Source organism: Lutjanus erythropterus, chromosome 2 (assembly GCF_056507025.1).
Source record: "Lutjanus erythropterus isolate fLutEry1 chromosome 2, fLutEry1.hap2, whole genome shotgun sequence".
NCBI lineage: Eukaryota > Metazoa > Chordata > Actinopteri > Lutjaniformes > Lutjanidae > Lutjanus > Lutjanus erythropterus.
Genome location: NC_139318.1, coordinates 19,273,845 through 19,560,670, shown reverse-complemented (window position 1 = coordinate 19,560,670; position 286,826 = coordinate 19,273,845). Strand labels below are relative to the sequence as shown.

Genomic DNA, 286,826 nt, shown 5'->3' with positions numbered 1-286,826 from the left:
AACTTTTTGAGTTATGTTTTAATAATATAGTACAATATAATTGGTTTCCAACTAAAGATACAGAATGATTAGTTTGGCCTTTATGCAATAATGCAATAATGACAAAGCTGGCTGACAGAGTCCAGATATTTGTACATGATTTCACTTCCTCTATGTTTACTTCAAAAGTGACAACAACCTGTTAAGATTATTGCAGGACCCACACCTAAATTGTCTAACTTTTGTTTCAACTGTTGAGCTTGATGCCAAACCATTTCCCATTTATACCTTTTTACTTATCTGCTGTATTTTGAATTCCCTAACCAATAAAAACTTTGACAAGGTAAATAATAACACAGCCTTACTGAAGTAAACCATACAAAAACGGTATGTTGTACTTCAGTTGGTGGCTGGTGCAGGAATGTATTTCTGGACGTTGACAATTATACTGATGTTTATAATTATACTGATGAGTTTTAGTATGAATGTGTATGTATGTTCACTGTTTAAAGAATGTGATTTCTCTTGTGTTATACATGTTTGATAGCCTCATTTAAATTGGTGATACTCAACTTGCAGCCCGGGCAAAATCTGGCCCCTGACAGGGTGCCGGTCGGCCCTCCTGATTCACAATGAAAATAAATTGATTCACAGATTTGGCAGTTATGTACGATGTGATAAATTAATATGAAAGAGAAATCTGATCTCTGCATGGTGGTTTTCAGACAGAGTTCAGTAGGATCAAACAATGAGCTATGCAGGAGAAGTCAACTATTAGCTGAAGAGGAGCAAAAGTTACAAAAGTTACTTAGGATAATTCTGATCCCATTAAGTGCCTTTTAATGTGTATTAATTTTATCTGATAAGTAACATTATTATGAATGTTTGTTTATTAACTGGCCCCTGGTCTCCTGTGTGGCCCTAAGAAAAAGCAAGTTGATTATCCCTGATTTACGTCTTTATTAGGATGCCCACACACATACACTCATGCACAATTATGCACACTGCGACTTAATATTAATGTATCTTTTGCAGCCATATGACAAACACATTATACAGACTGTGACAAATGTCACACTATTATTGGGTAGCAGGTGTTACACCAGATTATGTTACCTTGTTTTAACCTCAAGTAACCCAAACTGATCTGTGTAACCGCAAAGGGATTTAGGCAAAACTGAAAAAAGTTAACGAATGACTCATGCAGGAGAATCAGCAGGGTCATGACAGGGAATCTTGAAGGAAAGAAGTAGGGGCACAAGGAGTAGAAGAAGAAGAGGAAGAAACAACTCCGGGTCACGTGATTGGGTCGAGCATCTTTTTTGGTCCATTTTGGATGATAGCAAGAGCTCCGTGCAACCCAAGAAAATGACCAAACTGCAGTTTTTAAACGTCTTTCTGACTGAGCGTCTCATGCTTGCTGCGCAGGAGATCTACAAATCAGTGGAGGACACGATCCTGGAGTATCAGGAGGAGATCGCGATCCGGGAGCGGGAGAACGACCATCTGAGACGCAGGCTGCGAGACGCTGGGATTGAAATATGGCCAGGTTAGCTCCGCTCAAAGCTAACGGTGCAGCTTTATGTCCTCTTAGCCCGGTCTGTGGGATGGCATTAGCAGTGAAATGTAAATGACTACGTGCAGAAACTGCAACAACACAATAAATACCCTGATAATAATGTCAGCCCACTCCAGAGCAAGTTAACTTTAGCTGTTAGCACGCTAGTTGACGTTAGCTGCTGTTGTTGTGGAGCGGCTAGCGCGTTAGCAACCTTTGTTCGTTAGCCAACCAGATAGTTAGCAGACTAACTTAGCCTACACTTAGCATGCAGCTATGTCTGGATACTTGTGTGCATTTGGACGTGGTCACTGAACCAGTTCATTATTTATTTTACAGATAGATAGAAATGAACATTGCCTAAATGAGTCCACGCTCCTCACCTGTTGTGTCACAGTGTTTATGTTTGTTTGCTCACATTTTAAAACCACATAACCACACAGACCCATGGCTCAAAGTGTTGTCAAAGTGTTAGCAAGGGTGCCACTATTTATAATGAGTGTAAATATATCATGCATTCTTTCATGCACTTCAATATATTTTTAGAATTTCTTTACGGACACTTTCTTTTATCTGTCAAATATCTCACTTACTTATTCTCACCACGATGTAAAGTAATGTTATACAACATTTACAAGTCCAAGGGAACAGGCATCACGTACAGCAGGGACACTCAGTTTACATGGCCTGGGTGAACGTTTTGTGAAACATTAAAAGCGTTATTTATAAGATAAAATCATTAAATATTAAACTAATAACTCATTCACTCTTTCTTTGAAATTCTTCATTTTCAATTAACTAACGCATTAACTTTACCTAAATTAACTTGGTACAAGGATTTAGAGATAAATCAGATATTTTACTGCATTAAATAACATAACTGCATTTTAGTTGTAAAAACTTTGGGGACATTTAAAAGTTTATGTAACATTAAACACAGCTGGAACCTCTTCCATTGCAATTGCTGAAATGTTGGAATGGATTATTAACATAAACTGCTCCTACCAGAGTAAATAACATATTGGAGCTCATTTAGGGTGGAGTGCATACTTATGGGATTGGAATTAATTTTAATATTTTGTTCCTTCTCAGCTAGTAGTTGTCTGATCCTTTAGCACTTTGCATAGACTGAAAGCCCATCACACAAAGATCAGCCGTCTCTGTTCCTAACAGCCTAATTTATCAGTGAGGTAGTGATTTCATCTCTTTGTAGTTTTGATAGAAAAATCTTGTCAAGTAAAGGGGTGTTTCACAGAAGAACACTGTTGTTACCATTTTCACATGCTCTGATGGTTCTGCCAGTTTCTCCCCCTTGTGCCCAACAACAACTATGTTGACAACCAAGTCCATTTTGATATTTAAATAACACATTACTACAAGTAAGGATGCATTGGTATATTGGCTTAATGCTGGTTTCAACTGATATTTGCCTTTTTTACGACAATCAGCAAGTAAGAGAACATTAATGGATGGCAGTGTCAGGTGTTTATGTGTTGTGTTGCGTCCGTTTTGTGGTGGTAAAATGCTGCAACTCAGATAACAGCTGCTAAGGTGGAGAAGAAGCCACTGACTGGACATGACTCTTAAACATGTGTACGATGTGCTCATTCAAAGATGGAGTAATGAGGAACTGAATTACTGTAAAACAGTTATTTTCTATAACTTAACTTTGATTTTTTTATTTCCCTGGCACAAAGGGGGATTTAATATTAACAAAAACAAAATAAGCTGCAATAACAAAAACATCCATGTTGGTGTCAGCTATCAGACAAATTGTTAATTTAAACATCTGTATCAGTCTAGAGTTTCACTATCCGTGCATCCCTATATATAAATGACCTGAAATTCTGTTAACTGCAAGTGACATATGACATACATTTCAACTAGTATTGCACTGTGCCATGGACACAGTTGTGTTTGCAGCAACGTGGTTGACGTTTTAATCTGAGAGTCTTTCTCCTGTTGTGTTCTCAGATCGTCCGTCCATGGCGCTGTTGGACGAGGAGGATGGTGAGCATCCCCGGCGTGAGTGGAGTCCCAGCATGGGCCACGAAGAGCGTATCCCTATTCAGATTAAAGATAAAAGAGATCTCCGGCCCAACCCAGGAGATGATCAGCTTCGTGGCCACGGCTCCTGCAGCACACCAGAGAACATGTTCACCCCTCCGCGTGTTGGGAATGAATATCCCCAGGAGGGCCCCCACACATCCAACCTGCCTCAGAGTCAAGGTGTGGAGAACAGAGAGAGGGACCCTGGATCTCGAGGCCCCTCGAGGCATGTGAAGGTAGAGAGTGGAGGAGGCCACAGAGGCTCGACTTCTTCGAACAGCGGCGCCCAGCCCCTCGCACCAGTCAACCCAAACTGCTCAAATGAGAACAACATTGACATTATTGGGGTGGAGAACGGAGGGCAGATGCTTGGTTCTAAGGGAACTGGAACAGGAGCTAACAGAGGACAGGCCTCTCATATGCGCAACCAAGGAGCCAATGCTGTGGACTGCCCCCATCAGAAATCCCCTCTACAAGGCCACATGTCGTCCTTTTGCTGCAAGGTTTGTGGCGAGGCGTTTAGTCACATTGGCCACCTGCATGTGCACGTACAAGTGCACACACGAGAAAAACCTTACCGCTGTGGAGTATGTGGGAAATGCTGCAGCTCCTCAGGCAGACTCCAGGAGCACCAGCGTAGCCACACGGGAGAAAAACCATTCCGCTGTCAGATTTGTGGGAAGGGATTCACACAGATGGCTCACCTGAAGGTTCACATGAGGATCCATACTGGGGAGAAGCCATACAGTTGCCCTGTGTGCGGCAAGTGCTTCAGCCGTTCTGACAAAATCAAAAGGCATCTCCAGACCCATAGCCGTGAGGGAACATATTTCTCAGGGCAATGATGCACATGTGTTGTTAAACAACCCAGTTTGTGAATCATATTCCTACAAGAAGCTAAAATTGCTGCCATTAGGACAAGGTTTTTTTCTACTTTCCATGAACTAGGGATTCTGCAACTCTTAGAGAAAATTTCTTATCTAACCTAATACTTCTTCACGCCATAGTCCCTCAATAGAGTTTGTATTAGCCAGTTTAGTACGTCATTTACTTAATTTTTGTACTTGTCACTGAGTATTAAATCTCTAAGACACAATTTGAGTTATTAGCTAGCCTTTCTGAATTATCTAGCCTTTTCTTAGTCATATAATTAGCATGATGAAGTCTTCCACACATGCCTTGGAACTAAGATGCATTAAGAAATGCAACAATGTTCAGCACAGTCACGGCTCATTATCAACCAGTCACTTCATATCCATGAGTTTAAAATCTGCAGACTTGACATGGACTTTGTAATCATTATTTTAGGACTGCAAATTAAGAGTCAGTGTATGCGTGAAATGAAATCCATTTTCTCAATTAACTAGAGAATTGATGGTCTGACAAATGAAGCCTGCGTGTCATCTGGCTCAGTCTAACACTGCCGGTAGTTTTTCTTTTGTTTTTTATGTAGCAATTTAAATGTGACACAAACTTTAGGCAAATGAAAAGCTACTGAATTGCCCCCATTAATAGGGCTGCATCTGTTATTTTCATTATTGAATAGGGGTGTCACAATTCTCCAAATCCACAATATGATTTGACTTTCGGTTTTTAAAGGAGAAATATGTAAGACCCTAGCATTCAAAAATTAAATAAACAGTATATTAAATTGGTTTACTTTGTGTTTAATATACGATTTGTGGTTGAAGTGGGTTGTTTTCCTCACCCCCCGACTCACAGCTCAGGCTGTCTACCTGCAGGCTGCAGAGACACTGAACAGGAGTGTAAGATGAGAGCAACATTATATGTTGACAATAACAAGCAACAACAAGTCCTCCACTGTAAGTTGATCAGCTGTTTATAACTGTCACTTGTCTGTTGATGTAAAGTCAAGCCTGTTATCCTGAAAACAAAAGCCAGCTGCTGTGAAAATACATACTCTGGAGTTTGAGTTCAGTGACTGCCCGTCTTACTGCCTGCCAAACAAAACCGTTAACGTATTTCTCAATCTAACTGTTATAAATATCTACTCTGTGTAAAAGGTAATTGATGATTTTATATACCCTCATAAACAGGCACTTACTCATTCTGTAAACATTCAGCATTAATTGGAATCCTAATAAAAGTAAAAACAGGCAAATAAAAACAGAAGTTCTGGACCAGAATGTAAATTTCAAACAAGAACATGCTGACTGTGGTTTTGTTGTTGGGCAAGACCATATTTCAACTTGGCATGTTTCCTCAATTTCTTATGACATGTCATGGTCATCTTTTGATTTATTACAGTAAATGTATTACATATTTCTCCTTTTCTCCTCCTTCCATTTTCAATTTAAACATTTTTTTAGCACTGATGGCTATGCCATTGTTAGACTATAGAGTAAGTTATACTGTGTCATCTTTGAAGTGTTTTTTGTTTTTCCCGTCGTTCATGTGCTGGACATGGACACGGGGGTGGACAGGAAAAGAAATACTAATAGAACTGTGGATCCTGTTTTTGATTTTGATCCATCTTCGATTTAGCTCATTTGGATCGGTTTTTGATTTTACAACTGAAATTGTGACACCCGATTAGTCAATTAATCTTAATTATTTTCACAATTAATTGTTCTTTAAAATGTCAAACAATTGTGAAATTGCTCATTACAATTTACCAGAGCAAGCGATATCCTCAAATTGTCCCTTTGTCCAACTGGCAGTACAAAACCCAAAGACTCTTCCTTTACTGTCAAAGATGACAAAGAAATACAGAAAATTCTTACATTTAAGAAGCAGCAAATGTTTGACGTTTTTGGCTGAAAAATAACTGAAACAATTAATTATCAAAATAGTTGGCAATTCATTTTCTTTTGATTGACTAATCGATTAATTGACTAATTGTTGCAGCTCTACCTGTAAACTGTGGACTTGACCTGGCACTTATCTCTATTTTAGTCTTTATATGAACTTCCTTTTCTTTGTGAGTGCTGTTACATTGTTGCAGAGCTGAAAACTGCCATCTCTTATCGTCAGTGCTTCATGTTGTCCATTGAAATGTGGACAAATCTGTCGTGAGACTGCTCCACTATTTTGTGAAATAATGCGATATTCTGTAAAAAAAATACCACTAGTCTCGATCAACCATGCATTTAGGAATTTTGTGGTGTCTTTTTTTTTAATGACATGCACTATGACATCTGTCTGAGATGATGCAGAAGTTCACTCTATAATAGGGCCATACAGTATTAGCTGAACCTTTCTGTGGTTTTTTAGGGGTCTCAGTCTGCAAAGATTTATGTTCACCTGTGTTTCTATCACAGCATTCATTGACATGTGAGGTATATTTGGAGTGGCCTCAGTTGTGGTTGATTTTCAGAGGTGATTGGTTGGTTTCTCATAGAATCAGGTACTTCCTCTGCACATCTTGGACTGACCCCTTGAACAGTAGACCCTACGGTTACCTTTCTCCTCTCAGGACTAATGCTGCATTCATAACACAAGGGCATACCAGAAATACTAATGTCTGACTTGAAATAGCTCTTATTAAGTCAGAAACTCAGGGTTTGTGAGTTTCCCCATGGGATTAGACCCTGCTTGTTGCAGGAATAAAATGACAATAACAATTAAAAACATACAAAAAAAAAAAACAAATTTCATTTGAAAATCCTGCAAAAAGATGAACTTACAAGTTTTAGATGTGATACCTTGAAACCTCCATGTGTGATGAATGCAGCATGAGACAACTACAGCACGTCCTCACAGTTGACCAGCAGTCCTTCACTCACTGTCTTCTCTGGGACACCTTTGTTCCCCCTGCGTGCACACACACACACACACACACACACTCACACACACACACTCTACTGTACAGTGTTGTATCATTGTGTATTAAATGTTATTTTTTAATAAAGTAGTAATTGAGTATCTGTAATTGTCTTATATTATATGTCAACAAATGGTGCTGATATGCTGTTTAACTATTCTATCAAATCTATTATAAATCATACACAGGCTGACCTCCAGTTGCTTTTGGGGCAGGTCTCTGTAAACAGACTTTATTCTTGTTATCTCAAAAGTTATTTTCAGACTGAACTTTAATCAGCTGAGTTGGAATACCTACGAAAAACAAAAGAAACAAAACCTGTCCCTCTCTTTTCTGTTGTTTAAGGGAAAGCACAGGTGTTACTAATAACATCACTGATGCTTCTGGGTAAGACTGAACCATTAATCATAATATTACCAAAACCACAATGTGAAACTAGAAGAGTGCACTCAATGGAGTGCAGATCTCTTCCATCTAACCTGAAAAGAATATCTGGATGTAACCAATTTGTAATCACCAAAAAACATCAAGCCTCTGGCTATGACAGCTGCCAGTGTGGATCCATAGAAAAAGGTGAATGCTTAACAAGGCTCTTGAGCATACAGTCATAAATGTGCACATGAAATTTGGCCGATGCGTCCCGTTGCTTGCAAGATTAGCTGCAGTCAAGCATTGGTCACACACTCATGCAAGCGACCACATGATCCCCTTCAGGGTCACACCTGGCAGAGAGAATGGAGCTTTGTGGTACACATCCCAGCAAAAATCACTCACTTCCTTATTTTTATATCTATTTTTTCAGTGAAAATGAAATGCAAAAATTACTATTCCCACTAAAATCATAACTTATAAGACAATCACATTATTTGTTAAATTAGTTGCAGTGTGATATTTTTTTGGCATATCATTCAGCCCTATTCTTTACTAGTACAGATGCTAAATTGTATTTGTGGCAGGTCGTACTATACAGACTCGTGTGGTTATCTCAGAAGTTCATTAGAAATGTTCCTAATAAAAGAAAATTTTTCTTAAAGAGTTTAAACTGTTTGAATCAGGGTTGCTTCATTTCAGCTGTGTTGGGGGGGTTAATGAAGTAAAGACTCTTATCAACAGTACTTTAATGACTCAAAATCCAATTTCCATAAGAAATCTAAATATTCAAACCACATTAAAATCATCCAACCCATCATATGCTCAGGTCAATATTTTAACATACATTGTGTAAAAAATGACTGATGCATAGTAAGAGATCCACTCTTTGTTTTATTGTGTAGTAACAGATAGTCAACACCTGGTGGGGTACTTTCCATTGGAATGTTTTTCATAATTATTATTTAAAACTGCCATCTGAATATATATTTTATGTGTGTGTGTGTGTTAGATTAAAGGAATGATTGTTTACTGGGATTTGATGATGTAATATATTGCTTTATTGTATGTTTACTTGTTCTACACATACATTTATTGATAAGTGGTCATTTAAACATATTTAGCTGTATGCAACCTTGAACTGCACCATGTATTTACACATGGTAGTCTACAAGCTTAACATCCTTAAAGCGGAAACACCAGCAAGAGAGAGACTCTCACAATGTTTATGTTGTAGTTAATCATTTAGAATAGACAACAAAATGTTTCTACTGACATCTTCATGTTTCTTGAGATGTGGAAAATTATGAAGCCATTCCTTTATAACAGTGTATTCTGTTTCTGTCAAAGATAAAGGCATGGCAGCCAGCAGCAGCCATGAATACTAAGACTTGTAACAAAATCAAGGAGATCAAGCAGACCCAACATTGACACGGTCCTGTGATTTGCAGGGAGATGCTGCATGTCCTCAGGCGACGGGCAGGCAGGACATGGTGGCTGCACGCTGAATGAAGGATAAGAGGTCCGATGCTGTGATGCCAGGAAACTGAAGGAAGATGCAGTTGATACACAGCATTTCATTTACTTGTATCAAGTAGCTGCCAAACAACAGGTAAACGTCCTTTTAGGCAGATCAGTCTAGTTACCAAGTGTTACAAGCTTATCAAGTTATCATATGATTACATTACTCAGTCACAGGCAATCAAATCAGAACCCTGTAATGTAATCAGCCATCAAAATTCACTCGGGTATCATGTGTCCATATCATCCAACCAGCACCAGCGCTGGTTTCTCCCACTAAATAAAATACTACAGAAATATACATTACACTCCTATTTTAAAACAATTATTGTCACTGTAAAAGCTGCCACACTTCCTTCTGTAGTTCATTCATGACATTTTTCTCTCAATATTTGGGTTTCTGTATCTTTTATGACTTAGGAAATAGGTTAATTATATTCACAGTGAGCTTTACCTGGAGGCTTTTCAGGTTAATTACAAAGTGACAAGTAATTGAGACCTAAAATATGTGATACATTTTCAAATGAAAATTAAATCTTCTCACTCACTGTGCTTCTATCTATTTTATTTGCCCAGTTTTTGAAGCTAGTAATACCAAACAGTAGAATTATGAAGTATATTGTGTAATCATAACTTGTTATGAAACAATCTGAGGCACACAGAAAGTAACAATTTAATAAGAATTTTTTGACTCATGGCTATTTTACTAGTTAAAACATGCCTGCGCATTAAGGCCTTCCAAAGGGAAAATAGCCTCTCTTGTTTTGATTCAGCTTGATGGAGGAAAACATTCAGTAATATCTGAAGAAATGTGAAGAATGAAGAAAAGCAGACATTCAATGGAGAACAGCACAGCAACATTACCAATAAAACTAATAAAACTTAACTGCTATGCAGCTAATGAGCTGATATTTTATACCACAACTCATGTACTGTAAATTGATGTACCTTTGCAATTGCTTTCTTAAAAACAAACACCAAAAAGCTATTGTACCCAATTATTTTTCAGACAATTATATCCAAAATACTTCTAGGAACAGAACACAGAGTGGTTTCCTAACTTCCATGAAGGCGACTTTTTGATCAATCACTGTGCCTTAATGTCTAAAAATAGCAGAGAACATCATTACTTTATGAGCTACAGAGGTTTGAATGTCTGACAGCTGATGATTGATGGAGTGAGTGGTGGGATGAGAGTGGTCTCCAGGGATCTCTTTCAAACGTTGACTGATCTCCATTTAAACATTCAGTGAAGATGGCAGCTCATAACCCATGAGGCTGGCATTAATATTAAGTTTCACAAATAGAGTTTGTGGCTGTATGTAGGGTAGAATAGGAGGGTACTGGAGATGAATATCAGTCAAGAGGTCTATAAAGCAGTTTAATGTGGCTGAGCAAGAAAGCACGGCTGCAGTTGGCACACCACCAAGTCTCTATGTCACATTTGTAAATTGATCTCTGATCGTAGATGAATATATTTCAGCTTCAGGACGGCAATTCATAACTCGCTGCAATTACAACCAATTTAGGTGAAGACTCTCATCTTTAACAGACAGAGAAGGACAGAGAAAAGCAGTCTGTGTGTCTTGATCTCAGTCATTGATCTACTGAGAAGCCCAAAACTTGGACGTTAAACAACACATAGAATGTAGTAAGGATGGTCGGGACGTATCCCGACCAACATCCAGGACCATGCCCCCTTCCCTCATATGCACCACAGTGGTTTGGTCCACTGCCTCGTGCCTACCTATAGTCAGGGGTACATTTTTTTTTACTGCCAAAATATATATTTAATATTAGCATGAATATGAATTATGACTGTATACAATCACTGAATCTCTTGTAGAAAATGCAGCAACACATATAGTTGTTAACTTACTAAGATAGAACTTCTAAAGAAAACTGTTCAATCTTGCCAGATTGCTCCAAAAATTACGTATTAACAATGACAAAATTAACATTAGAATAACAACAATAGAGCATTAAAAATACTATATACAATGCTTTCTGGAACTTGGTTAAATTGTAATTTATTTCCATGCACGCTGCTTAGAGTAATCTGAGTCAGCAGCTCCTCTGGCAGCACTCACACCATGCACATACAGACAGGAGTGAGAGTGACTGACTATGGTTATGGGGATGCTCTGTGTCTCTGTCACACTGAAACTTCACAACAACACAGAAAGAGAACAGGGAGATAGTTGCAGCAGACATACCGATGAGAACGATGAGAAGAAGGCTGGTTCTTTTACCCCCGGTACGTTTTCTTCAGCTACATCTGCAAATATTGTAGTAGTGTGTATGTTGTATGCACTTGTTGCTTTACTTGTACAGGACTGTGGTGCTCTGTCCCCGTTATTGTCTCTAATTTGTCTTTAAAAGTCAGTTTTCCAGACACGTATTGAATTTTCTGTCGCTCCAGGGGAACAGCATTCATCTCTTCAGCAGCCTGCAGGGAGCCTGCACACTTATTTTCCTGTGGCCTGCAGGCAGCCACTCTACGTCTATACAGGAGACCAGAGCTGCTATTAGCCCAGTCTGTGCTGTTATTTACTGGAACACATGGCCATGCTAAATCATTATAGTTATAATGAGAACAAAAAAACATTAATTCAACTTTGTGATGAGGTTCATGGTCAAGTTGTATCCTGATTTAATTCAAATAAATTACTTAAAAAGGTAACATAGTCTCATAAATTTAATCTTTTAAATGTCAGACAGCCTTTAAGGTATAATTGACATTTTTGGGAAAATGCTTACTTACTTCCTAACCATGTCGTCGCTCCAGACTCAGACTCCAGGAAGTCAATGCACATGGCCAAGACACACAAGCTTTTGTACAGTTTGTTTTATGTTTCAGTTGTGTATGGGTTAAACAAAAGAGATACCAGGGAAATCTCTTATAGTAATCACGTCTGTCTTGATCAAATTGATCACTATGAGCTGATTTTTTTGTCTTTATTTCTCATGCAGATTACCATCTAATTGACATTTGTGTATTTATTACATGGATATAAAGTAATTAAATGGACAGCTTTGCTTTTTAGTGAATTTTATTGACTTCTTTGTATTTTTGGTTTTGCTGCTGCATCTTGTTTTTGGCAGCTTTGGAGAGACTACGTTTTTCATTGTGAGAAAATTATTTTAATTTTCCTGTCATGATTTCAGTACACAGGCGGCAGCGGCCTCAGATAGCCAGCTGGAAGCAGACAGGTTACTCTGGAAAAGCAAAGTATTATTTGAGTAAAGTAAAAGAAATTAAGATACTGTAGTTTTAGATTATTTTTTCCATATGCTGTCATGAATGAAAAGACCCAACATAAACACTGGAAGCAGACTATTAGATATGTCAAGGAATGATTCTATCCCAAGCTTTTTGGTCATGTAAGCAGCTGATCACTTTAATCACTGAGGCTTCTACTGTACATTGATTAGTGAGCTGTAGAGGTGATGGTAGATGTGGACGTGGCTCCATACCACTACAAGAGGTTAGCAACTCTACACTGATCCTTAAAGCCAGTGTTTCTGAAACTTTTTCTGGTCCAACCGACAATTTTTTATCAATCATTATAGCTTATTTTCAGCCTGTCCTCACCATAAAACTGTGCATGTTGATTTCAGGAACAAACAGCTTTTTCTGACAGATATGTCCGATATGTCCAAAGTATGGCAGGAGAAGTATAAGAAAAAAGAAAGTTCACATTTAGAGGAGGTGGGTAGATGGCTCAATCAAACACAGGACTTTCTCCCAGAAGGCCAGGGTTTGACTTCTGTGTGAAACAAAAAACAATAGAAAGTATCAGTAACTGGATGTCTTTGGAATGAGACTCAGCAAACAACTATCTTTCTCCAATATCACTTACTGCACCTTTAACAACGCTAGTGGAAGCAACTAATAAAAAGAGATCCAAGTTAAATTCTAGTGAAATAAAGGTCAACACAAGAACATCTGAAAACTCATCTGTTTACTTTATTTATCTTCCCTCATGAATCACATTCATTTCAACTTAGTTTCTTACCATATTTTTCCTCGTCCACATCCCTCCTGCAGGCTCTATGGCCCACCATAGTGGCCTGCCCCACAGTTTGAGAACCACTGCTTTATGCTAATCAGCTGTTAACTGTAATTTCATAATTACCACACAGACAAGAGACAGGTACTGAGCTTCACATTTTGGCAAGAAAGTAAATAAGCATTTTTTTCCAAATGTCAAACTATTTATGCTCACCTGCTTATAATCATTTAATAGAGAAAAGAGACTATTTTGTTAAGTTATGTTAATTTATGTCATGAAAAATGTTTACAGAAAGATTTTGGACAGCAGGCTAATACTTCTGATTCAGGCCCAAATTAACAGTTGACTGATTCAGTTTGAGTTTCCTGTTGACAGTTACTGAGCAGATGATTCAGAGCAGCCTTGAAAACTGTTGGAAGAGGCATGGAAAAGTGACAGTGTTCAACATTTTAGATTTAAAAATTGATCAGTGTCTTAATGTTAAGCAAATATTACAATAATCTTGCAACTGTAACTCCATGATAGAAATTATCATGTTGATGCTCTTATTTAGATATTTATTTATTAGTTTTGTGTATCTCTACACTATCAACATCACACTTTTTTGCAGATTACAGTTTTGCTTTTCAGTCGAAATAAATATCTTGTCATCTGTGCTCATAATGAGTTATTTCCTTGTGAAAATAAACTCATCACTCAAACTCAACACTAATCGATCCAATAGTTCTAGTGGCAAACATGATATCTCTGGAAATGTTTTCATTTTCCAGCTATCTTTTGCTGTCGCCCCCGACACTCACACACACTCACACATACAAGTGTCAGCTGAAAAAATAATGATGTGTCATTAGTTTCTCACACCTCACATATCCTGCAGCTTCTGTCTGACCACTCTGTGACACATCGACGTGTTCTTCAAAGAGAGGAGATGGCAGGATTACGCCTCCATCTGTATCTGATCCCTGATACAACACCGCCTCTGGAGCACTGTGGAAATGAAAGCATATATTGTACGCTGGCAGGAGCTTAAGTGATTTGAGGGCCAGCCAGAAAAGTTGTGGCTGCATGACTAATACTTCCTCAGTAACTACTAATGAATAGGCAGTAAGCCAATAATGCGTTGACAGTATACTGAGTAACTAATGTGATGCCCTGAAACAGAGTAGAGGTAGAGGGTCAATGAACTGACTGTTGCTGCAGCAATATGGATTCTTACATATTGTGAGTGTAATAGAGTTTAACAGAATTATGAAGATAAAAAGCAAGACAATAAATAGTCCAAAAATATTACAGAAATTTCATTTAAAAAGCAAACATGAAACAAAAGCAACAGCAGACAAATATAGAAACAATAGCTACAGATTATTCTAACAATAAGTTACATATCTACTTCACTGGAAAGCTGCAGTAAACAGTGATGAGCTGACAGTTTCAGCTGACCTCAGATATTCATGAAGTTTGTTCCACAGGTGGGGAGCTTCATAACGTACAAGTAAATCAGAGATGTGTTGAGGCTTGAGACCATTTAATGCTTTATAGACAAGTAACAAGATTTTAAAGTTTATACTTTGACACACAGGAAGCAAGTGCAGTGATTTAAGCACTGGTGTAATGTGTTGCACTCTCTTGGTGTTGGTGAGGACTCTGGTTGCAGCGTTCTGGACGAGCTGCAGCTGTCCGATTGATTTTTTTACTCAGACCTGTGAAGACACCGTTACAAAAGTCCAGCCTGCTGAAAATGAAAGCAAGATTTCTGGCTTGATTTGTAGGTTTTAGGGCCCTATCTTACACCGAACACAAAGCCGAGTGTAAGACAGGATGCAAGTGGTTTTGCTATCTTGTGCCAGTGCAAGTGGTTTTGCTATCTTACACCAGCGCAAGTGACATTTTGCCATATCTGCAAGATAGCAAATGCACTTGCACCAGGTCTGTGTGGCTGTGAGCGAGAGGCCTAGATATGAGGGCAAAACGTCCATGTTCATAGGTTTCTTATTAAGTTTGTCCACTTGGGTGAATCCAGGATGCTTGGTTGTAATGCCATTACTCCGTTCTATGCATCTTAAAGAATATTAAAAGTACACTACAAAAAAATACTTCATTTAAAATCTTAACCGGTTGCATCTGGCAGTTGTGGTTTCATTGCAGCAGGTGCTTCACTATCTGTTGCCTGACTGCCTACTGAGTTCACTCCTCTGATTGTTTTGGTAGTATGTCTCAAACCTGTTCAACCTTTTAACGTGATATGACACTCGATAACTTGTAAACAACAGTGGGCTAACATCCAGCAGATTCGGAGCAACATTTTCACTCATGTTGAGTCATGTTTCTTGTCATGAATCCACAAGTCCAATATTCACTCTCCTTTTCCTGAGGGGAAATATGTGACTCTAGCTGCCAAATGCTCCACTATGTTCACCAGATACTTTGCTCATTTTATCCATCTTCCATTTGGTGCTGGGCAAGTGGTGTGCAGTGGGCTTTTAGAGCCTAAAACAGCGGCATGCTGTGGCCAAAAACTGCGATATGAGAGCAGTGAACGTGACACAAAACAGTAGAGTTGCAGGCTGGGCTGCTTACAACAAGCTGACAGATGCTGAAATGCTCCGTAGAACTACAGAGTCTGATCATATTTCCTGTGGGGGGTCGTCACCAAGGGCGACCTCTTTCACATTAGGCCTCCATATAATGATTTGAAAAGTCATTCCCTCCTGTTGATTCTGACCTCATAAGTCACTGGGGCTAAAGCCTCTCATGCTATAAAGAGTTTTACACTAATATGATTTGCCATGTGTGGACTAATTACTATGTATAATCTTTTGGAAAACCCATAAAAAGTGGTACAGGGAATTAATTTGCCCATAATAGGATTACAGACCTCAGTCACAAATACCATCAACAGTGCAGTGCCCACTTTATTTGTGTTTCCTCCTCTTACTGCCAGATTTAGGAAGGAGCTGGAGGGAAATGCTCAGGTGTAAAATGCTACTAGAAATTGAGTTGTTCAAAGGCTCCTCAGGGTGAAACATATAATAATGGAATAGAATTGAAACTTGAGAATGTGTTTGAAAAAAACAAGTCTGGGGGTATTTGCAGAATTACTGTTGTGCAGGAGAGACATGGAGAAAAAACACAGCCGAAAAGGACACAGTATTCTGGCTTCTGACTCACATCTTCATCCCATAGTAGAGTTACCCATTCTGCAATGTTCGATCCCATTCATTGTTCATTTGCACAGTCAAATATCTATTTTTTCATTCAGGTGCTTGACAGATCAGACACACTGATATATTGCAAGTAATACTGTAAGGCAAATAATAATAGGAATTCTGTCATTCCTCCTCTTCCCCCTCTTTTTCTGCTTAAAGGGATAGTTTGGATTATTTGATATAGGGTTGTATGAGATACTTATCAAAGACAGTATATTAGTGACAGTAGTTAGCGGTCAACATGCCCCCAGTTAAGAGACACAGAGGAGTACTAGCACTGAAGCTAAGCAATGAACTCCTGTGGATGGGGTCAGCAGCAAAAGGTATGAAACAGGTTTGTACTCACAGTATAGTTCATTTGCAGGTAAGAGACATCATCAGGCCGGCAGGGGGTAGAGAGCCAGGTAGGTTTGCAGTCCAAGCGAACAAACTGGAAGGGAGTAGATGGGAGAGGAGTCAGAGCCGAGCGAGGAGACAAGGCGAGGAACCAGAGAAGAAGGAGAATCATCCACAAGGCACTCACAAGATGGCGGAGGCACCAACACTGAGGTAGGTAGATTTTTCTCCACAGGGATACACAGGCAGGCAAACAGAGTCACTCACTCTGTAACACTCTGTAATGTTCCTCGGCCACAGGAACAGGCAGACAGAAACCAAAGATACTGGGGCAGAACTCGATTTCGGAGACAGAGCGCTGAGGTGATTTCTGGGATTTAGGAGAGACAGGAGAGTCTTGGAGATAGTGAAGAACAATCTGAGCTGCAGCTGTGAGACCAGGTGAGTGGAGTCAGGTGATGAGGTGGGAGTGGTTGACAGGTGGAGTGAGGCAGAGGCGGGGTGAATGAAAAACTACTGGGAGCAGAGGAGCTGAATGTAGATTGAGACAGTGATTTTACTTCGCAGAACACAGGAGTTGCAGGTCTTCTGCTGCCTCAATCAGATAGTTTGTTTGTGCTATTGTGCGACTTCAGTGTCTTAAAAGGATAGTTTGGATTCAATAAAGTACCACAATGACCCAAGCAATCGAACAATCAAGGCAGTGGTAGACCAGCAATGCTTGTGTTGTTTGAGGTAAAATTACTGATTTCACCTATGGAGTTTGGTTGGTTTAGAAAGAGTGATATTTAGCTTATATAGTGGCAGTTTTGGTTAAAATACCTTCTGTTACTGACTGTCCACAGCAGTTCATTGCTTACCTTCTGTGGTGGTACTCCTCTCTGCTTCTCCAAACTGGTAGTGTGTCAATCACCATCTACTGCAGGTAATACACTATCAATGAGTACCTTATACAGCCAAACTTCAAAAAATCTGAACTGTCCCTTTCCCTACATCTTTCCCTTTACACAATAATATCCATTTACTTATCAACGCTCCACCCCGACTCCCACGCCCCTCCTCTCTCCCCCATCCATCATTTCCTCCTCCCTGCTCACTGTTGCAACCTGGCTGTCTCTTGACACTGCCATCATATTTCACAGCGGCCTTTTAATGTTGACATCGGCCTACGTGCACACGCACTGTCTGGAGCCATAAGTCTCCGGGATTACATGCCCAGTCATATTTCTGATGCCACTATGCAGGCAAACGGGGAAATCTGTGTGCTTTTCCACCTACTGGCAGTGATCGCCTGTAAGTGGCAAAATAAATCACCCAGCTTTAGAGGTTTATGATGCTGTGAGAGATAGCGGTTCAACGAGGAGTGACAAAAATAAGCATTGGTTGTCATACATGTTGTTCGCTCTCCATAGAACCACCTTGCTCTGATAAGGCAGATCAAATACTTAAGAGTCTTGCAGATTGAAACAGAAAAAAAATGAAGAAAACAATGTAGAAGGTACTAATATCATGTCTAAAACACCTACAGTATGTTTAACATAGCTAATATAATAGATATATATAAAAAATTGTCAGGAATAAATTAAACAGTGTCTTTATCTGCTCTAATGTAGGCTGCAAACGCTAGCATGTCTGGCTAATTAGCTTACTACCGCAGTAATCAGTGTAACTTCCAAACCACGGGTAAATGACCACCCGTGTCATTTAGCCATCAATTTAAAGAACACTTGTCAGGTTTTTGTCACTAAAATAAATCAAAATATGCTAGCAACCCTCATCATTTCAGGTTACAAAATCTACGAATGTGAGAAGTCATGTCTGTGTAAAAAAAAAGCCTGTATAAGGTTCAATCCAGTGCTGCACCATCAGGGTCAATTTATTTAGGTAAATCTTATTAAACATATTCTTCCACATAGACAGTTTTTTGTTGGCTTGGTTTTCATTTTCTTTTTCACTTCTTTCTTCATGCTTTCTCCAAATACATCTTCTTGATTATCACCCTCCGCCCCCTTCACACACACACACACACACACACACACACACACACACGCACAATTTTTTTAACCTTTTGTGTTCATTCACAGCATCACATGCTGTTTTTACAAGTTCTTTTTATGGCCTTTCTGCTTCACTGGACAGTTTTAAGTGGAGAATGACATGAGGGATGCGAGCGAGGGATCAGCAGGTCACATGCAACGTATGAGTCACCAGCCTTGGTGTGCAGTACCACTGGTCTCTCTAAAAATTTGCTTGTATATGTTTGTTCTGGTCTGGATTTATATGGAGCATTCCTTAAATTCTTATTTGGATACTGGTAATATTTGTAAACCAGTTCTGTGTGTCATATTTTCCAGCCATTTTGAATTTGGCAGCAGTCACAGTGTTTAATTTAACTTCGTTATCAGTTCCAGTCACAGCAAATTATTTCCGGGGAAAAAGCTTAAAAATACATGGATTATGTGGAACTTGATAAAAGTAACCACAATAAGTAGCTACCATCATGAATAACGTGTTTTTCCAATGGAAAATTTTTACCAGTTTATACAGAATTTACAGTAGGTACAAAAATCACTATAATACTGCCTAGCCTGTCCACTTCATGTTGATACTGTAAAAGTTAGAGAGGAGAGGAGTGGACAGGAGAAAAAGAGAGAAAGCAAATGAGAGGCTGAGTGAGTCTTGGTTCAGTTGGCACTGAGTTTACTGGGCCTCATTAGAGATGAAGCTTCATAAAAGAGGATACCCACTAACAACCTGGTGCTTTGACCCCGGTGAGGCGATGGAGTTCAGAGCGGACAGGCTTGGATGAATACATCAGGATTAGGGGTGCCCCGCTCGGGTCTCTGGGGCTCCTCTGTTGTTATTTATCCTGATGAAACATTAATAGACAAACCCATTAAAAGAACTGGCCAAGCTCCAAGAAAGAAGAAAAGATTTCAGGCACACAATAAGTGATGGAAGTGATTTACTGCACGCCTTTCTCCAGCATCCTGCCAAAAGCTTAAAAACTACTGAGAGCTGGAAGAGGACTGGAAGATAATACCTAGAACTTTATTAGTTTCAAGCCAAAAAGAAACAATTTCATTACTTTTGCCACCATAAATTAAAATTGAAGGGATAATAGCTATCTTAAAAGTTTATATGGAAAAAATATATAATTTACACTCATCTGTCTTTTGAAATTAGGGTTCCTGAACTCGAGGTAACAGTTACATCTCAAACATAAGGCATAAGGCTCAAACATAAGGTCTTTTTGAACAAACTTTCTTACAGACAGCAGCTGTTGCAGTGAAACATCCGTTAGTAATGGTGGCAGGGAGGGTTCGTGGACGTCTTGACATCTGTGACGCATGAACGCAATTAGAGGCCGTTTAGAAAAATATTCAAAACAACTGATCAAGATAAACACGCTCGATCATCAAAGCTTTCCCTCTTCATCAAAACAACCATCTCTCTTTCATCCTCCTCTGTGTGGCTGTTGACAGTACGCAGAAAAATTTCCACATACTCAAACACACATTATCACACTTTACGGAGTGCAGTAAGAGCTCTAGAGAGATTTATTTAGAAATGATAAATTCACTCACAGCAGGTTTATAGTGACTTTAGTTCAGGAGAGCGTCCTCAGACAACTGGAGTGGATATAATTCAGTTTTGTTATGCTGTGTCCATTCAGTCATTATCTGTCAGAGATCTCTTTTTCTTTTACAGTTGCAAAGTGGTTGAAGCTAAATATATACTCACAATAGCTAACTTTAGATTTCCCTTGAAAAAAAAAAGACTTGACTTGGACACCATTTTTAATAATTCTTTTTTTTTCTATACTTTGACAATACTTGATACCTTTTCCCCAAGTGCAAAGATTAACAAGTATGTTATTAAAAATATGTGCCATGAATCATTTTATTTCCTGAATAAACTAACATTATAACTATTCATTCTCAGCAAGTCGACACTTACTCTCCCAGTTCCACTTAACCAGTCCAATCAAGGTGCTGGAAAAGAGCATGGGGAACTAATGTTATGTTACTGAGGTCCAATTGGAAAAAATTACACTTACGATAATTTCATTTGCAGTCAGAAACTATGCTAAAATTAATTCCAGTGTGTGTGTCGAAAATTAGATGCAACTTTGACATTTGAAGTTCCACAAAGAAAGGTGGGGGGCAGGACTTTGTCTGCTCTGAGGTCATCAAAATTAGATTTGCACATGTTAACTAAAATCACAATTTGTAAAATACATCTGTATACAAATTGATTTGGACAGATACATTTCTTTGTGTTAAATTAAGTTACTAGGCTACTGTGTAAACCACAATCCTGTGAACTCACAAAATCTGTGATAATGAATGCACACGATGACTTGCATAGCACTTTGGCCTTGACTTGACACTTGAGCACGAAGACTTAACACTTACTTGTGACTTCAAAACAGTGACTTAGTAGTATCTGTGTTGGGCACAGTTGATCTGTGATTGGAGTTTATGGTTCTTTTTGTATTGAAGGCTTTTTAGTTCAGCTGATACAAGGCATCTTTTCTCATGTTTTGTAGTACACAGTCCTTCACAGTATTCATTTAATGAAATGTGACACATACATATTTTACCACTCACATTGCAGTTTACCATTTGCCAGTTTATCCATGTTTTCACAGCATGTTACATTACAAACTTTGTGCCATTTTAAAATGAGCATAAAATGCACACAGTGAGAACGCGATGAGCTGACAAAGTAAAAACAATCTTGTTTACAGTATATGCTTGGTCATGTCGATACAAATATCTCCCTCAGTGTATCCTCAGAGGTAATTCTACATTTAGTTCAGTCAGTTGCTGAGATGGGTCGATCAAAATGTCAGAGAGAAACACAGGAGAGAGCTGAAGCAAAGACACACGGAGGCCTTTTGGAGTCAGTGAACGTCTCGGCTCTGTTCCTCAGAGAGGAGCAGTCAGTCACGGCTGTGTGTTTCTGCCTGAACGGCCAGACTGTTTCTTTGAGGCAGTGACGTATCAAACAAATGTCAGCGCACCAGCCACCACTTTTATAGCAGTAACAGTCCTGGAGCCCACACAGCTGACAACATCTCAGCTCTTCTCTTTTCTCAGAATAATATCTCAATTCTCCTTTGTGTGCTCCAAACTACATATGGAGAAATGTGCAGCTCCAGAGGGACACAATATGAAAAGTGAAGAAGTGCTTATGTTCTGATGATTTATGAGCACTTGGAGCTGTATTACAGAAACTTCTTAAGTCTTCAGCAGTCTTCAGTTAAAACAGGAGGAATTTCAGATTAGGTTTTTCATAATTTGGTGTTACAGGAGCAAATCCTAACTAACTGTAGGAATCCCATTTTATTTTACGTCATCCTATCTAATCTCAGGTTAGGAAATCCTACATACTCAATCCAACGTTACTTAGCAACTTTGATGTCTGTTACCTGGCAACCAGCGCGTCTTTTCTCATCTCTCTTAGCTTACTATGTACCTGTTACTTACTGAAACATCAACTGAAACATTAAAAAAAAGGAGCAAAAATGACTACAGGAACTTTAAGACAGATGACTTAGAGGAGAGAAATCCAAAAAAGCTCTTTCTGGGAAATTTATAACAATGCTGGCTTAAGAGAAAGAGCAACCATACAGATTAAACAAGTAAAGTAACACTATCATTAGCTACTATTAGCTGACACTACATTTGCTACTGTTCCTAAATCAGGTCCTAACCATTACCATAACCATGGTTACCAAACAGTTCAAAAAAGGTTCTGCAAGTTTGGAAGTTTCTGTAAAACAGTCCTTGGTGTCAAATGCTAATTTTCCTGCAACTTTTACTTTTTTACTTGAGATAATCCGTTTTGTGTTCAGATGAGCGAAGACATGATTTATGTTTTTATTTCTTCTTTAAGTCACCTGAATGGATGTTAAATGTACGTCATCCTCCTCATATTGGGGTTAGTAAGTTTTCCTAGCCTGCAGTCTATAACCAGCGTGGTGTCTGAAAGCCTGCAGTGCTGACATTTGTCACTGCAAAAGTGTTGTATCACAGACACAGTGGCTACCTGGACAGAGAAGGACTCAAACATTTTAAAGACATTTATTGTCACTGAAATATCATGTTAATGAAAGACAGCATCATTTACGGACTTCAGTTTCCCAAGTATCCAAAATATTCAGCAGGGACAACAAACACTAACCCCCTATGGCTGCATACAAATCCGAGAAAAGCAGACACAGAGCCTCCTGATGGTTTCACACAGCATAACAATCATGACAAGCAAAGAGCAAAATGACATTCACAGTAGAAAGCCTCTCTGGAAAATCAAGACAAATCAAAGCAGGTGGAGGCTGTGGAAACAAAGGGAAGCTCCAGTAACAGAATTTACAGTACAAACTAGTCATATCCATCCATTTGAAGGACTGGACTGACATATTGGGAATCCACTTAGCCACTGTCCTGCCAAGAGTTAGACCAGCAGATCAATACCACTCTCATGTCTGTATGATAAATGTCGCATTCGTGTTCCTGCAAAGGTCCGATTTCTGGGGCTGGGAAGTTGTTGTTCTGACTTTGTTTAAATATGTTTTAATATGGAAACAACATGGATGCTGCATCAGTACATTCCCTAAAACCACTAAAATATTGCTTTACCTAACTTGTAATCAGGTTTGATAATAATAAAGAACTTTTGCAACTGATCTACTTCATTCACCATCGATAGCAACTGACAGTTACAACCTAATATCATATTATCAACCAAACATTTACTCTTGCCCGCCATGTTTTTGTCAACAAATTTCCGTAACAAAATTTTCTCTGACTTTCTGAGCTGATGTTCTCATGAATTTTTCCAGTCAGGAGCTCATTTTTCTGTTCATCCCCACACCATGTGAAAGCAGGAAAATACGAACCTACACAGAGCCAAGACATGTTAAGCTTAGCTTAAAGACTGGAAATGATGTAACAGCCAGTCTGGTTCTGTCCAAAGGTAAAAAAAAAACCAGTTTGCTGTTTTTACACTTAAGTGTTATAAAGGACTGAACAAACAAGACTTAATGTGTTAGTATGAGGTGCTATTAGAGGAATTTTGTTACCTACATGGAGAGCCAGGCTAGCTGTTGGAGGTGAACCTCTGTTCATTCCTATGAGAGCTGCTCAGTGGTGCATGAAGCCAACTTCTACATATTATCTTCCAATGCCTTCTTATCCCAACTCGTCACGTACTGATGATTTGTGACCACCCTGATACTGAAGCAAAGAATACCCTGTAGCTCCAGTATCTGACACGGTCAGAAAGCCATTTTTAACACGATTAATGCAGTGAAACAACCTTTAAACATGTGATTAACGCTGTGAAAGGGCCACAGTTTGATTAGGTTTAGGTACAAAATCTCTTTGGTTAGGTTTAGGATAAGACCATGTTTGGGGTTACCATAACAAAGTTACGCTGGACACGTCACATTATGTGACATGACTGACGAGACTTGCCACAGAAAACTCAAATGACAAAAGTCAAGTAATATTATGTGACTTACAACTTTTGATAGACTTTTGACAGACTTCTCTGTCTTTATACTACATCAGCCTGGAGCATCTCACACAGCCGTGGATGGGTTCATATTGAAGTCACTTGAAAAGCCCGATGTGTCCATTTCAGCCACAAACAGGTCCCGTCCACATCTGTATAAGCCGCAGAGGGGCAGTGACAAATTGTGATAGGAGTGAGACTGGGCTGGATCTTCCAAATATGCTCCTGCGTTGTTTGGCCCATAGAGCAAGCCCTCTGCTAACCTGAATGGGTATAAAATGATTTAATACTGCAGGTTCTCAAAACTTTCAAAATTATATTGGACCAAATGGATTCAATTCTGTCATTTTGTCAAGTCATTTTACTCAAATGTGAAGCTCCACAAAACTGTCCACCATTATACAACTGTTTCTTTTTGTGTAAACCTGTGAAAGTTTTTCATCGTGTGATATTGTCATTGTCATTACATGGTTTCAAATCAAATTGGTTTCAAAGCCTGGAACTCTCCCAGTTTTTTGTGCTTAGCTACGCTTACATCTGCTGGCTGTAGCTTTACATTTAGACTACACAAACAAGACCTAACTCCCTGCAGGAAGTCAACAAGTGCATTTCTTAAAAGTTTAACTATTCTTTTAATGCTAATTCTGATTTTTCATCTGTGGCATTGTGTCAGCAGAATGTCAACATGCCAAATATCCACTCAGCTTAGATGAGCTCCTGTCTGAGCTGAGTTACAACATTTAGGACTTAAAGAATAAAAATAACAAGGCCTTTCAACCAACACTATCATGCATAAGTGATGGTTGCTGTCAGCACAGCTCCTGTTGGTGAGTGACATGTTTATTTAATTTGAAGAGCATACGCTGTTTCTGAGTGATCTTAACTTTAATGTGTAAAGGTGCGAGGCCACATCAAACCTAATTTAAACCCTGTCACATCTTATTTGAGAAAATGAATACTGGTGTCAGATATGTGAATTTATACGTCTCCAGGAAATCACAAAGCTGTGACTCTGTTGTTGTTTGGCCACAAATGTCAGCCAAGAGGATAAAAAAAAACAATAAATGACATCCACATGCACCACAGATACACATGGAGGTCACTCTAACAGTTCAGTCAGGAGAGACTGTGTTCTGTTTCAGGGCTGCCATCTGCAGCATTACAATGAGCTCCGGGTCTCAGCCAGTCTGAGTCGATACTGGAGCCTGAGGAGAAGAAAGAGAAAGAATGACGAAGGGAGTGGTAAGAAAAAAAAGGCATGTGTTAGTTTGTGTGTGTGTGTGTGTGTGGTGGGGGTGAGGCAGGTAAGCTTTCATAGCGTCCTGAGATAAAGAAACCTATTCTCTGTTTTCTCTTCATACTGACTAAATCTCTAGTGACAAATTAAGTGATTAGGAAATAATTTCTCAAAATGGATACACTTTTTAAATCCACCTTCATATCTTGATTAACTGCTTTAATTAAAGCTTGTTTCAATTCACTGGTTGTCTCTGATACATGTGTGCAGCCAGCTGTGACGGGGTCTTCATGGTGGGTGGACACTGCAGGACAATGAAACACATGTTGGACAGCAGCTTTTTCTTTTAATATCTTTATTAGATTTTCCACAAAATACACAGAACAAAGCAGCTCAGAGATAGCATGACAAGAATTAATAAATAAAAATAAAAGGGCATTATGGCCATCCCCTACCCTCCACATCCCTTACTGTAGAAACAGACAACATGAAATGCATAAGTGAGTCAACAAATTTCAAGGTTAGGCTGGTTATACAATAGACAATGTATAAGGGCAGACAAGGTTTATTAAGTTTATAAAGTCCTTGTAGGATGAAGGATGAGAGTGTAGGTCCAATATGTTTTAAGTAAGAGTCCCAAACTTTATAGAAGGTGTGCACAGAAGAGTGAAGCATACATGAGATGTATTCACTGGACACACACTCCATTATATGATTGCACCATGACTTTTTAGTTGGTGTCATGTCTTTGATCCAAAAGAGCAGAATATTCTTCCTAGCAGCAAAAGTCAGTAAATTGAATAATCTCTTACGTTTGACATTTACAATATGACAATCTGTTAGACCAACGAGGAGGCACATTGGATCTAGGTCTATTGGAACAGCAGAAATAACACACAATTCATCCACAAAACCAGACCAGTACCTTTGCAGCTTTACACATGACCAGAGACAGTGAATGTTATTGCCAATCTCAGGGTTCTGCTTACATCAGAGCATCAATTTGGTAAATTTATTTCAATTACAGATGGATATTTCTATACCTCACCTCCTGCCAGCCTGAATCGTCAATAGAAATGCCCAAGTCTCTCTCACAGGCTTGCTTAGTAAGCTTGAGAAGGTAAAGATTAGTTGGAATTCAGGACTTTGTAAAATACACAAATGCATTTTTTTTCACACACTTGTAAAGACGGGGCTCTGTCTACATGAGAAGTTATCGGTTGTTTGGTAATGAAATGCCTTATTTCTTAATACCTAAAAAATCCACAGTTTTGTAGCCATAATGCTGCTGTCGCTGCTGAAATGATCATAAAGTCTATCCACCAGATTGATCTCCTGGCTTGGTTAACCCCTGGCTGACTTATAGCAGCTGCTTTAGTGAACAGCCATAACAAAGCCTCTAAACTATCTGCTGACAGCAAGGACTTGTGTGGGCAGCAATTTGTGATTATTCTCACATCAGTGTGCCATGACATGGTGACTCAAGGCCATGTGTTGATGCAGCTGCCTGTAATATAGCAGTTTTCTTAATTAAACTGACCTTAAGCAAATTTGCCCGCTGTTTCCTCTGCTTGATTTCATTCGGTATTACTGTTGTATGGATTTAACATTTTGGGAAGTGTTTGTCATGTCTGTACAAAAATTAAAGAGTAAAAGTGAATGCAAACATGAGCAGAAGTGTCAACGTGATATAGCCTATAGCCTATGATCATGCAGCATGACGTGTATGAACTGCAGACTAGAGTCTGTTACAGTGAGAAACAGAATGCATCATGGTACATTCAGTTTGATCTGAAGTCAGAATTTCTGAGATCCCAGTTGAAGTCAGTCAACAGTGTGATGGTGTTCAAGTTTGCTCTCTGCTGTAGTGTAAGACATTCTCAAAGTGTTACTAATAACTGGCAATTTAAATTAATACAAAAAGTATTAATATTGCTCACCATTTGGTAGGACATCATTAGACTCAAGCGTCCCTGGCAGGAGGAGGTTCTAGTTAAAATAAAATATTAAAAAAACAAAATAAATGAACGTCAACTAGTGCATTTTTTTCTCTGGGAACTGAACTCTGAGCTGGCTCTCAGGAAGTGTGAACTTGCACAACACTCTTTGAGTGGTTGTCATCTTGGTTTTTTGCAACCACAGTATGTGCAGAACAGACAAGAGCATGGAGGTGATGGGTGAATCTTAGGGGTTTTTGGTTTGGTTAGTCCATTCTGCAGGAAACAATGGTGCCTGATTGCAAAATTTATCGTCTTGCAACTAATCAGTCACTAAAATATGTTTCTGAAAACATTTTAAGCCAGACATAGGCAATGTACTAATAGAATATCCATATACATCCATATGTGATCAACACCAGATTCATAATTCCCAAAATGTCAAACTATTCTTTTAAAGAAAATACAGACCCACAAAAACATGTTTTATCAGGCTGCCTTTTGATGAATTAATATTCAGCTTCACTTTGAACTACAAGTCATTCCCAGAGCCTCTGCAGACACACAAACCTCTAATCCTATTTTATTCACAATGGCTTACTTTACCACCAAGACTCATTTAAAGTAAAGAGTTTCTGTTGATGACAACTAAATTTTTGACAGTTTGCTTTATTCCAATATATTCAAGTGGATTTCACCCAGAAGATTAATGTTGGTGGTATGTCTGGGGCTAAAAATATGTTTTCCTTTCAAACAGCCTGAACAAGGAAGAGAATCCATTCAAAGGGCTGCACAGGAGCACAGCCTCTCTGATCAAAGTGAATGTCACATTGTGTCCTAAAAATCCTTAATGAATAGAGGATGATCTTATTAAAAGTGAAAAAGCACAGCATCTATTCCATCCAGCAATATCTTTTAGAGGGCAGTATAATGCTGGTGGTGCCTTATTCATTTATATTCTGGAAGACCTCAGTAGATACATAAGAAAGATGCTGTGTACAGAATAACCTTGCGAGGTGAGATATTTCCATGCAGAGTGAGATTCTGTTTGTTCTACAGCTTGATTTGCATACATGTCTGATTAAAATGGAAAGTATGATATTGGTTTCAGCAACAGAGAAGAAAATAAATTGTCTCTGTGAATTAGAAGCTTGTAAGACTCCATTTATGCTTTTATTTCGTGCCTTTAGCTGCAGTTTAAGGTCTTTCTGCAATTGATGATGTACCAGGAGAGCTTTAAAGAACAATCCGGTGCGATGGATTGTTTTTCTTGCCTTCTTGAGATGCTCTCCCAGCCACAAATTACAGTGGGAACATTATCAAATCAATCTCCAATCAGTCTATTTCTCAGATAATTTGGCAATTAAATATGCAAGTGTTTTTTCATTGTGATAACAGCCTCAGTAATCAAGCCTGTAGTCTTAATCTATGCACCACAGAGGCTTCAAGCAGATGTTACCAAGTAACAGTCATTTGCTCAGTATAACAGACATGCTTCAACTTCAACAAGCTTGACTTTATGGGGTTTTTTATAGGGAGGGAGAGAGAGAGAGAGAGAGAGAGAGAGAGAGAGAGAGAGAGAGAGAGAGAGAGAGAGAGAGAGAGAGAGAGAGAGAGATGTGGCATGAAGGAGAAAGGTTGCCACAGGATTTCACGCTAAGCCAGGAGGCAATATGTTGGTGCAGCAGCAGGGCTATAAAAGTACACCACTGAGAGGGAGCAATTTTGAGATTTGGTATTAGGGGAGAAGAAAATAGCTTTAACTGAATCTAACAGCAGCATAAGATAAGGAAGCTTCTCATCTCTTGTTATTACACAGTGAAGAACTGCAATGTACAGATTAAGTGCCAAATAAATCTTTGGATTCATCTTTCAAGCTGAATTACTGTCTGCTTGATATTAAATGCCTCAATCTAACACAATTCTCATGTTAATTTGAAAATACAACACATATTACAATGCTGACAGTGTTAATGTGCCTAATTGTGTGTGAATAATCTAATTCTCGGGGAAAATCAGTTTAATACAAATGCCCACGTTTCAAGCGATGTTACTTTCAGATGTCTTGGACTGGAACTTTAAAGCCTTGTGGGTGAGAGTTTGCAGATTAAGGCTGTGGAAGGCCCAGTGGAGAAATGAGAGAAAATCAATCAGAATATAAATCTATTTACATCTTTCCACTAATGCTCAACATCCTTTATTGTGAGCAAACTCATTTCCCAGGGGCCTCATCTGAATGACAGACGGACAGTGCCAAGGTAAACCGCAGACTCGTAGCTCACTGCGGGTGTGGGAGAGAGGACAGGGTGGTGCAGAATTTACCCAGAAATATTACATCTATTTAAAGAATGCAAAAGCATGAACTCTGCCTAGCAGCAAAGGAATTTTTCTTGTTTATAGTGATGACTTTTCACAGCAGTTTTTCAAAAAGAGAGAAAGAGTTGTGGTTGCTTTGGCCTCATTAACTGTGATCAGGCTGTAGTGAGAGCTCGACTCAGTTCAGTTCAGTTTTATGAACACAGGCACATAATTCACGGGATCGTAAACCTATTTTGGGGCATGACTCTCAACTTTAAATCCCATTGCTTTGATAACACAGTTATTGTCTCTCATTATTACCACAGATTTGCTCAGCTGCAATATTATGATGTTGAGATTAGTCAGTACAAAGGCATATGCTACAGAGTCTAATTCCTAGTAAGACTTCAGCTCAAAGGTCAAGATGTTATCCAAAATTAATTTGACAAACTATCCATGGGCTGTTTATTAACAAGTCAGAGGAAAGAAATAAAGCGTGACATGAAACTCATAAAAGGTCAATATATTTGTCCTGACTGATGGTGTGATAGCACAAACAACCATGCTGAACGGTGCATAGTTAGAAGAGGATGTTGAGGGTATAGGGCAGGAAATGGTACACCACTTGTTATATCATTACACACACCAGTGACAAGGCTAGGCATGCCCATTTTAGACAGGTTTTCACAAAGAATGCTTCATGATTATGACATTATAGTAATAGTACTATACATTACAGCCTGTTGCTTGCTACCATTATCAACTATTATGATGATAAGTCTGACTAAATTTGCAGGAAAGAACAAGACAGATGGATCAATCAACAATAGCCTGCACTGATATGAGTGGAGAAGTGCAGAAAATTAGCTGCTAGATAATTTTCAAGCATTATTCACAGGAGATGGAAAAAACCTGTCATTCGCAAATGGTTGTTCTATCAACACTGTGAATGGTAGTTTTTCAGAAGTGCTTGTCATACCAGTCCAACTACTTATTCCTTTGCGTCTACATTAAACTAAGTTATTCCAACACATTTAAAAAAAATGTATGGTTATTTGCAAAGATGTGGCTTCTTTCCCCGTACCAGGAGCCATGTTTCATAAGCACTCTGTGAGTTTTCTTCTCCCACTCCATTTGGAGTTTGCATCTGAAAATTCTCAAATTGGAGGGAGACTAGATGACCACTATCCCTCAATCCCCAAAAGGAACAGGACACCCAACCCTACACATCCACATGCAAAATGGAGGGGTGGGGCCACCTGGTAGGGCTACGGAGGTTGAAAGTTTTTGAATTTTATTTCTCAATGCAATAAATAAACTGATCATGATTTCAAACATTGGAGTGATTGAGGCTTTTTAAATTTATTCTGGCAGACAAAAAGCAGCAATGAGGATGGAACAATAGATGGTGTGATACTGGGCCAAATGGATGAATTAAAGATTAAATTACTTTTATTATTTATGTGTGCAATCTTGTAATTGTAATTTTTCAAGTGTTAAAGTAATGAGTGGAGATATTGGAATGTCTCGACTGAAAAATAGGACTACTTAAACGTTATGCAAAACAAAAAAGAGCCATGTCCCCTTCTAAATGTAGCACTTGCAGCAGTTCATTTGATGAAGCTGATGCACTTCAATTTGTGGGTTGTATTCACATGGTTAAATGCACTTATTGTAAGTAATGTAATATAATAAAAGTGGGATGATGTCCCTTGACATTAGTATAGATTAATAATAATAAGAATTTAATGTAAAGCTTGAAATCCAAAGCTGAATGGCAGAAACAAGCAGACAGGACAAACATTTTGCTCCATTCTTATTTACAATGTTTACATTTTAAAAACTTCCCCATCTGTGTCGGTTCTTTGAGAGCAAACATTATCTGCCTCTCCACAAGCAGACATGGAGAATAATCCCCTCTGCAATCCAAACATTGCTCTTATCCCCAGGTCCTGGATTGCAAAAAGGAAAAAAAAGTGTAACAATCACAGCTATACTATTGACCAGAAGCAGATGCTGAAGCCTTTCAATTTTCCAGGGCACAGCACAGACCTCATATTTTCCACAACTACAAACAAGAACAGGCTGGTAGGTGGCAGAGAGCCTTTACAAAGTCCAGCAGAGCTGGCTGATTGGCCCGGGCCACTTTCCCTTCCCAATGAGCCAAACACAAGATGATGTAATAGGCACAATAAAAACCAGCATTGTTATGGCACTGTTCTATTTTTTTTTCTCTACGATCATAATTGGGGTCCAGAAACATATACTGGGCAAGTCTCCAGTTCATCACACTTACTCACACTCACAGTAATGACTATGGGCTCATGTAATAGTGTAGTGTTTAGTATAACTGCGGATATTTTATACTGTTTTTGGAGAGAAAAGAAAGTTAGGTTGTTAGTGCATGTATACAGCCTGAACAGCTGTTCTACCATACTGATTCTACAAATCAAATGCAGTCTGTGCAATAGATGTGATTGTATGAGCCATCAGAATTTTGAAAAGCTTAAATTTAATTCTGTGCTCTGTATCTGGTCAACACCTGTCCGAACATGTTGTCAACTTTTGATTCTGCCGTACAAAAGCAGACAGCAGTTATTGCAGAAGCAGAGAAGTTGAAAAGAAAAAGGGTTCAACACTTCCAATATGACCGGAAAACTGTGCAATAGATAGAAAGTTTGCAGTGCCTTCTAAGCTGATTATGCTGCTGTCTTCCATTGGGTTATCTTAAGGGTGATCATATCTTCAACCCCACACACCCTGACCCTTAAGTGTACTTCACGTTCATGCGTGCGCACATATATGTCTTTAACATAGGCGTTTTCATCAGGATAACTGACATTTGTTTTAGCCCTTAGTGCATCTTTCAACACCACAAACATTTTTGTTGTCCGGTATTTTATGAAGGAAGGAGTCAGTCTCCTGGAGCTCTTTACAAAAGACTTCCTCTTTGGCATGACAGCTAACATTAGCATACTTGCAGGTTCTGTCAGAAACAGCTGCATGCTTCATAGCCTATGTCACTTGCCTATGACTCATAAGTTTGCAACTGTCTTGATAAAGACAGACTGTTTGACTGAAACATATAGACAATTAAGTTTTAAATTTGAATGTTTGGTGTATTATATTTTTATATATTGGATGAGGTAATAATTAATTGGACAGAATATGATAAACTTCTAGGTAAGCACTGGAAACAGGTATAATATTATAATTATTATTCTAAAAAGTAGTGAAAGTTGAAAAACAAACTAGGATGTCTGCCATTGTTATCTCAAGTGAATTTGTGAATATCTACAAACAAAGGGAATTCCTTTTGTTTTGATTATTCACAATTAAAAATGTGTGTTTTACTGGCTAGCTGTCTGTCTACTATGGATAGAAATGTGTATAAAGATTCTATAATATGATACATTTAAATATGTCATTTATTTAAAGATAGCTTTAGCACAACAGATCACACACTAAGATAGCACTGACTCTGCTCAGCTAGGCTAGTTACCTTTAGCCAAACTTAATTGTCTGTTTTCTATTCATCATCCTGATTTACCTACTGCTGCATTTATTTGTGTGGAACAATCTGAATTGAGGTTAACTCATCGAACCATATGCAAAGAGAAAGCTAGCAGACCTCTGCTAATGCTAGCCCCAGCTAGCTTTCACTTGATACAGTTCTAGCATTAGCCCAGCTGTCTAGTTGGCTGTTGTTTGTAGTTAGCTTAGCTTTTTAGTTTTCTTCTTCTTCTTCTTCTTCTTCTTCTTCTTCTTCTTTTTTTAACTGTTTTTGCAAAAATTTTATTGCTATGAAATGATATATGACATTATAATATGATAAAATACACCAAATATTCAGATCCAGGTTAGGTCCTAACTGTACTTTATAATTTAATTTTTGGACATCTTTCATTGAATCGATGTATTAAATGCACTGAATGAATAACATGAGAGTAAACCACAAAATGCAGTGAAGGATCTGGCAATAATCTGAAGCAGAGATTTGGTGTTTGCTCAGTATGTCAGTGGCAGTTGTATCTGAAACCTTTGACAACACTATGCTAACAGCCCAGCAATGAATCATGCCAAACAGCAGCAGCCATCCAGATACTTCTTTGTATGCAGACTGTGAAATCTCTGGTTTAGCAACAATCTCCCTCATCACGCTGATGGTGTAATATTCCAACTGCTTTGAGACATCTTACTGTAAAATATGTCTAATACAGGCAGGCTGAAAATAATCAGCCAGGTCCTGCTGAGACTATCAGTGTCTGATTATTATGTATCCCGCTTCCTCTATCAGGGGTTTATCACTTCCACACTATTGTTGGCTTGTTGTTAACACGCCGTGTGGGACTGAGACAGTGTAGACCGATGGACGGGTCACCAGAGGTGCACTGTGTTCAGGTAGACAAACAACAAAGAGAGGACACACACCTAAAGGCAGCTCCTTCTCACCAGGACTGGAGCTGACAGATGAGGGCACAGTGGGCAGATTGCGTCCGACTAAAGCTCGGTCCTGTCACAGTGGCTGTGAAAGAGGCTGACATAAAAAAACAAAAAAAACAAAAACACACATGGGATAATGCTGCTGATGCTTTTTGCACCCAGGGTGAACCAATGTAGCTATTTGCATTCTGGGTTAAATAGCCAGTGTGGTTGTTTACACACATTACACACCTTAATATGGCAGAAAGAAGCTCCCAGCTATTTGTACCCAGGGTGTAAATAGCTGGTTTACAATCACATGGCAGAGACAAACTTTCCCCAAACTTAACCAAGTACTTTTGTTGCATCTCTTCTAATTTCACACTAAACTGAAATCCTCATCTCCTGGGAAAAACCTGCCTTTACCATGAGAGAGTCCTGAGCTTAACCCATTCATCCACCATAAACTTTTACCCATGATGAATTTGTTGCTCTTTATAACAAAACTAAGGACTTCGGGTGTAAATAGCCAAATAGCTGCCGTGTGCCTATTCGCAGGTGCAAATAGACATTAATGAACTTGCACAGTGACAGCCGGTAATCTCTTCCTCAGAGCAGAACGTTGACTGGTTTCTATAACAAGCATTTGAACAATGATAATGAGCAGATATATGTGTGTTCATATTTCCTCTCCTGTCAAGAGGCATATACTATAGATGAGTGAAAACAGATTACGAGGGATTTAAAGATCCCATATTCACAGACTATTGATCCAAAGCATTAAGTTCATGGCTCAGAGGTGAGCCTTAGCTCAGACCGCAGCTTTTACATATCTCCTGAAGTGCATAACTTCACTCTTGTTACAACAGCTGGGTATATTTTGTCAAGGAGATTCCAGTGTTAGAAAATTAACTGGTTTAATTATGCAGACACTAGCTGTGAAGTCCCATCAGCCCCTCTCTGGTAATGATGTTATATTACCCCAGCTTCTACCAAGGCCGCCTTGGCTCCTCAAAACATATTGTAAAAAACAAATTAGAATATAAACTGTGTAAACACAGACAAGGTTGACAGAGGAGGCCTGAGGTGCTTGAAGACGTGAGACAAACACACACTCAGGCAATTTACTTCTTTTATGTGTAAAAAAAAAACAAAAAAAACCCCTGAAATGTTAGTGTTTATTCATTATCATGCTCCATGTGGATTCTGCTAAAGGAGATACTGTAAACACTGCATGGCTCTGAAATGTATAATTAGCATGCTGTTTACCACAACCAGAGACATAAAACAAGTGCTTTACTGTATAATGAGAATGAAATGCGGTGATAAAAAACACTCAAGTGTGAAATGTTTTGTTGAAAATGCCAAATAGATATCTCCATCTACATATATTCGAATAAATAATTATACAGTGCAGTTAGAATTATACAGTGCTCCAAAGGGTTTGGGGAACAAAAGTGAGAAAAGCAGTGTGGAAACACACACTCCCACACATATCACACTCATTATTTCACTGACTCGCCATCCTGTGTTCAAGTTGTTCTCAGTGACAAAATATTTAGGTATTTATTTACTAAATACACAAAAAGTTATAATCAAGCATTAAAACCTGACAAATATAGAGATTCCCCTACCAATCACATTATTTGTTCTTTGCTCAGCAGACTGTCAGTGATTAATGTGTTTGTAGCAGTTTTAATAAACAAAGAAGAATTAATGCAACAGTCCGTCCATTCTTTAAAGTGTTTATCCTTTTCATGGCTGTGCAGGGCTGGACTCTAACCAAACATGCACTCGACAGGTGGCCTATCCATCACAGGGCTGACAACCAAACATAAACAGACAAACACATTCACGTCTTCAGGAAGCTAAGGGGTTTCAGTTTATATAAACTGCTTATCTTTGGACAGTGAGAGGAACCACAAAACAGAGCAAGAACATGCAAACTAAGAATAAAATACAAACTAAACTGCAACAGAATTATTATTAACAGATTATTAAGGATTCACATGAAGTTTTTAGCCACACTTACAGCGATCGGTCCACTACTTTAGTCCATACTGAAATATCCCAACAACTACATGATGAATTGCCGTGATATTTCACATTCATGGTCCTGAGAGGATGAATCCTAGTGCTACCATGAGGTTGACATTTTTTGTTGTTACTTAAATGTCTTGACTAGTACAGCATGCACATCCAAAAACGATAAATACTGGCTGCTGGACTGAAGAACAAATACAAAAACACAAAAATAAGTCCACACACCAGAAACAGCTCCTTTTGGAAATTTAATAGTGTCACCACATGTGAATGTCATATGTGGTGATACTATTAAATTTCCAAAAGGAGCAGTTTCTGGTGTGCAGACCTATTTTTTGTATTTTTCAACTAAAGAAGCACCAACAGATGTTGTTTGATTTACCAGTTGGATACATCAAATACTGTGATGTTGATAAAAAAAAAAAAAAGTTTCTTTTTCTTTGTTTTTTAACACTGAGATAAATGTTCTCTCATGTTCTTTTTTTCAAAATCTAATTATTGAACTTTGAGTGCTTGGTATCACTACATCTCCATTTGATTTGTTCTTTTAAAACAATGTTTGTAACTTTTTCATTGAAAAAGAGTCAGAACACTGAGGCAGTCAATAAAGTGGAACATTATTCTGCTCTGCTCACCCCTCCTTCACATGTAAAAGGGAAAAGAAAAAAAAACAATTGGTGTACACAGATTTCTGTGGTCATCCACTTATATGATTACAGTTTTCTGGAGTATATTGAGATAAATGTTTAACTGAAAATAAAAGTCACTGAGGTGTCGTGTGGTTTCTCTTACTACTGTGATAATATCAAGGAATCTGTTTAAATCTACTTATATCTAATCTAATATCTCATACTGTACTTCATCCATATAAAAAAATACTACAGAACTCTATGTGCCAGGTTTCTAAACAGGGGATTTCTCTTTGTTCCAGATGTCAAGAATGATTTTCGAAAAAGTTTTTCAATCCCTCAGAGTTTTTCACTGTTGTGACCTGTGTTGAATGGCTGTTTTTGGATTGGGAGGGAGATCATGCCCATAAACATCTGAGCTCATTTGTTCTTTAATTCCCTGTTTTCTGCTCATGAAGCCCTCAGCATGTAAATGCATCATCAGTGGGTCCGTAAACCCACTGTAATCAACATGATCTAATTTGTTGTGTTTGTTGTATTTGCTGTATTTCTTTATTATTAACTCCAGATCTGATGGATGCAGTTTTGATGCAGATTTTTTTAATGACATTATTCTATGCAAACTCTGTCATTTGTGAGTCATACTTTGACTGACTGATATAATAACATCTGGTCTGCTAGACATGAGAAAGTTGCTGGCTGTGTAATTAGTGCAAAGTAGGAAATTGAATTGTAAATTCAAACTGTATGATTTCTAAAATCCATTACTGGCATGAAAAAAATAATCAAAAATAAGAAAGGCAGTACATGAGCCACATTTCCTCTCTGGGATATCACTGCAGGTTTCAATTTGATTTAACAGACATCAAAGCAACATGCAAGGTTAATTCCAAAACAGTTAAATTAGATTTTGCAATCAAGTTTGTATTGCATCCATGAACTATTGTAGTTTAGGGGAAATTTTGTTAAAAATTAAATGTCAGTCTATCCAAAACCCTTCAAGATTTCTGTATCTAATCTCAAGAATCCACTGACTGTGTACAACTTATCAAGAAGTCATAAATGTGTTCTTGATTAAGGCTTGTTTTGTGTACAGGAATTGTTTCAGTGATGTCGATGATTTACCGTGACTCCTTTTTTAATGGAAAAGAGGCAGCACAGCTTAACATCTAAAAGAAAATTGTAACAGACGTTGTATCTGTATCTTTTCTATATTATTATGCTTGTCAAACATTTCCAATTTCTGAAAAAAAACCCTCCAAAATACAGTCATAAAGAAGTTTGGGACATCTTGCCAGACTTTTTATTAAAACTTGAAGTGGAGATGCCAAGTGCTCATATCTGATTCTCTCTGATGTCTCTCAAATGTGAAAACTCAAGAGTTGAAAGAAGGTAAAATCATTTCAGTAATAGTTGGTGGTTCTCTGCTCTGTCTTACAAAGAAAGACAGAAATGTATTAATATGGATTTGTTTTTCCTAAATGCAAACACAACAGCCTTTCTCCAGTAGTGAATACAAATGACTATAAAGGGAGAAGAGCATGCGTGGTTGGGACTTTGTGTCAGAACAATGATACTGATATGTTTCTTCCTCTCTTCTTAACAATGTGATCTGCTGAAGAATAAAGCCAAGCAGTTACATTGTCAGTTCAGTACAAAAACAAACTGTTTTTGGCAAAAGTAGATGGATGGTGTTTCCTAGATGTTGAACTTTTTATGTGAAGATGTTGACCATATTATCATCAACATTTTGTGGAGTGTGGAGTTTCCCTGTGTCAGTGTGGGTTCTTTCCAGGTACTCTTGACCCCCATGGCAAATTTCAGCTTCATAGATCAAAAGTTACAGTTTTGTACATATATTTATGTCTACGTGTGTGTGTGTGTGGGTGTGTGTCTACAAATGTAATGTTCCGTGACTCTGTTTAGAAGTTATGCGCATTTTTGCTTTTTGTTATAGACCACTCCTACTGCCACAACTCCTTTGTGCCAATTGGCCAGTTGGCATGAACACAAGCACTCTCACAGATAAATAGCCACATAATTAAAACTCTGAGGCCCCACTTTATAATGCAGACTTTCTGTTTAAATTTTTGGCCTCTAAAACCAAGCTGACATTATTTGAGTGATATCATTTGAGTCATTTTCTCTGACTTTTCAAAAAGTGTTTACAACATTAAGTTTTTGTTGACATTATCAGAAATGTATAAATTCAATGACCGCATAGGTTAATTTCTGATGTCATAGCTGCATGTGGTGCTGTACTGGGCTCCATTATACTGTAAGGTGTTTCTAATGTTTTGCCTTTCCTATTTACAAAGATCAGGGGGACCAAACATGAGAAACACCTCTAAATATTATGGTTACATATATAGTTGATATCTAACATCACCACCTAATATGACCTCAGTGACAGTGCCAACAACTTAACATAGGTAAAAGTATTCTTTCTGGCTGAACAGTTGTGTAGGATTGCATTAGACTGTAAAGATGTAAAATGACCACTGAATCTATAATCTGCAACATGTTTCACTCATTGTGTAGTGCTCCTTTTTGGGAAATAAAATGAGTGGAATGGCCTTTTAAAATGAATGAAAACTACTGTGAGGTATCACCAGCCAAGAATGTTTCATGTAGTAATGTTTTGGTATTTCCATCAGGAGCAGACATCCTCCTCCCTCTGGATTAACAAGCCCCACCGCCTCAAACACTCATTCATCACTGAACGTTGCATCACTGTTTCTAACACTTCAGCAATCACCTGTCATGCCAATGTTGCATCATAACAGCAGTGAAATTAAAATCTTAAATATTTAAATCTGTGTATGTATTTACAGAATCAATTTGATCTACCTTTGCAAGTTAATAAGAACTTTTTTGGCATCTGTCGTCAACGATCCCTTCGCTCCCCATCTGCCCTCAACCAATTCGATCTTCCAGTCACCGACGTTTTCAATCTCCTCTCCATCTTCACTTTAATCCAGCCTGATGCTGCATCCTGCTCTCCTACCCCTCTTTTTTAAAATTGCATGGTGTTTGTTATGGACATCAGAGCCACAGTCAAGGTCACACAGTGGCACTTGAAAAATTTCTTTTCAATTTTCCCATTAGATGAAGTGGAGCAGAAATGATGCGGTATACATTGGCAACACTGACGTATGATTGAAAGGCCAATGCAGCGTCTACGTATAAATGTCTATGGTTACGTCTTCATCGTTCTGCGAAAAAAAAAGAGTATCAACTGTTATTGCAGCTCAGAGCAGGATGGGATTTAGGAAGGGTCAGTTGGTCAACTTTCAATCCAGTCGCAGGAACTAATAGTTTTGACATTATGTTCTCTATATATTTGTTTGTTACTGGATATGGTGTAATGGATTGGTACAGTGTGAGCTGGTTGTTTTACAGCAGTCACACTTGGTATTTTCTCAGACTGGTCTGCCAAAACAAAATTATGTCCAAGAGAATTCCAGACAAGTGTTCAGTATGTCGACAGCCCCAAGAGACTGAAACATGTCCCTCTGGAAAACTTCATCCTTTTAAATCAGAAAAAAAAACAAAGCTAGAACTTCATAGCAGTTATTGTCCTTCTCTCAAGAGAATTATGTTGTAATAACATAGTGCATTAAAGCACTCATAAAACTGTGTGTTATGTTATTTTGTCACAATCCTCCTGCACTTATCTGGTATCCAGGTATAAGGAATGGGAAAATGCTTTTTTTTTTTTCATCAGACAAGTGAGATGAAAACAGTCAGTTAGTGTCTGGACGAACTGTCAAACTGTCTTTCAGTGGAGGAATTTTGCAGTAGTGGGGAGATGCCAGGGGAGCAAACACAGAAGATGTTGAGTGGAGAAATGCCAAGACAAACCTCTGAGGGTGAGCTGTTTGATTTGCTGTTTTGTTCCATCCAACTTTTATCCATAAAATAAAACCTGACTGCATTCATCAAGAGAGAGGAGAGCCACTGGAAGCCTCAAGAGAATCTATCCAGCTGTCATCACCACCAGCCTCACAGGAAGACAGCTATGCCATGTCAGATTCAACAAGGCTCATAACTTCAGATAAGTGTGTAAATGATCTTCCTGTGCATATCTGAGTGCATGAGACTTGTAAATTAGCATGATTAACCATATAAGGCTACGCTTCCCACTGCACATGTCAAGAAGTGTTGATTCATGAAAATGGCATCAAAGAGAAAAAAGAACTTTATGAGGTAGAAGATTGACATTCTACTTTCAGAGACATTTATCAGCATCAGCAGTGGAATTAAAAGACCTGCTAAAGCAACGAAACAAGAATATATAATTTACAATCATATATAAATTTCGAAATACGAGACAATGAGTGAATGCGACAAGTTCTTCTAAATCACTCATACAGACCACTGAAGAACAAATGCGGCGACGCCTGCGAGTTAGTTCAGTCAGACAACTCGAGCTGCATTGCCAATCGCGTGACATACCTCACTCTAGATAGTACATACCAAACGCACCCTTCCAATCTGGCGGTCTATTTAAACTACTGAACCTCCCATTTCCCCCTCTGCCTGCATGCATTGCTGCCCCACACAGTGTCGCTTCTTGCTCTTTTACCCCACCTTCACCCCAGCATCCACCTATAGGCTCCGACAGGGGGGTTTCAAGAATTTGCTCATCACTCCCCTCATGTCTCTATGTAACTTAACCTGCAGGGAGTGATGAAGTTGGAGTCTGGACACCAAACATAAGTCATGTTCTGCTGCTGAATAAACATTTCAGACTTCACAGTATTTTTGTTAAGATGGTCACTGTGTCAGATTAAGTGATTATAGAGTCAAATTCTTGCCATGAATTGGCTGGGAGATATGACCAACTAAACATTAGTACCCTGAAAAATTGTAGCTTGCCATCTTTTAAGACCTGAGTGGCGAGAGGCAATAAAAAGAGAATAAGAAACAAGCCGAACACTACCACCAAGAGATCTGCACCCCAGGAAATACTACTTCTCCTTGAATATTTTTTGGAAAATAGATTATATAGGCACACAGGCTTGTTACTGATGAGGCAGAGATGTGTTTTTGCAAGTAAATTGATGGTTTTATTTAAATAATCAAAATAAAACAGGCAGGGACTGGAGCTGCTGGGCAGAAAATAATATTAATAGACAAATGAAAATTACTGAAAACAATAAGCTGCATTAAAATATTACTTTATTAGAATTATCACTAGAAAACGCCTTGATATAAATTGTGTCAGTGAACATTAAAGTATATAAAATACAGTCCAACATAAACTGAACAAAAAGTAGAAAACTAAGCTGAGAGGAATGTCCAGGGGTGTTGACATTACTTACCTCAGGTGCAACACAGCAAACCTCACAGCAAAAATGGTGCGGTCTATACTGCGTCCCAGTGCATTCACTCACATGCATAAAGTGAAGAGACCTCACCATGGGTGCCTAGCCTCCCAACATCATGGCACTCTGCTTCTGACAGAAAAAAACTTTATATAAATTAATTAGAATAAGCAATCAAGTTGCTTTAACAAATATACAAAATACTCAGTATAACTGACAGAAAATAGACCATAAGAAGTAACAATAAGATGAAGGCAAAATATGCCAAAATGAAACAACTCAAACAAAACAAACCATAAAACCTAACTAAGTAATAAGGTAAGAGCAAAAAAAACACAAACCACAAGAGCAAACAACCGGCAAAACGGCAGCAGGGGAAACTTGAATTGGCTCACCATACTGGATACAAATATATTCTGGCGTTGTGACCCTACTCACCACCTCTGGTATGCAGCATTAACTCACAGGATCACTTAGGTGGGCAGGAGCTTTTTGTCACCATCTCCTACTGTGCCCGCTTGATCTCATCTACTTTCCTGGCAAGGTGAAGTTAATCTCAAACAAGGCTATTACTATCCACTGCAAGGACAGAGAGCAGCAGGCAAAAGGAGAGAACAATTGTATATAACCCGGCTCTGATGAGGGACCTGGTCGGGGGAGGCGTCAGGCCAAGGCTGCATTCAGCAACACTGCACAACATGTTCACTTGCACTAAGGGAGTATTCCCCACCACACCTGTGTGATTCAAGATCGCAGGCAATAATGAAAATTTGTCTTCAGCGGTGCATGGGACACAGAGAGATAAAGCCCCAGCCATGGGTCATCGGATAGAGTCGTGACCTGCATCTAATCATGAAGCAATGTGTATAATACTGGTGGTCTTGAATTTGAAAAAAGAAGAAAAAAGAAACAAAAAAACAACTGTTATCTTTGCTCTGTTTCACAGTTCCACCTCACAGCACCAAAAACATCATTCCTCCTTCCTTCTGTTCATAGTTGTGCATGGAGGAGTGCTCAACTTGCTAGTCTTTTGTTGGGACACTGTGAGGCATTGTGGATCAGATTCTGTCTGAAATGAACTGAAACCAGCTCAGAGCAGAGTTGGCAACATTTAAAGGAGGAGCAGGCTGACCCATCCACCCAGTCGAGTGGCCCAACTGCAGAAAAGGGGTTGAGCAAAACAAACTTACCAGAATATTGCACAATCTATCGCTATCACAAAAAGAATCTGTGATTAGAGTACATTCTGCCTCATGACTGACTCAACTGCAGCACAAAAATAGCCTCAAAAGAAGTTGTAGTGGAGTGCCCTTATAGTCCCATGTACTGAGGCTATCAATCCTCTGCAATGGCCACTGGCTTGACTCCTACCTGCAGCCCTTTGATGCGTGTCATCAGCTCTCTCTACCCTCTGCCCTTTCTCTAAGTTCTAGTTGCACACTCACAACAAATTGGAAGTATGTCCACACATCATCTGTGCAGACCCTCTGAATTTACGTCACACAGACACCCTGGACGAGTCGCAAGTTCATGGCAGGGCTGACACATAGAGACAGACAACCACCCACACTCACATTCACACCTATGGACAATTTAGAATCACCAATTTACCTAATGAACCTGCATGTCTTTGGACTGTGGGAGGAAGCCAGAGTACTCAGAAAGAACCCACACAGACACACAGAAAGGCCCTGCCTCAGCTACTAACTCCCCAGCCCTGCAGCCCCATGGTATGATTAACCAGGTTATGATTTTTGGAAAGAGACACTGGCAGCACAAGCCATTTAGTCCCATTATATTGGAGAGAAGACATCCCTAAATATCAATATCAAAACAACATAGATGGATGAATAGCACTACAGGTCAGGGGGAAAATATGTATTTTTGATTTTGGGGTGAACTGTACCTTTGAAGAAGTTGAGGTTGAAAAATTAATTGACATGAAATGTATCAAGTGTCAAGAAAAGACCACAAAACAAAAGGGGAATAACAAAATGCACACATAAGAGAGATTAATATATATGTTCAATGCAGTTTGTTTGTATATGAAAGTAGTTTGGTCCATTTTCAAGTTTTTGAGTTTTATTTTTTATTGCAGCAACTTACTATTGAATTTCCATGTATTTGACTGACTGACAGGAGAAAAGAAACATCAAAATAAATTAAACAAATGCTGAGATATACAAGTATACAGCATACAAGTATATGATGAAATGCCCATGTTGGCTCACTACTTAGCCTAAGCTTTAGGCAACCCAAAGGTTTCCAAACACACTAAATGAAGTGTAAGTGTCAACCCCACAGTGCAGCATCTCACCCTAACCAATCAATTGCATCATGTCTACAAAACCATACTTAATTCAAAATATGCCCACACACCAGCCCTCTGGGAACAATTTCAAGGCAATCAGCTGTGGAAAACCTACATTTAGATTCACTACAGTATCTCATCTCAAAAGCAATAATATCTTTTCATTTTATAAAGGGCAATTAGCACTGTGAGAATAATTTTAATTTTTTAAAGATTAATTTATTCATTAAGAAACTGTGTTGTGTGCTGATTAATATTAACACACATAAATACATTTTTACATACAACATACACAAAGCACTTATTGCTGATGTGATGGCACAGACCCATGCACAGACACTGCATATGCCAGTTGATGGATTATACAAAACATGTTATACATTGGTATGCTAATGGTTCTGTGGAATACTGGACTCAAATGTACAAACAGGTCCCAGGGGCTTCAGGAGACTCAAGACTCGGTGCATGAAAATAAATCAGCTTCATGCACAGTTTCTCCATGGGACAGGACAATCTGTCTGAAGGCTTCATGATGACTGATGTGAGACAGATGGTGCTGATTCAGTGTTGTGGGAACAGCGATGAGTGTGCATGATTTAAAAATTCTGTAGGTTTACACAAGAGGACAAAGTTGCAAAAGATGCAGGAAGGAAGTAGCTGTTTGGTGAGGTACTTCAGCTTTGCAAAAGCAACAACCAAAAAATTCAGCTAACTCCCTATTTCCTGCCCCTCACTCTTCTTGTAAACTTTTAAAACCAATGGCTAAACCATAAAAACCTATAACCTCAGGTTCCTTAACAGATAATGGTCTATACACGTCACATACAACAGAAAAATATACGAGATAATAAGAAAACATCTGACTGTTGGAGCCATAACGCAATCATTTTGTCATAACATACAGACCTCCGCATGTCACTTTGAACAAGATTTCAAAGTGAAGCAGTTGCTGATCACTTGTGGTCCTTAGCAGTCTGGTAAGAAGAGTGAAAAGTTCTCAATGGTTGTATAAAAAAGCAGCCAAAAAATCAAATTACTGCCTCACAGTTGTATGTCTCCACCGCCTAGTCAAGTTCCAGTTTACATCCATGTATGTGCAGAATCATATCATGTATGCAGTAAAGTATGGAGTATTGAAGGAATGTATGATTGCAGTGAATGATTTCCAGTGAGAAATATGTCATCTTCTCTTAGACTGTTTTTAATGATGAGTACAGAGGATGATGTCACAGTGAAGCTGACCTTTGACCTTTTGGATAGAAATGTCATCACCTAATCATTTTATCCTATTTTGATATTTGTGTTTATCTTTGTCAGAATTAGTGTAAATTATAGCCAAACATGTGTTCAGTGATGTCACCGTTACCTTCACCTTTGACCAGCAAAATTAAATACCATTATTTTTTAATTCAGTATTTCAGTCCAACTGAACATTTGTGTCATGTTTGAAGAAATTCCCTCAAGGTGTTCTCTGCCATGAAAACATGCCTTCAGCATAGAGTCACGACTGTGCAGAAGAGATTAGCTGCAGAGATGATGAAGGTCAGGTGATCACTCATTCACTGTACACATGTACACACACACACACACACACACACACACACAAACAGATCAATTACACGACCATCAGCTTATGCCTGTCAAGGATAATTAAATTAGAGTTAATATTATTTATTTTGGGGTTGCCTGGCAGAGATTTGCACTCTGAGTGCACTCTTCTAGTTTGATTTGTTTTGGAAAAGATGGATTACTCGTGGCTAAACGCATATCAGACAATACACCACAAGCCATGATGGAATATTTCACTGGCAGTCAGTACATCATAGTGAATTTGTAAAAATGGTGAGACTTAATTACTGTATTTAAGTCAATTTTGGGGGGTTGCTGTACTTTTATGTGTAAGTATGCATCACAGAATGTATTTGACTTATTTACTGTTAAAATCATAATTCACTACTGAGTAGCCTACAGCCTGAATTAATATCCAAACTTTTCATCTGCATATTTGTAGCCAATAAGACTATATTTAGAGAAACCATAGCCCCATTTTATTGAATAATACTGCATTAAACAACAATGGATAAAAAGCAACTAATACTATTGAGTAGTTTTTGAGAAGAAGACTTTGTGCTTAAAGGGACAGTTCACCTCAAAATCACAAATGCATATTTCTCCTCTCCCCTGTAGTGCTGTTTATGCATCTAGATAGTTTTGGTGTGAGTTGCTGTCTGTCCTCTCTCCAATATGATGGAACTAAATGGGACTACATAGTTACTCAAGATAATCAAGAGACCTTGTGGAGAGCAATTTCATACAGGAAGTACTTTTTTTCCCCCATGTAGATCGAAAGTAGTTTTGGTTCTACTGCAGAGAGAAAATAGTTCCTACATGAAACTGCTCACAACAAGGTCTGTGAATTATCTTGAGTAACCTGGTCATGATTTCTAGAAAGAGATACTGGTGTTGAACTTTTCAAATGTATTTTTTGGTGCTTTGATCACCACAAGTCAACTGCCATTTAGTTCCATTATATTCAGTAGAAAACTGATATTTCAAAAACTCTGCAACTCACACCAAAGCTATCTAGATGGATAAATAACAGGACAGATAACAGGAAAATACATATTTTGGATTTAGGGATGAATATCCCTTTAAGTATTTTTCACCACCAGTAGTTTAACCATTTTTGGTGTACATTTCTGTACACAGTTGGTAATGCAGAGAATATATTGGTAACGCATCTATACACCTCTCTGTGCAAGTGCTGTATCTGTCCTTAAAAAGAGTGCTTCATGTTGTGATGACCACATCCATGGTAACAGCCATTCACACTCTCACCGCAGTACTTTGTAAACTTCACAGGTTGATTTCCTTCACAGTCAGCCGCAACCAAACAACTGACATTGCAGTTTGTTTATGCCCCTATGCTGGTGACAGCGGTGAATGTGATGGAATTTCTTCAAACCTGGTACACATGAACACTTGGACTCAAGGATGAACTGATTAGATTTTGGTGGTGAAAGATCAAAGTTCAAGGACTCTGTGACCTAAAGACTGTCTCATGAACATGATATTTCAAGAACACTTTGACAGAATTTCTTCAAACTTGGCAAACATATCCACATGTACTCAAGTATGAACTGAGTAGATCACTGTTTTCACTGTGACCTCATAAAACATGGTTTTGCCCATAAGTCAAGAATTCATAACCTTATTTATAATAAGATAAAATAACCAGGTGATGACACTTTATATCCAAAAGGTCAAAGGTCATCTTCACTGTAACATAATTTTCAGTTGTCTATCAGTCACTTAATACCTTTTATAAAGTTCCTTAAAGTTTCACTACATATTTTATAAAGACATGGATGTAAAGTGGAACCTGACTGGTTGATTGAGCCATACAAGTGCAAGACAGTAATTCTAGTTTGATTTAGAGAAGGGTGGATGATACCCAAGCTTGTTTCAGTGCACTGGTTTACCAAATTGTGCTGGAGCTTGTGTCGAATGAATAATATCACGTGACTGATGACATACAAAGCTTCAAACATCACTGGTGCTTCACAAAGTGCTTCATTCAGTTTGAGAGATTTGAAAGTTTCACACCTTAACTGTGTGGTTTGCACATTCATGGGATAAGAAGGAGGGGAATAACTGAGAAATGTGACAATGTGGGTTAGATTAGAAAAATATAATCATATATATGAAAACATTTCCTTCCTCCATTGCAATTTATATGAGATATCACAAATATCAATGATGAAATTTAAAAACATGAAACTCATAATGAAACGCATAATTATTTTGTTGTAACATGTTGCATAATAATATCTATATGTAATGCAGCACTTCTGAACAAAAGTAGGTCTACATACATAATAACAGGCAGGCTTTTTGAACTGTTATTGCACACATATAAGATTAAAACTATTAATATCAATGAGGTGTGCTGGTGCCCCAGTCTTGAAGGGCTGCTAAAATTTCTGCAAACCACCAAATGTCCACGTGTTCGCTGAGTTTGAAGCCTCAAAACTTTTAATAAGAGCAGCTGAGTGGTTTGGTTTTACATGTACCGATTTTGACAGACACAGAAAGGTTTGAATTTTGAAAGGGCTTCTCTGCTACGTATGCACTCACAACAATGTATAGTGCGAAAATACACACATTCATCAACCATCTTTATTTACACAAAGAACCTACATGATATTCTGTAGAATCTATTTTCAATATAATTGGCTGAAGTGGTTCAAAGCTTCACACAGGCTTCATTTGCCTGTCACTAGTACACACATTCTCACACTGCAGGGTTAAACAAGCTGTTACATTAACCATGTGTTTCTTTATGTTTGAGTTACCTGGTTGTTGGAGCGGTTCACTTCCTGGAACAGCAAAAGATGTCGCTAAGGGCTGAGGATGCTTAAATCCTGGAGCCAGCTCATCAGGCCAAACTTTGTGCTGCAAAGTCAGGGGGGGATTTGACTTTAGTTTTTGCCCTGTTTTCCTCATTGCGTCACGACTTTGTCCCCGTATTCATCACCTCCCTCTGCGACAGATGAATCTGTTCCATGGAAAAGGCATTTCATGGAAATGCAGGTACCTTCAAGCATTAGTTCTGTAAGATTTGGACATAAAGTGAATTCATTTATTTGAGTTAATTTGCTGAAAACATATTTACAGTGTTTTCAGCATTTACAAATGCATGTTCACACGGTTATTATTTGCATGTTTAAATATATACAGCAGCATATGTAAGTGTTGGAATAATTTGCTGTCTCTGCCTCTTGAGGTTCTCACACATTTACCTCAGTCTAAGTCCTTCTAGCTTCTCACTGGTTAAGTTCAGTCACATGTGAGTCATGAGTCATGTTTGTTTTGAAGCTGCTCAAGTGTTGACAGCAGTTGATTAAAGTTATCAGTCTTCACCCTGCTGTTTCTTCTTAATAAGAGTAATCCAATCACCTCACATCAAACCCTCACATTACAACTGTGTAAAACGTTTGAGCGTTAATGTTAGAGGTGACAAATAGAGGCTATCTCCTTTTACTTTTTTTTTTTTAGCTTTTCCAAATGTTAGTGGAGCTCTTAAACTGCACCTACATGTGTAAAAGGCCTCAGAAAAAGGCAGACTTTGTCCTTCTTCTAGTGTCATTTGGTTCCTTTCGAAGTCTAGTTTGAAGTGTTTGTCTCTTTTTATCTTTTTATCTTTTTATCTCTGGCAATATAAAAGCACATCCTCCACAGTTTCCTCCTGCACGCCATAATGTTCACATGTATGTATTGGTTCCCAGACTCTTTCTGGCATGCCGCCCTGTCAGAAACCAAGTTCATGCCCCTCCACCCCCACTCGACAATTATTATCGATGAGTAATAGTAATTGGGAAAGTAATTTAAAAAAGGATTGAAGTTGAATTTTAGTGAAATAAACCAAATGCAAATCATCATCATCAACTTTGTTTTGCTCTGTTTCTCACATTGACAGCTCTCCAGGGTGGCCCACCACTGTATTGATGTCTTCCAACTTTCCATTTCTCCTGTTTCTCCTGCTTTCCTTTGAATGCTGTAGTATTGGTCCTCATTTCCTTTATCCCATTCTCTACATCCCTCTATATCATGCCATTATTCCAAAAAAAATGTTTTAAAGATTTAAACTTAGTATTTGAAAGCTTGAAATTTAATCATACTTTATTTTACAGTACACTAATCAGGTGTAACAAGCCATAATTTGTACAAATTAGACAAAAAGTAGAAACAATATATAAACAGGTAAAAAACATGTTACCATAATAACAAGCCATACTTTTTATGACAAATTAGAAATAATATATTCTTAATTAGACAGTAAAAAACACATTTCTTTCATAAGAGTTAACAGCACTGCTGGTCTGAAACAGATGTAAGATGAGTGTGAGCAACTAACCGAGACAATAAGGAAGCTTCAAAATGAAACTCTACAACAAATTTGTGAGAGTGAGCATTTCACTGACTCTGTGGCAGCTACTATACAAGGTGCTGATGGACAGACTACATCGAATGTGGAGCATACCATTGGTGACTTGGCTGACACAATCTCATGGATATGTCCTAACAGTACTGGATCAGCTGCAAACACTCCCAAACTGGCTTTCCCTAACAACCCTTCCTACTGGCACAGGACTGGTGCTCGACCAAAAGCATCAACTCCAGCCAGGACTTTGGCTGATGTTGTCAGACAGAAAGGCAAATCCAGCAGGAAATTAGTCAAGAGATAGCTAACACCACACCTGAGAAACCAAGAGCTAAGAGAAATATCCCCAACACCACATCTGATCAGCCAGACACCATCCTGATTGGGGACTCGATAACCAAGCATGTAAGAATGGCAAAGACTGAAAATCGAACAGTGGCTGGCATGTCTGTCAGGGATCTAACAGAGCTGCTGCCAGTAATCCACCCTACATACCCAAGTAACATGAGGATCATTATCTATGCTGGGTCTTTTAACATTCATTCTGAGATCCTGAAAAAAGACTTCTCCCTGCTCCTGGAGAAACTGAGCGATTGTCAGTCACAAAATGTGTTCATTTCTGGCCCCATTCCAACCCTGGGGAAAGAAATTGAGTGTTTTACCAGACTCCTTGCCCTGAATACATGGCTTACATCTGACTGACTTGTTTTTGGCCCCAGAGAACAAAGATCAAAAGTCAGTGCTTACCTTGAATCCATGACACTAAAACCTACAAATCAAGTAGTAGTTCTGGAGTCGGACCTAAATTTCAGTCGTCATGTAAAGACAGTTACTAAATCAGCCTACTACCACCATAAAAATATAGCAAGAATTAAGGGATTTCTGTCTGAACAAGATACAGAAAAAACTATTCATGCTTTCATTTTCAGCAGGCTGGACTATTGTAACGGTGTCTTCACAGGTCTGAGTAAAAAATCAATCAGACAACTGCAGCTTGTCCAGAACGCTGCTGCCAGAATCCTCACCAACACCAAGAGAGTGCAGTACATTACACCAGTGCTTAAATCACTGCACTGGCTTCCTGTGTGTCAAAGGATAAACTTTAAAATCTTGTTACTTGTCTATAAAGCACTAAATGGTCTCAGCCCTAAATACATCTCTGATTTACTTGTAGGAAGAACCCAGACCCCTCAGATCATCTAGAACAGGTTTACTCAGTGTTCCCAAGATCAAAACCAAGCAAGGTGAAGCAGCCTTTATTTTCTGTGCTCCCCACCTGTTGAACAAACTTCATGAATATCTGAGGTCAGCTGAAACTGTCAGCTCATTTAAATCAGGACTTAAAACATCTCTGTTTACTGCAGCTTTCCAGTGAAGTAGATATGTAACTTACCTATATTTGCCTGCTGTTGCTTTTGTTTTATGTTTGCTTTTTAAATGCAATTTCTGTAATGTTTTTACGTATTTATTGTCTTGCTTTTAGCTTTTGTTTTTAATGATCTCAAACGCAATTTTAATGTTCCTTCAATATTTCATTTTAATGTATTTCTAAGTTCTTGTAAAACACCTTGAATTGCCTTGTGTCTGAATGGTGCTATATAAATAAACTTGCCTTGCCTTGCCTCATGACCACAACAATAACAAGGACATGAAGAGGAGGAAGAAGAGGAAAAAGTGGAAGAAGAGGAAGAGTAGGAGAGCAGCAGTTCTGAGCTGCAGTCCAGAGACCACTGACCACAAAAATTTATTCAATTCATCTTTGAGTTCAAGCAAATATTTGTGTCAACTTTGTTGAAATTCTCTCAAGGCATTCATAAGACATATTCACAAGAATAGAGAGACCTGAAAACATAATGCCCCCAGCCATAAAAACATAAAGACATAAGCAAAATTTAGTACAAAAAGGTTTTTAACTTTTTTTGAGAATTCTGAATCACAGAGTTCCTGCATACACTCATGAATGTGCACAAAAAAACATTAGGCTGATCCATCCAGTAGTAGGAGTTTGAAAGTTGCAGCAAGATGTAGCTCCAGTGATCCCACACACATGCACACACAGACACACAATTTCATGATCTCCTCCCCACCTCTGCCTGGTGAGGATAATGAAGGGAAGAGAGAAGAAATAATACAGATTCACAATATTTATTCATCTCAACTCTTACAAACTATTTTCAAGGGACACTTCACTTGCAACTTTTTTTTTTAATTTGCCAGCGTGAGCATTTTAATTCGACTCTAAATTGTTTGTTTCTGTGTTTTTGCCTGAGATGATCGTATGACCGACCAACACCTGTTCCCTTACACTGGCTGTGCAGAGGGAGTTCTGTTTACAGAGCTGTTTACATAAGCAAATGCACACATTTGGGAAAATCAGTCAGTATGGTATTCTCTGAGGTGCATTCTTTTATTTGTTTTTAATTAAAGGTCCTACAACATAGATATGTTGGGACATTGTAAGATGTTCTCTAATGCTGTAATGACCCTTCACTTTTAGTTTCCTTGTGCAGTGTCAGAAATCACATATGCACAAAACATACTTTTGTGTAAAAATACAGTTGTATCTATCTTTTCAGATGTTGAAGGTTCTGGACATACTGAAAAATCTCACTTTGTTTTTTATTTTAGTATACTTAATAGCATTTTAGTATGGATTTTTTTTTCCTTATCTGGCAGCCAATCAGAATCATTTGTTAAATGGACTAAACTACGTACAGATTGCATTGCACATGTATTTATTCCCTGATTTAGTGTTCCTGTCTTGATTTATGTCATTTAATTGTTCAGCCTCTGTATGTGCAGGTATAAGAGTGCTTCTGCTATTGTTTTCTGTTCTATTTGTAGTTTCAGTTTGATTGTTTATCTAATTGATTATTTTACCCGCACACACTGAACTCTTTTAAAGCTTAATTTAGACTGATGTAGAATGAAAATTCAATATTGTGCTCCACTGCTTGGCTTCCATAATGAGATTGGCTGAGCAACAGGAACACCAATTTTAGTTATTGCACATATTGCAGGTTTCAACTTCAGGTTATATTCTGTTGGATCCTGTAGGCCAGCAAATGAAGTGCTCATAATCTGAGGCTCATGCCAGCACTAAAGCGTCTGAACAATTCCCTCCATTTAGGGCTAGAGAGAGTTGATGAGGAGCTGCACGTTCTCTCCCTAAATTATCATGCTTCAACAGCCACTGCACAGATTCAACACAATGGAGCTCAATGCAAGCTGGGAAACATTCAGCAGGCCTGTGGTGAAGGTTCATTTCTTGGAAAGACAGAGAAAAAGTTGCTTTCAAGCAAAATATTGTTTTTATATCCAGGGTATAGAAAATATGTGATGAAAACTATCAGATATTATAAACGACAAACTGTAGCTAATGACACAAAAACAGGCAGCCTTATTCATTATTCTGAAAAAAATATACTGAGATTGTAATTTTTTCACAAAAATCAATCTATTATTATGTAACTACTGGTGAAGAAGACCCAGTCCTGCTCCTCCTCTGCAATTCGTCAGACTTTATTAGAAAGTGAGATTATGTATTATCAGTAAAATGTACTTAAATTATAAAAATAAAAGTACTAGTTCCACAATAAAATGTCCAGTGTGTCTGATATACTATTTATTGTTAAGACTGATGCATCACTATGTAAGTACTGTCTAGGTTGGTCAGTGTGCAACTAGCTTTATTTACTTTATATACAATCAAATAATTTAGTCCAGCAGTTTCTAACCTACAGGCTGGGGTACTTCAGAGGGTAAGAATATCTGTTGGGTAGTGGGGTGATTAGTGGGGTAGAGAAGAAGAAAAAATTAAATTCTTTAATTGTGTTTTCCAGACATTTCTCTGATATTTGCTTTTTTGTAAAATATTTGGCCCCAAACCTGTATTAATTCATCAATACCTCCTCATCATTGGTCATTGACTGTGGATGCTGCTTCGTCACACCCCTCAGCAGCTGGTCTGTGTAGCAGTAGCTGATACTAGAGGCTGGTCTGTGTTGCTAATGTCTGCAGTTGGATCACATTAGCGGTTGGAATGTAGCTAACATTAGCAGCTGATAGCTACTGTTGGCGGTGTAGCTAAGGTTAGCGCTTGATCTCACCTGTGTCAATCTTTAACTTAGATGTTGAGTTTGAGATGAATTGTCACTGTACTGTGATGTCGTTTCACTTTTCTGATTTAAAGATAAAATCATGTTGGACTTTCCACCCAGTGAAGATTTTTTTCACTGGAGGCCATGATACTGATCTGACTGTGAAGTAGTTTTACTTAGACCAGGGTGGTGCTGTGAGACTCAAATTCTTTATTTTAAAATGTACAATAGATCATACATACCTGTCTGTAATCCCCATTTTTTACTAAATGTATACGTAATCATGAATACAGTTGCCTTTTTTGTATTCTCATTACATAATCACCTAACAAGTAATCCCCCGCCCCAAGCCTGACAGACACTGTGGACAGTCTCTGTGAAACAACTGTTTCACTCAATATGTGGTCTGAAGGCAATGAGTAAAATGCTTTATTACAGATGTAAATGAGTCTATAATGCAATGATGCAATCTTGCCTCATCACGTAGTTATGGACCTGCTCGGCCTCTGTATTTGCATTAAGATCACATTAAAACCCAGTCCAGTGAAACTGCCCTGCACTTAGCAGTAAAAAAGGATGTGATGTCACTCACGTATCCAACGTGGGCAGTAAATAAATATTTAGCAGAGTCATCATAGGCTGTAACAGTGTAAGTGAACAACACTGCTCTCAGTCTGGCAGTGTAATGTTATACAAAGCAGGGTGATTGTACAGTCAAATACAGATAACTTCTCCATTTTCAAATACTTCAACAGTGCATCACTATTTCATGTAGGTTTCAACCTGAGGTGCACCAAAACTATGTGTGTATTGATGAATTCACCACTTGCATGTGCTTAAGTTGAACAAGTACCAGGGCAATTTTACTCTGCCTGAAGAACGGACTTATCTAAACCTGTTGTCTGCTCCAAACCCAGAGTCTTTTGACTGAGACAGAGGAACTGGTTAAGTTCAGTTCACCTGTAATTGTTTTTTTTTCAGCTGCATCCAGACTCTTATAGTCCTTTAATACTGGCTACCTGCACCTGTTGGCTCAGCAGTGAGGACACAGACTGGAGCAGGCAGTCTAAAGTGGGCCATTGTGACAAATAGTCCTCGCTTTGATCTGTCTTAATTAAAACAGCTCCCAGATACTGTGAGACACTCTTGGGATTAGCATAGACCCCTCTTCCTGTGGTAAAGGTTGGACCACTGTCCTACACAGCACTGGCCCATTACTCTGAAACCCCAATAGTCTGAAAAATGTCTAATTTGTCCGATAGCTGAAAACAAATATCCAATGTTCTGAAAGTAATTTGAACCCAAACCCTGGTCTTTTCCTAGCCTTGAAATGGGATGAAACTGCCAAAGTTATGTTTTCATTGACAGATAGGTCTGACCACCGTTCCATTTAGACAGAACTCCACCAGCTTCAAATCTGTTTGGGCCAATCACAGTCATTCATTTAATACAGGGCGGGTTCTTTTCAATGACTGACAGAGAGAAATACAGATCCAGACTTAAAATATCATGTGACACGTTTTGCTGCTCTGTTGGATTGTAGTTCTTTGTAATTCTGTTCAGCACAATGACTCAGGCCCCTGAAACTCAGATCAGCGCAAACTGTCAAACTAAACAGAGGTGATCAAATGTGAAGCAAGACTATGTTACAGCATTGCCTATTTCTCAACTAAAATGTTTTTTAGAAACACATTTTAGTGTACTGTTTAGCTGTAATACAAGAAAGATTGCATCCAGGTGGCTGCCGTATCTGTGTCCTGTTTGGAAAAAGACCAAGCAACACTACGTCACATGTTTATTGCTCTGATTGGGTGTAGAGCTATCCAATTGATAACACCCTCTGGAAATCAAAAATAAACTGAGAGGTTCCAGACAATTCACACTATACTGGTGATGGCAGGCTAATATTTTCCTTAAACCTAACCAAGTTTCTTTGGTGCCTAAACCTAAACTATGCAGGAGTTGTGCAGAGTACTCATTGTTATTTTTACGATAATTGTTGGTATGTAAGTATTGACATGCACTTTAATGCCTGCCTTGACTGTGACAATATTTTTTGACAGCTGTTACAGATTATCTTAGATTATTGCTGCTTTTGTCTGTTTCTGTGCTGTATCACAAATTGACCCTCCGTCAAGCACCACATTCCTTAGTACTGTTCTTTCACCCGTCAAGCTTTTCATTCTTGCACTGCATTTATGGTGGCAGATTTAAAATAGAAATTAGGAGTATTTGTTGAAACATGATGTCTGTGCACTGGATTTTGTTGGCTAAAATAATAACTCAGATGCAGATTTCCTAAGTGTAGCTGTCACACCACCATTCAGACTCATGAAACTTTGGGTATCACTCTTCTCAGAGCCTCCTGCACACCTTCAACATGTAGAGAAGTTGCTGAGAAATGTTGGACAGTTTCTGTTTGGAGGTATGGCTTAGCGAAGGGTCAATTGCCTCTCAGAGGACATTTAAGTTTTTCTAAGTCTGAGTAACTATGATCAAAGGTCGCGTGATTCCTGTTACCATGATGACAAAGGCCAACAGATGAAGGTCACCTGATCTTTCCACATCAAAATATACAAGACATTAAGGGGAAAAAACTCGCACTTTCTAAACTTTCTAAGTGACATTCAGAGCAGTGGGCATTGGTTTTCCAAATAACTCGTGGTCAGACAAAAGGGCTTGTGGTGCAGTGGAACACTATTTTTGGATTACTGAGATAACAGAATAATGGGTAGTCTAAACAATGGAAAATCCTGAAGAGGGTGCAGCAGTTAAAACAATAGTTCACCCAAAAAGGAAATTTCACTCAATATCTACTCACCCCTGTGCTGATGTGAAGATGGGTGAAGATCTCCTGTTCACAAAACACTTCAAGAGCTTCAGCAACACGAGATATACAAGATCTACTACTATCTACTATATACTGATGAGGAACTCAGACAGATGGACGAGGCAGTCGCAGCTCAAAAAGAGCCACATTCAGCCATGGACTACATTGCGAGAGCAACGAAAATGTGGTGGTGTAGTTGTACAAAATCGTTTCCAGATTGAGACAGGCGTAACTTCGGTTAGGCTCTGGTCTGAGAGGCTACAGCTGACATTTAGGCTAAAAACATGGTAAAAATGGCATCTCCGGGTAAAATTTTAATGTCGCAGCTTACGGATACTTTGATTACACCACATGAGCAGTATGAAGACATTTTGTCATTTTTTTGTGTTCTTTTTTACATTTTCAAACTGGCCACCATCCACTTCAATTGTACTGGATTTGGCTGCAACGCTGTGTCCACTGAAACTCCTGAAACTCATTTTTTTTTGCGAACTGTCACTTAAACTTTACAGGGTAAGCTAACCCTGAAAAACATTAAATCAATAGAAGAGGTTCCTTCTTATTTGTTAGCCTGTGCAGTGCTGTTGAACATATGTATAGGTGCATAGAAGAGAGTGATGATTTTCTTGTTGCAGGAAAAATAAATACATCTAGACTTGGCATTTCTCCAACTCTTCTAATCAAAAAAGTGTTTGTGGTGTTGCGTTAAGCACTGTTCCCCAGAGAAGACATCTCCAGAGGAGTTTTTCGGATATTTCTGCTGTGACTGATGCAGAAGGTCAGCACGTTCTATGAATCACATATAAATAATAGTTATCCATCATTAATTTTAAGTTGTTCCAGTAAAGATAAGACTTTGCAAGTCTCTGGAGGTAATGCCTGAAGAAATTAACTCTACACTGTCTCTATGTACGGTAAAAGGAGAGATGGCAAACATACAAAGTTTATGTTTTGACACCAAGATAATGGCCAAACATAGCAACAGTCAGAGGTTGCATCATCATACATACAGATGTCTGTAACCTATCACAGGAAACCTCAGTAATGTAGAACAGTCATAGGATGGAGGCCACTGATACAGACAGACCACCCAAAAGCTGCCTGGAAGACACAGAGCAGATTCAGTGATTCAGTTGAATTTTCAGATGTCATATAAGCGTGATTCTTAAAATGACTCTGATTACAATACACAAAACTATGTAGAAACATTCAACCAATAAACTGCAAATACAACATGGACATGAGCCCTAACAGGATTATTACCTGTCATTATCTCACTATTTTCAAATATTTGTAGCAGTTGTAGCAATCGTAGTCATGTTCATGTGCATGATGATCATCACTTAACTTTTCTCATGATACATAGATATAATTTATACTAGAGTTATAAAACTGTCATTAAGCTCAAATTATTATGTATTTAGTGTTAAAAGGTGATGGTGTAGTATGACAGCACCCTTGTGCACCCGTTCATTCACTTGTTTAAACTTTGAAGCTTTTCTTTTTCTGGTGAACAAATTGAAGCTCTCCTGTCGAAAACTACGAGAGTTGTAACATAAACTGTTTAGCTGGTTAGTTACTCCAAGTCAGGGATAATGTACAATGATCATGGTCATTATTGCAAAATAAACACTTTGCAGGGTCTTGAATTATACTGAGGGGGTTTATTTAGCAATAATGATCACTCACTGTACATTATCCTGTTTAGTATATGGCTACTTATTTTAAAAAAAATCAATCACTAACTATGGGTCATGGTTGGATAAAAATATTAAGAATATTAAGAAAGTCAGTGACTTATAGAGCAGACACTTTTTTGGGAGTCATTTTAAGCAAAAAGGAGAACAGATTGTTATCCTATTTTAATTGCCAAAGAGTATATGATCAAAAAAAGTTTTTTTTATAAAATGATGGAAAATACATTGTATAGTAACTGAAAATTTGAGAAAAATAAAATAAAGGTAGAAAAAGGGAGCAGATGACTGGGTTATAATGAGCCCATGTATGAGGGTTTTTACTACCAGCTCAGCCAACTTCATACCCTTTGAATGTCAAAAGTAAGAATATACCTTTAAAAAAAGAGCAAAAAGAGCACATTCTTACATCATACAGCCAAGGTATTTTAGGCATGTCCTCATTATTTCTGAATTCTTACCAGGTCAGGAATGCATTGTAGTACTTACTTATCAGCAAGACATTGCTAGGAAAGTATCTAAAAGCATATCTGGCTGTGAGCAGTCATGAGTTGAGGGTCCACAGTGGTGGAAATGATCTTGTAGGCTTGATGAACATTACAGACACATGAATGATTGAAGATGGAGACAGACATAAATCAGTCTTAAGGGAAGGTTTTTTTCAAGGGGGAAAAAAACTTCACTGCCTCAGCACAGGTAGTAGTGTTGATCTCCTCCCTGACTGGAGAAGTGTGTCTCATGTGCAATCAAATGCAATGTAGATGAAGTCCCTGCATGTATCTACATGAACAGTGTGTGCATTTGTCTCCTATATGTATGCTATCACATGCTTTAACGCCACTTGTTTATCAGTCTCATTTGCATCTGTATGGGTTTCTTTGCATGCATCTGTCGTGCAGCAGAACTCTGCTGTTTTCCACTAATACTAAGCTGATGTTGTCCAGTATCACTTTATTGTTTCCCTCCAACACACAGCATTTGGACATTTGTCTTCATCCAGGTTCTTTCTGTGCATCCTCTCCAGAGCGTCAGAGCTTCACAGCTTTATAGTTTTCACCCACTCTTCTCTTCAGCTTACAAGTACAGTCATACTGAGGAAAGAGGGATATACAGGAATGCATGATCACTTTTTGTGAGCCTCATAGACCAAATAGGTTTGCTGGTAATTTTTTATCATATAAAGGTGAAAATGTGGAAGATTTTGTGTGATTTATGTTGCGGGAAGTTAAGTTGTATCTTTGACAGTGGCCACAAGATGGACTTGTCATATGAATTCATGATATTCTCCTCCTAAGGACTCAGTGTGTTCTCTCCTGGGATGAAAGAAGTATTCAGATATGTAAAAATAACAATACCACAGAGTGAAAATACTTTTATATAAGTATTATCAGCAAAATGTATATAAAGTATCATAACAAAAACTTGTAATTGTGCAGTATAACGGTTCCCAGTGTTTTAATATTATATATGGTACTACTAGTTAGCAAATGAGATTTTACCATGTCTCTAAGACTGGGTTCAATTGCAACACTGTGTTGCTCCCGAGCCCCATGGGCCAAAGAAAGCTCATTGTCGGTCTGTGTTGACATATTATGTCTCTTAGAAAAGTTAAATTTAAATGACCTCTAACTCAACACTTGAATAGCTGTTCAGTCTTCTGGAAAAATACAAATGCTCTGAATGCATACAATGCCTGACATTTAAAACAATTCAAACCATGTACAAAAAACATCTTACGTGACATTATTAGCTACGACAGCAGTAATGTGATTACTTTGAGGTGTGCTTTTATTTGTGATTTGATGGTTTTTTCAGTGTTGCAATTGACCCCAACCAGTGTTACAAATGCCCCCACCAAGGGGGTAGTGATGTGTGAGTAATGGATTAATCGTTTCAAACTTGAGATTCTTTTCAGTGAATCAGGAGCGAGGAGTCTGAATCTCAGCTAACTTGTTCACTAAGTTGCACCTCCTGTCTCCGGGTAGCTAGAGCAAACTGCGAAGACAAGGTGACATCACATGTCGCTCACACTTTTATATTGATTGTATTTTTGGAAATGTATCAAGTTAATTACTGTACTCACCAGTCCTGTGAGAAAAACAACTGCTTTTGCACTAGTTTTAATTCAGTACTGCTCTCCCAGTACGGTGCTTGTATTCCTGTACTGAACTGAAGGTCTGCCCAAGGCTGCACGAATCACTCACTCAGTCAGTGGTCAATCAGCTTGGAGCGGCTCTCTGCCCTGAGCTGTCTGTCCCGGTCTGCATGAGGCACATTCACTCTTGTTCACTCTCCCAGCTCAGAGTGTTCAACCTGAGCTGTCTGCCTCACATTCTACAAATCACTAACTCCCCCCCAGTTCCATGAGAAATTTTGATCCATTCAGTCCAAAGAAAATTGGGACGTCTAGAAGAGCTGCATGATTCAAATTATTTTGACCCATTCAAGTTAGTGGAGTGCTAAACTGCTCTACTGAGCTGGGGCCAGTGTGGGCTCTAAGTGTCTGACTTGGTGACTCGAGTGACTTGAAAACCTGACTTTTTTTTTTTAAGTGACATATACGACTTTGGTTCAGTGAACAGTTTTTAACTGGTTATGTAACAGTCTCAGTTTAATACTGATGCCTCTATGTGACCTACATAAGTAAAAAAGAAGAAGATTGGCTATTTCTATAAAGTTATTATACATAACTGGGGTTCTTATTGAAATCGAGTGAAACTAGCCTGTTTACATTGTTTCATGAAGAGTTACAGCGACAGTAACATTAGCCAGTTTAAAAGTAGCAAGAGGGCATTTTTATTTAGATAAATCTATTTTTTAATTATTTTGTCATTTCATCAAAAATGCCACTTGTTGTCCATGGGGGCCTCTAAAATCCACACAATATGAAAATTCCTTAGTAGCTATAATACTGTTGATTTGTTCTGAAGTGAAAATATATCAGTTGTATTATTAACTGATTAGTGTGTACATGTGTATTTCTTATATCAAAAGATGAATGTGAATTATGAATGATAATGTTACAATTACCCCGGGTCTCCCCTGCTTCAGTACAGCATGGTAAAAAAGGAACTTTACAGTTACACTCCACCACTGGTCCACTCCCATAGAGGGCGAGCTTTCAGTCACACATGTGACTCTGCAGAAAGACGATAAAGATGTTGGGGGTTTTTTTAAACAACAAAACTGAAGTCTTTGTGTGTGTGTCACCATAATTAAACTGGGATCATTTAACAAGAAACAAACAGGAAAGCAATCTCTCTGTCTTGAGCTAAATATATCCTGAAGGATGTGTCTGATTGCGCACAAGAGTCAGATTTAGATTTATCAGGAAATTCTATTTATTTTTCCGACCTTTGACACATGCCTGTCATTGAGAAGAGCAGCTCTGTTTTTAATCCGAGTTGTGGGAACCTGCTTGTGGTGACTCATACAGTAGGACCCGGGGTTCGTCCTGCCCGGTTCTGTCCCTCCGCCAGCAGCAGGACTGCAGGGGACACCTCATTCTCGGAATCACCGCCTCGAGACCGTATGGAGACCAAGTTCTGCGTCAGGCGCGCAGCTCGGTGTCCTGGACCAGATCCTAAAATAACTGAGAGTAACAGACACTACCTCTACCTCTGTGGGGACATAAAACATGCGAAGCCTAACTCGGGGTGTCTCATTCAAACTCAAACAGGGAACTCCTTCGACGTGTTGAGGCTGTTTTCTCCGCCGCTGAGCGCACTCTCACTCCTCCAGCATCCGCGAACATGCCTCCGGCTGAGCCTGCCTCTAAAGCCCTCTACATCTGCATGGAGGTGGTGATCGCCTTGTCGTCGGTCATCGGGAACGTGATGGTGGTTTTGGCTGTGCGTATTAACCGCTCTCTGAGAGACACCACGTTTTGTTTCATCGTCTCCCTGGCCTTGGCTGACATTGCGGTCGGGGCTCTTGTCATCCCGCTCGCCATCACCATCAGCATCGGATTCAAGACGCACTTCTACAGTTGTCTCCTGGTCGCCTGCACGGTGCTTGTCCTGACGCAAAGTTCAATCCTGGCGCTGCTGGCCATCGCCATCGACCGCTATCTGAGAGTCAAAATCCCCATGAGGTAGGCGCAAAGGTGAATCCTTCTAGTTTTCAACATCCTTGTCTCGTTTGCACGTGAAGCCTTTGTGTCTGGACCGCTGCTCGGACCCAAGGGCACCCACCAAAACGGTCAGACAGGATGATCACTTCAGATGCAACCAGAAATGACTGTAATATGTAGTGTGAAGGTGTGTCTAATTGTCTTAATTAATCTACAGAAGTCTTAATGAGGGGCTGCAATAATCTGCTTTGACATCTCTAACATCTCCCCTGGGAATTACAGTGCGTCACTGATTTATTCAGAGATATTTAAGGCTCTACAATTTTATTGACTGACTTTAATATGAGTTCAATTTATATTTAAAATTGTTAATTCGTCATTTATTAATTTCCTTACATTTAGGGCAACTAATGATTATTTTTTATTGTTGATTAATCTGTCATTGATGTTCTTGTTTTCTTAGTTGTTTGGTCTATGAAGTGTTGAAAAATGGTGAAAAAATGTATATCAGTGTTCAGAAAGCCCACAATTATGACCTCTAATGTCTTGTTTGGTCCAAATCCAAAGATACTCACTTTCCTGTCACAAAGGACTACTGAAATCAATAAAATAATTACATTTAAGGAGGTGAAATCAATGAATTTTGACTTAAAAATAGTCAAACCAATTAATCAATTATCAAAATATTTGGCAAATAATTCAGTAGTAGACAATTAATCAACTCACTGATTCATTGTTGCAGCCCTACTTAAGCATACACTTCAAACACACAATTTTACCCCAAACTTTAAGATGTAAACTTGAATAAAGTAGATAGATAGATAGATAGATAGATGAAGAAACATTTTGTTGTACAAAAAAAGAGAATTTACTCTATTTAGATACTAAAGATTTACATTGTCTCCCTCAAGGTCCAAAAATGGTCAAGACTTATTTGACACTTTAAAAGCTGTTGAATTTCACATGTGTGAGGAGACAAGCTGCTCTCCAGCTGGTGCTTACAGTAACATATAAGAGACATGTGGACATCACACATGTTGTATTTCTTTCTTTTTTCCTCCTGATCTGATTGTTAATGACTAACATGATGGTAAACTGGCATCTCGGTTGCATAGTAACGAGAGATTTTCTACTCTCGCCTAATTTTAGTGAAAACTCAAGTTTCCACTTTAAGTTGGCTCATTTAACAATGAGCCTGATGAGTCTGGCACAGAATGCATGATTGGTCAATGGGCTCATGGTGGCTGGTTGATGGATTGCATAATTTCTCAAGCTGGCAACCAGCACACACACAGAAACATGCACTCACACTGCACTCTGTCACTTACAGCACATTTACACGGGTTGTAGTGACACTATACGCAGAAGCAATAAAAATATATTGTGTAGTACTGTATTACCTCAAAAACTTTGGGCTTAACTGTTATTTATCAGTGTGCTGCAGCTGGCTTCTCAGCTCTTTTCATCTCACATTGGTTTACTTTTATAGTAGTGACAGCACAAGGTAATAGACAGAAAATATCTGTATTAATATTATATAGAACTTTTTCTCAGCCAGGGAGACAATAAAACCTTTTTCAATTGCAGTACCTTAATTAGTATCATTGGCAACACCAGTATTTATTGTACAATTTCATGTGAAAATTGCTGCTGTGTTGCAATGATTATACTTCCTTTCTTTTAAATATGAGTTGAAATCACAGTCTGTAGCGGGTCATGCAATATTTCTCTTCAAGACTGACAAGTACAACAGAAAAAGTGGCCAAATGCTCCTCAGCAAAGAAAAAAACTAGAAGAGGTCACTCAGTAGAGTGCAGATCTCCACCTGGCAACCAGAAAAGAATGGATATAACCCTTTTGAAAGATTTTGATAAGTAGCTGTAATTTAATTAGATATTTTCTCTGTAACTGTAATAGATTACAATCTCATTTACGTTTTAATTAGAGTTGCACTGATTTCAATTTTCTTGGCTGATTCCGATTTCCGATTTTTTGAAGGGTCTGACCTACTGTTATTGACAGCATTCACAAACATTTTTGCAACTTTTCTTGTAAAAATTAAATTGGATGTTCATAATAAGACACTGACTATTAAATATTCATTAAATACTATTTTACATTTTCTCCAAAGTCCTCCAGGTTACAGCCAGGCCTTATTATTGTTTTATACTAAGATTATGAATCGGGTGAACGTGATCTTGCGGGATTTCGCGGGACGCAATTTTATGTGATCTACTGTGGAAGCAGATGTAAACAAACCAGAGACTGACGTGGTGCTACTGTTTGCTGCAGTAAAACTTTGCCGTGATAAAAACAGGCGCAGAAGTTAAACGAGTCTGGATGAGAAAATATTTGAATGTTTATTCTTCAGCGAGAACAGGAGGTGAGATAGCTAGCATTAGCCTGAAGAGCTGGAGAGTTTAAGGCTGTTCTGCGACATTGTCAGCTGCTCTGTCACTGTCTGTCTTCTCCTTATCCTGTTCTTGGAATCTGTCCCTGACACCATCTTCAAGCATGTGTCAGGGTGTGTAGCTGTTATCAGCGGTGTGTTGATATCACAGTCAGTTTGTCTGCTGCGTGCATGACGTGACCATCGTGCAGAACATGTGTGAGCGGCACAGAATCAGATTTGTGACGCAGATCGGCCAGTCACTGGTCAGGGCCGGTCACGTGAAAACCGGCCAGATTCGGAGCATTGCCAATTAATCGGTGCAAGTCTAGTTTTAATGTAATTACATGCAACCTGATACATATAATTTTTTACTCTCTAGTTTTGCTAGTATCCTGTTAGATATTTTCAAGAAATGTTGTCACTATTAACGTGAATTTTTGAGTTATGGCAAAAAACATGTTTTGCAAGGTCACAGTTCACAGGTTAACAGTTCATCCTCGAGTCCAAGGGGACGTTCATACCAAATTTGAAGATTGTTTCTCAAGGTGTTCTTGAGATATCATGCTCACAAGAATGGGATGATCCTAAAACATAAAGCATCTGGCCACAGGTGTTGCCTGCATGGAGCCATGAAAACAAGGTCCTTAAGCATGCAGTCATGAATGTGCACAAAAAAATTAGGCTGATCGGCCTAGTCATATGCGAGATCAGAGCGGACAAGCTCCTGTTGGACATGCATACCCACATGCAAGTGATCACATGCTCTCCAGGTGTAAATTTAATTTTGCAGAAAGTAGAGATAGGTGGAAGACAACTGAATCCAGAAAATAATTTTTGGAAGACAGACAGCTGATCTGTATGCAGATAGCTTTCCAAGAACCTGTGCAGAGTTACACAAGTTGAAACAAAAACTGTCGTCACGTATGGGATCTACTCCAGACAGAGTCTCTTAAAACATCCTTTGAGTGTTCATTCATTTGTCCTGTGTTGTGTTTGCCTCACCCTGACTGTATTCGAGAGAATGTAAGTGCTTTATCAGACAGGGAGTGAAAGGCAAGAACAGCTGAGAGAAAACAAATGATAGAAAAAGACAAAAATATGAGTTTGGCACATATTTCAGTGTGTGTTTATGCATTTGCATCAGTCTTAGGGAGGTTTGCTACAGACGAGGCATGATGAGAGGAGAGACAACATTTGCTTTATATGTGCAAGAGCCCCTGAGATACCACTTTTGTCTGACTGAGTAAGCACCCACTCTTTAAAAGTAATAATCAGCAGTCCAGTCTACCACAGAAATCTTTCATGTCTGCCAAACAATGACTAATTCATGGACCTGTCCAGTAGCAGAGCATTGCGTGGGAGTGATAGGACAAGTGACATCCTGTAAAGATACCAAAGAATTTCAGACTCTTACGTCAGGCAGTAACTACAACAGTATTATTCCTTTGAACAGCAGAGATGTCTTACCTTGTGTCACCTTAATGTTTGTAAGAACACAGAGGAGATTTCCAGGAAAATAAGTAAAAACAGTGTCACCTGATAACATCCACGACAGAGATAAAGAAATTGCAGACCAATACAAGGGCATGTCCAAAAGGTACCTTTGGAGGAGAGTGTTTCTGGAGGAAGGGATCTGGTTGTGGTGTCCATTCTTACACTCCTCTGTGGTCCAAAGCTCCTGTGCTAGCAACACTGCTAACTCCTTGTCCAGGCAGTGTAACCTAATAAGACTGCTAACATTAGCTGCATGGATAACTGAGCTTAATATGTTGTCAGACCCTTTCCCAGGGCTGAAAACCTCATCCCAATATTTCAAAGCTCCTGAAGTACTGCATGGTTTGCTACTTTAGCAATGAGTAATGCTGTCTGTCCATCAGAAGGACATCAGAGGGAAAACCAGAAAACATTTGCTCTGTAAAATATGATCAGATGTCTTTTTTTTTTCTTCTGTTGAGATTTATGGAAGTTGGCACTAGATTTCCAGCAAAGATGCTCTGAACCGTTTCTGTTTCCAGTCAACTGCTGAAGTGCTTCTTGTGTATGCTCTTTGCAGAGGTCTGTATCCAAGTCCCTCTTACACAATTCGATATACTCAAGGGCTTTGCTGTCATAGCCTTACTTGGTCTGGTATGATAAGCAGCTCATGGTTAAACAATTTTAACTAATACCAGCAAACATTAACTAGATATGTCTTTATTACTGCCATTGCAAAGCTAGTGTGTTGAGTAGTTCACATTTGAACTGATATGGTACCAGTACCTGGAATTTGATACCCAACTATATCGTTTTTCCGTGGTTTTCAGCTCACAGTGGACTTGACTCTTTGTGACTTGAACAAGCTGTTCTCTCTTTACTTGGTATGCACCGACCGACCGGCCAGCAACTGAAACCGGACGTTTTTCAGCATGACTGGCCCTGACCTGTCATTGTCACACACGTGTTCTGCATGATGGTCACATCATGTGTGCATCAGACAAACTGACCCTGATATTACATCCACCACAGCACTAATCGCACCTACACACACTCAGACACATGCTTGCATGAAGTTGGTGTTAGTGACAGATTCCAAGAACAGGATAAAGAGAAGACAGACAGTCTACAATAAGACAGAGCAGCTGACCGTGTCGCAGAACAGCCGTAAACTCTGTAGCTCTTCAGGCTAATGTTAGCCAGCAGCAGACTGCTGTTCACAGAGGGACAGTTAAAATTTCACCTCCACTTCTGGCTGAAGAATAAACTTGTGTTGGTGTGTCTCCTAAAACATTTTCTTATCCGGACTCATTTAACCTCTGCGTCTGTTTTTTTTCCATGATAACGTTTCACTGCAGCAAACTGTTGCACCACGTCAGTCTCCAGTTTGTTTACATCTGCTTCTACACAAGATCACATGAAATCGCATCCCGTGAAATCCCGCGAGATTCCATGATCTTGTGAGATCGCGTTCCTCATATCCTAAATCTTAATATAAAATTATAATAAGGTCTGGCTGTAACCTGGAGGACTTTGGAGAAAATGTAAAGTAGTATTTAGTGAATATTTAATAGTCAGTGTTTTGTTACGAACATCCAATCCAAAAATGTTTGTGAATGCTGTCAATCATAGTTCTTCGGCCAAAATCAGAATCGGCAGGTCAGACCCTTCAAAAAATTGGAAATCAGAATCAGCCAAGAAAATTGAAATAAGTGCATCTCTTCTCTTTACTTTATGTTGCTTTCTCACCGAGATGTGCTCTCATGTAGGTGAGGTGAATTTGGCACAGTTTGATTCAATGTGAATCTGTGCTCAGTAATACTAATGTAATTTGGTAGGTACCCTTAAAAGTACCAAGTACAATATGCAACCCTAGTTGATTTATAACACTTCACCTTTGCTGCATTTTCGCTGTGTTCTAGCATTTACCATTATCCTGTAAATACCACTTGTGGCAACAGTGGAAACTGTTTAACTGAAGTTATGGAGTCTCGCTTTAAGAGTTCAAACAACACCCAAGATAAAAAAAATGTATCATTGTGTATCTCCAGCTTAACAAAGGGAGTATCTGTTCTACATATTTCGCAGTGATTTATATCTTATATTGAACTGAATTAAAAACAAGATGTTCCTGTTATTTTGCCTAATATTTAAGGTGTCACAGCGCAACAATGTTTTTTCAGCAGATGTCACATCAATATAATGAAGTATATGAATTGATAGTAAAAGCACATGCACGCTGAAATATGATATTCACGTTGCAAAAATAGCATCAAAGAAAATAAAACATGTCTGTCAGACCACTGAGTTTTTCTTCTTCAACACTTCTATCTTCTCCCTCGATGCTATAGCTACAAGCGAGTTGTGACCCCTCAGCGAGCTGGAACGGCCGTCTTATTGTGTTGGCTGGTGTCCATCATAGTGGGCCTCACACCCATGTTGGGCTGGAATAACCTGCAGAATCTCCGTGACAATGGCTCCCTGATCACTGATGACCTCTTGGTGACCTGTAAGTTTGAGACGGTCATCAGCATGGACTACATGGTCTACTTCAACTTCTTCGGCTGGGTGCTGCCCCCTCTGCTCCTCATGCTGGCCATCTATGTTGAGATTTTCTACATGATCCACAAGCAGCTCAACAAGAAGGTCAGAACTTCTCAAATCTGATTACTGTTTTTTGATAAGCAGCAAACAAAAGCCGATTGTTTTGCTATTAAAACTTAATGTGAACAGTGAAAGGTAAATATATATGTTGATGATCTTCTTCTTTATCCTCCATAGGTGACAGCTAGCCACACAGACCCCAGCCGTTACTTTGGCAAGGAGCTCAAGCTAGCCAAATCACTTGCCCTTGTTCTCTTCCTCTTCGCAGTCAGCTGGCTCCCTCTTCACATCCTCAACTGCATCACCCTCTTTTGCCCTGCCTGTGATAAGCCCATGTTCCTCATTTACATTGCCATCATCCTCACCCACGGCAACTCAGCCGTCAACCCCATCGTTTATGCTTTCCGCATCAAGAAATTCCGCACAGCGTTCCAGAAAATATGGAAACTGTACGTGCTTTGTCAGGATCCAGTCGGTCGGCTTCCTCAAAGAGGGAGCCAGAGAGGACAGAGCCATGAGAGGAGGCTGAGGCAGAATGATGATGACGATGATGACGTGTGACCTTTGGCAACTAATTGGATTGCTGTGTAACTGTTAAGTTTCACTCCACTGGGTCACAGAATGGAAAAGACTCTGGCTTTATTTTCATGCTGAAGGGATTACTGGTCAAAATGGCCTTAATGGCATCAAAGGATGTCAGAGGGATGAAGGAGATGAGGAAACTCCATCCTGGACTAACGAATTTCCTCCATCTAACACAATGTTAGAGGACAGGATGACAAATCAGCATGGAGACGGGATAAACATCTTAAATCAGACTTTGATTAAATAAGACTAATAAGATTGTTTCTCCATTGGCTGACAAAATGATGATGATTTCGTATGGGATAAGGGGCTTATCATCAGTTTCAACACCAACCTGTTGAACTTGAATAAGTAAGTGTATGTCTGTAGCACATGCTATACAGTAGTAGTGTATGCTGTATTGTATTTTTGACCTGAACTAAAACTCATGGCCTTTTTTCATGTGAATGATCTCAAATAGTTAAGCATCGTATTATGTTCCACATTTACATGCTTAGTTCTGTGGCCTTAAGGACAGGAAATGTATGAAGAGGAACTAAGTCATTGTATTAACAGTATAAATCTGGTCAACAAGTGATGGCTAGCAGGAAGTTTTCGCAACCAGCTTGGTCTGTGGAGGTGGACCAGGACGCAGGACTTACTGTATGCTGGCTGCATGAATGAAAAAATGTGAAACTGACTCACTTGGAATTGTGTCAATGATATTTAACTCATGGCCTTCACAGAAGTGTGGTGCAATCCAGTGGATGTGATGTAGGGCTGGTGATGTGATAAAGTTTTCCAGCCAGCTGCCATCAGCACAACAGTTGAGTGAGTCAGTGAGTTTGCTACAAGTTCGATAACCATTCTTACCCCGCATTTACACCAGGCGCGGCTGCGCCGCGGAACGGCTGCGCCACAACACGCAGGGAAATAGAACCCATGCTGTAATTTACACCAGAAGCACCGCGGTGCATCTCAGCAGCGTCCCAGAAGCGGCTCGGCGCTCCGCTCCGCGGAGAATACGCAGCAAGTCTATTTTTGATGGATGGCGCGTCAATTGGCACAGAGCAGGTCGAACGGGCAGGAAGTCAGGCACGGAAAACAGGGGAGAATCTGGTTGGTTTTCAAAATAAAAGACCCCGTGCAGACTCGCGGTCATTAAGACAGACAGAAAATAGACAATTTAACTACGTAGCCTGCGTATCCATAGTAGAAGCACAAAGAGCAAGGAAAGAGGACTTAATCAACAAAATCAGAGCAAATAACATAATCAGACTGGCAAAACGCTCCGCTGCTGAAACGCTTCTGAAACGCTGCTGGTGTAAATTGAAGTAGTGTGCATGACGGAGCAAAACCACGGCACAGCCGTTCCGCGGCGCAGGCGCACCTGGTGTAAATCCCGGGTTAGCCATTTAATAAAAAAAATTAAATAAACTCACAAAATGTCAAGAAAAGAAATATAGTTACACCTGTATTTCTTTTTTAAATACAAATATAAAACTGTACCTTCTGAATTCAAGTTTCTCGCTTTCACCAAACTATGACTAGCATAATTCCCTTGTTAACCCGTATAAAATTAATGTCATTCAAACTTGACAAAAACAAAGTAAAAATCCATCTTTGTTAGTCTTCTCACTGTTATAACAATGACCAACTCCGGTTTGGTCAAAATGCATCTGTAATTCATTGATTTAGATGTGAAAATATTCTGTCTCATACTGCTGCTTTATGCCATTGCTGGTCTCTTTGTGCCACTGGGTGAAAGAAGAGACTGATGCTGAACAGCGACTCTGTCTCGCTTTTCATAAGCAAACCATTAAACTAGCAAAATAAATTGACCGGAAACACCAAAAATACTGATGCTGGTCCAGTAGCCTGACCTTAACATGAAGGTCATGTTTTCGTTTTTTTGTTTTTACATTTTGAGACTATTTGACTGATAGAATGACTAGTACTAGCTAACATCTGTAGCTGAAAACAGCGTCCATGCTGAAAGAAAAAAAAATCTAATGCTCCTTTTGCTCCTCCATATTTGTGGACACGGGCAAAAGTAAAAATCGTGGAGTCACCTGTAGTAACTACGCAACTGTAGCTACATCAGGAGAACTGTGAATCTAAAGAATGTTGGAGCTCCTCCATCCAATAAGGTTCATTTGATCTGCGTGATGTTCATTTTAACTCTATAATGTACCTCTCCTACATGTTTCACCAGGCCTTTCCCACTACTCACAGGCTTTTCACATTTTTTCCCCATTTCTTTGCAATGACGTAGATATACTGATGTAGCATCATCATATCCTCCCTGTTGTTTTTGTTACAGGGCTGACTTAAACTGACAAGTGTTGTGCTTTTTTTAAACAAATCAGATTTGACATGAAAGATAGATGTTGAGATGGGAATGCTCACACTTATAATATGTACTGTATATAACTAATGTGTATAACTGTTAATGAACGCTCTTGTATACAATTCACCTCAGTGAGCTAAGCGCTGTTATCTCTGAAACGATTGAGTGAGCAGACTGGGAAATCCACGCTCTAAGCATCTCATTAGAGTTTTTTTTTTTTAAATATACATAAATGGGAGGAAAATCAGCATGAAATGTGACAGCATATGGTGAGCCACGGTTTTCATAACGCTGTATGTGTATTAGCACGTGGAAGCACCAAAATCCATCCTCACCTTCTTCTCATGCTCCTCTGAATCAAGACTGAAGTAATCAGTAGTGGGAGGCCATTTTTTGTGCACTCACATCAATCTTGTGCCTCTAAACGGAGAGCGGCTCATGTGTAGCTTATGATGAAATTCAGGGGTGAGGGTGGACTGGGAGAAAGGATTATTCTGTTGACAAGGAAACCAGAAGGCAAGAGTGCAGCTGAGAAACTCATCAGGAGTTTATGTCTCTGTGGAGGTCAACGCTGAGGCCGCCCAGATGCTTTCCCATCAAATAAAGAAGCCTGTAAATGTGACCCTGTTGATCTCTGTCCTAACCTGCTGTGGTACTACTGTGTATTACAGTATATACAGTATGCACATACATATGTCTTCATCGGACAAGTGTCTCTGAATTTCAATGCTGCTTTGTAATAATGTGATTCTTTTCTCACTTTGTGCTCATGTGAAATGCTTTTAAAGCCACTATGTGTAGAATTTGATATTATCAAGATATGTAATAGCCTATCATCGCCAGACCAACTCACAAATGCAAATTAGTCTGGAACTTCTCTCAGTTCATTTTAGATTTTCTAAGCACCGTTATCATCGGTGTAGACCAAAATACCTCTTGACACAATTGGATAAGACCTACAACCAACCAGAGCAACAAAATATGTGATGTAGTGCTAAGCGATGTTGAACTAAATGGACTATTGCATGCAGAGACTAGCTGAGATGGTGTAGCATCGATATTGTCTGTGAACAATGTAAATGTAACTGACAGGCTCTGATTGTTGTTCCAAGTGTCTGACCACATTATGGAAAGAATACCTACAGGTATAGACCTTTTTGTCTAAGATTAAAATACTTTTTGTTTGAAGCTGTTTTATCAAAGCCACCAAACTCCATTGCCAAAAAACAATCATTTTACTTTGCAGATCCTTGTAAAACACACCTCGTTCAAACTCGACAGAAACAAAATAAAATTCACTAAAACCACCTTGGCTCATCTTTCCACTGTTCCAACAATCTCCAACTCTGGTTTGGTTGATATGAACCTTTAACTCATGATGTTAGATGTGAAAATATTGTGGCTCTACATGCTGTTTCTCTATGTTTCTGATGCCCAACCTCCCTCTCACCGCCATCTTGGTTGTTTCCTATCAAACCAGTAGATTAGCCCAACTAGGGCCAGAAATCTGTCTGAACGGGAGAGGGACCAGACGCATCTGCCCCAGCAAACAAAGCATGAGCTCGCAGATTCGTCTAATTCCTGAACAAGATATTATAGCATATTTCAAATGATCATGATGGCATTTGTTTTTGTTTATAGGAAAACTGGACAAGAAAAGGTGCAAAAGTCTGTGCTTTGCCTTCAGCCCATTCATTGATTTACACTGTCTTTTTAGTTACTACCACTGGGGACCCCAACTGAAACTTTAATTCTGCATATAGTGGCTTTAAGTTTTAATCTGTTTACCTTTACTGAACCAGTGTGATAAATTAAACATGATTTGTGCAATATTCTCAAATGTAGGTTAACAACATCAAAATAAAGTCTACAGTTTAGATACATGTGTACCTGTAGACACTGTTAATGAAGTGCTGGAGGTTCTAAGCAGTACATGTGAATATGGTGAGCTGTTTTGTTAATCTATAATTGTGAAGGAATAAGTGAATAAATGGATAGAAAAAACATAATCTCAGCTGAATTTGTTGTTTGAATGCAGTTGGTGTTGACTGCTGTGCTGTTGGAAAATGACTTTTACATTAAACACAAGAGAAAGAAAATAAAGTTGCTTTTATCATGAACACTGACTACTGAGATTTTAATCACAGGTGTTGTCAAGTAATTTCTTTGCGGTTTGTAACAACAATGACATTTCTTGAGAAGAATAACTTTTACTTAATCTTTTACTTTAATCTTTCTGTCAAACCCACAGATTCACACCCACAAGTCAAGAATATGTGTTGAAACCTTATCTTTATTTGGTTATTTCTGACATCCGCTTTTACATTAAAATATTTCAATTGAGGTTTTTTTTTGTTTGTTTTTTTTTGTTTTGTTTTGTTTTTGTAAAACACGAACTGTTTGACTTAAATAGCTTTTCAGTTCAACTTGGGGGAAATGTGGAGTAAAACCTGAATTGAAAAGACCTTTTTCACAGCAGTCATTTTAACTGGTGAACCACAGGTGTCACTAATAACACCTTTAATTGCTGCACTACACTGCACTGCTCACTGGAACAAAGCAGGCATTAATGTTATTACTTCCACCTGTGATTTTGCTGCAAGTCAAAATGTCTGCTGTGAAAATGGCACAAGATTCTCATTAATTTGGGAACAATAAAGACATGCGTGTGCTGATTCAAGCAAGGATATCAAGGTTCAGGTTGGAGGGATAATTAGTCTATTTATAAGATAAGATAAGAGATAAAATTAAACTTTATTGATATTCACTTATTACAGCAGGTCAAGGATAGAAAGTACAGGTAGAAAAAGAGTCGGTCATAAATAGAGTACAAATACAATCAAAATATAAAGGGGTAATAAAAATATTTAAAAATATATATATTAATTTAAAATATACAAAAAACACACAGACACAAACTGTATATACTATATACACCTTTCACTTACACACATATGATATATATGAGAAATTGTCCATGATAACTGCACAAGTGTTATAAAATACACATTGTGTGTAGCGTTTTACTAAGAGACAAAATGTATTATTTATTTCTGTACAAAAAATGATAAAATTGCACAAGAGGTACAGGGATTGGTTATGCAGGATAATTAATAAAAAAAAAATCATAGGGTGGTTTCACAGTATGAGGACATTATTGCACAGGATGATTTCCCAGTGAACATATAAATGTACAGTGTACTGCACAGGACAATTGCATACTAGTGATGAAGGATTAACTGTATGTATATACATATACATATATATATATATATATATATATATATATATATATATATATATATATATATATATATATATATATATATATATACATATACTCACATTTTTTAAATGGGGAATAGTGCAAAATGGCGGACTTTATATAGCAGCTTGACTAACATCCTCCTCACAGTAGTGAGCTGAAGCTTCATTGTACAACAGGTCTCTTTGAAGCCCATTCATCTTCATTACTACACGTGTGCAGTGTGTGCAGTTTTTGCCATATATTAATGAGGTTTGTTTGGACACTCAATGAAAGTATGTATGCAACAGCTTTGTTTTGCTCCCAGTTTTCTTTGGTTGAAGTAAAAAAAAATTCTTCTGTGCACACAAGAGGTTTATTTCTCTCAAATTTTGTTCAGAAATTTGCTAAATATCCGTGTTAGTGAGCACTTCTGCTTTGCCAAGATAACCCATCCACCTCACAGGTGTAGCATAGAGAAATGCTGTTTAAACAGGATGATTAATGCACAGGTGTGCCTTGGAAAGGTCACAATAACAGACCTCTCTTTCATGACCCATCCTGCTCTGCTTCTGACTGGCTGCTACTTGTTGCCCTTTTCGTTGGGCTGATTAGGTTCAGGCATAAGTAGTGATTGGTTAATGTTAGGGTAAGAATATCAGGCTAAGCCAATCAGAGGCAGAGTAGGGTCATGACCTTGCACTCCTGAGAAAGAAATTTGGTATCTGTATCTTTACATCATTAGCTGTAGTTCAGTGCTTAGTACCTCGTCTTTTTTCAAGACAAACCTGCACATTTTAGTGTCATTTCATTGTGACCAGTTCAAGGCACATCTGTGTTTAATCAGCATCTTGTTATGCCACACCTGTCAGGTGGATGGATTATCTTGGCAAAGCACTCACTAACACAGATTTTAACAAATTTCTGAACAAAATTTGAGCTAAATAAACCTTTTGTCTGCAAGTATTCAACATGTGAAAGATGGAAGCAAAAACAACAGTGCTGCATTCATATTTTTAATGGCTATTTTATTAATTCTAAATGAAGGCTCTTAATGCTTTTCAATGGAAACAGATGCTCAAAGGCATGCACAATGTCTGTTGGAAATATCCACCCTATAAATAGAGAAAATGGATTCCAGCTCTTTCTGGGGTCAAAGTTAATTTTCCTCTTCACCTTGTAAAGTGTTTTGCTGTGTGTGGATCTGCCTCCCAGCTGGTTTCATGTGTGCTGGCTGCAGGACTCCCCTGTCACATCTCACACTGTGAGAGTGGAGCTGGTGCAGACTGCCAAACGGACGCACAGAGCAAGGTGTTACTGTGCAAACAACTAGAATGCACTGGTTGTATATTACTTCAAATCAAATAAATACGCAAGTTATTAGGTGTGTGTTGTGTCAAGACTGTCAGGAAGAATGTCTCACATATTTATGAGCCCCCTTGACTTTCCACCGTCCTCACAGAGGTGAAAATCTACAGTCAGATGCCTTAACGTGCCAGTGTGAACTGCAGCCAAAGGCCTGCAGGCTCTGCGATCACAGCAGAGAAAAACAGAAAAACACAATTTGTAAAAAGGAAGAGAAACTTGCAAACACCACATAAAATTAGATCTGGGCTAGTTTGGTTCTTCTTTTTGACTCTTTCAAACACACCATGATGTGTGGCTGGCTTAAAATTAAGGGTGGCATCTTTCACTTGCACCTAGTGGTTTAAACAGCTCAGTGCTGCTCTCTGCTGGTTACTGCTAGTAGTGGAACAACATGAGGCATTACAGGGCCGTGGAGTGCTTCAATCTTAAAGCAAGATACATTTTTCTTTAGTTATATATTGGAAAAAGACATTGAGATTGTAATTTCATTTTTACAGACACATAAATAAGTCTTGCTTCCATCTTAAAGACTTTTTGCAGGTTGTTAATGACTTTTATGTATTGAATTTGTGGTAGAAGTTTCATGAAAAAGAATCAGTCACTTTTAAATTGGAAGTCATACTGGGAATCAACCATATCAAGCTTACAGGTTTTTCACAGAAGCATCCTCTTTGTGTATACACGTCTCATATGTATACAGTATGTACACTGTAAAAGAACAACTGTGCTGTTGGAGAGGCCAGAGACACAAAGCTCATTTGTTAGGCATGATATTTCTCATATCTCCAGTTGCATGGTGGCTTTACTCTCCTCCTCTGAATTTAAGGTTTACGGTTTTTCCATCTGATTGCCTGTCTGGGAAGCATTCATGCTCACTGCTTGTATTAATCTTTCTTTAGATAAAGAGGCAGATACGAGAGCCAGTACTTCTACAGAAACATGATATAAAGCATATTGGAGCAGCGTGTGAACGGCTTGTGAAAATTCTTGTTACACTACTTGGAAATATGGGGAAGGAGAGCATGAAGATGTTTTAGATATTTATCTGTTTGCTGCATTTCTCAGATCAGAAATCAGCATCTTGCTCTGTAACAATCATAAACAGAAAGGAGATGGAGATGTTTTTTGTCCCCTGATGGCTGCCGTTGATGGACATGATCCTGGTCTGGGTGGACTGCTTGTCCAATGACACACTGACAGCATAAAACTGACAGTGGTAACTTGTTGAACTGTAGAAATACTTTATTTTCAAAAGACAGAACAGATTGATTGGAAATGATTGTGTACCTATGGCAAGCCGTTTTAACATTTAATAGCAAGGCTGGATATGTATTGCAGATATCTGTAATTCAATTCTTCCTATTAAAAAAATAACATTTCAGATATCCACAACATCATTCTTACTAGGAGAAATTACATCACTTTCCCCATTCATGTGTATGGGGTTCGTCATTACAGATAGTCATAATTAAGTTGCAGATATCCACATCTGAATCACGGCTATCTGTAATTCCAGTTCATCACAGGCTTTTTATTAGCCATGTTAGCAGCAGCATGGCTGGCAGTTTCAGCGAAGTGGTTCATCCAGACTGAAATTCACATAAAATTCAGATAAATTCCCAGAGGATGAATCCTGATGACAAAAGTGATCCTCTGACTTTTCCTTTAGTGCCACCATGAGGTTGGCTGAATGCATTACCACGACATTCACACATTCATGCCCCTTCAGGATGAATTGTAATCCTTAACTTCTCCTCTGTAGTGTCATCATCAGACCAATATTTTAATCTGCTCCATGTTTTGGTTTATAACTAAATGACTGATATACCAATGACATTCTCATGCTGAACTAAGACAGTAAACACAGATATCTATGTTTATGTGTATATAGAGAATGCATATTGAGATGCTTAGTGTGCTAATGTTAAAGTTTATCTCAAAGCATCCAGACTCACAGAGCCAAGCTGCAGTCTGTTTTTAACTTCAATGTCAGCACGCTGTAACAAGGACAGCTCAGCTGTATTGAACATTTTTTATTATTTATCACCGTTAGGTCTCCCTAGAGGCCATACAGCTCAGTTAACCAAATCTGTCATGTCAAAAATGTGATTAAAATATTTAATCTTCAGATATTAGTTTTGGTTGACAAATTCCACCAATTTGGCTGATTGAAACACTTGAACAAACAATTTCATGGAAATACTTCCAGTATTAATCTGTCCTACATGGGTGCTCTTGCTCAGTGGACTAAAGCCAGTTCTAATGATCATCTTGCACGTGTGCTAAAAGAGGACACCTTCTTTTTTGAAGCATGTCAAACATAGGATGACCAGATGCCAACAAACCAAATGTGGGACAAAGAGTATGTTTGTGTTGTGCAAAGTACGACATCCTAAGAGGTCTAAAATTTTGATATGTTTATCTAACTTAAAAAACAAGCCTTTCTAGCTCACACTTTGCCCTCTTTCTTGGTATATTCTCCACTACATTCCCCCTGAATCTGCATAGCTTGTGACTTTGGGGGAAGCCCAATTTTCCCTGTCTATCCTCATGGTTTGACTTCTGAAAACTAGAGCCAATCAAAATGTGGGACATCATCTCAATATGTGGAAAGTGGGAGAAGGGACAAAAATGCTGTGCAGTCCCACATAAAATCAGACACCTGGTCACCCTAGTTGAACCACATATCCAGGTGATATTAATACACAAATTATTGTCAAATTTTTACATGTTTATTGAAATTGTGTACAAAAGAATTTTAAAAAATCCCTCAATCAAGTTTTCCTTATGCTGCAAATAACAACAAAGCTGAGTTGCTTCAACATCGCAAATATGTATACAAGCACTGTCTAAACCAACTTCACTTAAACTTGAAATGTTCTTTTTTAACTCACTGTAAACATACCTTATGTGCAATGTTGGAGAAGTAAAACCCAAATATGTCATTCAGCAGACTTTGAGGGAAAATAAAGGTTTAACAACTTAAGACATAAAAATACCCGTAGATTTTTTTTTAAGAACAAGCAAAAGAAAAATACATTCAAAGCACTTGAGATCACAGGGTCATTAAGATCCCAATATGGAATATCCTAATCAAAAACACACTATACACATACACACAGATGGCTGAGTGCAAAAGGTGAGTTTAACAGTTTCATTGTCGTAACTTATTGGTGCAGACATCACAATAACTTGGTAAGAGCTTTTCTGGCATTGTTATTGTAAGGCAAACAAAAACAGACATATCAGCAAAATGAATCATAATCTGTATTAAATATATTACTAAATGTATATTTAATTTACTGAGAAATTCAGAGGCCAAATAGAATAACCCATGTGGATACAAATAAATATATTAAATTGGATCCTTGACACTGATCATTACAAAAACTTCTCTGAAGACAATCAAGTTTAGGAAAAAACAGTGATGTAGTGGAGAATAAATTACGTAGTAAAATGTTGCGATTTGAAGTGTTTTCTATTTGATAAACATAACTTATTTGAATTGTTGTTTGTTTGTTTTATTATAGTGAATAATTCACCTTACTGATCAGTCAATACATGGAATACAAGTCAGCAGGAAATTAAACTATTTCTCCTGATTGCAGCTACGATTCAATTCATCAACTTCCATAAATGGTCTTAACTCACATGATTGCATTAACTTGTGACTTGAATGCCTCGAGCATGGGGTAAGTGCCAGATTGCCTAAACCAGAAAGTCAGTGTGAAAGCTCGATCAAATTGTAATGAAGAAACTTAATATGTCATCACATATCTGTCTACGTGACAACTGAACCCTGAACAGAAGGATTGCTGACTAATTCCGTGGATCCACAAGGTTGTCTGGTGAAAGGTTGTTGTGCAGTTTGGCGGAATTCACTACAGATAAGCTGCTGTGGCGAGATTCAGTCTTGAATTTTGACTTTATCCTGGAAGAAACCAAACAAAAGAATTTTTTTAGACGAGATTCAGTCTTGAATTTTGACTTTATCCTGGAAGAAACCAAACAAAATAATTTTTTTAGACGAGATTCAGTCTTGAATTTTGACTTTATCCTGGAAGAAACGAAACAAAAAATTTTTTTTAGACTGTTACACAACCCACAAGTCACTCAGAACGAAACTGGACAAGTGACATAAAACAGAATGATGCAAGGGTGCAGATGTACAGTACAGATGTTTTAACTCATTTGCATAGTAACTGGCTGCAGGATACACATGCAATAGACACAAATCTAGATGTTCTAAGTTGTTCATATCAAAAAAGCCCTCATTACCAGGGGCGTGTTGTTTTAGATACTGTTGATCCAGGAAATCCAGTTCCATGGAGTATGAGTAAGGCTTATCAGATACCAGAACACACGGTGGTTTTATTACACAGGAATTTACAACTCTAGGAAGTCGTTCTGACAATCACATTGTGACAAATGCAAGCAGAGTTTCTGCGGGTTTCAACAAGCTTAAGACCATTATGAATGCAATTTAAGACCAATCTAACGTCTATACTGGCAAAAAGTATGAAGTATATGAATTAAAATCAGTATCCCAGACTGTTGTTAGCGCAGAGTGAGAGTGCGTGACTGGACTTTGGTAACTTAATGTTCCTAATATACATATATCTACAAAATAAATCATTTCAGTTAAGTTATAATTTCAGCATTTTCTTTCACAAGGAGCAGCAGCCTTCAAATTCAATATTTTCAACAGGCTTCAACCAAACACTAAATTTTCTCCAGCCAGATTTCACTGAACCTGCACTTACCAATATTACATGTAGATTAAAGTATTTTTATAGAAACAATTTTAAGTTATTCAAGAGGTAGATTTTTTTTTTATAAGAGGAGATGCTATGTTGCCCACATACCACATCACGACACACTAGCAGGGCGTGCTGCAATAAATCCTGACCAAGCTGCCCAGTTTGCATGAGTAGTTGCTTTTGTTTTGTTGTTCTTATAGTGCAATCAATACATTTTTTTCAAAAACACATTAAAAAGCATGTTAAGGAAACTTTATGAATGTAATGTTAACTTTTCTTTTCTTTTTTTTTTTTTTTACATTTTTAAGACCTGTCAAAATTGCATTTAAGACATTTATAGGCATGAAAATCAGATTGTTGGGTTTTAAACCTTTTTTTTAAAGATCTGCAGAAGCCCTGTGTGAGTTAAACAGCAGACATACAGTATTCATCTCACAAAGTATTCTACAAAGAATTTGTGCTTCCACATATTTTAGCACCCTGCCAGATGAAGCCGCACTATGATGCTGCAAAGAGCCAGGTTCAGACAATCCTGCATTTTCATCAGCGGACTGGACTAACAAGTATCTAAAACTGCCCAAGAAGCTAAAGTTTAATCTAATAAAAACAATGTGAACTTCCTGCATAACTTTCAAATTCAATCAGGACAAGACTTTACTTATAGTAGTGAAACTATAATAAGCTTTATTCATTCAGTAATTTCCTGTTAAGTTTCAGTAAAGTTAACAGGTTAAATAAGTTCAGTGCGGTTTCATTTCATAAGAATTAAACCAGCAGGGCAATGTCTGGGAAGCGTTGTAATGACTGCTGCTGTGTCATTCACTGAATATTCAGTCAGGCATGTTGGTTTGCAAAAATGGAGAAGGAAGCACTTAAATGATTTCTTGTAAAATGAAGGCGGGTGGGGAAAGCAAAACTTGAGATAGATGACATGTACTATCGTGATACCTGCAATAGTGAACTCAATCAAAAAAAAAAAAAAACTTTGTTTGTAAAGAATCAAAGACAACAAAGGCCTGGTCTAAATCCTCTGCTTCTACATTTATATTGTCTGTGAAATATAAGTTGTGACATGTTGATGAATTTCCTTTAAACTGTTTTATTGCACTTAAATGCCTGTGGCAACTGAGTCTGAAGAGTAATTTCCTGTATTGACATAATTTACTCTGTGCAGTATTTTGGCAATGTTTGCCACACTGGGTTTGGTGTATGAAAACAGATGTCATACATATGAACATTCATTTGGTGCAAAGGGCTGCAGCGACCTTGACCCTTACAACAATCAATATCTAACCTCATTAGAATAATACCAAGTTTACTTTCCCTTTAATATTGTAGCTTTCCAGATGTATAAATAAAAAGAAAATATTTGATAGAGAGCCTGAGACACAGCACTTTGATCAACATAAAAATGTGGTTAGATTGAATTGATATGCAGGTTATATTGTACAGTATCTATTGCTATCTCTCTATAGTAGTAATGTAACAGCAACCAGACCTGTGCAAGTGCTCACAATTTAAAATGAAAGAAAAATCCTACGTACCCATCCACCTTGCTGAGTCACCCATTTGTGTACACGCCTGTTGAGGAATGAGGCCATGGCACTTTGGACTGTATTTTTCATCTCTGGGCATGATTTCATGACATAAAGCCCGAGGGCAACTGAGGCCTTGATCAGTTGCATCTCTGGAACCACTTCAGCACTCTGAGTCTGACACAAGGCATCCACACTATTGCTAAAAGCTGCTTCTGCGGCCTGTGGACAGATGAAACAAGGGACCAGATATTACACACAGCTGGAAAATCAACATAAAGACATCACAGTAGAAATTAAGACAGACACTGAATACAACTAGAATTCTCCAGTCGACCTTCTTTCAAAGTTTGGAAACTGAAAAACACATCATGTTTTTGTAAATGTACACAAATTCTGAATCTGATCCATGTGTTTCTTGTTGGGACAGGGGCATCACCAAAACACACTGTGTGTGAATGTAATTTTAAGTTCAAAATGCCAGCAATGTGTCTTTCCAGGAACAAATCCTCAGCTACTCTGGATAAGCCACATACGTTACTGTCAATAGTTTGTATGACACCCTTGTTTACAAAGAAGAAATGTCCATAACAGAACAAACAGAAACAATCTGCATGGCTGAGAATCTGGTCATTTGGGTGAAGTGATCCTGACATCTAGTATTCCCACAATTTTGAATGAAACTTCATTTCAACACATATGCGGTGAATTTACACAACAAAATAGTGATTTCAGAAAACTGGTATTCTAGTACATTGTAATACATTGTATAGTCTAAATAAATTACTCCACTGTAGTGTGTAATTGAGTGTCTGTGTCTGTCTGTGCATGTATACATAGCTGGTAAAACTACACCAGGTCATAGCAGGTTAAAAGCAGGCAGTTCTTCCTCTGCTCATAAATGTGAAAGAATTTACATGACCCACCAACCTGTGAATGCCATTGATGGATTGATACAAAGCATGTGCATGTGTGTGTGTGTACCTCTTGTGCTACTGCTTTCTTCAGGTCAGTCAATGCAGCTTTAAATTTGACGTTGTCATTCAGGCCATCAGCCACCTGTCTCAGTTTATCAGCTATCACGACTGCGTCAAAATTATCATCTGAAAAAACAAAAACAAAGGAGAATAATGTCAAGTGTTAACAGTCACCACAGGCTAAATGTGTGTATTTACATAGGCATACATAATTTACAATAAATTTATTTACCCACTGTGGACCTGCTTATAAGGGACATAACTCAGGGGAGTTTCTCAGCACAGCTGGCTTATCAACAAGTTGTAGGTGGTGAAACAGAAAGAGTTCAACAGTGAAGTAAAGGAACATAGTGCCTTATAGCCCACAGGAGTAAAATGTCACCTGTCAACTATTAATTTAATTTGTTTGTCACTTTGTATTTATTGTATTAATTTATCTATCCATGTACTTTGTTCTCCATGATACAAACTCATATCATTGTACAATAAAACAGGACAAAGAACTAGGGCTGGAAAATATATTGGTATTTTATTGACATGGTGATATGAGACTAGATATCATTTTAGATTTTGTATATTTTTATATTGTGATATGGTGTAAGTGTTGTCTTTTCCTGGATTTAAAGGCTGCAAGACAGTAAAGTGATATCATTTTCAGAACTTACCCAACTATTTTAGCTGTTCTGTTATTTGCATTCAACCACTTATGGTTACTTACTGATTCTTCCAGACAAAACGATGTTGAATGAGGTGCAATCACTGCTATTTCTAAACTACAGATTAAACATTCATTAGTTTTTCGTCCATATGTCCTGGTTTTCATTGGCATTTTTACTATCAGATCACCTTGATGGCTACAAAAATACTGATGAAATATGTGGATATTAATTCACCTAAGTAGATCACATCGTGTAATAAATACTTAAGTGCAAGTAAAAGCAGAGACTTGAAATTTTACGTTTAAAAAAAAGTAAAAGTATCCAAAAACCTACTTCGAGTCTTTGTTGTTAACCTAGTTACTTCACCCCTGCCGGTGACCACACCTGAGCCATACACGTTAACGTTGTGTGTTACAGGAAGCTAACATTATGTCATGTTTGCTTGAACATGACATTGACTATAATCGTCAATAATTCAATATAGCAGACATTCAGACTATCTTCTAGTGACCTCTTCGACCTCTGTCTTTTTTTAATGGCAAAAGGAAACTAACTAGCTATACCTCAGCTGACGTATCACACAGTTCAGTTCAACAGCTCATACACACACAGATATTTTAACCATTAAAGAACAGGAACTAACCGTTGCTCTCTGACGGCCCGTCAGTCTCCAGACAAGCATCAACACTTAGTTGACGACATTTGACATCGTCCTCGTCCTCAAACAGATATTTGATTATTTCGTTCGTCTGCCATTCGACGTTGATTGCAGTTGGAGCCATTGTTACTGATAAACAGCCGGGAGAAACTGTGCGCAGGCGCAGACTGTACGTCTATCCGTGAGAAGGGTCCAGCTGCAGCCTGTCGAAACCACGCCCTCCAAACGTCGCCCAGTAAGCGGCTGCAGAGTCTAAAACACGCCCCCTCTATAACACGCCCACTTTCATAGACGCTGTGGTGGCGTAAAAGGCCAAGAACCCTAAGCAAATCAACAATAAATGAAAAATGTTAATGGAAGTAACCATTTTAGCAATTGTTAGGAAAAGAAATAAAGGAAATCTTTTCTCCACGACAATACTTGGCTTTCAGCACAAATAACGTGGTTTAATGAATGAATTAATGCAAACAAAAGGTAGCTTAGGAAAACAACGTAATTAGAAAAAACAAATGTAGATATTGGTATTTTAGCAACTACTAAGCAGAACTGTTGTTGTTTTTTAACAACATCAAAATGTGTTTTTGTACATTTTAAATTAAAATAATTTAATAACTTGCAAACATCACATCATGGGATCACTGGAGTTTCAAATACGTGTATTTAACACAGCTACTTCACCTGAAAACATTCTTAGTCTCATATCTGAATCTCACATGCCAGATGATTCTTTAAAACCGGTTTCCAGCATTGTTTAAAAACACAAGGCTAAAACCATGTGGCTCACATCACTGACATCTCAGACTCAACACCATCCCCATTTAAAACAGAGGCTCTTGTCTTTTTGCTTCCTTTAGGTTATTGGACTCCATACACCAATAAATTGATTCAGTTATAATTTAAAATCCCCTAAGAGGAATAAATGTAGTTAATGACACTGCCTATGTTCTTGTCTACAGCATTACTACAGAATGTTTTTTAAAAAATTCAAACATTAAGATGTGAAAATACTCCTTCACAGCCTGCCTCTTTTGCAATTTAAATGTATTTGTAATGATGACACTTTATATAGACAGAATGAATCTGAAATTTGTCCTGCGCCATATCAGCTCAAGATATCGTAAACTTGCATGAAGTGTGATTCTTGTACAAATAAAACCTTCTGCGTTGTTCCATTTGTCAGATAAGGACATATGTAGGTTACCTGAAATCAGTGAGCCACACAGTACATTCCATCAGTTCATACTGCATTAAAACTGAGTCTTATTGTGCTCTCTATGGCAAGCCGTTTTACATTTAATAGCTGGATATGTATTGCAGATATCCGCAATTCAATTCTTCCTATTCAAAAATAACATTTCAGATATCCACAATAACATTCTTACTAGGACAAATGACATCACTTTCCCTCATTCATGTGTATGGGGTTTGTCATTACAGATAGTCATAATTAAGTTGCAGATATCCACAATTCACACTGCAGATATCTACATCTGAATTACAACTATCCCTAATTCCAGTTAGAGATATCTACAACATAATTTTGACTAGTTCTATCTGTAATTCAGTTTTGAATTACAGATGAATTACAGATAGAAATTACAGATAGAAAGATACTTGTTTGTCCTTACTCAAAAAAAATAGGCTATAGGAAGCCACACCTCTGTGAGATCTCCAGGTCTGTGAAGATAAATCAGCTATAAAAACCTGTTAATGGGACAGCATGTCCCAGAGCTGAAAGACGAGAAGGAACAGAGAACATTTGGCCGCTCATCTGTTTGTTCAGTTGAAATGAAGCAAGGAAATTCCAATCAATATATGACTTCTAATTTGTTAAGCTTGAAACTGGGTGTTCTAGGTTATGGCAAATACGAGGAAGCCACAAAACCGCTCTGTCATTCTGCTGCATACAAGACAGTTTCCATTTCTGCAGCAACATAGTCCACAAACATCTATGTCTACTAGCTTTAATGGACATAGACATGACAGACACCTTTCCTGACACTGGCTCATCTCCACCTGGTTGTCAAAATTTGAGAACCTTATTGTGTGCAGTGATAGGCAGTATCAACTCATGGTGGACTGATAGGTAATGAGAAAGTAGCTCAAAATTGGCTTAAAAGTGGGAAGCAGTAAGAAAAGAGAAAAATAATGGAACATTATTGATGTATCATCAGCTGGGGTTTTGGGCTCACAAAGAAGGCCCACTCGGTTGAAAAAGAAGCCTGATTGGTGGGACTGTGAAATACAAAACTCGAAACTGAGACATAGTTTGTTAATATTTTTCTCTGATACTCAGATTGAATGCTTTTATGGCTGCACTGTAACAAAATACTGTAAGAAAACAGTCAAACTCTGACAGTAACATACTGTTTTCCATTAAAACAATGCATTCTGGGTAATATTTACGGACGGTTTGGCATTTTCCATAGAATACTGTAATATACTGTTAATAACGTTACATTCTGAGAGCGATCCAGAAATCACATTAAAGAGGCCACACAAATACAGAACACTACTGTATTTCTGTAGGAGGCGGGCAGAACTTTCTTTTTGAGGATTATCTATTTGAATGCTGCACTTTACGAGAAAATCGAGGCTCATCCATCTGAATCCTGAATTACACGGTAAACTAGCCCGTTGGATAAGAGGTTATTAAAGATAATCAGGCTTTTTACCATGATAACTGACTTGGTTAGCTTAGCAAGTTTACTAGAGCTACTGTTAACCAGCACTCAGTCCATGGCTGCGTCTGAAACTCCTGCCAACATGATATTTTAACAAGCTACAACAGTGTGTAGGGTTTATTAGTAAGTGTAAAATCACTACTAATTGCAGATAATTAATGGGGAGCTATTCCAGTAAACACATGGTAAACACATAACATCAGAGGACCAATATCACGTTTTTCCAACCTGACATTTGCCTTGATGTCTGGCAGCAGACTATGGAAACGGTTTGAGAGGGGAGAGAGAAGGGTTTTATTTTATGTTGTGTAAAATGCTCTCAGTAAATACACATAATATTCCAAAGTAATGCCAATGTTGAAATGGGTTGAAAAAATGCATCGACAGATTTGTGTTCACATTAGACTGCTGTTTGTTCTGTGGTGCTCCACTTTTGAGTCTGGTCTAACCACAGCAGTTCAAACTTTACACTGTAAATACTAACATCAAATTTAATTACAAATACTGAGTTCACCTAACTCAGTTTTTATCGACTTGTTATTAATACTAATTTTAAATAAATTACTTGTACTTTGAGGTCAAAAAAGCTGCCAGACTCAGTGTGCTTGAGTTTGGTTCACTTAAACAACAGATGTTATGCTTTTTTCAGTGGTGAAATGTAACTGAGTACATTACTCTTGTACTTAAGTATCCCACAAATTAGAGGCACTTTACGTAAGTGAGAATGAAAAATGCCTCTAAATCAAATTGTCTCAAACCATCCAGTTATTGGAAATAAGAAACAGACTCATCTGGCCTCTGTAGACGCTGCTAGTCTTTATTTAGATCAGGGCTGCTCAAACTGGGGCGCCCGGACCAGACAGTTACTTTTAACTGTTGATGTCATGTCACCTCTCCAGACTAGGGTTGCAAATTTTGTGTTATCCTACAGTTGATTAATCATTAATAATTTATAAGTCTTTATGTTTATGTTTATTTCCTGATACTGGCTGTGCCCAGTCTCTGCAGTCCCAAACTGTCCACACTGTCCCAGGGACACAGGGATTTGTTGAGGTCAAACTGTCAGATGTGATTGTGACGGTGTTGGATGGGAGCCGAGAGAAAAGAGAAATTACATATATGGTGTGATAGAAAATAAGACATTCTATGAGAGGCATAACAATACAAATTATTCAAACACATTTTTAAAATTTCAATACAAAGTCATTTATCATATTAGATAAACTTTCATGTATCACAATGGATAAGATATTAAAAAAACATAAGATAAGAAAATTCCTCTTCAAGGGATAATAAAGTGAGGTGAAATGAAACCAGACACTATGAGATTCACGGAACTTGGAAGAGATACACAACAGCATATCCTAGTTTTTCTTTAATTATTGTAAATAACATTAGAAAATGGTTACCACATTCATAAGCCAATATAATAATAATAATAATATAGGTTTCTGGAGAGGCTGAGGTTAGGTTTGAGTGCAGCACTCTGTAACTTGACAAACTGGGGAATGATAAAATATCACAAATTAAACAACCACTGAGATGTGCAGGTCAAAGCTAAATATATGTACTTAAAAAGTGGAACTTAGTCATTGTGTAAGCTTCTGATTTTGATTTGATTTTTCAAAGAAGAGCAGTTTTAAGTGCCATTTGAAGGCTTAGTTTGGGTCCAACGTGACTTGTAGAAGAAGAGGCTGCAGCATTAGATGGAGAAACTGCAGCAGAGCCCACAGCTGCTGAAGGAGCTGGACCAGCAGCAGCAGCTCTGACCGTGTGCTGCTGAGGTGTCTGAAAAAATAACAAACAAACCCACATCCATGAATACAAGGCAATCTTGATTACATATATTATGGTCAGCTTCTTAAATATGAGTATTTTCTGATTTCTTTACTCTTCTCTGACAGTAAACTTAATATCTTTGAGTTGTGGACAAAACAAGACATTTGAAGATGTCATCTTGGACTTTTGGAAACACTGATCAATATTTTTCACCATCATTCCCCATGGCGTGGTGCTGCTTGGGTTGGGATGCCATCTGAGGCAATAGGAGGTGCTCCTCCAAAGACACAAAACTAATGTATAACATCAAATAACAAAATAAAACTACATAAAATTACCATAAATGAGTCATTTCTATCATCAAAATCTAATCTACAAATTGCTTATCAGGAAGCACCTTATTATGAATGCATTATAATGAAGTAGAGTAGTGCTGCAAAGATGCCCTGGCCTAAAAATCCTCATACAGACCTCCAAAAATGTCACATCATCATGACTGAAACTTTTTTCTTTTTTTTGTGAAAATGAAAATTGTCATGCAAAAAAGATCAACACTGATAATGTGTCATATCACAACATCTGTTAAGATAATTGCAATATGATTTATGTTTTTGATATCCTTCAGCCCTTCCTATTATAATCATTGTTGTTTTTCTCAACATAATACTGCATTGTAGGGTAAAAGCCTATAAGTCATATAGATGGTGTCACAGTTCTGCAGGCACAGTTTCCCTTGACCTGTCCCCTATTCTCCCAGTTTCCCTCTTCTCACTCTGCCTCAGTAATTTTCCACTCTCCACATTTGATTAATGAATATACTTCCTTGTTCTGTCAAGCATACCTGAAATTTCCAACTGTATTGGAAAAAACAGTTTGTTTTTTATCAACATGAAGTATTTCAGTTGGTGCTGCCTTTTAAAAAATAAATGCTGGGTTACATCATTTGTCATATTTTCTAAGTTTCTTCTTTTCCATAGATTTTTTATTACTGCATTTTAGTTAACAAAGTTATTCAGTATATGTTCAATATATCCCATTGAAATTGCTAGTCAAGGTTACAGTTAAGGCAATGTTTACTTCATAATGATTGGCTGTCATCAATACCGCCAGTAATATGCTCTTTTTTTTTTTTTAGAAAAAATACAACATGGTACTGTATTTGGGATCATGGTGAAATTCCATTACTATTTTGGAAAAAAATGCCACAAGTATACTGTAAATTCAACAAAATACAGAACTATACTGTGTTTCAGTACATGGTGTTATAACAGTAATAAAACGTAAATCCTTTTACAGTAAGCAAACTAAAAAAACGGTAATTTACCGGCAACCCTGCTGCCAGTAGTCTACTGTAATATCAAGAAAATACAGCAATGTACTGTAATTCAATAGATGGTTGTATTACAGTAACATAATGTATGGTTGATTACAGTAGGAGAACTGTAAAATCTACATGATAAATTTTTACAGTGTGGAGAGCACAGAGCTCGGTAACATAGCTCTGATGAGTGTACACACATTGGGTGCAATGGCTTAAAATTGAACACATAAAACACACACTTTCTCAGTATTTCCAACTAAAAATGCCTGAATAGACAAGGAGCTTAGAACAGCTTATAATAGTCATTGATACTACAAACAACTGATGAAAACACAACATTTTTTGTCATTCTGCAAATGCACCTAAATGTAGTTCAGTTTTCATCTCTAAAACTCAAGGGAAAACATGTTTGCATGGTTTCATTTTGTTGGTTAAATGAGTGTTAAGATGCTGACAGAAACTCTGACAGAAAGATAGAAACAGTCAGGGTGACACCTTCTGCGATGCAGTAAAGTGAAGCAGACTTTTCTCAGATGAAAATTGGATTTTTTTTTTGCTCATGACAGGGGAAATTCAGTCCAAGTAGAGCACTGGCAACATGAATAATTTTCTCTCACCCAGGCTGGAGGTGGAAGTTAACTCAAGGCTTTATTGATTTCTACACTTGACTTACTTACTCTAAATACATTTGAACAACAGTTTGACCCACATTTGACCACTCTATGTCTGCAGGAAACACACGCAGGCTGCTTTTAATCTCCAGTAGATGGCAACATTCACCTGCTGATAATGTCTTGTGATGAGCGCTGCCCCACCCTGGTTCATGAACTCACACACACACACACACACACACACACACACACACACACACACACACACACACACACACACACACACACAGTCACCTCAAGTGAATATAAACTGAAGCTGATCACCAAAACAATCATATTTTTTCAGCAGCATCTGCATAATTCACATTGTTAATTACAACAGCTGTCGGCTGCTGTTCATGCATATATGTAAGAACATGGTGCTCACACATATCAGGAGGATTACATGCACGGGCAAACAGCACCGTAACACCACAGTACCAAAAATGGATTTACACACGTTTTTTCCATCATCAAACTGTCACTCTATAAACTGATCCAACCATACACATGCATGAACATGTAGATAATTCATTATTGTATCTATCTTGCTGAATCTCGGTCAATACTTATAATCCTAAAGCTAAGATTAATAATAACCAAGATCTGTGAACTATGTCACAAGTCAGCTCTGGATAAGTGAAATCTTTTGGCAGCTCAGTGTTTCAGCCTCTCTTACCTCTCCAGGCTCCTAGCAGTTCAAATATTTTCACATAGGGTTGGGTAATATATCAGTATGGTATTGCTATCTCTTTATGTTTATATTGTGATATGGCATGAGTGATTCAATTCAGACTCAAACTCTTTGCCGTATAATCTTTTGTGGAGATAAATCTACTTTTCTTCTTTAGACAAACTTGAATCTTGGAGTTTTAGAAACCTGACAAAAATGTTTTTCAAGAATGCTCACGGTATGTTGTAAAACTAATTTGTCATTATTTTGGTACTTGAAAATTAAATGGTTGCAATTGAATATATTAAATGATTAAATTATATGTATAGACTCATATTAGAATCCAATTTTTTTGTGGCTGTATATGCTGAGACCCTTCCCTCTGTCGGCATTTTCTTCATTTTGTCATTGTTTTGCTGAGCTTGGCACACTTCCCCAACCCAAAATATTGGCAGTTGATGTTCTGATGTGTTTACGAATAGCTTGGAAAAATCCTAATTATTTACTTATAATTATTCACTTTCACTTCAATTAGTTCACTCAACATTTTTTATAATACAGTCTTTTAGGGATTTCTAAAACTCAAAGATTCAAGTTTATCAAAAGAAGAAAAGTAAATTATCTCAACAAAACAATATTAGTTGTTAAAACTTTTTGAAAATTTTAGAGTTTGAGTTGTGCTTTGTAGTTATTCTGCTGTACAGAGTAAGCAGCATGGGTGGATTACGAAATGGGCTGACTGGACCAAGGCCCAGGGGCCCAATGGCTCAAGGTGCCCCTGAGGCAGAAATCACTGTTATTGTTGTAGCATGGTTTAATGCATAGTCATTCATATCCCCATGAGCCCAAAATACATATTGAAAAACTTAAGGAAATGCCAAAACATTAACTTGGAAGATGTCACAAGAAAGAAACCATCATGATATTTAGTGAGTGTTTATCCCCTCAGTTTATGTATAGCAGCGGTTCCTAAACGGTGTGCAGAGACGAGAACCTACCACTGTCAGGGGTTCTAGTCTCATGCAGCAAACAGTGCGAGTGAGGCACTGTTGCCTTAGCACATATATTTTATATATGTGCTAAATATCTTTCTTTCTACCTCTGCTGCTATCTCTCTCTCTCTCTCTATCTCTCTCTATATATATACAGAAAGCTGGCTTCTGTTAGCTAAGCTGTGTTAATATAGACTGTTACTGTCATAGCATTTTGCTTTCAACGCCGTGCATTGTAGATTTTGGAAGCGTTCATATTGCAGATAAAAGCACAAGCTTTTACTTTGAAAGGTTCCTCAGTGTATGTTTTATTGACAGATTTCTGAGAGTTCTAATGCTGCAAAATCTGTTGTTCTTCCTGGATCCAGTGATGTCACAGTGATGTAGTGGGTGTTAATGAAGAACTACAAGCTTTTTCAGCTTGGATTTCTAGTCTCCACCTCTGGGTCGCCAGGGGGCGTGCTGGATGAGTATTTCTGGCACCTATCACAATGTTTTGGCCAAAGTAAAAGCTATAGACGCGTGGTGATACATGGCAACATGGGTGTGGGAGTCAGATCAGAACGGTGCTCACAAAAACGCAGAATGGATTCCAAAAACACCAGGACTGGAGTGGATCTTGAAAACAGCAGCAGAGGTAGAAAGAATTTGTTAAAAAAAAAAAAAAAAAACATTTGTGAGAATGAAATGACTAATCTGGTCTCTGTGGTGCCTGTCGGTCTTTATTTAGATCAGGACTATCCAAAGTGGGGCGTTCGAACCAAAGTTGGTCCACCATAATTTTTGATTTGGCCTGCCAGATGTTTCTAGCTTTAATTTATAAAAAAAAAAAAGATATAAACTGTTACTTTTGCTGTGATATTTTTGTATGTTGCCTCCTTTGTCCCTGTGACGTTTCCTGTCTTCCTTCACCTGTCTTGTCCAACAAAGGCCAAAGCCCCCAAATTAACCTGAAAAACTCTTTAAATAGGATCCCTAATCATTATTTTTCATAATCTGAGCAGACATCAGACAACAACATCTGAAGCTCCTGTTTTATCTGCAGTGTAAGATTGTTAAATGTTCAGCTGTCATTGAAGAAGGCAGCTAAGTGAGACGAGACAAGACAAGACACTGCTGTGTCCGGCCAGTGTCTGACGGGCGTCCGACCTTGCTGCGGCATGAATGTTTGCCGTGTAATTTGGATATCGCACCATGAAATATGAAATTGCTGTAAATTTAATATAAATAATCTGATCTGCACCAAACTTCACATTTTTTAGAATTTGATTTTTTAGAATTTTCATAATCATCTTCAAAATATGTGTCTCAGTGGGAGTTTTTACAGCAGTTTGTGACGCACAACCTCTTCTACTCTGTGCTGTAATCAAACCAAATAGCCGACAGTTTGCAGGACTGAGGTAGAGATAGGTGCAAAAAAGAAAATCTCACATTTGTGATCAGAAGGACACATCTACTTTCAAACATTTCATGTCAAAATGTTTTTGAATGTGCAAAAATATCGCAGTGCTTTTCAAGAAGGTCATTAAATAAATGAAAGAGGGAGGCTGAGTTCCTGACCTCGCCTCGACCTCGCCCCGCCAGTGGAAAACTTTAAAAATATACTATTTTGATAGGAAAAAAGTGACCATAATCAGAGTATGCACGGCCACCTCGACCTCAGGTGGGGGAGCTGCCGACCTCGGGGTGGGCTGCTGACGCTGGATGGGAGGGTTGCTGGGGGCAGGGGAGACCTGAACTGCAACCAGCTTGTGGTGCTCAAAGCACCAAAAAAGTATGTTTGAAATATTGTGTTTTTCTCCCTCTTGTGTCATGTTTATTCACACTGATTTTGGTCACCTCAGTGCATGAATAATCAGCACACAAACAGAAATTAAAATTCGTTTAATTAGTCACAAAAAACAGCTTGAGATCAAAAACTAAAGCCGGTTTAAAATGCCACTGAGTTCAGTCAGAGGCGAAGAGCAGAGATGAAGGAGAAACAGTTGATCCTTCTCAGTTGTTGAACTGAGCCAAACAGTATTTTCAAACATGTTTCAATTTGTTTTGGGGGCTTTCTACATGTCAGACTGTTCACTGAGTGTAAAGTTAAACACAACTTGTTTCCTCTGTGGTGGGGCCTTGGCTGATATCATGGTATGGCTTCACTCTGTCTAGTATTTCAAGTTTAGTGAGCAGACTCTTCAAATTATTTCTTGAATGTAGAGAATAAAAGGCAGAACCACCACAGTCCACATTAAGGATTTCAGGATTGTTACCATGCAGGTTTACATATAATACAGTCAGAGTTCAGTCATAGACTGCTAGAAAGAAACATGTCTCATCAGTGTTGTTTCCACATATGGTTCAGTTTGATGAACACAGTCACAGACGTCCTGTTCTGATCTGCAGAGAGAGAAGAAAATATAAAACAGCTCCAGGTCAGAGCTTCAACAAGAACATATCATCAGCTTTATGTGTCCACTAACTGTAAGACATAAAAGTTATTTGTCTTATAATAAATTGCAGAATACATTATAAGTAAATGGTGATGTGATCTGATGAAAGGAAAATATTTTTTATTCTCATTTGGCCAAACACACTGAATACAGTTTGTATTATTTCAAAGTTTAATGGTGATCCAGGACTTAATGTGCAGTAAGCTGCATTTTACCACAGTATCTGTGTTTGGAAAATCTGTTTAGCCTTAGATATCCCATTTATATGCATTTATGAAAAATTATAACTTGTATTTTCAAACATATGTAAAACAAAAAACAAAAATTTGTAGGCTCCCTGCAGTACCTGAATACACCTGAGGGGTCACAGACCCACAGTTGAAGACTACCACTTTAAATGATGTGTATTACATTCACACTAGTTTTCCACTAATAATTCAGAATATGGCAATATTCAGTATGTTATTATTCTACAGTTATTAATTCAAAGTGTTAAATCAATACAGTGATGCATTTTGTGGTAGATGAATTAGTGTTGTGATAACAAATAAAGCATGATTATAACTGTAATAATAACTACAGTACTGATTATTAGAGCAATTACATAATTGCATCACTGTGTTACTGCAATTAGATTTGCAGCAATCATTTTTTTTAAATACTTTTTTGCTTTGGCATTTTGTTTCATCCAAAACATCATGCCAATAAAAGCAGTTAAACTGCGAAAAAAAACCCCAAAAACAAATAAAAAAAGTAATAATAATGATAGAAAAAATAAAAAATAAAAGTGCGTCATTCAACGTGATCTTTCACCTTGACGTGCAGGTGCGTGCGTGTCGTCACTGTAGTCTGGTTGTCTCTTAAACATGTCGGCTAAAATGGAGGGAAGTACAAGTCGGACGCAGTGACGTGCGTGCAGAAGGAACAGAGGAATCATGTTGTGGCCTCGTGTGTTCAGCTCACAAACTTTTTACTCAGAACAGCTCAACCCTTCAAGTGTCTGGAGTGTCTTGCTGCCATCCAAGCAAAGTAGCGAGGAGCTCCGCGGTGGTTAGTTTACATGAACAACAAAAAGTTTGGCTGTTCAGACGTGTTGGAGTTATTGGACACTGGACATTTTGGTATTCCCTGTCATTTCTGCTGGATTGGATTCAAGCTGACAGCTGCTGGATGAAAACAACGGTAAGTTGTTTGTGTTTCATTATTTGTGGCTTGTCAGAGATGCTGGTTCGTCGCTGCTTGTGTTGTAGACCTCGTGCCTGCTTGGTTATTGTAGTAACTTAAGGCCACGGATTGTTTGCGCACTTGATTTCATGCTTTATGGCTGAGTATCCAACATCACTGAATGTCAAACTGTGTTTATTTGATTTCTATCACTGGTTGTCTGCCCTGCTATGTTGAGTCTGCCTTACTTATTTGACTGAGTTTTGCTGTCAGCCAATGTGCAGTACTTCACATTGATATGTGTTATTGCATGAGCTTTTTTTTTTTTTGTCTTTTTTGGTAGCTGATTAACACATTTGTTATGATGCTTCTCTTTGGTGCTTCCCTGTTGTTAACTTAATGGTGATAAAAAAGTCATATTGGACTATTGTGACTAATGGGCTGAATTTATTTTCCCTAAGGTTTTTGTCTTTGTTTTGGCTGAAGTTCCTGTTGGCTCGCTACAAACTCGACTCACTGGTAGAGGTTCAGTTTTGGCTTTCTGTCATATGCAAACCTACTCTGATTATTTCCAGGTGAAACTGGTTTTCATGGAGAAATCACTCAACATGGATCATGGCACACAAAGGACATTTTCTACAAGCATTTTACATTCAGCTAAGAGAAACATTTCAACTCAAACCCACCTAGTTATTGGTAAAATCCATGGTGCCCACAATGGTTCTGAAACAGCTGATCAGCAGTTGTGCTGCTTACATGTCAGCAAGTTGCTGTTCAGTGTTAAATCTGTGGTTCTGTACATGGTGCTGAAATGACACACCTTGTACTTTGCTCATTATAGTCTGGATTTCTCTCTGGTCCACTCTTCTGTCTTCGTAGTGTTCCTCTTGGATCTCTTTTATATCTCCACACAGCCTGTAGGTGGTAACTGTAAGGGCCCATTATAGGTCCTCACCTCCTCTGCAATGAGCCATGGATGCCATGCCTGTTATTCAGTATTAGATTGTTTATCGTTTGTTTGTTTGTATAACCAGCAAGATTTTTGTGCTTCTTCAAATGTGCATATCTTCCAAAAAAACAAAACAAAGAAGTAAATAAAACAGGAATATAACGATGTTAGTGTAAGAAAAACACCCCAGTTAAGCGTTATGGTGAAACTAAGTATACCATAAATAGAGTGCAAGGTCTGTGACTTCATTTAAAAATCTGTCAAAGGAGATTATTTATTTAATTAATTAAAACTGAACTCGGAATTTGCCTATAATAGTCTCACAAGTTCACTTTCATCCTAACAGAAAATACCTCATTAATGCAAGAAAAACCAAGTAAAAGAAAGTGAAAGGAGTTAGATAAAGCACCCAATACATCTCTCTGCTGGATCCTCTCCTCTCACATAATAGTTGATGCTGTGATTTTAGCCTCAGGTGTCAGGCAGCATGAGAAGCTTCAGCAGAAGCTGAGTGTTAAAAAAAAACAAAACATTAAGACATAAAGCTATTCTCAGCGTAGACAAGAGAATAGAGCAGTACAGACAATTTGTCAAAGAGCTAACACTGACTATTGAATATATACCTTATGTATACTGGCTACAGATAATAATGACATTAGTAACTGAAACCCAGAGGCAATGTTTGCATTGATTTATAACTAATAAATAAATATATAAATACATTCAGAGATCTTATTTTTAAGCATTCAGTGGACTATGGCATTAAATTGAGAGTGAGATGAGGACATGTGACATGACTTTTTGTGTCTGTCACCATAAAACCAGACTGGTGATGTTTGACAGTGGGAGTGCTGCTGCCAGCAGCATCACTTTTTTCTCTGGGTACGTGATTGTAGGACCAAAGGGAGTCATTTCTGTGGCTTTTGAATCAAAAGGAAATTAGAAGTCAGAAAAGAGAGAGGCTTTCAATTTTTTTTTTTTAGCTTTGCTAGGATCCTCTCCTTTGGCTCTGTAATGAAACACTGATCAATAGTTGCAGGTGGTGTTGTTTTTCCTCCATTGCTTGTTCCAGGGTTCCTGGCATGCCACTCTGCATTACTGCACCTTATTTCACCTTTGTGCTGGTGATCTCTTATGTTTTTACAAAGCACATGATTCTGGTTTTAAATTCTCCTCTAAATTTCCCTTTCAAAAAATACAGTGTCCACTTTGTCTTTGATTAACTCAAATAATTGAGTTTATCTGCTGAACCTGTTCAGTTAGACCACTGGAGCTAATACTGTGCTCCATACCTCACCTACTGTAACATATATCAGTTGCGCTGCCCCCAGATGTTCTTTGCTGGTGTTGGACTGTGGCCTCTGCTGGCTGCAGTTCACACTGCTGCTCTCTGCCGATCTGCAATACTCTGCATTAGGTTGAGCTCATTTGTCTTATTTGATGGTGGACTGACACATTATTGTGAAGCTTTCCCGTTAATTAACCTAATGGTGAGGTAGACTGTTGTGAGTTATGAGCACAATAGATTTCTCCTCAGGTTATTGCCTTTGTATTTGGTCTTGAATTTTTTTTTTGTTTTGTGTTGCCCGACTCAAACTCAGAGACATTGAACAATGGCTTTCTGTCTTGTGCACAGCTCATTTACATAATAATTTCCATGTAATATTGTTTTTTATTAGGAACTCAACATGGCTTCTGTTACACATAGGACATGTTTACCCCACATGTTATACTCAGCTAAGAGAAATATTTTAACTTAAACTGTACATGTCAACTCAATATTCTTGCCTTACTGTATTTTCCGTCTGTCCATCTGTCCATCCATCTATCTGTTAGGATAAGATTTTTTTTTTAAAGATTTTTATTAGTTACAGCAGCAAAGTGTATAGCAAGACAGAAGGAGCATCATTAAAAAGCCATAAATCATAAATAAATAAGCAATTATATTACAGGAGGAAATGTAAAAATAGGAACAATATAAACAAGAGAAAATATGAAAAATAGGAGCAATATAAAAAGAGAAAATATTAAAATAGGAACACAAACATGAGTAATTATAAATATAGGGGCAATATATACACAATATAAATGCATATAGGAAGTAGGTATTGAAATTACTTGAGGTCGAAATTTGTTGAGGAGAGACATCAAAAGCCCTGACTGACACTTTTTTCCCCCAACAGCCTTCCAGTTACTCTGCCTCTGATCAGCTACATGTTGACTATGTTGCTTAGGTTTAGAGCTGCAATGATTAATTGATTATTAATCAACTATTAAATTAATCACCAACTGTTTTGATAATCTAATAATTGGCTTCTTTTCCCACACATATGAAAATAGGTGTGGCTCTAGATATGGACTTTCATGTTTGAGAGTGAGAGGAGGTGTTTGTAATCTGCAAACGCAGCACTAGATGCTAAAGCCTACACTCCAGTCCTTTAAATCATACATAATTTTGATCCAATAACCACATATTTTACCGTACTATTGCCGTATAACACTTTTTTCTGTGTCACAACCAATACTGGTCCCACTTTTGAAGATTCTCTCCTGAAAAATTTCCTGCATGATGTCTTTTTGAATGAGCATTATTGCCTAAAGTATCAATAAATAGTGTTCTTTTCTCTTTTGGATCCAAAGTTCAATGCAGTGGTGATGGAGCAGTTCATGAATTATTGAACACAGATTAAACTATGATTGACTGGAAGCTTACATCTTCATGATAACTAACCCTTGATGGTAACGACTGAAGCTCAGTTTTTTAATCGTGTATTTTGTTTGTTGATTCTCTGGAGGAGAATAATATAATTCTGAAGGATTATAAGTGTAGTCCTTGTCACTGCTTGTTTGCTGCTGCTCTTACTAATTATCCTCTCGTCATCACAGTTCTGAGTTCCTCCTCTCTTTATATGCCCTTAACGTTTAAAACTCCAGATAATTGGAGGGAAATATAGGAAACTGTGACTTTTACTGACCAATTAGGGAACTGTATGACTTATTCTTTTAATTACATTTGTGGTAGTTGATTGGACATATCCTCATATCACGCCGAAATTTACTGACTGTTAAACTATAGATGTATGAACATTATGGTTCTGATATCATTACAGAACTTAAGACATGATGTTTATGAACATGTTGGCTATTTCTGTCTCTTGAGTGAATGAGACTAAAACTTTTTTTTTGGTTTCAGTGTTCTAGTTGAACACCTACAGACACTGTGACCTCTCTGTGTCACCTCACATGTATTATGTTGTTTATGATATCGAGTCGCACATGGGCCAGAATGGGAGGGAGTTTGGGGTTCAGGGGATGAAAGCTACTGCCCTTTTTGTCTGGGTGCGAGTGCCCTTTTCAAATGGCACATCAAAACATTTTTTTGTTATTCGTTGGCTATATCTGTCATCTAAGCTGAAATAGAGGAAATTTCAAGATGATGCTAATTTAGCCAAAACTTTATTGTATTACGTGATATTCAATAGGTGGTTGTTAATCTTTCTCATCATGTTTCTGACAATGAACCACATAAGAAGAATATTTAATATTATTTGAGTTACAATCATTAAAATAAACTTTCTCTTGATTCTCCTGCAACTGTGAGTAGACAAAGACACATTCAGGCAAAGGTCACCGGTTAATCCAGAAACTAGCTGATCCATTGTTCCGGAAAGTTGAACACATAAACCAACTTCTTTTTCCCTTGTTTCAGCATTTCCTGTCAAGTGTGATATCCAGAACTTCCACAAGCTATGACTTCAGTACCGACTTGCATGTGGATCTGCCCCGAAGTCCTCTAAATGTAGGTCATGCTCTTTCGAAGGTTGCATATCCTCACCAGGTGTCTAAATCACCTCGGCTGGCTCCTCTTATTGTGAGAGGAGCAGCTGCATGATCTTCTCACTTTATTCTGCGCAGTGATGCCAGTTCCACCCAAAACAAACGAACAGCTTAGAAAATGTCTTCTCTTATAAATGAAACTCCCCAGTGGTATCTTCAAGTGGATTCTTGAATCAGCTGAAATGACTAATTGATTACTTAATTAGATGATTGACAGAAAATTAACTGGCAACTATTTAGCTAATTATTTAGATTATTTTATATATTTCATGCACTAAATGTTCCAGCTTCACAAATGTAAGGGTTTACTGCTTATCCTTCTAATTAATTCTCATTCCCAAGAAATTCCCAGGTGCCATGTCCAAATCATATAATTTGATAAAGAGCTTGATTTGTGCTGATGTGTGACTGTTGTGCTGCAGAGATGCACTGGCCTGCAAGTCTTGTTAAGATGCTTGTTTGGTACAGACTTCAACGAGCGTCACATCATCATGATATTAACAGTTTTATTCAGTGAAAATCAGAACTGTGATATGATCATTCCCACTAATTGTGAATCATATTGCAATCACAATATCTGTCAAAATAATCAATATAATTTTTTGCCATACTGTTGGTAGCAGACATCGTCATGACAAAAAGGAAGATTTGAATCCATACTGAGTTAAAAAAAAAAAAAAAAACTGCTCTCAGGCAGACTGGGGCAAAAAATAAGTTGCTTTCAGCGAAAACTTTCAGCACTCTCACTGGATAAGAAACACTTCACTTATGAAAAAGAATTAATGTGGAGATTTGTTACTTTATGTAATCACAAATGTTGGAAACATAGGTCTGTTACTGCAGGGACCCAGTATACAAAAATTTATGCCACTGGTTCTTGCCAAAGTGTCAAGGATCGTTGCGAGGCCTTCTTCATTTTAAGGGGTATAAGAAACCTTAAAAATCTATACACAGTAGGCCTACATATGTAATTTCATTCACTTCTGAGAAGAAAACTAAATATAATTTTTTTAAGCTATTTAAGAAAAGAATATCCTAGAATAAGGCCCTGGTGAAGACCTGAACACAAGCTATATTCTTTACTAAGCAGCCTCATCCTGCATTAGAAAAGTACTTATTTAAAAAAAAAAAAAAAAAAAAGAGGTAATGGAACAATGATCAAGAGTCAGAGAGAAGAAACACTGAATTTGTAAAAAAAAAAAAAAAAAGGAGAAGTCTGTATGTATGATTTAAAAAAAAAAAACATAATGGAGGCACAGAATTATATAAAAGATATGAAAACTCCTCTCTGATGCAGCATTCACAAGAAACAACCAGCTCAAAATGAATTTCATATTGCTCATTTTATTCCAACTTCCACCAGTTATTTTGTTCATTATTTGAGTCAGTTGTACAATTTATCAGTTGCTCTCAACTGAATCGAACTGAATTTTTATGAATTGAATATGGTATGAAATCTCCATAAAATCTGTCACTTACTCATGGGTCGTCAGTTTATCTTAAAGATAGATGTTAGAAACCACTGATTTATACAACTAAGATTAGCTGTCATGATGATGAAGGGATGATATGCATGCCTGCCTAATGCTGTACTGAGGTAGTAAAAGCACTGAAGTAAGTGAAAAAATCAATAGCATTCAGAACATAATTGCCCACTGGGAGTGTGTTTTAGTGGAATTAGAATCAGTAAAGCTTGTCCGAAACCATTTTAAATACATTGTTATTGAACAGTTAATCAATACGATGGCTGGATTCAATACTTTTGGGTATTTAACAACAAACAGGGAGTTTGCGTCATCAGTTTAACTTAGAAAGATGTCTGCCCAGTTAATTGATGATTGTAGTAGTAATTAGTTCACTCAAGGAAAATGTTTAATTTGCTCATTGGCCGGTACATTTGTAGGATGACATTTCTGAGTGAGTTTACACTCGGTGTTGTGAGGTTTTGGCTGCTCACAGTGTGTGTTTAGGTGCTTAGGGCTTAATTCAGCTGAACATCTGTGATGTTAGCCACTCATTTGATGACTCCAATGACTGCCAAGTCATATAACTGCCTGGCAGTAGTCAGATTATTGTAACATCCCAGCTGCTTTGCCATCTTCATCTCATTTGTGTGAACCTGTGGACACAACAACAGCAACCCGAGTGTGACTACAGTACTGCTGCATTAAGGTCAAAGGATAACCTGCAGTCCTGTACCAAAGTGTTATTTGATGTTTGCCATGCATTAGACAACACAGTGAGGGCAAAGAGCAATTCTGGGTGAATTAAAATGGATGTAGCCAACTGTTGCCGTGGGTATAATCATTGTAGAAGATCTGAGGAGGAGGAGGAGGAGGAGGAGGAGGAGGAGGAGGAGGAGCAGGAGCAAAACCTCTTGGTTTTTCAAATGTGCATACTCTTGTTTTTTGATATTTTCTATTCATCATATGACCACGTGTCAACAAGTGGATAATCAAGTCAATCAAGTCTTTTTGGCCCCAGTCTGATTCCTTCAATTTTGTGTATCCGAGCCAAATGTGATGCTTAATATTAAAATATGTATCAGATTGAAATAACTGCTGTTGGACACCTTTTTGTCAGGAGCTACTTGATCCAAATACTGGAGGTCCTGGTTCGAAACTATTACTTTATGAGCCTAAATTATTGATCCTTATGAGCCTTTTTTTATGAGGTTACTTGCAAGTTGGTTATTTTGACTTGCTCCTGCTATTTCATGGCAGAAAAAGCCTAAAAAGACCTGCCATGAAATCAGACATTTTAGGCTGCAACAATCCCAAAGACAGCCTGGGAAATCCTGGAGGGACTGATTCATTTTACTTTAACAGAGCCAGGCTAGCTGCCTTGCTTCTAATCTTTATGCTAAGCTAAGCTAACCAAACCTTATCCCCCAGCATGTTGAACGCTCCAGTCTGTGACCATCGTCTGCCCCAAGTATAGTTTTATTTGCAAACCATAACAGAACACAGACATTGTAAGGATTGTTGTTGTTCCAGACGTACGCATACAAAATTTATTGTGAAAGGAAGTGCAGGAACTTTTTGACATGCAGGAGCAAAGCAGAAAAGGGCTCTTACACAAAAAAAATATTAGAGGAGGATATCAGCAGAATGTACCTTCTTTATCCAACCTTTATTTGGATAACCTTTCATGCTCATTAGTTTCAGTCTGTCTGAATTATTCTCTCACTGTGAACTGTATCATAACTTCTCAAGTACAAAAAAGGTCTACCCAAAAACTTGAAAATGGAAATTACTCTTTTTCCCTACCTTGTTATTTCTTCTTGACCTAGAAACTAAATATACACCAGAAATCTCAGGAGTGTGTTCAAGTGAATCCCTTCCAGACAGTAAATTCCTCTTTTGAAATGTGGACAAGTAAGCTCAGTAAAATACCAGGCTTCTTAGAAATAAGACCAATGTATGTTTGATAAGAAAATATTGATTAGATGATACACTGTTTATCATGTTATAATAAGGCGTTTATCAGAGGAGGATGTGCACCACTGGCTATGTTGAAAGCAGCAGCACTCTGCTGCTGAAAGAGGCTACTGTCTGCTTTTTTACATTCAGTTTTGGGCTTGATTCAGATTTATGACAGCTGTCACCCATACCATCCCCACCACAGGCTGCTGAGACAAGACATGTACACAGGACATGATGCAAACTGAATAATTTAAGAAGGACAAACTTGTGTAAACTGGAAAAGAAACTGAAGGCATTTCTGAGTTTCCTCCCAGGCTGGTGAGGGGGAAACTTGGAAATCCAACGCTCTCATTTATTTTGCTCTTAGTCTACATTACAACCTGCAAAGACAAGTAGTAGTTAGTGGAAGAATGATGGTAAACAAAGCAATTAAGTGTTGTAAGATATCTGCATTTTTTAAAGGGTGTTTTTGTTTTCTTTCTTAAAATGAACTCCAATTAGCACCTTTCTTTAAACAGCACTTTATTTTAGGTTTAATGGGCCAAATGTGTGCATGTCTTTGACTTTTACTTTACTTAGTAAATCACATCGTCTAATAGATGCTATATTACCCATATTTGACAATGCATACTGAGAACATTGAAGGGGGCTTGATATGAATAGAAAAAAATGGTCCTATCTGTACACAGATCAGTGACAAATAAAAGCAGAAACCAACATGAAGTATCTTTGAGTTACCAAACGCCACAGTCGCTACAAGTGGCCTTCGTAGAGATTCATACCGTGGAACTGAAGGGACAAACAATTCTGCTTGGAAGCATCTGCATTGGTCATGTTTCTACACTAGTTTAATGTGTTTTTCCCAATTATTTCCACTAACTGTCCCCAAAGTCTGTACTGAACTGGTGAAAACGGTGTTGAAATGTGCTGCTGCCTCGGCTTGGAATCGGTTCTAATTGGACATTTCTACACGACTCAGAAGCAGGTATACCTGGCTGCAGATGTTCTGAACGTTGAAGAGTGCTTTGATATCTTATAATTTGTACTTTGTTTTTATTTAAAATTGTTTTATTTTTGCCTTGTCTGTCTGCAACAGTGTTATTTGTGCTGCTTCCTGTCGAGGCACTCTTGAAAAAGACTTAATCTCAGTGAGTCTCTTACTGCAAAAAAAAAGTTTTTTGTTTTTTTTTTTCATTATCCTCTCCATGTTTCTCCATGTGATAGCTGTTTGATGGCCTCTTCATTTAGTAGAAAGTCTGTCAAGACAAGGATTACAGTATCAGGATTACAACATAAACTGCACTGGAGTGACATCTAGTATGATTCACTGCAGTAACCTGCATCAGACACACTTGTCAAGAGCATACGTTTACCTGGAAGCACAGGGAATAGGGATATAAGGACTAATTATAATAAAGACAGGCTTAACCTTTCATTTGGAGATATTTGCAAAAGCCTTTAATCATAGTACTCACTGATTATTGTTTTGAGAGATAATGGTTATAGCTGTCATCATTCTACGTCTTGCAGCATCTTACACTGATTGTCATGACCTATTAGGACTTAAAATAACAGTCAGTTCTGTAATTTCTGTTGTTTAATTGTCCCTTGCTAAAATCAACAACATTCTTATTAAAAGCAAAGGTTCAAATAAACAATAAGAAGCAGACAAAATTTGTGTGTTAAAAAGATGTAATTTTGAAGTAAGAAATAGGATGTTTTAATTCTCATTGGGCGTCAGGAAGTAAATTAATTATCCTTACAAATCAAGGCAAATTAATCTTGTTTTCCAGATGTAAGAAAACATGTTTGTTTGGTACAAACCCCAGCAAATGTCACACCATGGCTTTATCAGTGAAACTGTGATGCAAAATTATCATTCCCACTAATCATGAATCATATTGCAATTACAAAGCTGTCAGCAATCACAGTACGTTTTTTTTTTTTTTTACCATATCCTACAGCCATAATATAAATCAATTTTTATATTCTCCTCTGTCAATTTAAAGATGGTATCTCAAATGCATTACATAGAAATAGACTGTAAATTAAAACCTGATTTATCAAGCAAAAATATAGTCATTATAGGCTCACTTAACACTTTGTTGTATGCTGCTTTCCAACACAGGAAGTTAGCTTTTTGTCTGCTTCCTTTTGTTTGGATGTTTTGTTTCAAGGAGACAAATTTCTCTCAGTAAGATTACAATAAACTTCTAAATGACATTTACGGCTTATGAATTTTGCTGACACTATGAGCACATCTGATGTCACAGCTCTCTTACACATGGTTTTGTAGGAATTCATCTGCATTAATTATTAAAAAAAAAATATCGTGGAACTGAGAACATGCCTGTACATTGTTTCAGACAGGACGTTGTGTTGTGACAAGAACACTAATATAAACACTTGTATCCTGCATTTTTCTTGTAATTTTTAGGAACATTAATAATGAAAGAATAATAAATATAATGAATAATATGAATGTTTATGAGGACTTTCCCTCAAGCAGTAGTTGCTCAGCCTCCCTCAGCTAATCAGTAACCAGCAGCCTGACTCAATTTTTAAAATCAGCCTTGTTGTTGTGTCTTTTAAGTAACAAATTAAAATACTGAAATCAAAATATAACACCCAAAAACTTTTATGAAAGTAGTCATTTTTTAATTAATTTTCAGTTAAGGCAATCCAATACAAAGCATTTCACAACCCACCATATGACAATAATCATATACAATAAAAACCCATTTAAAGGAAAGTAGGGCGTCATGCAAATCAGAAAACTCAAGAGATATAAACAACAAATTGCGGAATTTGACAAAAAATAAATGTAAAAAAGTGTTAACTGTAACATGCTAATTAGCTACAGTTTTTAACCACCGGTGAGACGAGAAATGTTTGGAGAACCAGGCACAAGAGAGAAGAAATAGCAAACAGTCCACAGAGCTTACTGCCATGTTTGGCACTGACATGCATGTTATCTGGTTGGGCTGGTTCCTATTTTACAGATGGCGGCACTGTGGATAAAACACTCTTTGATGTTCCCCAAGAAAACATGCAGTCAATCCATCATACTAATAAAATCAGGGCTTTAAGAGGAAATGAAGTCACCATAATGACATAGACGACGGGAGTCATGGCTTGTAATACAAACTCCAAAAGTAAATAAATAAATATCTTCAAAACTGTAGTATTCCCAAAAATATATCAAACATACATGTACAATAAGCACTCCTCTCGTGGATAAAGTGCTGTTGGGATCTATATGCAAACCAGTTACATACACTTTTATATTCTAAGTCCAGTCTTATCACCGTTTCTTCTCTTACATCACACAAAGATTTACAAGCAAATTGCTGTTTGCCATTTTGACCACCATTAACTCATTATCTCTCCCCCATCTAAGAGCCACACTTATCCACTTGAACTGCTTTCCAACACAGGACTAAATGAGATGAAGTGACTGCCTTTCATGTTATTAAGGCCTTTAGTTTGCTACATTAGACATTTGATTAGAACCTTTTCAGCTCAGATTAATTCTGCTTCTGTGTCACTTTGACAGTTTAAAAGGAAAGGATACCTTTTACAGTCTGTTATACTCATTGTAGCATTGTTTTTGCATCTGATTACACCCACAACGATGGCCACATGAAGGTAAAAGTAGTAAACAAAATCAAGTGAAACTACGAGAAGAACAATAACTGTCGTGACAAAGTAATAATAGCGGCTCTGTAAGGCGGTCGTGTCTAGAAGGTAGCCCTAGATTTGTGAAACTCTTATGCAAGCGCACTTGATTCAGCATTGAATCACTTGACTGAGCACTGGTGGATATCCTGGGAGCCACTTTTTAACATTCTTGTCTCAACTTATGTTATTGTCTTTGTGCCTGAATTACTTTAAAGTACTTTATGTATTCTGAGCGCTTAACATCTTCTTAGACTATACATAAAGACAAACATGAGCGTAGGCTATATGGTAAAAAAAACATTAGTAAGAACAGAAATCAGTGCACCCCACTCTGTTGTAGATCTTTGCAGGTATGTCCTAAAATGATAAATCATACTGCTGTAGGCCACTTGGCTATTTTACAAGGAACAAGCTTAATTTATTTACCATTTTATAACAGGATTGTATAATGAGATGATAGTTGTAGTCCCTTGATGCTACTCAAAAAGAAAAATCCAATAATATAAATAAATGAGTAGCTAAGCCATAAAAGTAAAGAAGAACAAAAAAGTTTTCTTTTTTCTTTATGGGGGAGTGCAGTAAGAGACTAGGGGTGTATCTACAGCCTGAGCAAAGGTGTGCACAATGAAGAAATGTCAAAATCTCACAAGAATTTTGCAGATCTCACAAGTCTTTGGTTTACTTCTTGACACGACCCTGTAAAGCTGCACAAAGATTTGTATTGAGCTGAAAAGCAACGTGCTAACATACTCCTAATTACAATGCTACTGTGCTGATGTTTAGCAGGTAACCATGTTCACTATCTTACTTGAGTGTGTTAGTCTGCTAACATGAACTAATTAGCACTAAAGGACATCTGAGGCTGATGGGAATGTCACTTGTTTTCATTGGATAAACTGACATTTTGACCTACTGGAAAAGTCATCACAGTCCTATGGGAACAATGAATTCCGAACCCAAATTTCATAGCCATTCATTCAGTAGTGGAGGAAACATTTCAGTCTGGATCAAAGTGGTGAACTGTCCAACATTACTGTGCTATAGTCCAATCATTAATGTGGATATAAATTCAGTAAACTAAAGGCAGGTTCACACTAGCCTTGTTTAATCTGGTTGAACTCTTAGTGCAGTTTGTTTGGGTTAGTGTCTGGACCATTTGAGTTTGAGCAATTCAGGAACCGTACCTTCAGGTGAGAACCTGCCCCAAGTAAATAATAGATCTGCATTCTACAGGACTCTGTCTTTATGCAGCATGTGTATGGGTGTCTTCAATTTCAGCCTTTCTCCATCATATTTTATGAGGGCGTCCTGTTCCTTTTAGTACGAAACCTAAAGTAGAAAGGCTAATGAAGTAGCTGGTGTGCTATGTCACTCTAAAGATAAACAAAACAAATATGAAAGAAACATTACTTCTGCAACTTGAGCTGCATTATGATGTGGTTTGTCAGATGACAGGCATGATGGGAGAGAAAACTAGATCTGAGTGTGATATTATATTATGTACTTTTATCAAAAAGTCTCCTTGTGACTTGTATCATCCCACTCACATACCCTGTGTGCTCATTGATCAAAACATCACTACATGGATCCTATTCCTTTTAAAATCCTTGTAAAATCTCTGCACTTTTGTAAGGCAACACATCATAGGGCTGTCAGGGATTGTTGTTGCATCGCTTTGCAAAGATGCATCTCAAATTACAAGCTTTGTTACTGATGCGGTAAAACTAGATTTGCTTTGTGGAAATCGGTTTGTTTTTGTTTCTTCACACTAAACTGACGTCAAGGATGGCAGGAGGCTTCAGGAAACTAAGATTAGCACAAAAGAATCTCCCTTTACCCTGTGGTACAGACAGATGTGTTCACACATGAAAGAATTACTTATGTACCAAATGTAATGAATATAAATCCTAAAACTCTGGAGACCACAAGTGAACTGTCTGCCATCAGAGACTTGTATTAAACTGTGTCAGGAACTGGACTGTATAAACAGTGTGATCACAGCCGCAGTGTTCCTCCCTAGAGATCTACAGACTCACACTGTGAAGTCTATGACGAAGGAGGTTATGTGGCTGTTGATGCGTGGCTGCTGGGAGCTTACAGATTTGCACTGACACGGGAGTCTGGTGTGTTTTGGGATAGTGTCAGGGCAAGATTAACCCACTATTGGGCTCTGGGGCAAAAATTAGATATGGGCCCTAATTAATCACTGTCCCCCGCTGGTTTCCTCAAAACATTTTTACGTAAACCAACCAATGTTCTTACAGTTGAGTGCTCGCTTTCTCCAATGTTTGCTGTAGGCTGTGTGTTTGGCTGTGTATTTTATTAATATATCCATATATATATAACGTACTCAAAGAATTTATAAATGGTTATGGAACAGTCTCACTTCATAAGCAATGCCTCTGTATGACCCACATAAGCAAACAAGACCGTCAGCAAGAAAACTGGCTATTTCTTTATATTCTTAATGCTTGCCACCAGATTCTCCCTGACATCAGATGAAATGAGCCTGCGTTCACATTTTCTGAGACAAACCTGAGGTGAGTATTATTTTAGCAGTTCAAAAGAGGAAGGAGGAGGTTTTTCTTTAAATAATCTTATTTTTGACCTTATATTTTGTGGTTATGACGATGGAAACTCTTCCATATGGCCCTTCAAAATCAACAAAATCTGAAAGTTCCTTGTAATAGCTTTAGTGTATGAATCAACTAAAATGGGAAAGATATGAAAACTAGATTTTGACACAATGCTTCTCTAAAAGATGTCTTCAAGATTAGGTAGATAAAATTGCCTGAAAACCCTTACCTTCCATTTATATTGTGCTTTAGTAGTATATATTATAAATATTATTATATTATTAAAATGTAGTAACTAATCAGGTTAGCAGACAGTAGTGTGGAGCAGTTGCTCACTTTGCCAGGTTAGTGCTCTAGCTAGGAATAGCATACACCTTTTTGTGTTATGTTTTGTGTCCTTTATTAGGGATGTGTTGATGATGTTTTTGCTGCCAATCGCAACTCCCAATCGTCTATAAGCCATATTGGCCAGTACATAGCCAATATGATCCTTTTTTGTTTGTAGGAGTTTTGTAGGTCAGTGTGATGAATGAGAGTGAAGTTGTAAGTCAATGAGTTTTCATAACATGTCCCAGCAAATGTCTCACAATTAATGTGTTGCTAAGAAATTGATTTTTTTTGTCCACTGAAACACCAGCAAGCTTTTAATTTGAAATGGGTACAGGAGCTGTTGAGGTTTTATCAGCAATGTGATGTAGTAACGTTAGCAGGGCAAATGTGAGTGGATCAAAACAAGGCTTCGCACTTCCTCTACTGACAAACTATAGATGGCTAGCTGCCTTACTAACATAGCAAACAGACGTGGTAAGCATTAGTAATATGACAGTTACCAGGGACAGGCTTATGTTAAGAGTTTTATTGAAAGCCAATCCTGATATCCCGATCACGTATTTTTACTAGAAATTGTCCGATAAAGATCGGGGGCCATGGATCTGGGCATCCCTATCCTTTATTTCTCTGTCCTGTTTCATGGTCTGTCTTTTACTTATATGGCATTTACTGTGTCTGACAAAACCAACATTTTTTGTGGATTATAGAAACAAAAAGAGACAGAGGTTATGATAAGCTGGTTAATGTTCTTCTTATACAACAGCCTTTGTGACAGGAATTTATCCTTTCTGAACGACAGCCTTAAACAGGCTTAGGTTAATATGTTGAATTGCAGTACATAAATAAATTCGGTAATGTCTTCAGAAACAATTAATAGCAGCATTCAAAAATGATTAAATGGGATTAACCTGGCAGCAACGTCATAATCTTGTCCTTGAGACAGGATGTCTTGTGCTTTTTATATGCAGTCATTTAAAAATTACTGGTGACCACTTCAAAATGGATAAAGTTCCAACAGATCTATCATTATGTCCATGCCACTCTGAATAACATTCGAGAATAAATATACTGGTATATGGGCAATTCAGTTCTCATACAACATGCTCTTATAAACATTTACCTAATAAAGTAGAGAAGATGTGAGTTCTCATAGTATGAAAAGCCTGATTAACGTAATAAACTGTGAACTTCATCATAACCAATCAATTAGCAGGTATGGAGATAATCCCAGAATATAAAAACTAATTCCAGAAGGGAAAAAGTGCCTAAAAAAATCACTGTAATAGGCCACACCAATGACTGACGAGCAAGGCTTAGGTCAAAGTTCACGTGTCCTGATACATTTAGAGAAACAACCACAGACAGGCACAATTTTTAACCACAAGATGACCTTTTTGAACCAACCTGCTGTCAAATCAGACGTGAAACAGTCACTGCCTCAGTGTCGATTAAAAGGCTTTCACCATTGAGTCCTGGAAAGGTTGCAGTCTCTCTTTAAGAGAAATCGGCCAAATATCTATATCACAGAAAACCAAAAATAAAAACCCAACAAAATGCTGCTCCAGTAGTCTTTTGGAGTATACAGCACAAAATTCAACACCCATTTCCTGGTGCGTCAGCTCCTGTTTGCACAAAAAAAAAAAAACAGGAGGCAGAGAGTTCCCACTGGACTCTGAGTGGCTGCTGCATGCTGTCAGTCCTCAGTGAAAAGCTAAGAGGAGGGCCTCAGATCTGTGTGTGGTGGTGTGTGTGTCCAGGCGGTGTGTAGGGGGGTGGCGCCGGGTTGGGTTTGATACCCCGGCTCTTCATGTAAGAGATGAACTGGTCTGGGATCTCTGCTAGCACATCTTTAGCGAGCCGAGCCATGCTCAACACATGGTTTCCTGTCCGGTCCATGTAATCTCTGAAGGGAACAAACTGAGGAGGGAGAGAATAAAGTGTAATATCAGTACGCTTATATACAATAGTAACTTAGTGCTCACTGTTGTGATTCGACAAATGATCCGAAACAGACAAACACGTTATGCAAATCAACAAGTTTTCGTGATCTATGGAGTCGATTTTGTTGACAAATTGCCCCAACCCTAATCCAAAATATTAACCTTTATTATTTCAATAGAACGCTGCACAGGAATTGACAACATATGTTTTCCTCTGTTGAGCATAGCACCATCTGGGTTTTTGGACTAATGCTGTAGTGACTCATGAAGAGCTCTAAGTACTTCTTGATAATGTGCACAAGTGAGTTTTGGGAGTTGTGTGGTACACTGAATAGAGAAATCCAGAGGGCTCATGTTTAAGCCCCCATGTTAGTCAACATTTGCCAGATCCTGCAAGCTTTAGGATGCTGATCTGTCACTAATCCTGTTCTCTGGCTTCCCTCGGGAGTGAGAGGAAATAAATTAGCCTAAGTGAAAAGATAAGTTTTTCAACAAGGGTTTGGATTTTTCTGTCTTTTGCATTATTTGTGGTATTACAACAAGGTTTTCCCCTGGAAATTGCTTAGCAGAGGTGATGGCCAAAACAACAGGAATTAAATGCTATAAATTCCATCTGGCATTGTCTCACCTCTGCTGGAAACCCCTTTGGGAAAAGCTGCACATTATTGTTTGCCCACTTTTTAACTCGCTAACCATAACACTTTGACACTACAGAATCAGAAAGGTTGATCTGTCAGTTGAAATAGTGCTGTGAATTAATACACACACACACACACACACACGCACACCACACACACACGCACACACACACACACACACACATATCACACACACGTGTGTAATACACATATATAATATTCACACGGGACTAGTATTACCTGGGGACTTTTAGTCACAAATTCACTATTAAATCAAAAACTGATCAAAAGAAGCGTTCGATTTTAATAATCGAAATCAAAGGCAGAATTGGCCATTCTCCAATTTTTTTTTCCTGTTCCTGTTCCACTACATGTGGTCTCTGGTGCATGTCTGAATAAACAAAACAGCCCTTTGAAGACAACACTACAGATGTCACAATACCAGAAATTTAGTAGCTGATAGCAGCGCCAGTGAATTTCCACAATTCTTGATAAACAATTCAAAGCTGCAGTATAAAACAAATACAATAATAAAATTCAATCATTGTTGTTTTTGCTCTGAGCTTCTAGGACAAATGACTGAAGAAGATATTTATTATGCCTCACACACTCTAAAGTAACGCAAAAGTGATTTCTGATTTCTGCTGCTGAACTTTGAATGTAAGTCGAACACATAATGTTAGCGTTTTGTCTCTCACCATGTCAGCAAATTTAAAATACTGCTGCACTCTGTGTTAATTTCCTATGACCAGTGACAGGACAGTAGCCTACAAGCTTTTCTACATTATGTTAGCCTTTAGCGTTCAGCTGTTGCAAATGCCATGGAACATAACTGGCCATACAGCAGTGCAGCTGCCTGAGACAAAACCTAATGGTGACACATATTTCAGTATAACAAGGAGAACACTTCAGGTTCTTTGTTAATGTAACATTAATGGGAAGTGAAACTCTCACTCACCATCTGGATGTCTGTCTCTAAGGTGCCTCACTAAGGTAGTAAGTTGGAAGTTTTTCCTCCTTTTGTCTGAAACCTTTGATTGCAGTTTTCATACTGGTAATTATGTTCCATCTCAAACACAGTCGCCTGCTTCCATACATGACTCCATTCACTGTTTTTCTTTTTGTCGAGTCAAGGCAGAGCTGTGGCTGCAGCTGCACATGCACATGTCGCTATCTTACATGTGCAGTTATTGTTTGACTGTGTGCTCTTCTTCTTCCTTTGGCATTTACCAGTAGACTACAGTATTTACAGGTGCATATACTGTGTCTGTCAGGTCAGGAGGAATTGCATCTCTGGGATTTTTGGTACCAAAGTATCAGTTCTGGTGACATCCTTAAACAACACAGCATAGCTTACCAGCGGTTATGTCACCCTTAATATAGACAATGTTTTTAAAGAAGAATTTGAAAATGTAATTGAGAATTGCCGGGAAATAAAACCAATGATCTGTTGATCTTTACAAATCAAGGCTTCATAGTCTAACAATGGCACAGCCATCAGTCCAAAAAAGGCTTAAATCAAAAAACTGAAATGAAAGAATTTTGAGAATCGTGCCACCGCTAGTAATTTGTAATAATAGTGGAGGTCATCTGTGTTCATAGTATTTTTGACTCAACAGCTGTGCTTTGAGATTTGCTGTATTGATGTTTCAAATCAGGGACGATGTCAAGGAAGGTTTGTAGCAACAAAAGGGTGTCATATTCAAGTGTAGCCACAAAGCATCTGTTACTTGATCTAAATGAGCTGCAAATGTGCATTTATGCTTTTAACACATGCAGAAAGTGGCCAGAACTACTCTAAACTACATTATTTATGTGGCTGGTGAAGAACAAACTCTCTCCTTTGATATGTTGATGTTGTGCAGAGTCTTGCCATCATATCCAGGGGTTAATGTCAGTAAATTTGACTAAAATACAGTCTTTGCTTTGTGAATGCACCACAGGAAACACAGATTGGTCCCCTGGTAATACTAGTTCCAAGTGAATGTGAAATGAAATGCAATGAAATGAAAGTGAATTTTCTAGTGACATGCAATAGCAAACTTTTTAGCATGCATGTCTCCATGGGAATTTACAGAAACCACACAGATGTCCTACTCTGTTTGTCAGTACCAGCAGATGGGGTTTTGTCAGAAACAGATATTTCAATGTGCCAGTATAGCTCAGTTAGCAGTGCGAATGTATAATGCAAATGTAAAAATATGAGGCACACAAACTATAAATCATTGGAAGCACTGTTGTCTATAAATAGTGATCTCTATCTCAGTGCCAAAGACTGCATGAGGCAAAGTTTCTTTCATGCTGTAAAGAGCGCTCACCTGAACAATGTCTCTCTCTGCCAGTTTCCCCCGGGACGAGATCCTGATGTCATCACCATCCAGCTCCACCATGGCTGGAAGACAGAAGTTCACACACACATGCATGCATGGATACACACAGAGTGAGATCTAAGCAAAGACAGCTGCCTTTAGGACAGACACAAAGCTGATACACAAGTGATGTAAAGGTTTAGTTATCATATATCATATTAATGCCACATATTTTTTGCTACAGCTTCAATAAAGGAGAGTGGATGTTGTGCTGTGCAGCTGTAATCTAATCTGTCTTTATTGCATGCCTAATCAACTAATAAGTCCTTTATTGTAGCCTGTGTGCAATTTAGAATCATTTGTACTAAACACTGCAAACCCAGCAATTAACCTCAGCCATTTCTTCTGCAATTATGCTTGCATCTACCTACGCATTCCCTTTTCTGAGTTTGTTGTTTTCTCTCTGGGATTTCTATGAATTAGTGATACAGAGGTTGGTACTGGCTATGACAGTAATAGATTGTGAGTTGTGGCTCATGTTTTAATCGGTTTAATTCATTTGACACTGCTTCTTGAAGACATTTTATTTACTATTACCACGTGTATGTGCCTGCAATATGAAATAAGTAGAATATTTAAAGATCCCCTCCAGACATGTTTTAAAAGAGGAATATGTACCAACCTAGCATTCAAAAATTGGTGTTGCAGTCCAAATACCAAGTTTGAGCCATAAGCGTTGTATGTAATAACTTGACTCCCTATTTAATATATGATCTCTGATTGAAGCAGGGGTTTGAGTACAATGATTGCCTGCCAGACTCCATTAACATATTGCTCAATTTAACTGATTTAATTTAACTTAAAAATCTACTCTATTTCTAAAAATTATTAGTGATTTCTTATGACTCCTAAACAAACACTTCATCAGTTTTATTTTACTTCCTCTCTTTAATCTGCTCACCTTGCTCTTCCCTTTTTCCCGTCTTTTTTCTATGCTCACACCTGAAAATGTTTGAAATGAACGTGGTACCAAATGATGTTGACACCAACCAGGTGTATTTACAAGCTTTAACAGAACAGAACAACTGCATGAGATGGCTTATAGTACATTAAACAGGAGAGTCTGTGTGTGTTTCTATGTTTCTATGTATGATGGCAGAGTGAGCAGGTGAGAGGAGGGGAGAGCATGGCCCAGCAAGTGGAGATAGTTTACTAGACCTAGTTAATTGACTGCAGATGCTGTTGTTCTCTCAACAGACAACAAAAAGATAAATGGGTCACTAAATCTAGTTGGATGGAGATGAATTTATCTGGGGCAAGTAAAGTCTACAAGTGGGTGTGTGTATTATGTTTGAAATAAATGTTTTTTCAATTTGAATACTTGCTAAATTTGCTATTTGCTGATGTGTTCCAGCACTAACTTGGTAGGCTGATGGGAAATGTGGTTGGTCTCTGCAGCACATGCAGCAGGGTACGAATCACAGCTGAGCAGATGGTGGTGCAGAGCTAAGATGCTAACTAGTTTGTGAAATACACTGCTGGAAAGTTAATAAACCAGGACCCCATCATCTGCCCTTTTCAATGATCTAATGTAACCCCATCCCTGACTGTTAGCAAGATAGTTAGCCAGCAATATTTTCACATGTCATTACAGTCTGTAATGTAGCAGACGGAAATGCAAGTACGAAGCCTTGTTTTGATCATGTTTGCCCTGCTATATTACTGCACGTTAATATGAACTCCCCTCTCGCTTTTCAGTTTCAGTGTGCGACACCTAGTGGTAAAATTTGGTATCAAGACGCTTTAAATATGTTTACATTGGTCCAACCCTATTATACATCATTCTGTACAGTGAAGCTTGAACATTCAACTGTGGAAAAAGAAGGAAACATGGGAACTTTAATAGTTACACTCATGGAGCAGTAAAAAAAAAAATTAGAGTCACCACCATACCGTCAAACTCAGCCTGACCAACTCCAACTATGATGATGGACATGGGAAGCTTGGCGCCCTGCAGACAGATTAAAAAAAAAAAAATTAAAAACCTTTTTTAACAACATTTACATGCACATTTCTTTTTTTCAAAGAGAGAAGAGAAGCTTGTTCACATCACTGCTGCCCTGTAATGCTCATTATTGTATATCGGACATTATAGCAGTTACATGCTCGCCCACGTAGGTTACAACCACACTAATGTTCCATCTCACCGTTTAACTAGCTGAATGACCTTTAATAATACAAGACCAGAAAAAGAAAGCGAGTCAGAGACAGGAAGTCAATAGAAGAGGGTGAAACACGGAGATTCTTTCATAGAAACTTTTTTTTGTCTCTGTTTTCCTTATCCCAGTTGTTTTATATCACTGAATCCAATTTTCTGTTGTATGAATGCTCCTTGGCACTTATCGTGGAATGACAATTTATGTTTTCCCACTGAATGCTGGTTATCAGCCTGGACTGTGGAGATTAAATTCACTGACAACACTAACAGCGTTGGCAGAAATACTGGGCTAACAGGTCGGTAGTATCAGTGCTAAAGCTGTTATGAACGCTATAAAAGAAATCAGATTTACCCCTAGGACAGTAAGCCCTGACTGACGAAATGCTGGCCTGCAAAAGGAACTGTGTTTTGATATTTTGCAGGGAAACTCTAAGAAGCTGGTCAAGGTTAAAATGGGATGTTTGTTCACGTGGAGGAAAAAACAGTGACGAATCTGTTGGCTGACCCCTTGATAAGGTCTCACATGGCAGGTGAGGCATGGTGGCATTTGTGAGCTGGGAGAGGAGGGAGAGGGAGGAGGTGCCAACTTCAGTGAGTACAGCGACCATCCTCATCCACCCAGCCACTCCCAAGCCACACCTCAAGTCAGACTTGATTGATGTCTGTAAAGGACAAAACTTTGAAAATCAGCAAAACACACAGCAAAATGGGAAATATTTTGATTAAGTGGTATACTGACTTAATGAGGAAATCGTTTCATCATTATGTTGATGATCAGAGTTAGCATGCTAACATTTGCTAATTAGCACCTGAAATAAAACCCAAATGTCGTCATTTTATAGGTATTTGGTTATGAACCAAACTACTGGACACAAAAATTTTGACCTGGTGCTGCTGCTGATGATGATGATGGAGATCCATTTCACAGAAAAGTAACTCTAGAGGAGAAGGAAGGAGAGACCAAAGTCTTCAGGATACATCATCTTGGAAAATGGACATATATAGAAATACATAGAAATGTCAGAGTGTGTGTAGCTGTTATGAGCGCTGTGGTGATATCACGGTCAGTTTGCTGCGCGCATGACGTGACCATCGTGCAGAACACGTGTGTGACAATACTGCCACAGAATCGGATTTGTGATGCTGACCGGCTGGACCGGTCAGGGCCTGTCACCTGAAAACCAGCCCGATTCCGAGCATTGCCGATTAATCTGTGCAATTCTACTAATGACTGATGTAGAGTAGTTAGCTAGTTAGCTAGTATCTTGCTAACATTTGCTTACTTAATATTTAAATATATGTCAGAGCAATGTCTTTTAACCATCTAGACCGTTGGGGTGACAAGCTTGTTTTACATGTATTGGAGCACAGAATGAAAAGGGGCGGGACTTAGGGAAGGTTAAATAAATGCATATGTCTTCTATGCACATATATCATTATCAGAAATCAGTTTCTTAATATTGATTTCAGATAAACGGCTACTTCTCTTCTCTTAAACACATTTGTATTCGAGTTGTGTTATTATGTAACGAGAGTGATTTTCTTTACATTCAGCTTGAGACGCAGTGACTACATTGCTCTCTGACACTCGTTGGTGTCTGTTGCTGTTGTTATTTCAGAATAGATGGCAACGTAAATGCTCAATGCAAAAGCCGCTGCTATGTGTAATGAGTTTTCTGCAGTCACATATTTTCACAAAGCACTTATAACAAGTGCCGTTTTATTCGTGGCACAAGACAAACGTACTGTGGCAAATCAGGCAACCTCTTTTGCCATGGGGCTGAGAGCACTCTCTGTTGACACCGCCTCAGCCGCAGCACATCAATGCTATTATCAGTGTTCAGCACAACTCCTGTCAGTGCCTGTCCTCCCACGCACATGCACACGCAACTACTCGCACTTGCACTCATACGTGTGTGTGTGCGTAGCCAGAGACATGTTACGCACACATCAGAAGATCAAATGCCACCAAAAATAACCTGGCAATCCACCATGCCCCACTTTTGCCGTCCTCCTGTCACCCTGACTGGCAGCCGAGATCCAGTGTAATGAGATGACAAAACAAAGCAACAATCAACACTCATTACTCCAACTAACTCACGCTCATGCTTTGATGGGTGTGTGTATGTTCTTGCATATGCACATACATACACACACACAAACAGGTTCATGGATATATATTTGGCTAGGTGACTGTCAGCACAGGGGTTACCTGAGTCACCAGACCATTCCTCACTGGCTGACTGGGCGCTCAGCTCAGAGAAGAGCTTAAAGCAGCAGATGGAGGACATTTAAAAACCAGCTTCCACTGAGTGCAGATATTTACTGTTAACTGGCTTTAAGAACATTCAGTGGAGCATCAGAGACATTCAGCAGCTGTCACATATACAAACTGAACTGTGTTGAAAAGGACAAAGGATTTAATCTAAATAGAAGCTTTTAATGTTTTAGAATATTTGCAAATGCAGTCACATACTTTACTATCCAAGCACACATTGATTTTATCTGCAATAAGATAGATTTTTCAATAGATCACCATTAAGATAGATTCAGTTTCTTTCCTTGCCCTGCTTTGATTATTTTATTTTAATAACTTTGATCTTGAGTAAGTTTAATCACATAATTTTACAACAAAAAATCACAGCACATACCTCTGCTGAGACAGCACAGTGTCTTTGATTTTCTATGAATATAAATTAATTAAAATTAATCTGCAACTAGGGCATTTGCAATATGAATGTAAATTCAGGGACAGCTTAAAACATAATTTCTTATTCCATAGCCTTACTTTTTACACAAATTTATATATAAAAAAAGGAAATAAAAAAGTCTTGGTGGCTGTAATAACCTTCATTAAGTACAAACTGCTTACTAAAAAGCTTGATAGGCATAGCAACAGTAACTAAGGTGGCAGGGCTTTGCAATGATGGTGTTTGCTTAACTTAATCACCTTGAGGTAATAATTCTGTTAACAAAAATATGAGTAAAAATGTTCGTCAACAACCTTTTATTTTAAGATGAGACAATGAAAAGAAGTCACCAACTTATTTTAACATTATTTGAGACTATGTGAACATGCAATATTGTTGATCAGAAAAAAACCCTACAAAAACATTGCATTATTTTAACTGAAAGAGGAGATTAAATATTATATAGACATTTTTTTAAATGCAGCTGTTCTGTTTGCTGTGCTGCATCAGGACTACACCAGCAGCACACAATGAGTACAGTCAGGACTTGTGACTCTATTTTGCAATAAAGCAACAGGCCGAAAAAGACAAGGAAATAGTTTTTGTTGCAACGAGGCAGAAAAAATGTGTTGTTTTATCAAAAGGGAAGCAATGTGGCCATAAAATAGCTGGTAAGATGTGTGTCTGAAGAGACACATCAACAATCACCACAAACAGCTGTTATCGTTTTATAATATTTTAAATAGAGTATTGAGCCCCAGGCCAGTTGTTGGTTGAAAATAAATATGCAAATCAGAACATATGCCATGTCTGGATGTTTTCCTTAAATTGATGCCATCAGACCACTAAACCAGACACTTTCTGTAAAGATAATCTGATGATGAAAAAAGATTAAAATGTCAACAGTTTTCATCAACTAAAAGTCTACTAAAACAGTTAAGGGTTTCTCATACTAAGACTAAAATGCCCAGACTGTATTCAACTGAAACTTGACAAAACAACAACACCAACACCAACAGGATGATGTTGATTAAATATTATGAAAAACTAACAAGGACATTTGACTCAAGACTAAGACTAAATAAAAATATAGCTGACAAAATAAACACTAAAATGTAGAATAATTTCAGAATCATGACATACATAATGATTAGACTTGCACCGATTTCAACTTTCTTAGCCGATTCCGATTTCCGATTTTTGAGGGGTCTGACCTACCGATTCCGATTTTGGCCGGTTCCGATTTTCAGTCTAAGAACTGTAATTGACAGCATTCACAAACATTTTTGCAACTTTTCTTGTAAATGTGTTCATAATAAGACATTGATTATTAAATATTCATTTAATACTTTCTCAAAAATCATCCAGATTACAACCGGGCCTTATTATATTTTTTAATGAAATGGGTGAATTGGGTGTATTGGGTGAACGTGATCTCGCGAGATCATCTCGCGGGATTTCGTGGGAGGCGATTTCACGTGATCTTTTGTGGAAGCGGATGTAAACAAACCGGAGACTAACGCGGTGCAACAGTTTGAAGTAAAACTTTGCCGTGAGAAAAACAAACACAGAAGTTAAAGGAGTCTGGATTAGAAAATGTTTGAGGAGACCCATCAACACAGGTTGTTTATTCTTCAGCCAGAACAGGAGGTGAGATTTTAACTGTCCCTCTGTGAACAGCAGTCTGCTGCTAGCTTGCTAGCATTAGCCTGAAGTGCGAGAGAGTTTACGGCTGTTCTGCGTCATTGTCAGCTGCTCTGTCTGTTGTAGACTGTCTGTCTTCTCTTTATCTTGTTCTTAGAATCTGTCGCTGACACCATCTTCAAGCAGACATGTCTGAGTGTGTGTAGCTGTTATCAGCGCTGTGTTGACGTCATGGTCAGTTTGTCTGCTGCGCGCATGACGTGATGATCGTGCAGAACATGTGTGTGACAATGACGGGCACAGAGCCGGATTTGTGACGCTGACCGGCCGGTCACCGGTCAAGGCCAGTCACGTGAAAACCGGCCCGATTCCGAGCACTGCCGATTAATCGGTGCAAGTCTAATAATGATTAAAGGCCTTTACACACCAACAGCAATGAGAATAAATGACATGAAATTATGAACCATTCATAGCCAAAACTTCAGTGAGCCATACTATTCACATAAAGAGCAACACAATTCTGCAAATAGATTATGAAGCCTCTAAAAATAAATCAAGCAGTGGCAAAAAAAACCCCAAAACAAAACAAAACAAAAAAACACCCACACTTTGACTGTATAAAAAGAAGAAAAAGTGACATAGCTGGTGCTCCCAGTACTTGGAAAGAGAGGAGAACGTTCCAGTTGTGTGCATTTGACTCATTCATACTCTTCGACAGAACAGGTGTTGCCCAGTCAGAAGTTTAAACAAAGACATTTTCTGTAGACCGTTGAAGTTTGATATACACATTATTGTCATGCTGCGGCTCAACTGGTATTCTTCTCCGCTGTCTTTAGTTTTTTGTTTTTTTTTTTTCATGTAATGCGGATTTCTGTGAAACAAGCAATCTGCCATGTATGTTTGAATGTGAACATGCAGACTGATTGGTCAGATGTGTTCGTTTCAGATGCGAAAATTTAGAAAAACCTAGGTCCAAAAAACTTAAAGCCGCAATATCGCTCAGTGAAATTCCACTGTTGATGTGAAAGTTCACACTGGCTGCATATGGGTTCCTCGGAATATTATTAATGTGTGAATAAATCACATGAAAAAAATGCATCTGATGTGAAAAGGCCTTAACACTGGGGTTTGGAATAAGCACAGAGAATAGTTAGAGAGGATGGAAAAGAGAAATGGGCTGTGTAACCTGTCATGGAGGGGACTGTTCTCGCTTGTTGTTGTACTTGTTGCTGTTTTTGAATATGGAGATTTTTCTTTTGAGGTTTTCATGGTTTCACATCACCAGGTATCCCATTACCTCTTGCAAGTCCTGCATTCAATACAAAGTGACTGGAGGTAAAATGGTTGCAGAGTGAAGTATTTTGGTGGGCACTGGCACTGATACAGAGATGAAGCACAAAGCACTGACAGATAACAAGTTCAAGATGAGAAAGGAAAGAAATCAAAGCGGGCAGATGATTTTCTTACGGACTGAATGTGGTGACAGACGTATAGAGAGAGCAGATGAAGACAAAGAGATTTAGATCTTTGAGAGGGTAAGAGATGGAGAGAGACAGCAGAAGTCTTTGTATTTATGAGCGAGGGAGTCTGACGGCTCTGCAGAGAGAAAGAGAACGAGGCAGCAGAGGGACCCGAGTCGTGAGCTGAGGAGAGGGATGCTGGATGATTGACAGGTGGGTTGCTGTAGAGTAGTAGATTCTGCTGTGACTGATAAACCCTCTTTGTACCATCACATGGGTCTATATCACCGAAACACACAAAAATCACCTGCATGCACAAATGAAAACCTGCTCTAGATGTTCATCCTTGACATACAGAGAGCTGGGCTTCCTCTCGCCCTCGCTCTTCCTTGAAGATACCTTCCAGCATGAATAAGTATGAGGAGAGCCTTATATAACCTGAGCAGTGTGTCCTCCCTCGCCCAGGATCCGCGGGGAGTGAAAGGGAAAGCAGTGGTAGCAGAAAGCGTCAGTAGGCAGTCAGAGAGGAGGCAGTGAGATAGAGCAGCAGGCAAGATCTTAAAAGGAAGGTGTGGCTGTTCTAATGTTTTGACTAACAGTCGCAAATTCCCTTTAAATCCAGTCTGCTGGGTGTTCTGTGCCTGCAGCGGGCTGATGAGGAGGGTTGGGGGGACCAAGGAAGAGGAAAAGGAAAGGAAAGGAGGCCAGGCACCTGCTATTTACAGCCCGAAGAAGGAAAAAGTTTTGGGGAGAGCTCAGAGGAATAAAGCACAATGCTGTTTTTTTATTTACACAGTTACATCTTTTCAAATGCTGTGTTAAAAATGTTCAATGCAATTTTAATGGGCAATAATGGAACATATTTCTACCTTAAATACTGTAGAGAATTCATTCATAGTGTCTGTGCATTTTTCAGAACAAAAGTTACTTTGATGTAGTTGTGAGGTAGATCATTAGTTTATATATTGACCTTGAGAGTACTGGACGCACTCCAAAAGTTTGAAAACAAGCAATTATAGTACAAAAATATCAGTTATGCCGATTCTTTTCTTTGCAGATTGCAGAACAACTGCTGCCGTCACATGCTGTGTTTGAATTGGATTGACAGCCACAGGGAACATCTGGGAATTTAGTAATATAGTACATCAAACAATAATGCGAAACATTTGCTGACAATCTTCAAATGTGAGGATTCTCTGCTTTCCTCATTTTTCTATGATTATAAATGGAATATCTTCTGCAGAACATACATATTAAATATGTTACCTTTCGCTGTAGGAAATTCTAATTTTTGACTTTGAAAAAAATAAATGATCAATTGATCGATTACAAATAATCCTTAGCTGCTTGGTCTTTTATTGTTGCTGGTCACTACAAAGGTAAAGTTTGACATTTTTGGAAGTACACTTATAATAAAAAAAATTGAATTACACATAATACACCTTTTTTCAGAGAGTTAGAGGAGTAGCTTGATTTCACTCTTATGTCTGTAAGGTAAATAAGAAATGATAGATAGCAGCCAGTTAGCTTAGCTTAGCATAAAGACCGAAAGCAGCCTGGCTTTGTCTGAAGATAAAAAAATCTCCCTGCCTATCAAACTAAGTTGGTACCTGAGACTGCATCTGGGTGAAAGAGTAACAGAGAATAGAAAGACAGAGCAAGCAACCAAGACTACATGACCCCTGTAGCTTGTTCAAGACACAGTGAGTCAGGCCGATGGTGAGATTAAAGCAGTCAGGGTGGTTAAACTTTTCAAAACTCCACACTCACTGCAGTATTTGTAATGCAAAATGCAAAGCTGGTTAGGTCAACACGTTTAAACTGAGGAGACAGTTGGTCAAATACAAAATATATCTAGAATCTGAAGACTGTACCGTGTATAATCTGAAAGCCAGGTCCCCTGCAGCCACAGCTAACGTTGGCACGCTTGCAACCATCTCAAAAGAAGTTTAACCCTCCATGTTTAAACCAGGCATTGACATCTTCAGGTAATTAGCTTGTTGAATAAGCTGTTATTGGAGATAACTGGACTTATTTCACTGGCCTGGTGGACAATGACTTAACATTTTTAATAACAATATTGAAATTGAGATGTTTGGGGGGTTTTCATGTTGTTGGGTACTGGTACCTCATTTCAGGTACAGGTATCATTTGATGAACAGTACCCAACCCCAATCTTGAAAAAAAAAAAAGAAATTAGTTTTAAACCTTTTATTTCACAACATTCATTTCAGCATTTCCTCGACGTTTATTCCCAATTTAAGTTTATGTACTGTAGTAAAGCACTGTGTCCCCCCTTTTCCCATCTTACATTTACAATGGCCTCTTTAGTCTGGGCCATGTCGGAAATGACGCCGTCTGTGATGATGAGGAGCACAAAGTACTGAGAGCCATCCTGCACTGCAGCTGCATACCTGCACACACACACACACACACACACACACACACACACACACACACACACACACACACACATATATATACAGATAAGATACAGGTGCACATTGAAATGAGAGGATGCTGTCTAATCTCTTTAATACAAGAACAAATGTAACCCAAGGATTTATTGATGGATTTTATTGTCTAAACATTGATGTAGAAAATAAATCCATGAAAATGCGTGTCTTATCATGCACTGACACTGCAGGAAAATTCAATAAAAAAGTTCTTTGTCATTGCTGAACCTCAGATAACGCTCATTAAAATGCCTCACTAACACACATTGATTAATCAGCCCAAACAATCATGTCTAAAACAAAGCCTGCTCGCACTGTTTGATTCACAGATTAACACCTTTGTTAAAATCTCCTTCTGCTTGAGTTCACCTTTTCAAATGCTAAACACCAATACCGGTTGTGCATTCTTACAGCCATGGCTCCCTGCCACGCTTTAAAAAGTGCGATTCCATTTTATCAGAATGACATTTTTAATTACAACAGAGCACTGACGTAATCAGATGGAGAATTGTTTGGATATGGCTCAACGAATGAGACGAGCAGTGACAGTGAAAGGTACAGGTGGATGTCGGGGGCACGAGAATCCACTCAGATCGTATCGCAGTTTGCATACTTTTATATGTGTTTTGTTATTTGTCCCATAAATCCCCCACTCTTTTGATAGCTGTCAGCAGATCTAAATTCATATTCAGGTTTGCTGCATCCTGTTTGTTGTGTCTAGCAGTTGACAGATACTGTCGATGTACTGGATCAGAAAAGCAGTGGCACAGGAAATCAAAGCCAGCCGAGAAGAGCAGTCAAATATGTTGATGTGGGTGTTATTTTGATAACTGGAGTCTCATAGAAGATCATAATCTTGATAATCTGTATGTTAACATTTTGTGGCACAAAAACAGACAACTTCTGAAATCGTTGATGATAAGTAGATCAATTAAATTATTCAGTCAGTAGGTCTGTTGGAAAAGCATTGAACAGTGTCTCCTGCTTTCTGCATATAAACACTTTTACAATATATTCATGTGAAAATCTCTACAGGTTTCACTGTTTTCATCATTGTGTTTGTAGTATTTGAATGTGAATAATAATGAGAATGAATAATGTAAAAACCGCAAAGAACTACAAGCAGAAAAAGTCAGAAGGAACTTCCATTGGGATGAAACAAAAATGTCCGAACAATCATCACATAAAATCTGATATAAAACAAAAAGGGAATTATAGATTTATGCAGTCTTTCAGTTAGTTGAAAGATTTATTTAGAGCTGTACCCAAAACAGAATTTTGTCAGTCTAATTGGATTTGGCTGTTCAACACATTGATTTGGTAATTAGTTCATTTTTTCAGGTCACACAGCACAGTAAACTATCAACCTACATGGGTATGTTTTACCAGTAAGACTTGTTTTACTGCCGTTCCGCATCATCTGTCATGTGAAAACATCAGTTTCACTGTCAGAGAAAGTGAAAGTTTGCATTCTCCTGCTTACTGAACTATAGAGCATGCAGTGCGGGTGATGCGCTGCAGTAGCTGACAGTGCATTGACCTGTGCGTTGTTTCCATCACCCTTCTCTGTGTCTATCACACTAAGTTTTGTTGTTTGTAGTGATTTTGAGACTCAGTTTGTAAAGTTTACAGCATGTCATGTTGTTGCATTGTTGCATGTAAATGATGCAGCTAAAAAAGCAAAAGCACTTGAGAACTTGTTTACTAACCACTAGTTTCATCTTCTCTCATCAGTTAACCACCAGCATGTTGTCATGAGGTTTTTAAAGTGAACCAGCTACCAATACAATTATGATTCCCCTTATTTAAGATCCCTCATTAAAATATTATCCCTCTGCAAAGCGAAACCAAAAAAAACATGACTGCTCAACTGGGAAAATCTGATCTCTGTTATCTCTGTTGTCTCTGTTCTCTGATGAGCCAAGTCTGGAGATTTCACTTACAGGTGTTTGATACTAGCCCTACCTGGAGAAAGGAAAATAATAAGAGGATCCTAGAATCCCCCATCGCTCTTATCAGTCTCTGACTGATGACTGATGATTCACATCTTTGACTTTCAGAGGGCAGCCCTAAATTTATTCAAAGTCCTTGTTGCTTTAGCACTTAAATAGAACCAAAAAAGTCAAATCTGTTTACAAGCTGCGTCTCTGTCTCTCACCTGGCAACATGGTTCACCACAGGAGCAAAGTTAGTCGGCCCGTACAGCTGCACTGTCTTCAGGCTCTGGTGATATGCCTCTAAGATGCCCTCAATACCATTGCAGTACGGATTCTCCATATTTCCATTCTGAAAGGGAAAGAAAAGTTGTGAAAATCAATTTCACAGACTCACTGAATGCATCTGTCAAACAAAGAAACACCAAGACCTTTATGAAAGCACGCTGGTTACAATAAATGTCATTAACTTCTTTCGTATTACCAGGTCATGCATAAAGTCCATAAATTATAATAAACATCCTAAACTAGAGAGAAAAGTCAGTGGCATTGAGTTTGGAAGTCAGAGATGAAAAGAATGGAATAATAAACAGAAGGGGAAATAAGAAGAGGTTGACTGCACCAGTGGAAACTCATGTGACACCCGTCCGTCAGGGGGTAGTTTGGCTCCAAAGCCGAGAGCAGGAAACATCTTGTCACTGTCGTAGTCCTGAATTATCTCTCCGACAGCCTTCAGGGCCATGGCGTAGGCGTTCAGCTGGTAGGGGTTCATGTAATGCAGCGAGGTGGACTGTGAGGGGTTACCTGTTGACCAATCAATCAATCACAAGATCATTGTGGCTGATGGGGAACTAAGACGTCACTTCTAGAATGTGAGATACTGTTTTTATGTTCCTCTTCTGCAGTGACATGACATTAAAAAATAATTTTGTTTGCTGCAGCCATGCATCACCATTAACATGGTTCCTGTCATGTTCAGGCCTCGGAGATGATGAATCATTAACAAACAGTGGGAGGAAAGCCATTGTGAGGACTGACTACATCCAAATGACAAATTAATTGTGCATATAGAAAGCTTGTCAATAACTGTGACCTTCTGAAATACCCCCCTTGCAATAACATGCCATGAAGTCATTCACTATTTACAGCTTGGATACTGTATTTTGAATGTGTTTCAGAAAATATTGTTGTGATTGCATCCACTGAGGTTGTAGGTGATGTGTTCACCATGTGTTTATTTGCTCCTGGTGTCTGATAGCAGAAACTCTGTGGTTTGCGTGGCCAGGTTGTGCATTCACAATATGTGTCACAAATGATCTTATCTGGAGTCCAGTGGAACAACAATTGTATGTTACCTTGACCAACACTGCTCTTGGAAACATCTCAACAGTTGGGGAAACTGACCGTTCGCTAAGTTCCACCTCTCCTTAGTTACTGTTGCACGGCCTATCGAGCTTTCTGTTTTCACACGGCACACATACAGTTTATTGACTCCTGCCTTTAAGTAACAAGAAAGTGCTCCAACTTGTAACTGTCCCTGTAGTCTGTGCAGTATGCATGCAATTGGGACAGACTGCTTTGTCAAATCTGTTACAGTTTGTAGCACGAAATTTCTAGTAAAAACAAAAAGTATTCAATTTGGAATGCAGCATCATTGAACTGTCATCTGTCTGTACATTCGTGGCGATTCGGTCAATGTCATGAATCTTCTGATGCGCGGACAATTCAGGATCAGAATAGCAAAAAGTAAACTGCAAAATGGATGCAGCAGGATATCTTGGTGGTTTTTGAATACAGCACTTAACATACTTTGAACTGAGACATACTAAATCCTGTTCTGCACGCAGCATAATATTGTAGTATGACTATTAGAATGCACCATCTTTTAATTTCCTATCCACACCAGAAGTTGAAGAATGAAGTTATGTAAATTGACATCAAATTGGAAAATATGTTCTTTTTAACATAACTTACAATATGAAGGAATGACAAATCTGGAAGGAAATGAGAAATTCACTGACTGCTGACACTGTGATCAGTAAGTAATGTTGCTGTTATAATAGTCATGGTAACTAGCAAGAATGTGTTGTGTTTTATGCTTTTATAAAAATATATATTAACATAAGTTGTTTGACTATGGCCATTCAACGCATGTCAGCATCTTCGTCTGTCAATGGTCCATGTAGAGGATGTGGAAATACCAGCTTGCAGAAAACTGCAAACAGCAAACATTAAAATAAATTCTAGTAAAGTAGCATCCAGGGCTAGCTTCCATAAAGTGGGGAATTACTGCACAGTGCTAGTCATAACTACAAACTTTTAATGCCACATAAAGCATTTCAGCTAATGAAATCCTCACTGGCCTTGGAAGTAACACTGGTTGTGACTGTAGAGGGAAGTAAAGTAGTTAGCCTTGACATGCTAACACTTTACACTTTTGCCCTTGTGTTTTTGGTATGGTAAAGCCCTAAAAAAGACCTCACCCTGCAAACCTTTTGTGAACCTGGTTCTTCTCTAACTACAGCCCACGCACACCTTTTCAACATGTGTAAAATCCAAAGCTTGGCAGACCTGTCACACCCAATTGCAGTTGTTAAGCTATGATTTTACAACTGCTGTTCAGGGAAGTTTAAGAACAAGCCATTGGGAATTGGGAAATTCAAACAATTTTCCCCATGAAAGTGGTTATAATTCTTTTGGAACATGGTGTTCAAGCATAATAAATGACATAAGTAGTGTAATTAGACTTAAGTGTGGTCCTTTCACTCACTGAGAAGTCAAGCGAAAGGATTTACACCATCATTTATTTTTACTAAAATGCCTGCCGAACCCTTTATTTAGATGGTATCGACAGAGCATTTAGATGGAAGCGCTGGCCAGGAAGGCTATCACTTATAGCTGACAATGTGTGTACATTATGTGAGCCCACACTGTCTGCTTGTGTGTGTGTGTTTGTGTGATTGATTCTGAAATCGGACATGCCACATTTAAAGAGCACTACTATCTGTTCTCACCCCCCCCTTGCGCACACACACTTTGGCCGTGTGTATCACTCACCATTAGATGCTGTGAAATCGATGGCCACAGTGAAATTGATCTGCGTCCTAGAAGGTGGATGGAGTGGAGGACATGGAAAGAAAATCAACGACAGAGATCAGCCAGCAATAACAACATGCCAGGTCCCATTAAATTCCAGTGCTCACACACACACACACACACACACACACACACACACACATTTTCTAATACAAGAAAAGATACCTAAGAGGAGGAATATCATACGCAAAATATGGCAGTTACTTCATTTGATTATAATAATAATTACACACGGATCAATATTTAATTGCCATATATTGTCTTTTTCATCTGCATTACACAAAGTGCAGTCACTCATATGTCAAAAAAGATTTAAGTGATTACACTCCTCCATTTATCTGACTTTCACCTCCATAAGAAGGAGTAGCAGGAGGTACTGAGGAGCCTTTGAGACACCGAGCTGGGTAACAAGCAATTAGACTGATGGAGCACTTAAGAGCAAAATCATAATCCAATTTTCCCTGCTGATGAAGCACTACCCTCTTCTCGCTAATTTATGACAATGAGACGAGGCCTTCAGGGGCCCGAACGACAGCCTCTCATCATCCACTATACGACCGCCACCGGAGAGGAAGGCAAAAGAATGATACAGTAATAAAATGAGTGTGTTAAAGATTTACATTAACCTTTCAGTTTGCGGTGGGGACGAAGAATATGCCTCAGCCTGACCTTGCCAACCTAGGCATTAATTGAACTTGATTTTATTAATTCATGAAGACTCATGAATGTATAATTATCTTTGCATGCAAAGGCTGGTTTGCAAATTGAACATCTACACCAAAAAAGGTGCTTTTAATGTGATTTTCTTACAGGTTTTAGATGTGGATTTCAAGTCTACTCTGTGTTTGAATGTGTGTGCGCCTTTGAGCTAAAGGTCAGCATAAAAGCACAGACATCTTTTGCAGAGTCTTGTCACTCTGTTGAACCCTTGTAAAATGCGCCTCCTTGGCACGGCGGTTATGATGTAGTTTAAATCTTTTCTCTCTTTGTTTCTTACCATCACCTTTTTTCTTTTTTCCTGATGTTTTCTACAATAACTACGGTGCAGAGACAGTTATGCTTTTCTCTGTCTGCAAAATATCTTCTATTGCTGTACATGTCAAATACAGCACTTTGGTCAGTGCATCTATTTCTGAGGGCACCCCTTCAGCGTTATGCTTTGGAGTGCCATCAAAGTCAGCTTATGCAGTATAAAGAGCCAAAAAGTCTGTGTATAGAGGATTGAGGGATGATGGAGGACTTTACCCAGGAGACCGGAGCTTGTGTCCTATGTGAGACCAAAAGTCAGTGTTGATTTCTTACATAACATATGAAAGTTACTAAGATAATAATAATGTTGCTTGTTTTAACCTAAACCATAATCTTTTCCTAAACCTGACCAAGAATCTTACTTTAACAAGTAGGGCTGCTCCCTGAAAGTCAAAGATCCAAATCATTAGTCAGAGACCATCAATTAGTGCGAGAAAGAAAGAAACTACAACTCTGCACCCTCATTCCATTACCCATGTTTAATAACAGTTTGTTTTCAACAACTTGTTGATAACTTGATCATCACTGCCCTCTTTTTGTTGCAGTGATGGATGATGAATATCAACATTGGTGTAAAATATATCCTAAAGTCTGTTATTCCTTCCGCTGAGCTCTGCTCTGAAGCTGCACTCCTGTTCACTGTGTGTGTGTGTGTGTGTGTGTGTGTGTGTGTGTGTGTGTGTGTGCGCGCAACATATCAAGTGAAAATTTCCACAGTCCCGTATTAAGAGTGCTGCCACTGAAATGCCATTTTTGCTTCCAGCCAGGGTCACTGGAGTATAAGGCTTCTATTGGCTAGCTGGTTTGTGTTGTGTTGTATATAATATATATATCATATTTTAATTTTGTATGAGATTGTTCACTTGTTCTAGATGTCTGCATATTTTATAGTATTGTCTTGCCTCCTGTTACTGCCTCTTGGCCAGGGCCTCACTGTAAATGAGAATTGTTTCTCTATTGACTTATCTGGTTAAATAAAGGTAAAATTAAAAAAAAAAAAATAGAGATGCACCGATTTCAATTTTCTTGGCCGATTCCATTTTTTTTTTAAGGGTCTGATCTGCCATATCCGATTTTGGCTGATTCCAATTTTTAATCTTTCTCAGAACTGTTATTGACAGCATTCACAAACATTTTTGCAACTTTTCTTGTAAAAATTTAATTTAATTTTCATAATAAAACACTGGCTATTAAATATTCATTAACTACTGTTTTACATTTTCTCCAAAGTCCCCCAGGTTACAGCCAGGCCTTATTATAATTTTATATTAAGATTATGAATAGGGGGAACGTGATCTCATGAGATCTTGGAATCTCACAGGATTTCACGGGAAGAGAACAGATGCATTTACTGTCTCTGACTGTGTGGAAATCTGACGTTTTCACATCACAGATGATAAAGACAGGCATTAAAATGAGTCTTACAGGTAAAAACTAAGTGTTTTATCGAAGTTTCATGTTCATCATCAAATCTGATTCAACTGACAAAATTTTGGGTTGGGCACAGTGGTAGTAGCAAGTGTTTTTGTGCATTTATTTTGAAAGTCTACTAAAAGCAGTCTATTTTGGTGTGTCTTGTCATTATAGTCCATGCATATTATGTCATCTTGTTCTTTGCTCCTGAGCTGTCCCAATGCTACAGACTTGGAAAGTCAGAAAAATCAACAGACTGATGACATTTCTTTTCACCTCAGTCTACACTGAGGTGAAATACTGCTGAGTTATTTGAATAGCCATTTTCTTCTTGGTCTTTCATTATTACAGTGGTTGTCAAATAAGACATAAAAGCTGCCTGAGTTCCCTTTGCATCCTGAATAAGGCTGTAACACCAAATATTACAGAAAAGTGTTTTAACAGCTTGTGCAAAATTTTCACATCTGGTATTTCTCCTGTTTTCATGCAAAGAGCTTGGGCAGTTTAAGCGACACACATCCAGAACTTCCATCCATTATCCAAAGAGCAAGAGGCTCAGTAAGTGCCAGGAGTAATGTTAGGAGGAAGACTGATGAGAATGATATTTTTGAAGTGAGGCCACTAAACCTTAAGGTTATTGTATCATGGATCAGCCAAAGCCAGGAACTGTCAGTGAGATCTGTCACACTTGTCAGCTCTGCCACAGCCTATAAAACCTATGACAACCGACCCGCTGTGATAGGACAGTGGAGATCAAAGCACAGGCCAGCGTGCCCGAGAGGCACACATCACCTGAGACATACTTGATATTCACATGTCGACCTTTAGCTCTGAAGCCGAGGTCGAACGATTGGTACCCTCTCTGAAGATGTGAGGACAGTTTGGCTTCAGCTAGCTCATTTAAAATGCTATTTTTGGCACTTGAATACAAGAAACACTACCTGCTGTGAACTAACATCAGAGATAAGGGGATAGAGATATATGCACTTTGATAATATTTTAATGAAGACTATACAGATATTTATAGTTTTCATTGCAAATTATTTTCTATCAATAGGATTTTCCATAAACGTTGTGCATGAGTCATTAATCTTCCCTTTTTTTTAATCTACAACTTCATTCTCATTTTTAGTACAGTGGTTTTGGCCAGCATCTGGAGTGCCCCCTAGTGGCTGGCTGCAGTATAGGTCATAAATCCCACCCCTTTCATGTTAGCAAATGAGACATGGGTCAAACCAAATAATCAAAGTACCCATTCAATATTTTTTTCCCAAAGATGTTTTTTGTCATTCTAGGTTGCCCTTGTCACACTGTATGTATGTTCAAGTGTTATTTTTTTCTGCTAACTTTGGTTTTAATTAATCATTTGAGGCTTCATGTTATGATTGACACCTGAGCCCTGCTTGCGATTGAGTTGCCCAGATGCCACAGTTCCAACCCCGATCACTGCTATGGAGACTCTTGATCCAAATGTCACCAGAGCAAGATGGCAAGTGGAGCATTTAGCAGCTAAACAGACAGATGTTTTCCTCAGAAGCTGATGAAGAGAAAAACAGAGCTGAAATGGAGAGTGAAAATTGGACTTGAAATGCTCCAATGCTAATGCGGCACAGTGTGTTTTAGAGGTGTTCAAGCAGATTAGTTTGCCAGCACTTTAGCCATAACAACTCTTGAAAGGTAGAGTTGGTAGGATTTGTCTGAGCTCTTTGTAAATGCATCAGGACGTCAAATACCTACATTTCAAGTTGGTGAGACATCCTGAACACAGCAAAACAATGAGGAAAACACAAGGAAATGCAGGCAGAGGGCAGGATCTCCACCACACACTTCTAGTGGGTCATAAAAGATGATTGAACAGGATAATGTAATATGAGGGTTTTTTTGTTTTGTTTTTTGTTTTTTTTGAGGAAAATGTTGCAGATCATACCTCTAAAGTGACAATACGTCAGTGATGTGTTCACGGTCTGGTACTTTGCCCCCAAGTAGCAAAAAACAAAACAACAAAAAACTATAAATGCAGGTTTAAGCAATCCAGTGTGATCTTTAATACCCCATGAAATGGGTATTTTAACTTGAGGGACAGTAAGGAATCTTTAATAGTGAACACATCCTAGACAGGTATGTGTGAACATAATGTAACCAATAAAACCATCACAATTATTTTAATAGTCCTACCCCTCCACCCCTCTGATCAAGTCAAACATAATTTCTCTCCTTAACTGATAGTGCATCATGTTATGTTTAACTGTTTTTGTTTATTTTAACAGGAAATGTGGTCATATGAGTTAGAGACTTGTTCTTGGTTTCTTTAAGTATGCAGACAACCATTCCCACTCACCCTCCTTTGATGTAATCTAAGAATGTGAACTCTGACTCCACTGAGAACGACAGCAGGGTCACCTGGAATTAAACACAAGGAGAATCATATGATTAAACATCGAGGTAATCATCTTTTCCTCACAAATGCAGAAAACCTCCACGTCTTGACGTGGTTCAGCACTTTGGCAAAAGATGTGAGCAGGCCTGTTTCTGATGACTGAGTCATTTACATCGCCAGAGGACAAGTTTGAAGAGAGGATGAGATGCATTTGTATGCATTGCTTGCACATGCCCTCACTGCTGGGTAACTTGTGTGAAAATTGGTGTCTGAATTTGTCGTGATGTCGCCCATTCTGATCTCTCAAATCTTCTGACCTTCAGGTTCTGCAGCTCCTTCATCTTTCATTTTTCACCACTTACAAACTTAGCTGCCATCCAAAGTATACAACTTGCTGCATAATCATAGACAGAACCATATAAAGTAGTTTATTGTGCATGTCCACACAGCTATTGCTTTCAATAACTTCTTTTGTTTTGTCTACAACTGAATTAACAAAGCTTATTCTTTTGTTTTTGTACCAAACATTTTAATTAACTGGCGTGTGATATGAGAATTAATGAGGAAATCTACTCCTTTTTTCACAACATGGGAAAGTACAGTTTGGCATCTCCTTCCAAGGAGCCAACACTTACATGATAATTAAAGAGGGAATCATTTAACAGAAGTGAGGTAGGTGTGGAACAGAAAAGAGGCACAATGCCAGGCCTGGTTGCTGCTGGAGCCATACTCACTGTTCCAGAGTTGACATATTTCTTTTTCTTCATTTTCTTCTTGGTATTAATCACCTGGAAAATAAACAAGAGGTAGAGATGATGTAAAATGAACGTACTTCGGACATTTTTAGCCAAAACGGCTTATTAATGTGAAGCTTTAAAGCAGAATATTAATATATAATACAATATATGATTATTTCGTATAATATAGGTGCTATTCACATACATATGTACAAAAGCAATGAATATCACTGCTGAGGATCAATAGTGAGAGGTCCTGGGTTCAGATTCTGGATAAGCCCCAATTTTGTCACGACCCAGTTCAATGGAAGGACAACATGGAGACCACACATGACTCTTTCAAGTAAGATCCATTTATTTAAGAAAACTACATTATGTATTTATGTATGTAAATCAGTACATCTGTGTTGTTTGCGATGTCCAAGTATCCCAGAGAGAGAGAGAAAACTCTCAGGCACCCAACCGGTGTGTAAACCAGCGACGGTAATATAATTATTTGAATTTTGATTTTAATTTTGCCAGCCGTTACAAAATTTGACAATAATTAAATAAAACAGTAATTAGAACATTAATCCCTCAAAGCAAAACACTGCATTAGTAGTGCAGAATTAGAAACTCCATATGTTTTCTAGGTTTCTGGATTTGATCAGCTACAGTGTATTTTTACACACATCCACACACATTCAAATCCTGTAGTTTTAAACTATATAATTGCTTCCTAATTGGGTGCAACATGAAGGCATGTGTGTGGGCGGCATGAGAAGTCGTATAGATACATCACAGATGCAAATTGTAGGTGGGATGAACAATTAGTTTGTCCATGCAAGTGTCAGAGGAGATATTAAGGAAGGAAGGATGGCAAGAAAGGATGTGTGTACGTAAAGTAACAGATGGGTAAGTGTTGCATATATGAGATAAGATCGCCAAATTTAGAAACACTTCATCTTGAGTATCTTATACATGTCAATCACACTATTAAAGGGGACAAGATTGGAAATTCAACATAAATTTGAGGCTACAAAGAATCGATGGATTAGAGACGGGCCTAAGCTTGCGAGACTTACATTTACTTTAGCTGAATGCTACCGGCTCCACGACATGAGAGAAATGTCAATCCGGAGACCAAAGACGTCTCAGCTCATTACCTTGTTTCTCTATGGCTGCTAGGCATGAAAGTGACAGCCCCTAATTTAACATGGAGGGATGGCAATTTGTCTGACACAGTGAACAATCTGCTGATGCAAAAACTAAAGGGCCTCTCAGTCTCACTGGGAGGTACAGAGGAATCAAGAGTAGCGTATAATGGATTTGACGTCCAAAAGACAGGTATTTGTCCTTCGGCTAAAGCCACCAAACCACAGAGGCACAAAGGTATTGACATGCCCTCCTTTATAGTTTTCATTTTTAAGTGTTAGATTTTAATTGTACAGCTGAAACATTTCCTCATGTATACAGCTGCACAATTAATTGAAATACTATCACAATATGATCATGTGCAATATCCAAATCACAGAAGCTGCAGGGTTTTTTTTATAAAGGATGATAAAGTAGTGTGACAAAACAGCATGTCTAATGTTTATTATCATTGTCAATTAATCTGTCAATTATTTTTTGATTAATTGATTAGTTGTTTTGATCTATAAAATGTCAGAAAAAGGTGAAAAATGTGGATCACTATTTCCCAAAGCACATGGGTACGTCCTGAAATGTCTTATTTTGCCCACAACCCAAAATTATTCAGTTTACTGTTGTAAAGGAGTGTAAAACACCTGAAAATATTCACATTTAAGAATGTGGAATCCAATAAAATTGGCTTTTTTTATCTTAAAAAATTACTCAAACTGATTAATAGATTATCAATATAGTTGGCGACTGATATAATAATGGATTCATAATTGATTAATTGATCAGTCATTGCAGCTCTGCAGCATTATAATGAAGTACTGTAGTGCTGCAGAGATACCGCCTACAAATCTTGCTCTCCAGATGTAAGAATTAGATGTTGCAGTCCCCAACAAATGTTGCATCATCATGATTTTGCCAGTTTTTATTTTCAGACAAATTGAAAATTGGAATACAAAATCACAACATGTTTTTTTTTACTATATTGTCCAGCTCTAGGTTATAAATGAACTAAAATCCTGTTCTGCACAAAGTAAATAGTGATTTTTCTAAATGTGGGACACAAATATGCCATTTTCAAGGTGTGCCTGTCAACCAGGGAAGAGAAATTTAACTGAGTTGTGTTTGTAATTTGCATACATAGCTGAATTGTGTGCTATTAAGAGGCACAGTTAGCTATCCCATGAGAAGTATTGAGAAATAGCTATGATCATTCTAAATCCCTGATTGTTCTCCTATTAATCTTGTTTCACGCTGCTGCTAATAGCTCCATTTCTGTGTATATCGGCATCCATGTGATTATAGTGGCAAAACGAATTGTGAAATTTGAAAAGAACAACAGAGCCATGAGAAATATTTAATTGGATATATAACTGCTGGGGATGGTGGGGAAACATGCACAACATGCATCATACTATGTCATACAAATGCCCTTTAAAGAAATGAATTAGGAATGCATGGAATAACTTTTCAGACACATTTCTTGCAACTCTTGAATAAATGCAGTTGTTTGCTGCAGGACTGGAAGGTATCCATGGAAAAGAATATGCTAGGGTAATGGAAAACGGTGCAACAGTGATGTCAGAGATAGAAATGTCACTCCTGTCAGAAATGGGATCCAAGATGCGGCGTAGAGGGATTCCAGATCTCAGGAGCCGACAGACACGCTGTTGAACTGTGAAAACGCTGGAATTGCTCACCTCGTACACATTGAACTGGCTCTGCCCTCGAGCTAGCTCTCGGTAGCTGGTCGTAAAATCCCCAATGAAGTCATGGCTGGTGGGAGGAATAAAAGGAGAGGAACGCCAGCAAGTGAGGAAAAAATATCAGGAACAAATAATAGGACAGATGTTTGGAAAAAAAAAATAGAATGTTGTGACATGGAATCATGTCCCATGTTCCTTGGGGGAATATGTCTGCAAAAAACTTTTTACCTTAAACTTAGCTTGCCTTTGAATTTCTATTTTATAATTGAAGATATCTGATTCTTTAATTAGATGCTGAACTGCAGGTCAAAGATTCCTTAATTCCATACCAACACTGGCATGTCTTGGCAATCACACTCACCTGCCATCCCTATCCCAGTCATACACCTCCACTTTGATTGTTCTGGAAGAAAATCAGATACACAATCAGGTTAGATTTTAAAGCAGGATGCTGGCTGGCAATCAATTGACACGCCAGATGGTTTGTTAGACAGAACCCTCTGGGAAGCCGTCTATAGAAACTGTTTGGAAAATGGCAGGCGCTTTTGAGAAAACCTCTGGCATGTGATTGGATGAGTCGTTGGTCATGTCTAACACGGGCTAACTTCACCCAATCAGATCAACTCCCCAAACTGAAGTTGGCTGGAAGAAGAGCAAAAACTTTTCCATCAATAAAAGCCTTCAGTGTCATTCTTTGCTCTTCAGAAAGAAGAAATACTCTCCAGTTCTGTTACAACTGATGCTATCTGTTGTTTGTTCGAGACGAGTTGCTGTCAGCACACCTGAAACCACGCCTGTAGCTGCCAGTAGTCCGTCCGAGGACGCTGGTTGGCTCGCACCACCTCTGGTGCAGGCACAAACATATTACTTGGAGTCTGGCAAGATGGTTTTGCGTGTGATCTTGCGATCTCGCGAATCCAGCTGCCTGGCAAGGTAAGGCTGGCAAGCAATCTTACCACAAAGTCTATTGAGTAGCTTGTTCTGGAGCTTTTAATCATATAACACAATCTTCCTTAGAAGATGGAGATTTCAGAGTTGTCATGGTATAAATGCTCCCAAACTTTAAGCCAAATAGGACAAGAAATCCCTATAAAGTGCTCTGGGAAAAGGAAATTTGAAGATCAGTTGAAAGTTCAAAAGCTCCAGAGCAGCTACTAAGAGTGCATGTCCACTGCATGGTACAGCTCAGCTTGACTCTGGCTTTTTTGGTTTTCCATTGATGATAGTACCTGGTACTTTTTGCAGTATCACCACGGTTGAGGTTCCGATACTAAACCACAAAAATGCTGCTGTCCACTGATTGGTCAGAGTAGTGTAGTGTAATGAGTGTGTAGTGGGCAAGAGAGAGTGAGCGGCACAGAGTAATGATGACAGTGAGCTGAGCTGAGGAAAGGTTGAGCAGTCAAATTGTCAATCTGGCTGTAAATGCACAGTGTCATTTGCAGTTTGTCAGTGAATAAAAGCTGCAGCTTTTCAGGACCAAACTAAACCTCCTGTGTGATGTTTCTGCTGGAAGACCGTTGCCATGACAATCGGCTTTGTATATGATGAGGGAGTACTATCTGCAGTGGAGAACGAAGTAGAGGTACAAAAAAACAATTTTAGTTGAATCGAGCTGAGCCTTTCAAAGTAGTAGAAATACAGCTTAATGGATCTTCCTATGAGATTGCTTTTTTCCCCAAGGTCAAGAATGAACTTTAAATCTCAGTGTGTCAGTTGTTTGCATCATTGCAGTGAGACCACATGACAAATAGGTCTGTCATGAGTCTCCACATCCAAAATTAGATTTTGCTTTCAATTTTAAGGTCACAATTCAACTTTTCAATCTAAACTTGATGAGACTATCTTTTTGGTATCTGCATCAAGCTGCAATGTATTGAATAATCAATCTGTAATAAGTAATTGTCAAAAAAGGGACTAAGGGTGGAACAAAAGTGAATTTGCGACATTTCTGGGTTCACCTGTCTCCTAAAGTTCCATATTGTCTCAGTGTTGTTCAAATATGATGGTGGTGCTATGACAGAGAACAGAGTGGTAAAACTTGGACGATATTTGGGATCTTGCACACAGGGCTATTTAGAAACTGATGTATATTTTACTAGATGAGATTGTTTACTGCAACATGCTGCCAGACTGTCTTGTTACTTGGTCCTCGGCATGGAGTAAGCAGTTCTCTGGTTTTGGAATCAGACCAATTTTTTTTACAAAAGCCATTTTAACAAAAGTTGTGTTGCTTGCTGACGTCTGTCTTCTGCTGCTTCAAAATGATCTCTGAGGCGCAGCATTTAAAAGTGCCGGCTGGTGTCTCCTTGTAAACAAGCAAAAGTTTTGTTTTATTCAGTATTTCTCTCCAAACCACACTGACACTTGAGGTTAGTTTTTCCTTATGAAACATTTGCAAATCTCTGCCAAGCAAAAGCCTGGAAGGGGATCATGTGTTTGGTCGTGTGCATGTGTGCGTGTCTGCACATCTGTCTGTCTGAAGCCAGTCTGACATACTACTGGACCAACCAGCCTAATGTTTATTTCTGCACATTATGACTTTTCACATTTTCACATTTTCACATTTTTTGTAAAACCTATTTTATTGAATTCTCTGTTTTATACTGCCAGTGACTAGGGGTGGGGGAAATTTCCGATTCTTAGATGCATCGCGATTCGGACGTGGACGAATCTGAATCGATTCACAAACGTCCAAATTTCGATTATTTAAATCTGTTAATTAAAGTGATACAGAACCTTCTAAATAATGTGGAACTAAGAAGCGCGGTACGCGTCATCGCCGGGACACTTTGGGACGCGCACCTGGAGCGACACGCGCACAGCGGAAAACAAACATGGCCGACCGGCAGCCACCTCGCCATGAGGTCCGAACAGCTCCTTCTAATTTAAAAGCAGCCGTGTGGAAACACTTCGGCTTCTACAACGTCGACGGCGGAAGCGAACTGGACAAGAGCCGAGCTAAAATAAAATACTTTGGCAACACAACAAACATGAGAAGCCGTAACTCGATTCCACCCGACGGAGGAGTCGGGGAGACGGCAGGCTGCTGTTGCTGCGGCTACTAGTGGCTACTGTTGGTACTTTCCAGTTTGCACATATTTCCAATAGTTTAATAAAATATAATCGAAATGAATTCTTATTACAAATGCGCTGTTTTTAAAAATTGCAAGTGACGAATGCTTATTCAGTGAGACAAAAAGAAATGTGTTTGTGAAAAAGTGCATCAATATACATAAAGATGCATCAATAATCGTTTTATAATCGAATCATAGCCCCTGAATCGTAATCGTAATCGAATCGGCAGGTGCCCAAAGATTCCCACCCCTACCAGTGACTCCTGACTTCTCAGGCTTATTAAGAGGCTGAAAGTGATCAACAGCTGCTTCAGTTTGGAATCACAGAAAACGTAGAAGGTGGTCATGTTAGTGTTGGCGGATTCTTTTGTTGCCATTTTCAAAATAATGTAACCTGCATTTTATCTTCCCTCCATTTCACTGCCCTCATGCATACACAGTAGCCACACAGTCTGGCCTGCACTTCCTGTTCCCCACCAACATGCCCCCCAGACACACCTGGCAAAGATCTGCTCTCTACTGAATGCTCTCCACTAGTTCAAAATATTTTTAATTGTGCATTATTTACCAATTTTTACTTGGTAGCAGTCATCTTCGCTACTGGCACATTGCTACGTCTGTTGGCACATTATTGCCACCAGCTGTCAATCAGCAGAAAAGTGTGAAACCTACTGCAGGATGTAGAATTGCCTGCCTGCATACTTGCATGTGTGCGTTCTCATGTGCGTGCACAATACAAACAAAATGGAGACACACTTATAAAAGCCTCCACAGCACTACTAGTGGTCAAAATGTCCACAGGGCAACTTTAAAGGAGAAATATGTAATGTATTTACTGTATAAATAATCAAATGGCAATGATATATAATCAGAGATTAAGGAAACATTCTACATTGAAATTCTGGTTCTCCTTTGGAATTTCTGTTCCTGGCCATAATGACTCCTATTGTTTGCCCACTTCATATTTATAAAGTTAAACTTAGTGCTGTGTAAGAGTCTGTTTATGAGACGTAAAAAATCATGCGTAGATGTTTATAACGGTTATATTGAGCAGTGTGTTAATGGAGTCTGACAGACAGTCACTGAAGTCCAGCTCCACAGTGTTTATTTTCAGAGCAGTGGGCTTTTGTTTTCAGGATAATGGGCTTAACTTTGACAGACAGTTGGCAGTTATAGATAGCTGATAAATGTACAATGTAGGATTCGTTGCCGCTTGTAATTGTCCAAACTGTTGCACTCATCTTGTGCTCATATTCACTGTGCCTGAACTTCAAGTCAGGGGCGAGGAGAAACAACTTGATCATGTAGATCATATATAGAGATTCAACTCATTTAATGTACAGTCTATGGCTCCAACTTGCTATTTGGACTGCAGTTATCTTTTTTTTTAAAGATTATTTTTTGGGTTTTTGCCTTTATTTTGGATAGGGACAGCTGAAGATTGACAGGAAAGGGGGCAGGGAGAGGGAGAGTGACATGCAGCAAATGAGTCATAGGCAGGAATTGAACCAGCGACCGCTGCAGAGGACCAACAGCCTCAGTATATGACATGGATGACCTTTGTCTTCTCTAAATGTTCTGTGACATTGGTTGACACACTATACACAAGAATGTTGTCTTAGAAGAAGGAAATTTAAAAAAAAAGTGCTTTTGCAGAAAAAAAATCACCTTGGGTTCCTTTTCAACAACTTCATTGGTGTCATTAATTGTAATTAACAAGTCCAAAAGAAAGCAGCTACAAGTGTCTACTCATGTTTCATGCCAACCCTTTGAGCCTTGGAGTTTTCTGTGCCAAACACATAAGGCTCAAAATCACTATTGAAAGCTATGAGGATGTTTATTTATTTAATTGGCTAAAAGAGTCTGATGTTCAGATTGGTTTGTTAATGACTAAATAATTCAATGGGTTGGATGGATCTTAATCAAAATCACAACAGTAATCATCCTTCAGGTATCTCAAAAAACATAAGCCTAGCTTTTTTTAAAAAAATATCATACATTAGTCCAGTGGTTCCCAAAGTGGGGGGCGCGCCCCCTAGGGGGGGCGCGGTGCCATTGCAGGGGGGGCGCGGTAAGGCTTACCCGGTATTGACACCAGGCGCGGCTGCGCTGCGGTTTTGCTCCGTAATGCACGCGACTTCAATTAAGATCAGCAGCGTTTCAGGAGCGTCTCAGCAGCGGAGCGTGTTGCCCGCTTCTACCATGGATAAGCAGGCTACATAGTTAAATTGTTTATTTTCTGTCTGTCTTTATGATCGCGAGTCTGCACGGGGTCTTTTATTTTGAAAATCAACCGGATTCTCCCCTGTTTTCCGTGCCTGACTTCCTGCCCGCTCGACTAGCTATGTGTCAATTGACGCGCCATCCGTCGGAAATAGACTCGCTGAGTATTCTCCGCGGAGCTGTAATTTATACCAGAAGCGGCTCGGCGCTCTGCTCCGCGGAGAATACTCAGCGAGTCTATGTCCGACGGATGGCGCGTTAATTGACACATAGCTAGTCGAGTGAATGATGAATGAATGAACTCAGAGTGGCAGTCTCGCAACTGCAACCCAGATTTGAGAAGATCTGCAGCATGAAGCAGGCCCACACCAGTCACTGAAAAGATGTGAGGATTAAAGGTTTCATTTTTGCACAACAAACCTTTAGGTTTTTGTTGTTTTTTTTTTTCCTTTCAGGGAGTTCATATTTGTGTTGTCATGTTTTAAAAAAACATTTTTGCACATAGATGCAATTTTTGAAAAATGCATTGATAGCAATGTTGAGTATTGTTACACAGTAAAAAAAAAAAAAGAAACCTGTTACACTGAACATAATTACACTGTTAAGGTGGTTTGTTATTTCGTTATTTATTTCTTATTCCAAAAGAGGTTGTAGTTTATTGCAACCTGTAGTTTATGAGGGTTGTATTAGAGTTTATGAGGTTTGTATTAATTACAATGTGTGAAATAAACTGCAATGGAGTCTGAAAACAAAATATGTGTATGTGTGTCAGGTTTAGGGGGGCGCGAAAATTTTCTTATCAACCAAAGGGGGGCCCAGCAGAGAAAGTTTGGGAACCACTGCATTAGTCCATTGATATAATTTCATTGAAGAGTGTGTGTTTTAAGTGAAATATCACTAAGGGGACCCCAAAATCAATTAAATTGGATGTTGCTTTGTTCTAAAACTGGGATACATGCCAGCTTTATAAGAAGGCGGAGCAGCTGGCTACATTTTGAAAGAGAAAAAGTCAACTTGTATAAAGCACTCCCTCCAAAAATTCTAACTTGCAAACTGCAGCACATGTTAACTCCCAACTTTCAAAAGAACATCAGATAAAAAAGACACTCTGATGACATTTTACACAAATGCAGCAGAAACAATGTCCCTGCAGAGTGAAGAAGAGAAAAAAACTTTTTTTTGGCACTTTCATTCCTGAGTCACATTGATCTCACCCCCATGTCTCCCCTCTCTCCCCACTTCGTCTTACACAAGTACTGACACCAGCCCAGATCCAAAGAAAATAGAAGCATGCGGCACATCAGAGACTCTTTCCTGTCACAGAGGAATTGAAAGATCCCTGAAATAAGCCCAACTTCCTCCCTGCCACCTGGCCCCTGTCGTTCTGTGGTGACAGTTTGTTCTTTTGAGGTTATCTTCAAGGCTGTGAGCTAGAGAAAATGTGCTTGTCACCCAGGTGGTAGAAACATGATGCTTCTCTTCCTGCATGGAAAAAGAGATGGAATAGATGTAAGATAGAATACAAAAAGAGATAGCTGAAACCAGTCCATTCGCAATCCCAATTCATCAAATACGGCAACTTGGTCAGTGCCCTTATGCTTAGAAGTCTGACAGTGTAAATGTCCCTGTGGCGTCAAAGTCAGGTGACGTAGTATAAAGACAGAGAAAGTCTGTGTATGGAGGATGTGGTGTGGATGGATGGTGCAGGCTGGGGTTTGTACTCTGTTGGAAACTTATAGTCAGTGTTCAAACTCTTTAAGACATACATGACTTAACATACGTACATAACTAGTGTGGGTGTTACGATTCTCCAAATCCATAATTTGACTGTTGATTTTAAGGTCACAATTTGATTTGATTTTCAATTTAAACCTTTGGCTTTGTTGCATCGATGGCTATGCCATTGTTAGACTATTGAGTCTTGATTTGTGAAGATCAACAGATCATTGGCTTTAAAATTACTGGGAGACTCACCGGTTCTGCCTTTTTGATTCAGTAACTAATCTCATTTTGATCGATTTTTGATAAAATGCTGAAATCACAACATCTGTAACTATATACTGTATGTAACTTGAGTGCATTACGTATGTGAACTTATGTAAGTCACATACTTATTTTAAGCCAAAGCATTCGAAACCTCCCCTTTTTCCTAAACCTACCCAATCAATTTTTTTGCATTTATTTTGAAAGTCTAGCCAGATGTTGCATATGTATTACTCTTACCTTGACCACAAAGCCCTGCACATGCGAAATTGATTCTAGAGGGTTATCTATTAGGGTTGGGCGATGTCTACTAAATTGGTAGTCCACGGTGAAGCATCACTATGGATGATGATATTGTTGCTGGGTCTAAATGGGTGTTACTTACTTATGTGAAAACTTGGTACAATGAACAAGCAGAAACAGCTTTTTTTCTCTTACATGTCAAAAACAGAACTTGGGCAGTAACTCTATGCTAACCCTAACCCTAACTCTGAGGGGACACACTGCACATGGGGACAGAGGGCGTCTAAATTATGATGTTATGATGGTAGAGGGCTCAATGATTGATGACTGTCAGCCATCATCCCAATCCTAGTACCTATAGTGTCCTAGTTTGAAGGCTATAGAACCACTGACCAATCTGACGTATTTAACAAGTTTTGAGTGAGAATGTGTTGCAGAAACATACAGACAGGGAAAGGCATACTTTCCCCTAATCTATATGCCGTGCTAGGTGTAAACGGTGTGTTAGGGCACTCCGTGTTACTAAAATAAAGCACCAGAAAACTGTCATCATGCTGGCTCAAAGCATATGCAGTCATGTTATTTCAAATCCAAATGCACAGCTGCATCAAAGGACTCAGACGCTCAGGTCCTTGAGTGGCCCCTTGGACTCTCAGGACAATATACGTACACTCCAAAACTAATCTGCCACAGATATCTTCAGCTGCTATTCTAAGACGTCTTTAATGAACATGAGTCATCTTCAGTAATGGAGGCGCATATACTTGAGGGAAAAAAAGGAGACCGCATTTGACACTGAACAATTCTTCAGCTCCAATTACACGGATCTGTCTGTGATCTCTTGCCAGGGATGAAAATAGACTATGTTTGAGTCACCTGGGCGAGCATGTTAATAAGAAAGAATCGATTCTTTTGATGTTTTTAATGAATCATGAGCATAAATATATATACAGGAGCCAGAGATACCACCTACACAGAGGAAACACAGTAATCAGGGGGTGTGAAGTATGTATATAGAAACATGGAGGAAATTAAAGATTTTTTCACTCAGCAGTTGTTGAGAGAAATACACCACAACTTGGAAGCACCTTCCATTTCCCCTCTCTCTTCACACTCCTTCATATTCTTCCCCTTGACTTACTCATCTGGAACAGGGTCTTTGACATATTGGATTTCTGTTTCTTCTTCTGTAACACTTCAAGTGTACTTGCATTTGCTGCCTGTTATCTGATATTCACCTCTCCTTGATTTCTTTTCCTCTCCTGTCACTTTCCCAACTTAATTTGCTTTACTTCTACTGTCCTCTTCTTTGCCAAAATGTAGTCTGCTTCTTCCAGAGCAGAGTGTATGTACATGTGGAGCCATGGATTTGTTCAAGGATGTTCGCCGTCACCAGAGACTCAACTGGATCCTTGAAGGACAGTCATCCTAATCACTGCGCCACTCTGTCGCCAGCTAGCAAAGGCAGAGGGTGGAGGTGTCTTTATCCTTGTCTGTGTGTTGAATGGATCTGACTAAAATACGGTAGACAGATGGCCTTTGGCGGTGGTTTAGATCTGGGATTTCCGAGTGCTGTTTCCCAGCAATAACAAGCAACACTTTTCTAATGACAGATTTTGTCCAGCAACAGTTGTGCTTGGCCTAATTTAACCTTTGCTCTGTGAAGGTGCACATTGTTATGGCTGTTCAGTTTGTGGCAGAAAAGGAATTTAACATTAGAATTTCTGTATAATGAAATGGTAATACCCAAATTAATAATGCTCATCGGGGATGCGTGTTAGGGATTCTTTCTGTCCTAATATGATAAACAAACTAATTATATTGGCTGATACTTGGTACCAATCAATCAAACAGTTTCTTTTTCTCATTCAACTCTTGAACCTTGCTGTGTGAAACCGATTGGGATCATTAAGTGTAAGGTAGGATGAAGCTATAACTACACTTCACCTCTAATTTACAAGAGGACACACACACACCATTATCCCTGCTGGACTTGGGTTTGTGACAGCGTCTTGTAATAGTACAAATTTGAAACAACTTAATTGTCTGATGCTTGATCTGCTTAATAAGGTCACAGATGTCCTGGATAGTAGTGTATTGGATCAGTGCATGTCTAAAGCTGGGCATATGCTGTACAAGTTTAGAAATGTTATTTAATTCTTAATGTACGAGTAATTTATGTGCGGTGTAAAGCCAAAGGTCAAGATGTATGTGCTCATACTGCAAGTGTAAAACAGAAAATGGCCTGTCTGACCCCTATGGACTGTTCCGGCTATAAACCAAAGATTTGTTTGAAAGCTCCAAGGCAGGCTGATGTTTGTTTGTTAGCAATAATGCTAACAAGGCAGAACTGTGCTGCCTTGATCGTCTGTGCTATCCTGTGTGGTGAAACTTAAAAAAAGAACGAACAAACAAAATAAAACTCGCAGATGGCTAGGAAAACGTGGACAGTATTGCTTGTCCAAGAAAATTGGAGGCAGGCTGGCTACGTTTTACTGTCCATATTTCCCGTTCATATGACACATCGTGTTGCCACAAGTTTCATCATGATACAATATTGTGTTGATTCTTTGGACAACAATGTGGTATTTGCCAGTATCACAAAGTCTGCCATGATACAATTTTGATTTGAGTCAAGTCAGGGGTCTGCGATTACAAAAAACAACTTAATCATGTTTCAGCAATTTTGGAAGTGAACAACTTCAGAAATTTGTGACACAACCACGCTATGGGAATTTCAAAATAGTTGTGTCTCTTAAAGATGATAATATATATGTTAATATTGTCACTTTGCATCACCATTGATTTTGCACGAACATTGAATCAATATATCAGTGCATTGCCATGGCAATTACAGATGCTCTGTTTGCCACTCCGTGCAGTTCAGTCAGAAAAAAGGCACTGACCTCAGTGACTGGACCCTCGACTCTGTTTCAACAGCCTGAAAACAGCAGACCAACATTTCTGACATGTCAGAAATTCATCCAAATGTTCCACAGCTGTTCAGAGGGGGGCAGTTTGTATTTGAGAAATATGCAGGTGATGTCTAGTATTTTTTGGTTGAATTTCGAGATACAAACTTTCTCCATTCAATGACAGGTGTTTATAGAGCAGCAGTCTAACAGAAATGAACCTTATGGTTTGAGACGGCTGCAGCAGAGGACATCAAAGATGTTAACCTTGGAAACTGGTTTGAATGCACATCCTCATGTTTTTTTGAACAGCAGCACAACACAACAGGCACAAAAAACTGGATACACCATCACACTGACCTTAAAAACAGTCTGTGAATGGACAGGGCAGGCGGTCAGCGCAAATGTGTAAAAGTGCAGCTGTCAGGGAGATCTTTACAGTCAGTTCTGTATGCACCCCACAGGGACTTTAATTGGTGTAGGACACAAGACTGTCAAGATTATTTTTTCCATCTTCTGACTTGAGGGTTTCTTTTAAAGAGTCTCAAGTGCACTGTCTCCCCTCACCAATAATGTAAGACAAAGAATAAAATCATAAGAGTTTAAAGTGGATCTCACATTTCTATCTGAGTAAATGGCACTTTGTTCCAGCAGGAATAGAGTTTAGCTCTATTTTTCAGGTGCTTATTTGTCTGGTTCGAGAAAGAAAGTCAAGACATTGCGTCTTCCTCCCTTTCGTCTTCGTTCCTTTAGACGTGTCTGTTGGGAGAGCAGATTAGCCCTTAGTTGAACTCACTCCAACTTTTCCCTTTGGTGCATCTAACGACCATGTCTAAACTAAAGCACAGATCTAATTAGAGCAAAGTAAATCAGCAGTAGGTCATCCACTGACATACTTGAGGGGGCTAGTACTCTCAACAGATAGAGGTGTGGCGATGTTTTCTCCACGTGCTAGACTGGAGTGAGACAGAATAGAGTAAGAGCCAACCCAGATAACAAGCAGCTGGAGCCACAGTCACTGCGTCTCCACCCAGATACAACAGTGAACATGGCAATATATTTCTTATACTATTATAAGTCTTCTGCATCTTGTCTAACTCTTACTTTTCAGGGTTATGTAATTTTGCAGTTTCATTAATCACCAAGTCATCAGATTTGCAGACAAAGTATCTAAAGAAGTCGCAGTGTTTCTTCAGCTCATATAAAGCATGACACCTGTTTTTTATGTGAATTTTCAGTTTATGCATTAAAAAATCCTGAGTGGAAACACTGGAGATTTATAAACAAATCTTACAAAAAAAGTCATTATGCTTGGCTGAGATAGAAAAGTTTGTGTGTTGACAAAAGTTGCATTTGACAATGTGCACGAGAGAAAGTCTTAAATGAAGTTATGAGGTAGATTTATTCATCACACATCGTTGTATAAAGAGATTAAGTTGTATCTCCCTTTTTGCAACTTATAAAAACAATGTTATATACAAAAGGGATATACAGATGTATATCATGACATACATGAAGCATGTGACACTAAAGTTTCCACTTCACTGAGCAGTTGAAAAATTACCATATTTCTTCTACTTTTGCACGTTTTTTTTTTGTCATCTCGTTGCACCTTCTTCTTCTTCAGTGGTTAATTTGCATCAGACTGGAGAAGTAACAACATCAATTGCTGAATTTCGATTTATCCAACTCCTCTTATTCATAAAATACTATGGAAACATAAATTAAATTAGATTTTCCTTTGCATCACATTTGGATGGTTAATGTCAACTGAATCCAGAGATATGTGAGTTTTAGGCTGAAAATGTCCAGAGTCTTGAGGACTCTCCACAAGGGCTCTCAAGTGAATTTCTGCTGACTTCTTGGCTGAATTGTTTGGATTTGTTTGTTATAATCTGTAAGGTTGGCAGTGGTTTGTTTTCATCCATCTATTACAGATGTTTTGCACTATGTGTGTGTGTGTGTGTGTGTGTGTGTGTGTGTGTGTGTGTGTGTGTGTGTGTGTGTGTGTGTGTGTGTATGATATGTATGTAAAATTGAACTCCTCATACCAAGCATACTTTTTATACTGTGTAAAATGTGTCTTGCAGAAGTTGCCAATATCAGAAGAACCGTTCAGAAATATACTTCAAAATACAGGGTCAGACATTTCATTTCATCACCATGGAAACAATCTAGGTCTTAAGACATGTCTTAGAATGCATTTTCCCCCTTGAGTCCATCACAGTCACAGCTTGACGTTATGATGGAGAGCATGTCACAGGATGTATGACAGAAGTCCGTGAGCGTGGACATTTGGTTTCAGCCTTTGACAGGAACTCTGAGTCCCACAGCGGACCAAAAGGAACAAAGGAAACAACAATCTTACAGGGTGTCCTCTGTTAAACGCCTTGTTCGTATCAGTAAGTCTTGGGCATTCGTCCAGGACTGCCAGGGTCTAATCAAGACAATCATGCTCGATCACTTCTTTTGGTCAACAAACTGACCTTTAACAAGTGAACAAATTTCATCTCTATTTTGTTAAGACTTTTTATTTATGTGATGAAGGTCACTCCGAAGTGATTTAGTTTACTTTTCATTCCCTTGCTCTTCTGGGTCACCATATTAGCACTTGTCAAATTGCTGGAAGCTTTCTTTCAGTTGATGGACATAAACAGTAATTACACAGATCAAAAGCAGTGACAGCTTTTAAGAGCTGCGCTTGTTGCATGAATACAGCTTGGGTGATAACGAACCGTTGCAGAGGTTGAAGAAAATTATTTATTGGTGGGTCTCAAGAACTATATAATTAAAAAGGCAGACAGTCAGACCTTCCCACTCCCCTCTTTATAGAAATCTGGACATAAAAAACAAGCGAGCTTTGTTCCTCGCCCACGCACAAGTATGTAACCTGTTTATAGCGCTGTCTTGGTGATACTTGGTGATAAGACTTGCAGCATTTCAGGCTGTTTCAGCTCGTGGCTTGTCAGATTTTATTATGCTCCAAGTGTGGGCGTGTGTGTGTGTGTATGCATGTTTGCATGGCACAGGAACATTTTAGGAAATGCCTCTGATGTCCAGCTCAGTCCCTTGTGTATGATTGGCTCTGACAAGGTAGTGACCCTTTTGTTAGCTCATGTGTGATTGGCTGGCTTCCACAATTTCACCTAAAACATCCAAAGTATCAAATACTTCTTGAGGCAACCCCGCACATCCATGAGACACCCATCAGTCGCTGCGTTTCTGTCTGTCTGTTTGGGATTCATCATAGTTTTCTGAGCACACACCAGGTTCTTCAGCATTCTCAGTAATTAGAGTTTGACTGCACACAAAGAAGACAGGACAAACACCTCTGAGAGAGAGAGAGACGAGAACAGAGGGAGAGGCAAGAAAAAAGATACAGTATGCCACATGAAATATGTCCCCCCCACAAAAGTAATCTGTCTGTCACTCCTTTTTCGTCTTTCCTCACGGCTCCTTCATGATTTAACTTGTTTTCTTCCCAGCACTGTCTTTTAAATTAGAGGCAGGCAGATAAGCTGGAAGAAAAATGAATTCATATCCCCTCTGACACAACATGTCTACATTAATTATGTGCCAAGTGGGAAGAGTAAGCCATCATTATTTTAGATATTTAGTCAGTAATGTAATCCAGTGTTTTCTCAGTGTTTTCTAGGGCCAGAGTGTAAAAGCAAAATAGAATAGACCACGTTATATTTATATTTATTTATATTAATTCAAAATATTTGTTGATATTCTTATATTATTGTTTTTTGCCCTACTACCATTTCCTAAATGACCATTTGCTAAACTAAGTGCCCCTTAGTTACTGTTATACCATAGTCTGTCTGAATATACAGCTTCTGACTGGCTGCAGAGTGTCCATTAACTCCTGATAATTGACACCTACTAAGTAGTTTGAGTGAAACTGTCAATTCACCATTCAAGCCCTGATGTGCTGAATGAGTAACCATAGCAACAGGGATGCAGTCAAAGTATATGTATGCAATTTATTGCAACATGTTAACAAGCAAACATCTAATTAAAACATTGACAGACTTCAACATTTCTAACCTATTTTGAGAATATGACAGCGTTGATGACTGGGATGCAGCTGAAAAAGGAGAAATTACAAAAAAAAGAAAAAAAAAGAGAGAGAAACACCACAAGCCATTCAACCTAACCTAATCTAACCTTGGAAAAATATGACCTGTAGACAGATTTGAATTGTTCTACAAATTGCACGTGATGTTTGTGAATTTAAAAGAGTTTTTTTCAAGTCAAGACAGTCGCAGTTTGTTGTAAAAGTGTTGAAGTATCAAACTGTGAAGATGCGCAATAAGGAAGACTATACACCCAGAAGTCGTGTAAATAATGTCATCTCTTTCCATAAGCTAACATTAGCCACTGAAGCTACATTGGGTGTACACGGTAAATATGATTGAATGATTGCTGTCAGTTTACACACGCTGTTGTAACTAAATGTAACAATGTGTAATAATATATATTTTTTTAGATTATGTCTGAGAAGAATAGTGCTGTAACACAAACACCACAAGGAGGTCATTGGAGATTAGCTGGAGGCTGTGTCTGACCTGTGCTATTCTAGTAAAGATCAGTATCAAGGGATGTCCCAAGTACACAGCAGCAGAAATAATGTGACAGTATGTGAAAGGATGGGAAGCTTAACACTGCACCATATTGAATGGGTATTGATTTCTGCTGGTTAAACTCATCGATGCTCAGGGTGTCATGACGGCTGTCGCAGGTATGTGTTTTATCAGTCAGAGAGATTCTGATCTGACCATGAATGCAGTCGATAGATGGACCCAACAGAAAACAATAAGGCAGAAGACGTCGATGGGGCGAACATCAGTGACTAACAAACATTATTCAGGGTGTGTGTGCCAGTATTTCTGAGTGTGTGTGTGATGAGGTAGAAATAAAGGAGATAAATGGAGCCAGATGCAGCACTGACGGGATAAACAGCAGCACGGGGGGGGGGTTGTATTGTACCTGTCGTAGTCTCCGTTGCAGAGCGCCCGCACTGGGATAGTGAAAGGCTGCCACACTGGATTTAATGTGTTCTTCACCACCTCTGTTTTATGGCAGATAGTAAACCTAGAAGAGGAGGTGGAGGAGGAGGAGGGAAGTTAGGAAACGATAGGTTCAAAAAGGGGCAGAGATAATTATTTGTTAATTATACAAGCCCTGTAGAGAGATAAATAAGGGGAGGAACATGCAACTGAAGAGACTAAAGACAATGTCAGATCATACAGTCACAGGAGAGATGCTTTAAATAGGGCTGTACCCAGCTTTGTTTACCGCTTGGCCTGTCTCCCAGCTATATTGTGTTTTAGACCACAGAGAATATTTTAATATTTCAGTCTGCTTTTTAAATCCTTTCCCTGGACCACGAGTGTGACAATGATATGCAAATGGATTTCTCTGATATCTGAAATTTTTTGCAGAGCTGGACCACATAAATTCCTATCAAATGCCCCCCAAATATCCTCTCAAAAAGCAAAACGGGTATGACTTCTTTTTTTTTCCTTTTTAAATGTAAAGCCCTGGATTACTTGTGTGCCACTAAGTGCCTAAAGCCTTTTAAAGCCCTGTGATTCTTTTAGCCACACAGGCCTCTAATTTGTACCCCCCTCTGGCACCAACAAGAGATACTTCTAGCGCATCTGTGGGGATCCATTTCCCACTCTGTTATGTATGAAAAAAAATACTGAGAAAAGCTAGAAGACAGCTAATGAAGCACTTGCTAAAGCATCCCTGGCAAAATAGGGCTGACGCTGCCACAACTGCACGGCCCCTCGGGAGGCTGAACAGCACTCTGGGAAAGCGTGAGGAGATGGGGGAGTGTTATGCATCCCTCCATGAATTGCCTCAGAAACTGACAGTGTTTTTCTTATTGATGGGAAATGCAGATTGTGTTTTTTCTTGCTTTTATGCTTGCTACAGTAATTGCCTCTCTTTGCTATTTGCTCTCCTGGAGTCGTTTATGTAAGACATAGTCTTGGGAGTTGTGGTTTTGTTGTGAACAGGATACTTGCCTCTGTATGCAGCCTCTTAAATTGTGCATGCTTCAGTACGCACTGCAGCTCTTCTCACATACTGTACATATATTCTCCTTCTCCATTTTCACATTTCCCTCTTTCTAAAATGATTTCCATTTGATTTTAGCTTACTGTGACCTTTATGATATGTCACTTTTAAAACAAAATTTTCTCTTGTCAGAAAAGCAGTTGTCCAAGCTCTCATAGGAGCTAATTTACACTTCTTTAAGAAAAGGCAACCTGATATCTGACTTCACACCATGGGAAGCTTTGGTAACACAAAATTCAGCTACTGTCATTTTAAAACCTCTGGAAATGTGGGTTTAAATGTAAAATTAATATATGATATCAAGGTATAGTTTCTCATTAAGCATCCACAAAGATCTAAGGGAAAGTAAAAGTTTTAAATGAGAAAATCTGTGTGAGAAAACTTGTGTGCTGCGGACTGAGGCAGTGGTAGACCTGCAACTCCCATGTCCTACGAGGTAAAATTACTGTTTGTTTCTAAAGAGTCTTAGTGGCTGTGAAGAGAGCATAGATGATGGCTGCTAATCCCTGTTGAACAGGGCTGTCTAACGGCAAAGTATAGTGGTGAAAGTTTTCTAAATATAGGCTAAATTACTGATTTTGTCAAAGGAGCTTGGAATGATATATCGGCTTTAGCTCCCCATTGTCAGTTTGGATCAGACTCTGACTAGTAGTGTAATTTTAGTAAAAAAAAAAAAATCCAAGCACAAGCGTGCACAATTCAAATTCAATACAGGAAAGTGAACAAAAACGTTGGATGAAATTTTTTTGTACATGAGAGCCTAAATTACATGGTTAGAGGACTATTGTGGATTTGAGTTTTTGAAGGCTGAAGTGTGGCTTTTGATAGTAGTTGTTTCACTGTGCCAGGAGTACATCTCAGTGGATTATGTGTCTCAGGGAGCTTCCTCAAACAGCAACAGACATCAAGCAACCTTTTAAAACACTGGAGTGACAAAACAAAATCACACCAAGGACTCACGTTCCATCCTCGTTGCTTCTGTAGAAGACCATGAAAGGGTCCGACTTGCCAAAGAAGTCCTTCTTGTCCAGCTTGTTGGCACAGAACTGCATTGTGGCGCTGTCCTACACAGATGCATGGAGATATAGGGAGAGAATTATGAGATAGACTGGGGGGGAGAAGTTATTATTTATGTGTCCTATTTCGCTCATCTTCCCCTTCCTGTTCTCTTTTATTTTCACAGCTTACACTGGGACAGCAGATGGAGGCAGCTGTCTGTGCATCACACGTTAAAATAATGAATACTGCATGAATTCTGTAGTGTTTGCGCTTATGTGTGGGTGTGTGTTTACACTTATTCATATTTCTTGGCATATTGTAAATATCTGGTTTTCCACAGAGAAGCTTTTTATTTTATTTGATAGATTTACATTGGGACAACAAGTGTAGGACCAATAAGTCAGTCCAAGATAAGCATGTGTGCACATTGACTTACTCACAACAAGTACTGCAATAATAGCCACATATAGCAGACCTGTGAGGCAGTAGTGGTCAGGAAACAGCAGAAAACCGATGGTTGGATAGATGAAAATCATACAACCTTGTTATGCTATTGCTTATATCTATCAGAATCTATATCTATTACTAACAGGGCAAAGACTATAACGTTTGATCTTAGGGTGTGGACATCACAGAAACTGTAAGCCCAACTGTACTTTGCAGCAAGTATAGCTGAGAGAATGGTAGCAAGTTAGTATTTTACATATTTCAAAGCCATTGTGAATCATTAAAGGCAGATCCACATCTAAAGGTCTGGTTCCTGAATCAAATCAATGTGATGCTGATATATCATTTGAGTTTTCCAACTGGTTTGACTTGTGTTACAAAAGGCAAAAATTCAAAGTCCAGAAATTGTAAACACAAGTCATGTGTTGGAAATGTTTTTAGAATATTGGTAAGTTTATGAACAAACCCAATGTTTGGCTATTTCTCATTTTGCGGTAAGTCCAGGTTTATCCGCTGCTAGTCCACATTTTGGTAGCAAACATGCTACTAGTTCACCAAAACAGTAGAAGCAGTGACACATTTCAGTGGCTTCTATAATTGGTTTGAATGGTATTCACACAAGAAGTAAACCACTCCGGGGGTTGGCAACGGTCTCAGACCGGGGTTGTTTGTTCCACACCAGAGTATCAAGGGGATAAATGCTCCGGGGTTCAGTTCAGCCAGACTTAACAAGGCTGGTGTGAACCTGCCCTTAGACCCAGCCACACAGCAAAGCAAACCTATGAAGCATAATTCCTGCAGACCGTGGTGTTGATTCACAATGGGATTGGCAGTACTAGTGACTCTAACATTACATGGAGATTCAATTTAAACATCAAAAATATTCATGTCTGTGGACATCTGAGTAGCACAAAAATGGTCCTTCTATACCGCTGTGAAGGAACTGAGCACATGAGCTGATGAAGTACATGATTAAAAAGAAGCATAAACTAACACAGAATAATTAGGGTTAAGGTACAGAGCTGCTGGTGAACATGACTGAGTAGAAGACCTAATGAATGTTCAGGTCAGTTGGGTTCAGTGTTGGCTGTTTATTTCAATCTCTTTTATGTCAGCACGTCACATCAGGCCCACCATGAGTCACCACTTAATTGCTGGAGACAAGCACAGTTAGTTTCAGCGGGAGTGTAAGAATAGTAGGACTCAGTGTCCTCTCCAGCACATCCTTACACACAAACATACAAGTGCAGATAGTGAACACACACACACACACACACACACACACACACAGACCACATGTAAACACCCACAAATGTAACACAGCTGCTAGAAAAAGAAAAGAAAGGCTCGGAAAATAATTTAATAAATCACATTATACAAAATTAATAATTTGGAAAAAATGCTCTTCACTAATTTGTATGAGGATGTGGGTGTAGACATTGTTTTAGTCTGTGTAGTGTGAATGTCACCTGCTTACGTGCTCTCACTCTTTGAACTACTGGCAGCCGGCCTACCACACACTCTGGCTTTATCTATAAACACAAGCTAATGGTGTGTGTGTGTGTGTGTTCAAGTATGCAGGCATTGTAATCCCTAACCATAGTACTGTATCCACCCACCAGCTCTCCTGCTAACATTAGTGCCAGCTGCTTACCAAGTCTAATTGTAGCATGAGTAATGGCCATCAAGCTAACTTCTTCTGATACCTGTCACAGCATCTGGAAAGTATCAGACGCTTCAAGAATATCTCAGCCTCAGAGAAACATCAAACACATACCACAGTTTCTGCTTTGGGCTTTGTGTTTTTCTAATAGTTTCTGAGGGCTGCTTTGCTTCTTCTTTTACCCAGATAATATAATGATGCACTTAATGATGCTCACAAACTTTTGGGTATGAATCCTAGTTACAGCTTTTGCTGCAGTTATTAAGAAGAAATAAAATTAATCCATCATATTGTCAAAACTATGTTTAAGTAATTACCTCTAAATTCAGGTTGGTAAATGATTTTTTTCTATTATAAATCATGATTAGTCCTTGTCATATACTTAAAATAAAAATATGCTTAGATAGGTTTGCATACTATTTTTCTTCAGTGTGTGGCTTAACCTTCCAAGTTTGTTTCATCACCAGCCCTATTTCGTAGTTGTGAACAAAAGTTAATTTACATTTTCTTTTTGCTTGAATATTGTAAAATTACCAAACAGAAACAGATCTGTAAACTGGCCAGTAAACTTTAATAAAGCTTATTAACTGCTTGACATTGTTCAGGTAACCAAATACGGTGCCAGTGAGAGGTTGAAACAACATTGTCTGACTCATGATATGTGAACTGGAGCACATGGAGTGACGTTCTGCCACTTTTTTGTATCCAGTTATCTGTTTTTAGAACGAGTGCTCATGTGGACTGACTGTTGCATGATATTTGATCATGCAGTCATTTGTAGTTGACTAATTTATGTATGGTTACATGACCTGAAACATGATGCACAAAACTGAAAATTGTTTTCTCCAATTTAGAGACCTGCATCTCTACAGTCTGTAGGCTACATTGCTTTTGAATAATGTCAAGCAGTGCAGTCTTCCCACGTTATTTCTTTCTTGTGTGTTGTACTGATGTCAGAAGGATTTACATTTCAATGCACACAGTAATGTCACTGCGGCAAATGTGAGACAATTTAAGCAGTAAAAAATTAAACTTGTTCTAACTTAACAGAACAGAGAAAACTCTCCAGTAGAAACAGAATTAAATAATGAGTTGTATTGCTGTGGCATCATGCTTAAATGTGCACACAGTATCTCTCTTACTGGGAGATGCACACTATTTCTCACCTGCAACTAGAGGTGCTATGGATCACAAAATGCACAGTTCGGATCGTATCGTGGTTTTGAGTAAATTAATTTTAAAATGCACCTGGCTTTGATGCAGCAACGTCTGCCTGTCTGTAGTCACCACCATAGTAATGTAATAATAGTAATAATAATAATAATAAAAAGACACTATATAATAATAATACTATACAGTATACTTCTATTACTATGCTGTACTATAGTATACTATAGTACTAGGGCTGAACCTAACAACGCCTGAAGCGGGTACACAAGCTCTCGCCCAAGCGGCGCCACTGCAGCAATGAAATTATGTTCCTCTTCTATGCTGAAGTCCTCGGACATTTTCTTCTTTGCTGAAAGTTTGCAAAGTCAACTGTGCGCATGTTGTTTCTGAGCAGATCTGTCTGTGTTGTCTGAGTCGCTTCCAGGTAGCATTTTAAGACAGGTGTGAAGGTATCGCAAGATCTAGTATATACAGTATATCGTGTCACGCTGCCTGAGCTACAGTTGACTTTCAGGCTAAAAACATGATGTAAATGGTGTCTTTTTGGGTCAAATATTAATGTCATGGCTTATGGACACTTGGATTACACCACACAAGCAGTATGGAGACATTCTCTGTTCTTTTTTTACATTAAAAAAAAAATCACTTTAGCTGTACTGGATTTGGCTGCAACGCTGTTTTCCGCTGAAGCTCCGGGAGTGTTTTGTGAACCTCTTCACCCATCCTCACATCCGCACAGGGGTGAACTATCGCTTTAAGACAACCAATAATGCCAAAGTTATAATAAACATCACAATCTTATGATCTGTTTCTATGACAACAAGCATGCCCAGTTTCCCAGCTAAAACACTGAACATGCCCAAAGTCATGGTCAGGATCTCACTCAGTGGACGTGAAAGTGACAATTCATCAGTTGCTCTTCCTCCACTGCCACACAGATCGCTTCAGAGTAAAACAAAGCACAAATCTGGCTTGTCTGTTCCCCACAACTTTGTGTAGAGATTCAAGAAATTATTCATTTAAAAAGTAACAGCAGCAGTAAAACTTTTTCACACTATGGTTGAATTAAGTCTATGATCACATGCAGGCTGAACTGTGGGTGGTGATCCATATAAACCACTGACCAATGATGATCTGGTACACTCAAACCTGCAACACATTTTTGAATAACCAGAGTGTTTGTTTTTAGGACTCGGCCTGTCCATTCCACCCATTAACTGCAGTTCCCACAGTTGAGTCCACACACCGAGACTTTCTTCATTTTCAAACTTGTCTTCAGCCCCAGCAAACACTGACTCAGGTAACATCACTTGAGGCAATTTGGAGCAGCTCTCGCTGGAGCCACGAAAGACTGTACAACTTTTTTGTCATTTGTGCAGAAATTGTTTGCAGAGACCAATAAACAGACTGTTTACTGAGTTCCTCTTTAATTCAATTTTAAATTAGGTCTAAATGTGTCATCCCTACAAAGATTAATTAAATTCAGTTTTTGCCAAACCATAGGCATGCAGCCTTTTCAATCTTTTCACATCAGTAGGCCAGTGAAACATGACAATCATCTCTACAGTGGCTCCTCATTATTTTTTGTACTTTGAAACCAGCATGCTGCCTTTCTGCTGTTCCCAAATTGCCCTGTACATTACATGACCATATTAAACCAGACTTGTTGTTTTTTTCCTGGAATATCATCTGCATTCCCCAGATATAAATGAAGTGATAGGAGTTACAAACAGCAGATGCAATTTTCACATTTAATGACTAGAATTTCATTTTACTATTATGATTAGCTTGGCATGAGCTAACACAATTGCAGTTTTTATATGAAATATTAAGTGTCTGAAGGTGACCTAAATCTGCTGTGAATTCAAAAGATGAGCCAACAAAGACAATAAAAACATTATACAGTTTGTAGCTTAAATAAATAAAAGACCAGAAGTAGATGCTGTGAGATTAATTCTCACTGCAGCTCTTTCTCTGTAGTACACCCTCTCTCGCTAACAAATAAGCCTGATTGTGCATTTTCTCCACCAGTTGTTTATCATGAAATGTAGCGCTTTAAACAACCCCAAATATAAATCACTTGCATGCTGTTGAGGCCTATACTACTTGTTTACTCTTACCCCTCCCTGTTCTCGGCTCTTTCTGTGTGGTGGCAGTGTAGGGAAGGAGCCTGGCTTGTCTCTAGCATATGGCTAATCTCTGAAACACAGTAGGTTCATTACAGTGTGTTCAGATGCTATAACAGTAGATTGTGGGAGCCCGGGGCCTTACACTGGGCAGCCATGGTGCCACTAATGATAACTTAATAGCTTTTTAATGTTGCTGCTTGCACCTTGTGACTGGCTGTGTGCCGAGTGGCAAATCAGCAAAAGAATGTGTGTGAGGTTAAAAGTGTGACAGACTGTGAGTGAGAGTGAGAGTGTTGCTGTGCACATATGCCGATGCCCATTTTAATTCCTGCATGCATCTTGCCACAGTGTCCTCTCTGTGTCTTTATCACGCACAGCCAGACACCGAGCCGCACACACTTTGCTTTGGCACACTCATGAACACATCCGCTCCACTCCAGCGGCGAGGGGAACTTTATCTTTATTCCTTGCTCCGAGGACCCATACACACCACATGTCTGCCAGCCCTCACACACAGAAGACATACTCCATCACTGTTTCTTTCTCTTAAAAACACGCTTGTAATCCTCCTGGGAAATGTTTTTCTCCCATGCTGCTTACTGATTGACACACAAGCAGTTGAATGTTTGTGTCATCACAACATGTAAAAGTTGAAATATTTGCTGTAGCAAGAGATTTCATTTCATCTCTGTCACTTCCTGTGTTCTATCCCTGTATACCGAGTGTGTGTGTGTGTGTGTGTGTGTGTGTGTGTGTGTGTGTGTGTGTGTGTGTGTGTGTGTGTGTGTGTGTATTTTCTATTTCAACAAGTACCCAGCTCAACAAGTACTGACTGTGACAGTGTGGTCCCTGTACACATGAGAGCTATGTTCAAGCTTACAATTTATGCTGCACTGGATTTTATATGAACAGTCTTTGTCCCTGCACCTCATAAACGTGATTAAAGAAACAGCCGTGGGCTCCAGTTTCTTCAGTGCTCAACTATCAACAGACTTGAAATTTAAATCACTCCTGTGGCTGACGTGCAAGATACAGACTTCATTCGGTCCAGTTCTTTAATTTACATGGTCTTTGAAAATACACTCGTATTCAAAATGTTTGGAATCACCTGTTCTACACCTGTTATAGCCCCAAAAGAAAAATCAGTAAATTATGACGTTTCAATGTAGTCGATGTCCCCACAGTGTTGCATGGCACGGAAGAATACTATTAAACCATTTTTTTCTCCCAAATATCCTTCACTTTTTAATTCATTTTACAGTCAACAGAAGCATAAATGATCCTAGATCACTGAACCACAGCGTAAGTGTGTTCTAAATATTTTGGGAACGTGTTTTTGTTTGGGCCCTCTGCAGTCTACTTAGTGGTTGGATTGAATTGGTTGAAACTGGTTTGTCAGTCCATAGTATGTTCAGTTGATATCCCATGAGCCTTATTATTCGTATAGACATGAGAAACCAGAATCCGCTTCTAAATCTGAACAGATTTTGATGCTAAGCTTCCATTTTCTGTTACCAGTGACAGATGATTCTCATTTAACTATTGGTTAGAGGGATCTCTCTGCCCTTTCACTTTTCAGTTGGATTGAACCTTTGCACAGCATTTTGTTCTTCATGTACAAACCATTCTTTTTTGGCCTTCATAAAACCCTTCATCCAAAATAACATTTATTTTCTTTCTTCAACCTAACAGCATGAAAGGCCATTCAAAAATATAGAGTAGTCCTCTCATCCATCTGCCTGTACCAAAGCTTTTGTGATAGGTGATTCCAAACTTCTAAACAGTAGTGTATATAAGAAAATGAAGTCAGAGAAGGTGAGATTATTCATTAATCATGCAGCAGTCAGTGAAAAATCCATGCAGTGTATGAATCAATCTCATTAGTTACTGTATGCTTATTATGTCACAACAATAACAGCTGATTGAGATGCTGATTTAAAGGCATGAAGGCTGATAAATATTAAATCACCACCTCAAGCTCAGCAAGTTTGCAGCTGTCTGGGATTTACTCTTGACACCTTCTACATCAAAGGCAGGCTCACTGTGGCAACAGTTAGTTTGTCCTGCAGTTTTGAGGCCCTGAAGGAGTGTTGTGGATTCTCTTTCTGAAACTAGATAGAGTTTAATTTGTCGTGTTGTTGAGTTACACCATGGGTGGCCAAACTTTTTAGATGGTGGGACATATGCAGAAAACAATCAGGAGGCCAAAAAATCAGGGCTATACTAGTGGGTGAACTCCCTTTATAGACCTTTTTCAATGCAATTTACTCACCTTTTTATTGCTTTCAGTCACACTGTTCATTTGCAAGATAGCATTAAGATACCATGGTTGGATGGTTTAAGTTATTAGGCACTGCTTTAGACTATCTATACAGTGTAATTTATTAGATTTGCACAAGCCATTTTCTAATTTAAGTCCTCGAAGGAAAGAAAGGACAGAAGGCTGCAGTTTTGCCACCCCAGCCTTACATCCATATCAATTATTTCATGTTAACTGCATCACTTTTAGTCTTATTGGAAAACAGGTTTTGAAGATAGATCAGTTAGTCAATCAATTAGTACTGCTCCTCAAATTGCAACTGGACTGAAATGTATTAAAGCAGCCGATCCACTAGCACTGCCATTCTGTCAGCTTTATATCAGCGTTGCTTATTAACTGTAAACACAAGGTTTGCCTACAGGAAATAAAAGGACTTCCAGCGGCTCATTGACAAAGGTGCTCACAAAATAATTGCAGGCGTCAATGTTAAAACAAGCAGAATTTGGTGACAATGCCACTCTGAGTCAGCGAATGGAAGGACACACCAGGAAATCTCTGTGGAGCTAATAGGCACATAAAAGCATTTATGGTGATGGAATGTGTTGAGGATATTAAATATGCATCTGTTCCTGCCTCATTAAGGTTCTGGAGCACGAACACACACTCTTGCAAAGGTCTGTGATCAACAGCCATTTGCTAATATGGAGAGAATCAGAGTATCAATATTTAAAGAGGGGGGCCAGGCTGGATAGAGACACATTCACACCCTCAGGGGAGTAATGAAGAAGTGTTTGTGACAGGCAGAACAAGCAGTGTGTGTGTGTGTGTGTGTGTGTGTGTGTGTGTGTGTGTGTGTGTGTGTGTGTGTGTGTGTGTGTGTGTGTGTGTGTGTGTGTGCGCGCGCGCGTGCACGCACGTTACTGCAGAGTTCTAGCTGAACTAATAAAGAGAGGATGTGGGGGAGAAGAGGCAGTAAAAAGTATAGTGCAAGGGCAAAACCAGCACATTTGCATCAGAATCACATAGGCATGAACTAGTGTGAGCCTGTTTGTGTCTCATGGGGTTAAATAAAAGATATATACGACAAACTGCTAAGGTTGGTGGTGGTGGTTGGACAGTGGAGAGGTGATAGTGACTCAGTTGTGTTGGATCATCGTCTACTCATGAATCTAATCATGAAACTCACGCTAAACTTGAAAAGCCATATCTAGAGTAAGTGTATTGTTTGTCTGTTCGAGGCTACTGTAGAAGCATGATGTTGCAACATGGTGGACTCCATGGAGGAGGAGACACATCCTCTGTAAAACAGCTCATTCTAATGTATTGAAAGCTAGGGATGTACGATAAATATTGTTACTGATAAATTATCTGCCAATATTGGCCTGGCACTGGTATACTATATCAGATATCAGAATATATTTAGTCTGATATGCAGTTTGCGTTGTTTTTACTTATAGTTTTTTAGACATTATTAAAAATACCAGTAGAGGTTTACTGTTTCAGTGCCCCAATGTCATTCTGCACAATAAGGTTGATTGACATCTGTAAAATATCTTGTTTGATAACCACATTTGAGGGATCACCCTGTTTATGTATATATTCTAGGGATGCATAATAATGTAATAAATCATTGACTGATAATTGGACATTTATAATATTAATTATTATTCCAATATTTATTATCTAGGCTATAATTATATCCCATTTGAGAGATTCGGACAAAGCATTTTATTTCTTAGGCAAAGTTCTCTATATAACGGCCAAACTTTACTAGAAAAAATTAATTTTGAGGAGTCAGAACTGTTCTTTGTTTTTGTTGTCAAAGTGTTGTCAGTTAAATTTGGTTTGGTCAGAACTATGGATTATTAACTCATCCATCTTTGCTAATTACATGTTTACCTTTCTTCTCCCTGGGTGTGTATAAACTACAGGTTATATGAAATAAAATAAAAAAAATACAATGTGAAATTATCAGTTATCTTAGCATTCTTGGTTATTGTATCAGTTGAAAAGAAATCCATATCATGCATCAAAACACAACAGTTCTTATTTTCAGGTGATATGCAAATAAAATAAGTATAACTGTGTTTTAAAATAAAAACATACTCATGAATATTATGTTCCATTTCTGCCACATTTTGAGCATAAATCCCTGTACAGTGGGCCTTTAAATGCCAAGGTGATTTAGGTTGGGAGGAGAAAAAGGGAGGAAAGGAGATGAGGAAGGTGGACTTGATGTGATAAGCATCAACAAGTAAGTCCCCGCTGTTTGTATGGTGGTTCTCTGTGTGTTCACAGTGTACATACATGAGTACACTCTGAAATTTATGATAGCTGGCACACAGTACATGATCCTCAGTGATTCAGTGCATTGTTTTACATGTGTGGTCCTACAAATAGGTAATTCCTTGCCTGGATTATCTCCCTTTTTTCTTTCTTGATTTAAAGCCTCAGGAAAGAAATCTGTGATTTATGTTGTCTTGTTGGTTTGAAGCATTTAATAAGGACTGCCAAACCGTGTACGTGAGTGGACTGGAGCGGGAACAATTTCTGCTCCCCCTCTCAAAGCATCTTCTAATCGCGCCGCTCCAAGCTGCTCCAGGTTTTCTGTTTTCTACATTTGCTATTTTCTCTATCCCACTTGTTCTCTGCTCACGCTCAGAGAAAACCTGTTCCAGTATGCACCGTAGCAAATGTGGTGAATGCTGCCCTTCTGATTTATTGCACAATGTGAAGGGAAATTTAAAGGGATCAAAGAAGACAGAAAGTGAATGGAAGCGCAGCAAGTGAGGCGAACAGAGGTGGATCTCTCGTGTGAATTGAGGCAATGATCCTGCTCAAAATGTGTGGTTGTTCTGATGACATAAATGCACAATCAAAGGATAAAAAACTAGAGCGCCTGGAAGAAAGAAGGGTAAAAATAATGGAGTTCCTCTGACCAGTGTTTCCCAGATTATTCACTTAGGAGGACAGCCTGCCCCCCTGAAACAAACTAAATATTTTATTTATGTTAGGCTATTTACCTAATTTATGTGCACTTGTTTCATTTCAACTGAGTGTTGAGATTGTTGAGTGCATTCACAGTCACGCTATTTCTCTCTTCTGTTTCATCGACACATAGAGCGGAGCAGAGGAGACACAGGTGAAGTGACCTTGATGGTACTGGTCACAAACAGGCTCGGTATTGAATGACATGCAAACATGCTGACAGATTCTGTGTGTTCGTGTTTTTAGCTGAGCTAAAACAGATTGGTGGTGCTGTTTTGTCCTAATACCCACTCTGTGGGAATTAGCTTGCCATTGAACAAGTTGTTTCAGTCAGCATTGCATTTTCAAAGTCTCTGAGAAACAGCAGCAACCTCCAAAAAGGCAACCTACACACTGAAAATAGCAAATTTCTTTCCTGGACACTAATAGTATGAATGTAAAGTAGCTAACAGCCGTTACTTTTTCTTTTGCACTTATGTAGTCATTTTAATTCCAGGCCACACCTCCCAATGTGCACGTGTTCCACCAAAACTAGTTGCCCTCTGTCACTATCTTGTAGGGGAAGACTATGCAAGACTATTGTGACTGTGGCGCTGACTTTAGCCAATGTTAATGTAAAATGACTTTGTATACTATAGCAACATAACTTTATATGGTCTGTCTCATCATTGTTTATCACATGCAAAAATGATGAGGTGAAGAATGATGTTGAGTATTACAACACTACCGGGGCATTTTATGAGGAGTGAGCACTGCACCGGGCACTGTTTTGCTTGTCAGCAACCGGTTATATGGAAACTTAGGCGGCAATTTGGCCTTTTGTACTCTGATTAAACTGACATGCAGTTAACACATCAGTCATAAATTTGTTTAATGAAAACCCAACTCACTTCACCACTGTTTTGGCAGAAGGAAATAACAGGCAAGCCAAGTTTAAAAGTGACATGGTTTCTTTTAAGTGCTGTGCAGTGCATCTACTTTATGCTGATGCAAAGAGTGGTTCATATGGATTTTGAAAAGTAACTCATAAATATTATTCGGACAGCCTACGCTGGCATTTAAGCAAAGAAACTTTAAAGTGTTAAAGTGAATTTGGTGTGGTGGTAGGTGGTTGAATGAGAACACTTTACCATCTCCATCGGTTGTTAGTAGCCAAAAGAAACAGACTGCAAAACAGTCCAACGGTTAAATTGGAGCAAATAAATGGGAATGAAAATCCTCCCGGGGTTGTTCAGCTTGTCCGTGTGATGGAGCTTTATCTCGAAGCGAGAGGGAACACAGAGAAACGCTCCAGGCAAAATCGCGCTGCTCTGCCCCCACTCTGCACCGCTCACATATCCTGTCGCAAATATGCTAGAAAAAAACAAATTCCTGCACAGAACGGTATTAGATTGCTTTGCATTAGACAGCTGCAACTGGACAGGGGTCCTGTTGGTCCTGTTGGATTCAATAATACAGTATAATTAGTCTAATGTGGGCAGGAGCAGGCAGTCGATTGTGATCCAGGCACCCAGCTTGTATCCTCTGCTATACAAGATTTTAATTTAGAGAAAGTTTTTTAAATGTATTATTTAAAAAGCATATACAATAATAGTATTTAGTTTTAGTTCACGTCTTTTAAAATAGCTTAATAACAGTTGAATGATTCTACTGTATTCATTCTTCTGATTAAAAACAGTCCATAGAAAGTATGTGAGTAGTTTGTTCCCTGTAGGACAAGCCAAACAGATTTTAATAAGAAACAGGAGTGGGCTGCATTTGTCAGAAACCCTGCAGGATTTACTGTTGCATTTACTCTTTTTAGAAGGCTGCTGAACAGTAAAGCCCCCGCCTCAAAAATGTTGTATTCACACTGAGCTGTATCCGCCTCCACAAATGGGTCGCTTGGGGTGTGTCGCTAGTGTTTGAAAGTGGGAGTCAAATCAAATTTATGTAACCCTATATTTTGATAGTCACTGTGTTTAGATAGCTCCAAAAACTTTTAATAACCAGCACATGGCGTTAGACAAATGTTTCAATATGCTTAAATTGATTACTTTACTGCACGCCTCATAAACTGGATCACATGGGAGAACAATGTTTTCCTAATTGCCAGTTCTGTTCCTCAGGCTCTCATGGTATTTTGTCCATATGGTTTAGATTTATCAAAGCCAAACTGTCATGGAAATCAGTAAATTCAAAATGATCAGATATGTTTTCTCCCACCCTACATTTGATTGTTGAGTCTGTTGTAACCTTTAGCATTGCACTGAGAAATAATTCAAACTAAGTCAGGAATTGCATCAGGTAGAGAGTGCAGGGTCATAAAACATGGGACACTTGCTGCAATATTCACATTCAGTTTGTCTTCAAGTTACAGGCTTGGACAGCTACTGGTTAAGTACAAGTATTTAATTCACACTCTTTTAATAATCCCTGTCATTCTAATCAGCACCATCCTCCTGAATAGACTGGTTTTCACATGCAGTCATACATGTAAAATGATGATGATGAATTAACCAAACATCATTTCTTTCAAACTCTTCAATTTTAATCATTTATACTTCTGTGTTAAAGGAATAGCTTGACATTTGACAGGGAAATATGGTTAATTGCTGTCTTCTTGAGAGATACAGGGTGTAAAACTCAGTTTCATCCCGATCCACATCAGCCTTATGGTTGCCTTCAAAGGGCCAGTTGTTATTGTAAGAATATATAGATGTGTCTTCTTGTTATCATATTACATAATCACCTCTTCATTTGATTATTATTGGTTTTAGTAAAAACATAATAACTAATAACTAGCTCTGAAAGCAGAAGTGTAGGAAAAATTCATGGCAAGCAGACATTCAACCATGTCTTCTTTCAGCTACAGCTAACGGCTCGACTGCCCCTGCTGGAAATGGCTATATGATTTGGAGACGTTATCTAGTGTGTACCGACATCCAGCAGCAAGATGCCTGCAGCGTGTGGATATCAAGATTTGGGGTACACTCTGAGATATGTAGTTTATGGACACCATACTTTCGCAGTGCACCATAGAATTGTATTGAGCATATTATATTCTTTGCAAGCTCTGACCAGTAAATGAGGTGCCCAGCCAGATTCATCCCACTGGCCTCCACTCTGACTCCTGCTGAATGTGCTGAAAATTGTTCCATAATGTAACTATCCCATAAAACTAACACATTTTTTACATTTTGTTTTGAAAGTGCTTTTTGGTAGATTTTATTACCTTTGGACACAGCCAGGCTGTGTATTTTGTGTATTATGGGAGAGTGTGTGTTTTTTTGGAGCAATGGGTGTTTGTTGGGTTTGTTTTTTTGTTTTGTCCAATGGGATATTTTTTGAAACAATTGGGGTCTTGGAATAATGAGGCATTAGAACAATGGGCAGTCCCTGTTTCCTGTGCCAGTGGAGATTGTAAAGACCATATTAGCCAAGTTTAAAGAGGACTCAGTGATTTAGAGTTCTAGCAAAGCTAATTATCAGATGGTATCTGTTGTCAAACTTTTTGCTACTGTATAACCTCAGTTTATTTCATGTTCATTTGTCTAATGATGTTCAGCTCCTCAAGTGAGACATTTTAAAAAGATGTCTGAGCAATAAAAATGTTCAGTACACTTTGTGGTTTTATATTTTTCATAATAGTAATATCTCAAGCCAGCTAAAGTCATTAAAAGGTTAAGACAGAATTTGAGCTCCACTGTTGTTACTTCATAAGTTCATTGACTTGTCATGCAGTTTCCAAACTGTTTGTTTCCTTGAGATATTTAGGAGGACAAAGTAAAGTGTGCTCATCTTTTTGTCATCTGAGGTTTTTAATATATTAAATACTGCTATACAACAGGCTTTAAATACATCACAGTATAATTTAAAGGGCACCAGTCAGGGTTGTTTGTAACTCTCTTTAGTGCTTCACCAGTTTGAAACAAGACTCTGCATCAAACTGCACACCGCACATTATTCTGTATTGTACTGTCTGCATCACAAAGTATGTTGGCTGAAGAGGCTCAATCATGTGTGTACTCATGCATCTACCTGAAAAACAAAAAACACAAAAACACTCAGACACCACAAACTCCCCTCTCTTGAGATAAATGGAAACTGATGAATAATGTCAGTTCATGAATGCTAAATGTGTGTTGACCTCTTCAACCTGGTCAGACCTGATGGCAGGTGAATCATTACAAACTTATGTTGTGCAGACGAGCATTTTTCCAAATCTGGATATCTTTGTTTTAAATTCTAGTCAAGATACCGCATGTCTCAGGCTCAATTACAGGGTTTCAGCAAACTCCTGGAACAGAAGAAATTATATTTAATTTCTAATTATTAGAAATTATAATTGATTACAATTGACAGCAACATCAGTCCATCTTGTTTAGTGCAGGTGACAAACCATTATGCAGCTTTCCATATTAATGTAGGTGTGTTTGTATGTAACTATGTATGTACAGAAATGACTGTATATGCTGTGTATGTTAGTGTGTGTGTCCCACAGGCTACGAGGGACAAGGTCAGGCAGAGCTGCGCTTTAATTAACCAGAGCTCGGTCTCACACTATCATCAACCATGCTGCTCTTATAGCTAAGAGCTGCTACACGCCAGGCGTGAAATAATCCTCTATTGATTCACTTCACTGTCTTTGTATCTGTTTCTGTCTGTCTGACTCTCCCTCACTCTCCTCTACACACACACACACACACACGCACGTCTCGGTTTCACTTCATCTTATCACTGCTCGTTTGCTCTTTCATTTCCATTGTGCCATGATTTCTTTCTCCTTTATTCCCTCTCTCTCACTGTCTGTCTTTGTACCATTTGCTCTGTTGCACTCTCGTGCTTTTTAATATCCTCCTCTAATCTGCGTGCTGGGAGCCCAGTGAAGCATCTACAGCTTTACAGCACAGTGTTGGTTGAGGGGACCATCAGCACTCACCCCATCATTTTCTTGGGCTATTTCATTAGACCGGGGGACACTACACTGAGTGAGAGCAGCTGACCTGTCTTCTGTTATTTTCTCAGAGGTCTGCGTGTGTGTCTGAGTGTGTGAGTCTGATTGGTTCTCTAGGTAGGTGGATTACTGGATGGCTGAATGGATGGATAGGAAGATGTATTTGTAGTTAGATGGATAAGTACATAGATAGGATGGATGTGCAGATGGAAAGATAGATGGGTACGTTGACAGACAGTAAATATTGCAGGTACATAGATAGACATGTAGACACTAGGCACAGGTAGTGTGAAGATTTTATCCATAACAGTACTGATATTGATATTCTTATCGATGCTACTTTACATTATTTGATGCAAAAAATTAAGACATGACAGGCAAAGATGTGAAAAGAGTCTTCTAACTGGGGTAACTGGTAACTGGGATTAAGGTTGTGGTCATCTCCTGAGCCCAGGAGGAGCTGCTTGTTACTAAACTGAGAATCCACCTTAAAGGTCGGTCACTTTAAGTGGACATCCTGTTGATTTATTTAAACACAATGTAACATCACAAAAGTCTCGTTCAAAACACAAGAAAAAAAAAAACAACCTTCCAACTTCAGAAAAGCTAATAGTTGTGGACTTGATGGATGTATATGCTTATAAATTAACTTGCTACAAACTCCTTTCTCAACCATTTCAAGCCCTATCTCAACCTAATCCCACCTAGTTCTCGTTCCTCCCTGTCTGTCTGTACTCTCTTCTTCGTCAAACCATCTCTGAAGCTTTATTCCAATCTAGGAGGGCTGCTAACTGAGCTAACTAGGTAATGGCAGCTACAGCACAGTTAACAGCATTACTCTGGTGACTACAGTGTTACAAGAGAAAAGGTCCATGTTGCAGCAATCCCCCGGGCCTAATGGTGAGGCGCAGCTCCTGAATGGATTGAATTGAATGGCTGAATGTTTTATTTGATCATTAGAGGGCAGCCCTGCCATCTCTATAGAAAGATATACAGTACAAGAAGGAGGATGTACTGCTTCTGTGACTGGCCTTGTAGATGCCAAGTTCATGGAGGTCCATGAAAGGACAGGAGATGTCATGGAGTGCTACAAAGCCAGTGTTGGTTGGTTATATTATCTTAGGTGATGATAGAGTAATTAGTTACTTTTTAATTCAACTTACCTGATGCCAGATGAACAAATATTTTTTTATTTTGAAGACAGGTGCATTGAATTGACTTTTTCAGCTCTTTGATTGCTGAGGGATTCTTCCACAAAGTGGGCTAAAAGTCAACAGGAAGTTTCATCTGTCCCTTCCATATCTGTCAGTTGACTTTATGTGCAAAGACTGTTTAACCAGGGTTTGCTGACAGATGTTTGCCTGCTAATGTGTGCTGGACAGGGGAGATTATTATGGCTTACTCACTCGACAATTGCTGAGCTCTTCTGCAGACAAGACGATAGTGCCACATTTCTTCCCCGGGATCCCTCTGTGGAGCAAAGAGAGAAAATAATAAGAACCTAAATGGAAGGAAAGACATCTTTCATTTTTCCTATGGTGGAGGGCTTAAGGGATCAATAAAGGCCACTGCAAGAATAAAAGCACGTTCATTTTCCAACTCGTAGCCCTCCTGATTAGACTCAACAACAAAGTCAGTTTGATGTAGTTCACTTGACATTTCCTGACGTTTAAACAAAGTCTCACTCAACTATTTTCTATTACTCAGTAGAGTTGAACATAGATTTAACTGGCTATAACATACTGTAATTTTTTTCTTTGATAGCTGATAAGAACCTTATATCTTATATTGCTGACCACCTGTTTGGACAAATTTATAACTACTTTGATTATAATGTGTCAGCTGTTTTTGATAGCAGGACAAAGGATATGATATATTGAATTTAGGGTTTTTTTTCTGTCATGCTCAGTGCAGTGAGGCATCTTGTAAACTGGATGGTTATTTCATTGTCATGAATGAATAAGTGGAGTGATGAGTTTTGTATGTTTTGGTGAATGTATCTAAATTTGTTTCCCCAGATGTTCAAATCATGAAAATACTCATATTATTCAGTGTCTTGCAAAAAATCAGTCGCTCATTAAACTGCTCATAACTCAGAGGGCAAAGCCTTTTAACATTTTCCTGATTCTACGATCATACAAAGCAACTAATCTAATTTCCCTTTTAACTCACTGTTTATGGTCATCATGCACTTCCTGCAAGATCGAATATTAAACACTTGAGGAATCAAAGGCAGTAATCTATTACTGTAAAATACCCCTTTGCAAACATAGACTTTCATGTGTTTTTCCTCCTTTCTTCTTGTTATATTATGTGTTGCTTTGTAGCTCATGTTATTTTTGTTTTGCTCTGGGGAAAGTGAAGGCTAAGGGGCCTCATTTAAGGGCAAAATAACAGTGCTATTCTGACATCCTCACATTGCTAAATCTTATCGTTTAAATCAGGCTGGGGTTGTGTGCTTATTCAGATCTGCCATATCTCTCAATTTCAAATGAAAAAAGAGATGGCAAGATTTGAGAATCAGAGAGGCCATCAAAAGCTCAACCTCCTTGTCTCGCTTATTACACTCGACTCAAACAGAGTGTAGAGGAGCAATGGATCATTTCTTTGAAGCCTCAAGAATGTTTTTTTTTTCTGCATTTTTTGGCCAGTTCTTTTCTTTTGTCTTTTTCTTTTACTTTCTCACTTGACTAGACAATGTTCTATTGTTTGAAGTGCAACAGGAAATATATTTGTCTTTATGCCTTAGTATGTATCTTTGTACTGTGTGTGTGTGTGTGTGTGTGTGTGTGTGTGTGTGTGTGTGTGTGTGTGTGTGTGTGTGTGCTTGTGTTTAGGTATTTGGGTTGTGGTAAAATGAGGCTAAATCTCCTCTGTCCTTTAGTCTGCTCAAGGTGAAAGGTGGAATTGAATTGTAATGCCCATGAAATGGTATTCGTATATTAGAACATGAGAAGTTGTAAGTGGAAAGGATGTAAAAATGGAAAAACTGAAAAAGATCACTACTTCAGTGGTAAAGCTACCTTTACATGATCTGAAATTACAATATTTTTTTTTCACTGTTTTGTTGATGACACACAGTTCTACCCAGATTTAGCCAAATAACTACAATTTCTCCAAAAACTGAATCCAGGACTTACTTTCTACACATTAATTAAAGAACATGAGTCCACAACACTGAAGGCCCAGTCACACCATTAAGTTGCTAACTGCTAAATGTTTCCAATAGATTATTCTGGTGGAATTGCCTAACTATCTAATTTCTCTGCAGTGCACTGCCCCCTGGCATTTTATCCCCAGGATAGTACAGTTCAATACTAAATTCACTTAAGAGCTTGAGAAGGGAAGGAAGATGCTTTCCAATGCTCTTAGGTCTCAAACTTCCACCTGCTAACCATCAAGCTAGCAAGTTATTGGTCAACAGCTGGACATTCACAGAGTTAATTCAGAAGACTCCCGTCCATCAACTCCTGTCTCATAACTATCGGCAAACTAGTCCTTTTTTATGGAGCAGTTTGTACTTTGACAGAGGTTTAAACTGAAGTGGGTGGTGAAGTGCAGCTCCTACAGTAAACTATGATAGCCTCCTTCTCTTTGTATTCTCTGTCTCTCTGTTCCCTTAAAGAGCCCTGCTGTTGTGAAGGCTGGCTGTTGGTCAATGGCGTGAATTTGTTTGATGTGAGAACATTACATTTTTACTTTATTCCCCTGAGTAAATCCATTTATTGTAGCAATTAAATTAATGAATGATTTCATGTGAAATTGTGTTCTTTTAAGAGGAGGTGTGACTGCTTGTTCTTACTCCAAACCTACAGTGACCAGACATCCTGGCTTTCACTGGGATTGTCCCAAACTGGGTGTCTCAAGACTGGACAAGTATCTTTGTTTTGAAGATTTACAACCTAATTGCTCCAATTTTCACCTAATTTACAGTAGGCCTAATCGTAATCTACTTGTTTTCAGCCCTTACAGCCCTGTTTATCATCTTGTCCCACTCATTATTACCTAACCCAATATAACAATATATACAATGCACCACACATCCTAATTCAACACTGATTTTTCTGTGTGTCAATCAATCAATGTGTTGTTGTCAATGCTGTTGCTAGTCTGAGTTGTAACATCACAGGCTATGATGCTCGCGGTTCATTATGCTGTCTGTTAGCTGTCACGCTGAAGAGAAAGTCAGTCTTTACTAAAGAGCTCCAGGAAGCTTACTCTTTTCTTTGTGAAGTAACCAGCAATGCAAATGTTCATAACATCCATGATAACATTCATAACATTAAGTTCATAACATCCATGGTGTTGAAAGCGGTGCCTGGTAGTTGTGCTAAGTGCTCAAATAATTGTCTCACATCCTGCTGAAAACACTTTTAGTGTGTGCCTGAGCCCAGACACGTGCACATGCATGAATAAACTTAAGGGTCCTTTGTTGAGAGTTTGAACATATGGTGGTCCTATCCAGAAAAAAAAAAAAACAACCTCAGGGTAATAAAATAAATTAAATTAATTTATGTTATCACCATACTGACATGAATTATATGTCACATGATATGAAATTTTAAGTGAGAAATATGCTAGCTTCACTAGAGACTGCTTTTACAGAGGAGTACTGATAGAGAGCTAAATATAATGATGCTACAAGTGAAGGTGACCTTTTGGATAGAAAATGTCCCACCTCACCATTTTTTCCTATTTTATATTTCTGTGAAATGTATGATAATGAATGATAAATTCTTGAATTAGAGCCAAACAGATTTTGTGAGGTTTACAGTGACCTTGAGACATTAACTAAACGTGACCTTGACCTTTGACTTTTGACCACCAAAATCTAATAAATTCACCATTGAGTCCAAGTGGATGTTTGTGCCAAATGTGAAGAAATTCCCCCAAGGCGTTCTTGAGATATTGCTTTCACAAGAATGGAAGGGACATGAGGTCAGAGTAACCTTGACTTTTGACCACCAGACTCTGATCATTTCATCCTTGGGTCCAAATGGATGTTTGTACCAGATCTGAAGACTTTCTATAAAGGCTTGGAGAAAGCCATCAGCATTCATATCCTTCATATCCACCCCTATCACTCCAGCTCTTTATATTCTGGTGTCACTCAAACCTTTTAATTCTGTATCCAGCTGTTTCAGAGTGCTGCGCCAAGGCTTTTAACATTATCATGAAAGAGAGACCATATTACTTCAACTCTCTCCACCCTGTTATAGAACTAAGCTGAAAAGCTCGTTTCTTGTCTACAAAGCAGTGAATAGTCTTGCCGCTGCTTATATAAGTGAATTCCTGTCCTCGTACCATGCTGTCAGAGACCTGAGATAACCAAAGGCCTGTCTGTCCCTGCAGTAGGTCCAGGTTTTGGCGACAGGGTTTTCTCAGAGCTTGTCTTCAGTTGGCTGGTCAGTTACGTGTGGGGGCGTGTGTGCATTATAAACTTATGATTTTAAGCTACTGTCATTATTCTGTCTTTTCTTATTTGTGTCTGTACTGTATGGATTGACTGTGTCATAAACTGTATCCAGACAAAATCCGTCCCACATTGTTGTCACTATGAGGCACATGTACTGTATAAAATATGCTCCCACTTAAAACATATAACAATATTAACAAATAGTTCAGGAAATGTATCACCTTTCATTTGCCCGTGTAACATCAGTGTGTCAGATCTTCCAGGCTATTATTTGTCTCAACTGGGGACTGTGAAGTTGATTGTGGTCATTCTGCATGTGTGTTAATTGCCTCATTCATCAGCTGTGTGTCGCAGTAAGAGGAATGTGTCTTATTAGTTGGAAAGTGTTATATGTATGGTGGCACAGTAGTTGTAGGTGGCCTGCATGGATTTCCTTTCACAGTCCAAAGACGGTAGGTGAGCTGGAGACGGTGAAGTATTTATCTGTCACTGGTTTCATATCAAATAAACCAGAATGAATTGTTTGAGCACTTGCTCACTATTCACACCTGCTAATAGTCTACAAAGCAGCTAACCAGGATAGTGATATTCATTTTCCATTGCAGTATCCCTTTCCTCCCTAAAAATGTCTGCCATATACGAGATATTTCATTTGAGTCCTGCTGGGAGAACAGAGTTACAGAACTCTTGGAATTCAGAGATGCAGAAAATTCATTTTTCTGCCATTCTTCTTTAGAGTGAAATTGACACCATATAACATCCACCTCCCACTAAAAGAATCCCATTACATGCTGGTATGGCTCATGCAGCAGCCCAGATGAGTGCAGTATGCGCTGGTTGATTTTACTGAGGTGCCTCTAATCACATTTCATCAACTGCATCAAAATGGGACACATCCCATTAACTTCCTAAGAGTAGTCCTGACTCCTGAATATTATGTTCATAATTATGTATGTTATCTTCTATCCAAAACATTAATAAGCCTAATTATCAACATATTTCTTTTTTTCCCTACAACTAAGGCAACTAAAGCATGATTGTTTTTATGGTTTTGTTCAGGCCACTTAAAATACTTATTTGAGTTTAGGGAAAGGTCAGAGTCTTAGAGATGAGATCTATTAACTTTTAAAATATTTAATAAAACCATGTGCCAACTGTGCCTAACCTCAACCAAGTGTTTAGTAGTCTTAGCCTAAAATATATAAGATGCAGCATATTCAGTCATCTACCACTGTCTTCCCTATATCGTCTTTGCAGAACATGAAAATAAATTCTTCACCTAGGCAGCTATTTTATTTCCTCCTAAACATGTTTGGCAATAGAGGCCAAACAACAGAATTACCACCTCTTGGTTATATAGTGCCAACCACTCAAGTTGCAGTTTGCATCCATGCCTGTCCAGACTTAAATGTAGTGACAATTTTGAGAGAATGTAATAAAAAGGTGTTAAGTGTATTTTTTGGCCTGTGGTCGCAGCTGTCACTGGCGTGGAAGCATAAGAATGTATTGCTTTGGAGATGCAGTTAGTGAAGGAAACCCAAAAGACTTTAGACAAAGTTCACTAGTACTTGGCAGGTTATTGATGTTTCCATGAGTTAGATGCAATTGACAGTTAGGTGACAAAGTAGCACGTCACTAATTACATTTAACATCTACACTGTTCTTACAGTCGTATTTCTTGCAGCAATTCTTCCATCAGTTTTCACAAAAGATTGACAGGCTTGACATTGCAAACAACCTTCTGAAGTCAAAAGATGGGATAAAGTGCTCTCCAGCTGTGTGTATAAGTGCTTTCTGCTCTTTGTACGGAGGTGAGTGGGTTTTAAGAGGTAGATGGAGACCTTTGATCCACACAGTAAAAGCACTCATCGATCTTCAGGTGGGGAAATCGTCCTGGTCGTATGGACAAAGGATGCAGGAAACTGTGAGTGTTTTTTTTATCACCTAACATCTTACACACTCACAGACATTTGGCACCCTGTCAACCACTGGCTCAAAAACACAGTTTTGGAAAGACAAATGACTCTATATCTACATCCTTCTTAGCTTATTCTTTCCTTCACCTCATGTAACCGAATCAATTTCCTCTCAGGTCTTCCCAGAAATAGCTTGTTATGTTAAGGCCACAGAGAAGCAAAAACCAACAGACAAAAGATTTTGGCTAAATACAAGTGAATCTGTGCTGTGCTGGCAAGCTGTGGCTTTACAGTAACTGTGGAGAAAAGCAGCTACAGTGAACAACTTGTGTACAAATGCAGGCTTTCAACCATAAGCCTCATGTTTCCTGCTTATTGATGGGCTGATAAATACTTAAATATTTTACACAGATTGTATGTGAAGCACATGTTTTATGGCAATCAGTTAGGGCCAATTAGTTCATTGAAGGTGTCTTTTTAAAATGGCACACATTCAGTAAATGGATGTAACTGTATATTATTTTTTGTAACTAATATTCGTCGTGCTACATGTTACCCTAAAATGCCAAACTTTGAAATAAAAATTCTTGCTAAATTGTTGTTGATTTATGATCAATAACACCCTTTCTAAAATGGCACTTATGTGCATAAATTTTGTCAGAAAATAGTCAAAAAAAAAATCTAAATTTCCTAAAAGTGATGTCTTAAAAATGCTTTATTTTCCTATGAGCAGACAAAGAAGTGTGGCAAATTCTCAAAACTGAGAGTTAGAACTAGGTCATGTTTGCCATTTCTGCTTGAAAATTGACAATTGTACAGCAAAATATTTGATGATTGATTGGCTGTCTGTTGATTAACCTTTTCAGCTTTGCTTTATACACCCCAGTGTATATCTCCATAGATTTAAACTGTATCTGTGTGTTAGTAGCAATCCTCAAGACCTTTATGCCTCCACGCTGGTGACAGCCATGGCCCAGAGGCATTATGTATTTTGGGTTCTCCAGTTGTCCGTCCCATACTCGAGAACATGCTACCTCAAGAACGCCTTGGCACAAATGTCCACCTGGACTTAAGGATGAACTGATTAGATTTTGGCAGTCAAGGTCACTGCAACTTCACAAAACACATTTTTGATCTGTCAAGTCAGATATTACTGTACCCTGTCTTTATTGTGCATCCCTACAAAATTTCACACCAAGGTCTGATAGATACAATGATTAAGTGAAGACATTTTATATTCTAAAGATCATTTTCACTGTGACATCATAATGTTCAGCTCTCTATCAGTCCTCTGTACTCCTCTGTTAATAGTGAAGATGGCATGTTTCTCACTGGAAATTATTCATTGGACAATATAGTGATAACTTGTATTTTACTTCTCTTAATACCTTTTATTAAATTCCTTCAAAGTTGCAGGTCATTATAGTGGTAACTTCCATATGAACTTCCTTCAGAGTCTTCACTACATACATTATATGAGTCTGGACAGACTTGGATGTAAACTACAACTTGACTGGCTGGCAGAAGCATATAATTGCGAGGGGGTAATTCTGTGCTATCTGTACCCGAGGTTGTAAACAACAATATTTTGTAAATAAAATATTCACAATTCTGCTCCTGTGTAACTCACAGAAAAGAAAATCAATCAGTTGGTGTTAAACAACAATCTGTCTCCTGCTGGATTTGGTCCCTCCTGTATGCTTGTGCATGACAAAAATCCCAGCCATCTCGTTGCTTAAGAATATATTGGAAGAAGAAAGAGAAATGAACAAATAAGATCTCATTTGCACCTTGCTATTGATTTGCACCAGCAAAAAAAGTCCCAGACTTGACTTGATTTATAATTTGCCTCAGTTACGGCAGATAGACCTCCTGGGGGTGCCACACACAAGATACTGCACCCTCATATTACTGAAAACTTGAAATGGTAATCTAATAAATGTGTCTGGCTAATTTTATTCTTTGAACTGCAAATTAGAAAGCACTTCTTCTGCAATAACTTAGGACGCCTAAAAAGAAAGAATTTCTGTTTTTTTCATAGAGGAGTCAAAGCGGTGCATGCTTAATATAACCTGTCCATTAACACAATGCTTCAGAGACCCACAAGATACGCACCTGAGCTCTTTTGAACCTCTCATTTTAAACAACGGAGAGTTATACATTAACAGACACATGCACATTAAAACAAACAACAAGAGACAGACATATCATTGCTCATAAGAATATGTAAACATAGAAATTACACTTGCACAAAATCCCTCAAAGCATAATGACCCAGAGACATACAGCACTGGCACAAACACACACATACACACTATTTTTGTTTACAGTGGTGAGAACCTGTAATTACAGAAATCTTCAGGGAGTCGAAGACTAAAGCAAACTAACAAAGCTGCTGTGAATAAGAAACGGCTAAATTAATTTTGCAGAGGGCAGTATGAGACGGACAAGAAAAGGAGGGCGGATTGAAAGTGTGTAACTACTGGGCAAATTAGAAAGCTACTCTCTGTTCTCTGTCCTGCTTACATTTGAGACTTTGAGTCCACAGACATGCTAGTGGCTCTGTGAGGCTGTACTTTGACACAATGGTGCTTTGAGCTGAATGCTGACGTCAACCTGTTGACATGCTCACAGTGGCAATGCTAACATGCTAAAGCTAAGCAAGTATAACCTCGTTTTCACCATCTTAGTTTAGCATGTTAGCATTCTAACAGTTGCTAGGTTAGTTGATAGAAATACCGCAAGAGCTACTAGCGGTATTTCATTCTGGACTGACAGACAGACAGACAGATGGACCACCCAACCAGCTGCTAGACTGGCTAAAAAACAGAATCTGATGAACTTCAGTTCAGAGGGTTCAGAAATAGGAAGCATGGTGTGTGTGATTGACATAGACACTCTCAGTGTTCAGCATTCAAGTTCCAGTTCCAGTTGATTATATTGATGAATTAATACACCTGCAAGTGTTTAAACTAGGGCTGAAGTAGAAGCACAAAAGCATCCAAGTAGCACAGAGCACATACGTTTGTATCCAGGGCCAAGGGCCATTGTACATAATCAGACTTCTTGAGAGTGAGATTGTGCTGGAGGCCTTCCAGAAGAGCACTCTACCACAGGGATCTACAGTAAAGAATAGCCCCTCATTGATTCACTCTGTGCAACAGCTTGACTGAGAGCCTGGAAAACTCAACAGTGATTAACGCAGAAAAATGAGAGGTTTCAACTGAGGGAGAAGGGCAAAAAGGTTGAAGAAAGAACTGAGCCTGAGGACAGCATGAAACAGCTATGCAAGGTGTTTCACTCTTGCACAGGTTGCAGGTGTTATTGTAGTAGAATTAAAAAAAACTCAAGCAGAGAGAGGCAAGAGAGATAGGGGGAGAGAGCAAAAAGAGTCCACATCCAAATCAATGAGATTGCTGCTTTTATTCAGTTTTATTCAGCAGGCGTTTCAGGAATGTGTGCAACAGTGAAAGTGCTACTTTAACAATAGCCATTCAGTGTATTTTCTTTCTGTAAATGCGTATGCCATTTTCAATTGTTGGTTAACAAACTCATTATGTCAGTGCACAACAATTGTGCATGTTGGATGTGCAAGAAAAGCTTTTTGGAACTGGAACTTTTTTTTATTATCATAACTATTACTTATTGCCTAATATTGGTCATCTTTTGTTGGATTACACTGACAACCATTAAAGTTCTCCTCCAGACACATTTTAAAAATACTCTGCTATGAGTATTACTTTTTATAAGGTTCTCCCAGATCAAAATTATTAATATTTGCAGATGACAGTGGATCTGATCATTAACAACAAAGAATTCATGCACAGGAGACAGGTAGCTCACTCTTTAACATGGAGTGCTGTCACCACCTTCAGCAGAACTCTTGTCAAAGTTTTCATAATTCACTTTCAGTACAAGTCTTGTGCTCATTTACACATGAAGTCAAATAGCCAGGTGATGGCACAGGATCACTTCATGTTCCTGTGGACTACCATCAATGACCTCATCAAACACTGTGAACATCATCAGCCTGATCAAGAAAAGGAACTAATGAGAAGCTCAATGTCACAGAATTAGATTTAGTCCAGTTTTAAGGCAGTCATAGAAAAAGAATGTTTTAGAGACTGACAGGTAAATCCTTGATTGGACAGTTTTGGTGATTGTCATCCTGTATCATCATTGCATCATCAGGACCCATGTGGGAAAATCTGATTCTGGCTGACAGAAGTTTGCACAGCCCTCTAATGCACAGCCCTCTAATGCCTCTAATGTGAGTATTTAAGCTCACAAAGAAACAACCAGCAAATTGTGGCATGTTATGAATAATGTCTGACAGAAATAGGATGAAAAGAAGACATCTTGTAGTTTACAGGACACTGCACACCTGTGCGCACCTTGCTGACCTGCTGTGGTTCATGTGTGTGTAATGTCCACATAGAGACAGCACGCTGCAGTGCTGCATCTGACAACACAACTGTAGTTCTTTATACATTGAATTTACAGAGGTTTTGAGAGGAGAAGAAAAAAATAAGAAGAAAGCATCGGGATTTTTGTTTTCCCCACGTTCAGACAGAGAAAGACAAAGGGAGGGGGAGGCGGACAACGCATCCGCCCTTCACCCGACTTTTTCATGTGTGTCATACTCTTGTATTACTGTGGAATCGCTGTCACACACTTTTTAATCAGACAAAGCACACAAAGTAGGATATAAGCACAGCAGTTTGAACAGCTTTTGGCCTGTTAACTGGGGAAAACTTGTGTGTGCACTAAGTTTTCCATTTAACTTTGGACTGCTTAGCTTTGCTTCAAAACTGAAGCACAAGGATCAATCAATACTGACTTCAAACTTTGGAGTTGTAAATTTTGCCAATTCTATGTTGCTGTAGTGTTTATTTTGCAGGTTAGTCTGCTGCAGCTGGTGTTAGACTGCTGCATGGCTGTGGCTAGTATCTGTTGTATGGAAGGGTGCAACAAAATGAGACTAATGTTGTAATATTGAGAGACAGTCGAGAGAAACTATGTGAACGTTAAACCTCCTATGTAGGGTTGTAGTCAACCAAAGAAAAATTCGGTTAAAATTCAACCTATTTTTCATTCTTCAACCATATCGCTCACCCCTAGTTCACACTCCTGAGCATGTTGTTTGCTGTCAGCTGCCTATCAGTAAGGACCTGCATGACTCTGGATTGGATAAGGATGATAAGACTTACACATATAGACAACCATCTGTTGCGAAAACTCAGAAGACGCCTCATTGCAAGGGCTGCCACTTTTTATACCCAGACTCACCATCTCACAAGAACCATCTGGAAACAGTAACGTCTTATTACACATCTTTGCTCTATACTGTATAAGAAGTTCTGCTTGCCTCTGATGACTGCCATGTATGTTAAAATGTATTATGAAATGCAAAAATTCAACAAAAGAAGCACATTATTAAATAAATTACACAGTGCACAGTCAAATCAGCATGCATACTGCACGTTGGTCAGTGAATTGCCTTCCAGCTGCATCAATGTTCAGTTAGTCTCATTCCCAGGTTCCCACCCACAGGTCACCTAATCCATTCCACTCACAGCTTTTGTCTAAAATGGTGATCAAGAATAAAAGAAGGCAGAGCGTTTAGCCTCCCGGAGGCTTTTACTGATCTTCAGTCCACCAACTGCACACTGTGACCAAGTTGAGTAGGAGGCAGGAAAGCAAAAGCGCCATGGGAGAGTCCTTTAGGAAGCCTATTGGAGGTGGTGATTATCGGCTGCCATTAAAACAGACCAAATGCTCATCAGTATGTTTCGGGAGGCATAAAGGCGAATATAGTTACTGAAAATGAGGCTGTATTCTAGAAGGCACTTACTGATGATGAATACTGCCTGCTGTTGTTAGAATACCATAACAACTACTTGTGGAAATCTCATTTATGGACACTTATGGTTACCAATTTTTGCAAATTGGGTTATCTTGTAAAGAAAGCAGCACATTGACCACAGTTTGATTTTATGGTTATGTTTTTTGGAAAGGGCAAAGGAAGGAGATTTGCTGGTCATTTAGAAATGTGCAAGTAACAGTTTCACACATCAGTTAAACAAAACTTTAAACAGTAGAGGATAGAGCTGAGAGTTTTACAACACATTTTTGACGAGGTTACAGTACAGCTGACTCAACACAGCTTTCAGCATCTTATAATTTCAGGTTCACATGCAGGTCCTTGCACTGTCAGGTCATGTTCTCTTTGTACAGTCTAATGAATCAAACCACATCTGTGGACAGCTTGCACTGTTTGAAATAATATGAAAGCCATGCTGCGCAGCCAAAAGTTGTTCAGACAAATAACTTTAAGTTCTAGTTGAGAGCTCAGAACTTCAAAGCCAGAAATATGTATAAAAACATACACAAGGCAAGTGGAATATTTCCATTTTATGTAATTGTGCAACCATGAAACATGGCACCTCGGGTGTGAATATTTCACTTGCTTCAGTAAAGTGTTGGAACTCGTACTGGAGCTCATGCTTGAAATGTGAAGCCATTTAGGGGTAAAATAAAAGGTCTAAGAGAAAAAGGAGACAGAGAGGCAGAGTAAGAAAATGTGAGGCATACACATTAAAACAATATAGTCTGAGCCAAAGGAGGTGTATGATTTCTGGCCCAGTGCAGATGCCCACAGACACAGTGTCAGTGTTTTAACACACTGAGTTGTAACACAGCCTCTGTTTAACATACTGCAGGGGGTATTTTTTGATCACCAGCTCATTCCAGCCCAGTATCCCTAGGAAATACATCCATATGAATATGTGCTTCGTGATTTATGTCCAGTGCCAATGTTCAGTGCTTATGCGGGAATTAGTGTGCCCTGTAGCAAAGCGAGAAGTCAGGGTGTGTAGTTCAGGCTGGTGCATGGATGCATAGCAAATCCAACTTTCACTGGATTTCAAATCCCGTTGAAGACCTGCAATTAACTTTTGTGTTTTTATTATATTTAATTATGATTTTTCCCTTACCTTAACAGTATCTTATCCATAATTTAGTTGTCATAACCACAATCTTTTCATAACCCTAACCATAGAAAAAAAACTTTATTTCAAAGTGTATACATCTCATTCATCTAAAATGCATGTTTTATGCTTTTGTGAATTTGAGCTATTCTAACTAACTAACTAACTAACTAACACCAGGTCACTCAATAGCACAAACAAGCTATCAGGTTGAGGCATTGATAGGCCAGCAATTCCCAAGCAGCAATTCACAAAATCTTACAGTTGCAGCTGAAAATTACAACAGAAATAAGCAAGTTTGCCAAACAAGTTTTATAGGATCGTCCTATCTTGATGTTCTTATCTGGCAGTAGGGTTTGCTCTTCCATAGGAGGTGCTTTACAAAATCTTAATTGATCTAAAACCCCGTCTTTTCTCTCATCCTCTTTTGATTAGTGATGCATCCTCAGCACAGCATGACAGTAGTGGTACCAATTAGGAAATGCAGAGGGACACGTCTTTGGCATTAGTGTTTTCAACTCATTTTTTATTCCATTCACACTAATGAGCCAAAGAGGAATTACTGCAGGGATTTATTTTAAATTCACTTTTAATTAGATTATGCAACAAAGTACTGGCTATATGAGTGATTTATATCTATGTCATACAGTGTGTGAGAAGTATCGACATGATACCATGGGAAAACACAGCATTTTTATTCTTTTCAACTGACATTTCCGTGGTTCAAAAAATGTATTTTGTTACTTGAACTTTAAGTGAGGGAAGTGAAAAGGACAGGGATGATTGGGACATGAGCCTCTGCTGAGTTTGTTTCATTCAGTATAATATGGAAATTGTGTGTTGGAGCTTGGAGGTACTGGATGGCACATTCATGAAAGGGCCAAGATGGACTAAAAACACAGTTTGATTGATTGATTTGTACAGTTGTAGGTCTCTTTAAACCTGTGAAAAAACTAAATGGTGGTTAAGTGATAATTAGTACTGGACAGTCATTGATTGGTGATGTTTTTGCTCAGCCAATGAATCATTTTATAATCAAAACAGTGTTGCTGAAGTACTTTCCTTAGATTTTATGTTGATTAAGTTTAATTTCTTCTGTTGGCACTCACTTCTTTCTCTGTTAGTTACAAGTGCAATTACCGTCCTCCCTCTATAAAGAACAGAGCATTTTCCCAGGAGAGGGTTATAATTTTGATCTCGAGCAGCAGCAAAATTATCAGTATCATCAGTTAGCATTAGGTGGAACAGCTTCACAAATTAAGGGAACAAAATAGGGACTGGCAAAATACACCTATAGAAGAAAGTGTGGCACATTAGTAAATTAAATGTAGTGGTAAATCCAAAATCAAAAATGCAGATTTTTCGCCTAAACTGTAGTACTGTTTATCCATCTTGATTTTTTTTGGTGTGAGCAACAGAGTTTTAGAAATATCAACCATAAAGATGTTTGCCTTATCTCCAATATAATGAGACTAAAGAGCACTCTGCTTGTAGAGAAAGTCGTTCTGGTAGATTCTACTGCAGAAATAAAATAGTTCCTACAACAAACTGCTCACAACAAAGAGTGTGGATTATCTTCAGTATCCAGGTTATGATTTTTGGGAAGAGACACTGGATTTGAATTTTAAAATGTGTTTTTTGGCACTTTGAGCACCATAAGCCAAATGCCACTTGGTGTCATAATATTAAAGAAAAGGCCAGTATCCCCAAAACCCTGTAACTCACACCAAAAAAATCTATTATAATTTTGGGCTGAACTGTCCCTTTAAGGTACTTTAAAAGCTGAAATCCAGTGGCCCTTCCTGGCATCAAAACTAATAGTCAAGACAGCGAAAGGAACTTTATTCTTATCTTAGTATGATTCTTGGTATAGTCTTAATTTGAGTGTCTCTGCTGAGAGTCAACCTTTCACATTAATTAATATACTTAGTTGTCCCCCAAAATCACATGTACACCTGTCCCCAACTACTCTCCCCATTCAGTCGGTAGCTTTACAACACAAGCTGTGTCCTTCTTGACAACAAGACCCCGTTGCTGTTGTAATTACACAGACTTTTACACTGGGTCTCTCAGATGTACTCCCATTGGTTTAACACTTAATTCAGATTTAGGTTTAGGAAGCTTGTTTCCTCCTCTTTGGTGGCATTTGCATTTTGATCTTGCTGTGATTTCCTCTAAAATTGTATATAATCTGAAAAGCAACGCTACTTCAGCAGACAGGATCATGCCATCGTGTTGTGAGGCCGTCTCCGGTGCACAGTGAACAAAGCTCATCTTGAACCAGCCAAAGATTTTGGACCTGAAGGAATCTTTTTCTTCAACAAATAGTACCAGTATTGGGCATCAGTCCCGTACTGATAGTTCATGTACTCGTACTCGTACTCATGAAACTACTCTGATACCACCACACCCGATACCACTTTATGAACAGTACCTCCGCACAAACAATTTGATTAAAAACATCTGAATAACCAATATGACGCAGAGTTCAAGAAGTTTTCTAATGTTAGCAGTGGGAAAAGGCAGCAAAACATTTGCTACATTTAAAAAGTGAGGATAAAAATAAAGTATTTTTAAAAGTCACTGTAAGAACTGTAGAGGCTTTATTAGTAAGTACTCATATTAGTACTCCGGCAAGTACCCAAGTGTAAATACTTGGGGGGGAAAAAAGAACTAACGGTGCGTCTCTAGTAGGGTTGTTGCTGTTGTTGTGAGCATCTGGGTGATGGCTTGGCTGAGACCAGCTTCCTAGTAAAGATTCATATAGTTATTCCAAGTGATTTTGTCTCAGACTTCTTACTGCACCAGTGGCATTCCTTAAAATCACAACAATAGTGACTGACTTGTTCATGAGGTTAAAGCCAATAAATAACTTTTCTAACTAATCTTGTTCACTCTACATGTTTACAGCCATCATACAATCATATTACAAATTACATGTGAGCACAAAACATGATATGCAATACAAGAATTCATAAAGTTCCTCCAAACATTGTCCATCATGTTTCTGCATATACAGTATGTCAACAAATGACAACTCGGCAAGTCGTGTATCAGATTTTTCTGCAGACTTTCCAAGTTCTTGCTCTGACTTGTGGGGGCTGTCATGGGAATTTTCCCAGTCAGGAGCTCATTTTTCTGATTATTCCAACACCACATGTAGGCAGGATGACTCTACAGGAGCTGTCCGTTCAGCACCACCACAGCACAACACAGACAGCACCACCAGCAGTTTATCATTTTTACACAATTTTACCTCACTGCCTCTGCTAGAGACCCACAGCTTGAGTTTGTATTTTTTCCTAATGGCTCACAGCAGGTCCAGTTCCATGTATAATAGTTTGTTTTTAATCTTTTTACTGTAATGATGTTGTCAAAGGAATCAAAGTTTCAGGAATATCTAAAATCTCCCCAAAACTCTGCCCTGCTAGATGATGACCTTTAATGGCCTTGGCAGTGATTCACAACAGGCTTATTAAAAAATTTGCCTCATCACATGACATGAAACACTTCATAAATGTCTTTTTGATTGACACCGTCAAATACTGGCACAGTAGAACAATAAACAGTCGGTCAGGTTGTAATATCAGACCTGACACGTTCATGAGTCATTCTCTCCTGGCTCTCTTCAGGTCATATTGTGTGTGTGTGTGTGTGGAGCTGAGCTGCTTTGTTGGCTGGGTGTTGTTTTTGCAGAACGGACTGATTTTGAATCAAGGAGTGGAGGAAAGTGGTAAGACATATTCCAAGTACACTCTTAGAAATAAGGGTTCTAGAAGGGTTTTTCCTGAGCTTCTACTTTCTTCTTAAAAAAAAAAGCAAGTGTTGTTGCCAAGTGTTTTTTGTAAGACTACTTTTAAGAGTTGTAAGAACTGCTTTCATCTGAAGAACCTTTATGGAATAAAGAGTTCTTCAAGGATCTTCAAGGGTTCTATAAAACCCTTGGAATATAAAAGAATTATTGGTGGAATCCCTTTGGTGTTTTCTTGATAAAAAAAGTTTTTTTGTAGAACCACCTGGGTGAATTTTAGATAAAATACTTGGAATATAAAAAGGTTCTCAGTAGAACCCCCTGAGTGTGTTCTAGATAAAATCCTTGGAATATAAAAAGTTTGTAAAACCCGCTGGGTGGGTTTGAGTGGTTCTACATTCAAACCCCAGATTCTAGGTGGATCCATTACACCATATATATAAGGTTCTCCCAGGACCTCATATGAGGATCGGCTGAAGAACTCTTTATGGTTCCAGTTAGCAGCTTTTTTACTAAGAATCTAGGAGTGGAGTGCTCTGCTGCACCTATCACTCATTAACTTCCCAAACAGTTTCTCTGGTATCACAGAGAATCCCACATGAAGCTAAGTATCTCCACACAAAAGAGTGAAATCTTGCCTGGTGAAAAGAGATATGAAGGATTACCAGGTTTCAGGCAGGATTTCTCTGGAAATTCCTCTGACAGATTTCAGCGTGGGAAGCCAAACGGCTCTCTAACAAAGGAACATCATTGTTGGTTAAAGAAGATATTGCGGATTACAACGTTTAAATTATCACTCCTCTGCCACTGTATTATTCAGGAAACAAACTGAGCACACTTATCATGCGTTCAGGGAGGAGGGATGTTTCTTCCACACCGGCAGCTCTGTAACCTTCCAAACCGAACACGAGCACAACCATCCAAACACACAACAATGTGCAGTGAAGCGGGGCCGCTCTAACACAATTACCGACTTCACTAACTCTGCCGAAGGGAAAAGAAGTGAAACACTATTTCATCGCTGCGAGGACAGAAAACAGACATGGATCTCCACCTGAGACATCCACCTCCTCAATTACCAACTGCTGATTCTACAAAGCCTCAGCCGTTTGAGACCTCATTTGACTTTATTACGACGGCCACCAGAGAGACGGCGCCATTAATCAAATACAAGAGGGAAAGAGTGAGCAGCCACCCAGGAAAGCTAAGAAATGAAGTGAAGCGGCTGCTGTAGTTTCTCTGTTCTGCTTCTGCCTGGAAGAGAAAGAGTGAACCAGCATCCATCAAGCATGCATCAAAAGGCAGCGCTGCCATGTCTGTCAAGGTAGAGGAGGCAGCGTGGCTCATTCATACCTGGAAATGAAGGCAGTTAGAGACAGATATGTGGTAATTAGGGGCAGCGGTACCTGATTGATGTGTCTTATTATTCCTTTTTATGCTTAATATTGCATTTGCCTCTGAAGCCTTTTCATCTGTCAGAGCGGAAGCTGCCAAAGCAAACATCTGGAAATGTAATGTTCAAAACAAGCCAGATGAGGAAAAGTGTGATGAAAAGAAGTTATATTCAAAGGGCAGCTTATTAAACAGACAAATTCATTACATGTGTTTTCTCTGACTCTTTTCTCCCTCTTCTCCTTTGTTTATAGCCGCAAAACACACACAGAAGGTGAAATGGAAAAAGAAGGAATCCTCTTTCTGTCGGGGAACAAATGACACCTCAGGCAATTAGCATCGTAACAATGGCAGCCAATCTCTGTAATGCTTTGTTTTCCATCAATGCTGCTGAGTCCTCAGATTCGTTTTGGAGGAAAATCAATGCTATTTGCCAAACTAGCTCTCCCCAAATGTTTAAACAGGCTGGGCTTAGTGCGGGAGTAGTGTGTTCTGTGGATTTCCAGCAGTCTGCCGATTCCCACCTGCGAGGTTTTAATTCAGAGTGCAATGTAACCTGATAAAACAGCTAATCCTCAACAGCATTCCTGAATTTGTTAATTCAGTGCCTCCTCTGTCAACTTGATGGATAGTTCCAATTCAATCCACACTGACAGAAAAATTGTTTTCCTAACAGATGGCCCAGCTTGGGGTGAGAGAGCGAGCTGTGATCAATTGCTGCCTGCAGGAAAAGGAAACAGAGTTTTGCTCAGAGTTATTAGACACAAGGGTATCAATACTGGATGAGCTCTCATCCAGACAACTAACACTCTTTTCACTTCAAAGAAACATGCAGGAAAAAGCTGTTTGCCATTTGCTGCGAATGGGTCTGCGGGGGTTATCTGATGGCTTCAGGATCCTGCTCTCCACTAGGATGAGCACAACAGTCCAACCATGTTCAGACTGAAAAATTGTGCTGTGCAGAAAAGTAAAGTCCCATTATTCATTTCTATGGGTCATCTACACTGGCACAGAAGGGATGCCAACACAGGGTCAACAAAGCTGAACCTGGCTCAGCTTGTGTAATTCATCGTCATCTAGCCTGTATATCTGTATTTGTGCATGTTTTCTGAAAGCTTACTGATACAGACGAAACAGAGCCGTACTGCCAGTAGTCACAGTAGTAGTGGTAGTAATAGTAGTTAGTGAAGATAATTCTTTGTCCACATGTGGCAATGTTTTTAATGGTCACACAGACCACCACCGTCTGCAGTGCTGCCTCCACCTTTGCCTCTTTCATACATTATTACAACGTAGTCCAGCATCATCATGCTTGTTGTTGTCAGAAACTTAAGTTCTGACTAAGAGCAGCACTCTTTGGTGAATTAATTCCTCAACATCCATGCCAACATAAGGACACATGAAAATATTTGGGCAGTGTTGGTTACACCGTTTGAAACAGATATATCTATTTTTGTGCATAAAAGAGAATCTCCTTGGGTTGGCTTACCAACTGGGCAAAGTGGGCAACTGCCCCAGGACCTCAGGGTCCACGAAGGCCACATATTATTCATAACAATCATGATAATTTGATTAATTGCAAATGTGACTGGGAATAAGAACCACTTAAAGAACTTTGTATTAATTCAAATAACCACAAACACAGGGCCAATAGTTCCCGTTAGCTAATTTTGTCCCCTAGTGGGTTAATTAGGCCATCGCTTCATATGCATGCGTCATGTGCAGATGTGGTCTAACGTGCACAGCCAGCATATACTGTTTGAACAGACTAAATTTTGGGCTGTATGCGGCTGCATCACACAGACTCTCACAGACAGATTATAACATTTACATAATGCTGATCCTAATGCTGACAGTGTCTCTGAATTCTGCTCATCCCTATCATTCTTAAACATAATTGTAGAACAAACATTGTCAAAATATAATCCTGTTGTCACACCAGATCATCCACACGATCCACCATGTTGAATCTTCAGTATAGAAAGTTGAAATGTGACAGCACTGTTAAAAAACACAGAATCGTATACGCTCGACTAATGGAGCAAATGGGTCAGATAGTATTGATGTTGAATGAGTTCTTGTCTCGATATCTTGTCATATATAATTAGTTGTTTTCCAGTGATTTGTATGAAATTTAATGAAGAGTTTCTTAATGATTCCAGATTCTATCTCAGCAGACATTCTGAACTCAATTGACTGAGCGGGACATGCTATAGTTAATCATTATGTACATACAACCAACAGACTGCAGGGACAACAATGTGTTAAAAACACATATTGTGTTCTCTTGTTATTAGTGTTACTTGTTTTAAATGAGATAGACTGCTTTCTGCTCTGAGGTAAACGAATCAAACTCTAGGGCAAGAAAACAAATTAAACTGAGCAGCCAGACAGAAAACTCTTATTATCCTTGTTATCTTTCCTGATCAAATGTTCATTGTTTTTTCATAAAAAAGGAAATATGTTTTTTGTTTTTTTGTTTTTTTTACATCTTATCATACTCACTTCATTTATTTTTTCAATTTCAGTTTTATTACCTTGGTTTCTTTTTTCCAAATCTTCTCATGAAACATAAACGATTGCTCCTAGGTCTCTTATTTTCTTTACTCTCACCTCTTGGAAAATGGAAAAAAAATAAAAAATATAGATCTAAATGGAGAGCTGGGTAGGTCCCACAGCATTGTTGTCTCTGCTGCTTTCCGTCTCTACACATATCATGTTTAATGTGTTTGATATTTCTATTTATTTCACATAGTCTAATTATTGAATTGTGGTCATGTTGCATAAGCCATTCTGCACATAAACCTGCCTGATGAATAATATACCAGAAGTGCAGGAAGGCAACATTTCTTATATGAAATGCAGCATCTGTTACATTGTCCCAGTATCAAACCACACAATGAGCAGTGAGATGCTGACTTCAGATTCCCTGCCACCTTAAGATTAATGTTTTAATTTCTGCAATAAAAATTAAAATGAGATTAATTTTAAAAAACTGTGCTCAGGTGAGATACTGAATATTTGATGTGCAATATTTGAAACGTGTTTTTCAGCTAGAGCCTGACTGATACTAGATTTTTGAGACTGATGCCGATGCTGTTATTTTGAAGTAACAGAATTCTGATATCTGTATATCAGCCAATATCCATTATATTTAAAATCATAGTAAAATGGAAACTTTCAATTGTTATTTTTATTTTATAAATAAATAAATATACATTTTCAAAACCACATATAGAACAACATAAATTAAGAAAAATGATCAAATACACATAAAATGTTGCCTATAAAATAAAAGCAAACAAAAACCCTGCATTTTATTCTGTTAAAAAATATAAGAAAACATGAATGCTGATACTGATATAGATCAAATTCATCTGATAATATTGGCCAATCAAAATATTGGTCAGCATGGATAGGGTGGAAAGTTTGATCAAGACAAGAAAGTGAGAAAAGAAAATAAGAAATGAATGAATGATGATGAATGAATCTGTGGGCTGGAATAATCACAATCTTGAGTTTTACAGCGACAACTTGAACCTCTGGCAGTGTTATTTTCTTCAATAGCAAACTACCTTTTCACAACATGAGAATAACTAAGTATAGCTGTGATGATTATAGAATTACTGTGTCAGAAGTCAAATGCCTACTTTACCATTCATTATGTTCACTATGCTGCTACATATGAGCCTGGTCTAAGGGGAAGCTGCAGTTAAACAGTCGTCTCTTTCTCTGTGTGCCTCACTACTTTCACTCTCACAGCAGTAAGGCAATGAAAGATATATCAAAACTCCATCTGCGGGCTTTTTTTCAATCAGTGTCAGTTCATCAAGTTCATTGATTTATTTATTTTTTTTAAATCATGAAATTATTATGACCTTGTAATGCATAGATCCTCTACAAAGCATTGTTTCAACCTTTTCCTTTCCCTTTGCTATCAGAGAGGTTTCTGGATCAATCTGGTGATGTTCCTGAGGGGTGAACCCCTCTCTGGTGAGCACATTTCCATGGAGCTCAGCACCCCTGAACCATCCGTTTCACTTCACCTAGCCCCTCAAACACGAGCTGCCCTGGGCATCACAGCCGTCACTTTTCATCACAGCATCAAAGACTTCCCTGTCAGTTGCGAAGCAGAAGCTGGAGGGGGTTGTGGAAAAATATTTCTTCCCTATTTTTTTTTCTTCCTTCCCTTCCTTCCTTCATTCTTGGAAACACGGGTTCTCTTGCACTTCAAAGATTAAAGAGCATTAACTAATTTATGAAATGAAGGAGCAAGAAGTAACAGTTCAACCTCAATGGAAAAATCTCTCTCCTCTAAACGCTGGACAGCTTGCTGCTGATGTTGTCAGTGATTGACCCAAACAATAAAGTCATACTGCTGTTTCACAAAAGAGAGCTGCAACATCCTCAAACCTTGTGACCCCCAAACAAGCATTTGCTAAGCCTCACCTCACTTAGTTACTGATGCAACACCTGTCAAACTTTCCGTTCTCGCATGGCACATAATGCAGTTTCTAATAATCATGTGAAAGATTTACCTTTTGAAGTTTTACCCAGGCAGAGGTAGATGAAATCATGATCATAATTGCCAGCCATCAACAATCAATTTTTCCTGCTGAAGTGTTGCTAGCAGATTTGATCAGCTGTAGCTAACTAGGTAATTAAGCTAAAATTAGCTGCATGGGTTGGATTAAAACGCCTTCTCTGCCTGATTTGTTTTAAAGACAAGAACCCTGTCAAAGGGATTATAATGACTGCACACATGATCTGATTATGGAGGTAAGCATCCAAAGCTTCCACACTGAGAAAATACTACAGTAGATGTGGCATGTCGTGAACAGGGCTGGGGCTAAAGACATTGTGTTTTTGGTTTGCCCGTCTGTACGTCCCATTCTAGTGAATGCAGTATCTCACACCTTGACAGAATTTCTTCAGATTTGGTACAAACGTGGACTGAAGGCTGAACTGATTAGAATTTGGTGGTCAAAGGTAAAAGTCACTGTGCCATAACTCAAAAATCCATGCACTAATTATGACAAAATTTCTATGGGTGTCCCAATCTGATATTGATATCGGATATCGGTCCGATATCAGCCAAAAAACGAGTATTGGATTTTATGGGACTGCATCTAAAATCTCTGATATAAGCGCTCCGATAAGCAGTCCATTTTCCGCTCCAGCACTTCTATCCATAGGTGACTCTGGTTGCTCACTATTGTTCTCTGTTTGAGTAACATCACTTGATCAAGCCTTTTCTAACATTCCACACTACTAAATAAGTAATAAAAGTATGTATGATTTGAGCTGACATTGTATTGGATCGATATTGGTATCTGCCAATACTCGAGGCTGCAATATTGGTATCATATCGGAAGTGAAAAAGTTGTATTGGGACATCCCTAAAAATTTCACACAATTACAATATTCAAAGTAATTCCTGATTTAACATAATCTGTAACCCTACAAATAAACTAGTTATTAAATGGTGTTGTGCTTAGCCTTGAGAATAAAGCTTGGTTAATACTATAGCTGGCTAGTTAGCCAGACTTGCTAATGGTTGCAGCATATGTTAGAGCAGATAAAAACACTGTTCTGATCCAATTCTTATGCCTGGCTCAGACTACAGGATATCAGCCTGATAACAGACCAACCCAACAAATGTAGCAAGTCTGTAATAAAAATGGTAATTGTTTTTATCCCATGTTGTGTATCTTAGTGGACATGTCTGACAACCAATGTTGTATCTGGGATTTCTCACAATGTCCCAGCAGAAAGACAAGCATTCTGTTTATGGCTCTATAATCTCCTAATCTGACACAGTGACCGTCGTAACCGACAACAATACTGTGTAGTTTGAATGCAGCATTGAACTTGCTTTGCTCTTTTGTTTTTCAGAAACTCTAAATGTGGAGTATCTCTCTTATCAGAGCCCCATGTATGTTCCTTTGACAGGCCGGATGTGTCTGCAATTGCATTTTTAAAAGTTATCTCTGCTCAGTGTGATGTTCTAGCAAATGGTCAACTGGTCAGAGCTTTTTGTTTCAAAATAGAATACAGGTGCAGAAGTGAGTTTTAAAAGCCTGATATCTCAGCCTCTGATTCATCAACAGTTGTGTAATTAATGACTCAACTTTGTCAACCTCCTGCAAATTCTATTATTGTAATTTGCAAAAGCCCAGACAGACATGTAATACAATTAAACTGCAGACATCTTTGGAATTGCTGCCAGATTTGACTTGAATCTAACCTTGTGACCCAATTGCAAAAGAACTATCTGTAGTCTCTTCTTCCCTCATCAGAGATCTACAGGAGCCATATTCAGTTTAGACCTCCCAGAAGACTGAGAGCCAGCTGCAGTCTTAGAAAAGCCCACCAGCTCCCCATCAGCTGCGACCTTAAAGAGAGACAGATAGAGCGGAGGTGGAAGGGGAGGAAGAGGTTAGGTACTCATGTGGACAAGGAGCCCTCTAGTAGTAATTACGCTCTTGGCCATTACTCTTTTCTGACCACCGAAATCTCCCCCTAGGAAATAAGTCTTATATCTCATATTTACTGTATGATCTTTGTCTCGAAGGAAACCTGCTTCTGCAGGGCAGTTATTCCCACAGCAGACATTAGTCTTGTGACAGCGACCCAGGCCACCAACGAAGGCTTCCCCTGAGAGCGAGCAAAGCACTGCCACTAGATCCAGTGGAATGTGGTCTAATCTGAGAGGGAGTCACGAGTGTGTCAGTGTGTGTGTGTGTGTGTGTGTGTGTGTGTGTGTGTGTGTAAGGGGGAGATAGAGGGTGAGAGAATGAAAGATACATGACAGAATAAAACAAAGAGGGATAGGTGAGGGGATTGTGTTTAGGAGCTATGAATAGCCACTCTCAAAGCCAGAGCAGAGCAGCTCAGATCTAATGTATTTGTCTGTGATGTTTGTGTGTGTGTGTGTGTGTGTGTTGTCTGCACGTCTGTGTGCACACAGACGTGTTGCAGACAGAAGTCTCTCTGTGAAAGTGATGCCATTGGAGAGACTTGATTTATCACTGTGTGTTAGAGAAAGAAAGAAGCAGAGAGGGAGGCGGTATGACAGCTTTATCAGTCCACTGTTCCAGACCTCCATTAGCACAGTGTGCCAGAGGAGGAAAACACAGATGGATATGTGTGTGTGTGTGCGTGCGTGTGTGTGTGTGCCTGTGTCTGTGTCCGTGTCTGTGTATGTATCTTGAGACAATTTGGGGGATGAATTCTTACAGATGGGTTTGTAGTGTCCACATACTGGTGCTCACATTTGCTCATCCTGTTTTTGTTGAATCTTGTCTGTCTTTTGTCTTTATACTTTGTCCACTATGTCAGATAACTGTAAGTCAGTAGTGTGTGAATTTTAGCTTTCTGGAGGACCAAGACTAGGCTGCACTGATCCTGATAATCAGACCAAACTGCCATTTTACTTTTAGTAGATTCACTCAGGTTGACATAATGTTAATTTATTGAGTTTGTAAAAGGGAATGATTATTGGTGGGGGTTTCACCAGTTAGTAGCAAATGACATATCTGTTCCATCCACTTAACTTCTGGTTGATGTGAAGCTGTGAGGACTAGCAACATTTTTCATCAAGAACAGAGAAACATTTTGGATTAAAAGTTGATACTGAAGTTGCTGCCCTTTTCTGCCTGGGTGTTAGGCATTTTCCCATTGCTACTTATCATAAACAAAGTTCTGTAGCTAGCTTGCTATGAAGGATGATGATAGTCATTCTGTCCTATAAAGCTCTGATTGATCATCTCTTTCTCCAAGAGTAAGTATATTTGCTTTTTAGCCACAAGCACACGTAGCATTTCTTTCTGAGGATGTGCACAACCAATACTCCAGATGGACGTGGATACCTGAGGCAGCCGTTATGCGCATGCATATTAAAGAAAGTATATCTCCAGCCACAGTGGGACTAAAAACTTGATACCCAGAGGCAGTCCCTAATGTACAGAGTTACATAGTGATGTGTGCCTCATGTTGGCCTGCATTGGGATATCTTGTCACTTTTTGGATAGGCTAGCAAAACCATAACCTAAAAAGTTATTTATTAACCTAATCTTTAATTTAACTCCAAGATTAAACCTAATTGCAACTTCAAAGAGAGATTTTTTTTTTCTTTTTGTGATCATCAGTTTTCAGATTTTTACTTCTTGTCTTTTACCTGACTGTTGCTCAGTTCTCAAATTGACCATCATGACAATGTATTGGAAATATGTATAACTAAATAGTGCTACAATATATTCACATGTAAATAGACTAAATTATGTCCATATGTCCATAAATTCTTCACAATAAAGGTCTCACGATATTTTGTTATCTCGACATGACTCCTTTCAGCTGAACGTGAGCATGACTGTAAAATAAAGCAGATACCTCAGAGTACAAACAGTGACTCAGGAGAGAAGCTAAACTTTAAATCAAAGAGATTCACACACAGCCCTTTGGAAGCTACAAAAGTACTGGAAAATGAGTCTTTTAAAAACACCTGTCCCTCTGGCTGCTGCACAGACATGAGTTGAGTCTCGGCACGCGCAGAAAGGTAAAATCTCCTCCATTCTCTTGGTTACCTGCGTGGTGAGTCCCCATCTAATATATGACTGGTTCCGTAGAGAAAAGTGCCTAGGACAACACCAGCGCCTTTCTGAAAAAGATTTCCAACTTGAAATGCTCAGACCAGCTGCACAAAAAAGGCACAGCGCCTTTTCTCTAGACGCGCTCTCCTCATTGGGAACAACTGAAAAAAGGTGCTAAGACACTCACATGCACACACTCAAGAAAAAATTTTGCAAAATTCTACATGATCACTTCCTGTAAACTGGGCCCAGTCACGATGGTAACACTAGTCTCAAAGCATATGGCATAAAACAACACCAGCTATCCGGACTTTAAAACTGCACCTGCACCTGGTACAAGCCAAGAAATTTCACCACAAAGGCAGCCAACAACATAAAATCCAGGCTTCACAAAGCTGAAAACTCAATTCTCATAAACAGAACAAAATGTCACTTTTTTCTCGAGAAGCCAAAAATACACAAGAGCCTTATCGCAGAAAAATGTCACCCAGAGAAGAAGCCAAGAGGAGCTGTTACAGCAGGCATTTTTCTCAGGGTCTGTCCGTGTGCATCTGCATATCCCAGATAGGTAATGATGAGGCACAGTGGAGCATGGCTCACTCAAAGCCTCAGTTGGAAATAGCTGGTAGCCATACCAACAGAAAGAGATGTGTGGTTTTATGACAGATGAGGTGAGCGGGGAATAGAGAGAGCAGAGATGAGAGGCAGAGAATGGAAAGAGATGAGTATAAAGAGACAGACAGACAGACACACCTGAGCTGCAGGGAAAATCAAATTGTTCAATTTTTTAAACCTGCTGGAGAAGTCTGGACAGATACTGAGAATGAAAATCCTGTTCCCCAACAGCTTTCACTGAGCTGCTCTTGTGCAGGACACTCAGGTCCCAACTCCCCAGCAGGGCTGCTCACTGACTAATAGTTGAGTGTGATTGAGATGCATGACTCACAGGTGTCGGTGTGTATTACTGCAACTGTGTACGTAATAAAATCATGTTTTGCTGACACAGGCATCTCTTTCACAGACACAAAGACAACAACACCGGCCAAGAAGTCTCAGCAACTCGCAGCTTTTTCTGTAGATCTGAACTGAATATTACTGTGGCAAGTCTGTAGCACTAAGAGCACACAAATCAATTGTATTAAACTGGGAAATAAGCCAGTAGAATCCATTATTCTGACTAGTGTAAGTGGATCTCAAGCCTCGAGTTAAAATTAGGTCTGAGAGAAGTGAAGAGGGCAGAGTGGAGAGGATCCAACCCTGGCTGCAATGATGAGAATGATTTCAGGAATAAAATGATCCATCTGGGACCAGGGTCTTGAAAATAAAAAAGGTAAAATATAAGCTAAACAGTGGCACAGTCAAATGCAGTATGGTGTAATGCCAAAAGTGCCACTGTGTGAAAAAAATGTCCTTTTAATGTTCAAAGTCAGTGTAGAGTCAGTGTCAGTAGGTAGAAGTGGGGTTTTATGAGGTACTTTGCTGTCCATAGTCAGTGTATTTCCCATAGTAGAGGGCAGTTGGCATGAAGTTTGGATAACAAGCAGGAGAACAAGTATAGGATGCTTGTGGTCAGCAGCAAAACATATTTTAGCCACCTAAAAAAGGCCCATCTAAAAAAAAAGAGGATATCGGGGATGCAATACTAGAGCTGTGGCCAGCTCCAAGATATCTAGGAAGTTACTGTTTTTTTCAGTAACAGTATATATGTAAATGTAGTTTTTCATTGAAATTGGATAAAGAATATTCAAGAAAATAGCTATACGCCTAATGCAACTAACCACAAGGCAATGACAAAAAAATCTCTCATGTGCAGAGGGGAAAGTCCTCAGCAATGCCCATGCAGCCACAATTAATAACACAATACTTACAAAAAGCAGCAACAACAATTAGTGCATCTATTCTAATTGCTATTATTCTAATTCAGGTTTGATTTCTTGGTAGACATCGCCAACCCTACAAACTAACCAATACGAAACGAACCAAAGGCTGTCACATAATAAGGTAAAACAGTGAAAATATTCTAAATATAGTGTAATTTTGATTTTTTTCAGGTGGCTAAAACATTTTGCTACTGACCCTGTCAACACTAGTATGTTGCTTAGCTTTCTACACCTGTGTTCCCGCTGCTTCCTCAAACTGGGGGCATGTTGATTGCCAAACACTATGGGTTATACACTGACTATGGATACGTACCTCATAAAACCCCACTTCAAAAAATCCAAATGATCTCTTTAAAGGTCATGTTCTGATGCATCTCCCTTTACAAGTTTTTTCTGTTTCTCAGTTTCTCTGACTACATGAGCTCAAACACTTTCGCCAACACAGGCAGCAACACTACACTGGGGGACTGAGGCATGGCTGGAGGCCATATTTGCAGCCTCCGCTCCCAGTGTGGCTTCTCAGCAGCTCAGGATGTTGCACATTTCACAATTATCTAAGCAGCCCACAGTTTAGCACTCCAAATATGTGATAGTTGCTTGTATTTTTGTCGTCCAATTTCATAGGTGATTTAAATCATTTCACTTTCAGTATAAATGGTGAGTGAAAATATTTTGATAACATGTGGGATTGAAGAGTTTGGAAGAAAAATTCTGTGAACCCTACAGAAGCATTAGACATCCTTGCCTTTTGTTTTTTGCAGAAGGTGAGCTTGGAAAAAGCTTACTGATAACTGAAAAAAGTCATCTCTGTTAATAATCTCAAATGTCTACTTGCATCCGGGTTAAAAACAATCATATGGAAGCTATTAAGCCATTTACACCTGAGCATTAGAGAGGGACAGAGAGGCAAGTCTCTAGAGAGGAGGTTGTGACAGATGATTCAGTTAAACACAGGACACTTCACTGGGAGGTGGAGTTTTAGTCCCATGTGAAACTTGTTCTGTGTTAACTTTTAATTTTTAGACTTAGTTGACTTATTATAGAAGATTTTTAAATTAGGTTTTTAGTCATCATTTTGTTTAGGCATCAAAAGTATTTGCTCAGGAAAAGATGGTTTTTCACTGCCATGCAATCGTGGGCGGAATAGCCATTGTGGCTATTTACACCATGGGTGCAAATAGCATTGTTGGCAGCAGACACCAGGGTTATTGTCTCTTCTATGCCAGACTCAGGAAAAGATGGTTTGTCTCTGCCACATGGGTACAAATAGCATTGTTGGCTACTGACACTTGGGTGCTAATAGCATTTGCCAAATAATAATAATGTTGAAAACTCTTTACTTTATTTCACTTACCCTGCCATGGCAGCATTCACCACCCTGAAAACACTCATGCTTATGCATCAGTGTAGTAAAGGTTGGCTTGGCCAGTGCTTTCTAAAAATGCTTTCACATTTCAAGCATCAATCATAGTGCAATACTGCTATATAAGAGAAAGGAAGGATGCACTACTTATTATTTATTTGTGTCACTTAATGGCTGCATTTGATATAACGCTATGCAATCAGCAGCTACTGAACATTATAAACCTCATAAAACTAGACAATATGTCAGAACAGGTGTTTTAGATTGCATTAGATTGTACAGGAGTACCTAATAAAGAGACTACTGAGTACAGTACTGAGTGTTGCATCATATGCAGTCATGAAGACTGGGATTTTGGCAGCCAAGTAGTCGTATGTTGACATCAGTACTGAGGATGAATAAGTATAACAGGAAGTTCTTTTAGTATGAAAAATAATCTCTAAAGTAAACTTTCTGAAGTTCTCAAGCTTACATTTAGTGGTATCCAGCTAGTCTTGGTTTTATGTGCTGAGGTTTTGAGATGTCAGCCTCTGAAACTGACACAACTCATGAGGCAATGATGAACTTGTAGCCAAAACAATTCAGTTGATGGAGTTTTGTTTGTTGTGCTCAAAGCATTGAGAAATTACATTTGACATTTGGGGTTGAGCCTCATTGGATCTAGTTTCTACCAAAGAATAATCCAAATGAAAACTGTTGCCAGAGAGGTCTGTGATTTAAGAGTAACCCAGACAATGTTTTTTGGAAAGAAATGTTGCTTTTGAGTTTTTTTGTTGAGTTATTATTTTTTGATGACTGCAATAAACTGCCACCAATTCATGTGAACTGACCCTTTAAATGAAAGAGACCTGCTTTACAGAAGATCCTTTACCTCAGAAATCACAACAGTGATCAATCTGTAACAGTTAACTATATAACAGTTGACAGCAATAATCCCAGTACACTCTGTAAATAGAATACTATCCCATCTGAAATGGTATTATGCTTGCAGGACACCACAGTATCTGTCACTTCATCCGGGAGCGCCTGGAGCCAACTGTTGGAGACGGCGAGGCTATGGTGTCAGGCTTGGTTTGTTATCATACCCAGCTGGATATCATGCTTCTGCACACATGCCTCAGTTCACATTCACAAATCCTTTCCTTCCATTTCGCTACTGTGTTCCAGAAATCGTCCCTGACATTCAGGGAATATCACAATGCTAAAAGGCCAGGCATGCTCAAACACACCTCCTCCTCCTCATCACTCTCTGAGGGCTTCTCTGCGTTTTTAATCATGACTCCACTTTCCACTGTATTCCAACTTCGCTGCATCCCTGCTGCCTCTGTAATCCCTAATAACTTGATACTCCACCTCTGTACGCTTGTCTTCAATATGCCATTTACTGAGTATTCTGTCTACATAATGCAACACAGCAATCATATACACTACACTGAGACTTTATATAATCCATTGTCTGAACCAGTAGTGTCACATGGCCCTTGATAAAACATAGCCATCAACAGGATATTGTGACACAGTTTAAGTGGAACATGCTGCATGAACCAAATTGATTGCCTGAAGCGTAAAACAAACTATGCTGGAGTGTTTGACTGTAGGTAGTCTGGGGAAAGCAAACAAGTTGTCTGATTGTTTGAGAGATGCTGTGAGGAAAAAGTGAAGTGAATGACAATAATTTTCCTCTGGCTGCTTGTCTATCATCAGTGTGTCCCCGAGCGAGCCATCTAACCCCCATCTGCTGTGGTGGAGCTGTCTGCAGTGTTTACGGTCAGCTCCAGGACGCTACAGTAACTGTGCAGGTGCAGGGAGTGCCTCGCAGAAAAAGAGCATGTGTACGTACTCAATCTACCCTGAACAAATAAATAAATGCATTGAAGGAACAAAGGCTGATGATCTCCCTCTCTGAATTGCTCTGCCCAACGATTCATCCCTTTTTTCCACTCATAAGATTTTCACGTCGTTACTTGTCTTTGCTGAGGATTTGGGGTAGGTGGATAAGCTTGGCTGGGTTTGATAGGTTAAGTGGGTTTATTATGTCTTTCCAACATTTCTTCCTTTTATCTTTCTTTTCTCTTCTTCTCACATTGTGTAGTTTCTTTGATTGTTTCTGTTATGCCTGGGCGACAGCTGACAAACCTATCACTATTTAGTTTCATCTCGGTCTATCAGTGACTGTTAATTGTGTAAATCATGACTAACAACATGTATAGTTCAGAAGGTGGGGGTGACTGAGGTGAAATAAATAAATATAGTTTGTTGTATTATTGCTGGGCTGTAAATACAGATTCAAATATCACAATATTTTTGACGAAATATCTCAATATTGATATTGTGACAATAATTTAGGGATGACTATTGGCGCTTTCACAAAATATGAACACAGTGACATTTTTGATAAATAATTATCAGTAATAACTTCACTGTAACACAGCCTTTAAAATCAGGAAAAGACAACATATATAGCAATATCCAAAATCTAAGATAATATCTATTCTCTTTTGCCACAAAATGATATATATGAGTTGATATTCTGCCCTGCTGTAATTTGTGGCCTTTATTACTTTATGTGGTTTTGAAGGATCAATATGAGTGTCGTCTTGGTTTCTTTTAGGCAGCACTTCATGATGAAGAGTTTCTGTATTTACTCTATATCATGTGTGGTTCAAAGAAGGTTTGGGCAGTTGAAGGCAAGAAATAAAATATGACCTACTTGCCATCACGCTGGCATCACTGCGATGCCTGGGCCGCCCTGCCTGTATGTACCTGTGTGTGACAGCTACCTCACTGAACTGCTGTGGCTTACACTTGTGAAGTGTCCACACTGACTGTGTTGTCACTGCCGCTGCCAGGCCTTTTTTTTATATCAAATTTGAAGGAAGTTGTGAAGAGAAGAGCTGTAACCAGAAGGTAGCCACATGATCTTCTTGATTCAGAGAAAGAGAGAAAGAAAAAAGAAAGCACACTGGAAGAATACTTTATTTTATCTGATTTTTTCATGTCTGTAACGTTTTCTACAGATGAAGACATTGAAACTGCAGTGAAAGATGTCATGTCATGCGTGATGTTGATATGACTGTTGCATCAACAGATCATTTTCTCTGCCTATTTTTTGTTGAGAGCTGTGTGCGTCATGCGGAAAAATAGGCGAGCTGCCAAATCTCATGCTGATGTTCTGCAGGTATAAAGTGTAGAATATATCTGTTATATTAGTTTGTTTTGTTAGCGTGCTAACATTTGTTAATAAGTGCTAATCACAAAGTACTGTACAGATGCAGCTAATGGAAATGTCATTAGAGTTGCGTGTTTGAACAGAAACAAAAATATCAGACATTAAAAATTTAACATGCTACTGGTACTACATTAAAAGTCAGGAGGTGAAGTTGAATAAACAGCTCTGAATTTAAATGAAAAAGTATTATTATAAGCTTTGCAAAGGTAGCAGATGCAAGATTTTTTGTGAAAACTGATGAAACCCTACGCTACAGACACAGTTGCCTTTAGCAGTACTACTGTGAAAGAATAAACACAGAAGAAATAAGAAGAAAAACATGTAAATGGACAAATGTCTTTGAATGTATTGACTGTAGTCTAATTCTGCTTCTTGTCATGTGTGGAGCATGGATTTAAATTAAGCAGGGAAATTAGCTCGTAATCAAACTGCATTCAGAACTTTTCCCTGCTGTTATCAGCAAACCTGCAATTGACTGATATGTTTGTTATTCACAGCAACGACAGTCTTCACTGCAAGCACAGCAAAAACTTAAGAAGCCTTTTGCACAATTAATTTCTCACTTGTGTAAACATTTTGCAGTCATACTAGGACAGAGCAGCAGCAGCATGTTAAATTAGCTCGTGGGATGTTTGTGATGTTTGTAATTCAAAGCAGTACTTCTTATGGTAATATAATAGGTCATATTTCTCTCTAACAGTAAGGTGCTGTTTACTCTGAATGCTGGAAAATGGTTTTGTCTCTCGCTTTGTCTCTGAGACACACACATACACACACACACACACACACACACACACACACACACACAAATGCTGTGTATACTGTACATAGCTTTTCAGTTTAGAACCTACATGAAGGCAGAAACATGTTTACACACTCGTTGCATCAGGCTTTTCTGATTCATAAATGTCAGTCCTGCACATGTGCTCAAACCTTATCTCCACTCACACGTATATCACCATAGATGACAACAGACACACTCTTAATATACTGTTTGCATATTCCTGTGTGACACATTTTCAATCAGTCTATGTATGTGGGATTAGCAAAGGCTTCAAGCAACTCCATACCATACCCGTTCTCATGCTTACCATTATGTAAATCTGGGTCTATTCATAGCAACCATACTGCAGTGTCATTAATTCATAGCTCGTGCATATGAGAACCATCTTCAGCGGTTACTTCTCGTTTGTCATTAAAGGCTTAAAAATAAAGGATAAAACTGAAAAGAAAGGAAATATAATGGGAGTCCAATTGAGAACAATTAAAGGGGACTAATTAAGAAAGAATAATGTAATTGAGCACACAAATGCAATTAATTAACGTGAAGTTAATAATTCCTGCTTTGATTGGTCCACTATGGTGTAGAAATCACAGTAAAAAAAAGCATGTCTGAGGAGTGAAACTAATGTGTAAGAGCCTTAAACCTGTCCTCTTTCTAATAGCCAGCAGGAGGCGACTCTGCCGGTTGCAAAAAGAAGTCTGACTGTAATGAGCCATAAGAGAAAATGACTCACTTGCCTCTCACTTGATTTATGAACTCAATAAATACAGTTATTTTCTAGTGAGTTTATGGCCTCAATTGCTAGTTTACTTTCTGTTTTTATAAGTACCAGTTTACATGTGGGAAATGGTGTCTGCGTGGGTTTTGTGCATCTGTATTGTTTATACTGTACATCAGACCATTCTTGTAAATGCAATAAGTCAATACTTTGCTTCTTTGTTAATATTCAACGCAATTTTATGCATATGAACAATATGAGACAGAGGAAAACCATTTTGAATTATGTAGCTCATGTCACATTCACTTTTTTCCAAATTTTCTAAAATGTGAAAGAGCAAAGTCACCAGATGTCATGTGTGCAGCTAGCGGCATCACTGAACTCTGAGTATAAATGATTTTTCTATGTAAATATAAATGACAAGAGAATTTTAATCTCTTTAATGAAATATGCATTTGAGGCCTGTGGCAAGAGAGGACTGTAAAATCTGAAGCAAGCATAAAAGAGCAGAGTGCCTTTGATGTTCAGATGAAACAAATGTCTTGTTTGGCGGAAGCGCTATTTTTCTGTTTCTTTCTCTCTGTCTCGAACACACACACACACACACACACACACACACACACACACACTCACTCTATGAATTAGCTTCATTAACATTTTTAGGAAGTGGTGGAGTCACGTGCTTCATCAGATAATAAAAGCAAATCCCTGTCATTTCTTTAAAAAAGTGCATAACATTATCATTATACAACTCAGTGTTTGTGTTTATGAGGTTCGATAAAATGTCAATATAATTGATATATATATAATATATAATATTAAAAAAAAAGGATTATTGGTTTGATATTCTAGGTTATGTTGTTTTTCAGTTAAAGCTAAAAGTAATGTTTATATTTTGTTGAGATAAAGCTAAAAATAAGAACTTAAACTTCTTAAAATACTGATCAGGGTCTGCACAATCAGATGTGATAAAGGTCAGCTCAACAAGATTTTTTAAAGCTAACAAACACTGATGAAATCAATGATGTTAATTATGATTGCCTTACGCCACACCTGCTGAGTTGATGACAAGGTAGTTGATGTTGCCAAGGAAACGGTCCTTTCTAATGACACAAACATTGTTAACAGGACACAAATGGACTGCTGGCTGAACTTTTAAGTACCAATGCTTCATATTCTTGTCACTTAAGCCTCTTTTACGATTGACAGAAAACCCACTAACACTTAATAACATCTGACTTTTGTCTTAAATGGGAAAAGGTGCAATCAGCATTCACTCCCGCGTCAAATTCTGCAGTCGTCACTGCAGGTATTTATCGGCTCCAGCCCCGAACGCCAGTGATGGAAACTTCACACCTGGGTGGACATGCTCCCTTTTCTAGTGGAAGCAGTGAAGTAACTTCTGCCACACTTTTGCCCTTTTCTAATAAACTTGTGCTGCTTGACTTGACTCGGCACATTGGCCCAGTAAAGCACAGTTTGCATGCACTCAAACGTGCATTTAACTGATGACACACTTGTCTTAAGTCGATATGGTGTAAACCAGTGATTAACATATTAATTCCCTATAAATTCTCTCAAAGTCCCCCTTAATTTTGTCATCTAAAAGCTTTTATAAGACTCCCATCCAGCTGAAAGCAAACATGAAACAGTAAAATAAAGCAGATGCCTAAAAGTACAAATAGCACACAGCAGAGAAACTAAACTTCAAACCACAGAGATTCAGTTATTGCTAAGAGCTGAACACAAAGACACTTTTAAAAACCTCTTTCTGTGTTTACAGCGCAAACATATACATGCTATTTTTGGAGTAAAAATGGTATTCAAGAGCCAGTGTGTAGGATTTAGTGGCATTTAGCTGATGGCAAACACCTTATTTCACTCTTCCCTTCCAAGAATGGCTATGCAAATTCTGTTTTTATTTTCAGGTGATTATATATTAATGAAAACATAGTTATATGTTATATGAATATTATATTCAATTATATTACATTTCTGTCATATTCTGCCTATAAATCCATGTAAATCATTTAAATCTTACACTTATCCTTTAACTGATGATATTCATAATTTATTTCAATTATTTATCTTTTATATCTTATGTTTTTATATATTTGTTTTTACTGTAAAGCACTTTATAACTTTAATTTGAAAGGTATATGTTCAGCTTTATAAATAAAGTTATTATGATAATATCACAACACTGAACACAACAGTTACAATAGTCTCAGACTTTTCAAAGTTAGTTTGAAACCATTTGATGACATCAATGTGGATTTTGTCTGCGACTGTAAAATTAGGTTGATGCCTTCTGGGAAACAAGAAGTTCCAGTAGCATTTGTAGTCAAATTAATGAGATGAGTGGAATCAGTGCAGGCTTTGTCTAATATAATATAAATATAAAACGAATCACTTCACAAATCCCATCCACATTACGACATGTGTCTTTAACTTATTGCAAGTCTTGCTGGGATTCTTCTCTGTGCTACCTGTCCGTTCCAGGCCCTCTGCTGCTCGTCACACAGTGGATGAAGTTATCCAACAAGAATTTTTCGGTCTAGTTGCTTTTGAATATCTGAAAATCACAGCAAGTGATGTCTGATTAGCTGAGTGTCTCATCGATCCAAAGGATGTCATGTGGCTTGGCTCTGTTTATCAAAGGCAGAATGATTTGTTATTTATAAATTTATGACAGGAGATTGCTCTGAGCATGCTTGTACATACAGTTTTCTGCTTTCATGGTGATATTTATGCATATATGCAAACACACACACACATATTGTGGCATGTACACATAATTATTTTGAGCTGACTCTGGTGCCTGTGTTTTTATGGCTTTGTGTGTGTTTCCTGTGTGCCTGAGTGGCCTCAAAGGGAATCTGTAAATAACGCAGTGCAGTAAACAAAGACTGACAAGAGCCTTTGAGGCCATGCAATCTGATACATTCATTATAGTCAATGTTAATTACTCTGTGGCTTACAATACAATCCAGTCTTCTTTGTGTGATGCTAGAATACACAAATGAACAAGTAGCTACAAAATCAATCAACATGGAGGCCTCTGCTCACATCAAGACCTCAGGGCTGTGCAACTATTTTGGCACTGAGGCAGAAGCTTCTTCAGCATCCTTTATAAAATAAAGAGCTGTTACAGTCTCGAGCATCCCACACATTCAAAAATGACAAATGAATAGAAACAAGTAAGAGTCATGTCAAGATGTTATTTTAGTTAGCTCGGTGAAATACAAACACAGCATGTTTATTCTGAACATGTTTCACTCAGGGTGAATGAATAAGCCCCGTGTCTGAATATCTTGAAGACCTGATGTTTACTGCATTCATGTTTGTCATCTTCACTGAATATTGTCTGCTATCGTCTTCACTTCTACTCTAAGCAATGTGTTGTTGTGATTGTCTTCATCGTGGTTGGTGTTTCTGTCTGTGCCTCAAGCACACAACCACTCACCTTTTCTCCCCCTCCTCTCTTTCTCTCTCCTTACCGTCAGGAGCCCTTTTTCTTTTCATAATGAAAATTACAACGGCTGCTGCCTAATTAAACAAGCACTCATTTCAGGAAGATTAAAGCCATTACAAATAGCCAGAGAACAGAGAACACGGAACAAGAATAAAATGCACTCTTATGCATTCATATGCCATTTAACCAGGAACAAGATTCAGAAATCAGTTAATGAAATGTGTACGGCTCTGAGTGTGTGTGTGTGTGTGTGTGTGTGTGTGTGTGTGTGTGTGTGTGTGTGTGTGTGTGTGTGTGTGTGTGTGTGTGTGTGTGCTTATGTGTTATGTTTTAATCTTTTCCAAATTTTATGTAAAATAAACTTTTTTTTTAAATTTATGTTTATCTCATTATATTTACTCACTCAATCATAAGGTTCTATACAAAATATTCTATTCAATAAATGGGGAGAAGAGGGAGGAGTATAGTGGGAGCACTGGGGTGTCAGCTGTGACTGTGTGAAAATGGCAAACGGTCAGTTAGGAGAACTCCTTAACTGAACTTTGCTTAGGGTCCCATGGAGGCCAGGACCGGCTCTGAGCAGCAGACTGGTTGAGACAGACACGAAAAACAAACACATGCTCTAAAACATTCTCCCATTGGCTCAGCATAGCTTAGAAAAATGTCTTGACATTTCCAAGCAATGAAACATGAATCACTCTTCATTTCCACAGAAACATGAAAACAAACCCCACTGGATAGCAGATCTACCGGGGCACTTTGTGTTTGTGTTTGTGTGTGTGTGTGTGTGTGTGTGTGTACTCAGCAGGCCTCTGTGTGTTTCTCACTGCTTCACCACCCCAGCGATTCTCTCTCAAAGAATTTAAAGCAAAGCTGCTACACAACCGCTCCAGTGTAACTCAAAAAGCTGCTGATCAAAGGTTTTATTCAAGTTCACATCAACCTCAAATTCTGGACACACTAAATGTGACAGTGTTTGAATTTGAGAAAACACACTCATTCAGAATACAGAATGGAATTGATCCCAATGTCTGATTCCCAAAACTGTGTCAAAATGTACACATAAGATAATTGCTGGCCATAAAACAAATACCATGAGAAAAAATTTAATGATGTACTACCTGCTTGTTACACTCAGAGGTGTGCTAGTTTGGTGGCATTTTCAAAGGCAGGCTTGCCCTGCATGCATCCTATATAGTTGAAATAGCTAAACCAAAGTTTGTTTGTTTGTTGTTGTTGTTTTTTTTTACATTTTTGTGTTGCAGGTTTCCCCAATAAGAACAGCTTTATTTTTTCAGTCTTTAAAGAAAGATTAAAGGCTGCCATAAGAATAAAATTTGGCAAGCAGTTGTGTTATCTCTCAGCTGCAGAGTGTCTCAAATTAAAAATAAATAATTTGGCAAGAGCTCCATTTCCCTTTCGAACCATGCTGTATAAATTCTAAAAAAAAAAATAAATGGTTTGATATTAAACTTGTAATTACACTATTAAGGTTTTGCTCTCAATAGAGAGGCTTAAGGCGCCGTTATATTTGTGCTGCTGAAGTCCCCTTAAGTAAGCAACATCAATAGTACATGCACACAGTGTCAGAGCATGTTTCTGCAACAGTTTTGCAACTGTGTCATCATCAGGGATTGTGCTGTAGGGAGAGACAGATATTTTTGGTGTTTCATGTGCACTTTTATTAATAGGGTATGGCTTATTTTTACTGCATCTATACTTGAAATAGGGGAAAGGCCCAGAAAGAAAACTGTTGCAAACTAGTAATGCAAACAAATTAAATGTACAATATATGTGTATGTCTTTTTTTTTTTTTCTTATATGTGTGTATGTCTGTCTCACATCAGAAACAAAAGACATACTTTGGCGAAGTAGCAACGAGTGATAGTCGTTGTTGTCTTCATTGTTAAACAACCACCACTGCCAATGACAATCTATTTGACATGACTTGGAAATCATGTTCACATACAAGGTAATGTATTCAAGTTTTATTCCTGCTACTTTTAGTCATGTTTGTCATTTACCTTCCACACACTCTGATATATATACCCAGTGTTTCTTGAAAGTCATAGAAACTAGTGGCTAGTAGAAAATGCACCATTATGTTGAATAAATTACAACTTTTTCTGTGTTTGAATGTTATTGTAAACATTTGGGACGATGTAAATGCGCAACAAAATATGTAACATAAGTCTAGTGTTTTTAGAAATTTTAATGTGGAAATGTAACGTATTATACCTTTAATAAGATAAGCAAGAATCTGAAAATGCGTAAGATAATCAGTCTGTTTTCTACTTTAAACATACTGGGTGCACAACCTCATTGAAAATCATGTATCTCCAAATTCTCCTTCTTCTAAAGTTATTAAACAGGAATTATCTTTTGATGATAGTTTGATGAATAATTGCAGCTGTCCTCTCTGAACTTCTGTATGTTAAACGCTTTTAAGAAATTAGTATATTTTCCTCCAAAATCAGCTTAGAATTAATTTTTTGTTATTTTAGATTAGTGATAAGTTGAATATCAGTGTTCAAATAGTCCCTCTTAATGTTCTCCAAGATAAAATATCCAGAGGTAAGACCCAGCAAATCTCACTGACTGCGACATTTAAAAGCTTTCACCTGAATTACTCGAGAGCTCAGCAGACCGATGATGGTGATGATGATGAGGATGATGATGATGGATGATAGATACATAGACAGATTACAGGATACCCCATTAACACCACATTTTTCTCACCCAGCGTTGGAGCACAAGCTGAGGAGACGAGCAGTAATTTGGGTAATTTTGCTCAGCACTTCACCCTTTTCTTTAATGACAATAATTATCCATGGATAACATCTGTAGGATGTGTTGTCTCCCCCTCTCTTCCTCTCCTTCTTTGTCTGATCAATGTCTTTTCCTCTCATGTCTCACTAAATAACCAATGTGTCTCTTGTCCTTCCTCCCCCTCCTCATCCTACGGTCATTTCACTTCTTAACACTCTCTGTACTCCTAACTCAGTTTCTCTCAGTATATTATTTCCTTCATATAAACTTCTAAGTACAAATGAAGCCAAAACATTGTGTCCAGAGCATTCTTCTTCTGCCCCCTCTTAGCACAGTATGGTGTCTCTCAATCACATTTGGATTCAGGGATACTTAGGCGGTGGGAAAATTGACTGAAACTCTTACTCACCCCAGTGGTTTCTCCAGTCGACTGGCTGGTGAGCCAACAATCTCCCCAAGAGTACAGAACATCTGACCCAAGAAGTCCTGGAAGGAAGGAAGGAAGGAAGGAAGGAAGGAAGGAAGGAAGGAAGGAGGGAGGGAGGACAGGTTGGTGCATGTGAAGTGGAAAGACAACAAACCAGAAAATAGTCAGACTTTTATCCAAAAGAAACGGTGCAACATCTGTGATTAATGGAATATGCCATTGATTATAGTGTCATATGGACCCATTTTATATCATGCTGGCAGACGTCAGACTGTATTGTTTGATGTCTTTCTGTTAACTGTGTAACAGAAATAGTGCACTCATACTGTAGCCTGGCATCAACAGACTAATTCCAAAGCCTTTCAACCCAGACCAAAATGCCTTAGATAGACCTCCAGCCAATCAGAGCAATAACACGTGTGGTGTAGTGCTGAGCAACACATGCAAGTTGGGGCAGTGCTTAGTCTGTTTTCAAGCAGGAAAAAAATGGGGACCTGGTAGCAAACTTTCTTGAATAGATGCTAAACAGTAGACTAAAATATGTTTGTTAAACCATTTAATGTGAGATAAAGGCAATGGAGTAACAGAATATTGGTTTCTGTTTGATCAGCACCGCCTAGTTTGACTGTTTTGTTGTGAGGCTGGTCGGTTGCTGTCTAAACAAGTGACTTTTTAATCTGGACTGGTGATGTTCCTCTGTCTGTTCCTCTGTCAGTCATTGTATCAAACACGCCCCACATTATACAGAAAACAGTTGTGACTGGCCCATGGAGATCCAAGATGGATGGAAATCTGTCTGAACGGGAGAGTGGCACATATCTGCCGGATCAAAGGAAACATGAGATCATAGGTTCCCAGGCTATCATGACTATGCTCTGCTCAACAAAGTGACATCATATCTGGTTTCGGTGTGAACAGTAAAAAGAAAATTGTTGAACTGAACTTAAATGCTTCCATACCATAACCATGAGGGTTATGTCTACACTGTAAGCATGGTTTAGTGCAGTGGTTCCCAACAGGTCTGTCCTCAGGGCCTTTTCCACCAGACATCAGGTCACGGTTCACACGTACACCTCCAGTTTGTTTTCAACCTATCAGTCAGGGGCTGCTTGCTGTGTGGCGACAAAGCTAACCACTGTGCAACCCTTATTTCACTTTCAATTAAAACTTCAATAATGTAATTACAACTGGGGCTTGAGGCTCACTGAGAGAAGGAGTATTGAAGTATGACTGATAAAACTAATAACTAAAAGAGTGCAGATCTCTGCCAGGCAACCTGGAAAGAATATTCAAATGTAACCCCTTTGTAATCGAGGACATTTTGATTAGTAGTAAGTATCAGCTCTTGACAACTGGCAGCCCCTATGGGCCAGTTAAGAGGAATGAAGACTATATATATATATATGTATATATATATATATATATATATATATATATATATATATATATGATCGACACGGCAGTGCAGTTGAGCTGGGAAACACGGCTAGTTACTAGTAAATAAAAATACCTCTGCGTTGGGAGTATTTTGAACGTAGTCCCAATGATAAAGGTATGCCAGCAAACACTGCTGACTGCTGATTGGTCAGAGTAGCGTATCATAGTGAGTGAGTAACTCTGGGGAGCATGAGAGAGGGCGAGTGGCAGACTAATTACTGTCTGGTGGCAGAGAGTGATGATGAAGGCGCACTGAGTGGAGAAAAAGGTGCGCAGTGAAGTTGTCAGTCTGGCTGTAAATGTACAGTGTAGGTTTGAGTTTGGCAGTGAATGAAGGCTGCAGAACAAAGCAAAGCTCCTGAGTGTACAGTGTTTCCCAACTGCAGGAGTAACGTCGCTATGGCAGTCAGTTCTGCCTGCTTTGAGGGAGCAGCCTGCTATCTGCAGTGGAGTCGAGTCGAGTTGAGCTGTTTTACATAAGTTTTACAGAAATACCACCATAATACCTTATACGCTGGTAAAGTGTCAGGTGGGAATGAAAAAACTGATAGTGCTCAAGTCTACTTGACAACGTCTTCAAAAGGCCATTTGTACTGTAAAGTTGCTTGTTGTGCCTCCGCCCACAAAGAAATGGCAAAATAAAAGACTGTTCCAGAGATAAATTTAAATGATTTTTTTTTTTTTTTTTTTTGTAACAAAGTTGAGTTGAGTTAATTGCAACCCACTAAAAACAGGTCCTGCTTGGCGACCACAACCCACCTGTTGGAAACCACAGCTTTGTGGAGGATAACAGATAAATGGAAGAAGATGGAGTGATTCAGAGCACCATGAACAATGACAAGAAACATGATGCACGACAGTATTGATGCATTTTTAGAGACAGAATGATGTAGTTTCAATCTTAATCATGTCTTTAACCAGATAAAGTTTCTCAGTGTCACCCAGCATTGATCTGGTACATTAGACAGATTTAAAAAAAATATATATTATGTGGATTTAGTTTCAACAGTCTTTTTTTTCTAACTAATCACAGCGAGGATATTAGGCAATCCAAACCAAAGAGTCTTTAACTTTGGCCTTGGCAGACAGGGCACACTAAATAATTCAACATCGGTTATCATGTGTTTTTATTTCAGTGAGTCTGTGGTCTGTTAAAGCCCACTGATTCCACTCACTGCTGTAAAGAAGAGCCTGGAAAATCTCGCCATCTTCATCATGTTACAAAAACACGCTACTGCTAAAAGACATGACTGAATATTTAGTTTCATATTGTGGCTGTTGGTGGAGACTGCAGCGATGGCTGAGAGTTGCGCAGTAAGGTTGACTTGGTTCTTAGTGTTTTTTGTTCTCATAAGAGACACCATCCTTCCTCCTGGGAAAAGGATCATTAATGTGAGACAGCAGCCATGCAGTGTCAGAAGAGAGAGAGATGCTGGGACCTACGTTGAGTTCTGCAGGCTTCCAGAAAAGTTGGGCAGCAGCAGCAACAACAACAACAACAGTAACAACAACAACAACAACAGAGCACATCATATACCAAGACACAACACTGTACCAAATACCTAGCACTCCTAGCACTGCTCAAGATGTAGACGTGAGAGTGGAAAGACAACATGCTGTGTCAGAAATAAAACCCAGAGCACGCAGGTGGAATTTAAGCTAGTGATGAAAACATGCAAACCCCAGTCATCCAAATACATTAAAAAAAATAATCATCAAAACTGATTATTTTCACCATTTGTCAATGCTTTCTGTCACCATAGTTTCCAGCCTTGTGGAAAAATAAAATACATCTTTTACTCATGAAATAAAAATTATCATGAAATGTAATAAATTGGATTAAATTGGAAACTAATGGATAAAAGCATTGGACAATCAAAGCTTTACTACAGATCGCCAATTCCAAAAATTTGCAATGCTCTGTTAAAAGTAAATGCAATGATCTGCAAATTCTTCTGGATTTGTATTCAACTGAATACAGTACAAAGACAAGATATTTAATGCTCAAACTGACACGACCTCTGGGGTAAAGAGGAGTAGGACCAACCAGATTGTTACTAGTATGAAGTTCAGTATCTGTGATATGGGGGTGTGTTAGTGCCCGTGGCATGACTAACTGTCTCATCTGTAAAGGTACCATTAATGTTGAAAGGCACATACAGGTTTCGGAGCAACATATGCTGCCATCCAGACATGTCTTGTTCAGGGACATCCCTGCTTATTTCAGGAGGACAATGCCATCCACATTGTGCACTTTTTCCAGCAGCATAGCAAAGGTGTTTGGGTACTTTGGTACTGGCTGCCTGCAGTACAGGCCTGTCTCCCATTGAAAATGTATGGTGCCTTTCTGAGCAAAAACTACAACAACGGAGGCCCTGGACTGTTGAGCACCTGAAGTCATATATCAAGCAAGAATGGGAAAGATTTTCACTTTCAAATCTTCAACAATTACAGGGCGCCTGGGTGGCTCAGTTGGTGGCGCGTGTGCCCCATGTGTGGAGGCTGAGTCATTTCCGCACTCTCTTACCCCATTTCCTGTCATATCTTCAGCTGTCCTATCTGTTAAAAGGCATTTTAAAAAAAGTTGATGTATCACAGTGGTAAACATGCCTATGTCCCAACTTTTTTGGAGCATGTTGCAGGCATGATATTCAGAATTAGTGTACATTTACAAAAACAATAAAGTTAATCAGTTTGAACACTAATTATCTTGTCTTTGTATTGTATTCAATTGAATATAAGTGGAAATGTATTTGCAAATCATTACTTGCATGTTTTTATTTACCTTTCACTCAACCAACTTTTTTGGAATTGGGGTTCGTACATGACTGTATAGTTATTGTACAATGCCTACTACTAAAACAAATAAAATAATAAACCTATATAGGACTAAATCAGATATATAGAGGTAGAAATTGCATATTTTATAGCACAGTTATGCCATGGATAACCCATTAAACTAACAACAAGGACATTGAATAAGGAGAAAAATAAACATTTGTATTTGGATTCTTCTATGATCAGGCAATAAAAAGGGGTTTGCTTTATTTCATCAAAAAGGAACCATGCAGCAGGCAACATTGATGCAGAAAACATAAACATTGCCTCAATCAGACCACTGATAAAAAGGAGTTTGGCCGATCTCAAATCAATTTGCACAACATTTTTCATCAAGCAGTGTTTACTTTATCCATTTTCTGAGCCATTCAAGGCAATAATTCAGATTTTACTGAAGACCGGCCTCCATTTATCTGTGGTTCAAGGTTAAAATATGTGCACTCACATGTTTGGACAGATCAGGGCTTTTGGAGTCGACATCGTACCTAAAAGGAAACAAAATGAAAACAGCAAAGTCATTTTACTTCAAAAACTCTAGATGGCTTTTCATACTGCATTTAGCCCCAGCATGGCTAGAGGAGGGAAAGTGCATGATAGTGATTGGGGAAGTGTTTGAATTAAAATGAAATGGAACAGAGGATAAGAGAATAATAAAAATTGAAAACCACAGAATGCAGAGGTGGGGAGACATCATGAGATATATATATATATAAAAATAAAGGTTGTAAAAATTCAGAATGAGCCAAGATGAAAAGAGGACAGGGTGTTCGTATCTTGTCAGATGTTGTGGGACAGTGTAATTGGGCAAAGGGTTCAACAGGACCTGTACTCCTTCCATAATAATGAGTGGTGGGCCTGGTCTGATTTGCATATGAATATAAAGCTATGAAAGTGGGGGAAATGGAGCATATGTGATGTACCAAGATTAAACATCTGATGAAACGATAGATCCTGTTCACCAAGAGATTAATCAGGCACTAATAGACAGGAAGGAACTAATATTACGAGTAAAAGCACATGAGAAAAATTCCCTGATAGTCTGCACACACTTAGGAGTTTCTCTCACTGTTACTTGGTTGGAAAACAATAAACATTGTGTTTCCAAATTGCACACATATATATTAATATATTATCGGCCAATATTATTATTTATATAAATTTTCATTATACACATTTATGATAGATTTTTAAATATAGGGACAGCTGAAGACATGACAGAAAGGGGGACAGAGAGAGGGGGAATGACACACAGCAAATGAGCCACAGGCAGGAATCGAACCCGCGACCGCTGCAGAGGACCAACAGCCCCAGCACATGGGACCAATGCCACACCAACTGAGCCACGGGAGCACCCCGAGCCTCAGTTTTTAAGCATGATATCATGTATGTAGCCATCAAGTGCACATGTTGGACCCTTTAATTAATGTTCTCATTTTAGAACATGTCAATTGTAAAGATTAAAAAAATCAGCTGAAGATGGAGTTTTCACCTTATTTATGGTGCTTTAGCATTAGCATATGCTAGATACTTACAGCTGATCAAATACGCTAGAGACAGTCATCACACCAAAAAAAAAATCCAAGATTGCTGACCTGAAATAAGCCTGCTTTTGTTTAATTCTGTGTAAAATAGAAGTTCCATTGTTTAAAAATTCAGTGTGTGAGAACAAAAGGCTTGACAGGCTTGACAGTAACTGAGGGGGGCACATGTCAAGTTTCTTAATTATAACAGCCGACTTGGTTGAGCTGACATGTTTTAAAACAAAGAGCACTTAAATATATCCACTTGATGGCTACATGATATCAAGCTACATGTCGAAGGCAAAAAGTTAGCATCCTCACTAGTTGATGATCCACATAGAACACATGAAAATAAAAGGTCTATTGTAGGGCAGGCCTAGTTGGACCCAGTATTATACTGTAATATGGTATAAAAAGATCATTAAAATGCTTTTGGGGACCAGAGTTGGGGACTTAAGTCACACTTAAGTTGCCACACACAGACTTGAGACTTAACTTGGACTTGTACTATAATGGTTAAGGTCTGCCTATGGACCGTCAGCAAACATTGCTTGATTAGACTGACGCTAGATTTTGAAAAGATGAGTAAGTGAGTGTTTCCCTGTTTCACACAGAGTGACGGCTTTGCCATGACTGTGACAAAAATGTAATCTTCCCCGGATTTGCACAATGGAATGATGCCGACTTCTTGGTCTTCTCCCCGTTCTTTCTTGAGCTTTTATCTGTGGAATGTCTTCACTTTTCTATGACTCGCTTTGTACTGAGTGTTTTGTGACTGATATCAGTGATTCACCCTTGATATACTGCTCTCATAGAGCCTCGTGCACGTGGAGAAATCCACTGCTTGACAGGCTTGCTTTGTCCAGTTGTACAGTTACTAAGCAGTTATTGGGCAATCGCTGTTTAGAGGCAGGGTTACCAAACGAAGACTGCAGTTGCAAAGCTCTCAATCAGCACAGAACAGAAAACGACATCACAGTTAAGGAGGACAGAGGGCAGGAGAGAAGATACCATGATTATACGACTTCAGAGGAAATCACTCACAAGTCAAAGCGAAGGTTCTGCTTCTCTTCAAAAAAGTAGTCCAAGATGTACTTTCGAACAAAGTCGGGGTTTAGGGTGTTGTCTATCACCTCCGTTCTGCCAAACTGAAGGAGGAGAAAGACAGATGGAGGTCAGGAGAGAAAAAATGATGAAAGGAAATGCAAGACAACAAAACACTGTTTAATAAACAAATACAGTTAGTGCTGCTGTCTCCCTGCACTTTATCTTTGTTTTGGCTCTTTTCCCCTCTTTCTCAGACTCTTACTTATTACACATGCATACACATACATTTACAGGGGCCTGATTAATGGAGGTGCTTTCACACGCTGCTGCTGCTGTGCAAGGAAACCAGGGGTGTGCTTCCTGCTTCCTTGATCCTCACTCCTCTCCCACATTAATTACAGCAGGATAACTCACTCATCAACCCCACAGAGAGAAAGAGATAAAGGGAGACTGAAGAAAATGTGTAGAAAGAGACAGAGCGAAACAACATGGGCGGACTTGGGAGAGAAAAAGCAAATGAAAAAAAGGCCAAAGATGTATGAAAAGCAGGGGGAAGAAAGGGGGGCAGAAATACAGTGGAGGGTTTGGACAAAAAAAGGAGGGGGGGGGGGGGAGTGGGAGTGGGAAAAGAGTGGGAAGGGAGAGGAGGGGAAAGGCAGTGATTAAGGCTCCCTAATTAGTGGGATTCTCACTCCCAAAGTGACAAATGTGGGAGATATGCCAAAGACAAGGCTGGCACAGACCCAGTGATGCCACATGCATATACTGTACAAAAAGCTGATTAAGAGTTTCAGATACAGTAGCCTAAATAAATCATTTAATGAAGGAATTGTCCTATTTAACCAAATACTTCATTAAATAATGTGTGAAGATGCTATTATTTTTTGATTATATTTGTATTTATATTAAACATTGGTTTGACATAAGCACAAAGTCAGTTGGTAGCAGTTAGTGAACATATGGTCACAATTCATGGTTGCCACAACAGTGTGGTATTGTTTTCACTCTGTGCGTCTGTGTGTGTGTGCGTGTGTGTGTGTGTGTCATCTTGGCAAAATGTGGTCTTGGAGATACCTTTTGTAGCAGGAACTGCCACATAAACAGTTTTGAGCTCTCTGACAGGTATGTCTGAGCCTCACAACCATGCAAGATGAAGTAATGAAACTTATATTATGTAGATCAGATCAAAATGAAGGTTGAGTTCCACAATAAGTGTAGTCCAAACAAGAAAGCCAGAAGTAAGGAAGTGACATTGGACCCCTCACTTTACGCTGCTGGCTCACATTCGTTTTAAGTTGTGGATCAGTTTGCCAGTTTGAATCATTCCTGTCCACTCTAAGACATTTTGTACATCAGCTGCGATGCTTGTCGACATCTTGTTGTTTTGTTCCATGAGTTTCAGGTGTGCGTTAGTTAGCAGATGTTCCTGCCACTGTTCAAGCTACTACAGTGCATTTAGAAATCCCCAATTTGCGGGCAGCGAGATCTCAGATTGTTATCACAAGACAACGTTTATTGCAAATAAAAGAGTGTAACACCATGAGTGTGCCCCCTTTCCCCATTTCAGTGATTTTTGCTTGTTGCCCCTCTCTATGACAACAGGTCTTTCATGCCAACTTTGAGCATGGCCACCCAGAGCTGCTATAAACACTTTTGCCTTCCAACAATGTTGGATGACACGTCATATGAAGCAGTTTGTTTTTAGAATACCCCCTCCTCTGTTCTTCTCCCTTCCTTGGTAACTACCCAAGACTTTGAGTGGCGTATTGAAAAACGTCTCTTAAAATGTCCTTGTAGCCTTAGCTGGATTAAGTTGTTTGAATGCCCCAGGGCAAAAGTAGTTTTTTGCCCACTATTCTACCCTCCCAGTGCTGTTGCTTTGTGGAATTACCCTGTCAGATTGAAGTTTCCATCGACTATAATGCACACAGGAACCCAGGGACCAACAAGTGGTCCTATACTGGAGTATTAACTGGCCCAAGGAATTCTGTATGTCAGTCACTTTGAGGAAATCAGACAAACACAACTTTATTTAGGAATATGAACCATCTATCAAAATAACAGTCCTGATTTTGACGCAAGGCCACCAGCCACAAATGTTCGATTATTGAAGTTAACTACAGCTATCTGACACACTGGTTGATAATCCATCTTTTATTGGAGCCCATAAAAACATAATAAGGTAAAATATAATTACACCAATGCATGTGTTGGGTGAACTTCTTTCACGTGACATTTGGATTCATTTTCATTTCACAAAGAGAAACTCTTGATTCCAGCCATTAATGACTCTTCATAATCTTAACAATGACTGTTTCTCTAGTTACATCTGATTCTTTTCCATCTTAATTAATTAACTTAATTAATCTTAATGAATTCTTCATCTTCATCTTAATCCTTCATTAATTTTGTCACAACTGCTGGAGTGGTGATTCAATTCAGTTCACAAACTAATTAGATTTAGAGTATTGCTGTATTGTGTCTCCTGCCTGCAGTGTACCATAAAGATGTAAAGTCCGATGCCTCACATCATACACACTCTGTATTTGAGCCAAACATGACCTGTTGAACTGGAAAGCTGCCAAACTCTACGATTTCAATCAATGTCAAGGAAACATTTTCAGGTAGGAGGCGGTCTTGTTTTTCCATAATGTGGACAGCAGGTTCTGTAGGTGGATGTGTGAGTTAAAATCTTTTCAATCAATACAGTAAAAACAACAAATACAACACATTGTGGGCAATTAGGACAACACAACTGCGGTAAAACCTTACACTCCTGCACTGTTACACAATGCTGAACACCTCTTTGAACTCTGTGTTTTTATAAAATTGTATTTTCTCTGTGTGAACCCACTGGCTGAACATCTAAATTTAACACCAACGAGGGAGAAAAGTGGAGAAAAGGATGTGAATGTTAACTCTGTCAGCCACCCAGACTTTCTAAGAGACCCTGAGGTGTTGATGAGGCTGTGAGCACATGTTAGCAAAGAGGCGGGTGATGGCCGAGATGAGCTCCATAATGTGATTTCCCCGCTGAGTGGAAGAGACAATACTGCGCTGCAGAGTTCATTAGGTACTGCTGGGCTGCTGGAGCTGGATAATGAGAATCTGGCATGATGTCCCTGACCCGCACCCTCGTCATGTACACACATACACACACACACAGATGCAGAGTGGCTAGCACGCAGACACATATGGCAAATTGAGCTCTTCGGGCTAGCAACAGATACTGCAGAGACCTGCGGTGCCTGATATTGAAATGTGAACATCTCCCTAAAAGAGAGCGTGGTGTAAAATAAAGGGCCCCAGCCGGCACAGGAGAGCGATAACAAGACACAAGTCTAATCCTTCATTATCTTTGTGGTTCTTTGGTTCCAAACCTGACAAAGATTTCATTAAATTTATCCCTAGAGCACAGCGCGATCACCGCTGGGGATTTGTACCATCTGAATGTCCTGTAGATTTTTGGCCAACATGGATTATTATTCCTCTTGTATCCTGTTCAGCAGACAGTTAGTTGGTGGAGTCTGGTCTCCTCACAGAGAGGTAAATGAAAGTAGTGTGAATTAGTGTAAATGGAGCTTTTTTCTGATTTGGACATCACTGAAAAGCACTGGGGTGTGTTTAAAAGAGTATTGAACAGCCCCTATAGGATAGTTCATATTATTTGTGGTAGGGTTGCATGAGGTACTTGAGAATAATGAGTGTATTAGCGACAGTTGATACCCATCGATACGCCCCCAGTTTGGAGAAGCAGAGAAGGGCACCAACACAGGAGCTGAGCAATGAACTTTTGTGGACAGAATCGCCAACAAAAGTCATTTGAGCCACCTAGAAAAGGCCCACCTTAAAAAATCAATATCAGTTTAAGTGGCGCTAGATTTAGAATATTTTCACCGGTTTACTGTGCCATCAGAATTCACCATTACACAAACCAAATATCACTCTCTCCAAACTGTGGCACACAGTGACACAAACACACTAACAGGTCACGCCAGCGGTAGACCAGCAACTCCTGTGTATGACAAGTGTGCTGTGTCTTTATAGGAAAATACATCCCAAAAATCATTAGAGCTTTGAACCAGAGCTGTGACTGTGTGAGGCTGCAACATGTGTGCACATGTAAATTACAGAGAAATAGACAGATACATACCTGCACCAACACACACACACACACACACACACACACACACACACACACACACACACACATAGAGCACCAACAGCATGCAGTAGTGTGTGATCAAATTAGAAGGTGGAAAAATGCTGAAAAAGGTCAGTCGTGTCAGATCTTCATAAATCTACTGTAAATTAGCACATTCTCTCTTGCTCTGTATCTAAAGCAGCAAACGTGATCACTGAAAAATAGCTTTTCAACATTTTTGTATAAGTGGTGTGGATTTTCTTCCCTGGCAACAGTCCTGCACAGATTTACTGATGTTTCCAGGGTGCTGCAGGGGCTGCAGCTCAACAGAAGTTATAATTTTTGGTTGGTTAGCCAAATAAGGACAAATTAATAAGGTTTGTTTCATTCTCCCAGGAGGAGCCCTGAGCTGCCTGGTTGTGTCTTTGTCCAAACACAGTCATTAAAATAGAAAATAATAGCTGTGGAACCATGAATATAAACCATTGGGTCAAATGAAAGAATTTTTGGAAAAACAGTGTGTAGGGAGCCTGCAGGAAGCCAAATGAGGAGTCTAATGTGCATGGTTTAAAGAACCCGAGGAAGCCCAAAAACCTTTTTGGTGGATGCACCCAGTGAGCAGCTTTTATGTGAATTAATGGGGTGCCATCTCAGAACACATCCATGATGAGGTTTCTGAATTTCTAAAGTCTGTTCAAAGGAAAAGGGGAGTTTTCCTTCTAAACACATAATACATGCTAGAAAATAGTTGCTGAAAACATGTCAAAAGACTGAGAACTATGTAGTGTGAATTGTGACGTTAGACTGTTAAACTGTTCTTCTGTGTTCAGGATTTTTTTGGCGGACCTAAAATGTGGCTCGGTGTTGTGCCTGAATCATGGTTCACTTCACCCTCACAGTGGTCACTAACATATCTTCAGGGACTCAGTTCTCAGTTTAAACCAGCCCAGCAGTTCACTTCAGCTCTCTTCAGTTTCAACAACCCAACACACAAGTAAAAAGATACCATCCTGTCACAGTCCTCTTTCTCTGGTGTCTGGAAAAGTCCAATAAAGCTGCTAGACAGAGCAGGTTGTTTTCAGGTCGTATTGGTGTTTGACACTGAGATAGTGGAGTGGATACGCCCCCAGCATTTAACAGCAGAGAAAACTGCCAATTTGATTGATTTTGAGACCCAATTTTATATACTTATTTTTAATCATTCAAATTTGGCTCAGTTGTAATAATAATAATCACACGAAATTCTGTTTCCTTCAGTTTGGCTGAATTATTTACCTCCCTCTCCTGATACATTCAAACCTTTAGTGATTAAGGTGCTAACTTGCCATTTTAAGCATGGAGGTTGATAGCTCAGAGGTTGTTACTGTTTCATTAAGCAATGGAGAATTTTGAAAATGCAGATAGTAAATATGGCTTATGCCACCTGAAACATGCAGTCAATGGAGTCCAAATCGGGTGAGTTGGACTGTTTCCCTACAGACATATACAATGGAGAATGTCTCTGTATGTCTCTAGTGTAGCAGCTGTCCCAGCTGCAGCACAGGTACCCGTCTCTCTCAAAGGGCCACAAATGTGCTTCTGGTGACTGTCAAAGCTCAACCAGCCACGCATCCTACAGCTGTTTGCCACCTCACCCCTGTATTACAAGAAAAGAAATCTGTTGTGATCTGACAACCGTTAGCAACATTCATGTTGTTACCTACAGGGTGGGTCTTTGTAAGGTGGACAGTTCACCAGATAATTGGAAGTGATGATAACAGGTTCTAAAAGCTGATATTAAATCTGTTTCTTCTGTATGTAACACAGGGTCACAGAGTGTTGAAGTACACCTGTCCACCACTGCAGCAAGGTGAGAAGTTAAATCACTAGAGATCAGCAAAAACAAGATTTTCAGGAGGTGTTAGCTTACTCATGTTGATAATAATTTGACCTAACTGACTTTCAAGATTATAGGGCTTTGCTTGATTCAATCCCTGGCTTCATTAGCGCTACTCTTTTTAATGATAATAGGCAGTGCTGAGCTTTAGAGACAGGTGTAGTAAGGAGAGGAGAGTGGCTGGACAGAGTGTTTCTTCTTCTAGTGATTACTTTTTGGCATTTTGCCTCTATTTGACAACGGACAGTGTAGATAGACAGTTCTGTTTAGATACCTTGTTTGAGGACGGACGTCTGCTTGTCAGAGTGTTTTCCTGACAGTGCTCTCAGTACTCCACTGTGGTTGCATCAGTCAATAATACTTAAAATTGTTCAACATGTTTGTAGAGAGTAGCCCTACTTGGTCCCCTGTAAACATCTCCTATGACCTGAGCGCTTTACCCAGATTCATTTTCTCTATTGTTTTGCAGGGGGATTGTCACTGTTGGTTGTTTGTTGATATTGTATATATTGATCAACAAATGAATTATTATACATGATGGCAGACAAAGTTAATATGTAATATAGAACAATTATGTTCAACTAACAGCATATGACAGATTGAGACCAGTTTTCTGCACCCAAGTTACATAACAGCTTTCACACTTCACCAAACACACTGAACTCTGCAGGGAAAACAGCCTCTGGACCAGGAAAAACCCTTCCAGTCAGCCCAAGTGTAAAATCACTATAAAAGTATACATCCACCAAATCTAGAGCAAAGCACTTTACCGTGCAGGAAAATTCATTCATTTTCTGTAACCGCTTATTCCCGAAGGGTAGCGGGGGGCTGGAGTCTATCCCAGCTGACATTGGGTGAGAGGCGGGGTTCACCCTGGACGAGTCACCAGTTCATCGCAGGGCTGACACATAGAGACAGACAACCACTCACACCCACATTCACACCTACAGGCAATTTAGAGTCACCAATTAACCTGACATGCATGTCTTTGGACTGTGGGAGGAAGCCGAGAACCCGGAGAGAACCCATGCAGACACAGGGAGAACTCAGGACCTTCTTGCTGTGAGGCGGCAGTACTAACCACTATGCCGCCCCCCAGTGCAGGAAAATGTACATGTAAAATCCAAAATCACAAAAGATAGCATAGCTGCATAGTTGCAAACAGTGATGTAGAAATTCTTCTTCTAAATGAAGCCTTTCATAGAGAGCATCAGCTGCATTAACAAGACATGACAAATACCAGAGGAGCTGGAAATCCTCATCAAATGTGACCTGAGTCTGACCACTAGAGGAACCTGTCATAAAGTGTTATGTAAAAGTCCTCAGTGAGTCACCTGTTCTGTCTGAGGTTTGGGAGTGTTCAGTCTCACACAGCATTACCTGCAGCCGCATCAACACCCACCACTTCTTAACGATATGATTGTGGATGTGACGGTTTATCTCCGCGAGGAATTGACTGCTTTAAATGTTTCTGTTTTTAGAACAAAACCAGTGGACATGACAGGATGAAGTGCATTTTGTCTTGAAAATAAACTAAAGCGAAAGTGCTCGTTACATTAATTATGTTTGGTGTCCTTGATAAAAATAACGGCCTGTCTCACGATCAGTGGTTGTCAGACTAGAAAAAAAGTGCCATTTTGAAAGCGAGTTTAATGATAGGAAGCTCTTAACATATGTGTACGCCTATGCTTTAAGTATATACACATATAGTATGCATAAATATTTTCTCACAAACATGGATACAACAGAGTCCCCCGCAGTCCCTCAGCCACATTTGAATGAAAGCCCACACAGCCATCTGCTTTCAGCGGGTAAACACACAAGCAGGAGATATAAGGGTCATCTGACTGTATAAATACACACTAATTCCGTTAAATGATCCATTATACATCTGTACTGGACCAGGGCTGCAAAAATAATATCTGTGACCACTTCTGCGCACTGACAGTTTGCACTGTGGGATGTGTGATGATGTCAAACATGGGGGCTGACATCAAAGACAACTGTTCAGTAGTCTGTTATGGAAATGTGTCCATAAGCATAAATATTTTTTGCATGTAACACACAGACACAGTAATTCAGAAAAACAGTTATTCATAAATGGACATATGCAGTAGACACAAGCATTTTAAATTTTAACTAAAAAACTAGCAAATATCCCTGTCTGCATTTTTATTGTGGTCTTTCTCCATTGTTTGCTTATAAGAAGTTGATCAGCTTTCCCTGTCAGACCTGTCCTGGTTGACTATAACGAACACATCAAGTGAAGCACTCTGGCAACATCTGACACCATGATGGTATTTAATATTACGCATAAAATCTATATATAAAATAATATGAACAACCTCCCTGACAATATCAGTCCAGAAACTCCACTAATAACTTTTGAATCTCATTTTTTCACCCAGCTTACTTAACCTATTTATGCCTATATTCTGTTTTATCATGTTATTTTAATATCACCTTCATTATTTGCATCCTAAACTTTTGTTTATTACAGTATGTCCTACTTTATCTTATTTAATGTTTTATTGTCATTGTCCTTTAAACACTTTGAAACACAGCTTTTTAAAGAATAAGGCTGGTGATATTATTTGATATTTTTGTTATTTTTATTTAATCCCATGAAGAAAAAAAAGCATCAGTCCATTTCTCATTACTTTCTGACTTTCCTTCTCTATCTGTGGCTCTCGGCTCCAAGCCTGACTGGTTCCTAAATATATAGTTTAATCTGTGGATTTGTTGTTTTGGTGAGCATTTAAAGCAGCAGGACAGTGTTTTGTACGATTGACTCAAAATAAACAACAGCATAATGATCATTCCCTGCTTCATTGTTATTTCATTCTAAATTGGAGCATAATCTACAAATTGAACATCATGATGTATTGGATTTTTCAGACTCAGATTTTCCGTCTATGATCTATGGTTTGGGTATGTAATGGTTCATGGTTTTTAATAGTTTTTGGTCAACAATGGCACTCTATGGCCCAGAGGAATAAGATATCAGGTTTTAGACACACAGACAGTCACTCACTAGAAGGATCAGTTCACTGTTTGTGTTGGTATTTTCACTGGATTTGGACAAATGTAAAATATCACCAGCCTTTTTCTCTAAAAGTGCCACAGAAGTAATGATTACTATCATCTGTCACATCTGACAGTTTTTGCAGCGGCTTGTTCAAATAAATGGTCGGTTTCTCAACGACCTTCCCTGACATTAATAATGAGTTTATTAGTGCCTCAATTCAGTATTCACTAATGTTTTCCACAGGCTATCATTATTGTTCATGTTTTTTTAAATATATATTTTATTGTATCTGCAGAACAAAAGAACTAATGCATGGACAAACAGACTGACTGGTCAGACGATCAGTACAGTATTGCATGGACAGTAATGCATGGACTACATAAAGCAGACAATGCTGAGAAAGATCTGACTTAATGTCTCCCCAGTGTGCTGTTTATTCCCCATAGTGTCAACATATTGATCATTATGTTGTGGCTGTTTTTTTCTTTGTTGACTGGAGCATCCAATTAAAGAATATTTCCCTGATATTTTCAGACAACTGACGGCTCAACAGTTTTAATGAAGTGTTAAAGCCACCTACTACATCCTCACAGAGACAAGAAAAAGAACGGAAATATCATAACTAGAAACTCACCCTTCTCACTCAACACATCAACACACACTCACTCACACACACACACACACACACACACAGTTACAACAAACACACTGAGCACAGCAAGAACTTAATTGGACATAAGTCCTTTCTTCATTTGTGTTTGTGTGTGTTTATGTGTGTGTGTGTGTGTGTGTACACTCACCTCTCTCCACTGTTTGGTTTCAACACCTTGCGTATAAAGGACGCACACTGTGAAAAAGTACCAGAGAGGGTCAGAAAGAGATGAAATGTGGTGAAAGAAAGAGGAAAAAATGAGAGGCAAAAAGAGAGAGACAGTCAGAGAAAAGCAGGCAGATTCCAAATGGGAAATCAATATGAGGGTTTTTAGCTCCAGTACAGTGAACAAACAGCCATGGCTCCATGAGCAAAACACAGATATCCCAAATCACAGGGCAACATACCCACAAAGACAGATACCAACTAGAAGAGAAGGAGAAACGATGAACTGAAAGCTGTATTTTCTCTTTAAAGAAAAGAGTGTCTGCACAGGGATGACAGAAGAACACAGATGAACATTCAGTCGCTGTACTCACATGGATCTGACTTGGAAAATGTGTCTTTATCCAGCAGATTTCTAGAAAACAAAGAAAGAGAAACCATTGTTATTCGGTGACATATAACCTCTTTTTCATGCTGACGTGTTGCTATGATAGAGGTCTGAAGTGGTCAATTTGAAACCACTTTTTGGTGAAATTACTTTTTTTTTTAAGGTTCTGTTTTTGTTGCATAGCCTACATTATGTATATTTCCATTTTAAACACAGCTGTTAATTTCCTCTAGAAATGAATTCTCATGTTCTGTGAGGTAAAATTGACTCCATTTTGGAAAAGGAGTGGTTTTAAAGAGAGCATAGTTGGCTTTCACATGATAAGAAATTTGTCCCATACACACCACCACATAAGGCGCAGAGAGGCAAAGCACAGCGCTACAACCACTACATCCTGTCTGCCAGGTATACAAACAGCTGAGCTAACTTTAGCTCTGAAAGTAGCCAAGTTCATAAACTATATGATTCACTAATCTTATAACCCAACCTGACTGTTTACATTTCACCATGCATTACATTTACTGGCAAGATCATAGTCTGCTTTTAATGTTGTGTTACAGAGTTTGAGGAACCCTGAAACACGTTTCTTCAGGCTTGTCTGGAAGGGAACCCCTGATTTGTGAAATTCTTGCAATTTTTTTTTTATGTTGTGACGTTAAAATGATCACTCTCGGGAAATCTTCCACAGGTCTGGGGTTCCCTTCAAAACTCAAACATCAGTTTCTCTCTCCTCTGCTTGTGTCACTTCGACACATCTGTGGTCTCTTCTGCCTGCATCATCACATTCAGATGTTATCTCACTGAAGTTCAAGTAATCTGAACGCAGCAGTCAGCGGCAGATCCAAGCAGCACGCCACGCTGAGGGTAGTGGTGCCACTTGGTCGGGTACCACTGCTCTCTCCATAGAAAACAATGGGACAACCAGCGGAAAGCATTTTTACCATTGATTATGTGTTGCGCCCTTTATGTACATATGACCCTTCATTACATAGTTAGGGTTTCAGGAGACTTAAAATATTATTAATATTAGTTACATTAAAAACTGTTTGAAGTTGTGTGTAGTAAACCATATAATTTTAGATTCATATGAAACATACAAAACTTTGCTCTAAAGACTATTGAGGCTCTCCTGTCTCCAGACATTTTTCACCACCACACTTGGCATCAAAGGCTACCCAAAACACCTTGCAAATAGCTCAAGGAAAAAAGAAAAAAAAAATCAGTAGTGGGTGGCAATGTAACATTAAACATTTTACACAAAAGGAAGAAAAACGATGGGCCTTCACACCCTCAACATTAATCTTTAATAGTGGCTCCTGTTCTGCTGTCGGCTGCTGATCATTTGTTCAAGTTAAGTTGAGTGTTTTTTGGGGGGCTTCTTGAGCAGTGAGTGATTGCAAAACAAGACATTAAAGCACTTCAAGGATACTTTCACACTAGTAATTTAGCCTCTACTTTAAAGGCCTGCACAACTACACAGGTGCTTGTAATCATCCTGGCTGATTAGAGCTCTGATGAAAGTGGGCGGAGCTACTGTATGCTGAGAATTATACAAAGCAACTGAAATTAAAAGACAAATTACTTGTTTTTCATGTGTCTTGAAAACAACAGATAGTCGTTCCATGATCTGATACTCCTGTTGCCCAGACATCATGTGTCTGTGCCTTCCTAACTGCTACAAATCACTGTACAAGTTCATACTCGGTGGAGACACTGGGTGCAGAACATGGATTTATAATTAGTATGGTGTTGCCACTCAATCTTGCTTTCAATTTTGCCGAGTGGTCACTTGAGATATTGCAGGAAATAATTCCTGTGCACCAAAAAGAATTTTAAAACCATTATAAGAGGCGTCTGCAAAACTGTTGACATTAATACTTTCTTCAAGCCGAGAAAAGTGATTTCAAAATCTGTGACATGATGGCCTGTGTGGGAATCGCTGGTGAGTTAGCATGAGGAACAGTACTGCGTATATACGGTGGCCAGCACGGTGGTCTGGTATCAGACATCAGTCAAGTTATAAACAGCAAAATAAGCAAAACTAAAGCTACCGCGGAAGTACTGTACACCTGCATTCTTACTAATGTCCAGCAGGTGGCGACTTCACTGTTTGCAAAAAGATGTCTATTTGTATGGAGTCCTATGAGAAAATGAGCCTATTTCTCACTTGATTTATGACTTCAGTAAGCTGTGTCCTAATGAGTTTCTGGTCTCAATCGTTCAAGTCGTCCTTTATACCACATGATGTTCATTTTGTAAATTATGGTCCCATTTAGAGTAAAACAGATCATGATGCATGGTATGCTTTAGGGCAGAGCTACCGCATGATTGACAAGTCATTCTCAGTGAGTCCATCCAATGCAACACACAGGGCTCTCCAAACTCAGATCAAACTGTCAAATAGATGATTTGAGCCTATTTCTCAGCTCTAATGTCTTGTAATGTTAGAAACTTTGTGGCCAGGTAGGCCTGCTGAACAGGCAAGCCAAAAGAAAGCACCTCTGAAGTTGCAGTACATCACCCACCAGCTCCACACTCTCGTTGGCACTGCACACGCTCTGGTTACAAAAAAAGAGCAAGATGGCACCCCTCATAATGCCAAACTCGAAGCTTCATGGCGGTGGTCAACAAACCACTGGGTGACCACTGGGCTCCGTCCACTTATTCTGTGTATAGTCGAAAAAAGTGTAAACATCTGTGGGTGTACCATGGATACATAGGAGCCTCAATTCCAAATAAATAAATACACCTACACCTGTACTGTATATTCTACAATGCAGCTCCTGTCAGAACTATCTTGTGTTGAAGTACACTACACTCGCCCTTTATATTGTTCAGTGTACAGTAGAGTAAGAAGTCTAACTAAATAGAGTGCTACAGTTCTTAAAACAAGTTCAAATCAATATACCCATTATGTTCTAGATTTAATCAGTGACTGTGGGCTACTTAAATGCAGTTTTACTGCATGGCTGGAGATGATAGCATGGATCAAATGCTGTATGTCTAAGAGATAAGACAACAATTAAACATGAAACCACAGCCATGAAGCATCTAGGGGCACGAATTATTTTTACATTTAGCCTACAATCTCTTGCTTGTCCAAGTCTGATCTTTGTGCATAAACACACTTCATTTATACATTCACCAGTGACAAAATCAGCAGATATATCAGTGCAGGAAATTGTTGTGTTTGGCATCTCATACAATAGCTGCCTGATTACCAGCATGTCTGAGTGCTCATCTCTTTCTCTGCCCTCCAAACGTCCACCACACCTCCCTCTTTGCGATGGCATTCGGTGTGTAACCTCACACTTTTCATATTAAAGTGAAAATAGTTGTATGGTAACAGACTTTTGTCTAAGATCTGCTCTGTGAAAAAATATTAATTGAACTTTCAACTAAAAATCCTGTGGATTTTTGTGGCAAAACTGTTAAAGCCACTTATCCAAAATTGTAATTAGTACTATTAATTCCTAGACTAATGGTATTTATTAGCAGCTGGTAACTATGACAGCTAATGTCAGGAGTCATAATTTCAGTGGGTGACATATCACAGGACACATTTTAAAGGAATCCTCTGAACATGAAGTTTGATTAGCGCCTGCAGCATTGATTTACAGCAAAGGTTGGAGACAGAAAATTATAGGCTTTTGTAATGCGAGGAGAAAGACCAAAAAGGTCATTGTCAAGGGCCTCTTTCAAGCTGTGTGCCTCTCCGCCTATCTGCCCCACTCCAACATCCAGTCTGTGTAATTTAATCTGTGAAGTGTGATGTTCCAAATTTTCACTTTGTCTAAATGCTAATATCTTCTTCATACGTGAAATTAGTGAATATGCAAGACAAGGCAATTAACTGAACCTTATTATCCGAGGGTTACATGCTTAGTAGAATATTGTCTGGCTAAAGTATTTTGTGGACTGCATTATTTATTAATTCATTCCACGTGTACTTTATTTAACCATAGTTCTGTGAGAAAATGTGTTTGTGAATTTTTATTATGAATTATTATTGAAAACTTACACTGTGTTATTTAAAAGCCTGTATTACAAAAATACTTAACACTTAATTGACTCACGTAGATTTTCTTTCTCTCTGTTATGCAAGAAACGTGATATTTTTCTGTTTAAAACTTCATAAGAAATTCATAAATTGTTTGACAACTTTCACAACTTTACTTCAAGTTTTCATTTTGGTTTTGGATGCTTTGATCTTTAATTTAGAGCCCATTACTATCAAAACACAGAGCGCCTCTGTTTGTTTTATGTGCCTTACATGTCCATAGATACATCGTAGTAAATCTCTCAAAGACTTGTGCACTTAGAGACATATAGGAGTCTTTTATCTGAGAAAATACTAAACATTTAATCACTATTTGACTTCTGACAGCGAGGTGTTCACATCTCTTGAAGTGTGGGTGCTGGAAGCCTGGAACATGTTTTCCTCTGCTGCATTGGAAGACATTCCCGTTAAGTGTTTCTGCACGGAGTTCAAGTCTAACCTAAACATGTCTTTTTTTTTTCTTATTCATGCAAACCCATCTCTCAATGAAAGTTTAAAACTTGGCTCAAACAAAGCCAAATCTGTGAACACTGAGAGACATGAGTTTTTACAGCACACATACTTTTTACCTTTTGTTGCTCATAATTGTATGATTTTTTCAGTTGATTGTCGTTTTCAGTAATTTTTTTAGTATAGTTTAGTCCCTGTCTCAGCCTGTGAGATTAATGGCAGAAATGGAATATAAGTATGTTTTCATTACTGTATAATCACCTGAAAATAAGAAAATAAGAATCGTGTTTTAGAAGCTCATTAGAATGAGCTGTTTATATCTACAGACAGCTCGGGTCTTCTTCCATGGAGGTTGCCATGTTGCAGTGTTATACACTAGCCCAGAATGGACAAATAAAACACTGGCTCTAGATACAGCCTTTTGCTGCTACTGCAGATTCTCCTTCATGCTTGGAAGGGAAGAGTGAGACGAGGTGTTTCTGCAAGCTCACTGCCAGATGCTACTAAGTCTTTTAAGATTTCCGTCTCTGCATAGACCCGCAATGACATTTACACAAAAGCCATAACTCCAGTTTTACTGGTTTATGTGGTGATTATACAGTGTTAACCAAAATATTTGATGTTATATTGGGCGTGACTTTGTAATTTGTATGACATGGCTTTTAACAAATATTTTAGTGAACTGCTCAAAAAAAGGATAATATTCGACTTCAGATGAAAATGTTCCTTGAAGTCAAGAGTTACAAACAAAAGCACTCAGTGTTCCTAAGCGTAATAAAGATTAAAAAGCAATTGTGGGTTTCAGTTGTCAATAAGTTAAGACCTTTTGTCTTACTGTATTTAACTATGATCAAAATATCATCCTAACTTTAAAGAAGCAAGATGCAGCAATCGCACAGCCAAAAACGATTACTGCAGTCCAAATAGTGAGTTGGAGCCACAGACAGTATGAATTCCTATTTAATATACAATCTATGGTTGAAGCAAGTTTTTTACTCCTGGCCCCGCCTCCCCAGACTTGAGGAAGTTCAGACAGGCTGCAGCAACACTGCAGGAGTGCAAGACAAGCCTAACATTGTAATTTGACAATAACAAGCGATTCATTGTAAGTTGATCTACAGTTTATAACAGTCAACTGTCTGTCAATGTAAAGCAGAGCCCATTATCCTGACAAACTGAAGCCCACTGCTCCAAAAATACACTCTTCAGAGCTGTGACTGCCGGCCGTAGTGCCTGCCAGTCTCCATTAACATATTGCTCAGTTTAAGTGTTATAAACATCCACTCCTTCTAAAAGATTAGTGATTTTTTGCAACTCATAAACAAACATTTACTCATTTGTCAAACATTCAGCATTAATTTGAACTCTAATTAATGGAAAATGGGCAAACAGTAACACATGTTACAGACCAGAATGGAAATTTCAAAAGAGGACACCATGCCTGCAGCGTTGTTGTCAGAGAAGCAGATATTTCAACTTGGCATGTTTCCTCAATCTCTGATGACATATCATGGTCATTTTATAATTAATTTCAGTAAATATATGACAGATTTCTCCTTTAATCAAATTATAATTTACCTAGTCTAACGCTTTATGGTTGCAAATGGGTGAAATGGACTCAATATTCTGGCTCTAAAAGAATTATTCTAGTCTAGTCTAACTGACAGTGCAAAGTCTTTTCATACCAGAGTCAGCGCACAATAAACAGCCTTGCATATATTACAAGAACTGTGTTATAAGACAGCACCTGATTCTTTCATTGAAACCTATTCACTCAATGCACCCAGGTCTTTCAGGTTGTTGGCCCACCTGACATGTGCTTTACAATTTTCTGTTTGGCTGAACGCCATCATACATTTTCATGCGCTTTCTTCTTCTCTTCCCCATTCTGTCTTTTTGATCTATTCCTCTGCCTTATTTTAATGCATTTTCTATAAATCTATCTCTTGCTCTAATTTAATCTCTCAACCTCCGCCCGCATTTCGAGTCTCCGTGTTACACCTCCATCATGCTTGCTTGACCTTTTCATAATGCCTGCCAGAGGCTTCTGTGTACCCAACACTATTACCCTTCTTGTTTTCTCAGTCACTCCAGTGACATGAGAGGTCTCACTCCAGATGCCAAAGCCTGCTGGCTTCTTTTGATTCTCGTTTCTTTCTTGTTTCATTTTTTTCCTGCAGTTTCTGTTTTGTTCTCAATCCTCAGCTGTGTTCTTCCATCAGCCTCAATCTATTTTGATCTTTTCTCTGCTTCTATATTCTTCCTTCTTCCCTTTATAGCTTTCAAGAGCAGACAATTACTGCAAAAAAGAAAAACATGAAATCCTGAAATCTTGTGTTTTTAATTTCATCTTGAAAATTATAAAGACAATACTTGCTGAGTTTATGAGCATTGCAGCATAGAAAATTTTAGCTGCAGAGCTCAAGGTCCAGGATAAAGTGCCTGTCATTACAATTTGACCTAAATTGAACAGAAAAATGGATTTGGCACTATCAAAGCAAGATAATTAAATAAGCCAATCGGAGCACACACTGCACTGACTTTAAAAGTCATTTCATCCTAATCAGAAATGTTACGCTGCTACAACACCACTAAAAGAAGAGAAGTTTGGAAAGAATATGTTGTTGTTTTCAGTTTATCATACTTGTATGCTAAATGGCTCAGGAATGTATTGTTTCTAATAATTGGATGCTTTGTTTGCTGTAATTTATTCAGCCCTTCTCCAAATACATATTCAGTTACATTTGGATTCTTTCCATCCACCAACCCATCCTAACAGCCCTCAAAGGGTACATTAGCACACAACATGGTACAGCAATCCGTGTTTATTTTTGCTCCATTGTTATAATGTAAGTCCTCAAGTAAATACTCTGGCAGCATTACACATTATAAATAATGTCAACTGTTGTATCGTGATCTTTTAAAACGGTGACAGTAATAACTCGGTGATTAAATAGGGGTGTGCCTGTATGAACCAGTCAAAAGCACAGGATACGAATTCAGTAAGAAATTCATCAAATGCAAGAACTTTGTAGACATTGTGCTACTGCTCATGCTGCATTTGACTGCATGGGTTTCATTCGGGTGCTGCAGTTTAGGTCAGTTCTTCAGTCAGTCAGAACTGCATGAAGAATTGCTGCTAGGATTGGTTAAATGCACAGACTGAATTGTAATAATTGTATGATCAAAGAACAATCAAAATATCATACCGTACAAAAACTATGGGGGGCTCCTTCCAGCTGTTTGCTAAGTGCCTCACATTAAATGGCAGAAGTTAACAAACCAAAGAGACCTTGCCATTTCTCTCAGAAATCCAGTCAGAGTTAATACAGTGAATATTGGACGTACATGCATCGAATGAACAGAAAATTAAGTTCCCTGCTCTGTTTCTCCTCAATGATGTTTGCAAATACTTCAGCATATGAACTTAAGTCTCAGTGTGTGTGTGCTCACCTTCACCCTGACCAACCTGCATTGATGTCCAACTGGGATCCAGATACACACCATAACCCATGCTATCCCATATTAGTTACTACAACCTAAAAGCTAACAAAGTAGAGCCCTGTAATGTCATGGGAGGGGTTAGCTGGTGGCCTATAAACATTATATTACTGGAACTTTAACGCCTGAAAAATAAATGTTTATTTGAGTGCTCACTCTTATCGTAAGCATTCTTTCTTTCTACTGTCTCATTGCAGACGTTGCTGTTCAGTTTGAGTCAATCAGTGAGCAGTTGTATAATATCGCTAATTAGAAACTTTCTCCAAAAATCAGTGTAAATGGGAGATTAATTTTTTCTTCTCCTGTATAAAGAGACTGCTGAGGAGGCAGCGGAGGAGGTTGCTATTTTTCTCACTCCGTCTAAAAATGATACATTCATCATGATAAATATTCTCTACCTGACCTTCAGTTTATTCTGTCTCAATATGAGGAGCTGTGTGCATCAGATATTGTTTAGATAGCAAGTTTCTGTAATACGACAACAAATGAGAGACTTGTTGAGTATCCAAAGATCTGCCATGAGCTGTATTTCTTGTAGTTCTTTCACTCGGTTTCTTGTTTAAAAAAGAAGTATAGTGATCATGACACAGTCCCCTCCTCCTGTACATAGATCCTGTAAAAGATCTTGTGCAAGCTGAACCAAAGTAGCCTTAAGATGTTCATAGGAGATACAGGGTGCATTATTACAAAGGGTAGTTTCAATATTTTGATGCAGAACATTTTGGGAGAATTCTTCACCTAATATATTTGAGGAAGAAAACTATAATTTCATTACAGCAATAAATCATAAAATGACCATGAGATGCTACCCATTGGAAACGTCCCCACACCCTCTCCCTTAGCATATCTAGATATCATGTATCTAGAACTATCAACAGCTGGAGTACACAGGGCAAAGGAAGAAACATTAGAGATGTGGCAGTCGCTTCCAGTGAATCTAAAAACTCTGAAATCAACACCACAGCTGCGGTGTCCTTTGAAATGATATTCGGTACCAGAATAGATTTTTGTATGAGAACTAAGTTTGTGTTTATGTCTTTTGTTATTGTCAAATTACAACGTTGCACACGTCTTTCAGTCCTGCAGCCTCGAGTCTGGAAAGGAGGGGACGCTTCAACCATAGAACGTGTATTAAATAGGATTTCAACCAATTTATAACTCAAACTCGCTATTTGGACTGCAGTACTCATTTTTGATCACACATTTGTTACATATTGCTCCTTCAAAGCTAAATGGTTATAGCAAAACAATTTTAATAAATAACCAATTTCTTTTCAGTGCATCAGACCAAACATTCATGATGAGACAAAAACGTTCAGCAGCAGTGTGAACACCGGCCTGTCTCGGATCGAATCAAGCCAGCTAATGGCGTCACCTGCGACTCGGCTTGTCATGTCACCAGTGGCTGGTTTTAGAACGTAAGGCACATCACCTGATCCAGCAGCAAAGTCTGCCGTTCAAGTCAGTTACAAACTGTCAGTAATGGCAGAGTTTTGCAGGGAGGAATGAGAGGATCATCTGATCAGTTTGTTTGAGGAAAAGCCTTGTCTGTATGACAACAGGCTTTAGGCTGCATTCAGAAGCAGACACTCCAGTGATTAGCCGCAGGGTTGTGTGGCAGTATGGGGGTGTATGCTGGAGTGTGTATTTTTACTGAGAATATGCTTGCTGCAAACCAATCAGAAAATAACATTTTATTGCTCTGATTTACTTTCTTTCTTGCTACCAGCGCTCTCTCATCTTATTTAGACTGTGGCTGAGCAGAGGGAGAGACAGTATACCCGCCACAAACACACCTTTAATGTCATTATGGTTTAATCAGTATTAGACATGCAAATGTAACCCACTCACTCACTATCACTGTGCATTCATATTTTAAGACACTACAAATTATATTCAACAACAGAAAAAGCCCTAACAGGCAGCAGTCAGAGCTGAAGTACAGAGTCACTGTGATGGAGATGATGCACTGTCCTGTTTAGTAGCATTGGTGAAAACTTTTGGTTTTCATAATGTTCCAACTCATCTAGTTGTGAATCTTTTGCCTAAACTGGACTTCAGGATAGGATATTCTTTTAAGGGAAATAACGTTAACTAAAACTTCATGTGTAATTTAACATCCTCCCTGAACCTCCCTAACCAATATTTACAGTGGGTGCTTTGCTCTGTCTGTGAAATGTGCACGATGGCCGGCTGACATTTGCATTTTTGTGTTATAACTTTAACTCTGTGTGTGTGTGTGTGTGTGTGTGTGTGTGTGTGTGTGTGTGTGTGTGTGTGTGTGTGTGTGTGTGTGTAAGCAGACATTATCACCCAAGCATGCAAGCATCCAACCAATTATTTTAGCATTCCCTTCCTTTCTCTCTGTTTTTCCTAATTTAGTTCATGTTTTCCTGCACACTGATCCAAAATGAAATCAGCCCATATGTCATCCACCACTGCCTCCTCTCTATCTTTGTCATTTCCACCTCCTGTTTATCTGTCGGCCGTGTATTATGCCTCTAATGGTCTCTCTCTTATCTCTGATGTTAAATGTAGCCTCCGATTGCTTTCATCCCTGTGCCACAGTGCTCTTTATTTCCCAACATTCAGTCTGTCAGTGCATGTATTTTCAGATGTGACCAGCAGCCCGTTTAAATCACTCTGACATGTCAGAGATCAAATCTCAAAAAACTGTAAATGGTAAAAATGTGTGGGGGAAAAAAACAGTTTTATCTCTGCATTTCTAAAGCAAACAGTTTCCACTTGTGATTAATACTGTGTTACATCGATGTGATAAAAGATTTTCTGGGGGAAAAAAAAGTCGTTCTCATTGTGCAGCTGAGGCAAGGTCGATGCAATCTAATGGTTCAATCACTCCCCCTATCCTATGAACACATTTCAGGACGACAGTAACTGTCTTTCAGAGCTGATATCTTAGTGATCTCATGTGAGTTTTTTATTGGAAGCCATATTTTACAGTCAGAGTGTCCAGAGGGTGAAGATGACCAGCAAATGCCACATACAGTACATATAGTATATCTCTAATCTAATATATTATGATGGAAAGCAAACTGGGTCTGGGTAAACAATGATGCTCTGTGTATAACCATTGTTACACACTGAATTAAACACAGTACATCCTCTTGTATTCTGCTTGAGGCAGAAAGGGTGTTGTATACCAATTGCGGTTTGGGCCTCAAGGTCCTTTGGGAGCAGCGTTGCCATATTTCAAGAGAGATAATTGGTGAGGAGGATGTTGGTTTTTTTATACATTGGATCCAATAACTTAAACATGATTTCCTATAGAGCATGATAGATGAGCAGCCTATGTTACTATGGTGATGTACTTAGAATTCAGTCTGTTTTATGAAGGAGGATATTTAGGTTTAAGCCCAGAGGTTGCACAACAAGCTACTAAAATAACTTTGTGGAACAGAGCTCCAAACACAACCTTTTGCAAATGATTTGGTTGTTGAATATTATATTATGTACTTTAAAGCGACTCCAAGGAGTTTTAACTTGTGACTTAACAGACAATTTAATACTGATGCCTCTATAAGACCTACATAAGCAAACCAGACCATCCATGAGAAAATTTGTTATTTCTATATAGTTGGTCTTAATGCCTGCCACCGGGTCGGAGATTTTTCTTTAGGTAATTTTAATTACCCACATTCTGTAGTTACAGTGGTGGGAACACTGCTGCTTTTGTCAACAGGGGCCTCCTGTTAAACCCAGTTTAATACAGAAACATGCTGGAATCAGCTTGACCAATCAGTGTCAGATATCCAGATTTGTGCCGGTCAAATTTTAAACCCATGAGCTACAGGATGGATCACATCATGCACACGTCATGCTATTGGCGTCAAGAGGAGAGAAGACGAAGAGTTAGGGAAGAGAAGAAGAGAAGAAGAAACAGAGGAAAGGACATGAGTAGAAAGGGCAAGAGAATGTGAGAGAAGACAAGCCTGTCCTCACAAGAAAAACATGTATGTTATTATTGAAGCAGCTTATCAGTTTATCATTATGTGGTAACATGTAGTGGGCATAGTAAGAATGACAGGCGTAGTATAAAGAGCGAGGCAGTCTGCAAATAGATGAGGTGGGGTGGATGGATGGCTCAAACAAACACAGAACTTTCACCCAAGACAGTAGTGTCTGAGTCCTGCGTGAAAGCTTTGTGACCTCCGCTGGTCAGTTCCGTTACGTAGATATTTTTATTTTAATTTTAACTCCAACCATGATCTTTCGGTAAATGTACCCAACTAGTTTTAATTCTTAAACTCACCTAAGTAGTGTTTATGGCTAAACCTGACCAAACTGCATCTGTTTTACACTGTAAATCACGTGTGTAACGTCACATGATAGTTGGTAGTTAAGGTCCAGTAAGCCTGTTGCTCCCAGTACTGTTCACTAGGAACATATGTAATTTTGGGAGTAACTGGTAATAACTGTAATAATTATTAATATTAGCAATTGGCCTATTCTGTTGTGTAGGTATGATGATGTGTAGGAAAGAACAGGAGGAGAGAAGATATACAGAAAACACAACCAAATCTGGGTTGTGTATTTGCAGCACATTTCTTACAGGGGAAAAAAATTAATAAACAATTACAAATGAATTACACCAGCACCAAAACAAACAAACTTTTACATATGAAGGGTCATTTTCCATCTGCCACTGAATAATTAAAAATGTTTGGTGCCATTAAATTATTAAAAGCTTCTACTTTCTGACAAGTACATTTTAAAACCACTACTCTGGACCTAAAACAAGACTAATGTCATGTCGGCTCACTTAATCTGAAGTGCATGATAATTGCACTCTGAAAATATGACACACATAAATTATAACTATCTCTCATTTTACGTGTCATGAATACAGTGGTGGACTGAATCATTGCCATATATGATGTTAAGCTGATCAAAAAGCAACTGGTATTCATCTTTGCAGCTTCTTTATGAGAGAGCATGCCTGCTGCGTGCATGGACCCTAATTTTTATAAATTATGTGTGTTGTGCAAGACGTGACGGAGTATCAGCGTGAATATAATGCGCTTCGTAAATTGCATTTGAGGGAAAAAGATAAAAAAATTACAAGAGATGAGTGATGCTACAAAAAGAGGCTTTGTCAGAGTGGAGAAGGTTTTACACACAGTGTGTCTGAAAAAGGATGATCTGACCACCTGTGCAGTCTATTGTATTTAGTACAATAGCCCTGCAACAAACACTGCCTCTGTAAATGTAACAGTTCTGTTGATGTTGTTTCAGTCGGGTGTTTTCTTTTTTTGACGCCGTTGTGCGTGTCTGTGTGTGTGTGTGTGTGTGTGTGTGTGTGTGTGTGTGTGTGTGTGTGTGTGTGTGTGTGTGTGTGTGTGTGTGTGTGTGTGCGTGCACGTTCTTGCTCTTATCTTCATGTTTTAGCTCATGTTTCTATTATTTTCCCACCATTTCTGTATATGGGTGGACAAAGGGAAATACTGCAAATTCTCAAATAGTTTTTCTCAGTGCTTTATGGAACAAGGCTTTTATTTTGGGACAGCCTTTATTTTTTTAAGTTCCCCTTGTACACAGTTAATGCAAAGTCAAAACTTACTCCATGTTTACATAATTGACAAATTTATTACGCTCATTTCCACATCAGTAATTCCTTCAGCACAACAAGACTTATGTCAGGCGTTCCACTTTGCTGATAAGGTACGATAGGAAAGGACAGGATATGGTGCAATAAGTATTTATTGACCCCAGTGGGAAATTTCAGTTGTTGCAGCAGCACAAGAGTGACAGTGTTTTGTAATTATTGTGGTGTGATCAGTAGCTGCAAAGTCAGCAAGTGTAGTACATGTAATACACACTCACTCACACTTACTGTACACACACCAATTAAATCCTCGTGTCAACCATGCAAATTGTGGAACACACAAAATATACATACACCCATTTACAGTACAGCACAAACATAGACATAGGGATGTACAAAAACAGAAGCACAAGAAATGCTGCACCAACACCCAGCAGGAGCTCAACCTGAGCGTATTCAAATCTAGGTCTGCTGAAACAAAACCTCATCAAAGCGATTCTTTTATTACCCTGTGTCAAGTGCAACCCCCACAGCACCACAGCATATGCCTTCCTACACACCAGCTCCAAGTCAACAACGGTCTTGCCCTAAATTTTCAAGTAAACCTCACCCAAAATTTCATCAGATGAGGCGCTCATGTACAGCATAACCCCGAGCTTTAATGCAGAGGAGTGTGCAATATTCAAATGAGCCCCATACAACTCAAACCAATGTTGCAGGAGAAATCTGTAATGGATTTACTATACTAAATCATAAAATTACCATGATATGCATATAAAGATTAAAGGAAACATGCTAAGTTGAAATACTGTATTTCTGACAACGACACTATATTCAGCATGCGCTCCTTTTAATTTTCCATTCTGGGCCAGAGCATTTGTTTTGTTTGCCCATTTCATGTTTATTAGAGTTAAAATTAATGCAGAGTGTGTAAGTGTCTGTTTATGAGATGTAAGAATTAATTAATAATCTTTTAGAAGGAGTAAATATGGTTAATAGTTGAACTGATCAATATGTTAATGAGTTTGACGGGTAGTAAAGCAGGCAGTCACTGAACTCCAGCTTCAGAGTGCTTATTTTCGGAGCAGTCGGCTTTATTTTTTCAGGATAACTGGCTTAACTTTACACAATTTACAATTACAAACAGCTGATCAATTTACGGTGTAGGACTCTTTGTTGCTCCTAAAAATCAAAATCTAATGCTGCAGTCATCTTAAGCCTGTGCTGCTTCGCTGTCTCTGCAGCCTCCAGGCAACCTGCCTGAGCGTCGGGTCAGGGGCGGAGGCAAGGGGAAACATCTCACTTCAATCATAGATCATATATTAAATAGGCATTCAACTTACTGAATATACCGTCTATGGCTTGGCTCCAACGTGCAGTTTGGAATGCAGTACTCATTTTTGAATGTTAGAGTCTTACATATTGCTCCTGTTAAGAATCCTAAATCAGCAGATAATGATTGATGATTTTGAAAATACATGTTGCTAGGATTTTTTTTTTTATTATTTATATGTTAGTTTGCTTTAAATATGCCTTTAAGACCAAGAGTAAACTTCTCACTGGGGCATCATAACAACTACTGCTCTGACATTAAATATTTAAAATGTGTCACCAGATTTGCATTAGGTGTTGTGTAATCCATTTCAAAGGGATTGGCAATACTAAAGGGGTTTCAAACTAACTTCCTGAAACTCAACTTCCCTTATGTAAATGAGGTTATGAAAAGATCTGAGATGTGCGTGGAGGCAGCGGGGGCAGGGTTTGGGTATGTATGTCTCTGTGCACAAGGGAATTTGTGAAATCAAGAGAGCAGGAATGTAAGAGAAAATCAAATGTAAGAACAAGAAAAGGAGAGGAGAAAATGTGTGTCAGCGAATGTGTATGTGTGAGGGAGAGAAAAATGAAGTCCTGAGAGACTGGATCAGAAATAGACCAAGTATAACGGAGTTCCTCTTGCACAGGGAGAAGAAACAAGCCCCGTTAGACAGACGCACAGACAGAGCTGACTTTATTTACGAAGATCTGACACAAACCACAATAATTAGACACCGATCCTTCCCTCTAACCTACAGGAGGTTCCTCAGCTCTGCAACTCTAACAGCTCGGAGTGCAGACTGAGAAAAGGGTGATAATATCGAGGGATGAGTGGTTCTTTTTGAAGAGGCGTTTCAAGACATGAAAATTGAGCTGATGAGATTCTTGACTTGGAATAAAGCATAAGTCAGCATAAATAGGCTGCCTCGGGGTGATAATTTTAACTTTGCGAGCTCATGTAGATTTTAACTTAAATGAGGACTCTTCAATGATACAGCTCACTTACAGAAAAATGATTCCAGATGTACTCATTTACACTGTATTCTATCTGTTATGTCTTATGGAATATAGCCAACATATCACCCTATTACATGTATTTAAATAATGTTTCAAACACAGTATTCCCTGGAAATTTACATCCAAAAAAGATTGTGAAATGCATGTGTGCATCGAAGGTGAAAGGTTTTCATCGAGGGTGTATTTTTCTGGTTCAAGGAGGACAGTTTGTGGGTGTAGAATGAATCTATACTATATTCATGCAGACCTCATATTGACCTCTTGTTTGCACACGATGCAGCACAACTCACGACTGGGGGAAGGTGTGTGTGTGTGTGCGCGTGTGTGTATGTGTGTGTGTGTGTGTGTGTGTGTGTGTGTAAAATAAGGAAACAGAACTGGATTTTGCAGAATGTACACTGCAGCAAGTTTGTACCAAGGAAAATAAAACATTTTTCAACAGCAGACAGACAAAGTTGGTGAACAGAGTGGAGCAGTTAGCAGCTAAAGAGCCAGATATTTCCCTCAGGAGTTGGTGGAGAGTAAAGACAGACCTAAAACAGAATGAGTATTGGCCTTGCACTCATCAGGTGAACACAAACACTACTCCAAATGAATGATGATGTTGCTGCAACTGCTGCTGTGTAAATAAGCAACTTCTTGCTAACAACTTCATTATATGTGTTACTTAAAGCTTTAATATGTAACATTTCTGCATTAAAATGTCTAAAAGTCACTGTCAGATTATTATTATTATTATTATTATTATTATTATTATTATTATTATTATTATTTTGTCTACAATGGCAGGTGTTTAACAATGAAGACAACAACTCCCATGAACCCATACTATGATGACAAATGTCATGCTACATCTTTTGTTATTGTTTTAAATCTGAGGGAGAGACCCATAGTGGCAGAAGTTTCATATTGTGTGTGTAAAAGCAGATGTATGTAAATGTTACAACATATTTTTGCTGCCCCTACGTGTCCAAAAAGTTCTCTGCAGATTTAAGACATGAAATATGACAACATTTTCTAAACAATAGAACGCACACTGTCCACCAAGAGACAGCTGCACTACCAACGACCACTGGCCCTATTTATTACCTCCACCAAGCTGCCACAATATTAGGCCTGACAGGCACATGGTTTTCTGATGTCAAATTTATTAGAAGAAGACTTCTTTTTAAAAGTGTGCGCCAAAAACCCTGCTCAGTCAGACACCTTATATTTCAATTGTTTAGTACAGCAGCAAAACAGTTTGTTTTCAATAACCATTCAATGCATTTGCAACTTATTACAACGTAGGTTTCATTGTCAGTGGCGGTGTCCGCCATTTCCTTAGATTCAAATGACTAGCCTACACACAAAGGATTCACAGAAACTGATGCATCCATATAATCCAGCTTTACTGTTTCTAATTTTCATGCAGTTGATATCATCCTAACTGTTTGCTGTTAATATTCCTGATGCCATATTCGAGTTGTGTAGAGTTTACCTTCCGAGGCAGCTGGATTAGCAAGATGACGCAAGAATCCATCTTGTCAGGCTCCAAGTTCCATCTGTGTCTGTACCAGAGGTGGTGCGAGCCAACCAGCGTCCTCAGGGGGACTACTGGCAGCTAGAAGCATGGTATGGGTGTGCGCTGACAGCAAGAAGTGTCCATGGAAGTGACTTGTCTCAAACTAACAATGGCGACTACTGAAGAGGTTAGTGTAGATACTGTGATGGCATCAATTATTTCAGAACCGGAGACAATGGCTTAATTGCAAGAAGAGCAAAGAACAGCACTGAAGTTTTTTATTGATGGAAAATATGTTTTCATTCTTCTTATGGCCACCTTTGCCTTTGTTTCAGTGAACTGAAGTTAGTCCATGTTAGACGTGATAGATGGTCTAATCACCCACCAAGTGTCGTTTAAAAGCACCCGACCTTTTCCAAACAGTTTCTATGGATGAGTTTCCAGGTTAGCACAGAGCTACTGCTAATGCAAATCCAACATTTCCTACTGCTTCTGCTAGATCACATCATATTAAATTGTGAAACACACGGTCAGAGGCTTTTATTGTGAAGCAGTCACAGGAAATACATGTGTTTGTCAACTAATTTAACACTGATAGCAATCAGCTCTTTATATATCAAGAATGGAACTGTATGTACCTCTGTACTTAGGGATTAATATTTTTAACCTGTAGTAAAATAAACCTAAACGTAACTGCAAGAGATACCTATATACCTTGATGCTTTGGTATTGTTTATATTTTTGTATGTTGAGCAAATTCTAAACCTTTCAAATCATTTCAGTTAGAAAAAAATACTTCTATTTTAGTTTCACCATCATGTTTTTTTTTTTATTTCTATTTTTTCTACCTCCTAAAAGCAAGGTGCTTTGAAAATATGAGGTTTTCATCCAGTAATAACAATTTGCCACTAAAGAAAAGCAGAAAAGGGTTGAGTGTTTTCCTCAAGGACATTTAAGCCGGGATGGATTGTTATAAGAAGGTTTTCCTCACACTCTTGAATGAAAAAGCGTCACCAGTGAGGCAAAATGAAAGGGACGTGTGGATGGCAGCGGCGGATGACAGAGGAAGGGAGGAGTTAATGAGGAATGAGGAGAAAAGAACAAGGTAAAAAGAGAAGTAAGCTCGGTGAGAGAGGAAGATGAAAAGGAACGGAGAAAACAGATGGGGGGGTGGGGGTGGTAACGTAGAGGAAGCAATAGAGGAAAATGTGGAGGTGGGAGGAGGAGGGTAATCTGTTTATAAGAGCGCTGGGTAAAGCATTATGCGGCACAGTGTTATTAAAGCTTGGTGATGTATCAAAATAAACTTTCACTGGCCCTTCATCACTGTCTCTCATCTTATCACTGCCTTGTCATTTGTGCTTTCTTCTTACTCAGCTGCCTTATTATTATTTTGCTCACAGCATAGCTCATAGTGTTATATATAATAATGTGTTATGTGTATGTGTGTTTGTGTGTGTGTGTATGCTTTAATAGTGATGTAAACATTGACGTGGTAAAGTTTGAACCTTTACCAATGTTGTTCTCTAATCGATTTTACGCCCATAACAAAACGAGCAGTGGCAATTCATAAATAAAGCTCTCCTCACAGCCTCAATCATCCAAGTCCAAACTGTAGTGCTGGCATTGCTGTAGTGTCGGATCGATGGCAGAACCAAGCAGGATCGTTTTTCCCACCAGCTGTTGAATTATTCAGGCCAGGACTTCCTCTGGGGAGATTCCTGCTCAGCCTGCCAGACAGACAGTGTGAGCTTGCAGCCTGGCAAGGAAGCTCGGGATCATCACAGAATTCCCAAAAGAATGGATTTTGCCAATTTAGTCCAAGTCAACATAGGTCAGGTAATGGGAAGCATAACAAACTGCATGTTAAGAACCCTGACAAACTGTAGTTCATTTATCATTTATGGTTTTCGCCTTCTTTCTGTGAGCTGCAGAATGTGCCTTTTTACTTGTAAAGGGGAAATATGTAAGACCCTAGCGTTCAAAAACTTCAGTGCAAACAGCCAGTTGGAACCATAGAGGATTAAATAGGTTGAATCACTATTTAATATATGTGGATGAAGCGAGTTCATCCCGCCCCCATCTTCGCAGACTTGAAGCTCAGGCAGGTTGCCTGCAAATTGCAGGGAAACTGAACCTTCATTAAGGCAAGTTGGGCACCACAGTATATTTTGAAAATGTCAAATGATAATTAGTCATGCACTGCAAGTTAATCATCTGTTTATAATTGTCACTTGTCTGTCAATGTAAAGCTAAGCTTGTTATCCTGAAAACAAAAGCCCACTGATCCAAAAATACACACTCTCTACATACACACTTACTACCTGCCAGACTCCATTCACATATTAAATTAACTTCAGTTCAACTTCACTGTTATGAACACCTACTCCTGTAGGATTATTGATGATTACTTATGATTCATAGACAGACACTTATTCAATGAATATTCTGCATTCATTTTGTACAGTCTCTCTATGTACCCGGGTTTAAATAGTAGGGCTGTACATCTTCACTGGTCTCATGATTCAATTCGATTATGATTATCCTGTCAACGATTCGATTCGATTTGATTTCATGATGTCTCACGATGCATTGCATCCTAAATTTTCTATATTACTGCACATGGCTACTTTTTCATCAATGAATGCAAGCAGTCAGATAAATATGAACTACCTTTTAGAAAGTGCTTCAGAAATCAGTAACATAATAGTCTTAACATTAAGTTGTAAAATAAATAAATAACTGCTCAAGTAATTGCTAATAGAACTGCAATTATTCATTGATTATTAATCCATTATTAAATTAATCACTTAATCACTATTTTGATATTTGTTTAATGGTTTTCAGTAATTTTTTAAATTATAAAGTTTAGCTTCTCAAATTTAAATGCTCTCTGATTTATTGAGTCCTCTTATGACAGTAAACTGAATATTTTTATGTTTTGGACATAAGACATTTGAGGACATTAACATGAGCTTTGGTAAACAATGCTCAACATTTTTCAAAATTTTACAGACCAAATCTGTGATGAAAATAATTGTTAGTTGCAGCTGCATCAGAAAGCAGCCCTTCTCGCCCAGCGTGTACGTCCTGATGTCCCATTCAGTCCAGGATGTTTTTAATCAGCAAAGTCAGACAGATGACATCTCGTAAAAACCTGCACGATTTTGCAGTGTTTCGATATAGCAAATGGAAATAGTTCAGTGTAGGCTGTGACAGAATAATCTGATACATAACCACTCGACTGGAGTGATGTGTGACTACGTTAAGCAAAGACACGGACATTAACCTACAGGCAGAGCAGCTGCTGCTGCTGCTCTGCTAACATTAACCACACTGTGTAGCAGGCTGTCAGCTAACATCAGCTCCAGGTAAATAATGCTGTTTACCCTCAGACACTGTGATCCTTTTCGGACTGAAAAGGTGAAGCATTTAGTGAAATATTGTCACGTTTTGTAGGTTAATGTGCGATGTTCATATTGCATGGCACATTTAAAATACGATTCAGTGATTGTAGACTGATTAAAAGCCTCAAATGGCTCTTAATACACATAATACACATTTTTCAGACAGTGTTTAACATTATCAGTTATCGCTACAGTGCCAGCTGTTAGCCTCTCGGAGTGAAAACGGCTAACGTTTCTCAGGTTAGTGGTATTTTGTGTTTGATTCTTGTGTGACAGTGCCCAGTGGTCTGCTTTGAAAATATTAGGTGTGTTTTTTATCACTTGCTCTTGATTTTCACCTCCCTCTGACATATTGCGCTTGCCCCGTTCTCCCACAATTCAGTATGTTGTTGCTACAGTGCTGGTTGCTACCAGGAAGTTATTTTGAATGTTATAACTTTATTGTCCAGCCACGGCCAGAAAATCAAAACAGAATGTCTCTATGCTATAATCAATTATGTTCTGTCACTGCATCAATACAGAATTATCCATGTCCACACCACAATGCATCTCAAAAATGATTCATTTCAACACCTCTATTAAATAGGCACATGGCAGCAATTTGGCCATTCATAACAAATCCCTTTAATTTAGCTATAAAGAGAGCAAATTCACAAATTCACTGTTGGTAGCAGGCTATGGTGGATGAATGGACTCAGGCGAACCTGAGAAAAAAAAACCTACTTGCTTAGGGCTGGAAAAGATCATGGTTTGTCTCTGACATGAGGGTGTAAATAGCCAGTGTGGCTTTTTACACTGTAAGTGCAAGACAGAGCCACAAGAATAGAGATTTCAAATTTCAAAATATGCTGACTATAGCATCGTTGTTGGAGAAGCCAGTATTTCCACCTAATCTCTGATGACATACCGTGATCATTTTAAAATTTAGTACAGAACACATATTATATATTTTTCCTTTAAAATTGTCAATGTTGTAAATGTGACAGTTTTCACACAAGAGAAATCACCTTGTATTTTGTTGGTAAAACAGGAAACGCTAACCTACTGTACGCTTCTCTCTGACTGAGAAAGTGCCAAGAAATGTCCAGCTGGCTGCCTTATGACTTACATTATGCTGGAAGTGAATGCAGCAGGATTCTTGAGATGAAAAGCAAAATGAAAGTGAGCCCATACTGTAAAAACAATATCCTGAGAGAAAAAGTTTGGAAACCACTTCAAAATAGGTCATTGTAAAATGTCTGATTGTTTCAGTGAGAGGATCTCATTCTCGGATGTCCCTCCTCTCTGTAAGACGTGCCCTTTAAGCTAATGAGGTACTTGCTCTCACAAAAAATGGCACTTTCTTGTTTTAAAACTGCATACAGTATTCTTAAATGTAGGCATGATCGTTATCGAGGCTTCCCCCGTTCACTTTTCCAGCATTTGGGAAACAAGACTTTTCTTGGCCTTGAGGAACTGGAGCATTTAGTAACTGACACATTGCTGCACATTTACTGCCAGATTCACAGCTTACTACTAACCTTTTCCTCTGCTCTGTTTGCATTCATTCACTTTACTGCTCAACTGCACACTCCAAATGCACACATTTCTGCTTCTTTCTTCTTGAGATGTGGTTATTTATTACAACAAGGACAACAGCTTTGCAGGCAGCAAGACCAATCACTCCACATTTTAGTATTGACTGAGCTTGCTTGGAACTTCAAGAGATGGGTGATGAAAATACTAAAGTAAAAATGGAGGGAAAAAAAACAAAGGGAGTTTTTTACCATCCACAACTTCTTTCCATGGAAACATGAAAATAACCTTTATAACACCAGAAACCAAAGTATCTGACAGCTCTGACTTGATAATGGTGCTAGATGACAAGGTAGGGGATTACTAACAGTATTACATTTCATCATGAGGGGAACATGAATGTACCAAATTTTAGGGCAAGCTGTATAGTTTTCAAGATGTTTAACTCCAAAACTGCAAATGCTAACCTACTGTTGGTGCCAGAGTAAAAAAGTCAGTGGATCGCCAATGGATTCTGCCACCTGGGACCATAAATGTCTGTACAAAATTCATGTGCAATCTATCCCATAATAGATATTTCAGTCTGGATGAAAATGGTGGACCAACACATCCCTTGATCGACACTGCTAGGATGGAGACTGTGGAAATCCCCAAATAAAATGCAGCATTTATAAAATAAGACAAATGACTTAAGAAGTTTATAATGATGTAGTTACTGTGAGAAAAGAAAAATGTGTGGCTCACTCTCCCCCTCCTAGTGTGTAGGAGTACCTACAGTGGCTGCAAAACTTGCAAAAAATGCAAAAGACCATATCTAGAGCCACTGTCTGGTTTGTTCTAGTTTAGAAACATGGCGGTATGACATGGGAGTTCATTCTAATGTAACATAAACATAACAGTGCTTATGTTCAGGTACTTATGCACTAATGAAATATACCATCTGCCATATTCTACCAATAGATCCCTATAGGCTAAATTTTACAGCTACAGACAGCGCAGTAATTAGTGGACAGAGCATTAGTGACGTCAGTCGTAGGTTTCTGAGGAGCCCTTTTGAAGCTCACAGTGTGGTTGGTAGCTATGGCCGTGGCTATCTTGGTGGTGCGTGACTCGGCTAACTCCTGGGTAATCCAAATAAGTGAGTGAAGCTGAGGCGGCCAAATGAAGCCATCTGTGATGGTACCCACCTGTCACTCAAAGTGGGTACTCCCTTAATTATGCACAACATTAAGCCTTAATATAATTTAAATTGGTGTGTTATGTAAAACACAATCACCCACTGTGAAATTGTCATTGACATGAAAATACAGAGACCAAAATTGTTTCTTGTACCAGGTTGTAACCATGTTTATTTCTGCTGTAAATTTTGGACATATTGGTGGTGGTTTTTGGATTTTCCATGTTGGCTCCATTTCTGTGTCGGCTCCTGACTGTGTTGGCTGAGAGCCATTGGAACGTTCTAACATTACGAGAATGCATTAATGGTAAGACAAAGTTTCTTTAAGAGCTAACAGAAAAAGGTATATGTACCTTTATTTAAAGTCATTTGTTTGAATGAAAATCTTCAGCAGTAACTATCCTAAACCACTACAAATGGAATTACATCCTTATGAATGCAGCCATGAGAACAAGACACACGCACACATGCACACACACATCCATTATCTATATTCCCTCAGGGTTGTTAGCTCCCTAATCAAATCCAGTCATCTCACCCACACACTTTCACACTTCTCCAGGTCTGCTGTACCACACAGGACGATCTCGCCCAATCAGTCCATCCTGTACTCGGGGGGCACAGAAACAGAGCTGAAATAGCACTGCAGGCCCAGAAAAGGCAAACAATCCCACATCTACTGGAAAGAACTCAATCACATATCCCTCACTACAAGATGCTGACTAGCCCACAGCCGACAGCATCACTTACAGCATTAGACTGTTTTCATACATTTCTCAGTTGGGGGAAAAAATAAATAAATGAATGAATCATTTGGATTAAAAATATTGTCTGAATTTATTCTGGGGATTTGTGTGGAATGTCAAGAAATCCGCTTTAAAAGTTCCACAGGTAAATTATGTGAAGGAATTGCAAATTAGTTGTCATCTCAAATTAACTGCACCCATACTTTGCAGCATCGTTGCAGCGACTGTTGCTTTACTTGTCAAAATATTGTGCTTTCAGTTTGAAAATCATGTTCAGTGTCTTAAACTGAAAATCCTTTCAACAGAAAACATCTTATGTGATTTGGTTGATGGGACATGGTGACTGTCATGTCTCTGCTCATCGCCTTCATCAGATGCGAATTAGGTCGGGCAGATCCAAACCTCCAGCTTCATACTAGGAGTGTAATGATCCACTGATCTGGATCAATGTATTGATTCAGTGATCAACGATCTAGTAGCATTGATGCAAAGTTAAAACATCCATATCATCATCTTTAAGATATGCCTTTATTTTAGAAAACCCATGGCATGTCTGTTTCACCATTTCTGTCCAAGCGTACCTCCTTCCTAAACATCCAAACAGTGCCAGCCACAGGCAGATTAATGGCAAGCAGCCAAGAAAAAGATGATGACAATATGTAAAACAGCAGTGTGGAAATATACTGTAAGCAAACAATGCTGTTACAAGACAAAAATAATCAGGGAACATGACAAACCTGGCCTGGCATCCAGTCTGCTAACTTGCTGTCACTATGCCAATATTAACTGCTCTGTTTAAACAGTGTTAGGCTGAAACTCAGCCATGGTTTTCTGTTGGGAGATACAGTGACTTAAACCAGAGGTGAATAAGAAAAATTATAAATAATACATGTAATTTGTGAAGCTATATGTAGAAGAAAAGTCATCTAGCTGCTAATTTATGCAATATTAAATGCCTAAAATAAAATGAAAGCTAATAATGGTGACTAGCAAAAAACTTTTTTGTGTGTGTTAGTGAAGTGAATTTAAAATAAACTTGACGGCACTTAACTGCTTACAATTATTTAATTATTATTATTTATATTAGTCTTTTTCTGTAAGTGAAAGTGTTAAATGGACATATTATATCATCTCATATTGATCACAGGCACCTGAATCAAATCAAATTAAAATCGTATCACAGCATCTGCAAATATCGTACTGTTGTCCAAAGAACTGATATAATATCATAAGGATAAGAGCAGCCCAACTGGGTACTTTCGTCCTGCATCACCACCCATTTTGGGGTGAAAACACAACCACTCTATTATTGACTGGTCAATCCAAATTCTGAGGTCTTTGCCAATTTAAACGCATCAAATAAGAAAATAGCATCACTGTTTAGCTATTATGAGCCCAAATCCTATAGCCAGTCAGGTGAGCAATTATGCAATGTCTTTGTCGATCTATGATCAATGTTGTTACATAGAAAAATTAAGAATATGGGTCAGACTGCGTTCATCAAAGTAGACAAACCTGACATACGTTACTGAATCTTCAGATAATGTCTTTCAGACATCTGTCACATTTTATATTGTTAAGACACTATTATTATTCTGTTTTTGTACTGCTGAACCAAACACCATTCTAAAATCAGGTGTTTTATGATGGGGCCTTTTTTTTTTTTTTTTACAGTCAAGTCTTTAGTTTAGACCATCACAAACACTCTTCTCTTATTCACTTTGATTTACAGACATAATCAGCACAGAAGTCATTTACTCAGTAACATCATTACCTAACCTGTGATCAAGGGGTTGCCACTGACACACTTACTGACTGGTTGCTTTTACAGTGCTAGTTTTCACCTAAAGGGGAGCGTGGTCGCAGGACATGACATATGGCTGCTCTTATCCATTGCAATGAAACTTGTCATTTACACCCCTATACTACACACAGTACCTGGAGAGAGCTGAGCTCATTAACTGTAGCATACCAGATATTGTTTCTAATTCTAGACACCCGCACAGACTCAAATTTCCATCACCTTGTCAGGAAAATGTGTTCAAATAAGCATGATGTTTTTATTGGAATTTGTCAGAATGAGCTTATAATTCATGGAAACTGCACCATGTGCAGAAAAGCACACTGCCAGCTCACTGAGTGACTGAGTTCCTAAAGTGACTTTATCTCAAAAGTCGTGACAGTGAAAAGTGTTCTTGCTGTTCCTCCACCAACGACTGGAAGTGTCCAGTCACCTGCGTTCGCTGGCCTGCCATTCAAAACATATTAGTTTATTGTGTTAGATTAGGATGCATGACTTGTGGTGGATGTGGTCCTAGCGAGGATGACAAAGCCCCATCTTTCTAATTGCCAGGTGACGGTAGCTGTCCACAGCTGTGACTCACTTTCCTCAACAGCTCTGACGGAGAGCTATTAAGCTCCCATTACTCCATCACATATGCTGAGGACAGATGCTTCTACCACTGCACAATGGGTGCAATTCACACAGCTAAATGACTGTTCATGCACCTGTCTTGTTTATCTCAAGGTTTTAATGCTCAGAGCTTCAGTGCATTGTGCATTTTTTTATGATTTACTTTCGATTTCAGGCAAAAAAAATGAAAACTTTGGCAGGTATGTCTTTGAGATGACTTTGGAAGCTTACAAGATTCACCCTTTGAAAAAACACTGTGGGCTAATACCTCAGCTGGAGGAGTGTGTATATATATGTGTGTGTGTGTGTGTGTGTGTGTGTGTGTGTGTGTGTGTGTGTGTGTGTGTGTGTGTGTGTGTGTGTGTACAATTTCACACATCTCACGTGTCAAGTAGTAATGGTGATTTGTTGCAGCACTGAGAGCAAATCTGTGATTTAAAGAATTTAATGATGTGTGCATTACTTATTTTTCACACTTTTCTGACCTTGCATTTTTTAAAATAAGTATATGTGTCATTCATTCATCATACTAACACAGAACCTATAGTACATCAAAAGTATGCCTGCATCTGGTCTCATGAATAATTAATAGTTGCCTGTGGATGTAAATTTAGCATGAAAGACTTTGTCTGCCAGAGAAATGGGTATCTCCTCCATCTTCTACGAGAAAAATTAAGAAATTGTAATTAACCCTTAAGCTCCATTGACACAATACTATTACCTTGGGAGCTTGAGTAATTTGTAGTATTTGTGGAGGCCATCTGTGATCTTAATCCTGTGAGAATTTATCTCTAATTTCTATCTATAATTTGTAAAGTTACATTACCACCGCAAATTATCTCCCATATTTGGCCGAACAGAGAGGTCAAGTGATAATATTAGACATGTGTGAATCGGCATCTCTGTGATGTGGAGCAGTAATTTTAGTTTTCTGTTGTCAGACAACTGAAGTATGAAACTCAATTGCCACCCATAACAACCACTTGAACAACCACTGTGCTGTCAGATGGTTTAAAATGAGTGATGTTGACAGAGAAGGTTAACTGCAGATAGGGCTGAGTATCATTTAAACATGACAGCGCAACATGGAAGAGGACCCCCTCTTAAATATTAATGGCTTTTTCTATCTTTAATATAACAAAAATACCATTCTTATTTTCAGGTGATTATACACTAATAAAAACATCCTTATGAATATTATATTGCATGTCTTCCACATTCTGCCAGTGGATTCCCCTAAATCTTACACACTTTAAACATTAAATAGGTCAGCATATACAAATAAATTTTCTCTGAGCTCTACTGTATGATGTTTAGTGCCTACAGAGATGTGGCCTCTTAGCTTTGTCAGTAGTTCCAACTGAAAAGCCAAATGATTCAAATTATGCAATAGAATAATATGACTCATGAGCAATCCCCCAGTCCAGTGTAACTTTGATAAAATGCTAATGGGGGAGCTGAGACAAGCAAGTCGCGGACCCTCGGTAAAATGTTAATAATGGTTCCTCCAATTAGACAGATGACTCAGGTGACCCATGAATCCCCACATGCACATCAAACATGAATAAAAATTCATCAATCTCTGACCTGAGGTAAGATTCAGATACAAAGTTGTGACTTTCACAGCAGGAACCATTTGTTTGCAAATGTGCAAATGCCCCTTTTGAATGTGGTTAGTGTGTGAAAAGCAAACAGGTTGCAGTTGTTGTTGTTTTTTTATAACTTGTTAGTTCAACACTTTGCTGCCTGTTAAGAATTTGAAAATCCTTTGATTTTGGACTTGTTACAATATTAAAAAGAAACCTATGCTATTTATTCTTTTTCAACACTTTTTGCCATCATGGAAACATCAGCACACTCCTGAAGCGTTTGGTTTTGTGTGATCGTGTAGACATGAACATTTAAGCTTTCATCCAGACCACTAAAGCTGGCTGTAACATCACTGATAGCTTCAAAAAAGCAATGATAAAATTTTGATGCCAAACTGAAATGATAAAAGCTTAAATGAAAAATGTCCGGCTTACTTTCACAAGCAGGAAAACAACTTTGAAGGTTGGTCTTTTAGGTTGTCAAAAATGAATCATTGCTGCCAAATATTTAATAAATTATGAGCCATCGTGAAAAGATTCCTTTTTGGAGAATCAAGTACACCTAAAATATTTTCTAGGAAAAAACTGTCCTAAAACATACATTTTAGAGGATGTAGTCTGGAGTGTAGTAATCATTTAATCAAAAGTTAATCATTTAAGGGAGCATGTATGGTTTCTGCAAATGACTCGAGCTTTGTGTGAAAAATCCTTAAAGGGATAGTTTGGATTATTTAAGGTGGTGTTGGATGAGGTACTTATTGATAACCGGTGTATTACCTAAAGCAGTAATTTTCAAACTTTTTCTATACAAAGCACACACCAAAGGGCAAGACAGAATCTCAAGGCACATCTCTACTCATACTCATTCAAAGTAGCCTCTATAATCAACCTAACAAACATAGGCGATGGTTACTAGCTAATCAGATGCAAAGTTCCCACAGTGCAGGTGGGAAAAAGAAGAAGGCATCAATCAATCAGGGCCTTTGATGTGTTATAATCTAATAATTCCCACCATCTGGCAACCATGCAAATGACGGAAAACTGGGGTTCACTTTGACTTAAGGATTTTAAATGACCTTTTTAAACCTGTAGAATTCCCCTCAGTATTGGGAAATGATTGTATACAAAGCAGTGATATACTAAACTAAAACTTAATTCAGAAGTTTACGTTTAGTTGTATGTTGCAGTAATAATTTATAGTTGTCACAAAATCCCCATGCACACCTGGACTTGCCTCACAGCACATTTGGGAAACACTGATCGATACGCCTCCAGTTTGCAGAAGAAGACTGGAAGCTCGTAAGTTAAGTAATGTACTGCTGTGGACAGGGTCCACGACATGGTCCCCATGTGTGCACTACGTGGAGAATATTTTCACTGCTTTACCTTGCTGTCAGACAGCCTTCTCTAACAGGAAACTGCCATTATATGAACCAAATATTACCATCTCCAAAGACACCCCACTCCTTAACAAAAATCAGTCATTTTACCTTGCAGGACACGCACAGGCTGTCTCTATCAGTTTGTTTGTGTTATTCTGTGACTTTGCTTTTTCAGAAGGATTATTCAGACCCACCAAAGTCCCACAGTAACACCAACAAACTAACAGATCCAGGCAGCAGTAGACCAGCAACTCTTGTGTGTGGTAAAATGACTGATTTTGCAAATGGAGTCTGGTTGCTTTGGAGAGAGCAATATTTAGAGCAGTATTTTAAAAAAGCAACAGCAAAGAGTAACAATAGAAAAAAGTTATTGGTAGAACCCCCTGGTTGGGTTCTTGTTCTTGTTTTAGTTTGGTCCAGACAGGGTTCTTGGTGGAACGACTGCACCATAGAAGTGTATCGATAAGTACCTCATACAACCCCACTTAAAATAATCCAAATTCTCCCTTTAATGTTACTGTAGTTTTATTTATAGCACATGTATTGACTGGCAGTTTCTTAGGCAGTCTGCTTCACAGCAGTGGTTGCATTTAATTGCTCTTGTAGCACCGAGGGCACAGACTCACATCCCAAAACCTGAAATTGAAATTCATTTTAGCCCTTTAACATGTTTACTGGTCACAGCCTTAGGTATTTGGGACACACAGAGAGGGAGAGAGACCTTCATTCCTTCAATGATAAATTTGACTTTGTCTTCCCATGACTCCTCTGCTCTTGCCAGACAGCCAGCAAGCCTGTCAGCCAGAGAGCACAGATCAAAGACTCGTTTCAGCCTCTCAGCCACTAAAGCCAGCGTGACAGTGAACCATCATTAACACACACAGAGAGCGTTACCCTTCTTCCTTTGGACTTAACATCACTTATGTTCGGCCGCTGTCGACCGCAGCCTTGCCGGGCCTCGTTTGTATTCAAGGAGATTCTCTCGCCCAGACTCAAGAGCTGATAGATACGAGTTTGATACGAGTGTGGATGGAAGAACTTAATGGGCACAGGAATGAGACAGTTAACTCTCGGGTGCGGGGCTGACAGGGCTGATTATAGCCAGTGCTGTGTTAAGATGCTGACAACTGAACAATGCTACTGTCAGGACTGGAGGGGATTATTGGGTGTCAGGTGAGGAGTGATAGATAAAAATCAAGCATCTTTATAGTATTAAGGTAATGGAAGCAAAAAATTAAAAAGGTCTGTTTAACAGCAAAGATAACTATATATATATATATATATATATATATATATATATATATATATATTATTCATATAGAACAAGCACTAAAGGAACGTATTGCTTTCAAAGTGAAGGTATGAGCTCTTGACATGTGGACATTTATAATCTTTTCAGCATGCCTGCAGTCTGTTTTATTGATTTAGTGAGAGCATTAGTCACAGTCTGTCCGTCAGTGTACAGAAGGCAGTGAAAAGAAGGCATTTAAAGAGGAAAATACCAGCATTGAACTGTGAAAGATAGTATATGGTGCTCTGAAATGAGGTTTGCTGTCTACAATGCAGTAGGAAAGGAGGATGGTAGAAAATAATTGATTGGTTTCCGACAGGTCAGGAGGAGAAGAGAGTGCTTCATGCTGTAAAGAGGCATCTTAATATCTTTTGTATGCTAACAATTCCACATTGAGATTATATGTTTTCTGTAGATCAATACAGAAGTGTTTTATAAGCATAAACAACTCTGATATATATTTCATATGCTTCTGCTTCTTCTAAGCTTCATAATGTCTTTTTAGTTTTCTTCCAAATGAACTGTGTTACTGTGACAAAACAACCTTAACACACACAAACACACTAGGATTATCTTCAGTATTGTGTCTCTCTCTCTCTCTGTTTTTTTTTTTTACATTTCCTGAATTGATTTTATATATGCACAAACAGAAATTATCTTAACAAATGGATCCATTTTACTTCACATGCTTAACATAAAACAACATGTGTGCTCATACTTTGAGCCATGTAGTTCTTACACTCTTAAAACTCTCAAACTCTGCTGACCTCAAGGGTCAAAACCATTGACATAAATCAAGATGGATGCCGTATCCCCACTTACTCCCACTGCACAAAACTGAAATCAAAATATGGTGGATATGAGCGTTGCCCTCTTGCACTGGTGACATAATTTGGAGCCAGACTCTGTGCAGAAGTGATCAGGTTTGGAGCCACCCTTCAAGTTTCCGCCACGAAACCCCCTTATTATAGCATTGAATAACTAACTAAAACCAAACTAATCAGAAAAATGCAGACTTAGACAAAAAAAAAAAGAAAAGATAATATCTTTGGGAAAAATATTTTTGACATGTATTTGATGTTTTACTTTGGCCCATGTCCTATCTATTAAAATGGAGGGGGTGGGTTTTCTGCAGCCTTACCTGTACTGTTACCTATACTGCAACCAGCCAACAGGGGGCTACCGAGGTGTTTGGGCTTCCTTTTCGAGGAGCTGTCATCTTGTCCATTTTTATGTACAGTCAGTGGTCAAAACTCAAGCTTATAATTCCCAGTGGGTTTAACAATACAATCAGATGCTCTATTTTAATACAAATAATTTTATTTTCTTCTGGCACTAGCTTGCTGAGCAGGAACAGCTAAATGGAACAGTTTACTTCAAAAAGTTTTTGGGTTTTTTTGCGGCTTTAATTGGCAGCATAGCAATGCTGCTGCTGGAACAAAACTCAAAGAACGACTGACTTACGATGTGCATCATTTATGAAAATATGACTCATGGTATACAGTCTCTAGAAGTATATGATTCAACTTTTTCACCTGGTCTAGGTATTGTGATAGTATCAAATCGGGATATAAGCATATTGTTGCAGCCCTAACGCACACTAGTGAGCACACAGCTGTCTATAGAGCAAAACAGAAGCGGTGTAATAGAAAATGCTATGCGCTGCTATCACCAGATTTTGTGCAACAGCTCCCAAGAGGCCAGGTCAGTGTAGGAGATGTTTGGAGTAAGAGAGGGGCAGAGAAGCGGACCCAGCAGTGTTGCAGGTGTTAGAGTGCCCTGGTCTGTAGTGAGACTCTAGTTTAATAACACTGTAGCTTATACAGAGTGAAGTCAAAGGAGATGGAACATGATCTGTTTGGCCTACACAAGAGAAAAAATCCAATAAGAGGAGACTGTTTCACCAAAAATTTAATGCATAAACTATAAGCAAATGATGCAAATGATTCCCACAGTTTTTGAAATTGTGTTTGTGTCTGTGTGTGTGTGTGTGTGTGTGTATGTGTGTGTGTGTGTGTGTGTCAGGAGTGTGAATAGCAGTAGGTAGAGGTGGTAGTGTGATGTCCCCTATGGCTGCACAAAGCTTCAGGCCAAACTCTACATAATCTCTGTCTCTCTTCGGGTATTTTAGGCTTGTTGTTTTCTGCATGTTTTAATTTTCAGATATTTGTTTGTCGAAGAGAAATGCAGCTGTGTTGGAGCTGTTTTGTCCTGCTTAATTTAGTCATTTATAATTCAAAACTCCCTGCTGGTAAAGTCTATTTTCTCTCCTCTTTGGTCTATATTTTCTTCCTCTCATCTATATGCCCATAATGAAGCTTAACTAGCACAATTTATTTTTTATAGTATTAATGGGATATTAATGCTTTGGAAATTATGCTTCAGAACTTTATGTGAAATCTATATATAACTTATGCTTTTATTTCATTCCAGTATGATCCAACTGACTTGTAAACCCTCCCCTGGACAGTGATTATTAAATCAAAGCTGAGCCGCAACAGAATACCAAAATTTGGTACGGCTGGAGGTTTGCCACAGCATTACTCTGTATCTAAAGAGTCTGGAGGTTTCAAAACATTAGAACAAAAGTGAGGAATAGATTTTTCAGTGTGTTTGTTTTAAAGTAACCTGCTAGCCAACAAGCTCTCTATCTAAAGTAGCAGCATTATACCGTGTCCTAACTGAATGAGAGCATCAGACTATCACATTGCATTGCATAAAATCAGATGTTCTCTGCCCACACTGAATCTATTAAGTACACTTCCATCATTTAATCAAAATATCTACCTATCATCTGTGGCTTGAGAGAGATGTAACCATTCAAGTATAAGTTGGAGGAGCAATTCCTATCTCCCTGTGTTTGTACTTTTTAAACAGTAAACACATTATGTATTGTGATATTTAGATATTTCTACAGGAAGTGACATGCACTACACCCAACAGCAAGCAGGTTCTTATTAGTGATGGTCCATTACCTTGATAAGCCAGCTTCCTGAGGATCTCCCTCCAGCTAGCTGCCACCTTATTTAGGTTTTTGTAGTTAAATGAGGGGGTATTGTATTGATAAATAATATGCATTTTTGATTTGGGGGTGAACTGTTTCTTTAAGTTGTGTTTTTCCTCTAAAACTTTGGTTTATTTTGAAACGTCATCACTTTTCCTCTCATTAAGTATTCATGGTCACATTTCACAGAAATGTTGCATCATGTGAATGACTCACCTGCAGCTGTCTGTGCTGCTGGTGATAATAAACCTAAATCACCTGCCAAGAGCAGAAATTAAGCATTTCTGTCACAGATTTTTCTCTAAACTCTTATTTGCATTTCTTAATGAATTCACTTCCCTGTAACTATACAATGACAAGCGTTCCCACACCCATATGTTTCTCATCTCGGTCTGCCGTTGTTTATCTGCTCCCTCACCATCCACATTATTGTTCCTCTCTCCCTGCCTCTATCTCTCTCTCCACACCTAATTCCCTGCAAACAGCTAAAGTCAGTTAGTCTGTGTGACATCAGGCAGCGTGCCCAGTCTGTTGTGCTACAAAATTACTGACAGCATGAGTCTGTGTGTGTGAGAGAAAGAAAGAGGTTTATCTTACTTTTTGTGGCGTGGGTGTGGGTCATCTGGAGGATAATTATGTTGCAGTTTGCAAAGCTGAGCTCATGTTTTCTACACCACATTCTTCATATGGCTAATTAGCTACAGTGATGCTTGCAGTGCAGTACATATTCACACCCAAAGTGCTCAGACCTAAAGAGATGTGATGTGAAAGAGCGAGGGAAATCAGAGCGATGAGAAGCTGTGGCGTTTGGTCTCCCAAGGGCTTTTCTGCACTGTGTGAGACGCTTTCATATCTGTCCCAGATCCGTGAAGGAACCTATCAGATGCTGAAACCAGGATCCTCCTAAGTGCAGATCTATATGCAAATGCAGACCATCCAGACATTTAGCAGAGGATTTTAATCATAGCAGCACATGCGATGCCTTCCCTGCACCAAGGCAACAAGCTGAGAAATCCCACATCTCCACTGTTAGAGAGACATAGTGCACTTACTACAGGAATCATTATACCAAAACCACAAAAATTAGCTGCTAGAAGACCCATCTTCACCTTATTGAAAATCTTAGATGAGGTGTCAGTCAAAAGTGTACAGTCCATTAATGGTCCAATTGGTTCTCTCTGCAATGAGTTCAGTCGATGTGAACTTTGACCCACCTCACCCTTCCTGATCTTTGCCTCCAATCAATCATCCTCTTGCACATACATGTAAGACACAATGCCCCTTTGTTAACAGTCTTATACAGCCAGATATGCTCTTAAGTTAGAGACACTTTTTGACTCTTTACTATAATAAATTAAAATTACTGTCCTGCCACAAAAAAGGTCCAGATTGGCCATTTAATATAGTGTGAATCTCTTCCAGTAGCGGAGGACTGTCAGATCTGAAGCCTAGTAAACCTTTGATTTTGATCTCGACTGTGTGGTCCAGCTTTGCCCCACTTTGTGCCTCTTGTGTGTTATCATTACATCCGAGTCAAAGAGCATCTGGTTTTCTGAAAAATAAATACCCAGTGACATTTGAAAAAAAACAAAACAAAAAAACCTGCAGGTCATTTAACAAAACTAACCTGTTTTAAAGATATTTTCAGAATCCTCAAATGCTCTTCTAACCAGTTTGCATCATGATAAAAAAAGATTTAAATGTCAAGTGTGTAAGGTTTTGGTGGGTCTGCTGGCAAAATATGAGAAAAATGGAATCTAATATCCATAAGAATTTTTAATTAGTGTACAATCACCTGAAAATAAGATTTGTTGTGTTTTTGTTACATTAGAGTGAGTCCTTTATATCTACAGACAGCGTGGGTCTTCTTCCATGGAGGCTGCCATTTTGTGCCACCATGTTTCTACTGTAGTCCAGAACAGACAAACCAAACACTGATTCTAGAAACACCCTTTTGTGTTTTTCGCAAGTTTTGCCACCATCAGAGGTTCTCCCACATACTAGGAAAGGGAGGCTGATACAATTCATATGGTTGCAATTTGCAACTTAACCACTAGATGAGACCAAATCCTACAAACTATCCATGTAATTCTCCATATTTATGTTATTTTCTATTATTTTACACTTTGATGTGAAAATAATGCTGTTATACATTAAGGCAAAGTAGAGTTTAACAACTAAAGTAGAGGCTGACATGTGGGACGTGTGTTAGGACCCATCTGCTGCTTCTTTGCATAAAGCTGAATTAATATGTCATGTGTTGCATGTACATCCATGACATTATAGCAAATGCATAGTATTAGCCTGGCAAGCTAGCATTCAGTTGTGGATAAAATAAAGCAAAAGCTTGCAAAAGGGGAGCTTTTTTAAATCACCAGTAATTCAGAGGGAGGCTGCTACAGTATGGAAAAATTGTGAATTTGTTGTCACAACCAATTAAAACTTCCAACCTTCTTCAATGGCTCCTGATCTTGAAGAACATTGCAGTCACTTCACTATATTAAGGACAACTAGGGGGGGAAAAAGCTATTATGATAACTCAAATATTAGATTTTTTTCCACAAATAGGCCTGTTTTGAAATATTTTAAATAATTACTCCATAATTTAATGAGGTCCCACCCATAGATATAGAAATAGAAGTATATAGTTTCTTTATCTATGGTCCTGGCACCCCCTGCACCCTCCAACCGGGGCCGAGGAATGTAGCCTTTCCCCATCTACCTTGGTCAAAATGATCAAACATGTAATGTAAGAATAGATCAAATTAACAGCTTTATGCTTTAATCCATGCAGACTAGACTGCATGCTCTTTTTCGGATGAGGAACAATAGTGAGAGACTTGACTTGACTCGACAACCTTGTGACTTGACTCGACTTGACTTGACAACCTTGTGACTTGACTCGACTCGACATAACCTTGTGACTTGACTTGACTCGACATAACCTTGTGACTTGACTTGACTTGACTTGACTTGACTTGCCCATGACCAAATTACTTGATACTTGCTTGCGACTCGGATTGGAGGGACTTGTGCAATTGTCTGCTGGATTGTCATCAACTTCAGTTGGGGAAGACATATTGAGTCCATCAAATAACCAATAAGGCAGATAATTTATTGTTTTGACAGGATATGATATTACTTGCTGTAAATTGACTGCAATGTGTGCAGGGTCTTAAAGTTCTCAGTACCAGCCAGGTTCACTCAGGTCAAGTCTGACAGGCGAGGGTATGGACAGGATTCATGTCTCAGTTTTTGGCCTGTGCAGAGCTCTAGAGCAGGGACATTCGTCAGGAGTTGTAACTTGGAGAAAAAAATAAAGAAAAAATCTTTTTATTGTGCTTTAGATGGAGTAATTTCTCATACAGATTCTCTTTAAAGATTCTTGGAATACGCTCAGAAAATTATATTTTATTTATGTATTATTATTCAGTTTATTCTTCAGAAAAACAGAAGCTCACCTCTTTGACTCAAAATGTATTGATAATACAAAAGAGGCACAAACTGGAACTTGTTGGTTGACAGTTGTGGTGAAATGAAAGTTAATTATTGGCTTTAGAAAACCAAAATTGTAGTTTCTTGGTTTTGTGGATTTCTTGCATTGGTTCCAGCACACAGTAGCACAGCTACCAATAATGCCAGGACAGTTGATCGCTTATCAATATCACTCACAGCAGCTGGTGCTTCTCCATTGACTGACCTACTCTTCAATACACAAGCCAGACAGTCTCAGCTGACTGGAGAGACTGGAAAATGGCTATGGGCCATGCACATTAGACACATAAGTACTTCTTTTATAATGTTTGAATTGACTGGACGATCAGACAGTGGAGCAGAAATGGACAGCAGATTTTGACCACTGTGAATGGAAATGGAGGGGCTGAACAACGGGCTAAACACAGGACTGCAGCGTGGCTTTGTGGCTGCAGAATTTACACCTCCACTTTCCTGTCCACATGCCACTTGTACCCTTCTCCCTCCGTTTCTCCCCATGAACTGGACCATTGACTGACAAGCCCTGTGGGGGTGTAAACACCAGTTTAAGAAAAACCACAGGTTACATTTTGGCCCCACAAAGTTCTTTTTTGTACTAGTGTCAAACTGTGTTTCAAGCTTTCCCACAAAACAAATGTGCTGAGAATGACACATCAAACATCGTGAGAAATGTGAACATGGTGACAGACGTAGCCCAAGGACTCTCTGTTCATACAAGTATGATTGAGGTCAGGCAGCTAAAACTTAGTAAAGGTTCTAGTCAATAAAAAAATTTCATGTCTTTCTGCGTTAACACTGACATGCAGAAAAATTCCCCAGTGTGAATCCACTGACTGACGTCACCCATTGGTTTGTGGGTTACCATTTTGAACCCTCAAGTTTGGCATCATCGGGGTTGCAATCTTGTTGTTCTGGTGCTTTGTTTTGGCTAAAATGAAAACATTTTAGGTGAGAAATATGCAATGCAGTAGCATAACCCTGATCCATGTGTTATCAGCACTACCCAGTTTGACAGTTTCATCTGAGTTTCATGCGTTGTGCTTGACAAACCCACATATAGCCACATCCTAAAGCATACCCTGCTTTATCACATAAAGTACTCTAACTGGGACCATAATTTACTAAATGAACATTGTACTGTATTTAAGAAGACTTTAAACTAGGGATTGAGACCATAAACTCATTGGGAAACTTTTTACCAAAGTCATAAATCAAGTGAAAATTAGGGTCAGTTTGCCATAATAGTATATACAACTGACTTCTTATTGAAAGCTGTCGAGTCACCCCTTGCTGGCTGTTAGGAAGATTGCAGGTTTAGGGCACTTCATTGAATTCACTTTTTAGAACCAGAAGCCCCACATGAATATAACACCGTTTGCAACTTCCTGCCACCAAAATCCTTCAGCCCCCTCCCTTGATGAAAGCCAAACTATGTCCTATAATGTCCCCCCTTATTTCACAGATCCTGCGCCCACTTACCCCCCTTTATTTGTCATTGGTCCTGATAATAATATGTTGTCAAAAGCAGGGAGTGTAGCCTGTAATAAGGGGTATTAACCCGGAGGGAACAGCTATCATCATGGTTTGGAGGTTTCAGAGTGCATGTACATGATAACAAAGGGAGAATAGAAAAGGAGACCCAACAGGGAGCCTCTTTTCTTGAATAGGAGTCTGACTCACCAACATCTGTACAGAGGATTTAGAGGATTTGTGAGGCCCTGAACTGTTGTTGGAAGTGATTGAATGTGACACACAAGATTTGACTGTTGAGTTCTTTTGCTTCAGGACTACCTGATACAGCTGCCCACTGTCAAATATTTATTATAATACCACAGGAATTGCAATGTATGTAGGAAAATTGGACAGTTTTCATAGTCAAGTTGTCTTCAAAGCTCATTAGACTGCAATCTATGACAATCTTATATCAAACATGATCACAGTAAACCCACCTTCTAACCGGTAAGCATGTTTAGGATGGGTTCAGACCAGCCTCGTTTATTCCCATCAAATCAAACTCTAGTTTACCCCCTTGGCATGGTTCATTCAGGTTGGTGTGAACTCTGGTGCAGACCAGACAACCATTCTCTGGTTCACCTCGCAGGGGAGGTCTCAGACCGCTGTCAAGTGCAGTGCACCTCATTGTGTGTGTGTCATTTCTATACTCACTGTCTTATGAGATGTTCATAAGCACAGTCCTAAAGTCTGCTGATATGCGCTCAACACCAACACAAACAGGACCTGGCGGTAAGGCTGTGACGATAACTTCATTACCGCAATACTGCAGTCATGTGATGCCTCCCACGGTGTTGAGATCATTATCGTCATCACTGCAAATGTTATGTCATTCCATGGTGCAATGCATTTGAAAGCAGAGCTACACACACAACAAGTCAGGAACACAACCTCTGATTGGTTGACAAGTGAGTAACAGCCTCTGATCGCACTGGAGCTTACATTGTAATGGTGCAACGCTAGTCTTTCCTCCTTAGCTTACTTTGGGGCTAACTGTCTTCACTTTTCCAGCAGTTGGGAAACAACAAATACGACTTGTTTGGTGTTGACAAGTTGCAACATTTATTAACTGGCATGCTGTAACCTGTACTATACATTTACTGCCAGATTGACAATACTAAGTTCAAGTTTTTGTTCTACTAGCAGCACCGTCACACTCAACCTGCTGCTCGTTTTACCTCAATTGCTCACCACACATACATCATGCACTGCCCTATTTCTTAAAGGAGTTGCACTTATGACGCTAATTTTCAAATCCAGTAAAGTGAAATGATTTGGTCAGTCGCAGTAAACCACCATCCCACACTAATATACTGCATTTGCAGTGTAGTTAGAAAAAACCCATATGTCACAGCTTTACCTGACAGTGGTCCATGATTTACATAACCAAGGTAGAAATTGTGCCATTTGTTGTCTTTTTACCACCGACTATATGACCAATAATCGAACAACCACCACATAATTTGTGTTGAAAATTTGCGGAACATTTGAGTTTTGCCTTTGTGAACATGAACTGGACAAGTTCGAAAATTAAAACAGTCTATCATCCTTGCATTGATTCAATTCAGGAACCAGGCCTTTAGGTGTGAACCCACCTCAGAGTGTGTTACATGTATATTACACCATAATCACTCACAAGTCATTGAAAGTTTGAGTCTGCACCAAATGCATTGTTTCCTAAGATGAACTCTCTCTGCCTTTCTTGCTCCTTTTCACTTAGTCTCTCTCTCTCTCTCTCTCTCACCACACACACACACACACACACACACACACACACACACTGAAACTCTCTTTGTCACATAAACACACACAGCAGCAGTGAAGCAGGACAGTAAAGCATCAACCCTCCCCTTTCGATTAATGATTTCTTCTTCCCAAATTCCTCTTCTTTCTGGTAGGAGGCATCTGCACCACTACTCTGCCTGTTTATCAGCGGTGATGCACACACAGACACGCACACACTCATTGTTTTAGAAATCATTTGCATAAATGCAGGGAGTTGTCAGAATAGGACTCATCATTTACCTGAATGGTGCTTAATTGCGCATCACTGAGGCATGTAATCCCAATCACCTCATCGTTACATGCTGAAAAAAAAACAAATCCGAAACCGTGCTGGGCTTTGACTGGTATGCAACACTTTGCTAACCGTCCTTTCTGCCTCTAAACTGATTCTCCACTAACGCCCACCAGTTCCTACTCAACACAAACAAGCAAGCGGTCGTTCATTCAGCAAATTGAAAGACACTCATTTCTTGCCAGCGTCTGTTTTTTTTTTCTTTTCTTTTAAACTCTGAGCTGAGAGATGTGGCAGTGAGCTTCTCTGAACGTCAGAAAGCCCATCAATAATGCACACGCAGCTTGTTATAGCTCAAATTCACTCTGCTTCGATGGCTCACCAACCTAAGACCCAGAATCAAAGACCAGAGAGATGTGTCCCTGTGTGTGTGTGTGTGTGTGTGTGGGTTTGAGGATCCACACATGCCAGTGTGTCTGAGAGGCGAAAGGCATTGAAAGCATTGACTTTAAAACCTTTCCTAATGGGAAGGGGAGTGACTGTTTATTCTCACTGAACAAGCCCTGCAGGGAGACTCATTTGGCGAAGGCGGATATATTTTCCTGAAGTACTGTCTTCAAAGGGAAATACCTTTGCACTGAATAATAAAGAATCGAGGTCATGGACACAGGCCCTGTGTGAATGCGATGTAAACCTCTGAATCTTTAACATCCAGTACTTTGTTAAGAATGCAGGAGAGGAAGAAGAGAGGCTTTCAGTCCTCTGAAAGCAGCCAGTAGGTACAGTATGGGCTTCAATATGAGAGGGGCTTCTGCCCTTACAGCAAAACATGTGTCTAACGTATAAGCACCACCATGCACACACAGTATATCTACAAACCAGCCTCAGTCAGGTGCTCAAAACCCTGGATTTTTATATTTTTTGATGTTTGATATGATGTACAGCACTTTAAACCACATCATGTCATTGTGCTTGTTATCACTCAACATCAAAATGAAATGGTCTCACATGGATCATGGTGGATACTAGGGCTGCAAATAGCAATTGTTTTCGTTGTTGACTAATCTACTGATTATTTCTCATTCAGTGGATTGGTTTAGTTCACAAAATGTCAGGAAATTGTGAAAATGTAAAGCAATGTTTCCCAAAACCCAATATGACAGATGTCTTGTTTTGTCCACAACCCAAAGATATTCAATTTACTGTCATAGAGAAGAAAAGAAACGAGAAATAATATTCACATTTAAGAAATTGGAATCAGAGAATGTTGAAAAAGGATTCAGTGATTAATCCATTTGCTGCTTGGTCTATGAAATGTCAGAAAATTGTGACTACACACACACACACACACACACACACACACACACACATATATATATATATATATGTATATGGCATGTCACAAATGGCTTGTTTTGTCCCTCATCCTCAAGATATTCAGGTAACTGTCATAGAGGAGTAAATAAATGAGAAAAAATATTCACATTTAAGAAGCTGGAATCAAAGGATTTGGCTTTTTCCTTGACAGATGAGTCAAAACGATTAATCAGTTATCACAATTGTTGACAATGAATCAATTAATCATTGCAGCTCTGGTGCACACATCCTTTTTTGCCCTGATATCTTATATACAGGAATCAATGGAAAACGCTTGCATGCATGAATTAATATGAAGTTGTGCACATCTGCAGAGCTCCTTTGTGATGGCACAGGTCGGAAACGCCTTCACTGACAGGTGTTTATAAGTTTGTCTTACAAAAATGCGCAAAAATCAATCAAAAAGTGAAGAGTCGAGAGCTGCAACAATTAATTAGTTGTCAACTATTAATATAATCCCCAACTATTGTGATAATCGGTTTGAGTATGGTTTTTTTTTTAGGGAAAGGGGTCCAAATTATTTAATTTCAGCCTTTCAAATGTGAACGGAACCACTAGAACGCCATGAACGGAAACTGAACATCTTTGGATATGGACGAAACTATTTGAAAATCTGATTTGAAAACGTCATCTTGGGCTTTGGGAAACACTGGTGGACATTTTTTTTTCACAATTCTCTGATACTTTATAGACCACACATCGAGAAAAACTGAAAGATGAATCGACAATGAAAATATTCGTTAGTTGCAGCCCTAAAGGGTCTTGGCATAAAGACTAGATAAACATCTTGCTTGATAAGTAAACTCAAAGCACACGGACCGTCTCCACCCAAAACCTGCAGATATATCGCGTTTTACCCAAGGTGTTAGAGAAGTTGTCGCTATTCATCACAGATCATCATCTCACTGAACAATCCGAACTAAATCCCTCAGAAAGGGTGGGGCTCAGTCACAACTTTTCACCGCGCAGTCTTCACACCGAACTTTTTTCTTTTTTTTTGCGCTCTTGCCTCTCTGCGGACGGTCCCCTCCACTCACCTGCAGGAGACTGTGATCTCTACTTTGGTAGCGGGGATGTTGCCGGTGATCGGGTCGAAGTCATACACCGATGCCATGTCCTCCAGCTTGTCCATAACGTCTCCCTCCATCATCTCCATCATCGCCAGATCTCGGGGTGGCTCGGGTCTGATCCGGGAGCCGCACAGCCTGGCCCTGACCGAGCGCGTCGAGTCTCCAGAGACCAGATCAGAGACCAGACGGTCTCCGGTCCGACCGGGTGAGGCAGCCACTTCACAAATGTTGGCGCTGGAGAGGAGGGAGGAGGAGGAGGAGGAGGAGGAAGGGGGAGCAGTGAGTGAGTGGACAGAGGCACACTTGTTTAACTGTCCATGCAGCGTGGATAAAATAAAGAAAAATGCTCGGACAGTGTGTGAGATGACTGCTGCGCCCTCACCGACCGGCTGCTCAGCGCATGGAGAGGTGGAGGTGGACTCCTCTCTGCGCTTTGTCTTCAGTCTGCGCGCACAGCAGAGCGTGTGAAGAGAAAAATACTCTCAAACACACCCATCCTCCTCCTCCCACACGGAATTACACTCAAGTACTGCTGGCAACCCTGCCCAGCATGCCCCGGTGCTGCTGCTGCTGCTGCTGCTGCTGTCACCCCGCAAACTGCCTCCGTGCTGCTCACTGACAACGAGTGTGAGTGACTGTCATGGTGATTTAATTACGCAGTGGTGATATTTAATATTTACGACTTTATCTGAGGTGTGGTAGGAAAATGTGGCGGTAAATACTTCAAAGCCATCAAATAAAGATCAGTTTGTCACAACAGACACTTGTGAGGCTGAGCTGTTGAGGCACGTGGTACCGAGCTGTGGTTCCAAACCTGCTGGTCCGGACCCCCTAATGGGTCTCAGGGGTCTCAAGATGGTTTACATGGTCGGACAGAAATTAGGAGCAGTTTAGGTAATAGTTATTTTACTCTTGAACATTCAAATGTTTACATATGCTTTATAAACCATTTATAAAAAAGAGTGTTAAGTTTCATAAACATCAATTGCAACTTAATAATGGCCATCGAAACTTTTCCAATGTTTATAGACAGTTTACAAACTAATTGTTAACCATTAAGGACATGTAACAAATATCTGGTGCATTTCTCCTTGTAATGATTTTACAAATCATTAGGCATTCAGTAGAGGGGAATGCTGGGACATGTCCAGACAGTGTTGTCAATTAAAGGTAGTCAACTGAAGCAATTAATTCCTCAGTATGTGCTACACTGACCAGGAAATCAGAGCAGAGCAGGGCAGTAGTGCCTACATGTACCAGGATGCATTGCTGGCAAGCTTCTGATGCTCCTGCCAGTGTTGCACTGTTATCACCACTCTAGTAAAACATAGCATTAGGTGACAAAAATACTCATCTAGCATGCACCCTGGCTACCCAGAGGCAGAGACTCAAAGTTGAAATAGCCTGAAGTTCTTCCTTACATCATTGTGACATCACTGGACGTAAGGAAGAACTACATATTTTGCATCGGGCAAAGTAAATATAGCATGCACTGCAGAATTTATTGCTTCAACTGACAACATTGCCATCAACACTGACTGGACAGACACATGAAAAGTGCAGACGTTTCCCTTTAAGACATATTGTATGTTTGCCATAAACAGTTCACTAATTTAATCAGAATGTAGCTTTGATTGTTTCAATACAGTATATAATTTATCAATTATTTTGTATTACACAAACTAATGATAAAATAGCATGAATTATAGCATTACCACTAATTAGTAAACATGCTTAATTATACTTTATTTGTTAACAGTGAAATAACTACAAAATAAAGATTAATAAACTACCAATTTGCCATTTATTAATGATGGTATAAATTATTGATGGGAAGGAAAAGATTGCTTCATTTTATATACGTTAAAGTTCTTTATATCATCTTTATATTATATTTCCTTTATCTTTTCATATAGATTGGATCAGTTCAGCTCAATAGCCTCCTAAAATGTATTCATATAAATCAGTCTGAAATGGAGCCAGTTACTTGAACTGGTATCAATCTATATGATAAAGGCTCTCAAGTAGGCAAAACTTTGTTTCAATGGGTCATAAGCCATAAAAGTTAAGAAGGGCTGCCAGAGAGTGACTTTTGGAGAGAAAATAAGAAAAGATTTCAGCACCACAGTAATGGACAGCTCCCAGAACAAACCATTCAGCTCAGTCATGGTGAAAAACCAGCAGTGTTCAGAAACTAGTAGTGAATATTTTTGGAATACTTCAGTATCAAACATTGAAAATATTGCACCTTATACCAAAAAATTGTAGATAGACCCACAAAAGTTTGAGCTACACAAATATACTTTTTCTCTCTCTCTTTAATCATCTGCAAATAAATCATTACTTCCCAACCCTGTCAAAAACTTCTTCAATCTTTAATACTCACTGAGCAATAATGGTATGTTCAACCAAACATGTTCAGTACAAATGACTGAATGAATCTGAACTTGGAGATACTAAAAAGTTCCCACCGAGTGGAATTCAGTGGTTTTCAATGTGGAAGAGTCATGTGCATGACATTTTAAGAATTGCAGTTACCAATTAAAATGTGTTCATGCTGGCTGATTTAAAAATCAATATTAATTACAGGGAGGGAATTACAGAGAGATTTAATGACCGCCATCCATCATTAGCCTGTTGTATGCAGCTAAGACCTGCCCTGTAAACCACATTGTAATGAATATGCTAAACTGGTGCGACCGCCTGCCAAGAAAGTGATGGGTTTGTCATTTTTGGAGAACTACAGTTCCTAAGTACTGTGTGTGTGTGTGTGTGTGTGTGTGTGTGTGTGTGTGTGTGTGTGTGTGTGTGTGTGTGTGTGTGTTATCCTCTCTCCACTGCTTCACTGTTGATCTCACTCCTTCACTCCCTCTAATGCCCCACCTTTCTTTCTGTCTTTTTTCATGCATAAACAAAGGATTTATACACACATATATATGAAACGCACGTAAGCCCTGGTAATCATGAATAAACAAATAACCAGCTGTTTCACACAGATTGCCTGATGCGTCAAGAAACAAATCACTTTTGGCCAACTTTGAAAACCACAGTTGTCACTTTTTTTGGTTGATATGGAAACAGAGACATCAGATTCCCGGTGTCATTGTAGTTTTTCTGTCTATTTCTCCGTCCCCCTCCTTCCTTCTACACACTCTCACACACAGAGAGACACACACAGCTATAAACCATTTTTCCTCCTTTCATAAATGGGTGCACAAGCACACAGCTCTCTTGCATAGTGCACCTAGCGTCTGGATTCTGGAAATCAATTTATACCGGCACTGGACGCTTCTGCCCACACAGCCCTCCAGCTCAGGATCATGAACACACACACACTCTCTCTCTCTCTCTCTCTCTCTCTCTCTCTCTCTCTCTCTCTCTCTTTCTCTCTCTCTCTCTCTCTCTCTCTCTCTCTCTCTCTCTCTCACACACACACACATACTCTTTCAAACGTAGGCTCTAGTGTGGACACATAAAAACAAATCACTTTCTCATATGTTCCTGAACGGCCCATAAGCGGAGATAAAGAGGCACACACATCTACATACACACATACACACCCTTTTCTCTAAAGGATGATTCATGTATTTTAAGGTCTCGCTGTTTAGTGTGGGTGAGCACATTATTGCAGATGTTCCAAGGAGTGGGTTGGCAGGAGCATGGCCAGAGGACAAAGAAAAAAAAAAAAGAAGAAAATGGAGGAAGGGGAGGAAGACCTTCACAACAGCTATTTTGCCGAGAGTCATAACCAGCGGTATCGCAAATGCACACAAACTGGGATTCCAGATGTTGAATTGAACTAATGATAGGTCATAATGGTGGCTTTAAGCACCCTTCCTCCTGCAATCAGTTCTGTAACAAAATAGCACTCCAATCAACAGTTGATGATTCTGAATAATTAACACAGAAAAATTAACACTCATTAATGCTGGAAAACTTGCTACGTCGACTGTTAGGAAACAAAGGCTGGTTTGGATTTTCACATTTTTTGTGTCTTGCAGCATCAAGCAAAGATTTTCTTCAAAACTGAAATTCAGCCTCTCCAAAATATAAATGGTAGTGATAAGGAAAGAAAAAAGTAAAAAGCATTTACTATATAGTGATTCAATCATTTAAAAAACCAACATGTTCCGACCACTACAGGTCTTCAAACAAACAAACAAACAGAAGTGTAGCCACACAGAAACAGCAGCACCAGCCAATGTCACATGACTCAGAGAAACATAACAGGTGAAATCAATGAGACATACACATGAAATAAAAAAGAAAAACAGATTTTCAGAAGTCATAAATACAGGATAAATACCCAAGTTTATACACACTTGCAAAGAGCATGTACTGTATATCATGGCAGGTTTGAGTTTCCAGTGGTTCTTATAACTCTTAATTTTCTATGATGGAATGATTGAAACGTGTGTCACAAAAAAACAATCATGCATTTTGGTTTGTTCATAAATTCATTACAGGTTTTCTGGCAATATGAGAAAATCTGCTGTTTCAAAAATATACATCAACTCAATATACAGCAACTTGAATAATTAGTTTTGCTGATGTAGAAAGTTGTGTTTATCAAATTTTTCTCAGTGCCACTGCCTCTTAACTTCTTGTCAGTGATTATGATCAACTACAAATGATGATTTCTCTGAGCCAACTTAAATATGGCCCATCTGATACACTCATTAGACTCAGCCACAAACAATACAATGGGAAAGTCCAAGGAGATCAGCACAAAGCAAATAATTTACTTGAACATGTCAGGAAAGTCACCTGAAGCCATTTCAAATCAGATACAGACCCTAAAATCAACTGTGCAAACAAATGTTTGTAAGTACAGCAGGCATGGCACAGTATTGTCACTACCAACCAAGATTCACCAAAAAGCAGGTCTGCAATGAATTCGAAGCTGCTGGAACACACGTGTCAGTGTCTACAGTCAAGTGTGTTTTGCGTCATCATGGGCTGAGAGGTTGCAGAGCAAGGAGGGAGTCCACGCTCCAGAAGTGGCACCTCAAGGCTCGAAATTTGTAGGCTGATCACATGGACAAAGAAGAGGCCTCTGGAGGACAGTTCTGTGGTCAGATGAAACAAACATTGAGCTACTGGGCCACGATGACCAGAAATATGCTTGGAGGAGAGAAGATGAGGTCTTTAACCCCAAGAACACCAGACCTACTGTCAAACGTGGTGGTGGTAGCATTAGTCTCTGGGGCTGTTTTGCTGTCAGTGGACCTGTGAAAACATGTAAAATCTGTATTCACTGAGACCAGATAAGGATGAAAGGTTTGATGTGTTCAGTGCCCTCGATGCACAATAAGGTAGGCTACCATTAACACTGACAAAGGTAGGAGTAAGTCACATGTGCAAGTCAAAAGCAAGTCTCAAGTCACTGTGGTGAGAATAAACCAAGTCCAAACTGTATGACAATCTTTTCTGTAGCAGTAAAGGTGAGAAAAAAATAACACGACCACTAGAAAGAGTTTTTATATTTAATACTTCAATAATTACACTCGGCTGCTGCCAGTTCCTAAGAAACAAAAACCTGCCACAAGATGTTTATGGCTTATGGCAGGGTTGTGGAGTGATCAAAAGCAAACTCTGGATTTCTCCTTTAAATGCTGTTGCCATCAAATTGCAATGGACTAGGAGGTGGTCAATGCTTTGTACTGCTGGTCACATTAATAACACCGTGGTTGGTTCAAATGTCCCTTTTCCTCCCTCTCTGTCCTATTCTCTCGGCTTCCTGCAGTTTCCTAAGCACTAATTACTGTGTTTATGCTTACTTGCGTCATGCTGTCCAAAAATATCGCCTTTCTGGAAGCAATTATGCAAAAACAGACAAATGCCCTGTCAAACAAGTGGAGCTCCTTACAGCAAAATATGTGATTTTGTTTTTTTCTGTACAACCTGGAAAATAAAGACATTTGTTTACTCCTCTAATCTCACTTTACTGTTATTTTATTTAAAAAGAGAAACACAGCAAAATCCACTAATTAATATATATTATATGTTCAACCTTAGACTTATTCTGAAACACAGGAAGTGGTCAGCACATACTCGTTAATCAGGGAATCTGTTGGTATTTTCAGACAGCCTGTGACGCAGACTTCTAAAATGCAGTCTTCCTCTTCAAATTTGACATAGACAAACTGCAGTATGTCTTTGTCAAACCTGATGTTGTGGCTGCTGGTGGAGGTAATGAAAAGGATCGGCGGTCGATGGTTAGAACAGTTTTCTCTTGATAGACAGTGCGCCTTCTGCTGTGAAGGAAATTGTCTTGTATTTCATTTCCTAAGAGAAAAGGATCTCCCACAGTACGACAATATTTCACTTCTGGGACCCATTTTGGTGGAGAAGTGTTCTTATTCTTACATGTAAATGGCCAAATGAAAATGACATGATTTCATGCTGAACTATTTGCCGAGCACCAACACTACAACATAAAAATACTTCACTACCTCCAGTAGGTGATTTGTTAATTTTTAAAAGGGGGATGGACTTATGAGAGGTTAGGGTAAGGGTAAGACCCATGGGTCTGGGAGTGTATTTGTCAGCAGCACAGACACTACTTAATGATCATAGAAATATTCTGTCAATACACACTGCTACTTGTCACTTTTATCATGAAGATAACACTGTTCTAGGGAGTATATTGGCTACATATTGGCATCAAATTGAGTATTTATAGTATATAGTTTAGAGAATATTATTGATCCACAACAAAACTGTCAGGAGGGCAGGCACAATTACAAATCCGTCTGCTACTTCAGCACCACAGACAGTACCATGGATTTATAAACACAGTACAGTTAGGACTTGTGTTCCTATAGTGCCATAGGCTGTATGCAACCACTTAGAGAAAAGGTGCTGTGCCCAGCATATTTTTTTGTGCTGCTACTCTGAGCCCTTTGAGTTGAAAATCTCTGAACTGTTCAGAAAAACACTGGTGTTGTTGCCGTCTTTTTTGTTTTCATGCAACCAATCATTTATTAGATGGGGACTTGCCACCCTGGTAACTATAAAATGGACAGAGGAGAGAGAGAGACTTTTTTGCAAAGCATTTGTGTTCAGCTGTCTGTACTTTTGTGACTTCTAACAGAATATCTTCTGTTTGTTGCTTCGTTTCTCTTCATTGCTGTTTGTAGTTTTAGGTATCTGCTTTTTTTTTTACTGTTTCATGTCACTTTTAATAGATGATGGGTCAATAGGAGTCGTGTCAAGTTAATGCTGAAGAAAATCCAACATTTTCTGACTTTGCTGCTTCATAATAAAAGCTTTTAGATAACAAAAATAACAGAGGCCTTTTATTGTGAAGAATATATAGAATATAAAATGTTATACATCATTGTACAGACGCTTGACTAAAAATAGGCACATCATTGGTTAAATACACACCTTCAAGTGAGTGGAAACTCTGCTGTGCTTGGCTGATGCACCGAGTCAAGCCAAGCAACACGTGCGTATGAAAAAGGAGCAACAGAGTCGCAGAGGTTACCAATGTAGGGGAAAAGTCTGCATTGCCTCCACTGAAAAGGAGTGAAAATTAGCTTGTCCACCTGGGTTTCCATCACCACCAATCAGCACTAGAGTCAATAAATACTTGCAATTACTGCAGAGTCTTTTGACCCGGCAATGAATGTTGATTGTACGCTTTCCCATCAAAGGCAAAAAACAGATGTTAGTGAGATTTTGTCCAGTGGAAAAGGAGCTTTAGACTACTGATATAAGTTGGACAAACCTCAGTTGATAAAAGATCAATGAGTCAGGCCAACTAGACTAACATATTCAACTAAACAACCCCTCTGCCCCTGCACTCTCTCTGCTACTAGAGGGTGGGGGGTTGCAGGTTAATAAGGGAGACACATTTTTGAAGTTTTGCTAACAAGCAGGATGGCATTCCCTTTTATATCCCCCTCAACTCACCTACTAACTACCCCGCAATCAAAGAGCAAGAGGAAGAGCAGGAGTGTATATACTCAATAATGAAGCAAGAGAAAGGGACATCATAGCAGAAGAAAATATTAATTTATCCAACAAAGTGACCTCATACCAGCTGTAACGCACTGCAGCTTGGGGAACTTTACTGTTGCACTTTAAACAAGGAGTTCAACTACTTTTTCTCAACTTGAAAAGCTCTGACTCTGCTTTATGCTTCAAGCTCCTGTCAAGTATTCAACTGGTGTTTTCAGAGGTCTTTCTGTGAAGTGTAGAAACCTGCCAAATGAACACAGCGGATTGAAGAAAAGAGGATACACCAAAAAAGACTTGTTTTAATATTATGCGGTGCTGAGGCAAAAATGTTAATATTCAGGAAGCCTCTCCTTGAACTCTATCACTTCTGGTGCAAACAAGACTTCCACTAGTAACCATATCCAAATTCCTGAATAAAACTTTAGCTAATCAAGTAAATGCATTTATTGCATAAAGAATTTGGGAATACAAAACATCTTGAAAAGAAGTAGATGATGTGCTGAAAGTTCTCACTGGGGAAACTGAGATAGAGCAGTCCACTCAAAACAGCACTGGGGACACACTTTCCGATGTGGAAACACTTATTAAAGAGTTTCTCATTATTACCGTAACAATCATTTGTTGCAGCTTAAGCAAACAGCATTGATTTATGTAAAGAAGTAGGGGGTTTTATAAATCCCAGTTCAAAAGTGCCACATGTTCCCTCCCAGAGTGTAATCCTGCTCTGTGGCCCAGCAGTTTAATCCAGAATCAATCCCCTCCTGAGGTGGCAAACACCACAGAGGAACATTTTATGAATGATTTGACAAACAAACAGACAGAAGGAACCATAGACAGGCACACACTCATAGATGCATATAGTATTTATGGAAGGCTTCAGCAGCCTGGGTGGCTGATTGACTGGCTAACAGCCCAGCGAGTGCTCCCTCAGGCTGCAGCAGCAGTGGGGATTCAAAGAACTGGATGATGGATTAAAGCTGCAAAACAATAATAATAAAAATAGCCACACTTTTCCTGAGCAGGTCCACAGCACAGCAGACACACAAGCGCTCAAACCAATTATGAACTTTTTAACACTTGCTGCAGCCCTTAATCAGATGAGTAGCTACTCGTCCAAAAGTTTTACTGGTGCGGAAGTTTCTCTGCTGTGGGGGAAGTTCACTGCTTACGGAAGCTGCCTGGACACTGTTCCTCTTTATTTTTAACAATGAGTAGGTTTAACTCTTTGCAAATAACTTTATGTATTGTGGATGAGTTAAAGTGCTGATAATGAAGTGAAAATAAAACCAAACTGAGCAGAAAATACCCCCCCAGAGGCAAGGTGAGACTTCTGAAGAGAGCGCTCTGCTCACAGACTGTTTAATGTCACCACTCTGATGGACAGTTACACTTCATTTTACCTCTTTAAGCCCTTTTGGGCCTGTGGTCATATCTTTAAATTAAGCAAGTAATGCTAATAGATAACATTAGTATATCAGCAGTCAATCTGAGACCA

General features: G+C 38.8%; 4 protein-coding genes across 5 annotated transcripts; 2 read left to right on the top strand and 2 right to left on the bottom strand.

Moving 5' to 3' along the window:
- The first annotated feature begins 1,200 nt into the window (after positions 1-1,200).
- LOC146331432 (uncharacterized) lies at positions 1,201-7,471 on the top strand. The gene is made up of 2 exons (XM_084730949.1): positions 1,201-1,528; positions 3,512-7,471. Exons 1-2 carry the CDS (start codon positions 1,348-1,350, stop codon positions 4,429-4,431), a joined length of 1,101 nt encoding a protein of 366 aa, XP_084587075.1. The 5' UTR covers positions 1,201-1,347; the 3' UTR covers positions 4,432-7,471.
- A 54,987-nt stretch (positions 7,472-62,458) lies between these two features.
- On the top strand, positions 62,459-71,045 carry LOC146331431 (adenosine receptor A1-like). The gene is made up of 3 exons (XM_084730937.1): positions 62,459-63,210; positions 69,406-69,700; positions 69,836-71,045. The coding sequence occupies exons 1-3, from the start codon at positions 62,870-62,872 to the stop codon at positions 70,217-70,219; spliced, it is 1,020 nt and encodes a 339-aa protein (XP_084587063.1). The 5' UTR covers positions 62,459-62,869; the 3' UTR covers positions 70,220-71,045.
- A 9,032-nt stretch (positions 71,046-80,077) lies between these two features.
- On the bottom strand, positions 80,078-85,949 carry LOC146331430 (uncharacterized). 2 transcript variants are annotated; one of them, XM_084730916.1, is made up of 4 exons: positions 85,759-85,947; positions 84,464-84,582; positions 83,489-83,701; positions 80,078-81,115 (listed from the first exon to the last, which is right to left on the bottom strand). In XM_084730916.1, exons 1-4 carry the CDS (start codon positions 85,895-85,897, stop codon positions 81,092-81,094), a joined length of 495 nt encoding a protein of 164 aa, XP_084587042.1. In that variant the 5' UTR covers positions 85,898-85,947; the 3' UTR covers positions 80,078-81,091. The 2 variants fall into 2 exon arrangements, with proteins under 2 accessions (XP_084587042.1, XP_084587051.1); XM_084730925.1 differs by lacking the exon at positions 80,078-81,115 and adding an exon at positions 81,212-81,241 and having other exon boundaries at positions 85,759-85,949.
- Positions 85,950-113,802: 27,853 nt separating this feature from the next.
- Positions 113,803-277,799, bottom strand: cpne5b (copine Vb). The gene is made up of 21 exons (XM_084730902.1): positions 277,331-277,799; positions 233,946-233,986; positions 233,555-233,601; positions 223,704-223,807; positions 221,585-221,624; positions 219,745-219,759; positions 216,847-216,923; positions 175,571-175,634; positions 158,533-158,636; positions 156,475-156,579; positions 141,403-141,444; positions 141,036-141,111; positions 138,211-138,264; positions 137,438-137,499; positions 132,619-132,665; positions 130,184-130,365; positions 129,786-129,913; positions 127,483-127,585; positions 119,113-119,170; positions 117,169-117,242; positions 113,803-114,189 (listed from the first exon to the last, which is right to left on the bottom strand). Exons 1-21 carry the CDS (start codon positions 277,450-277,452, stop codon positions 113,998-114,000), a joined length of 1,737 nt encoding a protein of 578 aa, XP_084587028.1. The 5' UTR covers positions 277,453-277,799; the 3' UTR covers positions 113,803-113,997.
- Positions 277,800-286,826: the final 9,027 nt, after the last annotated feature.

Bases quoted from the DNA above. Each gene is read 5' to 3' on its own strand.
- LOC146331432 (XM_084730949.1), top strand. From the start codon at position 1,348: ATGACCAAACTGCAGTTTTTAAACGTCTTTCTGACTGAGCGTCTCATG. The intron at 1,529-3,511 runs GTTAGCTCCGCT...TTGTGTTCTCAG, and splicing joins TGGGATTGAAATATGGCCAG to ATCGTCCGTCCATGGCGCTG.
- LOC146331431 (XM_084730937.1), top strand. From the start codon at position 62,870: ATGCCTCCGGCTGAGCCTGCCTCTAAAGCCCTCTACATCTGCATGGAG. The intron at 63,211-69,405 runs GTAGGCGCAAAG...TCGATGCTATAG, and splicing joins AGAGTCAAAATCCCCATGAG to CTACAAGCGAGTTGTGACCC. The intron at 69,701-69,835 runs GTCAGAACTTCT...TATCCTCCATAG, and splicing joins ACAAGCAGCTCAACAAGAAG to GTGACAGCTAGCCACACAGA.
- LOC146331430 (XM_084730925.1), bottom strand. From the start codon at position 85,897: ATGGCTCCAACTGCAATCAACGTCGAATGGCAGACGAACGAAATAATC. The intron at 83,702-84,463 runs GTACACACACAC...ATCTGTCCACAG, and splicing joins AGAAAGCAGTAGCACAAGAG to GCCGCAGAAGCAGCTTTTAG. The intron at 81,242-83,488 runs GTACGTAGGATT...CGTTTCTTCCAG, and splicing joins TGACTCAGCAAGGTGGATGG to GATAAAGTCAAAATTCAAGA.
- cpne5b (XM_084730902.1), bottom strand. From the start codon at position 277,452: ATGATGGAGATGATGGAGGGAGACGTTATGGACAAGCTGGAGGACATG. The intron at 223,808-233,554 runs GTGAGTGTACAC...CTCCTCCTTCAG, and splicing joins AAACCAAACAGTGGAGAGAG to TTTGGCAGAACGGAGGTGAT. The intron at 130,366-132,618 runs GTGAGTGATACA...ATTGGTCAACAG, and splicing joins CGATTTCACAGCATCTAATG to GTAACCCCTCACAGTCCACC.